The 288,358-nt window shown below is 37.0% G+C and overlaps 3 protein-coding genes across 6 annotated transcripts; all 3 read right to left on the bottom strand.

The window, feature by feature from the left end:
* Positions 1 to 72,375: 72,375 nt before the first annotated feature.
* Positions 72,376 to 212,440, bottom strand: col12a1.L (collagen, type XII, alpha 1 L homeolog). 4 transcript variants are annotated; one of them, XM_018240582.2, is made up of 66 exons: positions 211,547 to 212,440; positions 202,600 to 202,710; positions 193,919 to 194,035; positions 192,755 to 192,898; positions 191,720 to 191,779; positions 190,993 to 191,256; positions 190,510 to 190,674; positions 190,147 to 190,320; positions 189,202 to 189,492; positions 188,419 to 189,021; positions 187,587 to 187,862; positions 183,562 to 183,834; positions 182,785 to 183,057; positions 166,991 to 167,260; positions 164,448 to 164,714; positions 162,033 to 162,225; positions 160,529 to 160,650; positions 152,067 to 152,216; positions 151,170 to 151,289; positions 150,890 to 151,054; positions 148,558 to 148,704; positions 148,106 to 148,248; positions 147,835 to 147,964; positions 146,442 to 146,587; positions 145,901 to 146,030; positions 145,219 to 145,358; positions 144,837 to 144,966; positions 143,882 to 144,024; positions 143,666 to 143,798; positions 143,545 to 143,571; positions 143,257 to 143,399; positions 137,946 to 138,078; positions 137,528 to 137,667; positions 136,663 to 136,792; positions 132,886 to 133,028; positions 132,466 to 132,595; positions 128,832 to 128,974; positions 126,728 to 126,857; positions 126,176 to 126,295; positions 124,789 to 124,935; positions 120,180 to 120,296; positions 119,201 to 119,347; positions 118,999 to 119,073; positions 118,071 to 118,210; positions 117,091 to 117,214; positions 114,915 to 115,058; positions 113,819 to 113,983; positions 111,578 to 111,616; positions 111,346 to 111,484; positions 109,264 to 109,406; positions 107,814 to 107,923; positions 97,585 to 97,734; positions 97,032 to 97,109; positions 94,655 to 94,741; positions 93,158 to 93,211; positions 91,566 to 91,661; positions 91,029 to 91,082; positions 89,396 to 89,449; positions 85,379 to 85,432; positions 85,032 to 85,103; positions 81,281 to 81,316; positions 81,096 to 81,162; positions 76,733 to 76,921; positions 76,504 to 76,581; positions 75,334 to 75,504; positions 72,376 to 74,372 (listed from the first exon to the last, which is right to left on the bottom strand). In XM_018240582.2, exons 2-66 carry the CDS (start codon positions 202,670 to 202,672, stop codon positions 74,362 to 74,364), a joined length of 9,222 nt encoding a protein of 3,073 aa, XP_018096071.1. In that variant the 5' UTR covers positions 202,673 to 202,710; positions 211,547 to 212,440; the 3' UTR covers positions 72,376 to 74,361. The 4 variants fall into 4 exon arrangements, with proteins under 4 accessions (XP_018096071.1, XP_018096069.1, XP_041419051.1 ...); XM_018240580.2 differs by having other exon boundaries at positions 72,376 to 73,394; XM_041563117.1 differs by lacking the exon at positions 211,547 to 212,440 and adding an exon at positions 204,508 to 204,543 and having other exon boundaries at positions 72,376 to 73,394.
* A 34,957-nt stretch (positions 212,441 to 247,397) lies between these two features.
* On the bottom strand, positions 247,398 to 253,561 carry cox7a2.L (cytochrome c oxidase subunit 7A2 L homeolog). The gene is made up of 4 exons (NM_001112804.1): positions 253,513 to 253,561; positions 250,369 to 250,458; positions 250,170 to 250,254; positions 247,398 to 247,605 (listed from the first exon to the last, which is right to left on the bottom strand). Exons 1-4 carry the CDS (start codon positions 253,528 to 253,530, stop codon positions 247,547 to 247,549), a joined length of 252 nt encoding a protein of 83 aa, NP_001106275.1. The 5' UTR covers positions 253,531 to 253,561; the 3' UTR covers positions 247,398 to 247,546.
* Positions 253,562 to 260,405: 6,844 nt separating this feature from the next.
* On the bottom strand, positions 260,406 to 284,455 carry tmem30a.L (transmembrane protein 30A L homeolog). The gene is made up of 7 exons (NM_001087385.1): positions 284,160 to 284,455; positions 276,924 to 277,037; positions 273,161 to 273,268; positions 263,538 to 263,625; positions 262,905 to 263,051; positions 262,085 to 262,294; positions 260,406 to 260,800 (listed from the first exon to the last, which is right to left on the bottom strand). The coding sequence occupies exons 1-7, from the start codon at positions 284,394 to 284,396 to the stop codon at positions 260,607 to 260,609; spliced, it is 1,098 nt and encodes a 365-aa protein (NP_001080854.1). The 5' UTR covers positions 284,397 to 284,455; the 3' UTR covers positions 260,406 to 260,606.
* Positions 284,456 to 288,358: the final 3,903 nt, after the last annotated feature.

Below are 288,358 nucleotides of genomic sequence, written 5' to 3'. Positions count from 1 at the left end.
ACTGCTGCTGTCTCTGCTATTCTCTTTGTCTCCACCTCTAATCTCGTTAAGGTCAGGTGTCAGTTATCTTGTCATCAAGGCTATATAAAAGCCAGAGCCTTCCTGCCAGCTATTGCTAGATTGCTCATTGGCTCATGTCTGTGTTCCAGCCCCTTATGCATGTGTGCCAGTCCATTATGCCTGTGTTCCTGATTTACCCTGTTCTTGCTTGTTCTTCTGTCCTGTTAGTCCCTTGTTCCTGCTACCCATTCTCTATCTGATTCCCTGTTTTTGACCCCTGACATGTTCCATGGACTTGTATTGCCTGCCGCCTGTCAAAGACCCCTCGCCTGTTCCACGGACTTGTATTGTTTGCTGCCCGCCAAAGACCTCTTGTCTGTTTATATGGACTTGCTTTGGCTTGCAGCCTGCCCCCCGACCTCTGGTTTGTTATACGGACTTATCTTCAGATTGTATTCTCTATTCTCATTTGTCTTCTGCCTCAGTGTCACCTATTCACATTAACTATTAAACCACATTCTGAGCACATTTTCGTATTCTGGTTCTTCTAACAAAAACATGGAGTCACCATGTTACCAAGCACTTAGGCTCCCACCTGCCAACCATTCACTTGTGGCCCATCATGGCAGTAACAAACAAAAAAAAAAGGTTTTTATTTAATAGTCAGTCCTTTAGGTTTTTCCTCCTTGCCGGTCCCTTTACAGTCTCTCCACTGTTCCAAAACGATTCCAATACATCATACACCGTGCGAGCTGTGGAAGTGATGTAAAGGAAAACCAGGGTGGAAAGCAAAACCGGAACCGGAAGTGATCGATATCGCGACCAGGAGGAACTCGGATTTAAAAGACAGGACGGACAATTTATTTTTTATGCCTCTGATGAAGCCGACACGATCGGTGAAACGCGTTAGGTGAGAAGGACACTTCTTCCAAGGGTTGCAGGAAGTACCACGGAGTGAACAGCAAAGAAAGCCGGCAGAGTCACTCCAGGGAAAACACAGCGCCCTATATGGACTACATGCTATTGTTTTTATATTGAAAACGTGAGTGCAATTGATTTTAAATTATTATTTTAAATAAAATAGGACTACACTATCTTTCGTTTTCTATCTCTCTCCCTGTCTTGGAGTCAGGAGACACGTGTGCAGCTGAAACCTGAATGGGAGCCCACATTATATATGCTACCAGATCTTTTGGTTTGTGAGTAGAAAATTCAGCCATTGGTGAATGCTCACTGCGGTTTTGTGAACTTAGATCTAGAAATTTCACTACCAATAGTTGCTAATATTAGTATAAATTCTGCTGAAGAGGGAAACAGTGGATAATAGGCACCCTTAAGATAATTGTTAATGAACACCGGGTGTTACCTCATTTATTAAACATATTGCACTATATTAGTTTCTGACTTCTTTTGCCATAGGCGTTGGTCTCACATATTGTGTATTGGAACCATCATGGCAGTAAGTTAGAATGTCACTGCATTGACATTAAAACCAGTGTCGGACTGGGATGCCAGGGGCCCACCAGAAAATCTTAGGCTGAAGGCCCACTTTACAAACTATTATGCCTCCTCTCCTCACTCAACCTCTTTACTCTCCTAGAATCTCTTCTATAAATACTATACTCTATTCATCTATTATTAAGCCTCTTTGTTCCCATAAATAAATAGGGAATGACCATGAAATATGCCAAATGATTAGAAGCAAGATGCCCTCTGAAACCTGGGCCCACCAGGAGTTTTCCTGGTATCCTGATGGGCCAGTTCGACACTGATTAAAACAGCTTTAATATGTCATTGTTAAAATACTTAGTTGTTTAAGTTGTGAGGTTTTATGTAATATTTTTCTTTTGAGTATTACCCTTGTCTATCATTGACCCCAGTGCCTGTTTTTAAAATTTGCAGAATCTCTAGATACAGGTATAGCATCCATTATCCAAAAAGCTCTCAATTACGGTAAGGCCATTTCCCATAGACTCCATTTTAATCATATAATTCAAATTTTAGAAATAATTTCCTTTTTCTCTGTAATTATAAACCAATACCTTGTACTTGATCCCAACTAAGATATAATAAATCCTTGTTGGAGGCAAAACAATCGTATAGGGTTTTATGTTTAAATTATTTTTAGTAGACATAGGGGCCCATTTACTTAGCTCGAGTGAAGGAATAGAATAAAAAAAACTTTGAATGATTTTTTTGGCTACTTCGACCATCGAATGGGCTACTTCGACCTTCGACTACGACTTCGAATCGATAGTCGTTCGACTATTCGACCATTCGATAGTCGAAGTACTGTCTCTTTAAAAAAAAACTTCGACCCCCTAGTTCGCCACCTAAAACCTACCAAAGTCAATGTTAGCCTATGGAGAAGGTCCCCATAGGCTTTTCAACAATTTTTAGGTCGATGAAAAATTGTTCGATCGATGAATTAAAATCCTTCGAATCGAACGTTTCGAAGGATTAATTCGTTCGATCAAACGAATTGCGGTAAATCCTTCGACTTCGATATTCGAAGTCAAATGATTTCAATTCGGCAGTCGAATATCGAGGGTTAATTAACCCTCGATATTCGACCCTAAGTAAATCTGCTCCTATAAAGTATGGAGATTCAGATTTCAGAAATACCTCTTATTCGGAAAAACTCAGGTCCCAATTCTAGATTACAGGTCCCATACTTGTACTCTAGTCTTGACCTACCCCTTATTACTTTTGGTCCTTGTCTATAGTTACCTCAAAACTATAGATATTTCTTTGATTCTATACTTAAGTCCTGGTGTCTGAACATAAAATATGATTTGAAGAGAACAAAAGAAAGTCACATTCACATTTTTCAAGTACAAGTTTAATAATGATCCTATAGTCATAAAGGGGAATGCTTAACTATTTATTAGGCTTTTTCCTTGTAGCATATATCTTAATGCTTAATGCTTTATGAGAAAGGCATTATAATATGTTAAGGATTGAATGGATACTGTCACGAGCGCCGCCCGGAGCAGGTCCAAGAGCTCCGGGCGGCGCGTCCTCTCCTGCCGGCGTCGCTCCCAAGATGGCGGCGCCCATGGCCGCCACGTGGGTAAGCGGCGCCGGCGCGATGACGTCAGTGCGCCGACGTCGGCGCAAGGACGTCAATGACGTCACTAAGGCGCCAAATTCAAATAAAAAGCCTGTTTAGACGCCAGAATGGCGCCCAAGTATAGGATTACCTTCCCTAAAGTGTATCCTGGGTTTCCTGTGTACCTTATTGCCAAATCTTGTTCCTGATCTGTTTCCTGACCCCTTTGCCTGGACCTTGGACCTTGTTGTATTCTGCCTGCCTGTGAACTCTTGCCTGATCCTGACTATTCTTCGTTTAACCCTTTGGACACCGCGACCTTGTTCCCTCAAGAGGGCTTCCTCCTTGATCCTGACAACCTCCCTGGAGGGAGCTCCCGGCTCCCTGACATTATACTTGGGCCATGGATCCTTCTGAGGAAGCCACACCTCATGTCGGACGAGCGCTCCGCGGACTGGCATCCCGCATGGAGGACTACGAAAACCAGCAGGTTCGCATTGGGCAAGCACTCGATGTCTTGCTGGCTCAAGTGCCTTCTGCGTCCTCCACTGCTCCACCTACTGGGGATCCCCCCATGGCGGCAGCCCCCACGAACACAAGCTACCCGACAGGTGAGCCTCGCATTCCACCTCCCCCTCATTTCAGTGGGGACCCACAAGCCTGCAGGGGATTTGCCACGCAATGCCAAATTCAATTTGAGTTCCAACCCACACAGTTTCCTAGCGAGCGTTCCAAGGTGGGGTATGTGATGTCTCGATTGGAAGGCAAGCCACTAGAGTGGGCCACGTCTCTTTGGGAGAAGAATTCCCCGCTGACTTTTGATGTTAAAGACTTTCTCCAGGCTTTTCGTATAGTTTTTGATGCTCCAGGTCGGGTTACGAACGCCCCTGCCCGTCTCTTGCAGCTCCGGCAAGGAAGCCGCAGTGTCAATGAGTATGCTATAGACTTCCGAACACTGATGGCGGAGACTTCCTGGTGTGATGACGCTTACAAGGCCGTATACTACCAAGGCCTATCCATCCGCATCAAAGATGATCTCGTCTCCAGAGAGACTCCTGACACCCTGGAAGGGTTGATCGCTCTATCCATTAAGGTGGACACTCGTCTCAGAGAGCACCAGGTGGAGAGAGAGCGCAGTAGACGATTTTCTCCCATGTTGGCCCCTCGCTTTCAAAGGCCGATTCTGCAAACACCCGCTGTTCCGGTGACCCATGTGTCGACGTCTCCCTTGGAGGAACCCATGCAAGTAGGAAAGACTCGCCTCTCCGAGCAGGAAAGACTCCGAAGACGTATGGCAGGTCTCTGTTTATACTGTGGTGGGCATTCCCATTTTGCCAACGCCTGTCCTGCCAAAGCCAAGAGTTTTGTACCCCGAGGTATGTCTCAGGTTTCTCATGTAGGGGGCATCACTCGAGGTTCTCTGGAGAAGTATCAAGAAAATTCACGCAGGCTTCTTCTTCCTTTGCAGATTCACCTGGCAAGTAAGTCTATCTTCGAAAGGGCCTTCCTCGACTCCGGAGCGGATGGCAATTTCATGGATGCCTTTTTTGCCGAACGCATGAAGATTCCTCTGCTTCCATTGTCTTCTCCCCTGCGAATTACTGCCATAGATGACAAACCCCTGGAGTTTGAATTCGTCACAAAGTTCACGGCGGAACTATCTGTACAAGTTGGGGCGCTGCATCAAGAAAAACTTTCATTCTTCATCATCCCCTGTCCTTCTACTCCAGTGATATTGGGTCTTCCATGGTTACGTCTGCATAACCCCACCATAGACTGGTCCACTGGGCAGATCTCTCGTTGGAGTTCATTTTGCCTGCAACATTGCCTTCCGCCAAAACCCCTCGAGAAGGTGAATGTCTCCTCTGCGGAATTAAAGACTTTACCCTCCACTTACAAGGGATTTTCCGATGTATTTTGTAAAAAGTCTGCAGAGTTCCTTCCCCCACATCGCTCCTACGACTGTCCGGTTGAACTCCTGCCTGGAGCTATGCCCCCCAGAGGGCGCACCTACCCTCTCTCTCCTGCAGAGACTACCGCTATGAAGGAGTACATCCAAGAAAATCTCCAGCGGGGGTTTATCCGCCCTTCTACCTCTCCTGCAGGGGCTGGGTTCTTCTTCGTGGAGAAGAAGGACGGAGGCCTTCGGCCTTGTATAGACTATCGGGGTCTGAATAAGATCACCGTGAAAAACAGATACCCTCTGCCCCTGATTGCCGAGCTCTTTGACCAGCTGAAAGGGGCAAAGATTTTCTCCAAGTTGGATCTCCGGGGGGCCTACAACCTCATTCGCATCCGGGAGGGTGACGAATGGAAGACGGCATTCAACACTCGGGATGGGCACTATGAATATCTCGTTATGCCCTTCGGCCTATGCAATGCCCCTGCCGTCTTCCAGGAGTTTGTGAATGATGTGTTCCGAGATCTCCTAGGAAGGTTCGTAGTCGTATACTTGGACGACATCCTGATCTTTTCCAAGGACCTTGAAAGTCATCGCTCCCAGGTGAAGGAGGTACTCTCTCGTCTGAGGAAGAACTCTCTCTTCGCCAAGTTGGAGAAGTGTGTTTTCGAGGTATCCAAGATCCCCTTCCTAGGATACATTATCTCTCCAGAGGGATTTGAGATGGACCCCGTGAAAGTGTCGGCCATCCAGGAGTGGCCTCTCCCACTGAGTACCAAAGCAATCCAGAGATTCATCGGATTTGCTAATTATTATCGACAGTTCATCCGGGGTTCTCTTCCCGCATTGCACCTATCCTGGCCCTCATCCGAAAAGGGGGTAAACCCAGCCTGTGGCCTCCATCTGCCATAGAAGCCTTTCAGTCCTTGAAAGAGGCCTTCACGTCTGCTCCTGTTCTTCGACATCCCAATCCTGCACTACCCTTCTGCATCGAAGTTGATGCTTCTGAAGTCGGAGCCGGAGCTATCCTGTCTCAGAGACACTCCTCTGATGGAAAATTGCACCCCTGTGCGTTTTTCTCCAAGAAGTTCTCATCCGCAGAGCAGAACTATGATGTCGGAAATCGAGAACTCCTGGCAGTCAAGCTTGCCCTTGAAGAATGGCGTCACCTCCTGGAGGGTTCTGAAATTCCTGTCCAGATTTTCACTGATCACAAAAATCTGGAGTTCATACAGTCCCTCAAGAGGCTAAATCCCAGACAAGCCAGGTGGGCCCTTTTCTTTTCCCGATTTAACTTTGTTTTGACTTATCGCCCAGGTTCCAAAAATCTGAAGGCCGACGCCTTGTCTCGTAGCTTCACTCCGGTGGACCGTGACCCTGAGAGACAGGAACCAATCATTCCACAAGTCAAGATCATTGCCTCTCTGTATCCCCAATTTGCCGACCAGATTCTGGCTGGGCAGTCCTCGGCTCCTCAAGATACTCCGATTGGCATGGCCTTCGTCCCTCCAGAACTTCGCCTGGCCATCCTGCAACAAACCCACTGCTCCAGGCAAGCTGGACATCCTGGTCCGGCCAAGACCCTTGAACTTTTGAGGCGCCTAGTCTGGTGGCCTGATATCCGCAAGGATGTAAAGGACTTTGTGGCTGCTTGTAATGTCTGCGCCACTTCTAAGCCTAGCCATTCCCGCCCCAGTGGGTTGTTACAGCCTTTGCCGATACCCTCTCGTCCATGGACGCACCTCTCTATGGACTTTATTGTCGAACTTCCTCCCTCCGGTGGGAATACTGTGATCTGGGTTGTTATTGACCGCTTCTCCAAAATGGCCCATTTCATCCCTCTGAAGAAGTTGCCCTCTGCGGTGGAGTTGTCCCAGCTATTTATCCAGTACATCTTCCGCCTGCATGGTTTCCCGGTGGAGATCGTCTCCGATAGAGGCACCCAGTTTACTGCCAAATTCTGGCGTTCCCTATGTAAAGACCTGGGAATTGTTCTTCAGTTTTCATCTGCATACCATCCGCAGACGAATGGGGCAGCTGAACGTGTCAACCAAGCCCTGGAACAGTTCCTGAGGAACCACGTATCCCTCTGCCAGGATGACTGGTCTGATCTCCTCCCATGGGCGGAATTCGCTCATAATAATGCTTGTCATTCCTCTACAGGGAGGTCTCCGTTCATGTCGGTGTATGGTCTGCATCCTCAAGCTTTTCCCCAAGACTTTGTGCTATCTGATGTCCCGGCTGCTGACGACTCCGCAGCCCATATGTCTGCTATTTGGGCTGCTACCAAGTTGAACCTAGAGAAGAGCGCTCTTGTTCATAAGACTTTCGCGGATCGTCGTCGAAGATCCTCTCCTCCCTACAAGGTGGGTGATAATGTCTGGCTCTCTTCCAGGAATATCCGGTTGAAGATACCATCTCCCAAGTTGGGTCCAAAATTCTTGGGTCCATTTCCCATCTTGGAGATAATCAACCCTGTGGCTGTCAGACTCCAACTGCCACCAGAGATGAGAATCCCCAACGTGTTCCACGTGTCTCTGGTGAAACCCGCCATCACCAACCGGTTCTCTGGCGGTCAATCTCCTCCTCCTGCCATCTCTGTGGAGGGTCAACTCGAGTACGAGGTGGAGAGAATCCTAGACTCCAGGATCTCCAGAGGGTCTCTTCAGTACCTCATTCAGTGGAGGGGCTTTGGCCCTGAAGAATGCTCCTGGGAAGGTCACCGTGATGTTCACGCTCCTCGTCTGGTGAGGGAGTTCCACTCCAAATTTCCCCAGAAGCCAAATCCTGGTGGTCCGGAGGCCCCCCGTGAGGGGGGGGGTACTGTCACGAGCGCCGCCCGGAGCAGGTCCAAGAGCTCCGGGCGGCGCGTCCTCTCCTGCCGGCGTCGCTCCCAAGATGGCGGCGCCCATGGCCGCCACGTGGGTAAGCGGCGCCGGCGCGATGACGTCAGTGCGCCGACGTCGGCGCAAGGACGTCAATGACGTCACTAAGGCGCCAAATTCAAATAAAAAGCCTGTTTAGACGCCAGAATGGCGCCCAAGTATAGGATTACCTTCCCTAAAGTGTATCCTGGGTTTCCTGTGTACCTTATTGCCAAATCTTGTTCCTGATCTGTTTCCTGACCCCTTTGCCTGGACCTTGGACCTTGTTGTATTCTGCCTGCCTGTGAACTCTTGCCTGATCCTGACTATTCTTCGTTTAACCCTTTGGACACCGCGACCTTGTTCCCTCAAGAGGGCTTCCTCCTTGATCCTGACAACCTCCCTGGAGGGAGCTCCCGGCTCCCTGACAGATACTAATTAAGACTTGTTTTCATTTGACTATTTGATCCAGGCATATTTTTCTTTTTTTTTCTTTTTCTTTTTATTCTTGTCTATGTTCAAATTAGTTGGTGGTACACACATCTAAATGACAGGAGGAAAAGGGAACAGTGCAAATAAAGAGAAATCGCCACCATAACAGATGAACGAACTTCACTTACTTTTCTTAAAAACAGTTTTTGGCTTTTAAAACATCCAGTCTTGCTTTTATACTAAAACATTTAAACTATTTTACTGTTCTTTCACAAGAAATGAATGCCCAAATGTGTTTTGAAAGTAACTGTACTGTAAAATTAAGCAGCTTTCCAATATCAACTTTAGGTAAAGGTTCCCCCTTCCCACTATTTCAACATTTTCCTGGTCTTATCCCCATAAATCATTATAACTCCAGCACTATTATAGTGCCAATGATATACATGGCCAAATTTCAAATCTTATATTCCAGCAGCAAATAAGAGTACTGAGGAAAAAACATAAAAATGTGAAGAATTATTTCTGACATATAGTTTAAATATACTACTACTCTCATTCACAGCAATGTTGCATCAGAACTTTAAATATACAGACGTTATTGATGCATCTGGTGAACACAAATCAATAAAAAATAAAACAATCCAAAAATATATATATACAGACTCACAATGAAATGACAGAACTGTTTGATTTAAAGTTAATTACTGGGCTAAACAAAAGGAAGAAAACATATTTTTGAATTTTTACAGTTAATTTTATAGCGAGGATAAGCAAACTGCTGCCCAACACATGGGTCTTATTTAGTCAAATACTTAAATATAATTTGTGCTCCATATTTTTCCACATTACAGCTTTCCTTGATGTCTATGACACTCCAAAAAATATTTGGTGGTGCTCTCAAGGAGAACAGCAGAGGTCAAGAAGCCCTTTTGTCATTACTTCCCTTTTAAAAGTCTCAATAACACCCTGTTTACAGCCAATTCTTATGACTAGAATGAATTTTCCTAGGCCTAATGTTAAAGCGCTAGCCTAATTTATCACAATGATAGACTATACTTTTCATTGGGGCTATGCCAAAATCTTAGTCACCCACAGTGAATTCAATTGGTAATTCTGTTCCCCTGGCCAGTGCTCCATTTAAAAAGCAAGTTAAAAAGCACACCAGCTCTATACTGCCATCTTGTTTTCCTTTCTCAGACATCAACAAGTTAGGCTTAGACGTGCTAATGTGCAATAGCATAATATTTTCTGATTCTAACCCTGGGATAACTGGGAAAACAAGGGAAAAAAATCTATTTTATAAACACTAATTAACAGGTACATTCAAACATATGGATGGATTTGTGGACTTTATATTTAAATATATTTTGTCAGTGATGAACTATACACCTACCCAATGAAAAACTAGATTCTCAACAATTTGAGACACGGTGGGCCTAAGGGGTTTAAATGTTCACAACTTTCAGTTTGTTATACACTTGAAAAAGGGCCCAGAGAAAGCCGAAACATATCATGCTATGAAAGTCGTTAAAACATTCATTGGGCAGTTATTCCAATCCTAAAAACCAAACCTAAACTGCATTAAAGTTGTGTGTTTGAGCACCTATCATTTCAAGGTAAGAAACTTCCAGTTCCAGTGCAATTTTTTTCCTCAAAGGAGCAATCTTTGCAACTGCATTGACCTAGGGGTAAATAACATTTTGACATCCCCTATTTAATTGGGGGTTCCTTGTCCTGTAAGCTGCATTCTTAGGTGTTATTTGAATGAGAGATCAAGATAAGTTCGGTTATTTTTAGAAAAACTATTGATGCACCAGTCAGCTTTAAAGTTATATACACAACTGAGGAGAATGTATCTCATTGCTATAACACACCTTAAATTTAACATTTTATTACAAAACAAAAGTCATTAATATGAAGTTGGTCCACTGTTTGCTATTAAAGCAACATTTATGCTCTAAGGCTTTCCACTAGATGTTGGAACTAGTTATGGGTGAATGTGACCAGTTTCACTTTGCAGATAATTTGCGAAACTGCAAAAATTCTCTGAAATGCATTGAAGTCCATGTGCGGAAAACAATTATTCTCTCCCACTGGAGACTATAAGCGTCATTTTTGCTGTGAAACTTGGCAAAAAAGCTCATCACTAGTTGGAACATTGTTGGTGGATCCATATTTTGATTTGATCCATACATAGACAAGAAATTAGGTACCCATGCTGGGAATCTTGGCTGGTTTGCATTGGCATTCCATCTAATCCCATAGGTGTTCATTTGGGTGAAGGTCAGGGCTATGTGCAGGACAGCCAAGATCTTTCAGTCCCATCTCTGTGAATCAACACTGCGTTGACTTAACTTTGTGCATGTAGTAATTATTATGTTGACAAAGGAAAAAGCCTTTCCCAAACTGATGTCACAAAGAAGGAGGTATGAAATGTCAAGAATGTCACAATGTAGTTGTACCTTTGTCAGCAATCATGACTCTGGCTTTCATAGTCAATTCCAGTTATTAGGAGTGCCAACATACTTTTGGCCACACAATGCATAAATCTCCAGGAAAACTGCACTGCTCTGATGAGGTTGAACCTTCTCTTCTGAGAAACACAAAGGGGAAAGAATTTCCAGAGACACACATCTGTAACTGACATTAATTGTTTTCTGCTTCCACTGTCTATCGTCGGTATGACAGAACCATTTACTTAAAGCTAACAGAGTAGGAAACTTACTTTTCTTTTCATTACAATATTGTTTATTATCAAGCATTTTTTAAAGCAAATTTTACATTTCTGCAACTCTTAAATGTTGCTAAATTTGTTTGCTCAACAATATAATGCAAACAAAAGTTAAAGAAACATAAGCAGACTGATTGATTTTAATAACACAATTTATTGTCTGAAATAGTTTACATCTTATAAAGCAACATATCCGGAGTAATACACAGAAAAACAATTGAAAAATGACTTTAATATTGATTAAAAAAAGTTCATAACCTGCTATGTCCATGCTATGGAAGTCCAGTTAATAACTATGTTTGGGATCAGTGCCTTCAATAACATGATTCTGCGCAACCCCCCATTAATGCTACAGTCTTTACATTTTGTTAGGTAACTTGTGACCAGTCAGTCAATGTCTGCTTAGTGTTGAACCTCAAGCTAAGATAAAAGTAACTAGTAATAAATCAAAAATTATAAACATTTTGATCTAAATTATTCCTTCAGACAAACCCATATAGTCGGTAATAAAACTGATACTAAATAGGGCCTCTTTTACCGCTGCTAGGGTTTTCTACTGTTAGAATACTTTCAGCTGTTTCTTTAAATAGTTTAGTAGTCATTATTGAAAACACTTTTTTCCTATTTATAACTGTTGCAATTCAGTAACAAATAAATGTTCTACTATCTTTTTAGCAGTTCCTTTTTTTCCTCAAGATGGATCCTCTAGTGCTCATTGGTGGACACTGCTCAGAATCAGTATTGGCCATATGATATACAATAATTAGAAACATATAAGACTTTTAGAAATTACTGTAAAACAGATTAAGGTGAATAAAAACATTAATCTGAGGCCTCTAGCAAATACAGTATATCAGTGCTGTCCAATTTATATGGTACAGAGGGCTGGAATTTTTCTAATCTACATGGTGGAGGGCTGATAATGGAAGCCAGTGTTAGCCACTCCCTGTTTTTAGACCACACCCACTTTAAACCACACCCATGTTACCACAAGACCATGTCCACAGCACACCAAAAAAAACAAATGGTTGGTGCTCACTGCAGGGATCAGGGCCAGAACTAGGGGTAGGCAGAGTAGGCGGCTGTCTAGGACGCCATCATTGAGGGGCGCACTTTTAATGTTTTTTTTTTTCATTTTTTTTTTTCAAGAATTTATTTAATAATTTGTTTTAGTAATCACGGTCACTCAGTCAGGTCGAATTTCCCTCCTTCACCTTCTCCCTCTTGCCAGCAAGTAATATCTCCTTCCTTGCAGTGTGGCAGTGCAGCGCGACGTGCGTATATGTGTCAATAATGTCACTGATGCTGTTGGGTTGCAGAGAGAGGCAGAGAGCTGGCGGCCTGCTTAGTGTGGCTCATACTCACTGCTCTCAGTCACAGTTGCACTGAACTGAAGACATTCTTTCTATTACTGTGAAAGTGTGAAGCTTCCTGCTGGCACAGCCAGGTACAGATTTGGGGGCCATATGTTTGCTGTTGCTGCTGGGCGCTGGCACAGGTACATAAATACTTGGGGGCAATATGATGTGATCAGATTTATTTTTGGCTGCTGCTGGCACAGGTAAAGATTGGGGGCAATATGATGGCTGCAGGAGGGCTGTATGATGGATGGCTGCTGAGCTTGCTATTACAGGTATGGGGGGCAGTATGATGGATGGCTGCTGGGCTTGCTGGTACAGGTATGGGGGGGAAGTATAATGGATGGCTACTGGCACAGGTATGGAGGGGAAGTATGATGCATGGCTGCTGGGCTTGCTGGTAAGAGTACAGGGGGCAGTTATTTAAATGAAAAAGTGTTGTACATTTTCTTGCTTTCTTTATTTAAAAACCATCATGGTAAGGAGGGAAATGGTAATGCAGGACAGGGGGACACTGATTGAAGCTCTGGCCTAGGGTGCCAAACTACCTTGGCCCGGCACCGGCAGGGATGCCACTCATATGTGAAAAAAGCTGTCATATTAAGACATAGCCTTAAATCCATATGCCTCCTCCTCCCATGAGTATATTACAATACCCCAGCATATGACTAAACACCTTAGGGGCCCCTAAAAATAATTTTCAAATGCTAACAAACCCCCAGAACAAATACCAGGCTTATATATCATAGACAGAGTATGACACACACAGGGAGCATAGGGAAGGCAGAACAGAGCAGGAGACAGGAATCAGGACCAGTCTAATATGTACTACATATAGTGACACAGTGTAGGTGCCCTATTAGCATTTTGTATAAGAGGTGAACGGGTGAACAATCTGGGCAGTTTCAGTCTGGGTCTCAGGTGTGAACAGTACAGGATTTTAGGATATAAACAATAGAGGTGTCACAAGTGTGAACACTGCAGGGGGGGTTACATGTGTGAACAATACAGGGGATTACAGTGTGAATTTGAGGTTTAAACTATGCAGGGACCAGTTAATCTCTGTAGTGATACCTTTTAAATTTTACACATGGTAAGCAGACACAGCAGGCAGACTTTGATGTGGAGAGCCACATAAGGGGGGGTCGCCAGTTGGACAGCCCTGCAGTATATGGTCATGAAACCCCTCACTTTTAATAACCTTATACTGAGCAGTATAGGTTTCACTATCCCTGGAAGGTGGTCTTCACTAAAACACAGAAAGCATGAGAGGTCAAAGCGCTCATTATGACCACTGGGGTATACTGTTACCCAAGATCAATGTCTAAAATGAATCTTAGGGGTTGAATTACAATGTAGGTTCCCTTACCATAACAAAGAAAAAATGGTAGCAATTCTAAGAATTCAAACAGAATATGTCTAATAATATGGGTGGTGCAATTTCTATGACATTTCTTTTTTTTTGTGATACTTACTTTAGCATTCTGCATGCATGTTATCCTTACCAGCTTTGCCATATGGTGAATGGTACTGAGGGTTTGTTGTATATATTGCCTTTCCAAATGATCTACCAAACAAGAAAACAAGTGAAAGCAATAATGAGCAGTACATTGCTACTAGTTTGGGTAGCTAGAGGGACATATATTTTCACTAATGTCCAGTACATTGTACACTCTGCCTTTTGCCATAATGTTAAATTTACATTGTAAAAAAGCTGAAATGTTGAGTCAAAATGGTCTCAAATGGAACAATGTATAATGTGGCATTAAACTGATCATTAGATAATGCTAGAATATACAGTACATATGGTCACTTTTTGTTTGCCAGAAACCCTAAAAAGAAAAATGAAGAGTTCTAAACATGGTCAGACATCTGTATATTATATTGGTATGTACTCTATATAACATGTCTTTCTGGAACACAAACTTGATTTTTCCCCTATTAAAAAGGTGACATTGCATTAATGTCTCTGGTGCTGATTAAAATGTCTTTGGTGTTTGTGTAACAATAAACAAATCATAAAAATGTCATATTCTTTCCATAAATACGAGGAAATAAAGTATCTCCATGACAACAGAGTTATTGCTCATATACCATGATGTAAAGAAAGTTTAAAAAAGGGGAGTTTTGGCAATTTTCCTTAAGACATTTGTAAATGCCTGAAGGAATTTTCCCATTTAGTTTCTATGATTGGCCAAATAAATCATCATTTTAAAATAAAATTTGTATATCATTATAAGGCAATATGTCAGTGACCATTTAAACTCTTTCACTTTTCTTTCCATTGTCTCATTTCGTACTACATTGTGTTGCTCAGTTCTCATCTCTAGTATTTCTTCACATATTTGCATTTGTGCTTATAAAGGTACCCTATTCAGACTTTAAATCTCAAATAAATGTTTTTACATGTAATTTAAAAGGAAGTGCGTGATGGTTTTAATGTAATTCAGGTAGGTATAGTACGCTGAGTTAGAGGATAATTACAAAAGGGGCTTGTTGTCATACTGTAATATATAATCTGCAATTACAATACACACAGAGCAATTGAGGATGGAATCAATCTAGTATAATATTGTTTTGCAAGGAGAAACCTTTGCTCACCAAATATAATTTATGGCCAAGATGCATTATCCCTAAAGCTTTCTGTTAGGCTCTCTGACTTGTAAGAGCATCATACCACACTCCCCCAGGTCTAAGCGGTTGTGCACATTGGCATACAAGTAGAAACAGTTCTGTCTGGCTGATTTTTGCTTTTTACCATGCAGATCTCAGCCTATTTGACTACTCTTCTGAATTGCTTGCCTGTTCTGACCCTGTTTCTTAATTTTGTTCTGGCTTGACTTCAGATTTCTACACAAAAGTACCCCTGAACCTGCTATCTGGCACTTCTGCTACTACACAGCTGAGCTCACCATGTTTCCTGCTTCAGGGGAGGCATAGGAGAAGCCAATCTACTGCAGACCATGTGAGGTCCTGACAATCACCTCATTGAGCATGGAGCCTGATGGTGCCTTTTACTTGATGGACATGCTTTCCAAGCAATTTGCGCTGCTCAATGTGAGGGGCCTATCGGCTCCTAACGGAGATGTCCGGACAAAGGAGGAAGCTTCAGGACAAAGTTCAAGTTCATGGTAATCAAAAGGGATCAGGAGTAATTGTAGTCAATTCCAGGTATCAGTTCAATTGGCAGTCAGCAAAGGATCATGGAAACAGGTTCAACCAAGAGTCAAAGTCCAGAAATATAATCAGGAACAATTTAGGAACACTCAGGAATAATGGTAGCAATTCCTATAATCGGGCATTGAACCCGTGACCTCTGCATTCTCTTATTTCAAATTTTTGTGCCTGTGATGTCATCATACTGGCTTCAAGGTGCCAGCGTCGTCCCATGTGGGTCGTGGGCGCCATCTTGGATGCGACACTGCCAGAGACAGGACATTCACCCAAGCAGTACAAAAATAACAAGGTCAGTAAAGGCAAGCACAGATCAAGGGAAATCAAAACTGGGCTAGATGTGCTCCTCATTGAGTCTGAATCCTGCAACAGTGTCTCCTAATCCACATATGCCTTAGCCCAAAATGCAATTACCTGAACAATTCTCAGAGGACAAGTTTTGCACTTTTTTCAGTAACTACCGATTTATGTTTACAGACTTACAGACTTACCCCTCTGCGCAAGTTAGAGGTAATCATCTCTTTATTGTATTGGGAGGCACAAATCTGAGCACACCATTTACTTTAGGAATCCTCTCCTAAATTACTCTAATGACTTTTTCCTAGCTATAACTAATTTTAAGATGATCTGAAAAGAGAGACAACTGCTGAAGCGACACTTTGAACCCTACAAGGAAGATGCCTATATGAGGATGATGTCTCTGCATCCTGCAATATACCAGCACCTTATAGAACAATGCAGCTTTAAAACATCAGTTATGCATTGGGTTATCTAAAACTTCAAAAGAGGAATTAGCCGGATTTAGAATTCCAGATGAGCTGGAAGAATTTATTAATCTGGTAATTAAAAAAAAAAGATTTTAAGACGTCAGAAGAAACTGTGTCTCTATTGTGGCCTTTTAGGGCACTTCCTAAAGAATTGTATCACCTGCCCTGTAGGTAAGTTTTTCAGGTCTTCTTTGCTCTCAGTGATTTCCTCAGGTGAGCAAATGCTATTAATTAATGGTGAGCATATATCTTGCAATGAATAAGATAAGAAGGCAAATGGAAAACTGATTTTCATTCTCGTTATGGACATTTTTAATATTTAGTAATTTAGTAGTAGTGCCTTTCAGATTGTGCACCCACTACATTGCAACATTTTGTAGAGACTTCCTTGACTAATTTGTAATTGTTTATATCAATAACATTTTGATCTTAGCATCTAGAGAATAAAATATTAAAAATATGAAAAACGACTAACAATAGACTCTAATCAAAAATTATTCACTAAATGTGGAAAAATGTGAATTTGTACAATCAAATTTCTAGGATTCATCATATCCACTGATGCCATCTGTATGGACCGAATAAAGATTTCCGCTATCATAGGCTTGCAGTGCCTACTAAGGCTGCTCAAAAAAATGTGGCATTTGCTAACCTCTTAAATGCATCTAGGATTTCTGTAGGATTATAGCACCAATTACATACCGGAGCAGCTCTATAAAATGCTTTCAATAGACTTCTAATGCCCAATCTACTTTCAACAAGTTAAAAGAATTGTTTGTGGCAGTTCCTATTCTCAAACATCCAGATCACTTATTACCTTTTGTACTTAAGGTAAGAGCTGCTTCTTATCTGCTTCAACCACTGAAGTCTAGAATTCAGTGAGAAATCAAAAGGCTAAGACCTCAACAGGAGAAACTTTTCCCACTTTAACTTTCACATCATCAACAGACCCATGTCTCAAAACCATAAAACAAATGTTATTTTTCTGATGTTCTTAAAAGAGATCCTTCATAACAGTATTCCAGATATCATTCTTCACCCTTAAAACGTTTTGTTGCTATAGAGTGAACTTATAATAATAGTAAAGGTTCCTCATCCCACACACCTTCAAAAGGCTTATAAAGTAAAGAATGAGTTTTACTCTTTAAAGACACAATTTGTATGCCCAAATAACTCAAATTACAAGTTCTACAGCTAATGCATGACCACTCTTTGACAGAACATATGGGAGTTCATGAAACCATAGCTTTTAAGGGCTCTTCTACTAACCTAGTGTAACCAAGAATGGTAGCCTCTATGTATGTTTCAGCCACACATGCTCTCATCTAAGACCTCTTGTGTTACTTCCTCATTTGCCAGTTCCCAATAGCATAGCCTAGGTTAAACATTTTGTTTGCCTAGGTTAAGTGGAGCGGAGATTGTTTTGTAGTATTCGTTGCATAATCTGACTGGCCCTGATGATTTATGAGGCTTAAGTTGCTATATTGTGCATCTCAGTCTTTGAAATCAGTTCATTTAGAGTTTTTTAGTTTTCTGAGTTGCTTATACTGTAGGTAAACTGAAGAATGAGGACACATGTGAACTGGTTTGCAAGGTGTTTGTATCATCGTTAAATTGTAAGTTAGCTCTCTATTATTTTGAAGTAATCTATGAGCAATTCAAATTGATATGTTAAGATGCAATGGTTGCAATGGTTCTTTGAGATAATTTGTTTATGAAGTTGTGTTCGTGTATTTACTTTGGTTATTACATTTAACTTTTAAGTTAGCACTTTATTTTGTTTCTCTGCTCTTTGTTTTTGCACATTTGCTCCTAGTTTAATAGTTTCCCCTGATAAAAGCCTTATGTGTACACCACAAAAGAGTGATTAACTGTGCCATTATCATTTTGAGTAAATTATTCTTCTAATGCTTCAAAGAGGTTATTTTTGCTATTTTTGTTCCCTAAAGGGTTCCCCAAGCTTACCTCTCTCTTTTTTTTCTGTTATTTTAGCTTGGCTGCTAAATGGAAACTTTTTATGGATACATCCAGACTTGAAAACATGCTACAGTAGATCGGCAAAAGCATGTAATAGTTATTTCCATAGTTGATAATGTTTGTTGAGACCCTTCACATTTGAAGAGAGCATTAACCTTCCCAGGCTGTAAATCAAAGAGGCTATATTATTAGTGTGGCTTTATCAATTAATTCTGTGGATTCCTTGGATTGCTTATGTCCATATAATACACAAGAGCCATGAATATCCTGTAAATTATATCCTTATAAACGGTGAGTTCTGATGTCATCAGTTATAAACGGTGAGTTCTGATGTAATTTCTGTCACATGACTCACTGAAACTTGTGTATTATAATAAATAAAGTACCCCCTGTTGCAAAATATGAGGATATTAGAAGTAACCTCTGAGTTCCATGACCTGTATAAAAACACTCGGCCTTCGGCCTCGGTAACTTATAATATCCTTATATTTTACAAGAAGGGGTACTTTATTCACTATTTATTCTCTAAGTGCCTCCTTTTTAAAGCTGATCTAGCATCAGTTAGTTTGAAGTAGGAGAGACAGTGTATTCTCTATATTCTCAGGTACATGTTAAGCTATGTTTTTAGTAATACCCATTTGTAAAGTATTTCTGAATGTTTATGAATTTTAGTTGCTGGGGCAAATGCTTTGCATTTCATTAGTGCTGCTGAAGATAGATTTGTGACAGTTACATATTCCTCCAGTCCTTTGTCTTCCATTAGTACAATGCCCTCACTTACTTGAATGTTTTCCTGCTATCTGTTGCTATTTGTTTGAATTTGTGGTTTAAATTAGAAGAGATTCTTTTATAATTTGCAAAAGTTTTCTCATCATGGGTTCAGTTAACAGAGAACTGAATGTAGCTGGATGACATAGCTCTGCTATGTTGGCGTTTTGTGCTGCGTATTTCTTATTGTCAAGGCGAGCTGGATTATTTGTGCAGCTGGGCCCAAAATTTGTTAATTTCACTAAAATTTCCATATTTTGACATTTTTCCTACCTTGGGAGAGTTTTGGTGTGAGTTGTTGTTGGGTTAATCTGATGTTATATCGCCTATCTTTAGTTGTATAATCACATTTACTTTACAGTGCTACGCAATATGTTAGCGCTATATAAATACATGTTAATAATTATAATATCTATGATTAAGCTGTTTAGAACAGGTCCTCTCTCTTAGCCATCCAGGTCATGCCCCCTAGGTAAAATAATTTTCATAGAAAGAAACTGCAAGAGTTGTGTTTTGTTTTTGTTGAATTTTATATAGAATGTGGGAAAACAGGCAACTTAAGGGAATTATTTAGCTACTATTGCAGGATGTACAACTGGGCCAAGTCTTAATCATGTAGGATTTTAATTACCTAGAAACTAAATGGTGTAATGGAAATGTGAACACATCAAAAGAAGAACATTTTTTAGCTTTATTGGTAATGAGAATGTTTTGGGTTTTCTAATCTCAGCCAGCACAAAGCATATTACAAACCTTCACATAATGGAAAAATAAACAGTGATCATAGCAATGTCTAATGTGAAGCACGTTATAGAAATTAAATGCATACTAGAGATTTACAAATATAATATAAGTTCTGTAAAAGGACAGTCACCCTTACTGTTCACCATGTTTACCTTTACTGTTCTGGGTAGGGATGTAGCGAACTGCCGATTTGGTGTTCGCGAACGCCGTTCGCGAACACCGGCAAAAAATGCGAACGTTCGCGGACAGTTCGCGAACTTCGAACACCCGCTAAAATCGTTCGATTCGAACGATCGAAGGATTTTAATCATTCGATCGAAGGATTTTCATTCGAATCGAACGATCGAAGCCATACGATCGAATGCTTACAATCGTTCGAACGAATGGAAATCGTTCGATTTTTAGCGGTCGAAGGAATTCGAATGGTCGAATGGTCGAACGATCGAACGCGAACTCAAAATGCGAACGTTCCCAAACGTTCGCGAACATTCGGCGGACGCGAACGGTCGAAGTTCGCGCGAACTAGTTCGCAGCAGAACATTTCGCTACATCCCTAGTTCTGGGATAGGTAGAATAATAAAATGAAACATTTGATAGGTTGCTTTTGTTTGCCAATGGCATGCTTTACTGCATCGTTAAAGTTGTTATAGTCCAGTTTGTGCCAGCCTACTATGTTGGTAGAGAAAGTGTATTCTAAATGTAGGATTGCTACTTCTTTTAGAGACGCTATGGGTAGCATGAATAAAATAAAAAAGCCAGGGAATAGTCCACATTTTTAAAGAATTATCAATTAAATAAAACCTCCACCACAACACCGAGAATTGATATTATAATTTACGAAATATATTGTATACGTGTGTCTGAGAAAAGGGATCAACATTTATACTTATTATAATACACAAGAGCTAGGAATATCCTGTAAATTATATCCTTATAAATGCTGCTTAGTGATGTCATCAGGTATCATCGGTGCTTAGTAAGTTCTGTCACTTGACTCAAAGAGTCACACATAGAATACCCCCTGTTGTAAAATATGAGGATATTAGAAGTCACATCGGAGGCCCATAACCTTTTTTTAAAAGGACAAAGGCCATTTGTGCCACAGGTGGAGAATAAGGACAGATTACCAAATAGAGACCAGGTACGATATTTAAATATATGATTAAAGGAACCCTATGCAAAGTACCCTTCTGGTAGCATCCCTCAATCATCTATCATTTTGGACCCACCTAGTAGTGCTGGCTCAATAGTTTCATCATTTTACTAGCGATGCCCGTGTCATGTGTAATAAGAGCTTTAGAAATTAGAGACCTGTAACCCTTCTGTGAAATGTTTTTAACCATAAGTAATAGATAAGATTGCTTGAATACATCCTAAACTGATATTTAAATTCACCAGAGTAACTGCATGCTTTGTGTTGCAGCTTTAAAATCTTTGTACATATACACAGTCATTGTGACTTATCTTTACACTACATACAGTGAAAACCCAATAAAAGTGTGCAGGACTCCCTTGACTCTTATTCAAGGTTAGTACAGCTAGATATAAGTATAACTATGCTTTATTTTCCTTTTAAATAAGCGTTAGATAATTTGAAGAGGTATTGAAAGGAATATATTCGGGGAAATAGATATAAGATTTTAGATTTTTTCATATCTACATTTTTTTTTCTCTGCGTTATTATTGAAACAAGATTTTTTTTTAAAATCAGACCCTTAGTACTGACTAACTAACAAATATTGTATTGTTCTTCTACTTTTCCTGATTCGAAGTGTTTGTATGTAACTGACTTTCCTTCAGATACTTTTTTCTCCCATTACACAATGATAATGATGAATGATGAATCACTGCATTTAATCATTTTAAACACATACCCATGTGAACCCATGTGATTGTAGATTTGTTCCCTCTAAAAAAACATTACTTGCTGGGATACAGGTCAACCATTGTGTGTTTCATGTTTGGACAATTAGTAATGAGTCTCTGGGGGTCATTTATAAAGTTCGCGCAGCGCATATTTTTCGCAAATGGTTGTATTGCGCATGTTTTTTGCTGAGCACTAATATATTGCACTGCTCTGCCCGTCTTTCCGGTTTTTGCGAATTCGCAGTGTGAATAAATTTTCGCAAATGGCGCGCAAATGAGACAGGAGTTTGCGCGAGCGCACCCAATGTGCGAGGTTGGTGTGCGCGAAAATAGCGTTAAATTCGCAGTTTGCAAAACTGTTTTGCGAATATTTTATCCGCCACCAAAGTTGTGGCGTAATTGAGTCACAGAGCGTGCGCATAAAGATTCGCAATTTGCGAATTGTGACATATTTATAAAGCCCCTTTAGACATTCGCATTGTGAATAAAAAATTCGCAATTCTGTATGCACCCTCTTATTCAGCTTTATAAATATAACCATGCGCAGGGCAAATATATTCACTTTGCGAACCTATCTGCCCTGCGCGAAGTTTATAAATGACCCCCTCTGAGTTGCTCATCAGTATTATGTAACTTCATTGACATGTTTAAAAATCCTAGATAAATTACTGATATTACTGTAAGTAATATTGAAAAAATACTTGGTTTTATTGTACTGGTAATCTCAGAACATTTAGTCAAAGAATATAGGAATGAATAGCTTCTGTACTGGTAATGGATCAATAAAGTTAGAAGACATGTAGATTATTTTCTTAGCAGACTGTGCAGATTGCAGATGTTATTTTCATTTCCCTTTCAAAACGAATAACCACACATCCTATTCTTTCACTACTCTGTCAATCTAAGATAAAGTAATGTGAAAGCTGCCATGTCATAAAACACTGATGTATCCCAAGAGAGAAAACAACTTTTACAAACCAAAACTGTCTGAGGGCAGAAAATCAAATTAGTTATTTTATGCTTGGTCACCTCCTTCCCTTTAAATGTGTTTAAATGTAATTCTTTTTAGCTACAAGTAGTAATCTTCTTTTTGCTTTGGGATAGTCTTTACAGTGCAAACATTCTAATCAACTGTTTGCACTTGGTTTTAAAATAATGTTTTATTTTAAACTTTTATTTAAAATAATAAAAATAATATGTGCTAATGTTATATTTTATTATAATGTGTTTTGTTTTCTTTAAAACCACTTTGGAGTTATGCATACAAATGTTACATTCTTACACCAGTCTTAGTACAGAATACAAAAACAGAGAGAGGTTTGTGTTACATCCTTACATAAAATGTAAGCCTGGTGTTTATCCTATGTATTGAGTCATCTATTACACAACTTTTGCAGCATAATAAGTTTTGTGCCAAATTCCTTACAGGCATATTTTAAATTTACTCAGGATTCATAGTCTGTACTGAGACATACAAGCCTAAAATTACCTGTTTCCATAGATGATTGAGGGCAAAAATGGCCTAGAAAACAAATTGACACTAGTGTAAAAGCATTAAGGAAGTTTTCATTATGTTAGAACATTATGTTATTGTAATGTCTGACACAGAACTTCCTGTACAGATCAGCCAGCAATTTCATAAATAAAGAAATTCATTTATTTTTAGCTAACGTTAAAGCAGTATAGTTACAATATGCCTATATAAGCCTTGTAAATTTTCAGGATATGAGAAGAATTATGGGAGAAGGAGAACATCATGGATTAAGACTTATTTCCAGTGGACACTCCTATTTTAGTGAGATCCATATTTTTATCATCCATCTAAGAAATATTTTGTCCCTGGAAAAAAACAGGAATTTATTTTTACATAAAGTATGTACAAAAGTACATAAACTTTTACTGCTCTTTCTGGCAAGTGAGCAATTTCCATAGGTTTTTTGTATCATTGTGTAAGCTTCATATATTTAAAAAAAAAACCTCACAGCAAAAAGGTAATTATGCGCATCAGAATGCCGGGTATGATTCCCCTCTAAGAGTCGATCTCGTGTGTGGGTTTTACATTTTCTTGAAATGAATTTCAAATGTTGGCAACTATCAAATATAATTCATATTAATAAAAATAAAAAAGTGTAAGTTTGTTCACAGAGTCTTGGAAAAGACAGGTTTGCCCTTAGTTAATACAATAATTTACAAGTACTGTAGTTCTGAATGATCTAGTCACTGCTCTGGTGCTAAATTAAACATGAGCCTTTTTATTACCCAGTGACTCGGGTATCAAAATTGTCATCTCTAATTCAGTGATCCCCAACCAGTAGCTCGTGTGCAACATGTTGCTCTCCAACCCCTTGGATGTTGCTTTCAGTGGCCTCAAAGAAGGTGCTTATTTTTGAGTTCATGGCTTGGAGGCAAGTTTTGGTTGTATAAATACCAGGTGCACTACCAAAGAGAGCCTCAGTGTAGGTTGACAATCCACATAGGGGCTACCAAATGGCCAATCACAGCACTTATTTGGTACCCAGAGAACATTTTTCATGCTAGTGTTGCTCCCCAACTCCTTTTACTTCTGAATGTTGCTCATGGGTTATAAAGGTTGGGGATCCCTGCTCTAATGGGAAGAAAAAACCTAGAAAAATAATAACATTGAAACTTGAATGTACATTCCAGTAGTTCAATGGACCTCTGCCACTGACTTCTACAGAACCTCGACAGGTTTAAGGTGGGGTGTTTTCAGATTCTAGCTATTTCCAGGGTCAAGGTATAATAAATCAATTCAAGTTTGTTTTTAACTTGAAAATGGAAGTTTTGATAAAAAATACAACTCACATTTTAGTGGAAAAAACAACTTGAACCTTAATAAATATGTCCCTAAGCCTCAGACTACTATATGTGCTTTTTCTACTTTACATAGATTATGATAAAAAAAACTTGGCCTCGAATATGTTTGCTACACAAAATGAAAGGTAGAGTTTAAAGTAGATCAGTATACAGTATACAGTACACTGTTGGGCTGTAATGCAATGTTAAAGCCTGCATAATTTTTACTTGTTTTTCTGCAGTAACCATGTTCCTCCCTTTCTTTAATTCTTTTTTTCTTTTGCTATAACTGTATTACAAACGTTGCTATTAAGAAACTGGAAAACAAATGAGCATATTCCTTTATTTGAATAAATTTAACCATTGAGAATAGATACAGTAATCTTCAGTTATTGCTCAAGTGCATCTTTAACTTTTCCCTAAAATGGACGATGTTTGTTCAGCATGGCAAAGCCATAGTTTGCAGATCATTCATCTACTCTTTTTTGTTCTTCTGTTTCAGCACAGAACATTTAGATGGTAATGAGAATATTGAAATTACAAACTGTGAATGAAATAAAACATGATGATCTGGTTTATAATCCAGCCGCGTAAGTAACTGTCAAACCTGCATTCTTACCACACCATATGCCTTCAAGCTAAGAGCTATGCTAAGCACACAGACAAGTGTACGACACACTCTCTAACATTAATTGTTCTCTATATAATGCCTCAGGTGCTTAATTGTGGCTATAAAATGTGCATAGAAAGTCAATCATGGTAAGAAGCTGAGATCCTAACACATTTTAGACAAGTTGTTATTCCTTAATTGAGAAGGATCTGGGGATTTTTGCTGATAATAAATTGTATAATTTCAGGCAGTGTCATTTTGTGGCTACTTAAGCAAATTAAGTTCTGTCTTGTATAAAATCGGGCATTACTAAAGGGATGATAACATAATTTTGCCTCTTTATAGGTCCCTTATAAGGCAGTATGCAGTGCAGTTGTGAGCTCCAGTCCTTAAGATGAATATAAATGAACTGGAAAGACTGCAGAGCAACTAAACTGGTTTGAGGGATGGAAGTTTTAAATTATGAGGGTAGACTGTCAAGGTTGGGGTTGTTTTCTCTGGAAAAAAGACACTTGTGAGGGGACATGATGACTCTTTGCAAGGACATTAGAGGGTAATATAAACAGATAGTGGGGGACCATTTTTCCTGTTAAAGGGATCACATCACCAGAGGCCACCCCTTTAGACAAATTTTCATTTGAAACAGTGTAGGGGGTTCTTCACAGTGAGGACTGTGAGGTTGTGGAATGCACTGCCGGGTGATGTTGTGGTGGCTGATTCAGTTAATGCCTTTAAGAATGGCTTGGATGATTTTTTGGACAGACATAATATCAAAGGCTATTGTGATACTAAACTCTACAATTAGTATAGATATTAGTATATATAGTTTGTGAGTGTTTGGAGGAGTCAATGTGAGTGTGTGTATTTGGAAGGGTTGACCTGATGGACTTTGGTCATTTTTCAACCAAACAAAAATATGTAACTATGTAACTATAGTAAGACCCGTCCTATCCATCTTCTGGTCTGCCATTTAAACCACACCCAGTTTTTGGCTAATCTAATGACCAGATAACAGTTTAAATTACAAACGGGAAAAATGCAAAACAAAACTTTGAGTCATTCAAAACCATAAAGAAAAAATAGGCTAATAAATAATGAAATATTTACATTGTGAATACTATAGAACATTTACCTATAGTTCAAAAACACAGAATCGAGGAAGGATTGGACAAATCCATATTATGCCCAGAGGCAGACAGTAAATAATACTGCAGATAATAGGTCTTTTTGGGTTGTATCTAACTCCATTGTAAATAATAAAACATACCAGCCCTTATGCAACCTGATAGCATTCTAACATTGTTGTAATATAATAATACAGTATATGTCCAAGTTATTCCAGTCCTTATCAAAACTGACCATCACATAGTGCTTAAAGGGGTGGTTCACCGTTAAGTTAACTTTTAGATTGTTATAGAATGACCATTTCTAAGCAACTTTTCAATTGGCCTTCATTATTCATTTTGTATAGTTTATTAATTAATTGCCTTTTTTCTTCTGACCTTTTCCAGCTTTCAAAAGGGGGTCATTGACCCCATCTAAAACAAAGGCTGTGTAAATGCTACACATTTATTGTTATTGCTACTTATTATTTATACTTACATATAACTTATTACTTATCCTTCTATTCAGGCCCTCTCCTATTCATATAACCAGTTGCTTATTTAAATCAGTGCATGGTTGCTAGGGTAATGTGGACCCAACTGGATTGCTGAAATTGTAGAGCTGCTGAATAAAAAGCTAAATAATTCAAAAACCACAAATAATAAAAAAAATGAAAGCCAATTGCAAATTGTCTCAAAATGTCCTTCTCTACATCATACTAAAAAGTTAATTTAAAGGTGAACAACCCCTTTAAGGGCTGTATCCCTTATGCAAAATAAACCTGATTCTATCAGTAAGTTCACTTTTAGTTTGAGATAATCAATTTTACAGTTTCTTCCAACTGCCCCTCTTACAGCTGTTATTATATTCTTAATATATTGTTCACTAGGCATTGTGCTGGGTTTATTTAATCCAGGGACAGAAACAAATATAGTAGAGTTCCATTTAACTGTAATGGGTTACTTAACCCTGCATTCTACCGCAATGTGTCATATATTTGTATGCGGATTGGTTGAGGCTTACAGTTTCCAGATCAAGTAAAGCTAGTAGTTAAATGTCCCTGTGTTATCTTGGATTTACACAGCTCACTCATCTGAGGAGGGAGAGCATCTGTCTCTAAGGAAAAATAATTGTGATGTAATGCGAAATTGCAGATATAGATATCTTGAGATCCCTCTGTAAATGTTCCATGATTTCATTACATGTTATCAATTTGTTTTCTTAACCATCTAGGAGACATTGCTAATACTAGTTAGGAAAAGGGTGTAATACTAGCAAACCCTGTCCCAGGGAAAATTCTGGTTTCTGTGAAAAGGCATCAGTGGGTACTCCTGAGCACCGTAATATATACTACCTTTCTCCCTCTAAGCAGAGGAGAAGAGAAATTTCAACCATTTGCAAACATTTGTATGAACATAATATATATGTTTTGAACTACATTATCTGTCAGAACTAAGGGGCCCATATATTAAACCTCAAATATTATTCAGGGTTTTCGTCTGATAATCTGAAAAAGTTGAGTTTGCGCAGCAACAATTTGATAAAGTCAAGTTTTCAGATCGTCAATTATATGATACAAATTAACGCTCGATTTTGTTGAGACTTTTTTTCACTCTGATATTTTTCTAAGAACAATAACTGAAAAATGAGTTCAGTTTGTAGAAGGGAGTTTGGTAAACATTGTTTTAATAAAAAAAATGAGCTTTTATCTCTTTTGCGTAGTATGTATTTATCATGACCAACTGACAAAAACAAGGCGACACTTGCGTTACAAAATGAATATTTCAACCTCACAAAGGGATGTCTTGTTCAGGATAAACTTGAGGAAAACTTTCAAAAACAAACAACTTTAGACTAGTAACATCACAAGTCCCATTTTCAGATACCAAACTAAATATATCACCTGTCCAGAGACCTTCAAAATAATACTCTTTACTCTCAATGGCTATCTTCCAGTCCAAAAGTTGCCGAAAGTTCTCTCCCTTCTTGTGAAATCTATTTTAATTTACCTGACATGCCACCCACTAGCTCTGGTGCTTTTGATTCTTTCTTCACTGTGGATACTGCCTCCCCTTGTAGTATGTCCTGTACAGAGTATGTAGTGGTCATGGGCTCAGCAACCACAGACTGCCAAACTTCTTTCTCCATATTTACCTTACATTTCTTTTCATATGGCCACTTCATATTCAATAAGAACCGGGTTGTCTGTGGTAGAAATCATTTGTCTTGACAATGAGTAGAAAAAGGATGGAATATAATTTTACCCTAATTTACATTAATCTGGGCTTTCAGCTGTACATTATATCAGAGAACAAAAAATGTCACCTTCACCTTAACTGGCACTAGGCTGAGACCCAGCCACTGCTCCAAGCTCCTATAGGGGGAGGCCGATAGTTAGGGGACCACTGGCTTATACTAATGACTTCCATGAAGTATATATCATTTTTTTAAACATATTCTTTATCTTGCATTTTGTCAGTAACAATGATGTAGGTATATATAAAATAGTCAAGTTAAAGCATTATATAACATATCCAACAAGAACACAAAGGTGTTACAAGCATTACAGTTGTTGAGTCAGGTATCTGCTGACCAGGCATGTTGATGATTTTCTGAGGCCCAGTTTAACATATCTTATCACATCTTAACAAGGGTCAACATATCTTAACATTGCTTAACAAGGGTTGTTTTGTTTCCTGAACTTATTCAGCTGTTTTTTGAATTTCTATTTTCACTAGTCGTGAGATATGCTTTAAGGGTGCTTCTGTCTGTTTACAGGTTCTTAAAGGGATTCAGTCATGGGATAAACATTTTTTTTCAAAGTGAATCAGTTAATAGTGCTGCTCCAGCAGAATTCTGCACTGAAATCCATTTCTCAAAAGAGCAAACAGATTTTTTTTGTATTCAATTTTGAAATCTGACATGGGGCTAGACATATTGTCAATTTCCCAGCTGCCCAAAGTCATGTGACTTGTGCTCTGATGAACTTCAATCACTCTTTACTGCTGTACTGCAAGTTGGAGTGATATCACCTCCCTCCCTTTTCCCCTCCAGCAGCCAAACAAAAGAACAATGGGAAGGTAACCAGATATCTGCTCCCTAACGCAAGGTAGCAGCTGCCTGGTAGATCTAAGAACAACACTCAATAGTAAAAACCCATGTCCCACTGAGACACATTCAGTTACATTGAGAAGGAAAAACAGCAGCCTGCCAGAAAGCATTTCTCTCCTAAAGTGCAGGCACAAGTCACATGACCAGGGGCAGCTGGGAAATTGACAAAATGGCTAGCCGCCATGTCAGATTTCAAAATTGAATATAAAAAAATCAGTTTGCTCTTTTGAGAAATGGATTTCAATGCAGAATTCTGCTGGAGTAGCACCATTAACTGATGCGTTTTGAAAAAAAACATGTTTTCCGATGACAGGATCCCTTTAATAAAGTCTGACTCCATGAGTGTTACCCAGGCAGTCCAAGTTAAAACAAAGGCTGCTTATTTATCTTGTAGGGCAGACACCATCTCTTCCATACACATGATACAGGGTATGACCCATTCATCAAGAGTTGGTGGGTGCTCCTAGACAATAACCCACTAGCGAGTTTTTATATTTAATATTTGGTCCGGTAGCATGGACAGTAGGCCAATCGATGGGTCTTTCTCGATGGCCTACCTGACAGTTTATTGATTACCTGAAATACCTTACTCCAGTACAAGTCTAACTTTTAACATTTCCACCAAATGTGTTTCCTCATTACAACACCAGCACTTAGCTGATGTAGTATAGTAGATTTTGTGTAGTACCTCTGGGCATTGGTGTCTTGTGCTTTGCAGGCTATGGAAAATGTATGGCTGAGGAAGAAGCAGGTGTTCCATTGCTACTCAGTATATGTGGCCCTTAGTTCCTTCTCCCATTTACAGATATATCTATGACTATGTCATTTCTGGCTTGGTCTTCTGTTTATAAAGTGCTGAGGTTAGGTATTCAACAGGGGATTTAGATACACTATAATTCTCAAAGGTGGATAATTTTAGATGTGCTCGGGAAATATGAGATGCTCCCTATCATTTATGTATGTATCAGTGACTACTGTGTAGTACTGGATGTTCCAGACGTTAATTCATTTTCTTAGTCTCTTGGAATGCAGAAAAGAGACCAATCACTTGACACCCTTCTTTCTTTATTAACCTTTAGCTCAGATCAGAGTGTTCTAAATGTGTGCTGTTCCTTTTCATACATAGCAATTAGTTATTTAAAGTATACAGTGATTGAGACTGAATATGTCTCTATGGCAAGATAACTGCTAGGGACAATTTAATTCTTAGATCTTTCCAGAATGAAATCTAAAACTATGGAAAATGTGAATAATGTTGTTTTTCCCAAGAGTTTCCTGTTGAAAAATATGCCCATTAAAATGATTTGATTTTGAATCCCATTTTAATATGAATAATGTTAAAATGACATAAATTAGGTTTACTATGTGTTCCTCTTTTTTTGTTGCATTTTTACATATATATATATATATATATATATATATATATATATATATATATTTGTTAAAATGTAGTGTTACTGCATGAAGCCAGTTAATGATTTAGCTTTAACACACACACACATGCAAACTTCAATAAATTCCATAACAATTAGACAGAAAAAGATAAGAAGATCCTATTTCTATTGACAAGTCACTAAAAACTTAATTTGGTCAAAAAGGTTTTTTTTGTACAGTTGGGCAGTGAGACAATTTTTCACCACACAATGATGACACAGTGGTAGAAATGTAAGTGAAGCTTTGTTTAACTCTTGTTCCAAACTGACATGATCAGCGATTGATTTTGGAAGGTAGCATCCATACTATATTAAAGACTGCAGACTTGTTCCTCGTGGAACTGTGCCAGATTCTATTGGAAGTACACCAGATATATAGAGGAGTTAACCTTTTTGGGCAGTTTTATATTTTCCACCAGATGGCTAGTTCCTTCATGTACATTACAACATGATAAGGCTTTTTTTTAGTTTTGCCTTTTAAGTTGATATTACTGGTCTGCACATGCTTGTGTAATTAAAATAAATTATTGAGATTAAAGAAGTCATAGTGGTTGATCCTTGATCAGACCTGGATGTTTTGTGTCTCTTCAGAATGCCAGGAATTTTAATTTGGTATAATGCTAAGAAGATCCAAGCCTGTTTCTTGTATAGGAGCCCATAAATTGTGACCAAGCACAGTTATTGTCATCTTCTACAAAATAAAAGTTGCATTGGGTATTTTAATGAAACATATGGAAAAACACATTTTTTCCATAAATATCCTTGCACACAGAGTTGCTAACTGATTTGTCACTGTTCATTCATTGATACAGTCAATGTATGTATCCTATCCTTGCATTCCAGCTGCCAAGACTACTGTATTTAGCTTTATAGATTCTTTGTGCTGCCTTTATTTACCCAACTTGGCTTTGACCAGTTTCTGCTTTTGATGGTGTTTACTACAGTTTGCCTACCTGTTGCCAAAGCTTGCTTCTTATTTAACAGCTGACTCTCTGTGGACTTATTTCCCTTGCTTTCTATAAGAAAAAAAATAAAATCTAATTGTGAAAAAGGCATATAAGGTATATTTTATAACAGTGATGGTTCCTCTTTAAATTTGGATCTGCTTTTTGTGAATGTGTGGAAAGGGGTGGCATACAATGTGGGACAGGAGTGTGCAATTAAGTAAGAAATAGTGATGGGATAATTTATTCAGCAGGTGTGAATTCCTGCGATTCGACTAAATTCGGGAAACCTCTGCGAAAATTTGCCGGCGTAAAAAAAAACGGATTTGCATTTTCGCTGGTGAATTTGCGCCAGTGTCAAAAAACGGATGCCTGTGTCAAAAAACAGACGCTGGCGTAAAAAACAGACGTCAGCATCAAAAACGAGATGCCGGCGCCGATTCACAAATTTTTTGCCGTTTCGTGAATTTCCCGCAAAATTTGCGAAACAGCGAAAATTTTGCTACACTTTTCACCGTTTCGCAAATAACGTGTGAAATTCGCAATTTTTTTGGCGAAGCAATAATAACTTTGCAATGAGAAAGAACCTAAAAATCTATTTTAACGGCAACTGTCTGTGACACACATTAGAAATCTGTTATTCAGAAAGCTCCAAATTATGGAAAGCCATGGGAAGCCATCTCTTATAAAGTCTATTTTAAGCAAATAATTTTTCTCTGTAATAATAAAACAGTAACTTGTTCTTGATCCCAGCTAAGATATAATAATCATTATTGGAAGAAAAACAATCCTATTGGTTGTAGTACAATGAAAATATGATGTTTTCTGGAATGAAATGAATACTGCAGAAGTAGGCTTTTGCACATGTCAAGGCCAGAAAAATGAAATACTGATCAAACAGTAGCCTACAGGGATTCATTTACAAATCAACAGAGACTAGGCTAGCTCTGTGTTTTTCTGTAAACAGTGGACAACAGTTCTTGGCTGCCTTTCTGCAGTAAACAAACTGGGGAATGTAATAAAAGTCGGAAACGGAAAAACTATTTGCATTGCAAAAAGTTAAGTCTCTGCGCGAACAAATTTCCCTTTGCGCAAATTTAATATCGATTTTGCGAACCCCGAAACTGTTTAGCGACCACTTCCGACAGTGGAAGACCGTTTGCGAATTATAGTTTGTGCCATTGTGCAGTGAATGTAACAAAACTTCTTACTGAAAAAGTTGTTATGTTTCCTCCAAAAGATTACAACACCTTTGAGCACTTCTTAAGAGTGTGCAATTAAAATTTGCAATGCACAATTAAATTCGCAATGCAATAACAGTTTAAGGAACAATATTACATTGTGAGATGTGGATTTTTATTCTTATTGGTGCGAATTGTTGTTCTCTTTGCGACTTTAATTACATTACCCCCTTAATACACTGTACCCCACCCAACCCTATTTTAGGGATTTTTCTCCCACTATCGGAGTGGGCGATATAGGAGGGATCATCAGTTTGTTCTGATAGGTCCCTATGTACAGGTGGAGTTAGCCTGTTCATATTGTGATGTTTGATTGGTTCAGAAAACCATAGAAATGAGTTTGCACAGGACTGCTCAGGAGAATCTCACTGAAGACCAAGTGCCTGGACAAGTCTTGCGTGGAAGGTGCTTAGAACCAGGCAAAGACTGAAGCTCTTCAGGAACCTCTGCTAAAACTTCACCTTCTAAATGACACTCGACTTTATGGGGTGAAATCCAACGCGGATCACAATTTCAAGAAGCATCTTCAGTGACATCTGCCATTAACTTCTACATGACCTCTACAGGTTTGAGATGGAGTATTTTGGGATTTGGATTTTAGCAGCTTTGGAGTATAATGAATCTCTAAAAATTCTAGTTTTTTGTCCCCTCTAAAAATTCGAGTTTTCCCTTTTAAAAAACCGACCAGAAAGATTGGAGGTTAAATAATTGGGCCTCCTAAGTGTTTAACTGTTTAATTCACTGTAAAAGACTTAGCATTGTGTGTATTGTTAAGGATTGTTATACGTGTAGTAGTAGTATGTGTTATAAGCCTGAGGGGCAAATTCCCTAAGGCGCAAAGCGCCGAACGCTAGCGTTAATTCGCTAGCGTTTGGCATTTTCGCTACTGCGCAAATTCACTAACGAACGCTGGCGTAGTTTCGCTAGTGTTACTTCGCAACCTTACGCCAGGCGAATCTTCACTAGCGACGAAACTACGCAAATTCACTAACTTGCGCAGTGTACTGAACGCTACCTTTTACGCTAGACTTCCTTCGCCACCTCAGACCTGGCGAAGCGCAATAGAGTAGATAGGGATTGTTTAAAAAAAAAGGCAACATTTTTTCTAAGTCCCAAAAAACGCTGGCATGTTTTCTACATGATGGCTGATAGGCTGAAAAAGATCGAAAATTTTTTGGGGCTCCCCTTCCTCCCCCCTACATTTCCTGACTCATGGCAACTTACCTAGACAGTGGGCACATGTGTAGGGCAAAATAAAATTTTTATTTGCAGATTTGAAGGTTTTCAAGGCATTTGTAGTGCAGATACGTGTTCCTCCATTGAAATTTGAATTTGCGTCGTATGCAAATTAGCCTTCGCTAGCGTAACTTCGCTTTATATAGCGAATCAACGCTAGTGCAACTCCGCAACCTTACGCTACCCCTGTGCGCAACTTCGGATTTTAGTGAATTTGCGGAGCCCTGGCGAAACTACGCCTGGCGAAGTGTGGCGAAGTGCGGCAAAGTTGCGCCTGGCGCAACTTCACATCTTAGTGAATTTGCCCCATAGTGTGTTTGTGTTTATTTCTTTGACATTTATTGCAATTTATGAACTTAATAGTGCCCTTAGCACTACATTGGGTTTATTTATTTATTTATTTTAAACTTTTTTTTGCATACTTATGGTAAGGTGATCCATATTACAGAAAGATGCATGGAAAACCCCAAGCCCCAAGAAATCCAGATAAGGTAAGATAAGGTACTGATGTACTGAGATTCTAAATCTCTTGTAATTATACATAAATCAATATGGATTAATGTTGGCACCTTCTGCTTCTGCACTTCTTCTTGCTTAGCAACTTTATTTTCCTTTTCAGATCGTTTACTCATTGCATGTGTCTGTAACCTACAAAGTGAGGTTAAAACCCAGGCATAAGTCCATAAAGTTAAACTTTACACAGATCTATTAATACAGATCAGAGACAATAAATGAAAGAGAACAAATGAACAGACTGTCAGTTTAGCGGCAAGTCCCTTATACATGCAGTTAGTTAAAATTCATTAGAATTCTTTTTTATACAATTGTACCAAATAGTTTAGCAAATTCTATAAAAGCAAAATGTTGCTTTCATGAGTTACATCTTTGCTGATTTTAAAGCGTGAGAAGATGTTATACAGATAAAGGGGCAGATTTACTTAGGGTCGATTATCGAGGGTTAATTAACCCTCGATATGCGACTGTCGAAGTTAAATCCTTCGACTTCGAATATTGAAGTCAAAGGATTTAGCGCTATTCGTTCGATCGAAAAATCTTTCGATTTGAAGGATTTTAATCCATCGATTGAACGATTTTTGTTCGACCAAAAAATGCTTAGGAAGCCTATGGGGACCTTCCCCATAGGCTAACATTGAACTCGGTAGCTTTTAGGTGGCGAACTAGGGGGTCGAAGTTTTTTCTTAAAGAGACAGTACCCCGACTATCGAATCGTCGAATAGTCAAACGATTTTTAGCTTGAATCGTTCGAGTCGAAGTTGTAGTCGAAGGTTGAAGTAGCCCATTCGATGGTGGAAGTAGCCAAAAAAAACATTCTAAGTTTTTTTTCATCTATTCCTTTACTCGAGCAAAGTAAATGGGCCCCGAAGTGTTGGTTCTCCCAAATCATTTCTTGGAATAGCCCAGATAATTTGTTTAAGTTCGAATTCTTTGATTTGTTGGTAAGAGTTTCCTTATTTGATGCTTAGAAAATGTATTCTAGAAGAGTTCATATTACATTCAGGCATCTTAATTAAATTGACCTCAAACTGTAGTTCAAGAAATCATTAGATCAGAAGAACTTTGCAGGTCTTAGCACCAATTAATGTGGGGTGTTAGAGTTCAGCACTGCTGCTGAGCTCTAACACCCCATTCAACATAATGATATTCAATAGCTTGATTTATTAAACATCTTGACACACTTATTGACTCATTTGCTTTGCTAAATGTGTCTGGGGCTCATTTATCAACACTGGGCAAATTTGCCCATGGGAAGTTACCTATAGCAACCAATCAGTGATTAGCTTTTTGAAGCCAGCTGCAAGTAGGACAATGAATGCAGCAATCTGATTGGTTGCCATAGGTTACTGCCCATGGGCAAATTTGCCCAGTGTTGATAAATGACCCCCAGTGTTAGGAATATTTTTCAAGAGTTAGAAACTGTTTAAAAATCTGATTTAACCTTCTTTAGATCTTTCAGGATCCCCTAGTTTCAGTTTACATACATAATACATAATTAATGCAAATGCTAACATCTATTCTCGTAATAAACCACTTAAATTGTTTTGGTCTTTTGACAATTTATACTGGAAAGTTACCTAATTAATATGGTCTTCTGAGAATTATTGTCGTAACTGCTATAAAAAAAATAGTTTCCAGCTATTTGTAACAATGTCAGTGGAAATCAGGGAAGAATCTCAATGCCAAATTGAGTGTTGAATAGCTATCCTAGTGCCAAATTGCATCTGGATTGAACGATTTTAGATGAGCAGTACAGCTCACACTTGAGGGATTTTCCAAACCAAGTCATTTTCATCCAAAGCAGACCAAAATACTTTCTACTTAAAAAGTATTTTTTTTAATTTATTCAGACAATAGACAACATTTCAAAAGTGCTGAAAATTTTCACTACTAGTGGGCATAATAAAAAAAATGATCATGGCTTACATTTATATTGCTGTTTAGAAAGGATGCCCTTCTTATCATAGGGAAATATCATGTTTGAAGACTATATATACTTTGCCTTTATGTTAGGGTGGGTGAGTTAAGCTGATGATTTATTTACACCAATGAACAATATTAACTTTACAGACATAATCAAATTATAATGGACTTTGTTTGCAAATATTGGACCAAAGTGGGTGGTAAAGTGTATGCATTGGTAAAGTCATCAATTACCAATGAATACATTAATGGATCAGACTCACTATTAGGGATGTAGCGAACTGTTCGCCGGCAAACTAGTTCGCGCGAACTTCGACTGTTCGCATCCGCCGAATGTTCGCGGACGTCGCTCGACGTTCGCCAATATGTGTTCGCGTTCGATTCGAACAAAAATCGTTCGACCATTCGATTCCTTCGACCGCTAAAATCGAAGGATTTTCGTTCGAATCGAACGATCAAAGCCATTCGATTGAATGAAATCATTCGATCGAATGGTTTCGATCGTTCGATTCGAACGAAAATCCTTCGATCGAACGATTAAAATCCTTCGATCGTTCGAATCGAACGATTTTGCGGATGTTCGAAGTTCGCAAACTGTTCGCGAACTGTTCGCATTTTTTGCCGGTGTTCGCGAACGGCGTTCGCGAACACATAAACGGCAGTTCGCTACATCCCTACTCACTATTTAATTGCACTTATGTATAAAAAGCTGATTGGTAAATGGGTATGGTAGGCTCCTGAGTAATGTGGTTGGACTCCTGACACGTTTAGGCTCATTTAACACCAAGCTAATTTGCACCAGAGCAGTATCATATGCCACCCAATCAAACATTTGCTATTATTGTTTTACTCCCTGCTGGCTGCAAAAAACGAATATCTGTTTTGTTGCTATGGAATTCTGCTCAGGGGCAAATTTGTCCAGTGTTGAAAAATGAGCTTCTTTTGTAATTTCAGAATAAAATAATAAAAATTACAGTTTGAGAAGAAATGTGGCCAAACAACTCCAGTGACGGTTCTAGAAGAGCAGCAAGTGTACATTTGAGTATTGTTGGGTGTGTGCTATATTGAGAACTAAACTGACCACAGCATTTGAAGAGCAGTATATCAAGCCAACTTCATTATAAGACAGAACAGTTTTTGCATCCAAGTTTCAAAGTCAGCAGAATAAAGAATATACTATGCCAGTTAAGATGATTGGCAAACTGCTGCCTTCAGAGAGCAGCTCTTAACAACTTCTTCAACAGCAAAAATATAGTGTAAACATTTTCCTTGGCCAACCAATGCTGCAATTTCACTCATTAACACTCAATATGGTGACTACTGCAAAAATCTCGAGAGTGTAATTAAAGTATTGGCCAATTATACAACTACTCTCCGATATCCCCATGTTTCAAACTGGGTAGAACTGGGCCAGATTTAATTATTTGAGAAAAATGTATCTCATGGTTTATCACATAAAACTAATTGACAAGATTCAACTCAGTTTCGTTTTTTTCCCCCCATAAACTGCAATCAAGTTTTCCTGTGATATCATCTCAAATTAAATCTTGTCCATGAGTTTTCGTGCATAATAAACCTTTTTCTCACTGAATTGAAAAAGAGTGCAATCTATTTACTTGAATGCCCTTGTGGTATGGCCTATGTAGGTCAAACAATAAGACCAGTCAATCAGTAAATAAGTAGGATCAAAGAGCACAAGAGGGGTATTAGAAAATTTAAGGAAAGTTCAGATACTGCAGTGGTTCGTCACTTTCACAAAGCCAGATATAATCAGTCCAACTTCGTTGGCAAGTTTTAGAAGTGGTGAATTACCCAGCTAGAGGAGATAAACTTATAATAAGGTTTTTTTATACAGATGTAGGCTGTTTGGATAAAAAAAAATGACAAAATAGCCTTGCACCATATGGATTTAATGAATCACAAAGTGCAACATTTATTTTATAACAATTTACTAATATGCTCTTTTTTTATATCCGCAGATAATCGCGCTGCAATAGTTAGAAAATTTAGCATATTTGGGTGAAATTGGTTTATGTTAAAAGGCAGCTTATTAAAAATGTTGCACCCTACTATATGATGTCTAATGGTAAGACCTATGTTATAGATGGCTCCTAGGGCCAAAAATAAAGAAAATTGAACTTTTCGTCAACTAGACTATGAGGTAAGGATCCAATGAAAGTAGCCCGTGTGCATTTACCTCACAAACTGTTTGGATCTGTATTGGACTTTTTGATAAACCAATGGACACTTGGTAGGTGTGGTTAGGTAAAGGGCATGTCCCGAAACAAGTAGTGATTGGCGCAAATTTGCGGCAAATTTCCACGTTTCCCTGCAGGCAAATAAATTCCCGGAATTGCTGCAAAAATTCGCCCTGCGAAAATTATTACAGGTATAGGATCCCTTATCCGGAAACCCGATATCCAGAAAGCTCCAAATTACGGAATGGCTGTCTCCCATTGACTCCATTTTATCCAAATGATCCAAATTTTTAAAAATGATTTCCTTTTTCTCTGTAATAATAAAACAGTAGCTTGTACTTGATCCCAACTATATAATTAATCCTTATTGGAAGCAAAACCAGCCTATTGGGTTTATTTAACGTTTAAATTGATTTCTAGTAGACTTAAGGCATGAAGACCCAAATTACGGAAAGATCCGTTATCCGGAAAACCCCATGTCCCGAGCATTCTGGATAACAGGTCCCATACCTGTATTATATTTTTGAAGCCTGCGACAATTCCGACGCCGGCGACAATACTAGGCGACCGTTGACTTTAATGAGCATCAGAATTGTCGCCAGTGTCAGAATTGACGCAGAATTGACGCAGGTGTCCAAAATATTTGGACGCCGGGGCCAAAATTCACGTTTTCACCGTTTCGCAAATTTTGCGGCAAATTCACTAATTTTCCGGCGATGCGCAACAGGGGAGAGAAATTCGCCAATCACTAGAAACAAGTAGTGTGGTGCATTTCTAATAAACACACTTTGCAGCCTAGTTCTGCTTCTCAGCTTCCTCCTAATTATTCTTATGTCTATCTGTGTTTTAAAAGCAGTATTGAAGGCTTGGTCACAGTTTTTGCCCTCTAAGATAAATGTGTTGTGTGTGAATTCTCACTCACTTGACATCAAATTTACCATAACAGAAAAGATAAAATCTTGGACCTATACCGTAGCTGTGTTTCTATGGAGGCATTACTGAAAGTGCCAGCAATTTGCAGCTCTTGTAAGCATTCAAACCCTGTCTGACCACAGTCCTGTTGCACATACATATCTTCACAATAGTCTACAAAGATATTATAAATTTCATACTTTATACATAAAGTAAGTGTGGAACAGAAATTTGCACTATTCAGTATGCTAGCTATTGTCTCTATTTTGTCGTGCAGCCGGATTTTGTCCTTGATAGTGGATGTGGTGAACATCAACACCTGGTTTGAATTCTTCCATTTTACTTCCGATAACCTCACGTGACTGTGCAAATTGTCTACTTACCTTACTTTGAAAAACCATATGCATAATTAGCATGGCACGTTGCTCTTTTATGGGTCATTCCTTTGTTCTCCATCAAAACAGCAACTGTCAGCAGTTGACTAAGATGTAAAGGACATTGTGGTGGAGATCGTTCCCATTTATAAAAAGCATCACAAAGCAAAGGTTGATCACAAGCATATGCCCAATATAAATTACATTTCATCAAAAGTGTTTACTAATATATCAATTATACCTCTAGTCCTTTGTTCCCAAGAATGTGTTTACCTTACAGATACTGTTATTGCAAGAATTTGGAAAAACAGGGACTTTTTCAAGACCATAAAGTAGAAGCGTTAACGAATCGTGAAACGTATTGAAGACAATGGACGTTTTTACATGCAACAATTTTTTACGCGCAAGTGTTTTTTCTTGCTCCAAATGCAGTAAAGTCAATGGCTGTTTTTTCTTATGGTGACTTTTTTGTCATAATGCATTCAAGTCAATGGGTGTTATTTCTTATGAGCATTTTTTCTCTGGGCATTTTTGCTTCAGTTTCACGAAAAAATTTGAACATGGCGAAATGGGGAATTTTGCCGCAAATCCATGGCTGGCGAATAAATTTGCTCATCACTATAAAGTAGTAGTTACTTTCATGTAATGGCAAGACCTTTCCATGGATACCAGAGCGCCCCACAAGTTAGCTTGGGCTGCTCTAAGGTTTAGGGGCCTGGCAGACAGGACCTTTTGCTGCCCTGCCATTATCAGCTTCAGCATGGGCAACAAGACTTCCATCGCTATCTTCCTATTGGCTTTAACGGTTGTACAACATATGCATCACCTAGTAGGCCAAAGTTACCTTGTGAGTATAACTATACTAATAGGATTTAAAAAGCCTATCCAAATGTTTAATCCTATTAGCATTATATTTATCCTACCGGTATGGAATCTATTATCCTGAATGCTTCGGACCTGAAGTTTCTGGATTTGGGTTTATTCCGCAATAGCATTCACACAAGGCATGTTATATTTATAGAGTAGAATGGACAGGAAATATGGGTAGCATAGGTTGTTTTATAGTTCAAACATTTCCATGCAATGTAGTTGATACTACTGTTCAGTGAGTCATTATATTAAGGATTAGTTTGTGCTTGTAGCTAACTGACAACTATACAGGTAAATTAATCTCTGGCTGCTAGAAACAACAAAGTGCTAGAAATTCAATATCCAGAAAGTTCTCAGTTACAAGAATGTCTTCTCTCAAAGAGCCCTTTTAAGGAAATAATTCTATTAGATGTTGGAGGGGGTGATGTTGGATAATAGATCCCATACCATTAGTTATGCTGTTCAGTTATGGGCATCACATTTCTGATCCATCAATTAACAATTATGGCACATTAATATAGTAAACTACAAGATTCCTCTGCACTCAGAGGGGAGCTCCCACCCCTCCCAGCTATAGTCAGGTGATCCCACTGGTGTCTAATAAAAGGGCAGCCAAGTTTGGGAGTTTTACTTTGAAAGCAGCTAGTAAGTTGCAGGTAAAACTTAGTCCCTTTGTAAAATGTATAATTAAGCAATTGAATTCTTAATGAATCAGATGAAAATTAAGCGTAGGACTGGCCAGATATGGGATGACTTTGACGTAGTTGGCCAGCTTAAATATATTGCAATATATGGACAAACAATCCCTGTGTTGTTTAAAGGGTAAGGCATTTTTTAGTAGCAGTATGCACAAAATGTCGCTGTCTTAAATATATTGATAATGGGTTGAGTGCAGAGGAATCTTGTAGTTGACTAAATGTATTTTGTGGTCACACCCTAATTGCACCCCCGCCTAATGGTTTTAAAAAATAGTGGTGAGCACAACTTTCCCTTGTTTGTTAACATTAATATAGTATACAGTATATATATCTAGCACATCCGTAGGTGTATCCTAAACTTGTGCTGAGACTCCTGCAAAGCACCCTGGTGACACTCCAGAGATACAGTAACCAGGCACACAAGAATGGCAGTGCACTTTTTTAAACTGCTAAAGCTGTAAGAAAGATATGTTTGAATATTGTAAACAATATCAGGACAATTTCTAAATAATAGCTTAAAACTGTAATAACAGAACAGCTCAGTATAAGAATAGCTCCCAGTATAACCCTGGTGTGAACACGTTGTTAGCTGGATATAGTGTGTACTGGCGGGGTCCCCCTTATGAAGAACTGGATAGGCTGCAAAAGACAGAGCAATCTAAATGCAAGGGCAGAGATAGGCTCTAATATAGGTTAACATCAAACTTGGAAATTGGATTTGTGTGGATGTGGAGACAACACAAGATGCAGATGTGTCTCTTGGTGAAGATATAAAGGGTGTTCCCTGTGGTCAAGTTGGATGCGTAAAAGCAATGCTGTCAGCCTTACTTACAATCCTTACAGGGGAATGAGGTAACCATGTAATCCCTCAAGTCATCAAAAATCAAAAATATTTGCTGCTCATAGAAAGGCCAAAAGTGTTGACCATGCCCATTTTGTGGCCACACCCCCTAATTACCATCTTCATTTTACAAAAATTGGCAGGTTATGAATATATGAACATATTTCTGTGGTTTTTATGTGTTATTACAGTTTTGCTAATAAAGGTGAATAGTCCCTTAAACTGCAAGTCAGTTTCCAAGAGACCTGCTTATCTTAAATTGTTAGAATTGTTTCTTTGCTCATCTTAAGTTGTTACAAAAGTATCTAAGTGCAGCTGCCACATATTCTGGACTCTGCCAAAAGCTAATTACGTTTTAGAAACTTTGTATCTTTTTCTGGCTGTTCAGTGCAGGAGATCAAATTGAAAGTCGAGACATTTCAGGACCGCAGGTTAAGCTGTCAAAGTCAAGACTGTCGAAAAAACAGGACAGTTGGGAGGTGTGCTTTCCTGCAGCAGCCCAACAGGATTGTTCTTTATGGTTTAAGAACAGATACCATCTCATTTTAAGGGGTAGAGGTGAACGCTTTATGAGATGAAGGCAGCGAGAGACCTTCAGGATCTTTAAATGAAATAGTCTCGCTCCTTATGGTCTCAATATTGAGCTTGATTTGGCAGCATTTTAATTGATAGGCTATTCTTGGGGATGTATGCATTGTAATGACTCAAACAGGGGGGCTTATAGAGCTTTGGTTAGTATTTATATTTTAAGATATTTATATACTTGTTTTTTTTGCACTTTGTCTGTGGCCCATATGTATTATATGTACTTTTTGGCACATGTGTATTATGCACTTTTCTGTATATAAATACTTTATATGATGCTAGGTATTAAACATTACCTCTTATACACTTTATAACTTTATATTTTTGGAGTGGGCTCTGTGTATGTGCATGGAATCCCCCCCATTCCCACCCTAATGTGTAACCTCTAATCCCCTATCAGCATAATGTTCATAGAACCCAGAATAATAGGCTTGACATCAGTTTATAGATCCCATTTTCGAAAGTGGGGACATTTCCCATAGATTATAAATATAGTAAAATACACTCAGTTGCCCTGATAAAATGTGACCCCAGAGCTACAAGCCCATTGCCTGTCTCTCTAGTACTTACCGGTGGACAATACGGTTCTCATCTAAGAACTTGATACCCAGGACAATGCACGCAGAATAGAATCTGTGAAATAATTACATAATCGCTGGTTTTACACATGCAGCTCCATTTATCTATAAGACCAACACAGTGTGGCGATTACTCTTACTGGGTTATTTACTTAAACTCAATTTTTTTCCCCAGTTTTTCATTAAAACAAACTCAACCTAACTTTAATCTACAAATTTGGCTAATTTACTAAGAATTTAGGTAGAAAAAGTTGGATCGAGAAAAAACCCGACAAAGCCAATCGTCATATTGAATTGAATCAAATCCAGAAACTCAAATTTATCTAGTTGTCGTCCGAAAAACTCGTTTAATTTGGATTATCCAATGAAAACTAGTTAAAGTTAAACGGACCATCTGTCATTGACTTTTACATAATGTTATGAGTATTTTTGGATTAGAAGAGTTAACAGCTTTAGGGTATAATACATTTTGAAAAACTTTATTTTTTCTCTCTAAAAATTGATTGTTTCCCTTTAAAACTCTACTAGATACATTCAAGAAAATAACCCCCTACATCTTAGAGTTTTTGGTCTGTTGGGGTGGAACATGTTGGCCCCCAAGGGAACTAATCTTTTCTGGGAGCAGAGAAGTTGGGGAATATACAGAAATTGTAGGATTTGCAATAGAGGAGGAAGTGATGGAACCTATAGCTCCTAATGACCGCTTGTCTCATACTAATGGCACTACTTTGGTGCTGCAGTTACACTGGTGCCATGGCGTGAGACCTAGAAGTCACCCAGTGATACTTACAAAGTGCTTTCATCTGGGAGTGCACCGTTCTTCAGCCGGAACGCTAAACTGCCTCCAGCAGCAAATTCCATAGCTATATACATATGGTGCTCGCTCTGGAAAGAGCAGAATAGACTCACAAGGAAAGGGTTTCTTGAGTTCCTCGCCAATCTCAATATGTCTCTCTCCAGGAAAACCATGAAACAGAAACCAACCAACATGTCAGATCAGACACAAAAAAAAACAGGAAATGCTATAGGTCACCCAGGGGTGATTTTCTGTTATAAGAGCAACAGCCATATCAATTAATTGGCAATTAGGATAATTAGTCTACTACGTGTCAGAAAATAAAAAACAAAGATCTGATTGGTTACTATGAGAAACTGCTCCAGTACAATTAAGCTCCTATGTTAATAAATCAGTCCCTACATGTTTAAAGATCAAAAAAACTCTACTAACCTTTCAGTTATTCCATGTTCATAATAATTATCCTTGGCCATGCGTTGATGGCGAGCATCTTCCTCGTTTTCTTGTGTTCTGCTTGATAAACCTGGACAGGTCTGCAAGTTGCAACTAACAGCCTAATCTTAACTAGGGTTGAGTTACTCACCTGACCAAAACATCCACTGCCAAGCCATCAACAGAACTGGAAGTCATCAGTAGAGATCAAAGGGCTATGGCGACTGAATGAAAATAAAAGTCAAGTTAAGTCACATTAGTAAATATCCTTCTATGTTAGAGTATTGATACCACTAACAGTTTAAATTTCACTGAGCTAGTACGCTCCTGCTCACCTCTAGTCTCTGCTCCTCCCTGGAATGGGCAGGAATGAAAGAATTTGGAGAGACACTTAATTCATTCAATCTGGAATATTGATACTGTTTATTATACTAAACAAACTGTCCAGTTACAATGTTCTATAAATATTCTTCTTACAATTACATTGTGTATCATTAAAACCATAATTACAATTAGAACACACCCTGAAGGTTTCTAAGGACAATACAGACAACTGACATTTGGTACAGGAACAATCTCTCATACTTTGTGCTGATATTGATGCTTGTGTAGTCTGATAGCAAAGCCTTTCTATTGTGCAAAAGAAAATATACTCACTGAGTTATATTCACTTACATTCAAGTCACCTGACAGATCCTCAGATATGGAATCTAAAGTATTTCCACTGCTTTTTGGTGGATACTCAATCTTTAATATATTTACACTGTTGGTTGTTGAATATGATTATTCTTCTGAAGAATAATTAATCTTTAACACATTTGTGCTGCCTGGTCTGGTATATGAGTCTTCAGGCAGCTCCTCGGATATCGCATCTGAAGTATCGTCACTGATTTCTGAAAAATATTCAGTCTCCTCAGACAGAGACTCAGATATATCTGAAGTATTGTCACTGCTTATTGCTACATCCGACTCTTCTAGATATTCCGTCACTAATGAAGTGCTGATCTCTGATTTCTATAAAATCCTGGAAAGAGAAATATATAAAGATCAGATGAATAGTCTGATTGGCAGATGGACAGACTGGGATTCACAACTGTACAAGGAGTTTCCTGGGAATCAAATTAAAATCTCAAGTGATTGTTGTGCTTTTGTACCAATAAGTCACATGAACAGAACCAGCAATTCTACTTTTAATTTTTCTCAGGATTTCCATTTCTAAATATACTCACTTTTATTTCTATCTGACAGCTCTTATATCTCTTCAGTAGTTAAGTACAGTCGGCAGGTAAGGAAACAGTACGGGGGATTTCTGTAGTGTATTCTGTAAAAAAACCAATATATAATCCATAAGGTTTGTCACGGGAACTAAGAAATATTGTTGGAAAAGGTTATAAAGCAGTAAAGTGCCTACAGATAAGTTATATAGTGAGTCGGAAGAAAATTTTTACGAAGAAGTGTAAAAATAAGTGCTGAGAATTTTAAAAGACTTAAATTAGTTAGATTCCGCTATGATTTGTCTCTCGTGCCCCACAGATGTTCATAAGTTAGAGGCTGGCTCAGCAGTGGATGGCACAGAGTGTGGGCACTGCCAATACAGCAATGAATAATATTATTGGGCATGGATTCTACTGATATTGTACTATACCCAGATTTTCAGATGGAAAAATGCAGAATTTCGCAGGGAATTGTGTTAAAAAAAAGGCTTTAGTTCCTCACATTTTTATGCAATCTTTTTGTTCAACTCACTGAATTAAAGCTAAAAGTCTGTAGTTCAAAGGCATCTGAGTTGTTTGTTCAAATATTTATTTGCCAAAAAAATTTTCAGATGGAAAAATGCGGAATTTCGCAGGGAATCCATGGCTGTTGAAAACATTCACTCGTCACTAATAGGAAATTCAAAAAAAACTGTCAGTGGGCGTGGTATGTTATTCACAGTTTTTAATTTAACTTTAGTATTATTAAATACTAACAACAGTGCCATTCCCTCTGCACATATATACATATACATATTATAGTTGGATTGTATGAGAAGTTCCTGTATAAAAGAAAAAATCCCAATAAAAAACTTTGTATTTGCAGATAACTATAGATCATTTAAATAGAGAGATAAATGGTATCTTTTTATTAGATTTTATACAAATTTTTATACTGCTATACTGTATGCTGCTCAGGATGTACCGTATATACTCGAGTATAAGCCGACCCGAGTATAAGTCGAGGTACCTCATTTTACCTATGAAAACTGGGAAAACTTATTGACTCGAGTATAAGCCTAGACACAACTACAGCCCTGTCTCCCAGCAGCGCACATTCCATCAAAGCAACCCCCCAGCGGATTTCTTTGCAAAGTTGATGGTGACAGAGTATTGCCAAACGGATAACTGTGTGCATTTTCCCACTGTCCCACTAACATGTGCAGAGGGTGCTGTGTGATATTGCCATCACTGTTAATCTTTTGTATAACCAATAGAGGGCACTGTGTGATATTGCCATCACTGTTAATCCTTCATATAACCAACAGAGGGCGCTGTGTGATATTGCAGTCACTGTTATTCTTTCATATAACCAACAGAGGGCGCTGTGTGATATTGCAGCCACTGTTATTCTTTCATATAACCAACAGAGGGTGCTGTGTGATATTGCAGTCACTGTTAATCTTTCATATAACCAACAGAGGGCGCACTGTTATTCTTTCATATAACCAACAGATGTCGCTGTGTGATATTGCAGTCTCTGTTATTCTTTCATATAACCAACAGAGGGCGCACTGTTATTCTTTCATATAACCAACAGAGGGTGCTGTGTGATATTGCAGTCACTGTTATTCTTTCATTTAACCAACAGATGGCGCTGTGTGATATTGCAGTCACTTGTTATTCTTTCATATAACCAACAGAGGGTGCTGTGTAATATTGCAGTCACTTGTTATTCTTTCATATAACCAACAGAGGGTGCTGTGTAATATTGCAGTCACTTGTTATTCTTTCATATAACCAACAGAGGGTGCTGTGTGATATTGCAGTAACTGTTATTCTTTCATATAACCAACAGATGGCGCTGTGTGATATTGCAGTCACTGTTATTCTTTCATATAACCAACAGAGGGTGCACTGTTATTCTTTCATATGACCAACAGATGGCGCTGTGTGATATTGCAGTCACTGTTATTCTTTCATATAACCAACAGAGGGCGCACTGTTATTCTTTCATATAACCAACAGAGGGTGCTGTGTGATATTGCAGTCACTGTTATTCTTTCATATAACCAACAGATGGCGCTGTGTGATATTGCAGTCACTTGTTATTCTTTCATATAACCAACAGAGGGTGCTGTGTATTATTGCAGTCACTTGCTATTCTTTCATATAGCCAACAGAGGGCGCTGTGTGATATTGCAGTCACTGTTATTCTTTCATATAACCAACAGAGGGCGCACTGTTATTCTTTCATATAGCCAACAGAGGGCGCTGTGTGATATTGCAGTCTCTCCCCAAGCGAACTGTTGGCATAGGAATGATTAAAAGTGACTGCAATCTCAGCTACTGCCCAATGACTCGAGTATAAGCCGAGGTAGACTTTTTCAGAACATTTTGGATGCTGAAAAACTCGGCTTACACTCGAGTATATACGGTATGTAAAATAATAAAATGGATGTAGCCTTTAAAAACGTTTGTGTTACTACAGTATTTGTACATTATTATACAATAGACTTCATTTTATGTAATCGGCTTGTGAATCACTTGAGATATATAAATCAAATAATAATAAAAGCATTCCAAGAAAAATGCAAAATATCCTATTGAATTCAGAGATGCATTATATTTCCCTTTATACGTATGCCAAGTGTTTTATTGCTTTATTAAGCTGACTGTTAAAAGTTTATAGCAACCATACCATATCTTTTATCTGGCAGTAAAAGTCAATTTCCCCTCAAAAGAATGCTCTTCTTTCAGCAGTTGTTCCTCAGATTCTGTGAATATGCATATACTGGAAAAGCAATTAATATTAGCTTGCACAATCGGCATATCTGCCATACAATTATAGAGAACAGAGTACAGGACTAGTTTACTATTTCTCATTAGACATCAAATAATAATTGGTAAGCTCTAGTGATGATCAGATACATCCCATGTCATTTCTCAGAAAAAAATCACGCAACGTATTGAATGGGTGGGGAGAGTTCTAGTGGCAACTTTTTTGTGGCAACTTTTTCCACCAAAATACATTGTAGTCTATGGATATTGTTTTTCATGGTGCCTTTTTTTCCTTGGTGGCTTTTCTCATGCAAAATACTTTGGGGGTCTATGGATGTTTGTTTTTTTTATTTTTTTGCATTGAAAAATTTGTGTCAGTTTCACCAACATATTAGCAGATGACAAACTGTAGAATTCCACCACTAATTTCACTCATCGCTAGTAAGCTCATATTCATACATCTATTTAAAGGATAAGTAAAGAGGGTGCTATTCTAAGCACTTTTGCAATGTACATTCATTATTTATTTATTTTTAATTCCAAGATACTATGGAATACATGTGCTATTAATATGAATTAATTTTGTTACAACGGCGCCACCTGCTGGTAATTTTCCTACCAGTCTGACCACCAAGTAGTCAAGGAAGTTGTCAGGAGAAAGAAAGAGGCTGCTCTGATGTTCTTCTGCTTAGGAAAACAATTAGAAATCTTTCTCAAGTCTTTCAAAACCAGAAGAACATCAGAGCAGCCTCTCTCTTTCTCCTGACAACTTCCTTGACTACTTGGTGGTCAGGATGGTGGGAAAATTACCAGCAGGTGGTGCTGTTGTAACAAAATCGCATCTTTGGGGTTTGCGCTGGGAGAAATGTAAACTCCAATAATATAAATGGAGGCCATCTCAGGGGGTACATAAAAGGGTCTGCAGTTCACAACAACAAACTCCACCAGTGGTAAACAGTGGCTGGACACAAGCAGAGTTCCTGCACCATTTCGTGTTGATGTAAACACACAGACCACCACTGCGATTCTTACCGCTCAGAGCAGCGACTCTGTCAGCTCGATCCGCGACTAGCCCATCCAGCTGAATGGGGGCATACGGGACTCTTTCGCTGAGCCACGTCTCCGTGAATACGAACATGCAGCAGTCTCTGAATTCACGCTGGGTAGTTCGCTGGAGTCGAATGTAGTCCATTTTATTTTCTATGGAGCTTCCGCATCCTCGTACCCCGTTTCCGAGTGCTTCTCCTCGCGCCATTTGCCCTAGACGAGACCACGGTCAGAAGATCTGTCTCCCGAAGTAGGCCGAGATCCCGTAGTGAGTCTCTGAATTCACGCTGGGTAGTTCGCTGGAGTCGAATGTAGACCATTTTATTTTCTATGGAGCTTCCGCATCCTCGTACACCGTTTCCGAGTGCTTCTCCTCCCGCCAATGGCCCCAGACGAGACCGAGGTCAGAAGATCCGTCTCCCGAAGTAGGGCGAGATCCCGTAGTGTGTGCAATAAGCCATCTTTATAGCAAAAGATGTATGATTGCTGTACCGAAGGAGTGTCTGGCGATTATACACCTGGACCTTAGTTGTTCCGATGTCCATAGCTTCACAAAAAGTAAAAAAAGAAAAAAAAAAGAAAGCACCTTGTGTTTCGGAGAGGCCGCTGAAATCTACTGTTGCACCGCCATCTTGTCCGCCACTAGACCCAGACCCCCAAGGTGCCCCACGTCACCAGGCCAGCAGTCTCCCTGCAGCTCAGCAGTCTGCCCTGCAGTTCAGGCCCCAGCTCGGTCCCAAAATCAATTCATATTAACAGTACATGTATCCCTTAATATTTTGAAATTAAAAATAAATAAATAATGAATGTACATTGCAAACGTGCTTAGAATAATAGCACCTCATCAATTTTACATTCACTTATTTTTAAGGTTTACTTATCCTTTAACTGAGGGACTGGAAGCCGGATATCTATACTTATTGTGACCTGATTTTTGTAATCGCTTCCACAGTTGATGATGCAAACAATTCCTTTGTTGCTTTTGTCAGTTATACTCTATGGTTTTATTTTTTTATCTAGTTGTTAAATACAGATTCACTAAATGAGCAGCCAAATATTCTTGGTTACCAAGAAATAACAGCAAACATCTCAATGACAAACTCCCATAGAGAAATACGTTACTGTGTTCAATCTGTGTTCTGTAAAACAGTTACAAATGTTTTAGCCTCTCAACCTTTTTAAGTATTGGTTTAAATAGGGGCGGCTGCACAAAATAAATGATGTCATGTAATCAGTACATGGGCAATGACAGCTGTTTATTACTGCAGTTTATACTATTTAGAACCAAGTAGCTTCTGTGGCCTAGATATGCAAGTGCAACCGTACAAAAGGTAGGGATCTAAAGTAGGAAAAAGAGGCATATAGGGAGAATACCTATATGATAATATACTTTTCTTACAGTGTATAGTATGAAGATTTTAACGTTACCAAATCACATGGACAATTGGAATCATTGTTTGGAATGGCTGCACAGTTTCATTTAAACACAACCAGTGCAGCCCAACATCTTAAAGGATAAATAACATCAAAAAATAAAAGTGTTTAAATATAATACAGAGTTGCCCTGCACTGGTAAAACTGCTGTGTTTGCTTCAGAAACACTACTGTTGTTTGTATAAATAAGCTGTTGTGTAACAAAGGGGGCAGCCATTCAAAGGAGAAAAGACTCAGGTTACACAGCAGATTGCAGATAAGCTCTGTAGAACATAATGGTGTTATCTGTTATCCACTATCTAACCTGTGCCATATAGCCTTTTTTTGAATTTCCGCCATTGCTACACAGCAGCTTATTTATATGAACTATAGTAGTGTTTCTGAAGCAAACAGGTTAGGTTTACCAGTGTAGGGCAACAGTACATGATATTTTAATTACTTTAACATCTTTACTTTTAACATCTTTTTGGTGTTACTGTTCCTTTAAATGAGAACTAAAGTATAATAAAGATGTAGGCTAGAAATGCTGCGTGCTACTGTACCAACTCAAGGACACCTCTGCCCTACATCAGTAAAGATCTGTGTCTCTGTATATGCTCCCTGTAGCTCCCTATCTTCTTGTCTGCTGATTCGCAGAGCATACTCTTGGGCTGCTGTCAATTATCTGAGCTTAGGTACCAACTCACTATATACAGTATATATACTCACAATAGACAACTGATAAGTAATTAATCCAGATTCACATTACATAGTTTAGAATCCATTGCATTCTGCATTAAAAATTTACATTAACTTTTAGTATGTTATAGTATGGCTAATTCTAAGCAACTTTTCAATTGGTCTTCATTGCTTATTTTGTATAGGTTTTTTTTAATTATTATTTAATTATTTTTTTTAATTATTTGCCTTTTTATTCTGACTCTTCCCAGCTTTCAAATGGGGGTCACTGACCCATTTAAAATACTCATGCTCCATAAGGCTACACATTTATTGTTAGTGCTACTTTTTATTATTCACCTTTCTATTCAGGTCTCTTCTAGCCATCTAGAGTAAGATAGAATTCACCTGCACACCTTGGCCTTCCTTGGTAACTGTTGCTACGTGCTCAGTCCTTGGGGGATATAGCTCTCCCCACGAGTATAGGATCCTTCAAATGAAGTACTGGCACACAGTAGCTTTGCAAAAGTAATTCCTCTACCTGTTTATTACGTCACCTGACGAAGGGGCCAGCCCCCGAAATGTTGTGAACTTTTGTTTGACGTAATAAACACGTAGGGGAATCACCCCCTTTGCCAAGCTACTGTGTGCCAGTACTTCATTTGAAAGAACTCTTCTAGCCATATGCCAGTCTCTTATTTAAATCAATATTTGATTTCTAGGACCCTAGCAACCAGATTACTGACATTGCAAACTGGAGAGCTGCTGAATAAAAAAACGAAAACGTAAGAACCACAAATAATAAAAGATTAAAACCAATTTCAAATTGTCTCAGAATATCACCCTCTACATCATACTAAAAGTTAATTGAAAGGTGAACAACCCCTTTAACAGCTGCCCAGAGCATGCCACTGATTTTACTGTTATAGGGCTGCTGAACTGTTTGCTGGTAGACAAAGTTCAGTAAATAAAATACAGCATTTCTAGCCATATTCACTTTTAGGGCTGAACTCCACGGAATGATTCAGTACGATGCGTCCCATGGCGACGAAATGCAGGCGACAAGTCTGAGGCGCTGAATATAATGGGAGTGATAGAAACATCGCAGGTACAAACTACATGTATCCGACACGACTGTCCGATGTGAACGCTGCACACTGTGTCTTTATCCAACAGTCCTGTTGTGTGCAGTTTGTACCTGGGATGTTTCTATCACTCCCATTATATTTGGCGCCTCCGACTTGTCGCCTGCATTTCTTCTCCGCACCACACATTGTCCCAAATCGTTCCGTGGAGTTCAGCTTTTGTGTTCTTCTAAATGTATTACATAGGTCCTTGATTTATCAAATGATCTGGGAACCTTGGGGGTTATTTACTAAACCATGTTTTTTTCTGGCCGGGGTTTTTTGGGCAAAACCTAAATTTTTTGTGAAAAAACAACCTCAATTTTTTGAGATTTATAATACCACGAAGCTGCAAAAGGTCCAAATCTGAAAATCCGCCATCTAAACCTCTGCTGAGGTTATGTAAGTCAATGGCAGATGTCCCTTTTACAATTTGAAGATATTGAGGTCTGCACTGGGTTTTGTCCAATAACCTGAAAAAATTGGGGTTTTTGGGCAATAACCCATGCATTTTCTTTAAATGCATGGGTTAAGAAATGTAATAGTCTTAAAATGAAAAGTCAGCAGTTCATCTCAACTTACTTTGCTTTTATTTTGCAGCTGTACTTATTTTATATTCAATAGCAGGGATTCCTTATGAATACTTTCATGGAAACTGTCAACAACAGCTCAGTACCGTTCATCATGAACTGCCAGCTGTACAGTATATGAACTATGTACGTGACCGGGCAGAATGTTTACACTAAAGGAATCCTCTAAATGAGAAAGATGAACATTGAGGGCAGATTTATAAAAGGCTGAATTGTTTTTCTTGCAAGTCACATTTTTTTTCACAATTTCCAGGATTTTCAACAAAGTTTTTGCTGACAACTCAATTTTTTAAGGGGCACTCCCATCTTTTTTGAGCAGGTGAATAACAACTTTGTTATGGTCATTTACCATTTCCCTGGACACTGAGCACTTCTGTTCAGGGGAATGGCTACACTGTTAGGTGCACAGCCATGTATAAGGCCAGTCCTGTTCCTACCCTCTGTCATAAGGCAGATGATAAGGACATATCCCCTTTGTGGCCTGCATCCAGAGCAATCTGTTTATTATACATTTCCTTCCCAAAAGTAAATTATGTGAAAATAATATGTGCATGACCTAAGGATGAAAAATGAAAGAATAGAATTGATAGGAATACAGATTTGACATATAATACAGATTTGACAGATTCAAATCAGCAAAAACTGAAAACTCATGGACAAGATTCAATTTGAGGAGAAAATACTTTTCTCCAAATTCAGTTCCAGTTTTTTTCCCATAGACTTCAATAGAGTTTTCACATGAATTGAGTTGCTTCTCAAATTGACTCTTGTCCATGACTGTTCATGTGAAACCTTTTTCCTCACTGGATTGAATCTGGCCCACTATAGTTTGCCAAACTCTTTAGCACGAGTTCTCAATAAGTATCATATGTAAGGGGTCATTTACAACTGCAACTGCTAAAAGAGCTGCAGTCAGTTGTGCGAAATGGCACGTTCACTTCCATATAGTTCTCAGAGCTCCATGTGCCCTCAGCCTAAGAGGCACTCCTGCCCAGGGTCTTTATAAACTACTCGTTATATATCCTTTGATGTATGATTGCAGTGGTGTAACAACCATTTAGATGTTTGCTTTCATTTTTCTTCCTGCTGTTGATAAAAGCAATCATTATTTGGGTTGTCTGACCCGGTCAAACTTTTATTCACGTAACTTACTTCTCAAAATATTCATCAGTTAGATTAACTATAGGCATGCACTGCAATTTCTAACTCTTGCTAAGGAAAATAAAACAGACGTGCAGATCTAAATCCTAAATATTCATTAAAATTCCATAGGAAAGACATCATGGAAAGAAGCATGTCAGCATCTTTTCCTTCTAAACACATTTCTAATGTCAGCTGAAACAGAAATCAGAGGAGAAACTTATTATACTGACCCATCTTTGTATCTTTCATTACACCCTAACCCTCTGAAATGATATACATATCAAGGGACTATTTTTGATTGTACAACATGTAAAGGGAATGCATCCACCTGCTGGGTGTTGGATGGTCTAATGACATAGGTTATGCAAGTCCTCAGGGGTTCAAGACCTCATATGTGAAAGGGAAATAATACTTTTCTCCCATTTGACAATTTGCAGCAGTAATCATAGGCGCACTAAGTATGTTGGGACAACAGAAGATTAAGGGGGTTATTTTTCAAAGGTCGAGAGATATTTTACCTTGAATGAACTCAAAAACTCAAGTGGCAAAAACTCGATTCTGCATGTTCCAGTCCCATAACCCGAAAACTCAAATGAATCGAGTTTTCATTGAAAAAGCTAGAATCGCTTCAATCATTCGAGTTTTCAGGCAATACCCTCCAAAAAAACTTGCACATCAAATTGGCTGTTAACATGTTCAGATGGTTCAAGGGACCTCTGCCATTGACTCCTACATGACCTGGACAGGTTTTAGATGGTGTATTTTTGGATTCAAGCTATTTCCAGGGTCAGGGTATAATAAATCTCGATTGTTTTTTAAAAACTCGAATAATTCGAGTTTTTTTAACCCGAAAATTTGAGTTTTGATCACTCGAAAACTTGAATTTTCATGGAAAAAACAACTCAACTTTTATAAATCTGCCTCTCCAGGGTCACAATGTGTTGCATTTTTTCTCTGACTAACACTGCACATTAATATTTCTGCAATGTACAGAACCATGTTGACCCCTGTTTTTGCTTCAAATGAAGTGCAAGCTTAGCTTATTCAGTAAGTATTTGGTTGCTGGAGCACTTCTACACACTCTTCAAACCATGCATGATATAATCTGTAATGTTATATTAAGAACATTATTTTTTATCAAGAAAAAGTACATTTAGGGGGGTATTTACTAAAAGTTGACCTGACTCCCATCCATAAAACTCATATATCAATAATTCTTCTCTAAAAAGTCGGTGTGTAAAAACAGTGCAACAAAGACGCAACATTTATAGATTTGTTTCTGCAAAAACTCAAATTTATCGGATTATGGGACGAAAACCAGCGCTGTTAAAGATGTCAAAAAACATCATCAGGGACATCTGCCATTAACTTCTACATGTCCGCGACAGGTTTTAGATGGAGTATATTCGGAATCTGAATGTACCCTTTGACCAACAAAGCCATTGGCTGAATTGGTCGAGGAGATTTATAATTTAATTTAGGGTATGCAAATGCAAGCTAATATTAAAATTTAGTAAAAAGTAGAATAGTTCATCTAATGAAGATGTGTTATCTTCAGCCATACTTTGTAAAATTGTGTGTCAATGAAATGATATAATAAACAAATTGTGCCCAAAACATGTAACCTACTTGAAGTATTTACTATATTACTACTATGTTACTATATTAATACTATGTTATTATGATGGGACTGGGACAAAACTGCATCCAGTAACATGAGCTGGATAATAAATGAATATGAATTTATTTCATGCTTCAAAGTCAACAACAAGTCATATTTTCATCTTTCCAAATACAATCTCTCCACCTTTATCTATAATTTGGCTAATAATTTCTATAATTTGGCTAATATCTACTACAGCTATTCAGTTATACTCTTTCAAGGTTTCAAGTTATGTCTAGGAAAGTATGAAAATTATTTTAACAGAGAAAGAAAAGGAGGAATAATGAACATATGCCATGCAGATAAAGTATAGATCAAAAATATAATTTTGGTCCTGAAGGGCAGCCAAACAAAAAATGGGCTCTTTGGAAGAAGATGGAAAACTGAAGTTATTAAACTTCAAGGACAGAAAACAATTCTAGCAATAAATGCAAGATTACGTACTTTGGCAAAAATAATATAAATGCAAGTTATACATTAAATGGCAGTTTCCTTAAATAAGAAGGATCTAGAGGGTTTTGTAGATAACAAGTTGTCTAATTCTGGGCAGTGTCATTTTGTGGCTACTTAAGCAAATAAAGTTCTGTCTTGCATAAAAAAGGGCATTAACTCAAGGGATGAAAACATAATTATGCCTCTTTATAGGTCCCTGGTAAGGCCTCATCTGGAGTATGCAGTTCAGTTTTGGACTCCAGTCCTTAAGAGGGATATAAATGAGCTGGATAGAGTGCAGAGACATGCAACTAAACTGGTTAGAGGGATGGAAGACTTAAATTATGAGGGGAGACTGTCAAGGTTGGGGTTGTTTTCTCTGGAAAAAAGGCGCTTGCGAGGGGACATGATTACACTTTACAAGTACATTAGAGGACATTATAGACAAATAGCAGGGGACCTTTTTACCCATAAAGTGGATCACCGTACCAGATGCCACCCCTTTAGACTAGAAGAAAAGAACTTTCATTTGAAGCAACGTAGGGGGTTCTTCACAGTCAGGACAGTGAGGTTGTGGAATGCACTGCCGGGTGATGTTGTGATGGCTGATTCTGTTAATACCTTTTAAGGTGGCCATACACTATACGATCCGCTCATTTGGCAAGGTCGACAAACGAGCAGATCTTGACCCAATATGCCCACTAACGGCTGGGCGATATCGGATGAATCCGAACGTTTGGCTGAACGTGGGGCCGAATGATCGGATTACGGTACTATGAATGGACTCCAACGAGTCGCAGGACCGCATCAACTAGCCGATGCTGTCCTGGATTGTACAAAAAAAATCAAACTTGACCGATCGATATCTGCCAGATTTTTGGCCTGATATCGATTGGTTTGATCCGTCGGGAGCCCCCACACATGGGCAGATAAGCTGCTGAATCGGTCTAAAGGACCGATATCGGCAGCTTTAATCTGCCCGTGTATGGCCACCTTAAGAGTGGCTTGGATGATTTTTTGGACAGACATAATATCAAAGGCTATTGTGATACTAAGCTCTATAGTTAGTATAGGTATGGGTATATAGAATTTATATAAAAGTATGGAAAGGTGTGTGTATGGATGCTGGGTCTTCATTTGGAGGGGTTGAACTTGATGGACTTTGTCTTTTTTCAACCCAAATTAACTATGTAACTATGTAAGTTAACTGTAGTAGTCTGCAGCATGAATCGATATAAATTGCTCACTGACCATGATTTTAATATGTGTCCTTTTCTTAAATGAAGTGAAGTACGGTATGGGACCTGTTATCCAGAATGTTTGGAACCTGGGGTTTTCCAAATAACTGATCTTTCTATAATATGAAACTCCATACTTTAAGGAGGTGGTTCACCTTTAAGTTAACTTTTAATATGTTGTAGAATGGCCAATTCTAAGCAACATTTCAACTGGTTTTCATTATTTATTTTTTATAGTTTATGCATTATTTGTCTTCTTCTTCTTCTGACTCTTTCCAGTTTTCATTTGGGGGTCACTGACCCCAGCTAAAAACAAATGCTCTGTAGGGCTACAAATGTGTTGTTACTACATCTTTTTATTACTCATCTTTCTATTCAGGCCCTCTCCTATTCTAGTCTCTTTTTCAAATCAGTGCATGGTTGCTAGGGTAATTTGGAACCTAGTAACCAGATTGCAGAAATTGCAATTGCAATCCTGGCACCCCTGGACATTGAAGGCAAGTTATATGACAATAGGCATTTTTATTTCAATCAGTAATAAGTTTGCTGCTTAGCACAAGAGTAGCTTTGTTGATAGAATAATGTGTTGGCCAAATGTTCATGTCTTGGTCAAATATTACAGTCCTGACGTAGCTGCATAAATGTTTATGAAGTGATGACTGTAATGCATGATTCTGTTAGGATGACATGTCTTGTTTAATAGCGAAACATTGCTATTCTTATGATTTATACTAATAAATTGAAAAGCTGTAATAATGTTACATGAACTAATAGTTTACACAGGGTTCTCCAAACGAGAAATGCATCAAATATAGTTTTGACAGCAAAGACGTTAAGGAACTAAAAACCTGTGTCTGGGCCTGTCGCTGAGTCTTACATAGAATGATTGTATGACGGATCTTTTCATGATGAATTAGAATCACAAACAATCACAAGTAGAAATGCCTTCAAGGAATTCAGTGATGTCACTCATGATTTTTACTTTTATTGAAGTAAACATATGCATATGAAAAAAGAATCTCCAGTTGGCTGCTAACCAAACGTGATATTTCTGCATAATGCTCATAATGAAAATGAAAAGCTCTGTTGAATCACAGTTACAAAAAGCTGCAGGCACAAGAGGAGAAAAGGAGAAAAGTAGCCTAAGGGTGATGTCAATAACATAAACAGGTTTTAAAAAAAAAAATTATCCTATTCGTAGGGTTATTACAGTGCAAGGCCTGTTTTGAAAAGCAAGGAAAAAAGACTTAGGTAGGCTTTAGCTTGTAGGGATAATTAATGGTGGGACCATATTAATAGAATTCATATGTCTTAATTCTATCCAAGGTATTCACATATTTTACCATGGATTTTAACAGAGGAGGATTTCCTCTTGAAAAGTCATCCTGGAAAAATAACAAGAGGAAAAGGAGGGACCATAACCTCTGATTCTTCATGCTCAGAACAACAAGTAGTTATTAAAAGGATAGGTTTACTACATGAGTATGTCTGTAGTCAAAGTGGAGTTCCGTGGATAGCAAGGGTGGAAATAAGAAAGTCATAGCAAATGCTGTGCAAAGCGAGAAACTGACTGATTAAATAATGCATTGGTGCCTAAAATTCTACAAAAGTTTAACATAATCAGTCATTTATCTGGTGTTCATGAACAGGCATATGTTATGAACAAAAATAGGACATGAATGTAGGGGAGAGAGTGGACCCTTAGTTTAGTAGTAAACTAAATTTCAGAGTTTTCATACATGAACACATTACAGACACAAGATTAGCAATAGTGCCTTGTAGCACTGGGGTTTGATTCCAGCTAGGACACTGTCTGCATGGAGCATATATGTTCCTCTGGGTACTCACGTTTCCTCCCATGCTCCAAAAATATACAGTCAGGTTAATTAATTCCTAATAAAACTGACCCTAAAGTGAAGGTGATAGGGACCTTAGATTGTGAGCTCCGCTGTACCACGGATGAATATACAATCTCTGTAATATGCTGTGGAATATGTCAGCCCTATAAATAAAGAAAACTGGTATGGGATCTGTTATTCAGAATGCTTGGGACCTGGCATCTTACCGATAAGAGCTTTTCTTCCTAATTTGGAATCGATGGGAGCCCATTTTTATTTTTTGCACGAATCTCAAAAAATTTGTGGTTTTCCTACTTTTTTTTAAAAAAGCTCTAAAGATGCGAGATTTATTAAAAGAGAAGGAAAGGCCTATTTAATTGGGGGTGCCAAAAGATGGATGTATATACTTACCTCACACCCCGGCCAGTGCTCCTTAGGAAAGATTTGAGGAAGGCTTCTAATTGTTTTCCTAAGCAGAAGAACATCAGAGCAGCTTCTTTCTTTCTCCTGACAACTTTCCTGACTACTTGGTGGTCAGACTGGTTGTAAACTGACCAGCAGGTGGTGCTGTTGTAACAAAATACATTTATATTAAAAGTATATTTATCCCTTAATATCTTGGAATTTAAAAAGAATAAATAATGAATGTACATGGCATAAGTGCTTAGAATAGCCCTCTGATCAATTTTACATTCATTTATTTTTAAGGTTTACTTATCCTTTACATATCAAGCTGTGTGGTCCTGCCTGAGAGGTGGTTGGGCATATAGGCTTTGAGATGGTATAGGGTGGCCAGCCTCTGTGATGTAGGTGGCACAGTGACACACGTTACCCCTGAGTGTACAGCAGCAAGGCTTCCAGACTGATTTTTTATATGGCTGGACATTTAAGGCCAGGTAGTCAATACACAAAAGGGTAGTTTCTGATGGTAAGTTATTACATCTAATTACAGTATGTGCAAATACGACAGGGTCAATCTCTGTACACAGCTTTCACTGTCATTGTAAGAAAGAATGATGGAATGAAAGAAATAGATATGAATAATGAGAAATTTGGATTTTGTCCAGTCAAATGAATAAATGTCAGCAGCTTTGAGTTACCTCAGAAACCAGTCTAAATCTTTTGTTGTACAGAATATACTGACAATAGATACTAGAACTGCTATAATTGATAACATATTGGTATTCAAGTAATACAGAAGACGTCATTGTGGTTAATGTAACAAGAACCATCATAAATTTTGTGGTTGGTGCGAGTTTTATACTGGAAAGCTACAATCTAAATGGGTGTCATATATCCTAAGCAAATTTGCCTAGAGTAGTGTGAGTTGTCTGCCTTAAATATAGAAAATGTGTTACTCATTTTTCAGTTTTGCCTCATAGGTAACTTTTCACTAGCCTGCAAATTGTCTGCCACATATATAACAAAATCCTTTATCGTAATGAATATACATTTGTTAGTAAAAAAAGCTGAATAGAGTATGCTTTGATGTGTTTAAAGCGATACTGACACTTTCCTATAAAAATTGAAGAAATATGTTTGTATCAAAGAAGTGTTGCACGCTAAGCAACAGCCAAAAGAGTCATGATCCTTCCAAAGGCTAATTACAAATGAAAACAGGACTCCTGTCTATGGAAGTATTGTGCCGCCCGCAGTCCAAGCGTGACTGAAAGAACCACAGAAGATCCATTAGTAGTGTCAGAGGGTCGGCTTCATGAAGGTTAGCGGGGCTGGGGCGGCTTTTGGATGTAAATATGTGTGCAGAACCTCTTTTATACGGACGGTCAGTATCACTTTAATTGTTTGTTTTGCCTGGTTTTGATAATAAAATATCAACTAAAAGAAATAAGGGGTCATTTAAAAATGGCAGTGCCCATCTACACTTCCTAGTTAACATGTCTGGATGATGTGACAGTTTGGGGAGGAGCAGTAGGTGGGGAAGTGCCACTTACGGGTCACTTCTGCCTGCTCCCTGTCCTACACATAATAAATGACCCCTAAACAATGACAACACATTTAATTTATAGAATGAATTTTACTGAGAACTGTACCAAAAAACGTAAGTACACTTTGTTAAATCATAGACATCCCTGGGCCATAGGAAGTTTCACTTTTGTCTGCTCCTTTAAGGAGATGGGACAAAGTAATTCCTAAGAGCTCTTACCCATTGGTATTGCAACTGTTAATAGAACCTCTGTTATAGATAGATAAAAAAGACTTTAGACTAACATAATACTCTCTAATTGTTATTGAGCACTAAATAGCCCTTGTTGTTCACTCTTGCTATTAAATGTAAATTGTTGATATTTTGGTCTAAGTGTAACTTTGGAAAACAAAATAGTCAGCTGCAGTGATTTCATTACAAAATCCACAACTTCTACAAGACAAAGTCCCACAACTTGTACATTCTAAGGACAGTGATTTAGTAGAGCACTCATTCTTTAACAGGGAAGTAGTGCATTTCTATACTTGAACAACAATCAATTTGTTTTATAGGGAAAAAATGTGTCTGTCCAGTTATGTATATTCATTTGTCAAACAGGTCTGGCATATTTGTCCAAATGATAAACACAATATCCACAGCACAGGCATGTGTGTATTTATTGATGCAAAACTATTACATATAAATAGCGATGACTGAAAATGTCATGAAATGGCAATTTGCGTTGAAGTCAGTGGGAGTTTTTTCTCTACAATTGGTCTGCATTGTGAGTATGTTTTGACTATTATACCATGGTTGTGTTATGTGTCTTTGCTCTATTCTCATGTGTGGATCTGTGTTAATAAATCAGTTGTTATTGTTCAAGAACCACTGGCACCCAATTATTATACACTGCAGACAGTTACAGTTGTGCAACACCCTGCCTCCACATCATTGTGAGGGCTCATCCCCTGAGGAATATAGGTCTCATCTGGAGCCATTATTGAGGTAAAGTTAAAAGTTAGTGTAGCAGGCAAGCTCAATATACATCACAGTTAACTGTTTCTTCAAAAAGTATTAATAAATGTAATTTTCTATGATGAAATCCAACTATTTAACAGTTCTTCTCTTTCTGCAACATTTGAAATTCTGGCAGGGAAGGAGGTACTAAACACTGATGTTACAAATTGTAACAACTTCTCGACAGCTTACAGACAGCATGTAGGAACTACATAACCCACAATGCATTGCACTGTGATGTTCTGTTCCTTATTGTAGTCATGTGTGCAGGGAATTGTGGGGTTTGGAGGATGCAGCCTGAGGACAGCTGGCTGTTGATACAAAGTAACAGTAGTCAGCCAGCTCAGCAAAGTAGTCAGAAAGATCATCAGAAGAGCAGGGGGCTAGGCTTAGGGAACTGTCAGAACTGTATTATTGGATATATCATTTTATTATTGTATTTATATGTAATGTTTTCTACAATCAGTTTCTGCAAAGTATGTGTATGCTCTTTTCATATTTATCCTTGTGACTTTTTCAATTTCTCACTCACACACTCTTGTACTTGTTACTAGGCCACTGACTTACTAGTTCAGAATTATAGTTCTGTTTTGGTCCTGACCCTGATTACTATATTTTTCTTAAGTTGACTCAACTCACTGAGGTTTACCTTTGTCCCAGTCACCACCTTTCCCAATACAACCCTTATGCCAGAAGGCTTGCTGAACTAGCTCATAGGAGCCTCTGTAACCAGTTGAAAACATTTCCGTAACTTGATGACACTGGAGACAATATGGGCCATTTATGATTTCAAATGTGCTGCACTTAGTGGCAGTGAGTTGTGCATAAAACCCCTAATTAAACTTGCTCCAACATGTGCTCCTTGTACTTTCACATGGTTGCACTCTCTGCTTTTCTTCTGCCTCCTGTTCCAGCTGCAGCTACTGATGCAGAGGGACCATATATATAGAGACAGATGGCTCCAGGGTTCCCACAACTTCAAGGATCAATCGACAAAGTTGTACAGAAGGAAGGGTGCACACACCACTCTCATGACAAAGGCCAGAAATGAAAACGTCAACCCAGGAAAAGCTTAATCATAAAATATTATGTCTGGTACTTGACCCCAGATAGGTTACAAAAGATCTATCCAAACACCACTACTAATAAATGTTGGATAAATTGCAACCAAACAGGCACTGCTTTCCATCTGTTGTACAAATTCTGAATGAAATTCTAATAGAAGTCACCAAGGTAATTTGTTGATTACACTGGCTTTAGCCCGATTAGGGATAATACATGATGCTATACCTTAAAATTGCTTGCGGTAATCAATCAATATTTCTGCAGTTGGAAACAGCCTCCCAATACAAATCAACCGAGGGACGAATGACAGAAGACAACAGATTACAGATTTGACACCTTCCCACTAACCTGCCCACTAACCTACCCACTAAAACTTAGTTTCTAATGGTCATTTTACACCTTATGTACTGTTTCTAGATTTTATAGTGGTTACCCCCCTTCCTCATCTCCCTATCAACCTTTTTCCATTTCTTCCAAGTTGTTTTATTTCTTGGTTATTTATCCTATATAAAAAAACTGTTAATGTTATTATAAATGAGAACATTTTCAGAAAAAAAAAAAAAAAGCTTCATCGTGGTTAAAAAACATGGCATTTTGCACACCACACTAGCGTGGCAAATGTGGGATTGGTTTTTGTATAGGACCTGATAAAGTAGATTGTAGTCCCAGCCTGATAGCAAGCCAAGACAACATCTCATGGAAAATACTCATTTTGTAATGGTATTATAACCCCATTGGTCTCACTCTTTTTCCTGATCTTTTTTTTACAATAACTTAATTATAGCCCATATAGGGCATTATTACCTCATTTCTATGGCTGAAACTAAAGATGATTACATAGAGACTGACAATTAATCAGTTGACATTCCTAAGCATTCCTGAATTACACTACATTTCAAAATGGTTTTGTGCAGGTCACACTTGTAAAATAATGCTTAGTCAGAAAGCTTCCAATATTACTATGTGTATGGTCAATGTAAGTGCCTTGCTGGATTGGATTAAATAATATCATAGATAATACATACTTATCTTATTTATTCTAAGATGTCTTAGGCAACTCAAACTATCACAAAAAAAAAATTCAGTCCCCAGTTTTAGCCAATGTTGTTCATTGTTTTGCTCAGTCAAAATTCCAGCCAGCTGGAATTACGGAATTTCCTGCATTGTAAACATGATGCTAATTCCCCACCACAGGACCAATTTACACCAGGGCAGTAACCACAGCAAGTGGCCAAATAAGCCAACATTTTCCATTGCTCTAGTGAGGCAAAAAGGGAAGCAAATAATGTGTTTTAGATTTGTTTAATAAGTTGTGTCTCATTTTACTGAGAAGCCAATTATGAAACAATTCATTAAATCCATGTGTTTGAACATTGTATTCACTGTAATTGTAAAACATCACACATTTATAATACAATAAGACAGCATGGAACATTTCAAAATCATCATGACATCTAGCATTTATCTAGCCTATCTAATCAAACCTTTCTAGCTAGTTGACCTCATTTTAATCTTATTGAAAACTGGTCTTTGTCTGCACTTTTCTTTTGCAGTTATTACTGCAAGAAATCTTTGTTTCTTGTAAGCAGAAAACACATCAATTTCTCAGAACTTGTTTATTACAATATAACAGAGTTTGGGATGTAGCTGTTAACTCATATGTTAACTTTCTGCAATTCCTTGAAGCAATTGCTTGGCTTCAACAGACTTGTGTTTAACTGAGTAAGCCATGCCCTAGTTTTTATTCTATCCCATGTGTGCATTATGTGTACGTATTTACCTTAATAGTTTCAAAAGAAAAAATAGCCCTTACAAGGTCCAATATACACAGGCATTTAATAAAACAAAAAAATGCTAAGGTAGAGAAGTAATAAAAGTTATAAACTGAAAAAAATTATACAGTATATAAAAATTAGAATTTTGCAAATTAATATTTTTCGTGTCTATTATTACATTGTACTTTAAATATATTTAATTGCACATTTTTTTTCAGCAACAGACATTTTATTAAATACACTTATTTAATACATTTATATACTGGTGCAATCTATAAAAAGTTGCTAAACATTTTCTGAGTTCAAAAACCTATATTACATTTGGGCAAAGGAAAAATTGTTTGTGCATAGGAATCATTTTTCTCAAATATTTTTTAGTTTCTTCTCCTTAAAGGTTGTTTTTTGCCATGACTTCCCAAGGCTATGCACCCTTCTCGGTATCAGCCTTTATTTCTGCAAGACCGCTATTCCATTTTACATCTCCCATGAGAGATGGAAAGGTTGTTCCTTGGGACAGTGGGACGATTGACTATTATCCTTTAGTTCACAATTCAGAGTAATGGAGCATGGTCAAAGGGACTAATGCCTCAGCTTAAATATAAGCCACTTTTCTTTTCACTTATTGCATTAGACATCACATGGTATAGGGGTCGAACACTTGCCATCCTGTTGGCAAGGTATCTGTGGGGACTCCATGTTTGTTTTTTGTATTTTTTTATATAGGTTTAAAATGCTTAACCAGAGGGGAGCATCCACTAATCATTCAGTAAGCAGGATTATTATTCATTCAAAACAACCTTTTCCTATGAGATTTCAATTCAGTGGCACTGAAATTACATTTAGGATGTATTTACAGTAGGTATTAACAAAAACTAAACAGAGAAGCAGCGACTTTATTTTAATCAAATCAGCCTAATATGGAAGGCTTAAGGTGTTGCATATTGTAAATGTTCATCTTTTGAAAAAAAAATCAACATGTTACAGTATAGTTATTGATCATTTATCGTTTCTACTTTAATCATTTCTGCAAAATAGAAATGTATTTATTTTTTAGCAGAAATTATTTTTAGAAAAGCAGATTGTATCCTTTATATTCAAAGAAAATGTTCACTTTTGCATCCAGCTTCTATTGGTTAGTTATGGCTGTCACAAACAGCATATTTTGTTGTTACCAAGTCCAATGCATCTGCATTTAGTTCAGTTTGGCATTTAAAAATAACCTTTGTGATTAAAACATCATAATTTTTCATCTGCCTGAAATATAGGACAGTCAGTTTACATTTAGTTTCTCTCTTTTGAAGGATTGGAAGAATCGTGTTGAGTAGGGATCTTTGGATGGTTAGTATAAATATATACAAAGCAGTCAGGATTCCAGCAGGAGGAAATTGGTTTGATGAAGGCATACAATAAACTAGCTGTTCAAAAACAAGACCAGACTTTCAAACAGCCACTATCCCTGCTTCATCCAAGCTTAAACCAATGTATTTCCAAATAGACAGTCACACATTTCTTTTTAGTATCTACATGTTATGCTGTTTATAAAAAAAGGGTTTCTGTTGTACTGAAGAGTTTCTTTCAGCCAAACTGACTGTAAGTCTAGGATAACTTTGCATCCAATAGTTCTGTGCAATTCATCAGAGTAGGCTGACATGGTGCACTGGCACTTACTACAAGTTGCTAATGGACCAAGTACCATTGTGAATAGTGTCATTGCAAGTTCAATTTTACTACTCTTTCAGCGCATAGCAGTTGCCCTTGCTTTCATAAAGTAGCCACAGAATTTCTTCTTTTTGGAACTAAAACAGAGCCACACATGAAGCCCCGAAGGTCATTATGAGGCAGGGTAATTCTATGATGCATAAATCATGGCACAAAGACATTTCCCCCTAGTCGGATGTTTACTTGCTGAGTCTGGTAAAGATCTATCTGTTTAGAAAATGATCTAATATATAGCAGAATATAAGAGACTCTATAACCTCCTCCTCAATAGTATAGCAATACTCTACTTTGAGCTGTCCCCAAACTCAGCCCTTTATATGCCTGCCTCCTCAATCCTCCATGCACCCATCTCTATCCACCCTCTCCTGCATACACCTTCCTCTAGGATTCCTTCTGAGTCTATACCCTACTGAGCGACCAGAGGCTTTTAGTACTGATTAGTTCTCTAATGTGCTTTTAAGTATTCCTCCCTTCTGCTCCTGTTAATTACATTGTTAATTCCTTCTGCTACTCGTCTTCCAATTAAAGGCCTATATAAACCTGCTTCTGATATGCTGGCATTTGTTGTTTGGTCATTAAGCTTCTTAGCTGAAATCTTGCCAATCTACATTCTTTATGTACCTTGTTCCAGTACCCCTCCTTGTCCTGTTCCTGTAGAACCTCTGACCTGTTCCTGGACTACGCTTGCCTGCTGCCTGTCATGACCTCTGACCTGTTAGAGAATTCTGCCTCACCCTGCTGTTTGCCAATATCACAGGCTTCAGTTTTGCACATTAAGCTGTTTTGGTATTTTATATTGTTCATTAAATCTTACATTTAACTTTACACAACTCAGTGGCTAAGCTTGACAATAACTTCCTCCTCTTTTCTACCTGTGTCTTACATTATTTGTCTACAGTTCACCCTTTTCCAATGAAAAATATAGCAATATTTTAATATAAGTAATAGGTTACCACATGGTGGAATAATACTAAAAATAATCTCGTAGTACAAAATTTTCCCAGTCTGAATGATGGAGATAGACAGGGTATGTTTATTTTTATTCTACTTTGATTACACCAGAAATAGCATAGATAAACTATTCAGGCATCCTCTTTAAATATCACAGTACTGGTGATGTTGGTTTGATGTATAATCAAAAACATTCAGTTCTTCCCTAGCCGCCTGCAATATTTTCTAACCTTATTTGAACTTACTGTATATTAATGGATATAGAATACACAGTACATAAGCCCCATTAATGCACGGTATGTGCCCATGTGGGTTTATCTAAGCCTGTGGTATACAGGAAAACATTCTATGGCCTCAGAAAGAGGTATTGTAGATACAACATATATTAAATGATTTAACTTTATTATTCTGCTTAATATATATCATGGGGTTAGGTTATGCAGAATAAAAAAATTATGTTCATTTAAAGTCTAATGTAAAGCACTTGTTCTGCAACTTATCATTATATCATAAAAAATAACCGTACATGGGCCTGAATGTTCATAATATCCAGTTTTGCAGGTGCTCTAGGAATTAAGATATGGCAGCTTTACAAATAGCTGATCTGCAGGCAGTCCAAAAGAAAAGCAAACAATGTTTAAAGTGCTTTTATTCCAAACAATACTTGTTTGAAGCTTTTCATTAAGATCCAAAAATGATATTTCCATCATATAATAAATATTCACTACCCCTCTGGATTTTGCATTTTTTTCTGTTGTAGATGGAATATTTTTATTTTGTAAAATGGCTATAGATGTATTAAAAAGTAGACATTCTATAGACCATAGGATCATGAATACTGATGTGAAATAGCTCAGACTACAGGATAAATCACATTAGGGAGTGGAGGAATCAAACCAGAGTGATTTTATAATTAACTGTAATTAAAATTACTCTCCGTGATGCAGAGTTTTAAAAGTGTGCATTCTGTCATGACTTCTATATTCATTCTCTTCATTTTTGGTTGCCCATTTCTAAACCTATTATTTTGTGTCCAAAACAGTATTCCACATCTGAGAGAACCACATATTTATACATGGATTCCCGTTAGCTACCAGCATATTTTCTACCAATATTTGTACATGCTCAGGCCCGGATTTGTGGAGAGGCCACCTAGGCCCGGGTCTAGGGCAGCAGGATTTTAGGGGGGCGGCATGTTGTCCAACCACACCCACATTGGTTCAAAAACACTGGTGAAGCGCTGGAGGTACAATTATTTTTTAAATTTCCCTTGCACCAATCCCCATTGCTCTAGTCCAAATGATGAAAATTTGCACGGATAAAGGGGAGGGGACAGGGGCAATGAACGGTAGTGGGCCTAGGGGCGCCCACTATGTAAATCGAGCCCTGTGCATGCTTTGATCTGCTAAATTATATTAACATCTTATTTTAAACATGGAATCAGGTGTTTAGAATTCAGCTGTCGTAATTACAGAACCCAACTGGTTTCCACAATAAACATTTATTGCACAACTTTTTGTCATTTGGTTTATAAGCTGTTCCCAGTATTTCTGTACATCAGGTGAATCTGTTATGGTATTTTCCTGTTGCGTCTTTGGGGCAGATTTATCAATGTATGACATTAGAGCTCACCAGCATTTAAATGAACTGGGATGTACTTGGTCCTGGGCTGATCTCTGTATTAATCACCTACTATTTTAAACCATCTTCTGTTCTCTTATATGAAGTGAAGATATCACCCTCACACATTATAGTTCCTAGATTTCTAATTTTACAATCCATCTAACATGATTTATCAAGGGTCGAATTGAAAATTCAAATTTCGAATTTAAAAATTAGAATTTTCGAGTTTAGTGTAATTCGACTAGGGAATAGTCCAAAGTGGAGTTTTTAAAAAAAAATTGAAATTCGAAATTTATCATGTACTATCCCTTTAAGAATTCCAATTCGACTATTGGCCATCTTAAACCTGCCAAATTGGTGTTTAAGCCTATGGGGGACATCCTACAATCAAGTTGGAGTCATTTGATGGACTTTTGAAAATCAAATTTTTTTCTGGAGAAAAAAACTGTAATCGAATTATTCGAGTTTGTGGGTCTATCCTATTCACTCAAATTTCAAAAATTATACATTTTTTTTGATAAATTTCTATTGCTCAGTTTTTTTTCCAATTAGGAGTTTATGGGAGTTTTTAGAAACTCCCATAAACTTGAAATTCGACCCTTGATAAATCTGCCCCTAGTTTCTTATAGAGATAGAGACCTATAGGACTGAATGGAGTTGAAAAAATATCCAACCTTAAGAGACCAACATCATTTAAAGTTTTTTTTTTACTGGTACTCTGCACTGCTGCAAACAGCATTTTTGCTTTAGTACTATAAGAGTTATCAACATGTGTGTCACAATAAAAAATACTTAACATTTTTTAGCCTACCCAAACAAAAAAAATCATCATCTGCCTATAATGGGGGGCATGTCATTACCAGAAAAAATATAGACAATGGAAAAAACTATTGCTTTATGCAAACAATTTTAACTTTGTCCAAATTAAATATCCGTAGCTTTTGTAAATCCAGAAATTATTTTGTGACCCTTCCACCAGTGGATGAAAGATTGCAAGTTCTATCGTTTCTTCCTGTGTGCAGTGTATGTGATAAAAAAATAATAATAACTTAGCACTAAAATAATAATCCACCTTTATGGTAGCCTTACAAATGCCCTATGGACAATTGAAATTTGCAACGTAATAACTGACTAATGAAGAATATTACATACTATATTTTTTCAATCTTTCTTCTTGTTTATCAAATTTTTCCCTATGTAAATCTTTTATTACAGTATACTGTATTTTCCCTTATGTCAACCATAAAATGAAGCCCTAGGTCTTGAAAAAAACTGTATTCACTGAATGTTATTTCTGTATCAGGGTTATACAGAAAGACCCATAGCAAACAATGTAATGATTGTTTTTACTATAATAACTGCACAAAGGTTGCAGGTTAAGAAGAAGCTTTGTCCATATTTGTGCATTAGCTTTTAATACTAGATACTCTAAGGGGGTTATTTACGAATGCAAAAATCACGAAAAATCATTAATTTATTATACCCCGAGGATGGAAAAGTCTGATTTAGAAAATCCGCCATCTCAGACCTGTCGAGGTTGCATATAAGTTAATGGGAGAGAAGTCCAAAAGATTTTTTGATGCGCGCTGGGTTTCGTGCAATACCCTGAAGTTTTCCGATTTTTTGTGAAAATCTGATTTTTTCATGCTAACCAAATTTTCAGGAAAGTGTAATAATAACTCAGTGTGAAAACCCAAGCGGATTTGATCGGAGTTTGTAGCAGAAAATATTGAGATAAATTCGGACTTTGATAAATAACCCCCTAAATGTTTGGTTGCTATTTATTAACCTTCAATCAGTGGCGAGTGTCCTGGCCCTCCCCTGCAAAAAAAATCTTCAGAGGACACTCCGATCCCCATCCTCAGGCCCACTTCCCGCCTCTACCCCTTCCATGTCCCCTGACTCCACCCATGCCCTCCTGACCCCGCCCACTCCCATCCAACATGCTTCCCTCTTCCTCGCCAGTAAGAGAGCGGCTGGGGAGGAGGTTTTTTTTATTAGCTATAGATGAAGCAGACCCCACAGTCCAGGCCCCCTTTTCCCGGGGCCCCTCTGCAAATGTTGGGTCCTCTGTAGTTACGCCACTGCCTTCATTCATGAACAAAATCTGTAAAATGAAGAATGTTCCAATTGTAATCAGTTTTGCCCTTTGTCTGGTGAAGGCACAGGAGCTGAATTCATATTTTTACAGTTCTGTGATGGTATTCAGTGAACTTACTAATATGTCACAAAACAATAAGCAATCTTCTCTGTTTTTTTCAGTCTATAAGTACATGCCTGCAGGACCATACAATGACAGGACGACAGCAAAATATTTTCAGTAGTTTTATTGAAAAACGCCTCTTTTGTTTCAGAAATAAATAAAAATATAAGGCAGTGAAATTCACAATTTGCAGTTAGAAATCTTCAAACAGCAATTCTATTTTCATAGCCTTGCAGACCAATTCAAACTGCTTTGAGAACTAAGAAACACTATATTCTGAAAACTGTTCATACTAAATATACAGCACAAACATGCAAACTCCTTTTCTGTAGGACTGACTGAAACTTGGCATACGTGTAACTGTTATTGTGTCTACGATATAAACCTGCATCAGAACGACACAGTGTACTCAGCTCTGTGGAAGGGTTTTGCTATGTTGAGAAGTTTCTGAATGTTAAAAGGAAAGTATAGTATAAAAAGCAGCATAACTTTTATGAAGCATAACTGAGGCTTGAGTAGTAGGCGAGAGTACAGAAGGACTAGAAGATAATACAGAATGACTGACAGGCTCAATTAATAAACTAAATTTAATACATTCAGCTGATAATTAAAAGATAAGAAAAAGCGCAAGATGAAAGTGCAATTCATTTCTGTGTAATGTGCTGCATTTCCATCTAGCATGCAATGGGCTAAACCTCTGCTTAGGATTACCAGCCAATAGAAAGCCTTAAATTGCATCTGCATTAGATCTATTTAACATTGCTACATGGTATTGCCTCTATTCACAGATCTGAAATTAAGCCAAAAAATATTTTACAAGCTTATAGGGGGCATAAAAAAAGCTTCATTTTTATTTCTGTTAGTAAAAATTGTTTCCATCATTATACAGCTGCAGTATGCTGGAATGAAATGGCAATATGTGCTATTTAGCTAATCTGTGTATATCTGCATATAAGGAAATTGCACAAATATTTTAAAATTTCTTTGGTATGGATCTCCTCCATCGCATATGTTCTGCATATTCATGTCCATAGTCCTCAAAATCCTCATCTGGACTCTCTTGCTGCATAGGTACTACGTAAGGCTGATGCTCTGGTTCCTGCGGTCCACTTTCAGGCTGATAAGGTTCTGGTTGGAAATAGTTTCCCCATTGAACAAGATAGTTATCTTTATGACATGAATCCATGAACATATGGCACATTGTTTTTTAAGCATATACAGTATAAGAATTCTTTAGCTGTTATGAAATGCCTAAAACATAATTTAGTAATTAGTTGTAATTTAATGCCCTTAGTGCTGACAATTATGTTCCTTACAAAAATAAGCCAGTTTAAAATGGTTGGTTGAGGGCAGCAGATAAATTATGAATGCAGTTTAATTTTAGTAAAAATTCAGATGAACACCACTGATGTTAGCTTAGCAAACTGACTGCTGGTATGGGCCTACTTCAAAATAAATAGAAAGAAATATAGCAGAAACAAAGTGAATTGAAAATAGTTATACCCAGTTAATTATTGCAGATACATTTCTTAAAAGTGTGATTATCTGAATATTTTTAACAAGCAGTAGCACCATAGATTGTATAGAGTGTCAATGATTAGGTTATTTTAGCAAACAGCAAGCAGCAGGCTTTAATGCAGAAGCCTATTGTAAAAATGTTAACTGATTTTAGTGGATATGGTCTCATACACCTCATATACAAGCCACAATTAGTTTATTATTTACATTATGTTGGTTCTATTTTCTTTGGTTAAATCTCTCTTTTACATGGATTACCTTAGGTACAGTAGTTAGTAGTTATATTGACCTCCTATATAGATTAGGCCCTATAGTTTTCTTCTATTTGACATGACTTTCTTAATACAGAAATGCAACAGGCTTTGTAAGTTGACACCGCAGTCCTTGTTCCCATTCGAGTGTTGTTAGTATAAAGAATGTCCCCTTTTTTTTACTGATGCCAACATGGGTCATTAGCTATATCCATGGTGAAATTTCCCAAAAGAATCATTTCAAGGTAAGCACGTGCGCAAACATCTCAGAAACAGGATTTTCATGAGTTCAAACTGTAAGCAGCACTGGAGACTTAGAAAATGTGTTAGCCGGAACCTGAAACAGGTCAAAGAAATGTTAGTAAATGATGCATAATACATTTTCTTACACCTACACATACGTTAATTGTGTATATTGCAGCCCAGTGAAATGAAACATTGATAGTAAAAGGAGCTAGAGTTTCCTCTATGGTAAAAGGTGTAATTGTTATTGGAAAAATCCACCTACTCAAGTGAAATGAAGGTGTTCTGTATGTGGTGACACTGAGTGTAGTGGCTTGATGCCAATAGTGACATTAAAACTAAGGAGGAGGTCATTGTTGAGAGGTAACACAGAAGTAATGACTTTACTCTACAAGATGTGATGCAAACCTCTGACTTTGTGCAACAATGGAACAGATTCGATTCCATGAGCTAAAACTATCACAAGTTATCAACAAAACCCTGTAGACCAGTGCTTCCCAAACTGTGGGTTTGGCACAATCACAGAGTTTGGAGCAGTAGAGGTGGGGCTCAGGTTGAAGGACAGTTAGGATGAGATGTGGGAGAATGCCTGTTTGCTGTATAATCATTAATGTATACACATACATTAATGATTATACAGCAAACAGGCATTCTCCCACATCTCATCCTAACTGTCCTTCAACCTGAGCCCCACCTCTACTGAAGACCTGGGGAAAGGGCTTACACTGTCTCCCAGATTAAGGCCCTCAACTGTGTTGAAATGTCACTTTCCCTTTTGCCACACAAAGGATCTGAGGAGCCCAGTAATAAGCTACATATGTGTTTTGCTGCTAGGTTTTCTTGAAGTGTGTTCTACTGTACATGTAACTGGTTTGTCAGTGGTAAGTAAAACACATACGTGATAGTGAGAAGGAAAAATAAGTTGTCCTTAAAAGAAAGTTCTAAGCATGCAAGAGAAACTCTCCCACCTAAATAAAAAAATATAATATAGTGCTAGTCACACACAATAACTACAGATACAGTTCTGCATCTAGCAGCACATTAATAATAAATACCTGGGTATCCTTGCCCATTGTAAGGAATGCTTGCACACATTGAAGCATCACAGTATCCAGCTGGACCAGTAGGACCTCTAATTCCTTGGTTACCCGGGCGACCAGAAGGTCCTGGAGGTCCTGTGGAGCCTGTGGATCCTGGAGGTCCTGTTCTGGATTCGCCTGAAGGTCCTACAATTTGTAAAGAAAATGTCAGGGTACTGTAAGGATTGTTTCTTATTATTTTAAAACAAAAGCTAGAAATGAATCTGGCATAGAAACTGTCTAGACTCTATTCTACTACGTTGAAAGAGAATAATCAGTTTAAACACATTTTGTCAACAAAGCCACTACACAATTACCAAGCTACAACTAATCACTGTAACCATGATAAACCATAACTTTTAAGTGTAGGCTGCTGATTCAGAGGCTATTTTATACTCATCCTTATTTGGCAGGATTGAGACAAAGTGCAGACATAAATGAATGTGTTGCTTTGTTTCCACTTCTAAGATATAAAGACCTCTGGGGAACCTACTGCATTAGAAAAGTGCACTGAATTTAAATTAAAATATAAAAGTGCATCAACTCTGCTGCCCTGAAGCTCAAGGGCAGATGAATAAATGTTATTTTTGGAGCATTCTTTATTATGTTTAACGCAAATGTAAAGCTTGAATCAAGTGAGGATAAAATTTGTTGCAAGCTTCTTGTGGATCATGCAATGAAAAAATCATGTTTTATCTAGTAAATTAAAGGCAGAAACAGCCAGACAGTTTGTTTCCACTGCCAAGACATAGGCAAATAATCAGTGTATAAAGCAAGGCATAGATCAGAAGTGGTGCAAGTCTAACCTTTTTATTAGCACTCTGGGAAAAAAGGATTATTTTTAGATTTTTAGAAGTAACAATAAATATCTTTTACCATAGTGTTCTGAGAAACTGACAAAATACAATTGTTTTAGATCTATCCTGAGATCCATTCCTTTATAACAGAAAAGAGTTTTAGGTGGTGAACAAAACACCAAATAAGTAAATAGAGCTTTCAACTACAACATTAAAATGATATATTGGATTTATTATTGTTATGTTTTTACTCCATGGAAATTCCTATCCATTGTGAACATTAAATCTTTTAATCTTATTTCCAGATATATTTTAGACATTGTCTTCTAACAAACAGATATACACCAACCTGGAGGTCCTGGAAGTCCCCTGGGTCCTTGGGATCCAATTCCTGAGTTACCTCTCTCCCCTTTCTCTCCTGGTATTCCTGAAAAAAACATTTGGATAACAGTAAAATAAAATGCCTTAACAGCCCCTGGTTCATCTACACAAAAATATAGGTTTTTGCTAGTGCAAAAGAGCCAGGAAATTTAGAAGCTAGGTAATGTTAAGCACAACTGCAAATTTTTATTGCATACCTCTCTCTCCAGGTGGTCCTTGAGGACCAGGTGTTCCTGGGAATCCAGATCTGCCTGCAGCTCCAGGTTCTCCTCTCATGCCAGAGTTGCCTGGAGGACCAGGAGGACCTGCAGGACCGGGCTGATTGCGATTGGAATAGTAATCATTTGGAATTTGGTTCAGCATCTGATTAAATCTGCTCATTTGACCTTAAACAGAGAGAAGTGAAATGACATGTTAGAATTCAGTATGCTTCTATTTTACTTAAACTACCAGTGATAAATTAAACGTTAAGTATAATGACAGAGGATTTGGAGGTTAATATGCTTTTTAGAGACAGAATATCAAATCACAGCACTTCTAGCTAAAGTGAGCATTCTTTAGATGGGATTTAGTGGAAGCTGCATGTCAGGCCAAACTAGTAACACAACAATTAAAATGTGCAGAGCAGAACCTCTTCTTGATCCTCCTCCCACAGGGGAAAAAGACAGACTGGGTGGGCCAAAGCTCTTATCTGCTGTAAAGTTCTAGGCATTGCTCTGTGTGTGCAAAATATTTCACAGTTGCTAAATATTTGTGCTACCTAAGTGGATGGAGAAAGTTACTCGTTTGGGTTTTTTAGAAGAAAAACTACAATTTAGAAACCTTTTTACACATTGCTTGTGGAGCATATTGGTAATAATTGTGTGTACATCTTTATAAGTATAGTGCCAAAAATACACCTTAAAGTTTACAGGTTTAATAAACCTGGTACTTTATTAATAAGTGTAATATGCAAATATGTATCATATAAATGAGATTGACTAGAACAGAGCATATAAAGACTGCAGTGTGAAGGTGTCTGATACTGTACATCTAATTAAATGTAATATATCTTGTTGGTCTCTACAGTGTATGATTGATGAGGAAATGATGCCACATTATAGTTATGAACTTGTAAGTTCTAAAACAACATAAGATGCAACAGAATAAAGTATATTCGATGGAAGAAGACAGTGATATCCCTAAACAACTTAAAAAACAGCCAAATGACTCCAGATTAGATCAGAATTGATCAGCCTTGACATTGGTGTAAGAATCTTTACGGTATTTAGAATTCCTCCTATTTGATCTAGTGACACATGACTTATAGTTAATTAAATGGACCCATGCACTAAATATGATTTATTGATTTATTTAAATGTGGTAGATTTGAACACAGTGATGGGCCGAACACAGCCCTAAACTTTTTAATTTATTGCTTAGTGTAACTAAAACCACCCAGCTAAAAATATGAGCTTAATATGCTTAAACGAGGAGTTCATTCTGCATAGATTTGTATATAGACCTAGGATTGCATTCCTTTCAACCTACCAAACTGATCGTTAAATACTTTTTTATTATTACAAAGAAAGTTCTATGTAATTCTGAGATTTCTGGATAACGAGTCGATAACAGCTCCCATACTTGTATTAGTAGAGTTAAGGAATAGGGTAATAAGAAAACAAGAGCATTGCTTGTCTTGTACTAGGGTTACGTATGTGGTGAACAGTGAAGAGATTATTAAAAGGGGCTAGGGGTGACCTGGCAGGTATGGTACACAGTGGCACCACCAATTTAGTGAAAATGTAGTAAAGCGGAAATGAAATGAAAAAAATATATATTTATATAAGTGGAGTTGAGTAGTAGTACAGAAAACATAGCTCAAACTATTTGTAAGTGGCTAAACTAGGATAGGCCACTTAAATGTTTAAGCAAAGTTTAAGGTACAGGTCCAGGCCAGATGAAATATACCTTCAAATACATGGAAAGCATATAGGAGGTTAAACTAAAATCTGATTCTAAATCTCTGATCTAAATGTTTACAAAAAAGGCTTGACTAAATCTTATCCACTATTTTACCTTATTTATCATTCAAATAACTTAAATTGGATCAGGAAAAAAACTTTCCCAGAATCGCTCAATTTCTTCAGGTTTTTGCCCAAAAACCCAGAATTTTTTTAAACCCAGTGCAAATGCGATACAGGTATGGGACCTGTTATCCAGAATGCTCGGGACCTGGGGTTTTCCGGATAATGGATCATTCCGTAATTTGGGTCTTCATGCCTTAAGTCTACTATAAATTAATTTAAACATTAAATAAAGCCAATAGGCTGGTTTTGCTTCCAATAAGGATTAATTATATCTTAGTTGGGATCAAGTACAAGCTACTGTTTTATTATAACAGAGAAAAAGGAAATCATTTTTCAAAATTTGGATTATTTGGATCAAATGGAGTCTATGGGAGCCAGCCATTCCGTAATTGGGAGCTTTCTGGATATCGGGTTTCCGGATAAGGGATCCTATACCTGTATCTTCAAATATGGATAGGGACAGCTGACATTTACTTATACATGACCTCAACAGGTTTGAAATGGCGGATTTCTGGCTTTTTGCAGCATCGGGGTAAAATAAAGTAGTGGTAGGGCCTCATTTAAAGTATGTGGTGAGCAACTAAGGTAATAATACTTATGGAAGGTCCTAATTCTTAAGGAAGACTATCCAGGGACGGCTTTGGTTGCAGTTTTGTTGTCAAAAAGGAAAAACAGTATTTCCCAGTGGAGATTTTTTCCTTTAACCTAGAAGTAAAGCAGGTTCACTTGGACAAAAGACTGAACTTTGTAACCATGTAAGTGTAAGAAACACTCAGGAATTTCAATTGACTCCTAAAAAGTGCCATAGTATTAGATTGCTTTTCTCCACCCCTTGTCTGTCCCTCCATTTAGGGTACTTGATAAATTGTGTATATATAAGTCATTGTTGCTTATTTTATCTACCGTATGTCATGATTGTATCCCTATCTATAATAGCTTCCGTGGACAGCTAAATAAACTGTCAGTTCTCACCGTATAAATAACTGCAGAGCTATGTAACAATAAAGAATGTATTAGTTGCTAGAGAAATAAAGACGTAAACAAACTGATGGTGTCATTATGTTGAATACCCCTTCTCTTAACAAATCATTTAGATATGCATTATTTATTTGACACTGAATACGTTTTTCCATCCACAGCTCACCACACAAGATACGTAACTGCTAAACACTACTACATTCACAAGTCACCCTATCCTTTGGCTTTTGCACAGCTGAGTTAAGTTAAAAAAAGATCATCTGATACTGTTCTGCAGCCCTACACTACTTGCTAAGCATGGAGCACCCCTGAAATTACAATAAATCACTGCTAAATTAGCTGTCTCTGCGTGTACACTTAGCCTCCTGCCCTGCTCCAATATCATTTGCATTCCGATGTCTGTCTTTTCCGCCTCACCTGCTACATCTCCTTCAATAAAAATGGCTTATCAGTTAGATTTATGTTTTCCAAAATCACAGAAGATTGTGTATTTTTCTGCACTGTACACTGAACATGAATTATTTAATGGTGTGTAAATTGTACCAAACACTTAAATGTTTGCCCATTATATAAACATTATAAATATGTTGTAGGAAGTTCCTTTCAACATTCACTTATTTTTTCTATTGGCTGTTCATTCTTCCAGTAGAGCGTGAGTGAAGAATGTTATTACTGCATTCTTTTCACAGTAGCTGAAGTCTACAAATAAGGCTCTTGCCCATATTGCGGTAAAGAAATGCCAAAATATTCCATCCCCATAGAGGTACCATAATAGTAAAAAAACAAAAGTACCTCAATTTATTCGTAAACTATTGGCATTCAGATGTATAACATCATTTTTAACCTGGTGAAAAAAATTACTAATGCTTGTAAATAGTTGTAGGTGTCCTTTGTGTAGCAGTTATTAGCTATTTTCTTAAGTATATGAAATGTATATCATATCTTTATCATGGAGGAATGGAATAGAAGCCATAATACCAAATTATAGAGTTTTGTTTCAACAGGATCAGACTGGGCCTGCGGGACACCAGGAAAAAACCCAGTGGGCCCCTGCCGTCCCAGATCTGCTCCCCCAATCAGCAGTTGAGCTGCAAAATGGGAGGAGTTTGGAGGTTGGGAGGGGGCCCCTGATGACCGCCAGGGGTGACCACCAGGAGGGCCCTCCGTTTTGCAGCCCAGTGGGGCCCCAATGTTCCTGTCCGACCTTGTGTTTCAGTGTAACATCTGGCCTGTAGTTCATTATATTATGCACAGGTGAATAATATGTTGCAATTTATTGCTTATCAGCAATCAGAAAGGACTGATTAATTTAAAACAAATTTGTGCAGTTAGATTTAGAATCATCAGAATAATCAGTAGGTTTGATTATTTAAATTTCCAACCAGTTAATAAAGGCCTCTGCTTTAATAATTAAGGCTGCTGTTTAATAATTAATGATTACAAACAAGGAATTATTATTTCAAACCGTTATATGAAATGCTCCATTCACAGACCTGTATTTAAATGTACTTACTATTTATCATCTGTTCACAGACTTGTCTTGCTACTGATCTCATCATGTTCTGGGATGCTGTGTCTCCCTTTATAATCAAAAATAGATTCATTTTACATGATGTTTTCAGTGGAAAGGGCAATTCACAAGATTTGAATCACTCTTAAGCATTATTTTATCCAAGAGGTGAAACATGAATTACTTACCCTCTCACCCTTGTCTCCTTTCTGCCCCACAGGACCCTAAAACAAAATGATGTTCTATTATTTATTTGACCCACAGTCCAAAAAAAGCAATAAAAATGAAAAACACCTTTTGCATAATTCCTGTCTGCATCTAATATCTGGAGTTCATTGTTTCTTCAAAACTCAGTCATAAAATCAGCATTCCATGTCCGCTCTCCTGAAGTAATATACTACATTTCCCTAATAAATGCGCCCGCACATATTTTAAACAGTGATCAAAACTTAAGAACACCCTGAAAGCAATAAACAACCATAGTTGTGGGGTAAAATATCAGTAAATGGTATCTATTAAAAATCCCTTGGATTATTTTGGAGTTTGTACAATCATTTTAAATTAACCATGTTATGCTTTTCTACCCTTAAATATTTGTAAAATCCTCTTATCAGCTGCCATTATAGACATGGAAATACATGTTAAATCCTACACATGCCTACATAAACTCCCTTTATCTATAGCCCAGTACCAAAGATTACAAGCCTAAGAGCACTATCTTAAATTTATTATGTAACATGAAGAGCAAAGTACTTGCAAACTTTAACAACCAGTTAAAAACAGCAAATTTTTCGCCGTTTCGCGAATTTTTCGGCAAATTCGCCCATCACTATGGATAAGTCTTTTCATTGAGAGAAAACTGTGCAGTTGCTAAGTTTCTGTTATAGGGATGATGTGGCCTTAAAGGTGAATTCAACCCTAAAAAACTGTCTAACTGTTCCCCCTGGGAAATGCCCCTAACTTTTTACTTACATCGGAGTTCCACGCAGCCATCTTCCGGGTAAGCTGAGACAGAGACTGGTGAAGCGGTGCATGCGCAGTTGGAGCAATTTACCGGTCTGCAGCAACTGCGCATTTCTGAAGCGACGAAAGAAAACGCGAAAACCCGGAAGATGGCTGCGGTGAATTCCGATGTCTGAATCTGCGCCGAGGGGTAAGTAAAAAGTTAGGGGCATTTCCCCTGGGGGGGGGGGGGACAGTTAGGCTAGGGGGAGGAGGGAGGGGGTTCTATGTGGGGTGGGGGGATAGGGTTTTATTCATTAAGGGTGTTTCCTCCAGTGAGCCTTAGCCCTAATGAGCTCTTGTTCATTAAGCCCCAGCTTAGGATGTGAATGCATGAATATCTGTGTTCACACAAGGAAAGTGAGTGGAAAATGATTTCACCAGTTAGTTATGAGTTTCAAACTCCCACCTTGGCAACTCAAACAACAGAGCAACATGTATCCCTTTTGCATGATAGCATTAAATGCAGCTCTAAATGAGTAACGAGTAGAGGGTGACAAAAAAGACAAATAGGAGGAATGGGCAAATAGTGTTTGAAGAAGTACAGAAAGGAATCAAGACGGAGAGATGAAAAACAAAATAAAGGTAATAGAATGATGGAAAATAGTTACATTAACATAAAAAATTAGAGAATAGAGAAAGAAAATGGGAAACCAGCTAAGTAAAAAAAGAAGAGGAAAAACATTGGGTTGAGGGCAACTTAATCCTTCCATAGGCTGCACTACAGATGTTAATAGTACTACAGCCACTGCTACTACAGCGATAGAATTGTCTCTCCACAGTTTTGGGCAGTATACCCCTTTGATGAAAAATATATGCCATTTATTCTGTTTTGAGCTAAACGGGGCAAATGGGGAAGCTACTCCACATGTGGTCATTGTGAGGCTGATAATTAGATTACTAGTATACAACTACCCCACCCTATTTTGTTATCAGGAGTCCATTATGTAGGAGGATTATCTATGCACTACTTATTATCTACCTCGCAAGGACCAAACATGGAGTATGACGATGAAGGTTTTCATTCATCTGTGTCATGGTATATCTAGTATAAGTAATTCTAAAATAACTGGACTTGCTGAGTAATCATTGAAGATATTTCAGTACTCATCCGAGCAGCTTCTTCAGTTGAAGTGAAGAAGCTGCTCGGATGAGTAGTGAAACGTCTTCAATGATTACTCAGCAAGTCCAGTTGTTTTAGAATTACTTATACTAGACAAACATGGTGTAGCTTCAATTTACCTGCTTGCCCTGTTTAGCTCAAGATATAACAAAAACAATTAACTTTAAGTAAATTGAAACAATGGGCAAAGTATGATGAGCCCAAGCTCTATTTATTTAACTCATGTTGAAAAAGGGGATACACTGTCCCTTAAATACTGGTTGTAATGTTGGGAAGTACTGATACTGTTCTCTGGATATTGCTTAATTATACAATATTAACAAAAAGCATAGCCCATCTTATTTGAGAGACACAAAAGGATAATGAACCATATATTACCTTTCACTTGAGGCATCTTTAGTGTCCACCCTATAACTATGCTGTTATGTATACATTTATCCAATTCACAGAAGTAAGTTTTTAATCTTTTCTAGCCTGGAGAGTTTCTTAGTGGGGTCCCTCAGGGCTTGGTATTGGGTCCACTTTTATTTAACTTGTTCATTAATGACTTAGGGGAGGGTGTTGTAAGTAATATTTCGGTGTTTGTAGATGGCACAAAACTATCCAGTCCAATTAATTCCATTCAGGATGTGGCATCCTTGCAACAGGATCTTGACAAACTGGCAATCTGGGCAGCTAAGTGGCAAATGAGATTCAATGTTGATAAATGTAAAGTCATTCACCTGGGATGTAAGAATATCCAAGCCACTTATACCCTTAATGGGACTGCACTAGGCAAATCCATTATGGAAAAGGACCTTGGAGTCCTTGTAGATGATAAACTTGGCTGTAGCAAGCAATGCCAGTCAGCAGCATCAGGGGCAAATAAGGTCTTGAGCTGTATTAAAAGGGGCATAGATTCAGGAAGGGGTCATTCTTCCATTTTATAGAGCACTGGTAAGGCCCCATCTAGAATATGCCGTACATTTTTGGTCTCCAGTGCTCAAACAGGACATTATTGTATTAGAGAAAGTCCAGAAAAGGGCAACTAAGCTGGTAAATGTATGGAAAATCTTAGCTATGAGGAAAGACTGGCCAAATTGGGGATGTTCACGCTGGAGAAGAGGAGCTTAAGGCGTGATATGATAACTATGTATAAATATATAAGGGGATCATATAATAATCTCTTTAATGCTTTATTTACCAGTAGGTCTTTCCAGCTGACATGAGGTCACCCTTTCCAATTAGAAGAAAAGAGGTTCTGCCTAAATATTCGGAAGGGTTTTTTTTACAGTGAGAGCAGTGAAGATGTGGAATTCAATTGAAACTACTAACAAAGACAAATACTATACAGAGAGCTTACTGAAAATGTTCCACAGCTCTGAAAACTTTTTGGTACTTTTTGAAATCACAGATAGTATGTTATTTTTGCAAACCCAAATGCAGTACTTATCTACCCTGCTATGTAATGATTTCTTTCTTTTGTTTTATGCTTTAGTTTACAGAATAAAGTAGAGTTCTTAAGATAAATTTCCAATAATTCCAGTGAGAGGAATTCCTTGACGGTATGGTTCAATATTGTTGCCTGCTTGACAGTGACCTCGGCTAGACGGTGCTTCTATTTCTGGGAGCAACATGTCCTTTAAATGTGCTGATCTGGCCTTTTGTATTTGCAAATTGTAGAAATATATGTCTTGGCAAATCATGTTAGTGGTTGTACAAATGGAAAAACATTACCAGAGTTTCCAAAGATATATAGCAACGTGTAAACATAGCAATAATGTGCTGTGCATGGATATAAGATTAAAAGGAGTCCGGTAGAGAGATTGTCTTACTGCTAATCCATTATCTCCTTGTTTTCCTGGTTTCCCATTTGGACCTGGCACTCCCTGAGGTCCAGGTGCTCCCTAGCAAAAAAAAAAAGAAAAAAAGAATCCATTGAATTGATGATGTCACTAGTTATGTTATCAGGTCTTTGTAAACCAAACTGTCAGATTATTTCCACATGAATACCCAATGGAAATTACTTCTATGTGATCATATTACTTATGCTAGCAAATACTTTTCCCCTACAATCTAATTCAGCTGCCACTATAAAATACAAAAAGCATGCTTCAAGCGTTAGTAATATGTTTCATTTTTAGTATGTCTTATGTTAAAATATGGAGATACTGCCATTTACCATTGGTCCTGGTGGTCCTCTGGGTCCTACTGAACCATCCTTTCCTGTGAAACCCTAAAAATACACAAACAAATGCTTTCTTTCAGTAAGGCAATATGAATCCATAAATGATTCTCTGCTGAAAGCACATAGTTTATATTGTTTGTCACTAGTTAACAAGTTTAGTAAGATGCATGAAAGAGTTTAAGATGTCATATGGTACTATGGTTCTAATATATGGTGATATTTGTTTCTGAGTGAAAAGAGTTGCAGTACTGTGCTTGATTGCAAAACAATGCTTTAGTTAGTTATATATATATATATATATATATATATATATATATATATATATATATATATATATATATATATATATATATATATATATATATATATATATATATATATAATAAACTAATATAATTCAATTTTAAAATGTTGAGCATGTAATATAGAAAATAGTTGCATGTGATTGTAAGTGTTTCTGGTGATGCTAGCCAGGTGTCTACAAGCTTGTTAGCCCTGTCCCAGGTTTTTTCTTGTACATTCATTTTTTATTAAGTTTTGACCTCAACGTTTAGTTTTATGGGAAAGTTTTGACTTGTCTGATTTTTATTTTGTTATTTTTGAATGCTTGTTATATCTGAAATAAAATGAAGGTGTGTTTTATAGGAATCATGACCACTTATTCTGATTTCAGATTTCAACTGCCCATCTGTTCTCTAAAATGTTCTTTCTTTCTTTCTTTCTTTCTTTTCTTCTGAAGCTGCAGTTACAAAGACTTCTATAGCTGTTGGTCAAGGAACAGTAGCTAAAGCTAAAGTGGCTGTTGATAACATGAATATCAATTGTCTGCTTGAATGGCTGAGCATTGTAAGTTACACCAAACTGTCATGAATGGCAATATACTATTTCAGAGCCCCCTTCCTCTGTGAGGCCAACAACCCACAGTTTGGGAACCACTGCTTTAGACTATACTCTCCTCTGTATAGAAAAACATCCTTCAGGGCCAAGGAGTGCCACAGCAGGATGCATAAAAAACAGAAGGCATCTTGTAAATCAGATCATCAAGGATACAGCCATAATGACTTGCAAAAGAAACAATATGTTATTAAAATATAATGCATTTTAAAAAAAATGTTGGCAAAACCAAAAGTATGAAACAAATGAATACCTAATACCACATGTCTGCAAGAGAGTTCATTTGAGTTGAAAGCAAACAGAGAATGGATGTACATGCTATAAAAACATATAATAGTGATGAGTCATTCTGTGAATTAAAAAAAAAATCCATAAAACAATCCGTAAAACCTAAACTCACATAAATTGCACTGCATGTTTTAAAAACAATTTTGGCTTTGTAAAGTTATCCAATGTTATCTTGTTCACACATTACAATGGCAGTTCTTTGCTTTCTAAATGAACATTAGCTCTCACAAGCTGGAAGCCAATATATCACAGGGTTTCAGAAGGATTTCACTGTGACATTCCTAATAAAACAGAATCACTTGGCCTTTCTTCTAATTTTATGAGAGCTGCTTGAAGCTGTTTCTTTGGTGTTATTCCAAACATAATTTGATCTTGCATAATTCCACCATCCCTTTTCCAAATAAAACAATCAATGACCTATAATATTTGAGAACCAAGAATAATGGTTGGGAAAGCAGCTCAGGATGTCATTCACTTATTCTAAAAACACACATCTACAATTCTAAACGGCAATGTATTTGTTGGTGTCATTTAATGCTATCCATGTTTTGTAGTGATTTCATATTGGACAATAAGGCTATTTGATTTAATCATAAATGTCCCTCCGTTCGTCTGTTCTCATGGAAAACAAAGGAAAGGGCATCATGGAACAGGATGTATGTGTGTGGTTGATAACCAATAATGGCACAAGTCAATAAGTTCGCCAGGAAAACAGCAAAAAATATGTTTACAAATGAAGCACAGGTCATATGTAGAACTTGTTTAATGGTTGTTCCTCAAGAGAGAAATTCCACAAAGATTTCCACAGTTAAAAGCTCAATCTTTTTGATCACTTAGGGCTTGTGCATAAAAGTGTTTGTACCCGCAGCTGACATAGGGCGCACTGCTTTTTTAGAATGTAAATTTTGGAGAAAGAATTATAAGTGTATAAATAAATGAATATGTTTCCTTATTTGTCAGTACAGTATGCATAGAGGGTTATTTAAGCAAATCAAACACCTGTTACAGTGATCCAGAAACCCTAGAGAATATAATTTCATTATTTTAAACAGTGGCCTCAGTTAAAAGAGTTGTTCATCTTTAAGTTTAATTTTAGCATGTTATAAAGTAGATTGGCCTATTCCTACCAACTTTTAAATTGGTCTTTAAATTTTTTATTTTTTATAGTTTTTTAATTCTATGGCTCCCTCTTTTGATCTTTTCTAGCTTTTAAATAGGGGTCATTGACACAAATCGCCAAAAAATCATTACTCTGTAAAAGCTACAGTTGTTATTGTTACTTTGCATTCCTTATCTTTATATTCAACCCTTCTTATTCAACCACTACCTGAATAATAGGGAAATTTGGACCAGTGGCATTAATACCAGGGGAGCAGGGGGTGCAATTGGACCAGGGTCTACACCCCCGCAGCCCCCCCGGCATATCGTGCCCGCTGCAGCCGGCTGTCGTCGTGAAGAAAATCGGCACGGAGGGGGGTAGTAACTGCTACTGACAAAATAGCGGAGCAGCAGAACAGTCATTTTGCATTTGACCTCCTACCAACATCTCCCTTTATATACAAATACAGTAAGCTTTAGCAGAGATCAAGGATTCTATTTAATAAATCAGCAATCTACAAATGTCTGTATTTTAGAGAAAAAAGGTCTCTGAAGCAGCATAAACACTATGATTTAATCTAGTTCTATAAAAATATTTATCACTAAGCTCTGTGTGGGCTGCCCATTCACTTCTGTGTATGCACTTACAGATTGAGTAACTCAGAAGGCTGTTTCATAAATGTACTTCATTTAAATTAGTCATATAATATATATATATATATATATATATATATATATATATATATATATATATATATATATATATATATATATATATATATATAAAGATTTGAGCTAAAAAACATACAACTGAATGGCAAATGTCAGAATGCAATATGCCCTAATGATCAATGCAGAAAGGGAACATTGGAAAGAAATCAGATTCCTTTGTTGTTGGAAGAATTTCAGTTGTATTCCTTAGGGCACATTAACAGATCGGGTCCTAAAGTTTTCCATGTTTAAGCACAGGTGTGCCACTATAACTAGCTGAACCAGTCATTCATTTCTTTGTATCTCAGCAAGGGCAGCCTAAAAAGCAGCCCTAAGGACTGGAGCACAGAACACCTGGATTAGAACATCATCAATGATCAGCCACACAGAAACATTTTCATCTATAAGGTAGAGAAATGGAAAAAAATACAAGGGAAAGAAGATACTAAACATAGCAAAGGATCACAGCCCTCTGGGATATGTCAAGTCAACAGAAAAATCATTAGGACACATTAGGTTTGTTTCAAAGGATATAAGCAAACAGACTCCGCATACACCTGACAAGCGTTCATACGCTTGTATTGTAAAGATGATGAAATTAGATGCCTGGCTTAATATTGCTTTTATTTAGTACCAATAGAGATTTGAATGAATTCCTTAAACATCTATTCAGGATAATACCGTCACATTCTACATGTCACAGAATAGCAATTATCAATTTATATGCTTACATGCTTATAGCAAGTTATAACCACGCTGCATTCCTAACTGAGACTTCAAAAAGAACAGAGTTTCATTGACACAATAATGGATTTTCCTTTGCTTTCATGTAGATATGGTCAACATATCATACATTGTTATGCAGTAGGGCTAAACTACATGGGAGAGTTTGATCAGATTTTATCTGAACTTGTCACGTAACGTATCTTATGGTTTTACACAAATTAAAGGTATTAAGTCTTTCTAAATGAATGTACATTTATCAATTTATCTGAATACTTATGGTAAAAGTTAACTCACCCTTGTGCCTGGTGGACCCATAGGCCCTGGTGGTCCTGTTACCCCTGGGGAACCCTGAAAAATGATAATCTACATTAATATACATTTAAAGGAGACAGGAAAAACAGGATTGTACCAGTATAAGTATAAGTATTTTCTTTTTTTTGAATAGAAGGAATGTGCTTTAAAAAGTAGAGTTTCAAGCTGAATTATTGAAAATGTCTACTAGTCCACTTACTGCTGCCTCCTTTCCCAGGCTGTGCAGGGGAGCCAGAAGTACCTTCTACTGTGCTTCTGGCAGGGACCATTATGACACACCCACCCCTCATTTGAACTTGGACAGGGACTGTAGCAGATCTATAGGGAGCTTTAATAAAAGGACCATTTTTAAAGATAATATTTATTTTTAGGCCAAGTAAAATCACCACTATATATTATTCATAACTGCCTACAATATTAGGGGGAGTCACTTTTCCTATATGTCTCCTTTAAAAATGTCCCATTTGTCAAATGCTACTTGCATTTCTTAATTTTTGACTGAACTGTAGCTTCTCAATAATAATATTTCAGCAGGCCTCATTTACAATCTATGGCGCAAGGTACAAAAAGAAAGGTAAAAAAAAGAAATAATATAGGAGTCATGTGGTGCAGCACTTTTAATTTCTAGAACTGAATTAAAAGATCTGTCTTACTCTGAATATAGCACTGCCTACATTTGGCAGTGCTGCATTAAGATTGGGTGTGGTAGGCAGCACATAAGTAAAACCCAGGAATGCCCCTATAGCATGTCACCTAGACGTGCAGTCTAAGAAATATGAGGGAATGGAATGCATAGAAGAGCCCTGTACATACCACATGCCTATAGCAAGCTTTGTGTATTGTGTCCCGGGTTCTTGACAACAATGTATTCTCCACCTTGTTTCCAATAAAGAGTGCAGAGACCACTGCCCCTGGCACAACTGCTAGGTTAACAGGCACAAAATGATGCAATTTTGCACATATTAGGCCTATGGTACATGGTAGTGTTACCACCTTTTGATTCCTTGAAGTCAGGGTAGGTGGTGGGTTTTTGACATCAGTGGGGGCAGGGCAGATGATGTTTTGTGGGTGTGATGGTGATGCCATGGGGAGGGCAGGGCAGGTGATGTCATTGACAAGGCAGATGATGGTCCATGGTTGTGTTAGTGATTTCAGGGTTGGGCTATGATGCAGCAACCAGTGATTCACTTCCAGTCCTGTCTGGATTTCCTAATTTGTAAATCCGAAAAGAGACAGCGAGACAGGCCATCCGAAAACAAGACAGGTGGCAACCCAAGTACATGGGGCGTATTCTCTATCAATGTTCTTCTTCTGGAGGAGACCTGCTCTTGCAGCCTCTCATTTAGGTAATTTACTAGTTGTGACAGGAAGACTGCAATTAAGTAAATACACTGGTGTATTGAAGTTCTTCCCAGTGAGCTGAAAAAAGCCACCATAGAAAATATAAAATGTGCAATAGGCCTAAGCGGTGCAAAAAGTTATCTTGCACTGATGCGTGGGTCAATGGTAAATGAACCCTGACACTTATTAATTCAATGCTGGTATACACCCATATTCATAGAGTAATAAACAAATTTAATGTGAATTATTTGTATAGAATGTGAAAACTGCATACCATTCTTCCTGGCAATCCTGGGTCACCGAGATCTCCTTTTATTCCTTGGCGACCCTTTGTTATTTAAGGAAAAAAACAACATTTAATGAGAAATGAATCTTGATGGCCACTAAAATAGACAAGGTTTAATGAAATTAATACAATGAGAGTCGCTTCCATATTCTTAACATAAGACCCTAATCCTACAATAACACTAAGGTCTGGTATACACAGTAATCTTTGCAAAATGCTAAATATTTTTTCTATTATCTATATTAAAATACAAAAGATTTATTCCTGTATATAACAATTGGAAGGGTCTGTTTTAAACTGAGAATCTACCATGATTAAGAGCTGAAACAATATACAGAAAATTTTGTCCAATCCATCACACAAGCAAGCACATGCATGTCTTATTCAATACTGTTGCTAAGTATTCTAACTTAGTGAAATCTAATACATATGAAACATTTAATTTTGTGGGTTTCCTTTCCATTGGCCATAATCCAGTACAATAACTAATGCAAAATTGCCCTTCTAACAAAAGTATATACATACAGGTTCTCCGGGAATGGAAAGTCCAGGTGGTCCTTGAGGTCCAGGTAGTCCTTGTGGGCCAGGTAAACCTTGTTCTCCTCGCTGACCTGGTGGTCCCTGTATCAGAAATGTAGAAAAATTTAAAATAGAAATCTATATGTGTACGACTGGCATGAGTTAATTTTAACATGTTCAGCTTTAGTATTTCTTTAATAGTGTTTCAGATTAGTACAGTAACACAAACACAAACACGGATAATCTGAGCTATGGCATACGCAGAGTTTTTACTAGGCCACTTATTCAATATACTGCTATCCATGCAGTTTTCTTCCAATTTACATGAACTAGAAGCAACTCAAATGCCCCGCAACAATGATAACTGTTAGTTTCAAGTCGGAGAGAAGTGCTTTCCTTTTAAGTGACTAGAAAGTGATTTGCAGATTTCAACTGAATGTGTCCTTAGTACATTGAGCCATCTGAGAGAGCAAAAAATATTGAAAGAGAATATTATAGATCCTCAAGCCTGCTCACCTCCTGAATTCAGGCTTCCACCAAAGCAGCAGTAAAGGGAATGGAAAGAATATTTTACCCAGTACAGAGCATATGGCTAATAAATGTGTAAGGTGTGGATTCAGCTCCAAAGTCAGGAATTTACAGCCTTTAATGTGAAGCCTACTGACATCTCAGCTTTATGTAAATCTTGTAAAGGTAACTGTGAGAGTAATTTATATCAATAGTTTTATAGGATTACACTAATACAGATGGAACATAAATTTAGAACATAAAAATACTTCACCAGACATGAACTGACCAGATGTTATGATGAAGATTATATTTTCCACATTTCATATCACTGTTGCTTGGAACAATTTAATTTAAATCAAGCTCACCTACCTGGACAACTGAGCCAGAATTTATCATTAAAATGGAGAGATGCGATGCATGCTTTATCAAAAACAGGAGTGTATGTTGGATATTACTCCTTCCAGGATTACATGAGAACATACTACTAAAGTCTTATCTCTGTCACTTTCTATTAAACAATAATGAGTGAGGGGGAGGTGGCTGCCTTGGATTTTAGGGACAGGTTGTATAATACTATCATTTTGGACTACTATACAGACTTTGCAAATTAATTCAGCATATACGCCTAACTCATACTAATTCTGAGCTCAAAGATGATTGGTTACCTCATGTGCCCTGCCCCAGCTCTTTAGCTTCCATATTTATTCTTTCAAAGGACTGAAAATATAGCAAAAAATCAGTCATAATGTCTGATGGGACATTTACTGTGGCTTTCCTGTCTGTAATACTAACTCCAACTAATTGCAGCAGACTTGGTATTCACATTGTATATGATTTGAAATACTTCCGATTTAACAGTTATTCATTCTTAGCCATAAAGGTCACAGAAATATTTGAAACTTATCCAGGCGCTACAGTTCAAAGTAATAGTGTTTAAAAGTGTTAACGTTTTAGAAAATGTGCATTTTTAATGTTGGACAATAAATGCTTCTAGCTTTTACAAGTTCTATAGCTGTTGTCCCAGTGTAGATTTTTGGAATTATGCTCTTAATTCAATATAAATAACAACAACAGTAGAAGATACTTACAACTGGTCCATCCCCACCCCGGTCACCCCTTGGTCCTTTACTACCGGGAATACCCTGTAATTTAAAATAACATGATTTAATAGCAATTTAAAAAAAAAAAAAAAACTTTTATGCATTCTACCAAAGATAACTTTTCTTCTTCATTTAACTGAAGATATTTGGTCAAAGGCCATAAAGAATTATTTACGTAAGCACATTTGTGTTTCATTATTCTTGCCAATCTAATTCAGTCATCTTGAGAATATAGACTTCCCTTCAGGAACATCCCAGTTATTTGCATTTGTGAGGTCGATTATAAAAAGAGATACATTTGAGTGCTGTCATGCTAGCAGCAACTATTCAAATGCTAGTCTGATGTGCAGTTTAGACTTATGTCGCACACTGTTTTTGTTGCCATGATGTTTTTCAGGAAAGGTCTCAAACAAAACAAACTAATAAATGTTGTATATTACTTTTACTATTACAATAAGTATCAGCTGGAATCACAACATGGCAAACAAGCTTTCCAGCCATACCGGGACACAAAAGAAATAACTGCATACCGTTGCATACTCTCAGTGATTCCCATTAACCATAATGGAAAGTCCACGAGAATTCAGTCTTTTTTTAAAAAAAATGCCTTATGGAACATAAGCCGTAGAACAAAACAATGAGGTATGCACCAAATCCAGGATTCAGCTTGGGATTCTGCCAGTCAAAGCTCTTCCTGAAGGATTCAGATCAGGTCAAAATAATCAGTATTTAGCCAAACTGAATTTAGAAAACGTGATTTTAAAGCTCTGGGTAACTGAACGTGACAATATTTTGTTTATAGTTGATAGGAAGATTCAGTATTCAGCAGAATCCAAAAACCAGAGAAGCAAAAATATGTTGATCAGAAAAATAATGTAGAAATGACTTAAGCAGAGACATGTGATTGTAATGTTAGTTATTTTAAAGTCAAATGGGTCACATTTGTGCCCATGCCTTTGTCATTTGTTTAATCTAATGGCCAAACCAATAGTTACTATGCAATCTGTCTACACATATAGATGGGTCATTGAATATTATCAAATTGCCCAAACACGGTACATACAATGTACACAGTTTAAGCCTCCTAAGGGATGATTTCAGTTCTTATACAATTTCCAAGATGTTCACAGGAAACAACAGTTACATTTGTTTGACTTGTGTGTCAAGAATGGCCTGTGCATCACTGCATTAGACTGAAGAATAAGATTAAAAAATATAAGGAGGGTAAAGTAAAAATTGTGCAACATATTTACAATGCAATATTTTTGACTGTGTAAAGTGTTTGTAAAGCAGAAAAAAGGAACCTGTGCATGGTTATAAATGATCTGTTGTATAGAGGCCTCATGTTCAGATTGTGGGTATCTTAAAATTTTCAGGGGTCAAAACTAGCACATTTTGATTTAAGGTTTCCTTCACTTTGTGTGATGCAGATCATTTTCAAAAGCACAAATGTTACAGTTGAAACAAAATTGAAAGTCATCTTACGGATGGGCCTGGGGGTCCTGGTGCTCCGATACTGTCTTGTGCACAAGTACACGAATGGGGCAAAGCTGGACATTTGGCTTCATCTCTCTAGAAAAAGACATACCATACATGCAACTGTTATACTATTTTGGATATCCTGTAAAACAACTAAAAGAATGCAGTCATAAAAAGTAGCAAAACGAAATAACTTTCTTAGAATGGATGGTTTTCTAGAACTGAATCCAGTTGCACTGAAATAGGGCATTACCAAGTGGTAATGGTTAACAGGTTTTTTCTCCTCGTTATCAATTCTTCATGATAAACTGCATTTTTAGTTTTGATCTGGCTGGATGTCTTTATTTCCAGTCCATTTATCACATTTCAGTACTGGGTGGAGGAGTATGATGTGCATTGCTTTTGAAAGATATTCAAAAAGTAAAATCAGAATGTTTTCTCAATCAGAACTGCATTTAGAGTAACTTGAATATCCATTTAATTGCAGTTATATAGTTAAAATGCAAGCTATTAGTTATGGAAAACCTACAATAAAACATTTATGTACTACAGTAATCACCTAATAAGAGAAAAACCAAGTTGGTACTCTTTTAGCTAAAAGTTTCTGTTTCAGTGAAAAAGAAATATACCGTATATTTAATTGAAAGTAGCAGTGTATAGGTTGATGCAATGGACATAATGTGCCACATATGGTTTTGAGAAGAGAAAAAAATCCCATTCCAAGTGCATTGCTTTTCTTTTTTCTACAACTGCCAAAATTATATGTTGTCTAAGCTTTTCTTTGTATCGCTTTACAGCTTTCAAAAATCAAAGCAAAGCTTTGGTGTCCTTGCAAGTTTTTCAAATAAATGCCATTCCATTTTCCAACTGGCTACCAGTTTCCATCTTTCTCCATACTAAGTGGGGGGATACTTGTGCAATCAGAAAGATGACAAAACCACAGTAAACATTTGTTGCTGATTTACAATGCGTACCTTTAATAACTTTAACAGAAAGCCAAAAGCTTGGCAGCATCTTGCAGCATCTTGAGGCTTATTTTTCAAGTGTCACAATGGGATAGTTAATCGTAATTAAATTTCTCAATGATTTATCAAGTGTATTACACAACTTTCAGACAAATTATTCTACCAAAGTCAATGGAAATGCTATCGTTGTTTTGGGTTTTTGTCCAGGCATATACAAGAATGTGCTAAAATTGTTATCTTTTGAAGACACCGCATGCTACACAACTCCAGTTTCCTTAAAAACAAAAGGTTTCTGTGGAAGGGACCCAAAAATATGAAAAGTGACAGCCCACATATCAAGGTTGAAAATGACACTATGCTTCATAGGAGAGTTTCTTACCAGCAAATAGTGATTTGCTATCTTTAACAAATGTAAACTGATGATTTAGGGGGTTATTTACTAAAATCTGAATTTATCTCATAATTAGAATAAAAAAAGCCTGACCAAACTCCCATGCTCAATTTTGCCATATTTATTAATACAATAATTGGATCAGGGAAAAAACCTGATAAAATCAAGCAAAAGCCCATATTGTCCATTTTTTTTGGACTTTTGTCCCGAAACGCTCTATTTTTCGGGTTTTTGCCCGAAAACCCAGAATTTTTCAGACAATCGAGCTAAACTTAGCACAAACTACGATATCTTTAAATTGCCATAGGGGCATCTCCCATTGACATATTCAACAGTTCTGAGATGGCAGATTTTTGAATTCAGGCTTTTTGCAGCATCTGGGTAAATACTTGAAAAATTTGAGGGGTATTTTTCAATGAAAGATTTGAGTGTTTGCCCAAAAAACCCCAACCAGAAAAAATCTAGTTTAGTAATAATAGTGATTTTCTTGAGCTTATAGAATATTAGTTATCCAAAATGGTTATGACCACTCTGACATCACTTTCCAGAGACTGAGAACATTTTTTAACAATGGTTAAAAGCATTTTAAGTTTCTGCCGGTTCTAAGAATATATGGGTATAATGACAGATGGCAATACAGAAACAAGCAGCTAGAAGATGAGTACAAGAGGAGACTAAAGAGGATATTGTGTATAGTTTTGAGTGTGCATAGATTTTTTTCACCCAAGAATCTTTTTTACTTTTTCTAATACTGAGTTCAGAGGAGAGGTGCAGAGAGTTGAGAGAGGATGTGGTTATATAATACATACATATACAGTAGATGGTAACATTAGCCAAAGGTGCATAATCATAATTACAGATCAGACTCATTGGGATAGCATCATGTTAAAATATAACTATTACAATTCCTGTTACGTATGCACTCTTCCTACAGATTTTTTAATTAGAAAATTTTGTAAAAAACCTGAATTTATATAACAGCTGTGAACTGTTTAAGGAGCAAAACACTCATGTGGTTTACACTTACTGTAGAAGGAATATCACAGCATCTATCTCTACTTGTCCAGGTCACAGTACACACAATGTCAAACATCTGGAGCAGGAACTGGGGAGTGAGGGGAACATGTTTAGTTTTAAACATCATATGTATATTTTTGATTATGACATTTTCCTTATATCCACATACAGTATGAAAAGATGACAAATGAACATCTGCATGCAATTACAAAATGTGATGTCAACTGGTAAAACAATGTAACTCCTGCAAAGCCCATTACATTAATCAACATGTCATGTTATATATGTGATGTGGCATTGATATGAAAAAAAAAGTCCTTTGCACCAAAACATAAATGGCTTAAATAGTGTCAAACTAATTTAAAGAAGATATTGCAGTTTTTCCAGAATGAACTTTAATGAGAGAGCAAGATCACTTTTCTAAGCATAAAAGTATATCTATGACTACTTTCTATTGATGGCGTACAAGTCTATAGTAACAAAAAAAGCAACATTAATTCAATTAACTGTAAGATTTTCCCACCTAGAGCAGCATTGTCAACTGGCAGTTTCGTTTTACTTACGGGTGCTGATTTTTTATCACCCTTTAAAGTCTTCCCAAGTACTTCATATCCTTCGCCTGTAATATTGCCAGCTTCTTTGATTTCTTTCTCAGCAATTTCACTGCAATCAATATAAATTCTGACATATGATGGAGAAACCACAATGTGAACCTGGAAAATAAATATGTTCATTTTAGTTCTGTATCATATTATAATAAATACAAATGTTGGCAGTGGCCTAAGAGTTTAACCTTCAGCTTTATTTAATAAACAAGTATAAAGTGGAACAAAGAGTAGAAATGGGAATAAACTTGTGCTAAAGGCATCAAATGGGAAATGCTATTTCTTATGATTTTCCTGAGCAACTGGAACAACACAAGTTGCAGATCCATGGTATGTAGTTAGCTTACTTAGAAGATAAGGGATAAGGGACAACTTTGGACTGGGTCTGTTCACAGTTAGGAAAGGGGAGAATTCCCTTTTACAGGTTAACCCTTGCCCTGGAAAGTAATTTTTCATAGTCCTTAAAAGAAGAGGCATCAGCCTGTCTGGACCCTGCTTGCTGAAAGGGATAGATGTTGCAGAAGAACCTGAGGTAAGAGGCCTAAGTCAGAGTAGAAGTTCCGTATAGAAAAGTACAAGGATTAGTACACTAAGCTTCACCTGAAAGCATAGTGATCCAATTGGATAGGCTATGGAATTGAGAAATCTCAAGGGGAGAATTGCTATGAGGACTTTGTAGTCTGGGCATTTTACACCTGTTTTGGGTACAACGACTGGCTGCAATTAACGACCTGCTTGTGCCCAGTATCATCAGGGAAGTAACTATATTGAATTTTGGAGCTTTGCATAATGTTTGAAAGTGATTTTGACCCAGTCTTACACTATTTTAGACCACTGACTTTCTGAAAGATAATTGCCAAAACTCAAGTTTTTTTTTAAAGTGAACTAAAAGAGTTAGCAATAGTTCTGTGTATTGTACACCATGCATTATTCCTTCTGTTTTAACAAGATGTATAGTTCCTGCTGGTGAAAAGCATCACCACAGCCTGATGTTACCGTCATTTTCTTTTACTGTAGGATTGGTTTGATTATAACAAGAACTCTGCTTAACACTTGCCTACATAAAAGTGTGTCAAAAAAGAAGACTACTTAGCAAGATCCATGTGGAAACACATTTGAAGTTTACCAAAAAGCAAGAGAGGGGCCCAGCTATGAAGTGAAAACGTTTAGTGGTGAAATGAGACCAAAGTTCAAGTTAATATTTACGTTGCTGTCATGCAGTAGGGAGGCTTTTTATCAGCAGGTACTGAGTATTTTGTAAAAATATGCCAAACACAGGGAAACACTGCTAGCAAAAAAGGATCAATTATTAACACAAGTGCAATACACTGGGCACAAAGACAAACACAAAATGTTAATACCCACAATGCACTTTTAATAATGACCAACAAACAACATGCACAAATGTACATTTGCATTGCTAAATTATGTTCAATTTGCAAGTGTTTTTCTGGGGTCCATATGTGTACAAATTGTTTTTGGCTTTGAGAGCTCAAGGTGCCAAGATTGTTGCTGATATATGATTCACTAGGTGCAGGACAGATGTATGTTACACGCAAGGGAAGCCCTGGCATTAACAACACCCTAAACAAACAGCATATTTTTTGTTTTCTTTAAGATAAATTCTAACGTAAAACAATGTCACAATGCTACCCAAAGACTTAGGAGCACATTTAGTTACAACATTTAAAAATGACAAGTTACATTATACCTAGGTAAATCCTTTGACGTGTTTTTCACTGGCAAAATGATCATGGGACTAAGTTACTGATATAAGTGCTAAATTGCAGTTAGCCATGGCAACCCATGAGCCGCAACTGGTCTATCGTGTTCAATGAAAACTTCAATCGTGCATAATTATTAACTCTTCCCAAAATCTCTACTAGGAGAATTATATGTATTTAAAAAATTCAGTGATTATCTTTTTCTCAAAATGGTGGCAGAATTCTAAAATTTCAGGTTAAGTGAACATTATATATAAATGCTTTTGGGCATTTTCACTTGTAGTACTGGCCAGTCTGAAGTAGGTGCATGCTTCCATACAGTTACTGCACATACAGGACTCCAGCACGGAAGCCTTTCTCCTGTTCTCTTTGGGGCTAGATACAGCTGCACATCACTAGGGATTCTCATAGACTGTTTATGTTTAAAGTGCTTGTTTTCTCCAGCATGAGCTCATCCTAACAAGAAATAAAGTGTCAGCTAAAGGGCAGCCAAAGGGTATGCACCATTTGCTGCTTTAACCACTGTGTGTGCAATGCCTGTAGCCAAACTCATAAAAAATGGTAATGTAACACATCCTTTCACTATGATGTCATTCTTTGTTTACTTATCTAACCAATATTCCCATTCTATGCTTTATGTAATCCTTATTTTACTGTCTCTCTTATCTCATGCTTCTATGCTTATGCCCCAAGTAAGCAAGTAATGGCTTCCATGTAACCTGTCCCCCATCTATTTTGTGTTTCTACTCTTGCTGATTGCTAGTTACCAGGCGCATTAGATCAATTTCCCCCACAGCCTTAAAGAAAGAAAGAGCCCTTTAGTAGTGAAGATATCTGCCTTTGAAAATTCCAACATTAGCTCTCCATTATATTTTCTTCTAAGTTAGAGACGGACCTAATTATCTCTCTCTCTCTCTCTCTCTCTCTCTCTCTCTCTCTCTCTCTCTCTCTCTCTCTCTCTCTCTCTCTCTCTCTCTCTCTCTCTAGATATATATATATATATATATATATATATATATATATATATATACACGCTACAGAGGCTTCCACAAAGACATTATGGTCAAAGACTCTTTTACAGGTGCTCCGGTCTTTGCTTATTAGTAGATATATTTTATGTGCAGGTTCTACAGATATAAACTAAATATGAACTATTTTAGGATTGTACATAAAACATCCCAAACAGTCCCAAGCACTGTAGAAAGTTGAGAGAAGTGCAACTGGACCTCATTATTTAGACTTTGGAATATCATGTTTATATATACTCAGTGATAGATTGGAGCCCGATTATTATATTACCTGTATATACATATGTAATGACAGATTTCTGTGAGGAATTGAAAAAGTATCTGACCTTGTAACATTAGGGGGCACATTTACTAATGGTTGAATATCGAAGGTTAATTAACCCTTGATATTCAACTATTGAAGTTAAATCCTTCGACTTTGAATATTGAAGTCGAAGGATTTACCGCTATTCGTCCGATCAAACGGTCGAAGGAATAATCTTTCGATTGAACGATTAAATCCTTCGAAGCGAACGATTCGAAGGATTTTAATCCATCGATTGAACGAAATTCCTTTGATCAGAAATTTGCTAGAAAGCCTATGGGGACCTTCCCCATAGGCTAACATTGTACCTCGGTAGGTTTTAGTTGGCGAAGTAGGGGGTCGAAGTTTTTTAAAGAGACAGTACTTTGACTATCGAATGGTCGAACGATTTTTAGTTAGAATCGTTCGATTCGAAGTCGAAGGTCGAAGTAGCCTATTCGATGGTCGAAGTAAAACGTTCGAAAATTCAAAGTATTTTTCCTTCTATTCATTCACTAGAGCTAAGTAAATGTGCCCCTATATATATATATATAGGGGCACATTTAATAAGCTTGAGTGAAGGATTCGAATGAAAAAAACTTTGAATTTCAAAGTATTTTTTTGGGTACCATCGTATAGGCTACTACGACCTTCGACTTCGATTCGAACGATTCAAACTAAAAATCGTTCGACTATTCGACCATTCGATAGTCGAAGTACTGTCTCTTTAAAAAATACTTTGACTACATACTTAGGCAGTTTAAACCTACCGAGGTACAATGTCAGCCTATGGGGACCTTCCCCAGCACTTTTCTAACCTTTTTTTGATTGAAGAAAAATCCTTAGATCGATCGCTTAAAATCGGTCGAATCGTTCGATTCAAAGGATTTTATCGTTTTTTACTTTGATCGATCGATTGAAGGATTTACGGTAAATCCTTCGAATTCGATGGATTTAAATTTGAGGGTCGAATTCGAGGGTTTATTAACCCTCAATATTCGACCCTTGATAAATGTGCCCCATAATGTATATACATAATATATACAGGTACATTTATATATTATATAATATAGATTTGTAAAATACATTCATTTATAAAAATATACTATACAGAAGTGCAAACTATAGGCCTGTCTTCACACAACATTTGACTCGCCGAGATGCTGAGAAAAATAAAATGCAAATAGGAATGATCTATGTAATTCACTGACATTAGCCAAGTATTTGTCACAGTACTGTGCCTGTAATTTAGCCCCCTAGTGTATTTTATCTTAACAAGGTTAGTAAGGTTTTAATGCATCCTTCGCCCTATTCCCATTGGAGAATATATTCCAGTAGCATTAGCACATGGTCAGCATCAAATTCCATCAGTGCTTTCATGATATTTCTGAAACACTTAGCAGAGACTTGAAATATAAAAAGACATTTCCATACAGGCACTCAACAAAAACAGCCCATGCCATTTCCTATTACGTATGCAGCATGCTTTTCATTATACTCAAATATTCCCAAATATATAAATCTATGACTCCATGAATAATCGAAAAAGTATTTTCATTTCAAGACTTTGCAGTACATTAAAAACCTCCTTAACATCTTTGTTACACTTGGCAAATCAAAGGCTGCAAAACAGGCCAATAAATGTGATCCCAAACATCTTTACCTCATAAACAACTTTTTAAATAGCTAATTGCTTTTTTCATTTCTTCTTTTTCTCTTGATTTTTCTCTCTTTCTTTAGTCCAGCATCCATTTTCATTTTCGCTTTAGTTGCCATTTTACTTAGAAATTTTGGCAGCTGAATGTAATTTTGCAATACACAAAGTATGTAACCACCAAGAAAACATAATAAAAAACAAAATGTCATCATTTTCCTTATGAAATTATTCTGGCCCTATTTAGAAAGCATGGAAATGGTAATGTTTACTACAATGACGTATGTCTCTGGTTTCCATCAGAACTAATGTAACATATGCTCTAAAGCTTGCTACTTGTCTAGTAATCCATAGCCACCAATCAGCAAGTAGAATTACTGGTCAGCTCTTTGAAAACACACGTCTCATTGGTGGCTATAGATGAGGGCAAATTTATGTTTTTTATTACATTAACCCCATGTTTATATATAAGGCTTCAAAAAGTATCTGGCTAAGAAGGGTGAATGTTAAAGTAGCTATCATGTAATGATGGAAGTAAAAAATCCTTTTATTGCATATGTATTTCGGTGATTTTTATACAATTACTTATGGCTTTTAAATATTTTTGATTATTTATGTAAGTATGCCGGAAAAAATTCAGCATGGCTGAGCTTGAGATATTTCAGTAGTATTTTAATCAAAAAGTCCAAATGTGCAAAATTCATACAGGAATTAAATATTAGCAACACATAGGGGATTATTTATCAAGGTCCAGATTTATCTCAGTATTTATAGGATCAAAATCTGAATTCCCGAATGGACCTTATTTATGAAGAAAAAATCCCAAAAAATATGGTTGGGCAAATCTTCGGAGCTTTCCCCAAAAACTCTGAATTGTTCTGAGTTTTTTTTGGAGTTTATAGAGGGTTTTGCCCCATAACCTCGAAATCATCGGATATCAGTACGGACATCAGCACAGACACTGGGACCTTTCCCATTGACTTATACAGGACCTCGAGAGCTTTCAGATGCCAGGGTTTCGAATTCGGAGATTTTAGATCATCGGACATTAATAGATCTCGAAAAATTTTCCCTGAAAACTACGAATTATTCAAGGTTCGAGCTTGATAAATAACCCCTTAAAAGTTTAACCATTTTCCCCACTCAGGGCTAATAAACAGAGCACAAAAAATGGCAACTTGCCTCTTACGTTTACCAGAGGTGCCTGACCTGGTTCAATGTTAAAAACACCTCTGCTAACATTTTATAAATCTACCCCACGGTTAAAGTTTTATTGGAGCAGTGTTAGATGTTGCATGCTGGAGCAACTTCCAAATTAGAAGCTGTTTGATACCACTTCAAAATTGTTGAATACCCAGAACAGTAACCTACAGCAGGTAAATGGCATGAAGATAGCTACTGTGGTCTGGACATAATTAGCTAGCTTGTTAACTAAATCAATAGCTATGGAACAACAAAACCAGCAGACCACATAAAAAAGAGAGAACATTTATTTTTTAAATTGCAGTTTTCAAGTGATTAAATGCTATTACAGGGCGACTGCATTTTAAGTGAGATCATTGTCTCCAAAGAACAAGAACCATAAAGGTTGTTTGTCTTTTAAAGTTACTCAGATTTCAATCTTAAAAGTAAAGCCAAACATTTTCCAACAGTAAGTGACATCCCAAGTTCAACAGCCACAGAATCGCAACGTGTAAAATGCATCAACTGAAGCCAGATTTTGTCTCACAGGACAAGTTCAGACTAATTTTGTTTTGTTGGAACACTAACAGTTGATATGAAAATAATCAGAAGGGTATGTAGAATATCCTATGTCAGAATCTGAACTCTCAAAAACCACTACGGAAAGACTACACAGCAACAAAGCAGCAAAAGGTCAAACAGAAGCATGTTGTTCACAATTATCCTCTTGCAGCTGCCCATATGTATTTTATAGGTAATGTGATAGGATTGTGATGCTGAGGAGTCTTGTCAGCCATAAAATACTCTCCAATTCCATAGTATGGAATTTAGTTATGAAGTGTGAATGTGTTTATCTTCAATGATAAACCCAATCTGTAGGAAAGCAATGGAACTAGACTGGTAGACTTTATTATTTTTGAACAATCAATAGCTAACTCATACATCGGAACCAAATATATAAATGTGCTGAATTCTACATAAGTCATATTATATTAATTTATATATTGGGAATTTCTTATCTTCAATACTAGATTACAAAATGTTTCTGGATTTGTCTGCTGATCCCTGTATTAAATGGACCATTCTTTTATTTAAAATTCTACTTTTATGGTAGAATCTCAGAAATATTATTTATTGGAAAACATAGATTTGTGACTTTTTCCACAATCATAATAGTGGACATTAATGTGTATGAGATCAATGTGATATGTCCAATATTACATTCCAATGTTTTGTTTTGAAAGGTGTATAGTCTGATCTCCAGTAGCACATCAGAGCAACACAACAAAAAAACTACAAGCAGGGGGTTTGGGGTGAAATTTGTGGAGGTTACTAATAGAAGGCTTTTGTGGGACAGCATAAAACTGTATTTGTAAATATATTTGCATTTATACCACTGTAGCATGGAGAACTGTATAGAGAAAAACATCAGGAAAGGCTTTGATTGATATTTATTACCGTCATCAGATTTCTATAAACAATTTTGAAGCTGATCCAAACATAATACTGTGAAATAACATTCTCTGTGTAGATAAACTTCTCAAAGATGTATAGATAATAAAACTTAAATAAATTGCACTAACAACTGTAGTATTTTTCCCCATTTACAACAATATATAGGGAAATTGGTAACAGGGCAGAAGCAACTACACATGTTTTCTCCAGTGAGAACGTGTCAGGTGAATCTTGACTCAGGGCTGGTTTAGATTTTCTAATTATTTTTCTTTGCTTTTAGGACATCTTTATGCTAAGGTGATTTATTGTCTGGATGAAAGAGCAGTCTTTCCTTTCTCAGAACTCAGACATATTTCATAAACACTATGCAGACTCAGAACTGCCATCTAGGAAAAATCATGTTATTCCAGATCCATGGCAAAATCTATCTCTGTTGCAGGTACTTAACTCATTCAAAACTGAAATTTACAATTATTGGGTTTTTTGTTTTTTTTACATTTTTAGTTTATGTCCTCTAAAATTCATGATTCCAGGAAACTAAAGACTCAAATGACTGAAGACCAAGATTGCTAATATTTGCAATGATTTCAATGTATATTACATAATTACGGTCACAAATTCTCCTTAGTCCCTTGTTCTTAATGCCCATGCCTGAATTTTTTTCCCCGGGAGATATTCCAGGTTGACCAATGACACAAATGAATTTCAATTCCAAGCATTTTCTGTTACACTGTAACCTTGCAAAAGTGTACAGAAATCAGCATTCTATAGTAATGGCCATTTTGTCATTATAAAGTAGGTGCAGTGATTATGCACCCATTTATAGCAATCTATGTACAACTCAAGACTCAGCAAAGGGGAGGCCTATTTATCAAAATTAAAAAAAATTTGCTTTGTTTATTTACAGTATGAAAAACATTTGAATCTTAAAAACTCAAATGAAAAAAACTTGAATGTATTGAATTTGTATTTTACTCATCATTTTCAATGGTCTACAAACTGTCCAAAAATTTAAAAAATTAAAATTGAAAAGATTGGTTACATTTTTCCTAGGACAACTCCAATTGACTTCTACATGAACTTGCAGGCTTTTACATGGCAACGATTTACATTTGTGGTTTTTACATTTTTTATGCTTAAATAAACATTCAAGTAATTTGATTTCATGAGTTTTAGCACATAATAATATGAATCACTGTAAAAAAATTTAATTCGAGCCTTGATAAATCAGCCCATAGTGTCCCTGAAAGTCACATCCAAAGGATGTCAAATAAGTTATTACAGGAGAAAAGGAAAAGAAATACCAAACCAGAATGACATAGGTTCCAAATAAAACACTGCTTGCAATCCAAAAAGAGCTATGCTATTTTGACAGTACAAAGATTGCAGAGCCATAAATCAACTAATTCACAAAAAGGTCACTCAAAGACCTAAGCACTGTCTAAATGAGGCTGCCAAAAGGCAGTAAGCCAAAAACTATACTTTGAGCACCACATACTTGACTTTAGTGCAGCTGTTATTTTGCTTACTGGTTGATCATGAATCCCCAAAAGATTTTCTCCAAACAAGTTAAGTTAATAAAAACAAGATATCTTAAAGAAGAAACAAACCCCTTACTAAAAAAACCTACCCCACATAGACCCCCTTCCCTCCTCTCCCCCAGCCTAGCTGCTACCTCGGGCAAATGCCCCTAACTGTTTTTTTTAAAGTAAAAGGTATGGGGCATTTGCCCGGGGTAGCAGCTAGGCTGGGAGGGGGGTCTATGTGGGGGGGGGTTTAATAAGGAGTTTGTTTCTCCTTTAAAGGACAAGGAAAGTAATATCACCAGGGTTTGCTGGGCATCCTCCAGTGACTCTAATCCCTTACATCCTACCCCAGTGGTGCCTTCATCCAGAGCAGGTCACTGCAATGTTGCCTCATGCACCCAGGTATCCCATGCAAGAATTCAGGTTCCAGTGGTAGCCTGGGGCAACTTGGTAGTGGGAGTCAGGTGCAAACAATAAGGGGGTTATTTATCAAAATCCAAATTTATCTCATTATTTTCTAAAATATATTCTGGCAAAATTTGCACTGGTTATTTCACCCTTATTTATCAATAAATTTTCCAGAAAAATTCTAGTTCGTAAAATGCGAATCGTATTAATCAAACGAAAATTAGAATCATGCGAATATTTAAGATTTTCCGCTCCAAAAATCTGATTTTTGCCTGAAAACCATGAAATCTTGGACGTTTCTATTCCCACGGTATTATAAATCCAAAAAGAACTCTTAATTTTTCGAGTTTTTGCCTAGATGCCTAAATAATTTGCACCTATGCACCCTGTACTTCCCCTTGCACCTTATTTTGAAAATCAGACCCAAATGGCATTTTGGAGCAATATGAATGTACAGATGAGTAAGCACTGCGTATATTGACAGTGCTATATAAATAAATGATGACGATGAGAGTATATAGACACTAGTACAGTATATATGGATATGGATAGTATGCAATGCATGCAATTTAAAGGTAAAAGCGATTATTTCCTTTATACAAAATGAATTACCTGGCACAAGGCCATTTAGCTCTCAGCAGATAAATATGTATACATATGGCTTAAAGGTCTCCAGAATTCAACCTGACATCATGATAAACTACATTATGGAATATAAAAGGTTTATGGGGGTGTTATAAACTTATATAAATAATACATTATAGATTTCTCCCACCTAAAAATGTTTTTCCAATAAAACACAATTCAAGAGTCAAGATTTCAAACTATTTCAATATCAGTGGATGTCTAAAATTAATGTAACATAAATTTCCTTTCTAATTGACTAATGACTAAAGAGTACAGATACATTTAAAAACACTGGATTACCTTGTGGAAGCTTCCATAAAAGAGTTTCTTTATTTCATTCCCATCAAAAGTTACAGTCTGTGTATCCCCAGCAGCTCCCTTGTTAAAGAACGACAGTGTTTTCTTAGATGCTGAAGAAGAGTGCAGAATGTCAGATGGCAGCATTACAATGGAATAGGAAAGCAAATAAGCATAAAATGCTACAATATAATAATCTTATGTGTTACACACTCCAGATTTCTTTTTCATTAATTTGTTTCCAGGTATTAGCAGTATCTGCATTATCCAGGGAAGCAATATGCATAGTGATGCACCAAATATGGAACAGTGAGATGGATCTAGTTTTAGCATTTAGAACAGATCAAAGTTTTGAATCAGGGTACATTGGAAAGCCTGTAATTAGTAAAATGCATTAGCCTAGACTGAAAATAATAAGAGTGTGTATTTTTGTTGTTTGTGAGCTATGGTAAGGGTAAATCTGACAAATGTTGTGGAGATGAAAGAATAAGGGTTTTTATGTGCGGCGTAATGAGTGCTTTGAGTAGAAAAATGACAGTGTCGTTAAATGAAAGGTGACATTACGTTAAGTGTTAGTGAAACCTAAGGTACAAGGGAAGATGTTGGCAGAAATCCAATAAAAGTTTTAAAGTGGCTGAGTTTTAGGTAGCATTGTGTCATCCAGGAGGAGGCAGCAGACATGTGATACAGGAACTGATTATTGCAGAGGCAGTTTCTGTATGGTTTTGGGTGAAAGTCATATTGAAGTGTGTCAGATATGAAGCTGTGGGGGAAATCCTGGACCAGGCAGTTGTAAACAGACAATTCAAGCATTCTGAAGGTAAAAAGAATGGAAGTAATAAATGCTTATTTCAGTGAATATGGAATAGTACCAGATGAAAGAGAAAGGCTACACTGGTGAGTAGATGTAGTGTAAAGTGTACTGGAATGTGAGCAAAGGAAGAGAGAATGTAGGTAGGCCCAAGGAGCAGGTTGTAGAATTAAAGTAAACCAAACATTGTTAACTCCATCTATACATTAAGTTGTATTTTAAGCGGTAATGATGGTACCAAAAAACCAAAGCATGAGTAAAGAAGTCACTCCACTGAGAGAGACCAAACAAAGTTGTTATTGAGAGGAGTTTTGGGTAGCAGGTGTGGCATCAACAGAAATGTTGAAGTCACCTAGAATGTGCTGGTATTTTATAGTGCAGAAAATGAGGAACATAAACAAATAAGTGATCGTGTAGAAGAAATGATGGGGGTGGGAAAGATTTTTTTAAAAATCTGTCAATTTGAATTAAATTAAAATATTAACATCAATTATCAGGGAATCTGCATTTGTTAAAATGGATTCAATGCTACATAAGCACTGAGTCTACATCTGGGAATACAGAACCCCCCAGGAAATTCACAGGATGAATTTAATTTATGAAGTTTATGAATCATTTGAAAGAATGAAAAAAAGTACTTACGATCAAGATTTACTCCTACTTGCGGCTTGTAACCTTTATCTGTAATTTGCCATAGAGAAAATGGCTCATTGGGGGTTTCTGGCAGCACACGGAATAGCAATATAATAGTATATGAAGGTGGTAATCCTTCAGGGTGTAATTCACTGTAAAGCAAATGGAAAATGTACAGTTAAAAAAAATAATCCCAATTATATTCATGGTTACTCTGTTATTTCCTATAGTCCGGAGCCAAGTCACTGCGCACATTTGCATTTTTACTTAAAAGGGACCTCCTCCCAATACAAGTTTTTGCATTGTGAAAGAAAATGCCATTTTCCAATATACATTAATTCATTATTTGTAAATGTAAATTAAGGGGCACATTTACTTAGGGTCGAATATCGAGGATTAATTAACCCTCGATATTTGACTGGTGAAGTTAAATCCTTCAACTTCGAATATCGAAATTCATTCAATTGAACGATCGAAGGAAAAATCGATTAAATCCTTTGAATCGAATGATTTGAAGGATTTTAATCCATCGATCGAACGAAATTCCTTCGATCAAAAAAAGCTTAGAAAGCCTATGGGGAACTTCCCCATAGGCTAACATTGAGGTTCGGTAGGTTTTAGGTGGCGAAGTAGGGGGTCGAAGTTTTTTTTAAAGAGACAGTACTTTGACTATCGAATGGTCGAATAGTTGTACGATTTTTAGTTCGAACCGTTCGATTCGAACTTCCCCATAGGCTAACATTGAGGTTCGGTAGGTTTTAGGTGGCGAAGTAGGGGGTCGAAGTTTTTTTTAAAGAGACAGTACTTTGACTATCGAATGGTCGAATAGTTGTACGATTTTTAGTTCGAAACGTTCGATTCGAAGTCGTAGTCGAAGGTCGAAGTAGCCAAAAAAAAATTGAAATTCAAAGTATTTTTTATTCTATTCCTTCCGAGCTAAGTAAATGTGCCCCTAAATGTTCCCAAACAACACATGGCTGTTTACATTTATATCAATGGTGGGAAAAATATGCTGCAGCTTTTCCAAAGATGCCTCACAAGTACCCTAAACAAATGCTGCTTTCAATAGCAACTACATCTAGAAATAAGTGTGAAGTTATTGAACATTTTTCATTCTTGTATATTGGTAAATTGCTTAGAATAACATTTTCATTATACAAAATAGGTGGAGGGTGCCTTTAAAGAGAGCTGTTCTTGCCATAAATAGCAACAGGTAATGAAAGTGTTTTTTTTTGTTTGTTTCAGTGAGCTGTATCTACTTACTTACTCCTTGTAGAAAAACCTTTTCTGTAGTTCTTATTAGAGAAATTCCAGATACAGTACATTTATAAAGGGTCAGGTACTGCTGGAAACATTGCTAAGAGATATAATGTCCTGCTATCTTCACTTATAAATCATATTGGATATTGTTTGTGTTGTGAGATAATCATTTCCATTGCCTAAACCATTGCACGTAATTCCTGTACAGGGACATCTGAACCCTGTAAGCTATCTTAGTTGAGGGGTTTATTTATCAAAGGTCGAGTTTGTGAGGTGTGTAAGATTTTTTTCTACCTCGAATAAACTCACAATTCGCATGTTTGCTTATTTATGAAAAAACCCGAATGTACAAAACCTTGAATCAATGCAATTGGGGGGAAAAACTCAACTGATCAAGTTATTGGCAAAAAAAAAGCTTGAATAGCTCAAATTGATCGAGTTTTCGAGTGCAAACCACTAAAAAAAACACAAGATAATAATGAAGTCTAAAAACATCTTCAAATGGTTAAAGAGACCTCTGCCATTGATTCTACATGACCTTGACAGGTTTTAGCTGGAGTATTTTCAGATTCAAGCTTTTTGCAGCTTTGAGCATAATAAATCTCAAAAAATTCAAGTTTTTTTTATCCCGAAAAATCTGAAACTATCCTTGAAAAACTCCCATTTTTTGGGAAAAACACATGACCTTTAATAAATAACCCCCTTAAAATCAGTAATAGTGCCTTATATTTGTAATATAAGGCATTTAGGCATCTCATGTATAAAATGTTAATGTAGGAAGTGTTCGTGTTCTGTTTCCATTGCCCTAAAAATATTTAAGTTTTCACTTACGAGGTAGGCAGAGAAATGAAGGCATCTTTATGCAGGTTGTATGCAGGGAAACTGTTGAAAGATCCTGGTTGCATTGAGACACCTTGCACTGAGGCAAAACTTTTCTCTGTTAGGTTATATGCTTCCAGCATTCGGAACCCTTTCAAATTCCAGATAGAAAACAAAATAATATATTAAAGTAAACAGAACAAAAACAACAATTCCTTGATGCAAGATATTTATATCATATTACCTGGTGAATTGTATCCTTCCAGGTAAATAAGTGGGCACGCTACAGAAAAAACAGAAACCATAACATTACAAGCCAGTTTGTGTTATTTTACCTTCCAGATACTCAATATCCTTACAGAACTATGCTAGAAATTTGCAGCATTACCTCATCTACATAGTAAATGCCAGACTGCTGACCTCAACACTGAACTACAACTCCCAGTACTGACTGCTTGGGGAACCTAGGAATGTTTGCTCAGCGGCAGCTGGACAGTAACAGTTTAGACAACTGCAAAAAAAAGATATGTAGTTCCTAAAAGACTGCCTAATGTTTTGGTATACTGGGAGCTCTATTTTCTAAATCACACATATCACAATTATGTACAGAAGTAAATCCAGAGACAATGCCATTGCAGAGCAGTTCCAAAAAACTTCAAGATGGATGCACAATGAAACCTTCTTTTGTAAGTGGGTGTTAATGCACAGTTATTTGGTAAAGCACAATTTACTGTGATTCTTCTTAAAAATGTCACCAAAGTGGCAGTGATATATATATATATATATATATATATATACGGTATGTATATATTTATGGTAGTAATTTTTTGAGCAGGGCTCAGCCATCACTGTAAATATCAACATTTTACAGCTATGGTGGCACAGCTAAAAATATTAAAATATTGACTTGTGCCTCAACAATATTAATTTCTAACTACATGGCTTGAAATGAGCCTTGTGAGCTTTAACAGTTGGTCTGCGGCCAGCTGTTTTTCTAACTTTAACAAATATTGCATTCACTTTCTTTGAAGTACAAACACGTTACTTATAGCAGCATTGCGATCCACTGCAGGTCATAAATGGTAAGCACCATCACTTGCCACAAATCATCACCAAAAATGCTCCAGGAATAATCATATGTAAAGGCTGACTTGTAGAGCCTTCTTTTGATACTTGTTGGGAAGTGACTTGAAGTAAGGAGAGCTGATATAAACACCCCATGTGACATAAGTCCAATAGGTTATGTTGGACTATTGTTATCTGTATTAATTAGCTCCATCAGCTTTCATATGTTATTAAATCACATAACTCCCAGAACAATTACATTTATAATAAATAAGATACATTGAAACACAGAGCTCTATTTGTTTGTTCCTGGTGGTTAGTGAACTGACAGATGTTTGAATACATTTGGAAACTATTTAAATCTTGTGTAATAAGTATTCCATCAATTAATCTTAAGTCAGTTTAAGACGTTGAATTATTTCCTACCACAAATGTACCACTACATTAATATCAGTATCCAAGTCATTTATCTAAGATACAATCCAACTAGATAGCACAGATACAATTTTGGCAGCATGCGTTGTTCTTGAATGCTTCAAAATCTAACCCCACCACACAATTAAAAACAGGAGTTGATCAGACAGAAGAACATAATGTATCATTGTTGAAAGCAGCTTCCTGATATATGATTTAATCAAACATGGCCTTTTATGAGATAAGCACTTTTCTGGCAAGTCTGACATGTCTGGAACAAGGGGCAAGTGAGCTTCCTGATGCTTCCCCACTTCCTAGAATCCCGTTGTTTTTGCCAGGAATAAGATAGGTCAGTGTGACCCTGTTTACTTTTTAATGGACAAGTCAATAAAAGATGTTTACTTTAATATCTGGCCTACCCCTGAATGACTCAACTGTTATTTATAATGTAATCTTGGCTAATGTGTGGTAAAATCATTGATGCCTTAATTGCACACTTTATTTATTTAGCAAATTAATATCTGTCTACCTAGTAGGAATTGTTTTGAATTTGCCAGATGTCTCTTCAACAATTATCTCCATTCTGAATTGCTCTTTACTGGAAGTCATTCATCTTTTACAGAAACTGAATGGCAGAGGGTGCCTGGTACATCTGGGGGGTTGGGTAAACTACAAGTAACACTTTCTGATTGGTGGCAAAGTTGTTGTAGCATTAGGTGAGAAAGCATTGTAGCATTTATATTTTCTTTATAAGTATACCTAGAAAAAGCATCTATATAAGCGCAAGTCAAATACAAAAGAATAAAAACAAAGAAGGAAAATAGATATAATAGCAAAAGGAGAACTTATAATGTTAATTTATCCATCTGTATGTATGTCTGCATATCTATCTATATTTTTATCTTTTTGTCTGTCTATTTGGTGTATTTTGTATAAAATTCAATAAATTTGATTACATCCTTTGAAAGCGTGGGAAATGCTGGGTACATTAACGATTGGAACTTACTTGATGTTGCAGTCTCACATACAAAGGTGATCAGGTTATCTTCAATCTTTTCAAAAGCATCAAAGTCATCGACTATGAAAACATGGCGCTCACTTGGTTTACTGCCAATGTTTCTTAGCTCACTATAATCCACATCAGACACACCAATGACAAAGACACTAAAACCTGCAGATAAAAATGTTTTTATGGTGTGAGATCGTGAACATTTTATATCTTTGACATTGCTTTGCCTCATGAAATAAAACTGCCAAGTAAAGTGAATTGCTGCAATAGTTTATATATATATATTTAAGGATTTATGTCAAAACCAGAATTCCCTTTTTTGGTAAAGAAAAAGTAATTTAGTAGTGAAATATCAGATTCTTAAAAAAAGAATCACAGTAACTGTATGATAATACAGTTTTGCTCTATTAGGTCTTGAAACTTACTTGCTTGTATAAGACTTCTCCTGACTGTTTCAAAGCTGGGCATGGTTAAATTGGTCTTAGTCAATAGTCTTAATTAAAATCTGTCAGTTAGTGCTTGCATGAAGCAAGATATTCAAGACAGCACCATACTAAGCTCTCCAGCACACTGAGGCTCCTTGAATGCCATAGTCTTTGAATCTCAATAAAATACATCTAGGGCTCATTTCAGTCTTGTGCCATCCCTTCTAAATGGAATGTAATTTCTTCTACCGCACACCTGTAGTTCACCAATCCTGCAACTGGTGGTGTGTTTCTTCCTGGTGAAGGGTGTTCCCCCCCCCCCCCCCGAAACGTTGAATGTTTGGTGGCTAAATAAAAGGGGATAATCCCCGACTGCATTAACCAGTGTGTGTGCGGATCCGTTTTCTATACACATACCCCTTCTAAATGGAGCACCTTAGAGCAAGGATCAAAGTACAAAAAACAGGGTTTTATAAAAGCATGCATTCATACTATCATTGTTTGATGCTAGTCATACTTTTGCACACAAAGGTGTCTTCGAGCATTTTCTGTGGCTTTCTTGGGTCAGTTATATTCTACTTTAACTGGATGTTATTGCTGATATAATTACGCCAGATGTTCAACACCTCTGATCTCATATGTACATTTGTGCTATTTTAAATGCTCACCAGACTGCTGAATGTCCATGGCTGATTTCTTAACCTCATCCTGAGATCTGCCATCAGTCACAACTACCAGAACCTTAGGAACGGATCTTCTCATTCCATTATCAAATGTCATTACTTTCTCATGGACAAACTTAAGAGCCTTTCCTGTAACAGAGTAAAGTTCATTTGATGACTGTTAGAAGTAGTAGAAAGTTATAAGAAAGCACCAGAATTTTTTTCTGGGGATAAAGTATGCACACAAACAAACATCATACAAATGTCAAAATTCAATTTGAGATATGTTTTTCTCACTGAATTGAATCTGGCCCCAAATCTTGTCAGCTTAATAACCATTTCATTTCATATGTCTTTCATTTTATGTTTTTTCTACCTCCTGCTATGCAGTTCCTGCAGCATTTTATACATATCCTTTTTGATCTTCCATCTGCATTTGATCCTATCGATCATGTTCTTTTATTCATTTAAATATTTCCCTCTTATAGCATTTCTGATCTGCTTTCCTTATGGTTCTGATTTTTACATTCTCTTTTCTTATTTTCTGTGTAACCTGCCAGCAGTTCCTTATCTCATGTTCATCCACCTGGTGAGAGTTTACTCTGTAGGGCAAAGTTTTACATTTGGCAGTCTACATCATGTCACTGAGTGATATCATAATTTCCACTGATGTTAATACCCACACAAATTTTTTCCCTTGCACCTTAAGTTCATTACAAGGTCTTGGAATGCCTCCTAGACAGGAAAGCATGATCACAACTATGTCATTTGAAACCAGATGGTTTTGGTTCAACTTCTTCCCTTGATGTCCAGAAATGAATCCTTTAGCTCATAGGTTATATAATTATAATCATAAGAGTCACCCTGTTAGCATTCCACAAACATACACTACACCAAACAAGCATTCTTCCTCCACTCCACTTTTACTTGCTCTAGCCTCTTTCATATAAGGGAATGTTATAATGTATTTAAATATTTAAAATATTTTTTTTCTCATTCAAAATGTAATTGTATTTCAAAATGTACTGCTAAGTAAAGGCAAGTAAGAATATTCTCATATTGTATGATGATTTTCACAACAGTTTAAGGGGATGTCCACCTTTTGTAAAGTCCCACCAGACTAATAGTACTTTGCAAAAGAAGAATATTGGCCAACTTTTTTAAAATGTGCCTTTATACAGTATATTAAAACGAAGTGATTACCGGATTCTGGGTTCAGCACACATGCAGAGATCGGGATCAGGGTGATAGAGAGGGCTGCTTTATATATATGGCATTAAGTGCATTAGCGCATACCCGGTCTGTAGTTATTCATAATCACAGTAATCTGGTTGGCTGGCGATGTGACCGAGCAAGTGCAGATACGCTTAACCCTCAGCTGATGTTACTCCCCACTACTGATCTCTGCATGTCTGAAGTGGAGGGGTTAGGAAGGGTCAAACTTTGACAATCTATATAATATAAAGATATTTTTATATTATATTATCTGCATTGTAAGGGCAGATTTATTATAGATTGAACTGAGTTGTGCAGAAGGATTCTCAGCAGTTCAATTTATTTTAATTTAACAAGACATCCTGACTGTTAGGAATATTTTCTGGAATGTTTTCCTTATAAAAAGATGGTTCTCTGCGACAAGCACTATCACCTGTCTGAATCCTATGCAGGGAAAAAGTAAAGGACAAATATTTCCTGAAATAACTTTGCTTCTCACTTTTCTGGCACTGGGCTTACCTTCTTGCTACCAAAAGTACAATCCTCTATCTCCCGTTCTTCTACATGGAAGTAAATACATGTGCACTGTCCTGTGATGTACATGTTCATCAAATAGCCTCCAACTGAAGGCATCATCATGTGCACGATAAGTACAGAATTTGGAGGCAAAATGTGCCAGAGGAACCAAAAAGCATGTTATAACTGCAGAAGGACACATTTCCTATGTGATATTATGCTGCTGGCCATAGGAACTTACAACAAAACTATGTTAATGTGTGTCTATTGTACAAAACTGATTGAGAAGCTGGACTGGGTTTGAGATTTTTGAAGGAATAAAAAAAATACTCTTTTTTCTTTTTCAAAACAGCACTTAATGGGAATACTTGTTTTCCAAGTTAACAATTGTGATACTTTATTTGAAAATAATGTATAGATTTTGTAGCATTTTAAAAAGTATTATGTGTACCAGTTTTTGTGTTTCCTCCTTTGTATCTGATGTTGGCAAGTGCTCCTAGAGCCTGTGCTTTGTCGGCATAAGAATTCAACTTGAACTCAGTCTGGGCATCATCACTGAACTGCACAAAAGAGACCTGAAAAAGTTCATGAAAAAATGTGTTTACTACAACAGAATGACTTTTCAACTCCTTCTAGCGCAATGTTGGCACTAAAATGCAACACCACGGTCAATAACGTACATTTTTTGCATTCTATTTTTTTTTCAGTAAAGGGAAAAAGAGAGAAGGAAACTGATACATTTTTATAAACAAGACAATATATTTATTAAAACCAGATGGACAAAAAGAAATGTAAAATGCAATGCAGAGAAAAAAAGATCCTTTGAAATCTAGTGGACAGAATTTCTGAAATCTTTGTTCACATCAGAAGGTATTGTGGCTTATCACTGGTGTAATTCACACAAAGTATCTACAGATGCCTACTGCTGGGAGAAAGAAGGATATGCAATAGTTGTTCTGAGTACCTTAATTATATATACAAGTATGGGATCCATTATCCAGAAACCTGTTATACAAAAAGCTTCAAATTACGGAATGGCCTTCTCCCATAGAGTCCATTATAATGCAATTATGCAAATCTTTAAAAATGATTTACTTTTTATCTGTAATAATAAAACACTACCTTGTACTTGATCCAAACTAAGAATAATTTTTATCGGAAGAAAAAACAGCTTTTCGAGTTTATTTAATGTTTACATAATTTCCTAGTATGCTTAAGGTATGGAGATCCAAATTACGGAAACATCCGTTATCTGGAAAACCACAGGTCCTGAGCATTCTGGATAATAGGTCCCATACCTGTACTGTCTTATCAAAATACAGAAACAGCATAAATTGTAAAAATGGTGTGTAGGCTCTAGTTGTCCTTTAAATTAAATTGCTTGTTATATAGGAGGGATTCAGTGAACTATAGATTTGAAGAAACACTCACCTGGATTCCAGAAGGGTTGATTACATCAAATGCTCCAATAGTATTGAAGATAAACTGACGGACTTTATTATAGTTATCATCACCAATACTCCATGAACCGTCAATGAGGAATACTATGTCTGCTTTGGCCCCTTTGCACACTAAGAAAAGATTAGATAAGTATAAAGGTAAAGAAGAAACCTTCAAAATTTTTACTTATCTATGTTATCTTGGAATGTGCTACAAACATATGCAGCATTAAAATGTTTAAGGCATGACGAAATTAGATTAACGTGAACCAATTTACAGAAGAATGAACAACTCTTTAAAAGGAATGAACACAGGGTTCACGTGGCATTGATTCAAGATAAATCAGGTAAGAAAATGCTAAAAAAAAAAAAGCTGATTGATATCAGCCACCAGATTTCACCTGGATATTTTTTTCACCAGCAAAATTATTTAATTAATATAGCAGTGGTGTAAAGGAGTGTAATGGTAAATAATTAAGTCTTGAGGGTTTATCGTTACATGGTTATTGCCCTTCTGCCCTGCTGTAAAGTCTACTGTAAATGCGTAATCTTAATCTTGATCTGAACTCCATGTATATGTAATGGGTTTCAGTAATTCTTCATTATAAAAAGAAAACTTTCTTTATTTGTTGGAACAGAAATTCAAAGGGGCCAATGTGGAGATCTTAAAAGTGTACAGTAAAATAATTTGTACAGTACATGTGTATGCTGCAATCTTATCAAAACATTAGTTGGGCCTGTCCTACCTACTATGACTGTCCTTCAACACTGATATGGGATGGATAAAACATGCTCTTTAATATATGTGTATCAGATTTTCTATATATATAAAGTATCTATACACACGTGTATATTCCTCAACTGCCTAAGAGTCATTTCAATTTTATATCCAAAGGTAGCCTCTGTGAGGCTTTACTTACCGTCCCGGGCTGGTGGAATTGTAGGCGGAGGGGGTGGAGCAGGTAGTGTAGTTGGGGATTCTGTAGGCTTGATCACTAAAAATTAAACAAGTTAGAAATGTAGGGAACTAGTGCGACAATATAATTAAACCATAAAATAAACGAACCACTGAGCAGTTACTTATTCTAACCCCCTTATACTAGATAGACCATGTATACTTACATGTCCGCTCATTTATTGAAACCCCTTGTCCTTCAAGATTAGGTGTTTGCACAAAAACAGTAGCTGTATACGGTGTGTCTTGTTTCAGTCCCGAAAAACAGTGTGATGATTCTGATCCTGTTACTGTTATTTCTTGACCTCTAGATCCTAAAAGTTTAACAAACAAAAAGACATGATGATGATACAAGTTGGTTGGGCACATATCCCCTGCAAGTCACAGTATCCTTTCTAATGTTTTAACTCCTAGAATAATTTATTTAAATATATTTATGATTTCCTAGTGTATTTACGTCAGTGGGCCTTATCACAATGAGAATGGAAGGGATTGTCTATCAATTTAATGGCTTCCCACATATTAGTAGACAATATTTATGTCTGCCTGTAATGTTATATTAGTAAGACCATCACTCTACTGAACAGTGGTCTCTCACAAGGGATGAAGCATGAAAAGTCTGGCTGAATTTGGCCACATACATAGTACCTCCCTAGGCCTGGGTGCTTGGTCACAGCTAACCCCCATGTTGCTCACACTTCCACCTGATTCTACCCAATACAGCAGCTCTGTTGACTGGACAGCAGTTGATTCTGAGAACTCTTTCAATCTTATGCCAAGTGCCCGTTTCAGATGTGGCCCACAGGTGCCATCCTGCCCTGACATTTTGGTGCCCTGGGCCCAGGTTTTTGTGACCTTTACACATCCAAAACACTGCCAGTCAATTTGTGATGCCGAGATACAGAAATAAATGAATGAGTTCCCTGGTGCTCTTAAAGGTAGTGTTTTAAAATAATAATTGTAAGGCATCAAGGAACATCTAATGTATTTTAGGTTTACATTATTTGAACTAAACAGGAATATATACATAATTAAACCACTATTGAAGATTCTCTGAATATTTTACTTCTGAGTAAAAACTGATTTATCAGTAACATCGTTAAAAAATCTTTTTGAAGACTAATTGGACTGTCTGCATACACATACCATCAACTGGATTCAGTTTCAGTCTGTACGAAGTGGCTGATCGGTGAGGAGTCCATCTTATACAAAATGAGTCCCATGAAACCTGATAGCTTGTCAAATCAGTTACATTCAAGTATACTGCAAATTAAAATAATGGACACAAAAATTTACAAGACTTTATTATGGTGAATAGAAATATGTTATTTACATTTAAAAGTTATATCTCTTTGTCAAGCACCCACAAACAAAATAATTCTTTTTTTTCAGAAAAATATGTGTGTACAGAACCATAAATTAAATTTGAAATAAGTCAACTGTATCACCACTCTATGTTTAAACAGGTAATATGTAATAAAAACTACTAATTTGTAGTATCCCATGACTATAAGAGGTTAGCTTTTAAACAGGTGACCAGTTGGCTACCTGCTAATTGGTGGATAGAATTTACTGCACATGGGAAAACATAAGTTTTTTTATTACATAACCCCAGGAATGTCCTATATACCATGCTATATGGGACCTAGATGGTCTAGATGACCCAGATGGGACCTGGATCTAGTCTTTACTAAAAAAAAGCTCTCTTTCTGGTCTTAACAATAACCCCTTCCCCCTTTCTGATCATCATCATTTGCTTATATTTTCCATCTCTCACTCTCATTCCTCACCTGCTCCTTACACTTATGCTTAACATAGACCTCCCGGCCTTAGCTCATTCTCTCAGGTCCAGTCTCTACTGATTTAGGGAGATGTCTGATCATGATACACTGGTTAGTCAGTATAATCACATACTATCCTTCACCATTGGCTCACTTGCCCCAGAACAGGCTAAGAGTCCTTGTGCTCAAAATCCACTCCCCTGACTGAATTCACAAACCTGATTCTTAGGCACCTGTACAAGATCTGCAGAACATATATGGAAGAATTCCCGTACACAAGCAGACTTTATCCATTATAAATTTCTATTGCCATGCCTCAATTTTGCCTTGTCAAAGGCCCAGCAGGAGTTCTACAGTACCCTTATAAACAATAACAAATCCAACCCACAACACATGTTTTCTATATTCAATACTCTTCTTCCTTCATCATCAACAGTATCGTCAACCTGACACACTCTCCTCAGGACTTTGCTGATTTCTTTAAAAACAAAGTAGAGTCCATCTGCAATCAGATTTCCATCTCTACTAACAAAAACTTAAGCCCCGTTCTGCATGCCTTAATTCTTTCCATCCTGTAACAACTTTCATAGTCTCCAGGCTTTTCTTGTCATCCCCACTCACAACTCGCTCTCATGGCCCTATGCTTTCCTCTCTGCTTAAACACTGTGCTGCTAAGCTTATTCCAGCACTTACGCACACCTTCAATTCTTCTCTGACTTCTGGAACGTCCCCTCTATGTTCGAAAAGGCCCGTGTAAAGCCTATCTGTTGAATTTTCATCCTGTCTCAGTTCTACTGCTTGGTTCTGGAAAGTATTGTGTTCTCCTGTATTGCTAACTTTCCACATGCTCATAATCTGTTGGACCCTCTGCAATCTGGTTTACGGCCTTCACATTCTACAGAGACTGCATTGTGCACAGTTACAAATGATCTTCAGGGAGCCAAAGACAAAGGTCACATGTCTATCCTAATCCTCATTGACCTATCATCTGCATTTGATATGGTTGACCACTCTCTCCTCATGCAAATTCTGCATTCTCTTGATATTCATAACTAGGCTGCATCTTCTTACCTTTCTAACCAATCATTTAGTCTCTTATGCTAACAAAAATCTCCTCCCAAGTTCCACTTAATGCAGGAATGCCACAAGGCTCTGTACTTGATCTGTTGTTGTTTTCCCTGTACACTCTGTCTTTGGGAGATCTCACTTAATTATCATCTGTATGCCGATCATACCCAAATATATTTATCAAAACTTTCAGTAACAGCTGAAACTGAGACTCAAATCTCTAACTGCCTTCTAGCAATCTCCCACTGGATGAACCACCACAAACTCGAACTCAAACTCAACCTAAAAAAGATTGCTGCCATAGTTCTCCTAATCTCAGGCAATTGGGTACAGACCCCTCAACTGTTTTAAGTCTTTATAAAGGCTTCCCATTAAACAAAAAATAACTCATATACTGTATACATAACCTTGAAAGCCATCCATTCCTCTACATCTCATCACATATCTTCTTTTGTCTTTCCATACGTTCCTGGCTGACTCCTCTGCTCCTCTCAGAGCAACCACTTGGTTGCACCCCCCCACTACTACTGCTGTTTCCTGTCTCAACCCTTCTGTCTTGCTGTTTCTTAAATTTAAAATGCCATTCCTGAATTCCTCTGAAGAGAATCCTCCTTCAGTCTCTTCAGAACTCAAAGAGCACTTGCATAACACCTAAACCGGGAATTGACACCTCTATGGCATTCATCTACTATAACATTCATCTACTATAACCAACAGCACTTAATAACCCCCTATTTGTGTCTGGAAGTTATCCTCTCATTTAGATTGTAAGCTCTTCGAGCATGGGCCCCCATCCTCTTGTCTCCTCAACACTAAGCTCTTAATTGTTATTGTAACTGTACTTTTTATTTGTATTGTATTTTGTACTTATCTCTATTTATTATTGTAATGACCCCCTGTTTGTTCTACTAATACACTGTTCTGCTGTACAGTGCTTTGTTCTCAAGTAGTGCTATTTATATAAAGTATATTAAAGCTCCTGTCATGAAGCAAATACATTGTTTTCACCAGTGCAGGATTACATTACATTTTATAGCTGAATCCATATAAAAACCCTTTCTTTTCCAGTGCTACTGGTCATTTCATGCTATTCCCCTCTATAACAAATGTCATAAAATGACTTGCTCCCTTTCAAATGCTTGTAGAGTTTGACTGTATCTCAAATCAATCCTTGCTTTCTACAGCTGCAGCTAATAGAGACTGACTAAGTGAACTACTGTAAAAGTAAGCAGCAGAAGTCTGTTAAGAATCCCATGGGTCCTGTAAGCAGGGGATTACAGGCAAATTCCAGCTTCAGAGAGACAATCACTAATGCCTTAGTTAAAATAAAAGAGCTGATGAGAATGACAGTGAATGAATAACCTGAATTTATCTAACCACTGAGGTATGGCATACTCCAGCTCTACAGATCCCAACCTATGGGGCTCCAAATTCAGCTAGTTCTTTTCAACTTACTGTACAATATGACTAAGACTTACTCACAACATTTCCTATGTACGAAAGCAAGGATTCCAAGGTGTCTGTTTTGTTTGTAGGTATACTATAGTTCTTTAAAGGGGAAGTATAGTCTAAAATAGAATGTAATCTAATGTGGATTTTATAGTGTTTGTATTGTTTAATACAAACTTTCTCCAATTCTGCAGAACCAGTGGCTGCAGCACAATAACCCTCAAATCAAAATAGAATCCCAGTTTATCTGTTTAAGTCTGGCTCCATGATCTTTGTCCCTGCAGCTGGAGTTGGAAGCAGTAAAGGGGATGTAAAGGCAAAAATAAAATCCAATACATATCTCTACACAGTCGCCAACTGCTCTACAGGGAAACAAACAAAGCTGCTTGAGTTCTTGCATGGCTGGGAAGTAAGGCGGGGGCTCCCCTGCTGTTCAGATGTATGATTGATTCCCTGCAGAGCAGTTAGGGGCCGTATAACAATTCCTATCCACAGCAGTAAATGAAGGGAGAATTTCATTGCATACAGTCAGGTTTATTATAAAAACGGTACACATTTTTTAATTAAAGTATATTGGAGATAGGTTTCTTTTTAATTAAAGAAAGTAAAAAATGGGATTTTATTTTTTTGCCTTAACATGCCCTTTAAGCAACAATTTAAGATTTAGTCAGCCACATAAATGACTTGCATTTTTACTAACAGTGATTTAAATTACAAAATAAAATACAAAAGTAAAGAGGAGCCAAAAATGTATACCAACTAAACCAGTCACACAAACTTTGTGCCAAAAAAACACATATCCCCTGTGTGGTTACCCTTCTGTTTTCTGAGGAGTCAGTACACCTTTATGTATTTACTATATGGATTTTAAGATATCACCTAAAAAAGATCTCAAACAGCAGCTCAAACCTATATTAGGGATATGCAACCTATGGCTCTCCAGTTCTTTAAATACCACAACACTTGACAGACACAGAAGAGATTAACAATGCCCTGATCTATACAATAAACAGGATTTTACTAAAAGAGTCATATAGCTTTTTTTCAATTTCCACCATTGCTACACAGCACCTTGTTTAAATAAACTGAAGCAAACAGATCAGTTTTACCAGTGGTGTTACTGTTCCTTTAAGCATAACAACTAGCATTACAGAGGGAGATAACAGTAATATATGTACATTTTATCTCATTTTCTTATGAATAAGCTTTCTGGAACATTATAAAACAAAAGGTTTTTAAAATCATCGATCTGTATGAAAATATGTAAACTAGAACAATGAAATATTTTTTATTAATTACACAGAGAATCTCTACTCTTCATGATGAGTATATTCTAAATGAGGTGCAGTTTGTGCAACATCTTAAATGGAAAGTATTACTGCAAAGAATAATTTATTCATTTACTATAAAACTGCAAATGAGCTTTGCAAATAACACAGTAAGCGCAATAAACTCACATGTTGTCCCAGGTCCTGATAGTGGCCCACTTAATCCTGTGTCATACTGAGCGTAAACTTTCACGTCATAAGTGGTGCCAGGAGACAAATTCTGCAAAGTGTAGGAACTCACATCCCCGGCAAATACTTCCATTGATTCATCAGAATCTGAAATCCAAACACACGGTTATTTTAGTGGAATGTTATTAAACTTTTATGTACATGAAAATGGTCCCCCTACTTACAGATGGTAGACAATAAAGAAAGAGACATTTCTCTTGAAATTTTATTTTAACTCTTTATTTTAAGTTTGAGCCTAATGTAAATGTTTAGTTAAATTTCTTGTACCTATCAAATGTATGCAGTTATTTGAATCTCTAGTAGAGGTTAGGTCAAGATTGGTATGTTCACTTTATTCCTATTCAATTGTCATTATTACTAGAGTGCAGAGTATGCTAGTATATAAGTAGCTATGACTATAGCTATTGTTGTACAACTTTATAAGAAGTATTCTTGCATTTAAACTGATGATCTAAACAATCTCATGTGATTGCAAATGATGCATGTATACTAATGTTTATAAACTCCAATAAAAATGGTTAAGAAGGAAAGAAAGGAATGTCAATAATTATTACTGCATTGCAATATAAATTTACCTATTACCTATTTACCACTATAGACAATTCCTGGAATACTTTTATGGTCTCTCCCTTCCTATGTAACTTAATTACTGATGTTTTTGGCTGGCAATGCCCCTGATGATGTAAAACTATGCACCCTGTATGATATTTCACACAAGTTCCTTGCACTAAAGAAGGAAAATTAGGAAGGCTATAGCCAGTATGACAATCATTGGGACATACCCAATAGTAAAAATGTTTTGCAAGAAATTACTGGATTTCTGACAGTTTTAGAGGATGTTACTGACAGTAAATTATGTAAATTATAATTCCAGCACATAGGATAACCCTGTTATTCTGTATGGCATTGAGGCTACATTTTGGCTTCACAATGGAAAAGAAGGTGCATCACCAGTGGCTATATTGCAATATAAGCCAGAAGGCAGGTATATTAAATAAGATGAATGTCTTTGAAAAAGCATAGAATCCAAAGCATAAGGACCCACTATTAAAGATTGTGATGAACTGCTCAGTGTGCAATTATACCCCCTGCATTTGGAGAGAAATTATGTAATTTTATGAATAGGTGAACACTAAGTTGGAAAAAAAAATCACAAACAGATGCAGTAACTAAAAATCATAAGCAGAGACCTGGATCTGGAGAAAAATAATCATGCATTCATATTAGCTAAAGGAAGATTTAAAAAAAATCATATAGGAAGATTAAAAAATAAAGTTACACATTCTCTATGATGATATAACGTCACTGCTAAAATATATACATTTACCATGTGGCTGATAAACCAGCTTGTATCCAAGAACAGGAGTTGGTATTCTATCCCAGGAAACTCTAAATCTTGTGTACCATTCATCAGACACTTGAAGGTTCCGTGGTGCAATCAAACCCACTGATAAAAAACATATATATGTTATAAAGATATCTGAAACATTGCCAAATGACATATGGTTTTAAGCCCTAAAGGTAAACTCTGTTACTAATCCCTTTAATTTAAAATAAAATGTGGCATGAAAGCCGGTATTTTCAAGACTGAAAAATATTAATTGACAAAGAGAATGGTTTTGGACGTCATTGTAAAGCATGGCTAGACCTTAAGCACGTGTTTCTTTTATCTCTTGAGAGCATCTGTATTTAATATCTTGATTCTGGAAAGGCATCACTGTTTTACAGGACACAAATCTAAAGCACAAAGGACTCTCCTCATATGTTTAATATCTGAATCTGTGCTCCATTTTCTATCATGCAATAACAGGAAATAAGATTTAATACATCCAGTATATTGTGCCATACACAATAGTATGCAACTGTAAAAATATTTTACCTGTCCTTCCGTTTCCTGTCAGTTGTCCTCCATCGCCATCAGCATAAACTGCCACCACAGTAATTTTATACGGAGTGTCAGACAAAAGGGGCTGCAGTATCACATTGTTTCTTCTACCAGGTACTGTTGTCTGAAAGAGTTGTATGAAGGAAGAGCTTTCTAAGCACTAGTATTATATGTGTTAAATGTTCACAGTTTGCTTCAGTTAACTAACATGACATAATAGCTGTGTTATCTGCCTGCATATTATTACTTTACCCTGACAAGTCTTTGCTGCTTTAGAGGTCTGCTTTACTTTGTGTTGACACCTAAGGAAACAAACCCTGCCGGTTTTTGATGTTGTTTCCAGCAATTTTTTGTTTGTTCTCTTGCCTCTGCACTGCATTTGATATTGTGTTTTGTTTATTTGTTTGACATTCTATCTTGTTCTTCTCTGATTTGCTTCTTATTTTAGAGTCCTTGCCTGAATAGTCGCTGTAGACTTCCATACTTGATTTGGCTTCTGTGCAGATTTGTTTTAGTCTAGTCTGCTGATTTCTTCCCAGCCAATCTGCCCAGCCTTGTTCTAGTGCTATCGACCTTTTCTTTCCATGCATAGTGAACCTTGATTCTGACCAAGTTTGTATTTTTCAGGCTGGATTTTTTTCTTGCCTGTATCATGCTTGTTCCATTCAAAATTCTAGCCTTTCTGACCATGTCTAGTCTTTACTGGAAACCTTCTGTGCACTGCAATTCTTTCCAACCAGTCTGTTCTTGATACCAGCCAACTCCCTCCTGGTCTTAAATTCTCAGTTGAGGTACTAAATTGATCATTCATAACCTGAGTAGTAACCTGTTCCTGCCAAGGTGCAGCTACAGTAAGTAATAACACTAATTATAAAGGTACTGGCCAGGCCCTATGTAAGGATATATGACAAGTCAATTAGAAAAAGAGACAAAAGTACAGAGGGAAGAGAATAGTCTGATGAAGACATATTAAAAGATGTAAGCTAAGGGGAAAATAAAGAATACAGTAAAAAGATGGAACTGAAGGAAATACACACTTTGTACAGTTATAGTAAAAAGTGGACAGAGAGGCTTCAACATAAGCATGGTCTCCTGTGATGAACAGCATTTGTAGTAGACTGTTCAAAGCTAATTGATGGTTGGTTGGTTTTGGCAGCAGCTGATTTGTTTTAGTGAATTAGCCGTACAATTTGTAATGTACAAAATAAAGTTCAGTTGAGGTGTAATAATGGTTTGGAGCTGCTTTTTATGTCTAGGCTAGGGACCCTATTTTCATTTGAAAATCATCAGGCTTCAATAGAGCCCTGACATCAACCCAACCCATGAATTGGAATGCAAACTGTAATCCAGATCTAGTCACTCAACACCAGTGCCCACACAAAGGGAATTATTTATTAAAATCTGAAAGTATCTGTTTTTTTTTTTAAATTAAGAAAGCTTGACCAAACTCCCATCCACGATTTTTACTTTATCATTTTTATCATTAAAATAACTCGAAAAATCAGATCACGGAAGGAGCGTAAGCCAGAATCTTATGATTTTTCGGACTTTACTTACAAATCGCTCATTTTTTTCGGGTTATCGCCCTAGAACCCTGAATTTTTCAGATTTTTTTAAACCCAGCATAGACCAAGATATCTTCCATTTGGGATAGGAATGTCTGCCATTGAATTATAGAAGACCATGACAGGTCTGAGATGCCGGCTTTTTGGATTTGTGCTATTTGCAGGATCAGGGTTTAATTAATCTCAAAAAAATTTAGTGAAGACAGTCATTTGTCTAGATACACAAAAGTAAAGAACTGTAATAATTTGAGGGAACCATTTGGAGACATTTTGTAGAGTGATGATTATTGGTACATCTGTTGAACACACAGACCACTGAATGTAGAATGCTTGTATTTTCAACAGAAAGCACATTTTCAACAAAATAGTAACATATGAATAAAAGTGGTTTGACAAAGTGTATGGTTTGGACATATGTCAAAATACTTTGCTTCTGCTTGCGAAAGCCTTGCAGAACATAAGTGATCTTTATATGGCATCTCATTAACAGTTCATATTAGTTTTAATTGCTGTGTTATATCCAAGTAACTTACATATTCATCAATGGGATCTCCAACAGTTGGTGAATAGATGATTCTGTACTGTTGGACTGGTCCATCAGCATGATCCCAGTTCACAGAAAGACTGTTAGTGGTCTCTCCAAAAACTCGAATATTTTTTGGCCCACTGCGAGGTACTAAAATAGATGAAACATAACAATAGCTTAGTTTTATCAATAAGAAAGTTATATTTACCACTAACAAAAAACATTTTTTATAAAAAAGGTAACAATGAGAATATTAGGAATCTCCTAAAACACTCGGTGTGTCTGGTTAATTTACAAATTCTTCATAGTTGAATGCTGCCAGCCAGCACATAATGACAGATTATTAAGGAATAAACCTACCACAGTCTAAAATGTGGAAAGAGGGTTACCACAAATATTTGGAAGGCTCCAGAGTTGCTGGAGGGATTTACAAAGCAGTCAGCAAAAGAAAGGAAAATTCTAATATAATACAGAGCTGAACTTCATCCATTCAGGCCGCAAGAGTACTGAAGAACACTAAATTACAAGAGCAGTAGACTGAATTATTGTTTAATTTAATTTGGTGCCCAGTAATGTTAAAAACAGTGCCAGACACCAGCTTACCTAGACATAGCTTCAAGGCTTTTATACTGAACCCGGCAAAAAGTACTAGAGGATTAAAGTATGCTCACAGAAATATTTCCTCTCTCTGAAACCTCAATTACACTTCCAACATTTATTGCAGCATTTGAGAAGTACAGACAAATCACATATTTTATAGAGTTGTTTGCACTACAGCAGTTGCAAAAAGGTTGCACTTATTTTTGTTCTAGTTATAGATAGAATGCATGCTGCAAAATGTTTTCAGACTTTTTATACACCTTATGACAATGACAAAGTACTGTTGAGATACTAACTGTCTACATTTTTGTGTGCTGTATTGGCCTCCTTGTACTTAGTAAAATTTTGGCAGGTAACTTGAATGCTCTAAATGCACATTTTTTTTTTTCAATGCTAACATTTCTAGTGAACCATACTGATTTTGCTTTGCTACATCTTTCATTGCTTACAAGGTATTTTTGCTGAGTAGCATAATAACGACATTTCATTTGCCTGTGAAAATCCTTCCCCAGTTAATTTGTTGCACAGATTCCCTTATAATGCCAAAGTTAGAAGTCTAAAAATTGTATGGGTTTGTGTATTATAAGACACTGGGGATCACTGGACATTGGATAAAATTGCACCTGGGCAGCCAATCAGATGTTTAATTTTGTTGTTCTACCTGCAGCTGGCTGAAAAAATACTGTAAGCTAATCACTGACTGGTTTCTATGAATTAGTGCCCAGTAATAAATTTTCCATGCTTATAAATAAACAGGATGGTATTTGCACAGGTGCAGCAACATATAGCAGCCAATCAGCAAGTAACACTTACCGGTCACCTGTTAGAAAGCAAACATCTTATAGGTTGGCATGATTTACTGTACATGGGCAAAATCACTGTATTTTAATACATATGGGCATTAGTGTCTAAGTCATAGGGGCAGATACACTAAAGGGCAAAGTCTGCAGGAACATCGCCAGTTTACTAACAGGCACAGAGACAATTCACTAGCGGAAGAGATCGTCACTAGCGCAGTTTTGCTCCCTATAGCGAGGCAAATTTTCGATCAGGCGAATGATTGTTACTCCGCAAATTCACGCAAGTGCGAATTTTCCTTCAGCACCTTAGACCTGGCGAACTGATAAGATGAAGCTACATCCTCCTCAATCTTATGTCAGTGACATCATATCCTGTATGCTGAAAAGTCACAAAAGTTCTAAAAAAAGGCTGGCGTTTTTTTCATATTTTAAAGTGGGTTTGCCTTCAAAAGTTCTAACAATTAAAGATTTTCTATATATTAAAGATTTCCTATATATTACTTGGTAAAGAAAACCTTTTTTTCTGTTTTAATTGGTCTGTTAGCACCAACACTCTCAACAACCCAGCATTCCAGTTTTTACTCCCAGAACTCCCCATCAGAAAAAGATTCTGCATCACAAGTTCATCATCATTTTAACATTTCAATCACATAGTAATACATGGCAGATCTTATGATTATGGACTTTGAAATCAATAAAGTGATAATGATTTGGCATACATTTTATTTACTGGTACCCAGGAGAGTAAAATTATAGTGATGAGTATAAGTGTTGATGCAAGATAAATGCAAAACTTTTTCCCCTGCACAAATAAATTTTCCTTTGCTCACAAAAGATATATATTATGAATGTGTTTTGACAAATGACCACTTGCAAACTGATCTTGAAGTGTGCAACACACAAATAATGGATGCTGTCTAATAAAAGGCAATGTCAACTCAAATAATATTTGATTTTTGACTAATAAAACATAATTCTAAGCAACTTTGCAATATACAAACATTCCAAATTTTCTATGGTTTTTAAACTATTTGTATATACAGTATGTAATGCTGTAGCTGATTCGTTGCTAGGGAACTAAGACTTTTGCAACATTATTTTAACAACCGGGAGTTAAGCAAATCATGCTTTCAATAGGTATTGTTTTTACAATTAACTTTACAAGCACTGACATTTTTAAATAAATGTACCGTATATTGGAAAGTTGCTTCGAATTATGTTTTATTTTATTAGGCATTTTTTTTATTTCGAGGTTGACTTGCCTTTTAACATTACTGCATTGCAGAATGTAATTTTTTATTCCATTTATGGGGCAGATTTACTAAAGAGCGTTGCCCCCCGCAGGAACATCGCCAATTCACTAACAGGCGCAGGCGCCAATTCGATAGTGAACGGGACCGTCGCTAGTGGTCTTTCGCACTCTATCGCCAGGTGACTTTTCTTTCTGGCGAACGGACGTTACTCCGCAAATTTTACTGAACTTTAGCTCTGTCGTCAAAGTTGCCTTCACCACCTCAGACCAGGCAAAGTGCTAAAAAGAATCCAGATCTTCCTCAATCTTCTGTCACTTACATCATATCCTGTGAGCGGAAAATGCATTAAAGTTCAAAAAACGCTGGCGATTTTTCCTTTTTTAAGCGGGATTGACTTACTTTTTAGGTTAAGTGGCTTTCTCAACACAATTTAAAACATATGGAACATTAATTTTACAGTGGGCTCATGTGTAGGGCATTGTATTAACTCTCTTGTCTTTATTAAGGTTCCCTGGACATGTGTAATATAAACTGGTAACTTAAACCATTTGCAGCAACATTTATAATAAAGACGTCCATCCAACTTTAAATTTCCTGCCCTATGCAAATTGACCTATGCGTAAAATCACTAGCGAAGTTTTGCAAGGCACAAATAAATTCTAGCACATCTTCGCTATGAAATGCTCGCACAGTCAAAGTAACGCTAGCAAAAAGTCGCCAGCGTTCGACGCCCGGGACAAAACTTCACATTTTAGTGAATTAGCTTATTTGTAGTGTATTTGCTCCTGGCGAAGTGATGCGATGGGTGACGCTGGTGAAAACTCTCCCGTTAGTGAATCTACCCTTATGACTTTTAATATGCCCAAAGATGGTTATTAAATAAATATCTTGCCCAATGTTGAGGAAGGCTGGAGATCCTGAGAAAAATCACACCAGCGTAGGTTAAAGTTAATGCAATGTCATAGAAGTGGAAAGTGAATTCACTTACATGTTTTTCCTTCACCATTACTAGGATCCCCCTCACCATCTGGATAAATAGCCACAACATTCACAGAGTATGGTGTGTCAGGAGTAAGTTGCTCCAGCAGCACGTTGTGAGTATTGCCAGGAACTACAACCTAAAAATGGCAAAGGGAATTGTGTTATTTTTTTCTTTTACATTACCCCAGACTTTAGATGAATGTCTCATAACAGGAAATTAAATGCAGAACTTCATAGCATTGAAACATCTAATAACTGTATATAAGAACACAATGAATTCTAGAAAAACATTAATAACCACAGACAGTGATATAGTAAATTAACAAAACCTCCTGATTACTCACACAGAATTCAAACAAAAGAATGTATCTACCCAGCCCTGTGCACGCCTCATGAATGTTTATAATCCCGAAGAAAAATGACTCACAGACTCAGCAGGCCGTGTTCCAAGAAGTGGAGCATAGTTCACTCTATATTGCTGGACCACTGAAGGAGCAGGCTCCCAGCGAACATTCAGAGTGTTTGTTGTGGGGTTGTACACTTGAATATTTCGTGCTGTTCCCAAAATCACTAAATTGGGGAAAAGTAAATAATGATTTACAAAGATGCTATACATTTTTTTGGGGGGTGGCTAATTTATTATAAACCATTTAAACATGACGTAATGCAATTGTTACTTCTATGCAGGAAGACAGCCATACAGAAGCCAATGGCTAAACAAATAAATGTCTTCATAAACAAACAAATCTGAACAGCCTTGCTCCACAGCAGTTTTTATGTTTGAAAATTGATTTTATCTATCTACCTCTGGGAAATAATGCAGTTCCTATACTAATGTAAATGCTAAATTGCACTAGTACCAGGTATTTGTTACAAAACACCTTGCTATTTTCTTGCTACTGACTAATCCTATGGTTCAGTTTTACAGGAGTTATTTATTAAAATCCAAATGTTAAAATCTCGACAAATTAGAGTTTTTTTTCACTAGAAAACTCCAATTTTTAGAGGAAAGAAACACTAGAATTTTTGAGATTTATTATACCCTGATGCTGCAAAAAGCCTGAATCTGAAAATCCACCATCTCAGACCTGTCAAGGTCCTGTATAAGCTAATGGGAGAGGCACCTATCTTCATTGTCTGCGATGGGTTTAGCCCGAAAATCTGACTTTTTCAGGGGTTACAGGCAAAATCTCGAGGAATTCAGGAAAAAAGCTTGAAAAATTAGAGCAATTCAGATTTTCATTATTAAACCAATTTTATTATTAAAGGGGTTGTTCATCATTAAATTAACTTTTAGTATGATGTAGAAAGTGATATTCTGAGACAATTTGCAATTGGTTTTCATTTTTTATTTGTGGTTTTTGAGTTATTTCACTTTTTATTCAGCAGCTCTTCAATTTGCCTCTTAACCAATCTGTTAACTAGGGTCCAAATTACCCTAGCAACTATGCATTGGTGAGACTGGGATATGAATAGGAGAAGCCTGAATAGAAAGATCAGTAAAAAAAAAAAGTAGCAATAACAATACATTTGTAGCCTTACAAAGCATTTGTTTTTTAGAAGGGAGCAGGGATACCCATTTGAAAGCTGCAAAGAAGAAAAAGGCAAATAACTATAAAAAAATAAATAATGAAAACTAATTAAAAAGTTGCTTAGAATTGGCAGTTTTATAACATAATAAAAGTTACCTTAAAGGTGAACTATCCCTTTAATAAATAAACTAAAATCAGTCATGGAGCTTTGGTCGTGGTTTTCTTTAATACAATATGCAATAAGTTTAGTAAATAACCCCCTTAATGTCTCTTTTAGAGAAATTCTAATTATTCTTGAATATGTTGATATGACAAAATGAATATCCTTACTATGACAGTGGGGATTTGTGAGGTTGAAATTCCATATATATTGTTCAGATGAAGCCTTCAAATCTTACACTAGAGATGGTACTCATTACATTTTTTAATGGTTTTTGGTACAAAAAGACTCTGTTCCATCTGTAGATGTATTCAAAATTAGCCATTGTTCCACAGTCCTATAATATTTTGACTTGTTTTGACACAGTTTCTAATATATGTTTAAAATCTGTTCATGGGGAAAAGCAGTACAATAAGCTTATTTTAAATGAATATTGTCCAAAGTTATTAGTCCAGTATTTTGGTGTTTAGAATATTAATGGCATTAGTGGCCAAACCATTGTTAATTTAAAAATAGTTTCCAAGGCCATATTAAGGTTATTTTGATTTGTGCATCCACTGTTATAAGATTTGCCCAAGAAGTGATCAGTTCATTTTCTTCTTGTTACTGTACATTAAATTTGAATTCCAATTTAATTCCAATTTAAATTAAAGGCACCCAATTAACATACCAGATTCCTTAGAATTAAACAACTGCATTTGTAATGGAAAGCAAGAGTTCTGTAAAGTCCTTCATGGCTATGCCTTTCTAATTTTAATAATAAGCAATAATATTTAATACATTGTATATGATGCAGCCAGAATTGTTCCAGAACAATATCTGAGAATTTCAAATGTAGTTATCCCTTAAACACTCTGTTCATTAGACATGTAATATATGTAGGTTTTATTTAAAGAAACAGTTCAGTGTAAAAATAAAAACTGAATAGATAGGCGGTGCAAAATAAAACATTTTATAATATAGATAGTTAAGCAAAAATGTTATCAATAAAGAGTGGCTGGATGTCTAATAGAACAGCCAGAACATTACTTCCTGCTTTTCAGCTCTCTAACTCTGAGTTAGTCAGCGACTTGACATGGGTCAGTGAGTTTGCAATTGTTCTCAGCATTCAGCTCAGATTCAAAAGCGACAGTTATGGCCCATGTGGCCCCCCTTGAGGCACTAATTGGTTACTGCTTGGTCACCAGGTTAACCAGCCAGTGGAAACTAAGAGAGGAAGTTGTGTTCTGTTCTGTTACACATCCAGTCACTCCAGCCTTTATAGATTACATTTTTGGTTAACTAACTATATTAGAATTTTTTTTTATTTTGCACAGCCTATCTATTTACCCAGTTTTTATTTTTATACTGAACAATTCCTTTAAGGTTCATGTGTGCAATGAGAAGAGTGAGTTTGTGGAATTCTCTCCCTGGAGCAAATTAACTGGCAGGAACAAAAATAAATATAAGACATGCATGCCTTTTAAGGAACTGAGAAAATATCAAGCAGCTGACATTAATCCATATTTTACATGTAAAGCCAGGGTTCAGTCCCAGGTGCCATTTTCAGAAGGATTTATTAAATAGGTTCTTTATTTTTTGCCTTCCTTTGGATATACTAGAAGGTAAGAAAGAATTTTTTCAAAACTTAAAACTTGACATATTTTTCACAATCAACTGTTGTATTTTGACAGCAGAAAATATTGATTAAAACATTTTCTGTGGTTGTGATTGATTTTGAGTGGGGTGGAAAAACTAAGCACCATTACCCATACAAATCTTTACTCCCCAATTTAAATTTTATACAAGGAAGTTCAAATCAGACAATTATTTTCCACGGTGGAACAATTCATTCCAAACGGGGGAAATTGTTAAACCAAAATGTACCAGTAATGTTTAATCAAATGGCAACCCTCATTTTCACTAATGCGTGATAATAAATTATCCTCTTGAGGTATAACATTATATATGTAGTAACGCCAGATCCCAAAATTCAACATTCACTCAGTTATAATAACTCATACCATACAATTACATATTTACTTTTAACTAGGTCACCAAGAAATACTGTCAGCTAATTGACTGCTATTGATGACTAGACCTGTAGAAAGATTTGCAACTTTTATTACATGAACTCCTTAGTCTTGTAATATCAAACCAAGCATACAATAAAAATGCAGATGTGGCTGAATTAGAGGGGGAAATAACAGTTAAAATCCACTTTCTCATAGCAAACCAAGCTTCAAGTAGAATGCCAAACGTCACTTCTGTCAATTACAACTTAGAGTTGCAGAACCTACTAACTTGGTCAGCTCAGTCTATATGATGGCATGGTTGAATTTTATAAATAGGAAAATATCACCAAAAAAAGGGGAAAGCATAATTTAATTCTTTCCAGCAGCCAAAGTAACTAGTAATGCAGTAGCTAACATAAAAATCTGCTAACCTATAAGTTAAAATATTTAGAAAGATCTCATTATTAATTAAACTAGTCTTGCAAAATTACATCAGCAAAAACGCCAGGATTACTTACAAGTCTTTCCTGTTTCTGACATACGACCTCCTTCACCTTCAGAATAGACAGGGGCAACAGATACTGTATATGATGTGTCAGCCTGGAGGTTCCTAAGAACTGTATTGACTGTATTTCCAGGAACTGTTACCTGTACAAATGAAATATATAAAATATAAAAACCTCAGATCTCCATATACTGTATGCCTGCATTCTCAACATACATATTGCTTTAATACAATGAATGTTCAGATGTTAACATTTGCTAATCAATCTTCAGTTTTTTTCCTACTGCCTACCTGCAAAATAGCTGTCAACTAAAAGGGGGTTATTTATCAAAGTCCGAATTTATCTCAATATTTTCTGCTACAAACTCCGATCAAATCCGCTCGGGTTTTTTACGCTTATTTATTATTACATTTTCCCGAAATTTGCATTGCGGGAAATACAATTTTCACAATTTTTTTTGTAATTTTCACCCGAAAACTTCGGGGTATTGCCTGAAACCCAGCGCACATCAAAAAATCATTGGGACTACTCCCATTGACTTATATGCAACCTCGACAGGTCTGAGATGCCGGATTTTTAGATTCGGACTTTTCCATCCTTGGGGTTTAATAAATTCTGAAAAATTCATGATTTTTTTAAAAGTCATATTTTATAAATAAAAAAAAAACAATTTTTGTGATTTCTACATTCGCAGTTTACAATGCACCGGTGGAAAAATAATCACCTGCATCAGGGTGCAGTATATGTAGTAACTTTTTCTTTATTGAGATCACGGTCAAACAGGTTCAAACAAGTCTTAAAGAAATGCTTGTGAAATAAAAGTTTGTAGCAAAAAATATTACAATGCAATACTATTGTTATTCACACAAGATATTACCATTTCCTCTGATCCTCCGGCAGTAGGTACATAGTAAATTTTGTATCGTCGCACATTTCCTTCTGCAGCTTCCCAACGTACATTCAAAGTGCTTGTTGTTGGATCATACACTCTTAGATTCTTCACTGTATTTAGGGGTTCTGCAATGTAGCAATAAAAGCTGATGAATGCTGTACCATTTCATCATCAGAGTGAAAAAAAGGCTATTTCATCTTTACATATTTTATTTCTATGTTCTGAAATTCAGCTGGGATAAAAGTAGAGCAAATGAAATCTGGTAGAACAGTGCTGTCCAACTGCTGTTTGATCATCTGGTTATCTATTACATGCACATATTTTAATTGGCGGAATGCCATGAAAATTACAATGTCCTATATAAAGGTCAATAGTAGCATATTTAGGATCACTAATATCTTACTTGTTTTTCCTCTTCCTGACATATTTCCTCCTTCTTCATCTCCAATGTACCGTGATGAAACAACAATGTTGTATGGAGTATCTGGCTGAAGTCGCTGAAGCACAACACTGGTCTGTCTTCCACCAACACTTGTCTAAAGCCCAAATAAATATGTAGTCATATACTTTATAAAGAAGTCACCCATCACATATTTAGCTCAGGCAACTGTGTTTCACCCAACATAGCCAGTAATGTAACTGCGACTAAACAGCAGGCAGCAGTTTGGTATTTGCAAGTTGATTTCTTATTGGCTGAAAATTCCCCATTCTTGGTAAAAATTATTTTTAAGGTACATATATTTGCTGACATTTATTGTAAACTTGATACAATTCAGCTCCGAATAATGGGATACAAACTGATGAAGATACACAATAATAATATTCACCAATTAAAATATGCCTACCATTCTTACAAACGCTTATGTTACTTTGAATGCATCTTGGTATATGGTTTTGTTTATTACTAACTCTGGTTACAGTGCTCATCTTTCTTTCTTTCTTTTACTTTGTTGGAGGCCTATATCATGCTCTGTATGTCATGGGGTTAAAGCAGTTTAACAGCAGATGCAAGCAGGGACAACCATTGCATGTTTATTAGCAGAAAAGAGCAACGTTTCGGGAATAAAACCCCTTTGTCAAGCATGTTTGACAAAGGGGTTTTATCCCGAAACGTTGCTGTTTTCTGCTAATAAACACAAGGGTTGTCCCTGCTTGCATCTGCCTCGGAGTGCCAGTGAATTCTTCTTGGCATCTACTTTGGAGGGTGCTGATCCCCTTTATCACCTGTGCACCAGGTGATAGAGGGAAAAAGTCTTGATAAAATTGTATGAAAATTTGGATCGTATGACTTTTCTGAATTTAACACCTGAATTGGCCAAAAACAGCGACTTTTTCAGATTATCCAGCACAGATCAACATCTTCAGGGACATCTGCCATTGACTTTTGCATGACCTCAACAGGTTTTAGCTGGAGTATTTTCAAATTTGGATTTTTAGCAGCTTGGGGGTATAATAAATCTCTAAAGATTCAAGTTTTTTTTCCCCTCTAAAAATGTTAATGTCTACCTTATATTCACGAATATAAAATCTGTTTTGCAATGCAGTGCTTTACCAGTACTTTTTATTCCTTGTTTATCCTATCTGTACTGCTGAAGAAGGTTAGTAAATAAACCTTTTTAACTTTAGATATGCCAACTGTCCTGCTAAAATAACCGTCTGTGAAAGAAGTGTAAAAATGTATAAAGTGTTGTCTTTTTGCCAAAATTCTGTTTCTTACCCTCTGTAGCTTAAGACATTTGGAGGAAAAAAAACGTGATTGTTTTTTATTAGCAGCTGGAAACTACTTCAAGAGAAAGTCAGTTGAAGACTATATATATATATATATATATATATATATATATATATATATATATATATATATATATATATATATATATATATATATATATATATATATATATATATGATAAAAGCAAAGATGTTAAACACCTGAAAATGAATGTAACCAGATGGCGCAGTCTAGTAAATATCTGGTTGTCAAACATGAACAAAGGGTAAAGTGTCTATAAAGATAAATGATACAAATAAAAAAGATACTCTCCAAATGATGTGGGGCCCTTTTACAAATGTTACCATTTTCCACTAACGGGCTATTTCCTCCTATTTATTAGATATAGTAAGTGAAGGAGATGGTATTGCTGAAAGTTGAGAAGCAATAGGAATGTCATGACTTCTATATAACAACTAACAGGGAAGTCTGATACATACCTTTAAAGTGACACTTTTGGTTGTATTTAAATTAAGTATTTTAGAATATACAGAAACCCATTAGGATAATGGGTTTTCTATATATATTTAAAGAACTGCATCACAAAAGCATTTACTTTTCCTTATACAATTATCTTCATATTGTGTTCAGAAGGTGACTGGAAATGTATGCATTTATGTCATTTGTATTGTGTCAACAATTTTAAAGACTTGTGATGCTAATAGTTCTATAAAAATTAAAAAGCTGGACTATGCCATGATTCTGAACAAAGTTTGTTTAGTAAAACATCGGTCTAACCTAAGTTACCTTCAGGCAAACCTTAATAATGTTTTATAGTGACACCTCCAACGTTGTTCTGTGCTTCTTGCAATGTATTCATTTTATGGAATTCTTATTCATTGTTGCTTTAGGCTGCCAAAAATAGTTCAACTAACTTATTTTTATAAGATCTGCATTCCAGGGTTTATAGGCCCATTTAAATATAAATTGCCCATGTGTGATTGCATACACAGCTTAAAGGAACAGTAACAACAAAACATGAAAGTGTTTTAAAGTAATTAACATATAATATAATGGTAGCATGCACTGGTAAAAGCGGTGTGTTTGCTTCAGAAATACTATTATAATTTATATAAACAAGCTGTAGTGTAGCCATGGGGGCAGCCATTTAAGCCTGAAAAAAGGTGAAAAGACACACGTTACATAGCACATAACTGATAAGCCCTATCTAATACAATGGTGTTTTATCTATCATGTGCTATGTAATCAGTGCCTTTTTTTCCTTTTATCCAGCTTGAATGGCTGCCCCATTGCTATACAGCAACTTGTTTATGTATTTTTTCTAAAGAAAACATGCCAGTTCTACTAGTCCAGAGCAACAGTACATTATATTTTAATTACTTTGATACACTTTCAGTTTTTGGTGTTACTGTTACTTTAAGGCTTCACAACTGTTGTCGACCATTTGAAAGTTGTCGAATGTGGGAGGATGTTTGTATGTATATTCAGAGGGAGCTAAAAATCTACAAGTTAAAAAATGCATGGAGGGACAGAAATTCCCAATGAGAAATGCACCTTGGACCCATAAAACATTTTGTCTTCACCTATGCACCGATTTGTACAGATTCACATCACACATAATGGGCCTGTTTTAAACTGTTATGAAAGAATTTATCTGTATAATTTTTGGAATTGCATCTTGAAGTTCAGAATGTAAATTACATCAAACAAATATAATGTTCATGAAATTTCTTCTTTTATACCATTTAAATGAATATGAAATCTCAATTACTTTTTCATTTTGCCAAAAGCAAATTCTTCTGCCTCCCACAAGAAATAATTAATTTTGCAAGGTCTAGAGAGCTGAATATATTTCATTGTAAATTGTCACTGAATAGGCTATTGAAAATCTATATAACATTATTTATTTGTTTTGAAAAATTATAAATAGGGCTCTATATTTTGATTATTTTCACACAGGCCATTTCATGGCTGAAAAGCCAGAAATCAGTAACACAATGGCATGATTCCCTAGAACTACAGTACACATGCATCTATCAATACACACGCATCTATGTGTATTGATATGATGGGAAATCCTGCAGGAAAGCTATATTTCCTCAGCCTCCTGGTTGATCAATATAAGTATTGATTGATGCTGATCAAATGGGAGTTTTCCTAGATCACAATTAAGTTGATTCATAATGTTTTAATCGAATAAATCGTTTTTTGTTACCTTGCATGATAAATTCCCAAATCATTGTGGATAGATTCATAATGATACGTATGAAAACTGACTCCATGTTTTGTCTCATAAGCAGACAGAAAAAAACGAGTCCATTTTGGACCGGTACATTGTAGTTTTGCCACTGTTGGTTGTTTTTACAAGTACTAAAATATTCTTTCTTTAGTTGTTGTACAAATATATCATGAAAATGGGGGAATGCCAATATTTCCTGCTGAGCTCACAGGATCTTGATATAAAGTCTTTGATTTATTTTTAAACAAATATATTTTTCTCTATATGCTTTCAGCAGATGGGTTTCTTTTTATTAGAAACAGCTGGAAAAACTTTGAAGTAGGAGTTTCTGCAAACACCAATATAAAATGTTTGATTAAAGGCCTTTAACATCAGTTCATGATAAAACTAAGTTTCAGTTTAGTATAAAGAATCAGCAAAATATACTTCTCTTAAGAACTTGTTCATCTAAATTTTTAATTGGTTTAAAGCAGTAATAATTTCTTTTTAGTTCATAAACAGCATTTTACTGTATATCCTCAAAGAAGGTACTAGCTTAATCTATAAGCCAAGGAATGTGCACCTGTACCAATGCTAGACACACACTCGCTCACTTTGCGTTTACTCCACCTTTACCTCTTTGGTTCTGAACTTCTCTGGACATGATTTCACCTTGGGTTACAAGTTATGAGAATCAAACACCAAATCAGACCAACATGGAGCACTTGATTATGAATTCTTCCATAACCGGTGAATAGTTGCCAGAAAGTTTTTAACAAGAAGTTAAACTTTACTTTAAAGGAATTGTTCAGTGTAGAAATAAAAACTGGAGTGACTGGATGTCTAACATAATAGCCAGAAAACTACTTCCTGCTTTGCAGCTGTCATGGTTACAGTAACTTTGAAGGGAGGCCATATTGGTCATAACTGTTGCTTTTGAGTGTGACCTGCTGAGGATCAAAAGCAAACTTACTGAGCATTTATGTCCTATACTGTATGCCCCCCCCAAAAGTCGCTGACTAAATAAGAGTTTAGAGATTTGTAAAGCAGGAAGTTGGGATTCTGGCGTTTATGTTACACACCCAGTAACTCCAAAATAAATTACATTTTTGCCAAACTAACTATATTAAAACATTTTTTATTTTGCGCAGGCTATCTATTTACCCGGTTTTTATTTTTGCACTGAACTGTTCCTTAGTTTAAAAAAAGAAGAATGCTTGCCAGCTCACAAGCTCCGCCTTTATAACATTACAACATCACTACTTAAACTAACCTAAGCTAATCTGAGAAAAAATCAGCAACATTGTAAACCTGTACAAGTAAATTAGCCCTACAGTCTTTAAGAAGGAGAGTATATATGTATTTCATGCCTTCTTTTGTACCTTGCACATAGAAGGCAAAGCTTTTTTTTGTCAGGAAGCGACAATATGTTTACTGTATATTTTAATAGAAATCATGGACTTTATTACTTTAGTTTTCAATATCTTATTATTATAATTTAATTGTATTAAAAAATATAAGTATTTTTCATGCTTGAACTTGGGTGACCTTGCCTTGGGAGTGGGAAGATGCCTATAAACACATCAGCGGAGTCACTCTTATTTGCAATATTCTGCCACAGACTTTTTGGGGTCATCATTTTAACAAAGGTAAAAGGGAAATCACTGCCCCCCTACCCCCACAATAACCATAATCGTTTCGTGACTGTTTAATTATATACAGCAGCACCTTTATAATGTGAAGAGTAGCGAAAATATCAATAATTACCATTTGTTCAGCACCAGCACCAGAAACAGGCTTATAATGGATATTGTATTTTTGCACATCGCCCATAGCTTGATCCCACCGTACAGTCAAACTATTTGACGTTGCATTGAACACCTGTAGATTTCTAGGGCCAGTCCTTGGGGCTTGAATAAAAAAAATAAAAGTACAAAATAAGTAAATAAATAAAGTACAAATGAAAAAAATGACAAATACTGATTTTGCACTTGATAAACACATTTCAGCTCAGAAATGAGAGTGGTTTTTAACAGCAAAACATTACGAACGTACCTGGTGTTGCAGAAATTGTTTCTGACACTATTAAAAGTAAAAGAAAGAATAGTCAGTTAGTATTGGCATTCTGTTAGTTATACCTAGGCTTGCTTATTATTAGAAATGAATTCATATTTACATGTGCGTTGAACACCCAACAGATCTTCACTCTCTGATTCATCGGGATAAATGGCAGTTACTGAAACCTCATACTGTGTCTCGGGTTCCAGTTCTTCAAAGAGCAAAGTGTTTACATCACCATCAACAATTGTCTAGGAAGAAATATTGGTGACTTAGAAAGTTGCCATTGGTCATCTTTGGTCCATCTCCATGCAATCAGAGCAGTAAAACATACCTCTTTCTTGTTTTCTGGAGCTCCAACTGGTGCCCAGGTTATCCTGTACAAAGCTACATCTGGAGCCCCATGTTCCCAAGTACCTCGAAAACGTCTTATTGCTATATCAGAAAACTGGAGATTTTTTGGAGCTGGTACTGGAGCTGTTGGTACACAAAATTCAATTGTGCTGAAACATAAGCACCATGAGCATATTTACAGAAGTTCTACTTGTGTTTAAATACTGACATTTTAGCCTGTTCCGTCTGAGGAAAAAACATGGATGGAAGGTTAAAGTGTTGGTTTTCTCTTAAATAGTGCAGTTTATCAAATCACATACATATCGTTGTTTGTGTGAACGTAAGCATCTGTCTTTTGCTATGATAATTAAATTCCATAATCAATATTTAATATTAAATATAGGAATAACTGAATTTTAGTCAAGTAACAAAATTACCATAAAGTCTGTTAATAATGTACAAGATACCATAAAATATACATTTTAAAACATGAAATGCAAGGAAAGGTGCATTGTGCAAAAGATAGTAGCAAAGTGCAATGTTATTTGCTCCTTGATACTTGCTCCATCAAAATTCATTGGTTCCTAAGAATGGAGTGCACAGCCTCATGTATGCAATACTACTTGTGTTTGGCAGTGCTACATACAAAAAGGCTGGAATGTGGGTGAGACATAATAAATATGTGTAAATTAAAGTAAGAAAAGCTTCAGAATTTATGACAAAGGAATTTAGGACTTGGGGTGGCTTGGGTTTTAGCAATGGTGAATACCACTATCATAATACTATAACTATGGGCAACCCAATCAATGATTGTATTGGTTCTCTAGTAATGTATTACAACAATCAGCTTTTAATGATTTAATGCAGATCAATGAAAGGTGGCATCTCACTGGTTACTTTGAGCTACTGGATAAATGTATACATCATGTTGTCAGTGTTTTAGGAAAAGCATCTACCTGTGGTTCCTTGTGTAGTACGCGGCTCAGATACTCCTGTAGCATACACTGCAGTTAAACTGATATCATATAGAGTTTGTGAGAAAAGGTCAGTAAGTCGTGTACTTGTTCTAGATCCATCCACTTCCACCTATAACAAATAAGCATTTCCAAATTCAGTAAGAGAAGTGTAACAGGCAGTCAGATTTTGTAGGTGACAAAATTATTATTAGCAAAGGGTGTGATACCATTCTAGCTACTGTATTGTATAGTGGACCTGTGCTTTTTGCTATTGATTTAATTTAAAATTAACAGTGTTTGAATGACTGATAAAAGAGTAACTCAAACAGTGTGAAAATGGTAATCCTAACTAAAGTAAAATGCATATGGCAGAGTCTGTTACCTCTTTGAATTCTTCTTCTTCCTCTGTTTTATATCTGACTATATATTTGAGCACATTTCCAGGAGCAGCATTCCAAAGGACATTCATGGAGCTGTGAGTGATATCTCTCACTCTAATGCTTCCCACACCTTGAATGGGTACTGGTAAAATAAGTGTCAGACAATTACAATAAAGCTTGTTTCCAGTATAAGTTTCAGTATTTATGAGATTTTTCTTACTGCACACCATAAAGCTTATTGACAGTTATGGACAAGGTGCAAACTGTAAAAAAAAGTTAAAATCGTGATGTTCTTAGGATTGGAATCCCCACTCAGGCTCATATATTTGCAGCTGCTTTGGGCATGTAAAGTTTTACATCTGGTAGAAAATAGCATACAGTACATCTGAGTTATAATTGCACACTACAAACAAAAGATGGAGAGAGGGGAAGTGGAAGCCTGTGCTGCATGCTGTGTTTGATACCAAATGCACTAATTACAGAGCAACAGGTACAAGGGCACAGGGATTGATGCTTGGTGGAAACTCATGTGACATCTTTTATGGACTTTACATAGACTTTGTGGCAAAAAAGTGACGCTAAATAGGTTTTGTGACATTGCAGCGATGATGTCCCTTCATTTAGACAGTGAAAATCTGTGCCCAGTATTTCTGAAACTTCATAAAAACACAATACAAAACTTACAAGTGACTTCTTGTGAGGTCAGAGGATCACTGGTCAGCTCATCAACAAGTGCATATACCGTCAATGTGTACTCAGTGTTGGGGAATAAATCTTCCAGACGTACATCTGTCACAGATGCACCAACTCTCATCTAGAAATGTCAGATAAAAGAGTAAGCATAATATGTAATGGGTGGGAGGGAATATAAAGCTTGTTTTTAAAACTCTAAACCAGTCATGGCCACAAAGAAGCTGTTCAGATGTTGCATCTTTCGGCTGCAATAGGGTTTTGCTTATAGTTTAACATCTACCAGTTAAAATGATGTCTTGAGAAATAAATATATGGTTTTAAGTTTGCTGTTTGTGTATCTCTTTAATATCCTACCAATGAGGTACTAAAGTAATTAAACAGGTGCTTAGAATTTAGAGTTTAAACCCAGTTCTCTCCCATAGCCTTTGACTAGCATGCTTGGTTGAATTATTCACTGGCCCAAATACATATAAGTCCCCAATATGCACTGCAGTCTTCTGAATTATATAAGCACTAGGCAAGTATTGCTCACCTCTTTTTCAGTTGAAGGCACAGTAGCGTTAACTGGTTCATATTGCAATAAATATCCAGTAGCTCCAAGGGCAGCTTCCCATCGTACTCTCATTGTTCTGGTTCCAATATCATAAATGTTAAGATTTCTGACTGAAGGAATGGGTACTGTGGATGTAAATATAGATGTCATTATTTTACTTTGCATTTTATAATCTAATCACATTTGTTATTGTGCTAGAAAATTTGTAAGGGGACCTCAAAAAATCTGCTAACACCAAAAATGAAAATTGTTGATTTCACTTACATATTTTTATTCTGCATATATAAATAAAAATAAGTTGTTTAAAACAGAAGACCTCCTCCCGTGTTCAGCCATATTTTATCTTATATTGTCTAAATAAAGTCACAACTTGTCTATTGTGCTCAAATTAGCATATTGATGAACTTTTCCCAAAAACTCTCACAAAAGCTATGGGTATGTTTTAATGCAAATGTCATGCTTTCTAGAATAATACTTTTTGGAAGTGTGTGCTTAAACTAGAAAAAAAAATGAAGGAAAGTCTTTAAACATACAATATAAGGCAAAGAAAAGACAATGAATCTCATTTAGTTTTCTAGCAACTGCCATGTTCAGGAGCCTTTATGTTATATGAGATCATATAGAGATACATTTTAGCCTTCACATTTTATACCAGATGAATAAGATATGCAAAAGTAATACCTCTGGATCAAGCTACTCTGGACATTTTGCTCTACGCTCTACAATATTTGCTAAAACATGTTAGAACAAAAACTTAACCTGGCATCCATTTTGTATGTTTGTTTTTTTTTCGTCCTGCAATTAATCATTTTTTTTTCTTGGTATCACAATATTTACCATATAGTTTGAAACCCCCTTTTATCTATCAATGCTTATTATGAAACAACAATTGTTTCGCCTTAACTTGGTTATTTTCTGTACATTCAATGTGTGGTTTGGTTTATATGAAACAAACCATTTTGTAAAATACTTTAACCAGCACTAAACATCAGTAAATTAAGGCCACATGTGGCAATGCACAATTTGTAACCAAACCAGCTGTTCAAGAATGTAAAGAGGATAATGTTTCACTATTACTGAGCAAGGAGTAATTATGTTTTATTTTGCTCATAAAAACATCCTTGTGAGGTAAAGACATGCTACCTGCAAACATTGTTGGCAAATCTACTGGATGACATTGGAAGGCTTTATGCTATATAATAAAGCATATTTCCCTAAAATTGCCTGATATCATGTAATTAAACGTTAGTGCAGGTTATGAAGAAGATGTATTTTTATACATAACAAGCAATGAAAATTAGTATTTTTTCAAATAAAGTAAATAGGATAGTGTAACAGGCAAATGCTGCCTTGAAATATAACTATAACTTACGTGTTGTTTCGGTGCCTTCAAGGGGTTCACTGCTTTCTCCTTCTAATACGGAAAACACTTTCACAACATATTCTGTTTCAGGTTTTAAATTTGTCAAAACTGTAGTTCTATCTGATCTGCCAACAAAAACCTTAAAATGGAAAAAAACAAAAGATAACGAGAGTTATCTGCAATGAAAAAATATATGTAGGCAAGACCTGACAGAATAGTTTGTGTTTGCCTGCAGCTTATATTAAGAAATGTTTTAACTTACTAATATTACATATCTTACCTCCATAGGTCGACCACCAGACACTGGATAATATTCCACCCTAAATCGGTCAACACTTTGAGAAGGTGGATTCCATGTGACTCTAAAGCTCCTGGGTGTAGGCTCTGATGTTTCTAGATCAGAGGGTGGCTCCAGATCATCTCCTGCATTCAGATTAAACCACAACGTGTTAGACTATATGAGATGAAGATGCTTTTTGCAGTCCTTTGGGTGTACAGTTTGGGGTCTATTAATCAGCAAACTAGAAACATTGATTCAGGAGTCAGAGTCAGTAGTGGAGAGCCAGGCATTGCTGCTTTTAATAGCAATTATATTTACAAATAACTTTATCTATATTGGAAATATATATTTGAACAAAAATGAAACTATGAAAAAAAAATATGAAAATATGAATAGTTTTGAGGTACATGATTACATTAATTAATTCATAATAGATAGAAAGGAATAACTACCTGAGCCTTTCACACTGTTACATAGATTGTTAGTGAGGTCATCCACAATACTGACAAGTAAAGAAAAGTCAGCAACGTTATAAACGTAAGTCTCATCTGGATCTGAGCCAATTTGCCTTAGTTCATTTTCATCTGCATTTTTGATACCTATAAAAGATAAAGACAAGTTAGAAGCCAGTAATGCACTGTAATCTATTTCAAAGCAAGCATCCAAAAAAAGAGACTTTGGGGACAATGAGAATACCATTAATGTTATTACTGACCAGCCTTTTCGCTGATGAACATTTACAGCTCTGTGATACACTCTAAACATTCTGAACCCCCTGACGATTATTTTACAAGTTCTAACTGTAATTTATTCTACTGATTACAAATTGAGAGTTATTTAAAATACACAGAAAAGGTCTTTGTGCCAGAAAAAAATGCATTTTTTTGTTTTAACACATCTCTAGTGATAGCCATAAAACCATCATCTTTTCAATGGAAAATACCATACTTTGAGGATCTCAGATAACAGACCTTATTAGTTTAAGTGCTTACCCAAATCTGGAGCAACCCAAAGGAAATACTTAAGTTGCAGATCAGCAGTCCCTTGAGGTATTGTGCTATTATGTTTATTCTCTGTAACACTAATAATTAGTACAACTCTAGCCACTCCATTTGTCTCATATTCACTCTACTAGTAGCCTGTTGGTTTTTACTGTTTCCATGACTCCATAGCACTACATCTCAATGTAATGATGTTTGCTGCACAATAATGACATCATCTTTTCCATTTTTTAAAGAAACCATTTTTCTTGGATCAAGGCAAACAGAAGAAACAAAGCCCTCTTGTGCAAAGAACAAAGGACTGAAATTTTAACATTTTGCAGGCAATTTTTTAGACGAAATACTTTGATATGTTTTTCACATTTTCACTTTGTTCATCGTATTATGTAATCAGTACAGTTTTTTTTATTTAAACAATTCCTTCATCTAAAGAAGAGATTTTGTTTGCACTTTGCAATGTTTGCATTTCAGTATTCTAAGTTGGGTGGATGGTTGGCAACATATTTAGCCTACATTGGCATATAGCCATTTATTCTGCAAATTATTTTAACTTTGGAAGGAAGCTTGTGATTTGTGCTTTTAATATGTTCCTGTTGGATTCATGCTTTGCCAACAATACATATTTTAGCTTGTAACTTTGTTTCATACAGTATTGTCTTTGTTGTAATTCTGTATCTGCGAGGTATGCTGCCTGAACAGAAGCTGGTTTGAGATTTTAGGGCTTGTTTACTAAAAGGGGGGCAATATACAAAATGACAAAAAGACAGGTGCAAAACTGTGGATTTTCTGATGCACAAAAAAACACTTTGGTCTATTAGCATATATAAACGGGTATCAATTACTTTAATAATACTATTGACTGACAATTCTTAAGATATTCCTTTATATTATTTAAAAAAAATTAAATTTGGTGCCAATCTGCACATAAAAATTAGCAACATTTATAGCAGAATATGTAATTGACCTAAACTGACATAAAAAACTCAGAAACCACCAAAATTAATCATGGCAAGGCCAGCTATCTCAAGAAAAGTGAAGTGCTTTGCAGCTGCCAGAACTACAGCTATTACTCACAGTTTTTCAGAGTTTACTAAAATGTCTGGCATGTCATTAAATTATAGTCTAGGAAAAAAGGAAAAATCCAATGCTCTGGAAGATATTTCTTTTTATATCAAGCTGAGCTGAGTTGTGGAAATGCAATTTCTTAACTGGCTGTGAGTGTAGATGTGTGTGTGCCCTCTAATAAATGTAATGAAGATTATTGTGGGAACTGAATATGCAATACCCTCATTGTCTACTCTACCATATCCTGTACCTCTCTGCTATACTAAGGGGCCTATTTATCATGCTATGAAAACATTGGAGGAAAACATCCCTTGTTGCCCACAGCAACCAATCAGATTTTGCTTTTATTTTATTGCAAAATCTGATTGGTTGATAGGCGACAGTTGAAATCTAATTTCTGATGATTCCTGTTTTACACAGAATGATAAATAGGCCCCTAATTCTTCATTTTTGTCTGCCATATATTTAATCAAAGGTCAAATTTTAGAGCTTTATGAGGTTTTTTTTTTTATACCTCGAATGAACTTGAATGGAAAAAACTTGAATCAGTGAATTCAAGGTGAACAACACGAACTTACAGGCTGTATATTAAATTGCACCAGTTGCTGTGGTCAAGTGGCTAGTAGTGAAGAAATGCCAATAAACTTTCTCAGAGAAACTGAGCATTAAGACATCCAACGAATCATTCATTTTCACACTCCCCAAGTTTTCCACTTACCAATTGCAAATAAGTCTATTCCCTGGTCTCGCAGCATTTTGGAAGGTAAAACAATGTCATCTTGTGACTTTCCATCAGTGATTACGACACCAATTTTTTTTGACTTTGGTCTCATCCCAGCCTCTGCTTTGAAGTTTTTTTGTAGGATGAAATTCAGAGCCATACCTATTAAAAACAGAAATACCAGAATGTAGTTCTCATACAGGTACAGATCATAGGTCTGTGGCTTGTTTCTGTGGCACTTATTCTTAATAGTTATGTTAGTGTTTTTATGGTGTACCTGTAAGGGTGTTACCCCCCTTGTAAGGCAGGTTTGCAACGGCTTCCAACAAAGACTTCTTAGTGCTATGAGTTTTCAGTTGCCATTCAATTCGAGGGTCCCCACTGTATTGGGCCAAGGCTGAAATAAAAGCATACAGTAAAAAAGGTTTGCCATCAGCTCACAATAATTGCATGTTTGCATAGGCCTAATACATAATACACTATATCTTCCCTTGGAAATAGGTATTATCACAAAACGCAGTGATATAATAGTGAATAATATTGTTAAAAAAGTTTATATGATGGATTATAAAGCTTAACGCAAAGCCAATAAATTTAGTCAGGGAAAATGTGTTTTCTTTGATGCAAATGACTACTAATATACTAACTAAATATGACTGAAACTGCAGGAACATTTACCTCCGACCCATCCCTTCTCCTCTATGATCTGTGCTAATTCTTCCCTAACAAACACCCAGACTTCCACCCCTCACTTTTGTTCCAGCTTATCCCAACACTTTGCTCTTCACCCCATCTATCTAAGCTCTGTCTTTCAACTTTTGCTCTTTGTTTTACTCTACTAACAATTCTATACTATGAACTCTAATTGTTTCACCCCTCCCCCCAGACTGAGCTAGTAATCAGTTCCTGTATAAGATTCCAAATGCAATGACACTTTTGTCCAAACATGTGGAATTGCACATCTTTTCAAACCCAAGGGGTTCATACATGGTTTTTTTAAAATAACATTCTAGCTGACAAATCATTTATACATTTTCTTTATTTTTTTCTAGCAGTTGCCTTTTGGACAAAAATGACAAGCATTATGGTGAATCAATTTAGTTATAATGAGCTGTTCTGTATATAAGAAATATATTAAAATGAGTGTATCCCTGGGTGATTAAAACAAACTTACCAATTTGCACTCTATCTGGGCCAATTTCAAAGACTTCAACCAGTCGTGCTATAAAACTCCTGACGGTCCTAAAATTTGGGCGGCCGATACTCCAAGAGCCATCCACCAGCAACACTATATCGGCAGCAGCTTTAGTTTTGCATTCCAGGCCTGCCACGGTAATCATACAGAAATGCATAAAATTTAACAAACATGCTTGAACTCTTTAAGCAAAAGGGTAACACTGCCCATATGGCAACATAAGGGCCAATACTTAAGGCACTGAACACCCACACTATAATTATTACATCATATTTTATACTATGGTGGTTATATTCAATACCACATTGATCATGCGTCCTAAAAATAAATCTCCCCCTGCTGCCAGAAAAAGGCAGTAATTTTGTCAAAAGTGTTGTACAGTGAGTGCACACAAAGGAAAAAAGGAAAGAAGAGATGGAAGTGCAGACACATTTCAAAGACGTATGGAATAAAGACATTGAACACACATTTCATCAACATTAGTCAGAAGAACACATTTCCATACTTGGCAACAGTTAGCATTCTCAATACAATACAATGCAAACAAATATAACATATACATGTAAAAAAAAATATATATATATATAAATATACAATATTGCATGATTGTTGAGTGTCATATTTTGCTTCCATGGCTGATTCGGGAGTGAAATTGATATCCCCTTTATTAACTTATGGGTTTTTTATTTATATCCTATCCACATTTCATACTGTGATTTCATATGTGTTTCACATTTTTGATCCAACACTCCTCTAATTGTTAAGGTATCTTTGATTGTAAGGGCTTAAATGCAAGTCCTCTTCTGTGTAAAAATAAATACATTTTGTTAAACAGATCAACACATAGGACATTAAGGTACAGTTTAGTTTAACAGCTGGACATAATCACAAACAAATGTTCATTTCATATCAACAGTATGCAATCAAATTATACAACAATCTGCAAAGTTATAAAGCAATGCAACTAACTTTTAATGTCAGTAATAAATCAATAATAAATAAGTGAAACCTATTAATTACACATGCAGTATGTTGGGTACATGCTAGTGGTCATAATAGTTGTTCTCATAGTTAGATGCTACTGCCATGGTGGTAGAGCAGCTACTGTTTACTGTTTATGCATAAAAATTAGTGATGCAACAATTTTGCCCCTCTATATGCAAATCAGGGAGGAGGAGAGAAAAAGTGTGTGCGGCTAAAAAATGTTTTTACTCCCTTGTTTTGTTATGAAAGGTCACATGATTTTAAAGAATCGGATTCGGTTCCGCCAGGCACGAGGTTTCGGCCAAAAAAGCCAGAAACCTTTGCCAAATACCAAACCGAATGCACCAAATTCGGTGCATACCTAATAAGAATATATGCATAGTTTAACTCTTCATTACAGTATAATTAGGGCCTACTTTCTAAATGTTACTGCAGTAACACTTTTATATCTCCATATTTTGCTTGTTGGTAAGACCCATGGTATCTTAATTTATAGCCTAAACTTCTCACCTTTCTGTTGTAAGTGCTTATGCATGTGAAACCAAAAACCACAATAGGACTTAGTCCCCAGAAAGCTAAGTGATACTGTACTTAATCGATAATGAATATAGTTAAAATGGCGATGTTTATTAGTCAACCATGCCAACACATGCAATTAAAAACACATTAAAAACCCTAAGACTCCTGTAAAACGAGGAGCCCCTCCCTCTTGTGGCAAAAGAAATCACAATGCCTATAACTGGTAGCAGCTGTTGCTGTGTTGAACTGAAAAGTCCACCAAAAGTCAGTATGATATCCACATAATGGTATCACTTCTATTTGTAAGGTTGATATGTTTATGTTGAAAAAAGTTATTTATAAATGGGTTATTGCCTTTTATTTCACATCTAGGAGCATTTATTTATAATTGAGCAATTTGGGGTCACATGGGCAGGGGTAGAAGTCCCATTCCTGTTGTGTATTTATAAACTCCGGTCAGGCTTTTTGGGGCAAAACTTTTTTTAAAATAAAAATATGAAATATTTGGGCTTTTCAGGAATAAGCTAGAAAAAAATAGCGATTTGGGGGAAAAATCACACAATTCAGGTTTTCATTCGATTTTATTGAGCTTTTCCCCGATCAGATTAAATCAAGCTTTTTTAATAATAAATAAGGTCAAATCGTGGATTCTAATTTGGTCTGAATTTTTTTAATGAAAAAATCTGATTTTGATAAATAACCCCCTTAATGTATTTGAGCCATTGAAATTGAACTTCTTCGAAGGTAAATGTTCAATATAAATCACAAATAATGTCACAACTAACAAATAGGGTTTTTAGGGTTTAGGGTTTTTAATGTGTTTTTAATTGCATGTGTTGGCATGGTTGACTAATAAATATCACCATTTTAACTATATTCATTTTGATTAAGTACAGCATCACTTGGCTTGGATTAAGTCTCATTGTAGTTTTTGGTTTCACATTATGGAAATTTAAGTAGTGGCACCCTTGATTATAACCAATTATATCTCAGCTATTATTGCTCAGTCATTTTTGTTATGTAAGTGCTTATGTATGATACAGTGATTCTGCTCCTCTTTCCAGTAAAAAAAACAAGATTTAATGCTGGGTAAAAGACCATGTAATGGCTCAGCTTTAAAATTCCTTTCAAACATTTAGGATTAATTGTGTTAAATGTATAATATGAAAATATGACAAGAGGATAAATGTGACCATGACGCAAGAGGAAAAATTGAATAACCTTGCAAAAGTAAAAAATAAAAAAAAAGACAATACATAAGGATGTAAATCTAAGAGCAGTGTTCCATACTTGGCAGTTATTCGAAACGTCTGTTCTATAAGGCCTGTTTAAGGTTTGTTGTTGCTGAGGAGATTTGTAATTAGGCAGTTTGCCCAAATAATGCAAGTGCTGTTTTTTATGTAAGTTGTTGAAATGTACTATAAATCTAGTTTTCATCTAGATAATTATGGCGGAATATTCTTAGCACTAAACCATAAGTGGTTTTAGGTAAATTAAGGAATATAAACTTTCCTCAGAAAATGAAATATGCATTGTCCCCTGAAGACTCCGACTGACACTAGTAGAATGAAATACTGAGATTCTGCAAGACAAATTAGTTAGTAGGGATCTGCTCTAGCATTTACCATGTGTTAAGTTTCACGATGATAAAACAAGAAATATGTCCACTGACTTAAACGCACTTCCTGTGAGGAAAAACGCCCATTGACCAATGCATTTGGAGTTAGAAAAATCAAGAAAAATTAGATTGATTTGGGAAAAACACAACAATAAATGCCAGTTGACTTATTTGGCATGAGAAAAAAAATGCAAATTGATTACAATGTTTTTGGCGTGAGAAAAAAAATTGAAGGAATGCATTTGGTAAAATGTTGGTGAAATTTTGGCAACACTTTTAGGTAGCAATATAGAAAGTTCCTCAGGTGGTGCATTTGCTTGCAAAAAGAACAATTGGCCCAGGGAAAAAAACTCTATTTTAGGAGAATGCTGTTTGAAAGCAAACTTCTTATTGGTATTACTAGTCCCATAATTGTTCAATGATTTTTTTATAGCACTTCTGCCACCAAAAATGTAATGCCCCTTATATTTTTCACTATAAATATGTTTTATTTTTTTAGGTTATCTGTCCTGATGCACTGCAAACAGCTAAACATTCTCTTTTGTTGACCTTCAAACAATAATTATTTTATATAATCAATTTTTTTTTTATATATATATCAATTAAACAGGGTCTGAAAGCTTCCCTGTTTGCCTCACTAAGCTCCTAAGAAAAGGGTGAAGTTAAAATTAAAATGTATACATCACTGCACCTTGTTGCAAGATTAATGATTTTATATGCACCAACAGTTCATCAATAGGCAGTTGGACAAATAAGAGCATGGACATGGTATCTGAGCTTTTGAGCAGAGCACAAAAAATAGCTCTGATTCAAATTTTTTGTATTAGAAAATTCACCTCGACCTTTGATAAATCTGCACCTTTCAGTTATTTTCTCTTGTTTAGTTATACCCAAGAAGAGAGAATCTGTGATAAATCTCTCTGGAAAAATTAAAGGGGTGGTTCACCTTTAAGTTGGCTTTTAGTATGTAATACAATGTCTAATTCTAAGCAACTTCTCAATTGACCGTTGCTTATCTTTTACAGTTCTTGAAATTTTTGCCTTCTTCTTCAGACTCTTTCCAGCTTTCAAATGGGGGGTCAGTGACCACATCTAAAAAACAAATGCTCTGCAAAACTACAAATGTGTTGTTGTTGCTAGTTTTTATTACTCATCTTTCTATTCAGGCCCTCTCCTATTTATAGTCCAATCTCTTATTCAAATCAATGCATGGTTGCTTGGGTAATTTGGACCCTAGCAACCAGATTACTGAAATTACAAATTGGATAGCTGCTGAATAATAAAATAAATAACTCATAAACCACAAATAATAAAACTGAAAACCAAGTGCTAATTGTATCAGAATATCACTCTCTATATCATACTTAGGGGCAGATTTATCAAAGGTTGAAGTGAAAATTCACTTCAACTAGGGAATAGTCCAAATTCGACTAGGGAATAGTCCAAATTCGATTCAATTCAGTTGGTCTTTTTGAATACGAATTTCAAAGTTTTTCAAATTCAAAATTCGACCCTTGATAAATATGCCCCCAAGTGTCCAAGAAGAACTTATGTTACAATATAAAAAAAAATAGAAAATTAGAATTTCGAAATTTTTCATGTACTGTCTCTTTAACAAAAAATTTACTTCGCCCATTCGCCATCTACTTAACTTTTCGAATTTTCTAAGCTCGGGTGAATAGGATCAACCCGAAATCACAAATCCAATCTGAATCAAAATCAATTAGAGTTTTAAAAAATCGATTCTCCGAAAAAAACTTGAATGTCAGGAAGGTTGCAAACAAGTCCAAATTGATCCCAGGATGTCTTCCATTGACTAAAACAGCAATTTGTCAGGTTTTAGGTGGCGAATAGGCAAATTTGAGTTCTTAAAGGGTCAGAGTATGATAAATCTCGAAAATCAAATTTTTCAAAAAAACTCGAATTGAATTTTCCCAATTCTCCAGTCGAATTTGACAGTTTTGGCCATAAAAAAATCGGAGATTATTTTTAATTCAATCCGTGATAATTTTACATTTGAATGTGTTTGTATGTTTATAACTAAAAAGAACACATATATACTAGTTTCTTGTATGTATAGAGCCCCCTTTAATGTACATTTACTGAAATACACAAAAAAAATCCTGTTCTTTAGATTTACAGCAAAATGGCCAAGGCATGTCAATTGACCTATTAGTGATAAAAAGGTCTACCAGCAACATGGCTAGCATCAAATATCAAGAAAGGCCGTAGATATTTACAACTCTCCCTAGGCCCTTAGACACACTAAAAATAGAAACCAATTCATTTTAATGGGGTTGGAAGGGTATGATTCATCGACATAAGATATTTTTAAAACTAGTATAGCAGGACATATGTTCTCAATAAAATGCTTTACTCAGTAATGAAGAAACTGTTCATGATATATTATGGCAGAAAATGTTACAGTTTCCAAAAGTATTTTCCGCTTCTTTCCAACTTAATATAGTTCCAATTTCCTGATGACCTGGATAATATTACTATACTAAATATTACATAATAAAAAAATGTTAAATGCTAACTATGGGGAACAACATTACTGGAAGCCAAATAAATACCCCTGTTGGTTTACATAATATATTTGGGGTGCCTAGGCAATGGCCCAGAACTTGTTACACTACAAATTCCTGCCTTTGGCTGCTAAGAAATGCCAGTGAACACTAACAATTGTGGAGTGCCTACTGTAAGAGATGTGGTTGAAAAGGGCATGATTTTTTTTATATTTCACTAGTATTAGACTGGTGAATAGAAAATTCTATTGAAAATATGTATAGCAATGTAGCAAGTAAGGCTATGTATTTGTGTACCGGCTCAGGAAAAGCCAGATGAATGGGTCCCTAGAGTGAATGGAGGAGCGCTGGGTTGGCCTTCCATTCTTTACTACACTTACCCTGATTTGTAATATAAGGCACTAAGTTTGCCCAGGAGCAGTAACCCATGACAACCAATAAGATTCTTGAATTTAAACAGGTGACTAGCAAATGCTACCTGCTGATTGGTTGCTATGGGTTACTGCCCCTAGGCAAACTTAGTGCCTTTTATTACATAACCCCATTAGGGCTTTGCAGCTGTGTAACTAGAGGTAGCTATCTGATTAGGCTGCAGATAAAAAGAGGTGTGGGGCTACACATCAATGCCCCCTGGATACCTCCTTGTGCTGGAGGAGGGTGAATGACCTTCGAGTGCTGGAGGGAGGTGTGGGAGTTGCTGGGAAGGAATCTGTGTGTATTGTTATTCTGAGCTGAAGTGTTGGAGAGAGCTCCAAATGACTGGACAGAGGAACAGAAAACCCCTCCTAAAGGTGGCCATACACGGGCAGATAAAGCTGCCGATATCAGTCGTTTGGACCGATTTGACAGCTTATCTGCCCGTGTATGGGGGCTTCCGACGGGTCTTCCCGATCGATATCTGGCCACGATATCGATCGGGAAGGTTGGATTTTTACCCGACCGACCCGTCGGAGCCACTTAGAGCATCGTAATTCGATCGTTTAGCCATACGGCCGAACGTTCGAATTACCCCCGATATAGCCATGCAGTTTAGTGGCATATCGGGGAAAGATCCGCTCGTTTGGTGATGTCGCCAAACGAGCGGATCTTGGAGTCTATGGCCACCTTTAGAGACAATACCCCTTATATCATAAAAGACACTAAGTTTGCTCAGGAGCAGTAATGCATAGCAACAAATAAGATGTTTGCTTTTAAACAGGTGAACAGTAAATGCTTCCTGCTGATTGGTTGCTATGAGTTACTGCTTTTGGGCAAACTTAGTGACTTTTATTGCATAACCTCCATTGGTAAATGTCTAACAGAGGATTCTGGGGCTTGTGACATCCAAGGCTGTAAGTGCTGGATATATTGTGTTTCTGTGTACACCAATGTGGTTGTTGGATTGGGACTGCTAATTCCTATGTGAAGCAAGTATGCTGAATTGGACGTTTTTGTTCCCAATAAAGTTCAGTCAAGCTGCATTAAACTTTTGAAGGTGGCGTCAGACTCCATTTCTGTGCTTAAACTGTGCCGTGGCTATGGTCTCAGCTAACCTGACAATACAATACAAAAATTGTATGTACAGGGATAATTTTCCTTGCTTGGTCCCATCCTCATGCTTTGCATAAAAAAACACACACAGCATGCAAGTGAATCAGAGGCAACATTGACAGTGGACATAATTAGGTTCACGGTACCAGGGCTTTTCCTCTGCCAGTGTTTTTATTCAGTGAAGAAATGCCCAAATTTATCCAAGGAACATGTCAATAGTTTTCATAGGAATGCTGTTGACTAGCAGATTGATTTATTTGAAATTCCCACTTCCTATGCCTTCTAATTCACAGCTATAAAACAAACCTAAACGCCAGTATGTCTAAGACCAGATGGCCATGAGAATGTCCAATCAAACCCTACCTACATGGGTTCTTCCTCATATATGGTGCCAATCAGCACCATAGGTTGTTGTTTCAAACAGCAATGGTGTATTGATTAACCATAAAACAATACAATTGCTATTACCATTATTAGGGTATATTTATCTAAGAGTGAAGTTAATAGTGAAGTTCCGCCACTATAGTGAAATTCCGCCACTTCCCATTCATTTCTATGGGGTTTTTAAAGGCGTATTTATCAAAGGGTGAAATTTCACTTTCAACCATTGATAAATACGCCTTTCAAAATCCCATAGAAATGAATGGAGAGCTGCGGAATTTCACTCTAGTGGCGGAACTTCACTCTTTGATAAATTTACCCCTATATAAATATGCTATGTTGGATAGGTTGATATCTTTGTCTGTATTATTTATATATTGCAAACATGTACAATACTGCATATGCATGTAGTACTATTTTTACCATTTAGATTTACCATTAGTTTAACCACTATATACATAAATATGTGGTTTTCAAAACACATTCCTTTATCAAGTTTAGCCCTTCAAAATAGCTGAACCTAAATACTAATTTAGTGTGCAATTGTGTAATTTCGGAAATAAAGTACAAGATTGATCACAATAAATCTTATTGCCAGACACTGGTTCATAAGAGTTTTCTAATAATAGTAATTTCCTTAACAACTAAAGAGGTATGTTTACTAACATTGGAGGTAAATATCTCTGGAGATCTCTGAAGATGTTGCCCATTTAAACAGTCACCTGCAAGTTAGAAAACAAAAGCAATAATCTGATTGGTTGCAACAACTCCAGAGATCTCCAGAGATATTTATCTCCAATGTTAGTAACACATGCATTGTTTTCAGTTATTCCTCCATCATGACTTGTCTTTAAACTTTTTTTGGACCTGTGAAAATTTACCTGACGAATCAATGCGTACTTCAGGAGCATCTGACAATGTTGTCATTTCTTGTCCAACTAAAGGTACACTCTCTCCTTTATCAAACACTCCAAAAACATTGACTTTATAAGATGTTCCTGCCCTACATGAAAAGACAGATTTACCATTAGTTTAACCACAGCACTTATATTGTACTAGCTATTTTCATTATATGTAAATATATTTTTTAATTTGGAGCTCTATTTTGTGGTGACATTAGGTAAGTACCGGTACTTCTGCCTTGAATAGCTGGCTCCAATCAGAACACTACCTGCATAGTGCTTGTATGTTCTCCCTGTGTTTGTACTGCAGTTCCACCCCACAATCCAAAAAACATTGTGTGAATGTAAGTACTACTTGCATAGGGATGAATTATTGGAAACTAGTGTATATTATACATATTCTCTATATAAATAACCAAATGTCAGATCCAATAATAACCAGTGATCTTTCAGCATAAAACACAAAGTAAATTCTTATGGGTTAAAATATGATATTGCCTCAATATAGATTTAGCAAATGTCTGCTCAGTAACCCCTTAAATGGGGAGTAACTGTGGCTATCACCAGGGAGTAAAGTTCAAACACAAGGGGACAGATTTACTAAAGCATGAGATGCTTTTTCCTTGAACAATTCAAATTTTCAAGGGTATTTTTCAGTCAAAATTAAAAATAAATTAAAAAAAAAAAAACTCAAATGTTTTTGAGATTTATTATACCCCAAAGCTGGAAATAGCTTGAGTCCAAAAATACACCATCTAAAACCTGTTAAGGTCATGTAGAAGTCAATGGCAAAGGTCCTTGAACCATTTCAAGATATAAATAATCTTCATGATGTTCAAGTTTTTTCTGGTGGGTTTTGCTCAAAAACTCGATCAATTTGAGCAATTCGAGGTTTTTTTTTTGTGAAAACCCGATCAATTAGAGTGTCTGGGTTAGTTCTCATTGCTGGTTCAAAGATAAGAAGTGCTTGTGTTGCAGGAAGCCTTAGAAGTGTCAGATTTAGAGCTTACCCTGTTCCTTCACAAACATGGGATCCTGTTCATAGTTGGGTTATAACTGTAGCAAAGCTGTTGCCTTTCTTTACCAATTCATAAATGGTATATGTACTGCTATTTGGGGATTATATGGTGCAGTTAGATACCACAAGTAATTGATAAAATTATTAAAAATGTTTAGTCACTTAGTCTGCTGGTCCACGCCACCCTCCTGCTTCTTTTGCGTTCTCAGTCTTTAGACTATACTTATTCGAAGAGCACAATGTTTCCCTGCTTTATGTGCACCCATATGGTAAGGTTACTTGGTTACAGTCTAAGCAAGCTGGTAGACTTAAGGCATAAGGCAACAGTTAAAACATTTTACACATTTAGACATATGGGCTGCCCAGAATCAACTAAATCTACAAGGCAAGCCATGAAAAATATCACTATTTTAGATACAAATACAAAAGTTCTTACTTATATTTTTTATTAACTGTATTTCATACCTGAGTTCTTCTAGTACGACAGTGTTATCATATGGACCAACCACTAACTCTCCCAAATGTTGCTCATCTTCGAATGGAAAATATTTAATTTTATAACCCCTAACTTCCCCAGGTGCAGGTTCCCAGGTGACTCGGAAAGTTGAGATGGTGGGGTCAGATGTTTTCAGATTTCTTGGTGGCTTGAAAGGAGAAACTAAATAAAAAAAATCATTTGGGCTCTGTGAATCATGACATTCCAACTTCAAAATAAAAATGTTGCTTTATGTAATATATTTTAATTACTCATATTATGTAAATTCAATGCATTTTCCCTACTAAAGCAGCACAATTTGTTGGGTCTGTTTATTGTATATTGCTTTGTCCATATTTGATAATAACCTTATTTCCTCTAAAGAGAGCTACAGAAATACCTACAGCATATATGAAAACTTTTCACTGGAGAAAGCCTCTGCCAAGCAAACCCTCCCACCAGTACACTGGAGAGAGGACATTATGAGATGACTTTTTTTTACTGTCTCTATAATCTCTATTTTTTTTGTTTGTTTTTGAAGTTGCTATGAAAGATGAATACAAGTGTGGGGGGGGGTATAACCATGGAATAATGCATATGTACTGCTTAACCAAGATTTTTAAGTATCACTGTACATATAGAAAAAGGTTCCATGAGGTCAGTCCATAAGCCAATTTCCATATACATAAAAGGCATTATATTTTTGGAATGTATATTTTTGTTCACCAAGCCAAACAATTGTTTTTGTAGGGTATAATAGCGCTCTGCAGGCAAAAACCACACTAATGGTATCCAAAGTGATTCAAATTGGGCTACATTTATGCAAAAGCCTAATGTTAAAAACAAAATAATGTATCATTTGTTTAATTTCCAACTTGGCATGCACTAGTTTCATCTGGCTGCCTTCTTCAATTTTATGCCAAGATTTCTTCCATTCCATCACACGGTCTTAAGTAGGCTAATTGTTTTTTTTACATTGTTTAAATATTTATTATATTATTTGTAAAATGTATGGAGTTGGAATGAACTGAAAATAATATTGTTAGAATTCTATTTGGTGATTAAAAGAAAAGTACAGTACGTTCACATTGTGTAACACTCGACAAAATGTTCTCCAAAGTAACATTTAGAAGTGCATAAGATAAAGATGCCCAGCCCTTGCTAAACTTAAAGGCTGGCAGCTGTAAGTCAGACAGAGCCTGAAATAACTTTGCTACAAAAGAAATCTTCATGCCACAAGCCATATTTATTTATAACAAACTCAAAACATGGTTTATCTATTTCCAGTGGTAGTTTTGGACATAAATAATTATTTTTTATACTTGCCTTAAACTACCCCTCATAAAATTCTAGTAGGTAATATACTTACTGCAAAAATAATAAAAATTATTAGAATTCACCTGGAAATTCTAGGGTCAGCATAAAACTATTGCTGAATCTATCCAGGATAATTACTCAATTTATAATGCATCTATATCTAAAACATAGGGGCTACAAATATTCTGTGGAATATGTAATTACATTTGGGGGCAGATTCACTAAGGGTCGAATTTCGAAGTAAAAAATACTTCGAAATTCGACCCTTGAATTGAAATCCTTCGACTTCGAATATCGAAGTCGAAGGATTTAGCGCTAATCCTGCGATCGAACGATCGAAGGATTTTTCGTTCAATCGAACGATTAAATCCTTCGAATCGAACGATTCGAAGGATTTTAATCCAACGATCGAACGAAAATCCTTCGATCAAAAAAAGGTTAGCAAGCCTATGGGGACCTTCCCCATAGGCTAACATTGACTTCGGTAGCTTTTAGCTGCCGAAGTAGGGGGTCGAAGTTTTTTTTAAAGGGCAAGTACTTCGACTATCGAATGGTCGAATAGTCGAACGATTTTTACTTCGAATCGTTCGATTTCGTTCGATTTCGAACGAATTTAACCAATTCGATGGTCGAAGTACCCAAAAAATACTTCGAAATTCGAAGTATTTTTCATTCGAATCCTTCACTCGAGCTTAGTGAATCGGCCCCTTGTTGTTATATTGTTTTACAATATAAATTTATGGAAGGAAGTAGTTCCAAAACTGTTGACTGTCCCTCTTAGGGGCCCTAGAACAGTGACTGAGGGCCCGTTTGGGAAATATTTGTAGAGAATGTCTATTTGCTCTCCAAGATACACCTGGATACCCACCCTGAATGTCAGTTAGGCTGAGATTTGAAATGAATACTTGACGCCCTTGGAACAATGACTAAATTACTGAAACAGGAGTAAGGCCAAATTTTGAACCACAAAGGCAAGCTTGAACAGAACATCTCTGAGAACCTCTGTTTTAAGGGGAATTTACAAATAATCATGCAAAGATAAAATACTATTGTATTGTATTCTATTGTTTGTGGCATAAAAAGCATACCTGTTGTCCCTTCTCCTTGTCTTGGTTTTCCATCCCCAGTCTTATAAACTGGAACAACTGTGATATCATAGGTTGTTTGAGGCTGAAGTCTTTTCAGCACTGTAGACGAGACAGTAGCTGGAGCTTTAGCGACCACTTGCCTTCCTCCAAGCTTTGGTCGATATATAACTCGGTAATTTGCAACTTTTCCTGGGGCAGGCTGCCAGGTCACCTTCATTGTAGTTTCTGTCTCATCACTGACTTTCAGCAGCTTGGAACTTTGTGACACTGATAGGAAAAATATATTCAGAGCTAAATAACAGACATTCTATCAAATAAACACAATATATAGATGCAACTATATACAATATGTCCATCATTTCATCTCAGATGTACAACCTTTGGTTCTCCAGCACATGTTGAATTAATACATCCAGGGGGTTATTTATCAAAATCCAAATTTTTCAGATTATTTAATTTAAAAAAGTCTGACCAAACTAGAATCTATGATTCGACCTTATTTATAATTGAAAAAGCTCTATTTAATTTGATCGGGGCAAGACTCGATAAAATTGAATGGAAACTCGTATATCGTTTTCTTTATGGGTTTTTTCCCGAATCGTTAGATTTCTTCGGGCTTTTTCCTGAAAACTCATAATTTTTCAGATTTTGGCCTGTAAAGCATGAAATTGTTGGATTTTTGGGTTAATTCCAGCGCAGACCACAGAAACTTCCAGATAGGATAGGGACCTCTCCCATTGACTTATATAAAACTTTGGATGGTCTGAGATAGCAGATTTTCAGATTCAGACTTTTTGCAGCCTCAGGGTATGATAAATCTTGAAAATTCTAGTTTTTTTCCACTAAAAATTTAGATTTTATAGTAAAAAAAAACCTACATTTTTTCCAGTTCTTAGCATTCGAACTTTAATAAATAACCCCCCCCCCAGTGTCTTGGCACTATCATAAAGCTGTTGAGTGTTGTAATTAATCAACAGCAGAATGGAGACAGGTTGATATGCTTCATACACATATATATTACTTCCTGTGTTCGATTAATCTGTAAAAGCTGAACTAAAGGTTGTAGTATATGAATAAAGCTCAGCAGTTTTTGTATTTAATAACCACTCTCTCTAAATATATATTCAGCTAAATCAACCAAATCCCAAATTTGTTTCTCAAACATATTATTTAAAATGTCTTCTATAAGCTAACCTCACACCTTTCATCAATGCTGATTGTTTTTTTAATATCTAATATGTATGTTTCATTTTGATTTATAGCTCATTAAAATAATATTTTACAGTTTTTATTCATATCTAGAATATGTATCATTGCACACTCTGTACTGTGTTTCAATAAAACTGTACAATATGAGGATGTTGCAATAATGAATTTGCAGTGATAAATAAAATGTGAGACCACTATATATTTTAGGAAATCAGTGTTAAGCACTACTATGGATAACATGACGTCATATTCCCATTAAGGTTGACAAGCTAAGGAGTGTAAGGCCTTTGTGAGCTTAGAAGCCATCTGTGCAAAACATGTACAATACGGGACATCCTCGACTTTTGCACATGTTTAACACATGTTTTGGAAACTGGAATAGTCTTGGGAAACTTGCTAGCAGATGTCTCTCTGAGAATTTCCTGAAATTCTTGGGATTTTATTCATGTTAAGATATATTTGCAGAACTGTATGTGTAACGTTCAACATTACAAGACATATTTAATAACTCAAAAAACATTCAGTAGCTTTAGTTATGCCTTTGACCCCTTAATGTGTTATGGTTAAGGTGCTGCAATTACAGCAGCTGTATTAGAACAACCACTAAGACCGACCATATGATGAGCTTACATTTAAGAAAACTCTCAGAGTTCTAACCGGGGACTGACTGTCAGAAAGAAACATGTGTAGTTACTAAATAAGGCTTTGAAAATAGTCTAATTTGTAAATACAACATACAACTGGCTAGCTATACTAGTATTTTATAGCTTACATATAATATTTCTAATTAAAATGATCTTTTTAGTTACCCTTGGTTTTAGTAGTCTGAAGTTCGACTGAACTAAACATGAATGTATTTACCAGGCCATTTACAACAATATACTGAATTTTACACATTAACTCCAATTCCAGAATATGTGATAGAAAACATGTTATAAGGGGTAATTTATTTACCACAAGTGCAGTGTGCAAAGTGCAATTCTAGGAGCAATCAACATGTTTTTTCACCCACAACACTGCATTCTCCCCATAATTCCATGTAATGAACTTAATTGCAGTCACATATATACCGTATATGATGACACATTTACAACTGCAACTCCCATAGGAATGCAATTGTTAAATATAAGCTCCTTATATTAACAATCTCTAACGTGTGACATATTTAATAACAAGGGGTCATTTATTTCACGTGGTCAAGTGGTTGTAGTGTCATCACTAAGCACTAAATATAACCGATGACATAACTTAGCAACACATATTTGAAGGTTATGCTTGCTTATATGAGCTTTTATAATTATAACTGGTTTGCAGTACTGTATATATCATTGTACCTTCAGTCGTGGCTTCTCCTTCAAGAGGGTCTCCTTCTCCACTTATATAATTAGCAAACACTGAAATTTTATACTTTGTTTCTGGAGTCAAGTTTTCCAGCACAGTATTAGTAATATCACCAGGAACATTCTTTTCTCCAGATTCATCATCAAAAAGAGACTTCCATGCAATTCTGTAACCACGAACCATCCCTGGGGCTGCTGTCCATGATGTTCCAATTGTAGTGTCTGTAATGTCCTTGGTTACCAGGTCACGAGGGGAACCACGATCTACAATAAATCATACCGCAAATTAAAGACTGTGACCTAAAGAAACATCATGCCACATTCAACATGTTGTACTTTTCAATTGCATTGAGGTATGCTCAATGAGGTCTGCTAGATGTTTCACATGGTGGCTCTGTGACCTCTGATTTGGCTGAAATAATCATTAAACATATTTTCTCTAACATTTAACTTTTCAATCACATTGAAAAGTGATCCCTACACTACTTAGTAGAGTTAACATATGTTCCAATCACTGAAAGTAGGGAAATAAAATGGAAAATGTAATAAATTCTTGGAACCAAATAGTTTCCACTATTAACTGTGTGAATGACAATTTTATGTCTAAATGTTGATACTTAACTGAAACTTAACAAGCGAGAGATGCTAAAAACATATTTTAATTTATTTTACCGCTGTTGTAAAATAATATTTTATAACACTAATGTGGTTGGTTGGAAAAAAAAAACCCTGTTGCTAAATGATTACTTGTTAGGCTAGAAAGCATATGATGATCTTTTACTTCAACACCTGTAAAAAAATGCACCCAACATTCCTAAAAAACATTGTTGTTTCTCTGTTTTACCAGTATATATGTTCAGTGATCTGTATATCTAATAATAAAATGTATTAGAGCGCTCACTAGTTCGAGCACACCTGGAAAATGTGCCCAGAGGGAGTCCCATTCTTTATATGGTAGACAAAGGTCCAATGCAAGATGAATGCCAGAGAAAACTGATGCCTATATATTTTGGTAGGTATCTTTTGCAGCATTAGAAAGAGCAGGTAAGTAGTTATACATTGTTTAACACACATCTTACAACTCCAAATAAAAGAATGGGGCTATCACTGAGAGTCCATACAAAGTGACCTTCAGTACAACTTGAGTGACCATGTGTATGCATTCTTAGCTTGTATAGTTGAGTATGTAAAATCACCATATAAACTAACTTTGTTAATCAGAAAATAAGGTAAAGGTTGTTACACACAGTGTCACATATGCATTCGGCGGTTCAGTGTGGTACTGTTAGTGCAGGCCCCCTGGAGATTAATGCGGTTTGAAAACTCATCCTTTTTCATGTGGAAATAATGAAAATATAATTTCAGTGAATGCAAGAGTATTGTGCAAGACTCCTAAATCCTATTTTATCTTGACAGATAAACTACATAATCTATGTATAACTAAATGGGGGCTATTTATTCTGGTAATGCAGAATAAAATTAGGCGCATGGGGTAATAAAATAATATTATGCACAACATTTGAACTCATATCAACTAATCAGATTTTTTTGGTCAAGCATCAGACCAGTAAAAGCTACTAAGTAAAAGCTTATTAGTTGTTCAAAATCTGGAGAAAACGTTTTATTTATTATTAAATCACCCTCAAAGTACATGGTTTAGATTAATACCTACATTTTTACTTCCACGAAACTGCTAAAGAAGGGGATAAGGGAATTTCAACTTTTGTAATACAAGGCAAAAGGTTATGGTACATACACGGACATCCATGATAGCATCCATCAATAATACAATATTATTTTATTATGATGTGAAAACTTATGGGCAAGATTTAATTTCTCATTGAATTGCATCAGGCTTAATGAGAAAATCTGGAATTTAATTAGATACATTTTTCTCATCAAATTGAATCTGGCCCTATGGCACCCAAAGAAATATTACAGCTAATGGTTTTGGTCTAAAAAGATGTTGGTCTTTAGCTACTGAGGGGCATTATGTGGCAACAAGAAGGCAGCTACACTCCACTAATAAATTAGGATCATTTAAGGTTATTTATGAAATGTCCAAAGAACAGTACCAAAACCATAATATCGTTCCTTCACAACATGTATGGCATCAGTTTTACAACTTGTCATACCACCAATATTAGCATCAACTATTGTATTACATGGCACAGTCTAGGATAAACTGTAAAAGACTAGCAAGCTGGTAGAATGGGTGCAATGTTGATGTCACATAATCTGTGAAGGATCCAAGGAGGATCCAAGCAGGGACTAGCCCTTGCTAAATTTATTTGCAAAAGTGAAAAGTTTCAGAGTGAACCCCTTTGTCAAACATGTCACATGTCACATAATCGAACACACATGTAATATGTGGTGAGATCCAGCCTTTGGGCCAAGTAAGTATACACTGCTGCATTACACTACTGTAATAACACGAACCAAAGCCCAGCTCTGCAGAAAAGCAACTAAAAACTGAATTGTGCTCATTCTCATAGCATGTATTCCACCCAAATGTATTGTGTTCTTCCCGTACGAAATCCAGATGAAAGCAGTTACAATGAAATCCTATGGATTATTTAATATTATTTAATTATATATTCATATGGTGGTGTATATTGTGTGTGTTCAGCTTGTGAGATCATTTTTATATTGCTTTATAGTATTTCGATAACAGCAATTTCAGCAACTGAGAGCAATAAAGTACTCCAGGAGCACAATTGCCATGAGGCAAGGTAACCTGAGGAAGGCTATTAGGCGAAACATGTAATGCATGGCAATCCTGCAATAAACACACATTGATGGATTAAGATTTGTTGTACTCTACAGGTACTATTTTCTTCATATTCCCAAAATGAGAACCTTGCCTCTGGTGGTATCTTTAAGAGACAAATCTACAATTGTACTCTCTGCACTATTGATGCAGCCCTCCCCCCCCTGGACCCCCTCTAGCACAAGATGTGTAAGAACAGTGGGAAGAGGGGGAGTGGCATCATGGGAGCTGCCTTAGGTTGGTTTAGAGGCCAGGACACTCCTGAAACATTTCCACAGCCAAGTGTAAGCCTCATTATTAAAATAGCAATAAAATGAGTGTAAGTGAACCTGTGGGTTTAAATCCATATATCCAACTTGATCTATCTGAATCTGAATTTTTTGCAGTGCTGTAATACTAAAATATTTTCAGCTTAGGGGGAAATGTGATTACTTCTGGTTTTTATGTTACCAAGTTAGGGAATACTTCTACAATGTGCACAGTGATTGATGATTAATTCTTTAATTTGCATTGTGCATGTAGCATCATTTGGCCATTTATAATAAGTACCAGACTATGAACACATCCTACAGGACACTTGTGTATTGTACAATCATAGGCAGTCATTCTGTTGCTTAATTAGAACAAAAACAAAATACTCCATCTGTTAAATGTCAGTTCAAAGGAATAAACATATGACTCAGTATAACCGTGACTTTACAATTAAAAATATAACTGCAGACATCTGTCAAACAAGACCTTCATCAGCAGACTGTTTACAAAGTAAAGCTGGTAACCATGGCTGGCTTCTTGAAAAACACTAATTGTAGATTAGGTCAATGCCCATAAAACTGCTCAATTCTTCAGCATGCTAATCCAACTAAACCCTACATATTTTAAGCTACCTTAGTCAAAAAATGTTGTTGAATGTCTCTATCACGGTGATGTCTAATGGTGCATTCTATGATAAATGCTACTTTAGTGATTTGAAATGTTTAGAGTATTTGAATGTTTAGAAAAGCCACAAGTATTCCCATCTCTTTTTTGCAGTTAGTTGTCTAGTGAAGGATGGTTTTCAAATCTGATATAAAGTTCCAAAAGTAATATGAAATTCATTGGTCTCCTTCAACCACTTTTATTTTACCCTACCGTTACATAACTAAAACTTAAACACTAGCATCAATACCTACCGACTGTTGCATACCCGATCAGTATAATTAGTCAGCCATTTATTGATATCCGTAATGCAATTGATGTTGATATCAATAAACTCTTAAAGCCAATAATTTCCCTTGGGTATACAGAGAATTACTAAACTTTCAATACTTTGTTCAGGTTGCACATTAGCACAGCAGGGTATGACTTGTAATGATTTTATATAGTATACAGGTATGGGATTTTTTCCATAATTTGAAACACCATACCGTCTATTAAAAAATGATTTGCTTAGGATTGCCTCTATGGGCTGTGGCCCTCCTGTAATTTATAACTTTTTTATATTGAGTTTCTGGATAAGAGATCCCATACCTATGCAGCATGTTTTATAACATGTAAAAAAACATACAGAATCTACTGCTCACAGGTCTACATTATTCTTTCACCAGAGTTCAATAGTAAAGCATGCAGTGTGTTTTCATATGGTTCAAATATTCTAAATCTGTTTGATATTTCTTAATGGCTGTCCCTAAGGAAAAGGATAATCAGTGTATGGTCAGCCCAGTATTAACTGGCTGTTACATACATTTACTCTGAGTCAGCATAACTTATATGTATCTTAGAGAAACTCACACTCAAATTAAGTGTTTTTTCAGTCAGTCATGATACATCTTGCCCTTACACAAGATCATTTTACCAGAAAATGATCTAGATGCTGAGTTATTCTTGCAACACTTTAATAGATTATAAACCTGACAAATAGTGAACTATCATTTGAAATGGCAATGTACATTCTTGACCCAAGCATGGAAGTGTAAGAAAAATCCACCATAAAACTAGTACAGGTATGGGACCTGTTATCCAGAATGCTCAGGACCTGGGATTTTCCGGATAACGGATCTTTCCGTAATTTGGGTCTTCGTGCCTTAAGTCTACTAGAAATTCATTTAAACATTAAATAAACCCAATAGGCTGGTTTTTCGTCCAATAAGAATTAATTATATCTTAGTTGGGATCAAGTACAAGCTACTGTTTTATTATTACAGAGAAAAAGGAAATCATTTTTAAAAATTTGGATTATTTGGATAAAATGGAGTCTATGGGAGACAGTGATTCCGTAATTCGGAGCTTTCTGGATATTGGGTTTCCGGATAAGGGATCCTATACCTGTAGTCCAACATGAGTATCGTCTAAAGAAGTGGAATCCTATGGTGTATTCTAAATGTGTAGAATTTGCATGTACTTTCAGGCGAAGCCAACATGAATGAACAGTAGTAGAAAGTTTTCTTGGTACAATGAATAAAAGACTATTTGAGATGTATTTCTTAAAATGCTAACTTATTTTGATACTTTTGCTTGTTTATCCTATTCTCCTGCTTGATGATTTCCCATCATTCCTGATTTAATCTCTACACTCCCTTGGTCTACCTTCTCCATCTTCTGTTCCATTTCTGCATTGCATCTGTGCTCATTTCTGTCCCACTGCCCTATGTTATGTTTGCTCCCCTAACTACATTCTCCTCTATTACTCTGCCCCCAACCCTAGTGTTTTAAGAAAAGATAATTCAATAAGAAGAAAGCATTGAAGAGAGGAGGGAGTTCCTCTTGGATTAACTGTCATCCAGCAGAAAGCCGTGTGAAGGTTCCAGACTTAACCCCAGATACTAACATTCCCTCTCCCTTCCGTACCCCTATTCACTAGGAACTGTGATGTAATTTTTGAGATATATGTGCATTCTTTTGAGTATTCATTTTGAGTATTTCTTGCATTGGGAAACTCAATAAAGAACTATTTCAACAAATGGATACTTCCCTATTCGCTTCATCTTGCACCCAACCAATGTATTTATGTTTGTATGTGTGTGTGTTGACTAAGATATTCAATGATATTTGCATTCTACATGTTAAGTGTGCCAGAAGATGTTTGTGCTTCGGGTCACTGTATTGCTGAAAGGTGAATTTTAATCCTGGTTTCATGTCTACAAAAGACTGCAGCAGATGTTTTTGAAAAATATGTACTTTCCTCAAGCCATTTTCCACTGAACTATGACAGTTTTCCAGTTTCTGTTCCCACCACCATGTTAGACAGTACGAAGAATTTTGCTCAAGGTGCTATGCTGGGATTACATTGGGATTAAAATATTTCACCTTTGTGTTATCTGGATTGAAACATTGGCCAGTATATGCAGTTTTAACTGATGATAATAAAGATTCAAATGTTATGCAAAATGTTATATATTATAGGTCAATTTAATAGATGGTCTCAGGTTTGCTCTCTTAATTTTATTTTGTATGCATCAATGTATATTTAAAAATAATGCAGTTTATATTGGGTTGTAAGTCAATCAGTCAACTGTGTTTGAAGAAAATGTGGATCAATTTTGTCAAATCATTTACAATAGTGGCTAAGTATCAATGTTAGATGATGTGAAGAATGCTTAAACTACTTGATCACATTTATTCAGCTGTTTCCTGCCAGTCTAACATGTGCTCATTACCAGTCAATACAACTGCTTAAAATCCTAATGTTGATTTCAAAAATGAAGTATCCCGACAATGACTACATACTTTAGGAAATGCATGAAGCAGCACTAATTATCTGAAACACAATAATGCCCTTGTTTTGTTTCTATGCAGAGAGTGAGATGCCCAATAAACATTACGTACACTTTCTGCGAGATGGTAAGAACTTCATTGTGAAGAAATGTCAATTAATTTGCAGTGTCATATTGTCGTAGGAGGATCTTGCTTTCTAAAACATTTCTGCCTTTCCAGATAAACTTAATTAAAACATAGAAGGGGTTGTAGTGTTCCCTATCCAACACTTAGGGGGGTATTTATTAAAACTCTAATTTATCTCATTATTTAAAAAATAAAAATACGACCTAACTCAAATTCAAGCCTCATTTCCATCAAAAGTGTCACTCCTAGAGTTGGTAGGCAGACGTAAAGATATCTGAAAGGTAATTATACCCTGATAGACATTAGCTACAAATGTGACCTCTCACGATATATGATCTGGGCTCATTTTGACATCAAATAGGCCAGGCTGAAAATCCAATCATTCTAGGTCCCGAATGGGCTGTGGATGCTTTTCAAAGGTGAGGGTCCACAAAGTCATTCTATTCTTGTTTAATGGCTTAGAGTTTCAGAGGCTGGTATAGTCAACCACTAGGAAAGCTGCCCAAAGATCAAATTTATAATCCCTATAACAGACGATACATGGAACAAACTCCTTGTTTAAAACTGCAGGAATTACATTATAAGCTACTCGCAAAGTGGTCTCGAAACCTAGCCAAACTGGCTAAAATATATGGTCGGTCTCGTCTATGTGCTGGAGATTTAGTCTCCATGGGGCATTAGCCCATATTATACATACAGTAACTGACCCATCCTTACTTCCTATTTGGATGCAATCTGAAACAAAATTAAGAGCAAATATCCCTAAGACTTCCCTATCACTACTACTCCACAACACCTCCTACTCACTGGAGCATATGAAGGGTCACTGAGCCCTAATACCACTTAAATGGAAATCGCTAGATAGCCCATTCATTAAGACCTTTTGCAGAGTATAAAAAGAAATGGCTCTGTTAGACCCAATTTACAAATAATGAGCAATTGAAGACCCTATGATTGGGGGCGACCTTTGACTGGCATGTATCTCTCTGAATTGGAATATCAAGTATTATCTAACTTACCAGCTAGTCTCACACATATCAGAATGAAAAATACTGAAGCACTACTCCCACCTGCTAGAAACATTCAAGCCCCCCCCCCGCCGGACCCCAGGCATCCATCAAATGCAAAGGCATGTACTACAAACACACATGCATCTCCCATAGGATGACAAGGCCATGAGTGGCACGAAAAGTGCATGTGGTCTTAACTTATACTTGACTGGCTCCATGGCAAGGAACAACTGCCTCTATAACTTAAACCCTATTTAGAAGTTTCCCCTGCTCCCCTTCATGCATCCCTGACTCCATCTCTCTACATTTCAATGGCAACTTGGGGTTCCTTTTCACACAAGATGACCTGTAGTTTGTTTGCTACACCATAGCTCTGAAGTTCTAATGGAAATTCAGATAGGGATGTGGATATGGCAAAATGTAGCCTAACCAATGTTATACCCACTGAACTGACTTTCATGTCTTCCTGTTTTAATATGTTGAAAACAATTCAAAGGACTCAGTAAATAAGTCTGTCTCCAAATAGTCATGATAGTTAAAAACTTGGGACAAACATATGAATGCTTATATATCAAGAGGGAGCAAGAAAAAAGGGCAGGAGAATTGCAATATAAGATGTTTTGGTCTTAGCACCACTTTCATAGCCCAGTTTCATCTCACATTATAAATGAGAGGAGTTGGAGAAAAGTATGAAGTGTACAATATTCAAAGGTTTTTAAGTATGCAGAGACAGGGAGAAACAGAAAGGCAATATCTGGGACTCTGAAATGGTAAGAAATAAAAGTGCATTTGCAAGCACTGGCGCCTAATAGGTAACAACAGTGTGTATTAAAATAAACTAAAATGAGAATTAAAAAAGCAGGATATGTGTTCTGTGTTTACATAAACATTACAGAAACATATAATAAATTTATGTTAATTGTAAAGTTTAGCATGCCATTTTATTTCTATGTTAATTCTGTGATCAGTCCCTTTCCGAGAGATATCTTTCTTCCATCTTTTTTGTTCAGGCTTTCTCATAACTCCCACCCAGAATGGAATGCCTTTGCATGTAAGATCATTATTTTTAGCCTGTCCATACAAATCTGAACATACTTCAAAACATTGGTATTTTGATTTTTGTGTGATGCCAGCTTGCTTTCCTTTTAAACAGTGAACATTATAAATAATGATGTCATATGCCAACAGAATGTGGCACAACTGTCATAATAATGTATCCAACAATTACAGTAACTGTGCCATTGGACTATTTTCCACTGTCGCCCTTTAAGGTTGTTTGCTAATTGATAGGAAAGAACCAAACTGTTTCCATTTGTGAAGGTAATGACTTGGAAGCTGGCAATGAATTGAAAAGAACATCTGTTAGCTCACTTAAACCTATGTGCAAGCAGCCCCGAGCGGAGCAGTGGTGAAATGTGTGAGCAATGTAAATATCATTTCACACACAGAAACAAAAGTAAATGATGGTTATGTGGTTTCATGTCAATTAACATAAAACTGTTTTGATTCTAATGATTTATTAAGGAAAAAGGTAAATAAACACCATTCATTCATATTGCTTTTAGCAATGCCGTGAGAAACCAATGCCTTATGCCACAAATGTGCCTATGCCAGATAGGGAACTCATATGCACACCACATGCTACAGCAATTACGGATGAGCCCTGCAGACCTTAGTTACATGGCTGCTATAGCTGGGCAAATCACTTTGCTGTTTGGATTCATAAATCGACTCACCAAACAGCAACCATAAAGATTCAGCAGTAATACCCAATTTAAATAGATTTTTTTGTGAATATTGCCAATTGAATAAACACATATTGAACTGCTTACTGAATCTCATGATGCAAATGGGTTTTTTTTTTTGCCGTTTTGTTTTTTTTGGAATTTACATTCTTCTAGCTTTAGTGACAACATTCTCACATTCTGCTAACACTCTGTATTTTGTGCCCCTAGACCATGTACTAAATAAATGTGTTCCCCATTCATACTTCACTAGTCCTCATGCTCTCTTGACCAAATGCTAGTTGTTGCCAGATTGCTCGCAAAATCTCCCATCTCCACTAGGAAGAATGCAACCTGAGCATATCTTCCACTCATCTTCTTTATACAATGGGGTCCTCTGACTTGCTGGTACTGACTGAACTTCAGCTTCATCTTCAAGAAAAACTTAACACACTTCACCTGCTGCCCACCTAGCAGAGCTTCCATAATGGCATATAAGCTTGATCTGAAGGAACACCACAGTTTTCTGTGTGGATGACCATGTTACCACCAACACAATCATGTGTTTTGAATGAAGGGCAATAGCAGATTCAAACGATGATAACTACTGCTAATTTGTAAACCCAATCTTATCTCTGCATATGGCTTTCAATGCTTTATTCTGCTTCTGCTATGTGGTTCCTACCATCATGACTGATAAATAAAGTAAAACAAGTGCCCTTAAAGGGGACACATTTTAAACAATGTTCACATGGATAATATACTGCTTAAAATTGAAGTAAGCTTTATATTTAATATACCTTTCAGATTTACATTCTGAAAAGCTTGAAAAGCACTCAGTCCTGCCGTCAGTCTCCCACTAAGGTTGAAAAAGAACAGCCAGTAAGTAAGGATGGGGAAGGCAAGTTTGGGAGGCACTTCTTAATGATGCAAGTTTGGCAAGATCTGTATTCCACTGTTGGGATCTACTAGGTCACTCGCTCTCCCCACACTGGGAGCTCATGCATGTCCTTTAAAGGAGACATACAGGATAAATGAATAAAAAAACTAATTTTGTAGGCAATTATGAGTAATATTTGGTGTTGTTTTTACATGGTGCTAAAAAATAATATTATATTTAAAAATAACCCCATTATTAGAGCTCCCTATAGATGTGCACTGGTCCCTGTCCATGTTTCAAATGAGGGGTGTACATGTCCTAACGGTCCCTACCAGAAGCCAAACAAAGCCAAACAAGCAAAAACAGACTTCAATTCCCTATCAGGTCCTGCTAGCTGCTGATTGGTTCCTGTCCTACAGTGCAGTCTCCAGCTCCCCTGCACAGCCTGGGAATTCAGGGAGCAGGTAGTGGAAGAGAAGGGAGGGATTAATATGTTTTTTGCAGAAATATTCAATAAATCAGCCTGAAACACTACTTTTTAATCACAATTCTTCTATATCTAAATAAGTGTATATTTGTACACAAAATGTCTCCTTTAATACACTATTCACAGTTCAGATTGGATATTCCAGCTGCTTTGCATCTCCCTGTCTGCCTGACAGTAATAGAAAGAAGTTGATTTTATCAGACTCTCTTTTAAATGCAGAGCTTAGGCTTGAGATGGTGTATTTAGAAAAAGGTGTGATCCGACCTGCAGTCAAACTCTGTTACCAGCAGGTTTATCATGCAGACAGGGAAACACTACACAGGCAAGTACCCAATCAGAACTGAGACTGAAAGAAATGTATTAGGGTGCAGGGGCAGGCTAGTTTATAGACTAGCATGACATTTAGACCCTTTGGCCACCACGATAATGATCTTCGCACCATTGCTATCTGTGTTTCTAGAAGGAAGGGTGCAGGGGTGAAGGCAACAGCACAGAAAAGGCAGAGAGGATGAGACTGGAGTATGAGAGAGGAGCATGAGTTTGAAGTGACTGAGAACATTGGTGAACATATAAAATTATGATTTTCAGAGGTAAAATGCTTTCAAATGTTTTTTTCTTCTGCATCACTGCACATTGTAATGAATGGGGAATATTATATTAAAAGATCATTATGGCACAATATGTCTCCTTTAAGAGACTTACATATTGTGTCTCTTCAACAGCATTACCACTATGTTGTATATATAAGTTCAGATCAGGCATACTACAAAAATGCCAAAGCAATGTCACAGAAGGGGAAATGTGGGTGCATATTTTACCTCCTGTAGACAGTATGGGGTTCTGTGCAGTTTTATTATTAATTACCTTTCAGGTCTCATTTTAAATGCATAACAAGTAAGTTCATCTAGGTACATTTTTATAGTCTGCAGCCAAAGACCGTGTTTGGCCTTGAGCAAGAACTTTGCAATTTAAGTAATTAACGATTATGTTGTAATCAGATGCCACATTTTTATTCATTAAGGGCTTGGCTAATTTTAGTATTGCCTTTAGCAATGGAAAAATAAAAAAGCATCTCATTTTCATCACACAAATACAAGATTGGCTCAATATATGAACAACTAAAGTGTTGTATGTGTTTACGTTTTAAGTCTGGGCCTCAAGGTAGTAAAAGTATATTTCTGCCAAATTTCTTTTTACCCCCTCCTAGCCCTGGGGAAAGTAGATTAGAAAAACAGTAGCCTTTAGAACTGACTCAAAGTATTGCATTTCCAGGGCTTAATCTATCTGCATTTTCCATTACAATTTCAATCTGGACTATGACATGCGGTTTTGGCATTGCTTATAAAGTGTAATGCAGACAGGACCCTCAAACAACTAGACAAATGGAGAACTGCAAATCTATCTGCAAATGTCATTACGTTATTTGGATGTGAGATAACTATATGCCATCCATGACCATTTTTCTGTGCAGACTATAAGTCTGGGGTTTATTTTATTCATTATAGTTTTTCACAGACACAAAATTTTTGCCCACCTACAAGAGATTAATTTGCCTTTTTTTCCCCTTCCTGCAAAAGTCATAAAAAACAATGGAAACTTCTGCTAAAGAGATCACTTTTACTTATTGAAAACAAAGATGTATGCTAGTGGATCTCTTGCATTGCTATAATTTCTACAATTAATGTAAAGATGGAGCAAAATTAGATATGATGTGACGCAGTGCACATTACTGTATGTTGTAGTATTGATTTCAGGATGAGATTGTGATCTATTAAACTGGAATGACATTGTGAGTCACCTGAGCAAAATTTTAAGAAAGAGTTGGTTAAAATCAAAATGTTTTGGCTCTATACCAGGTAAGAATAAATGACTATTGTCACAATTACTTTTTTCTTATAACTGTAGGTTGGTATTGTTGAAGACTGCAACACAACTTCATCCTGTGTGTCTCCAGCTGCAGCTGAACCAGCATCCGGATGCCTGGTGCATGGCCAGAGTTATAGTTCAGCAGCCACAGCTGGAAAGCCACAAGGTGAAGAATAAATCTATCCTGCAAGTGTCCTAAGAGAAATGGTAGGAATAAATAAACGGAAGAATATGCAATGTTGTCCTAAACAGACATCTGTTCTCATTTGGGTATAGAGAGTAAACTGAGAGTCAACTGAGAGGACAACTTTACAATTGCTTGCAGAACTCTGACTGCTATGTGTCTGGATTTTTACTCACATGTTTTTTAACACTATAACTGTGTTATGGTGTGTGTGTGTGCCAGTTTGTGTTTTTTTCTCCCTACCTATAGTTCACAAAAATACATTAATATTTCGATACTTTTAGGGGCAGATTTACATAGGGTCGAATATCGAGGGTTAATTAACCCTCGATATTCGACTGCCGAAAGTAAATCCTTCGACTTTGAATATGGAAGTCGAAGGATTTACCACAATTAGTTTGATCGAATGAAAAACGATTTTTCTACGACCAAAAAAAGCTTAGAAAGCCTATGGGGACCTTCCCCATAGGCTAACATTGCACCTCGGTAGGTTTTACTTGCCGAAGTAGGGGTCGAAGTTTTTTTTAAAGAGACAGTACTTCGACTATCGAATGGTCGAATAGTCGAGCGATTTTTTGTTCGAATCGTTCAATTCGAAGTCGTAATCGAAGTTCGAAGTAGCCAATTCAATGGTTGAAGTAGCCAAAAAAATAATTCGAAATTCGACGTTTTTTTTATTCTATTCCTTCACTCAAACTAAGTAAATGTGCCCCTTAGAGTGCCACATGTATTTTTTGATAAGGTTACTTCAAACGAGATTGTAAATTGATTTCATAGAATCGCAACTGCACTGAACCAGGCCAAGTTACAACCCCATCAATAGTCAGCAGATCTGCAGTTGCATGAAGCCTCAACCTCTCCACAAAGACACCAGTCACAAATCCCACAGAAAAGTCTCAGATATATTTGTCAAACCATCACCTAAATCCAGCATCTAACGATAATGGTTAACAGTGCAATAATAAATGTTTTTTGAGATTTATTTTGTCCCAAAACCTACTATTAACATAAGCATTTACCATTATTAATACAGTTCAATGTCTTTTGTGCATGGGCTATTAGGTGGGTGAAAGATCTGATACAACTGGGTTTGTGGCAAGGTTATCAGTAACTATTTATGACAGACAGGAGTCCTAGGAAAATCAAAAGATCTACCAGTGAGAATTTGGTGTGCAGCATATGGATGTACTTGAGGAAACTTTTTTTTTGATTAAAGTGTCTTTTTATATGTGTCCCAGTAGGTTCTAGGGCCTCTGCATTCTAACACAGGAATTTCTACACTTCAAGCTCCAATTCAAGCCTAATTGTTTGAAACAGAATTTGATATTGCTTCAATGCCAATGACAACATGAAGTGCTTACACAGTACAATGATGTTCCACACTCAGCTATCTCTTTGCTAATCCCTCCAAATGTCTAAATGTAGCTATGTTTCCTTTGCTTCTTCTTTTTTCTTCCGTAGGTGAATATCAATATGCCAACTACATTGCCAAAAAAATAATGACTGATGCAACCTTCTTTTCTCTTCTAATATTTCAAAGCATATTTGCAAAAGATCAACCTGACACAGCTGATGTTGTGCTCTGGCATGTACACTTTATATATATCGAATGTCAGTGTCAAAGCTTTTATAACAAGTACATCTATTACCATATCAAAGGTTTAAACATTGTTTGTTTGAAACATGTGAATTTTTAAACATGATAATGGACTTATCTACTGTCTACAGTTGCTATTATAACTCTTCTGTGTTTAGGTTATTTTAATGCTTCTTTACATACCGTAAAAACATATACAATGTATCAATTTTATTACAATATATTACTTCAGATATCAAAACAAGAATTGCTGTTGAGTATGTAAAACTTACATAAAGTAAGGTCTTTAACTGCCCTTAAGGTGCCTTAACCTTAAAAAAATTAAATGTCAATTGTTGTATTACTTTAAACCATTAGCAGTCTTAGCCTTCATATGTTAGTTGGTATTACACTAACAAGTCTTCTCCAGTCTGATCCATAAATCATACAGCTGTCAAAGTATATCTATCTATCTATCTATCAATCTTTCTTAAGAGAGTCTGTCACTATCATAATAGGTTGCATTGGCATCTCCAGCATTTTTAGTCATACTAGCCATGCTACCTTCTCTCTTACCTTAGCAAGGACAGCAATAAAATGTGTGTGAAAGTCACACATCAAACATTGTCCTCCTATTTTGGTCAATGGATATTAAAAAAAGATTACTTACTTTTAGTAGTTATATAATGATCCAACATAATAGTGATCCAGAAATGATCAACCACTATGAGAGCATTCTCACACAATTAGACTTAAAAGAACTGGGGACTGGGATATGGGATATCTTTCTTTTTACCAAAGCTATTCCAATGCACCCCAAAGGCCCACTACCTTACTGATTAATGTGTTTTTTAAATAAATTCTAAAGGTACTATTATGTTGCACCCTTCTAAATTGCATTGTTTTCACTTTATCACCATATTGTTCTCAATACTTTCAAAAATAACACTACCATGATGGAGGCTATAAAGAACACAGATAATTTCTGCATCTGATTCTGGAGTTAATTAAAATTTTTCAAAGGTAAAGCAATATAGGTGGGGTCTAGGTATGCAGTAGGATTTATTTTAATATTTCGCTCTACTTTTTTTCCCTCATTTTTGATGCAATATATTATGTTTAAACAGAAGCCTCAAAAATATTCAATGAAGACCTTCAGTATTTACTGGTCTTATGATGATAATATAGGTCATAATACCTCCCAATGTAAAATATAAGGATATTAGAATTTGCCAATTAGTCCCATAACAATATAATTGTACAAGGCTGCAGATTTTATATGGGTCAACTGCAAGATGACTTTCAGTGTCCTCATATTTTACAATAGGGGGTAAAGTCTTCCAGTGAGAGATCTAGGTAACATTACTAATTACCATTTAAATAATGTTTTAACTTTATATACAGATACATTTTATATGAATATTTTATTTTGTGTTGTTCTACATCTAACCATGAGATTAGAAAATAAAACTTACCATCAAGAGTTGTTCCTTCCCCAGTAAGTAATGAGCCAGCTCCAGATCTATAGAGTGCGGTTACAGAAAGGGAGTATGTGGTACTTGGGTCTAATCCCTTCAGTACTGCACTGGTTATATTTCCTTTGACTGTAACCTCTTTAGTTTCCCCTTCTCCAGATGGGTTGTAAGCTACAAGATACTGTAACACTTTTCCTGGTGCTGAATCCCAGGACAGTTTCAAACTGGAGGTTGTGGCATCAGAAACCCTCAGATTTCTTGGTTCTCCCAACACTGTAGAATAATTAACACCAAATATTAACCATATTTGTTATAAAAAATCTTAGATTGTTCAATAAATGGCCCATCACAGTGGTATGTTATGGTGAGATTTGGAAAGACTGGACATTTGCTATCCTAGAATAAATTTATGGACTGTTAAAATGTTTGCATATAATGTACGTGAGATCTTGTTATGAGTGGAGTTCAGGTGCAGTTACCGTCCTAGAGTAACTAATGAGATCTTTGCATTTATCTTCTAACTTATAAAATAATCTGATCAAAACGCATTGCTGCTGTTTGCAATTTAGCACCTACTAAGCAAATTTGTGCATAATATTTTACTACTATCTGTGCACGTTTAACCAATTGTTTTTTTTCCAGCTGCAAGTAATGTATAGGTGCTTTAAAATGAAAATTTTACATGAGCTCATCTCATGGAAATAAGAAGCTTCTTTTTTAAAAAGCTGTATGTACAAAGATTATTTAACATGATACAATCTAATAACTAGAAATTACCTTCTTCTGTGGCTCCATTTCCTGTCAAAGGTTTTCCAGGGCCTGAGCGATATTCTGGAATCACAGATACTTGGTACTTTGTATCAGGTGTGAGGTTCTGGAGTGTTATCACAGTCTCTTTTCGTGGGACTGTGATCTCTTTTCTGGCACCTCCTGCCACAGGTCGGTAGGCAATTCGGTACCTCAGTACATTTCCCGGAGCTGCTGACCAGCCAACTTTAAAACTATCAGTTGTTTCATCACTTACTCTCAAGTTTCTTGGCGGACCTGTTACTGTTTAAAAAAAACACACAGGAAAATGGTAAGGCTAATTGTATCAACATTCTTACATATTCACAAATATGACCAATGATAGTTCTTGATTCCTGACATAAAATAATGCCCAGAATGTACAGTCTAGAGGCATGGGTGGGGATCACCACTGACAAACAGGGTAAACATAAGGCTAGCCTATGTTTGCATTGATCTCAAGGTACAGTGAGGTAAAACCAAGTTTCCGTGTTGTTACTGCCTTTTACTTTGGCACATCAGGCAATACAGAAAATCTTCCTCCAAAAAATATTCATATACAGTAAATAAGCTGTACACCACCCAATAATCTGTGTTTTTCTGATCACTTCTGGTAATATAAAATATAAATATGAATTAGCATATAAGGTAAGCATACTCCACACTTATGGGGTTATTTATTAAAGGTCAAGTTTGTCAGATTGAGTTTTTCAGTGCCAAAAGCTCTAATTTTTAGAGGAAAAAAACTTGAATTTTTAGAGATTTATTAAGTCCCAAAGCAGCAAAAAATCTGAATCCAAAAATACTCAATTCCTGACAATTCTTTTCATAATTTTATCAAGATTTTCCCGAACTGAACTTTTTGATTTACTTTATTGATAAATATAGTAAAATTGTGGATGGGAGTTTGGTCGAGTTTGTTGTAATCAAATTATGAGAAAAATTCCAGTTTTAGTAAATAACTCCCTTAAACTCCATCATTTATATGTCTGGCTACAACATAGAAATCCCCCTTGTGTCTCTCAAGAGATTTTCAAATACATGCTTCAGAGCATTAGCAGGACAACAAAAACTAATGGAATTGCAGCAGCAGATAGGGCACTAGCTTCCCTACATTGGAGCTACCACCCTAGGGTGACCAAAGGCAGTGTTGAGGGCAGGCTTAAGTCTGTATTCTTTAGTATTCCTGGACCAATATTAGAGTGACTATTGTGACCATGTTTTAAAATTGTATGCAAACTTGTTGTGACCTAAGGGGGACCTATCTAAATGGAGTACAAAGATGGGGCTGAACCCAAACAGACCTATGAGTTAAGGCAAATAAATGATGTGTATTGTTTGTAGCAGCTGCTAAAAGCTTAGCAGCCAGTCAAAGCTATAGCGTAGGTTAGACTGAGTGCTTACGATTTCTCTTTGTGTTGTGTTCATATTGTATACCTAGGCCTATCTAGTACTCTGTCCATCTGTTCTGCCCACAGACCTTACAGACAGAGATGATATGGTATGGCCTTCTTTCTATTGTTCTGATCATTTGGCTTTTTTCACTTCCTCATTACCTGGCGACAGGGGGATGAAATATGCAAACCTGCCCAAACCCTGTACTGACCAATATACATAGAAAATGGATACCAGTCGCGATATCCATACACTTTGTTTCATATGATCTAATCTGTGCATGTATGACCACATTTAGACTGACACAATAACTAAACATTAAATAGCATTCCTTAGCTGATGATGATTGCAGTCCCTATAAACATGTTGTGCCACAAATCCTACAACATCCCACAATACAATTCTTCAAAAGTAACAAGACATTCTACAGTAAATGCACGAACAGAAGGATGGCACTCAGGTAAAAAACAGGTTTTTATTGCTGGGTACTGTGAAGATACATAGGCCTTACGAGTTTCGGGAACACCTTCCCTTAATTACATTCTACAGGGCAGCTGATACATAATGCTGCTCCATGAAGGAATGCAGAAGGCAAGCACAAGCATGGAATAGATTCAAGCTTTTGCAATGTGATTAATATAGCATTTTTCTTTTACGACTTTACTGTACTTACACTTGCCCTCAGCCACATTATGGGTTGTGCATTATGCATAGAATTCAGTAGGTTAGTTACCACTTTGTGATGCAAATATTATCCAAGTCTCATATAAAATCATCTATCTTTCTTGTTGGCCCTAAATGCAAAATATATATATCCAGAAAAATGTATGCATTTTAACTACATGTCGACCCTTACCATGAAGTATGGCACTTTTTAAAATTACAACTTCCATTAATAACCTCAGACTACTACTGGATATACATGTCCTGTGGATATTGGTAATTGTAGCTTTAGAATAGCCATTGCTTATTCACACAGACATAATATTGGTGGTCATGCAGCTGTTAGGAAATGCAAGTCTCAGCATTCCACAACAGCATTCAGCTGCAGAGGAAAGCTGGGAGTTGTAGTTGGCAACAGATGGTAGGTCATAAGTTTGACACCTCAAGTTTAAGCTTTATGAGATTGTATTTGCTGTTTTACAGCAGGCTTATGGAAATAATTACCTTTTTAACTGCCATAACTAACTGAAAAAAATGCATGTATTATGCACAATTACAGTTAAGTACTTTCTCACCCTTCCAATTTGTGTATTAGCAGCAGTCTCCCTTTAAGGCTTCAGAATAACAAGATGCTGCAGTTAAACTAACATTACGATAATACAGAATGCTGAAGCCTTGTGCCAGCACAGACAGACCATAATTTAGCATAACAGAGAAAAAACATCCCGCCCAGAGAGCATTTGATAGAACATTCTGAAAATCTGACTCACCTAAGATATTCAGTTCCATCTCCAAACACAGCTTTGTATAAAACACAGACTCTGAGTCACTTATTATACAATCCCATTTCATATCACTTTTTGCTGCCAAATATTTTAGCATTCAAAACAAAGGTGAAACCCCAGGACATATTTGCTTTTATGTTAATATGCCTTCATATGACTGTGGCAGTTGTCAAACTTTTGCAGCTCTAGCCCCACTTGAAGGTCCAAAATTTGATCAGCCCCTCTTGAAAGATATAAGGAAATATTCATCTATCAGCCATTCAGCCTTAGTTTCAAAAATATCTAGGCAGCTAATACATATTCACCTGAAATCTCACCCAAATTCGCCATCAAGCTAGGCATACAGGTGTATCTAGGAGAGCATTGGCCAATTCACCTATGTAAGTATGTGTATAGAAAAACGGATCCGCACACACTCGGGGAGTATCCACTTTTATTTAGCCAACAAACATCAACGTTTCGGGGGGGAAACACCAACCCTTCATCAGGATGAAGGGTGGGTGTTTCCCCCCCCCCCCGAAATGTTGATGTTTGGTGGCTATACACATACGTTGCTAAGGGACCCAGCCGGGTCTACGGAAGAAACGCACCATCAGTTGCCAGTTGCAGGATTGGTGAACTACAGGTGTGCAGTTGAAGAAATTACATTCAATTCACCCAAGTCTCACCCTAATTAGGCTTCAGACTTAACCCTTCTACTACTATCCCAAACCCTACAACAGACTACAGTGAATTGGGCATCAGCAGCAAAACAGCCTGTATGGCTCTGAAAGGGTTTTGATTAATGAAACTGCTACACTAACATTAACTGAAATTTAAACAGAAACTCTCAGCACCTGGAATCTCATTGTACCTGAATTGATTTGCACTTTTTTTTAAATTGCATTAACATTTACCAAAACCGCCAGTTCATTGAATGTGATGAAAGGATTATGAAAATGTTTACGTAGTTCTGCACCATGTCCTAAGCATGGCATCTAGAATACATTTATCAGCATGATTATTATTTGTGTTTTTGATGAATAAAGGAAACAGTAATTTTCTTGATATCCTGAAAAAAAGAGGGGGTATATGACAATATTTACCCATTATACTGGCACTGCCTTATTGGCAATCTGATGATGATTCATTGTGTGCGTTGCTAATATTTTGCTAATATAAACAATTAATTACCTTCTAAAGTCCTTTTTTCCCCATTTAATGGAGAACTCTCTCCTTCCTCATATTCTGCCAGGACAGCCACAGAGTAAGTAGTATTTGGAAGTAAATTCGAAAGAACTGTAGTAGTTTTTGGTGCTGGCACAGAAACAATGAATTCTTCACCTTCTCCAACAGCCACCTTATATTTAACAAGGTATGACAAAACATCCTCAGCCGCAGGTGACCAGTTCACACGGAAACTGCTGGATGTAACCTCAGAGAAAGCCAAATCTCTTGCAGTGGTCAAAGCTGTAAAAACAGTTACATAAAATCAATATGGCAAAACATAAAAATATTCAAAAGATAGAACTACAATCTAAACAAAAAGCGCTTATAATATTTACAAGAAAAACACATATACACACAATATGCATTTATATGAATAGCCACACATTCAAAAGCCTGTGGTTTAAGGTGGCCGGCATGGTTCAGTCCTGTATGGTATTTTACAGGCTGAATGTCCAGATACCATACAAGGTATGGCCACATTTGTATTATTTCAATTGTTTGGGCTCCTACACACTCCATCAAACATGATTGATGAACAGACCAAAAATGATGGTGCATAGATATTAGGTGGCATTGTCTGGCCAGCATACACATATCGGTTTGTGTAGTAAGGTTAAAGGCCATAAATAACAAGACACACTATTGAACTCCCATCAGACAGACATTTAATGTCATATAAACATGAGAGATTTGTAAGCATCATGTGTTGTTATAGGAATGTACCTAATCTGACCACACAACTATTTAAAAGCATATAGCTACATTGATAGCATTTGGTGTTTTAGTGTGTACTTACATTTACGTTTTATTGTTTGTAGCTCTTGTTCAATTCTAAGGCAGATAGACTGGGTTAGTTCAAAAGAAATTCTTTGAAAAGCATCAAAATCTTCCACTGTGTACACATGGGTGTCTGAAGGAGGAGAAGCAATAGCCTCCAGTTCAGTTCTTACTGCATCCTTCACACCAACTGCAAAAATCTCAACATCTGTATTTCGTAGTTTTACAGCTGGATCTTTAAAGGCATCTGATGACTTTCCATCGGTGATAAGAATCATGACTCTAGGAACATTTGATCTTGCTCCTTTACTTTCAACAAAGACCTTTTCTCTCACATAGGTCATTGCTTTGCCTGTGTTGGTAGAGCCTCCTCTATATGGAAAGGTATTCACAGCTTTGAGAATGTCATCAATTGAGTCATACCTGTTTAGGGTAAACTCTGTAAATGGATCTCTGCTGTATTGCACAAGGCTGATTTGTACTTTGTTAGGAGAAATATCAAAGCTTTTTACTAATACTTCAAGAAAGGCTCTGACTTTGGCAAAATTAGCAATACCAATACTGTAAGAGCCATCAACAAGCAAAACGACATCTGCTTTTATGTCGACACCACCGGAACATTCTAGTAAAAAAAAACATAAAAGACATATTGAGCTGCAATCCTATGTCTTATTCTACTGTTCCAATACACGTTTCATCAAAAAGGACTGCAGTTAATGTCAACTTATGACATTTTTTTTGTTTAATGTTCTGAAAAACAGTTTCCTACAGGAAGGCAAAGTTATTAAAGCCAACAACTTACCAACTCTAATTTTCACAGCCTGGGTTTTTTCCAGTGTTGAGATTGGCTCGCTTGCTGTGAGTCCTTTCATGGCATATAAATTTATTTGGTATTCTGTATCAGGGGAGAGATCTTTTACATTTATACTTGTAGTTTGAGGGCCAAGGTTTAGTGAATGTTGTTTACTTCCCGCTAGCATTGGAAGAAGCTGAATCCTGTAGCCTGTAATTTGGCTTGGCGATGGTCTCCAGGTGATCTTCATTGATTTGGAAGAAATTTCAGTGACAGTCAAATCTGAGGGAGGCTCAATAGCTAAAAGGAAAAATAAACTGGTTAGAACATCATAAATCATTGGAATTTCAAGGTAAAATAATACAGGCAGGAAGGAGTCACTGTAAATATTTATGTTTGGAGAATTTTTTTGCCTATTTTAGGCACACAGTAACAGTAAAAGCATTTATGCTAAGTGCAAAATTCAAACCAAATCATCATGTTTTTTACCCGCATTTCAGCATTTCTTCCCATAACTCAGGTTTAAAAGCAGCCACCTAATAAGTAGCATCCACTAAAAATGCAGCTAACACCAATATTGGCAAAAATGGCATCCACTATTTATATAAACTGCACACAAGGCACAGTTTCATAGTTTATATGACATTACTACTAATGCACCAATGAGCATGTGTCAATAATGGCATTAGCTTCCCATTAACATGGTGTAAATCAGTTGTGTCCATGGATGCAACCCACTAAGTGAACCCTTAAACTACAATAAGATCCAGTCTGAAAGCAGTTTCAGGGTACACTAGCTTCCCTGAATACAATTGTGTCACTGTTCATTAATGAAAAATACTAATCATCCCACAATTTAGTATCAAGCAACTATACCACAAGCAAGCTAAACAGGTGTGTAAAACATGTGCTCATATTACTACACAGCTTAGTAGTCCTCCATACATAACTTACCTTCTTCTCCACTAACAAGCTCACTTAGCTGCTCCTCAACTCCTGAGCAAACTTGAGTAATTATTTCATCTTGCACTTCCACAATGGAATCAAAATTAGCAACATTAAAAACATGTTTCAAGGAAGGCAGAGAACCTATTTGTTTTAGTTCTTTTGCATCTGCTGCTTTTATACCTGAAAAGACATATGAACATATATGTAAAATTTATGACGATTTAAAATAACTTTGTGACCATACAGCTAATGTGAAATACAATGTGCAACTTCCTCGGACAGCTAGTGACTTTACAAGGGGTTTGTGAGTAGACATCATCTAAAGTGTTTACATTTTGTTAGCCATCTGGTAATATCCTTTTAACTTACCAAGAGAAAATACTTCAACCCCTAAGCTACGCAGCTCCCTTGCTGGAATCTCCACTTCATCTTGAGATTTTCCATCAGTTATAATAATAGCAATTCTTGGAAATCCTTTTCTCGAGCCAGCAGATTTGACAAAGGAGTTCTTAATCAGGTAATCAAGGGCTTCACCTGAAATGAATTAATGCATCCTTTATGTTAATACATGTTGATTTATGTTTTATTACTGCTAACTAATAATGAAACCACCAGAGGCCACCAAAGATTGCTTCCCAATAAAAAAGGCAAGTAGCCTTTGGCCCATAGCTGTCATCCAAAAATCCCCTTTGGTGTGTGCCATAGGCCTAACGTATTCAGTATTCTATTATTCTGTTTATACAGTGGTTTGGGTAAAGACAGTTTAATTTAATTAAGGTAATAAAGTTATACAATCAATTATAACAAGGAAAAGAACAAAACAAGTTGCCAAGAAGAAATTAACCCACATACCTGTCATAGTATTGCCTCCCTTGTAAGGTATTCTTTTAATGGCTGCTACTAATTCCTCCTTCTTGTAATAACTGTTCAGGTTAAACTCAGTCCTAGTGTCAGAACTATACTGCACAACACCAACTCTGGCCTTGTCTTCCCCAATATCAAAAGCTGACACCAGAGAAACCATGAAATCGAGAATATATTTGAAGTTGTTTCTTCCAACACTCCATGATCCATCCACAAGGAAAACTACATCAGCAACAGCACTAAAAGAGCAGCCTAAGATTGAAACAAAATAGGTATTTGGCTTTATACCCTGCACCACAAAAAAAACCAAAATGTTCCCACTGAATTCTGTTTAGAACAGGGAAATATCTATGCTTGTTATATTTTATGTATGCATGAAAAGAGAAAAGCTGTGATATGGAGAGTTTTTTTTTGCTACTCCCACCCAAGTAATGTCATATCATGTACCACAAAATGCTGGGCCATACCACCTTTTGGCTTTTTTAGTGAATTAATGGCATTAAAAATAGGAGAAAGCTTTGGGAGATGATAATGATGCTTTTGGAAACAATGACACCTTAGTAACCTTAGTAACAGGCTAAAACTGCAAACTGAGTCAATAGCACCAGAAAAGATACTAGTGGAAAAGCCAAATAAAATCTACATTAACCAACTAATACTTCCAATAGACAATCTAAAATGTAAAAACGGGGACATAATAGACAGTATTACTTACGTGCTGATTTACTTGTCTCAAGTTTAGGCTCTTCAAGTGTCACTCGACCACCTGTTTGAACTTAAAATCAAAATTCTATGATTATTTAGTATACCCTTCTTTTTTATTAACAAAGGTTAAGTCAAGTTATTGTTCACGAGTGCAGATGTTAGGCTTTAAAAAATTGAAAAGTGAATATAAATCATTATCTGTGCAGTTTGAAGCTCATTAAATGGCAATATACTGTATTTGCTGCTGATTCCTGTAATGTATTGTCTTATTATTCACAGCCAAGAGCATTTAACTCCAAGAAAATGACATAGCTTAATCAAAGTGGACTAATATGTTGTGTTTTGTTAATGAAAAGATAATTTAAAGTAACTTTGCAGTTTAAATAGTGTCAATGTTTGACAATTAGTCAAGATCTGCAGATCTTGGGACTGGGGCCAGTTGTAGCTTATTTATAAAACTTTGAATTTGATTAAAATATTTGATTCTGACAAATTTTTCCCTACCCATTGAAAAATTGTATTAGTCTTCTAAATTATATTTAAAAGATGATAAAAGTAATATTTTATTACATCTTCCCTACAAATTCAACTAAAACATTTTACAACATTGAAATTAGGCAATGGCAATTGTTAAATTGTATCAAAACAGTATATCAGTTACTAAATCTAGTTCACTTATTTAGAAACTGGTTTTACTTCAATGTTTCAGTCTTTTGATAGAGAGAGCTATCTTTCTCCTTCTTTCTGTACATAACAAAACAGTTCATCGCATTCTGTACATGGTTGGGACAGGCAGCTTATAGTTATTTGTGGGTTTAATTGATATAAACGGATTAATATGGTTGTAATTAATATCTGACAAAGTCAGAGGGCATAGTATTTGTATCAGTTGTACTGATGTTTATCGATAAATGAATGAAGGGAATCCCTAATTAATCATTATGTAAAACATAATGTTCCTAGGCAATCATTTATTAATTTACTATTCACCTGGGAAAGTGTTACATTATCTCGGGTAACTGATGGTTCTCTCTCAAGTACTTACTTGTAAGTTGGCCGAACACAGGTAAACTTTCCTCAAATTCATCATATGCAATTGCTGTCACAACATATTCCTTATCTGGTACAAGTTCAGTAAGTATGGTTTGCGTAGCAGAAGCTGGAAGATCTAGTTCTTTTGCTGGTCCATCTGCAAGGCATTATCACAACGCAGATTTCAGAGATTTATGGAAGAATAAAAGTTCAGATTTGTTTTCAGCTATGTTTACTACCTACTTAGCAATCAAAGAAATCTCATATGCTAGGCTGTTTTGATGTGCCGCCCAGTTAACAAAATAAATCCGTTTGTTTGAAATACTGAACAGGAAGTTCTAGCATTCTGTAGTATAACTTATGTTGCCATTTATTTCAATTCATTAATTAGAAAAGTGTGCCCATAACAACCCCAGATGCCCAGTGAGTTAATGCTCCTTAAATCAGCTTGTGTAATGAGAAAGAACTGAACCTGGAAAATAAAGCCAGAGACTATTCTGAGGAAAGGGTTGCACACCAAAAATTCATACATATTTTTGGGCACAAAGGCTGAACATTCTGTTTTAGATGGATAAAACTGATTAGCTTTACTTAGACATGTTCAAGTGAGTGGGAAGTAATGATGTAAGTAGGCTTGTAATCTGTCAGAATGTCATAAAACTTCCTTCCTTCCTAAGATTCCCAAGGATTCCCAGAAACCTTTTATCATTTAAACTAAAGACCCCTGTTCAGTCATAACTTTCCTTACAGCTTCCATTATGCTGGTCCTCTAATTCCCTCTGTCCCAGGGTTAAGTAAGTAATAAGTGCCCCTCTCTGGAGTCCACTGTATGTGTCTCAATAACCCTGTAGCTTGCAATTTTGTTGCCCTATGACTTTGCTACACAGAGGTTGCGCCAAAGAAACCCTGAAAGGCAAGCTTTGTCTAAATGAGGGGAAATATTATATGAGGCATAGGACTGTGGGGAAGAAGAACAGCAGTCAAATGCCATAAAAAGTAATTATAACAATGTTATAATGGGGTTCTGTTTCACTAAAATAAGATCAGAAATTCTATTTTCATAACCTAAATTCTTTCAAACTTGCTAGTGTTGAAAAAATGCTATTTATATATGTATGCATTTATAGTACTATGATATGGTTTTTATGATAAAAAAAGATTTTAATATATAACCTACCAATTGTAGGGACGATTGTAATCTTGTAACCCTTTATTCTTTCGGCCGGCCTTTGCCATGACATTCGAACTGTGTTTTCATTTACTATTTCAAAATTTAAGTCTGATGGTGGACCAACTGAAATAAAATGTTGAGAAGTTAAATTAGTACAGTATTTTTATAAAAGTTATTGCACCTACTAATGCACATGCAGGAACAATCCCTTTTCTGGCACTGTTATAGAAGGTACTACCTTTAAGGTAATCTGGGCTGTGTGCCATTTATTCTGTGATATTAAACAATGCAGGAAGATGTAGATTTTAGATCAAGGGATCTGCTTACTAAGGGTCGTTATGGAACTATGGATGAAAGCCTGATATGGCAGTGCTTTGATATATCTAAAATATTGACATAAGGGGGGTTGACTCCAATAGTGGACCTCACCTCAGGATTTAACCTTGTTTCAGGAACTGGGCTGGTTTGATTTACTAGGGACAACTGTAAGTTACAACACACTGATGCTAAATTATCTTCAAATTGACCAATATATATACATGTTGGGGATTTTTTTTTAAATTTTATTGACTGGCTTTTTAAAAATATTTTGTGGTGAAGCACAGCAAAGGGGAAAAGGGAACTTTCTAAATACAAAAAAGTGGTGTATTCCAATGTAGTATATAGGAGGGATAGTGGGAAACCCTCTAAGAAATGTTAAAAAGTCCTCCACATGGCTCAGTCTGTAGGAAAGTCAATAAAGACAGCACCAATGTTTGCAATGGTGCTTTAAAAATCATTCCTACATCCTACAAGAGCTATTTTGGATATGTTTGGATTTCTTATTAAATTTACATTGCCCTTTAGTAAACAGACTTCCATAAAATGGCTTAAGAGCCTTGCCTTGCAGACACAGAGGCCAGGGATCAATGTTTATAAAGACATCCTTGGGTGCAATAACTCACACATTTATACAAACCACAAAAAGCAAACATTGGTACAAAATAACATAAAGCAAAGCTTACAAAGCATAGCTTTGCAACAATTTATTTCCAACATCATGACAGCATGCTGTTGGAGAAAAATTACAAGTGGAGCTGACAAAATGACAATTATACAAATTACAGTGCACAACACAAAACAGTCACATCTTGAATTGCTACATCATTAAAGAATGACTAGCAAAATCAAGCACATTAAGAAACAACACATTTAATTAAATATATAATCACAGAATGTAATCAGATTTCTCATTTAACATTTACAAATATTTGTACATGCTTAGTGTAGATCATGCCAAAATATAACAACCTGCTTACAATCAGACTAAACTCTGCTGAGCAAGATAGCTGAATGCTACCAGATATCTGGCTTGTGTAATAGCGCTAGCATTGTTTCTGCATGTTGTGATTATATCTAAAATATTCTGCCTCTTCCAATAATGGCTACGCATATTAGAAATAAGCCATGAGTTCAGTGACCAAATATATAATGCTAGCTGAATAATACAGGTCATGAAACACAAAAAAATTATTCTAATATCCTTTACCATCTTTAGTGGAGGTACTATTTATTATACATTCTTTATGGGTACTATTTGTAATACAAGAGTGTGCACATTTGGAAAAGTAAAGATAAAAGAAATTGACATACTCTTGTATTTAAAGGTGACAAATCTATAGTCTAACTATAACTTTAATTTTCCAGTTAAAGGTTATAATGTTTTAAATTTGACTTCTTTAGTGAGTGTGCCAAGCACATTTACACAAGCCACAATAGTAACATAAACATATAAATAATATTTTTGCAGCAGGTACACACATTCCATACTAAAAACAGCATTTTGATATCAAAATGCAAGTATGGCCTATTCACAAAACACTGGTTAATGAAAAGACGAAATCAGAGCATGTTGATGAACATTTTTTTAGAATGTTGCGAGCAAACAGTGAAAAGGACACTTTACCCCACATGGAACTGCAAAATTAAAAAAATAAAAGTTTTGATGACAGAGATGATTGAACAAAACACAAAAGGAGATAACTGGCATGGGATCTATTTCATGGCATCATGCAAGATACATGAAATCTTCATTTGTTTGAGCTCTCCAAAATGAACACAATCCTCCATGTACAGATTGCATTGCACACAGACTTGTTGTGTCTTATTTTATAATGATATTCACTTTTGCTTAGTAATAGAAAATGTGGTCATCATAAACATATACAGTAGTATGGTCTTTTTTTCTAGATTATGACGGGTTCTACAAGAGTTTATTCATATGTTGATAAATGAATTTAACATTTCCATATGTGAATTGGCAGTTGCAGGAAAATTAAATGCTATGCTCATACTATGTATTCAACATATTGTAATAGGTGTATCCTAGTTATATGTTATTTTATATGTTATATTTACTATATGTCTCTCTTCAAAATGCTAGGGCCTCTTGGTTATAGTTAGTTGACTAATTTCCAGCTAACTGCATATAGGGTTCAAGGCTTTGATTAGAAGCCACAAATAGTTTACCTACGAGTAGCTTATTTTACCCTTGCCTAAAAGACATTTTTTTAATATAAATATTGGCAATTATTAAATTAAGACTAAAGTAAGACTAAAAGCTGTAGCTCACTGGCCTACTAGTTCCCTCCTGTAGTCAATTGCATTTTGTGTATCTTTGTGTGTAGCAGGTTTTACAATCATTTCCAATTAGTGGTCCCAAATGGTTTTAAGAGATGCTCTTACCGGCTGTCGTTTAACAACACCAGAGAAGCTGAAAATGTTCCCTCAAACAAAAAATTGGTATGTTATAGATGGGCATTTTCTAAACAAATTCTCAATATGCCTTCATTTTTATCTTGTATTTTTTTATTATTAGTGTTTACATTCTGGTTATTTCCAACTGAAGTTGCTATCTGGTTGCTGGGGTCAGTGACCCTGTTAACCAATACAAAGTTTTTTTTTATTTCTTACATTTCTATGCGGGACCCCTCCTAATCATCTTCCTTAAATCAGGGCAATTCTGGATGTTCTCAGCACAATTATCAAAAGGCACTTTTTTATATATAAAGATATATAAGCACTTTAAATAATAGTTACTGTACTTATGCATGTACAAGGATATCACATGCTTACTTATAACGACAATCAGTAAATTTTTTTTTTTCAAGCTGTTAGTGAGATTTAAAGATGCATAAACATGCATGGAGAGGTTTAAGTTATAGATAACAGGGCATTGTCTATAGCTGGCAAATAGACAATTAAATAAAGAATATCATTATAAAATACTATTTCGGTTGCAATGGCTCAGGACAAATTTAATGCAAAGGCAGACACAACTGACCTGTGCATGCTTCGATAAGGTATCAGTACATGGTAAAGAGGTGGCACCAACCTGGACAGTAATTTGACCTGTTGCTGAAGAAGGCTTGGGCTTTAACTTATGTTGAACAGTAGAAGCCCAACTTGGTAAGCTCCAAAACATCGAATTCGAAGAAAAGGTTGATTGTGGGGAAAAGGCTTTTCTGAATTTTCTGAAAAATTTGTAAACCCGTTCGAGAGCATATGAATTTTTTCTTCATATCTTTTCCAGCAAATTTCCCATCAGGTAAGACTCCTCCAAAACCTCATTGTTCCAGTTGCAATGTATGAATTCAGTATATTGTGTGTATGAGCATTGCTCAAACGGAAGAAAAAGGTTACACGCTTCCCTTGAGATGTTTGTAACTGAAGGTCACTAATAATATTGGAGGTGGAAAAAGAAGTTTCAAACAAAACTAAAGTACCCATAGTGGGATTTACATGTTTGCCCTTCAATATATTGTGAAACATCATGTCCCGTATTTACCACTGATGTTTATTCATCTTGAGCATCTGGAGACCAAAAATACTTGAGAATTTTTGGACCCAAAGTAAAGAGGAAAAATAAACAAACTTGTCCCCATCTAAATACACAAGACATTGAAAGACAAAGCTTGCCTATTCAAACTGGCATGTTGAGCTGAAGTAAACAAAGAGGAAAATCAAAACAAGCAAAGGCAATAGTTTTGTATTAGAAAGATGACAGGAAAGTGCAGGAATGGGATCTATTATACAGAATGCTTGGAACCTGGGGGTTTCCAGATAAGGGGTCTTTCCATGATTTGGATCAACATACCTTAAACGGATACTGTCATGGGAAAACATGTTTTTTCCAAAAGGCATCAGTTAATAGTGCTGTTCCAGAAGAATTCAGCACTGAAATCCATTTCTCAAAGAGCAAACAGTTTTTTTTATATTCAGTTTTGAAATCTGACATGGGGTTAGACATATTGTCAGTTTCCCAGCTGCCCCAGTTATGTGACTTGTGCCTGCACTTTAGGATGGAACTGCTTTCTGGCAGGCTGTTATTTTTCCTACTTAATGTAACTGAATCAGTCTCAGTGGGACTTGGCTTTTACTATTGAGTGCTGTTCTTAGATCTTCGAGGGAGTTGTTATCTCGTGTTAGGGAGCTATTATCTGGTTACCTTCCCATTGTTCTTTTGTTAGGCTGCTGGGGGGGGAGGGAGGGAGGGGGTGATATCACTCCAACTTGCAGTACAGCAGTAAAGAGTGATTGAAGTTTATCAGAGCACAAGTCACAAAAACATGTTTTCCCATAACAGTATCCCTTTAATGGTCAATTGAAAAACCTGAAACTTTAAATATGCCCAATAAAATTGTTTGCCACAAATATGGATTTATGCAGCATTTTTAGGATCAATACAGGTACTGTTTTATTTATTATTTTTTTTAAAAATGAGAATTATTTTCTTATTATTTGGGGATGGCTTTCTGTTAATTTGGAGTTTTCTGGATAAGGGATCCCATACCTGTACGACATACAATTTATTTCATATTTTAGCACACATTAATGGGCAGATCTGTCAAAGGTCGAGATGAAGTTTCAAAGTGAAAAACTTCGAATTTCAAGCTATTTTTTGTGTACTTCAAATAGTCATACTTCGATTCGAATTTGAAAAAACGTCGAAATTCGAAGGCCGAATTTTTTTGAAGTACTGTCTCTTTAAAACTTTGACTTCGACCATTCTCCACCTAAAAGCTGCCGAAGTTCTGCTTTAGCCTATGGGGGACCTCCTACAACCTGTGTGGAGGCAATTGGGGGAGATCGAAGGTTGAAGTTAAAAAAAACTTTGAATCGAAGTATGATCGTACGATTCGAAGTATGATTGTACGATTCGAAGTTGGCCAAATTCGGGCCACTTCGACCCCAAAAAACCTTCGACCTCCATTTGATTGATCTTTTTGAATTCGAAGTTCGAAGTTTTTTTAACTTCGACCTTTGATAAATATGCCCCTAATTATTTAGTGCACAACCACCTCCATTTATCACAACACAGAGATGCAATTTCTTGTAAGAAAAGGCATACTGGGTTTGCCTCACGCAGCACCTTCCTACTACAGTCAAAATGAATGTACCAATGCATATTCAGTAGAAATGCATTCGCAGGCAAGACTATTCAAACAGTGGAATGTACAGTTCAGCATCATATATGTGATATATGGTGATATGTCTATCTATGTGTTACGTTTGATATATGGATATAAGGTGATATGTCTGCAAATGTTTCAACATGCATTTTCATGCACAGCAAGAAATTCTAGTTTGCATTTAAGGGTGAAATATACACCTATGTTCAACACAAGTCTAATAGGCAATAGGTGGGGAAAAGCTAAGACACTTCTCTGTATCTGTGCTGCTTTTGCTCACAGGCATTATAAACAAGGAGTAGTACATTATAAAGAGTAAAATTCTTTATTACGAATATCCTCTTTTGTGGGGTAAGGAATATTAACAAAACATTCCCTACCCACTTGTTTGTTAAGGGGCAGTTATAGGATGGAGCTCTGCAAAAATGAATCCATTTCATGTATTTCTTATTGAATTAAATAAAATATATATTTTAAATAATAGAGAGGAAACCTTTCCACCATAGCATCGGTTCCTGCTAATGCTGAATATAGGTGTGCATTTTTCTTTTAATCTGTTTGAAATATCGGTATATGACAGCTAGTTTATGAAAATAATTGAAAAAAGTAATATCAATATGTAATATCAATAGACATGTCTTGTATTAGCATGCAAAGCAATTTACTCTAATGTGAAATAATTTTAGCAACCTATTTATCAGTGACAAAAAGACTGGACATTTTTTCGTCTGCACTATTAAAAAGACTTCAAAAATGTGTGTCAAAACACACCACCTTTAATCAGGTCATTTAAAATGTGTTCTTTTTATACACTGTTCAACTTTCGAAATATTAATACATGTTATTATAAGTCATCAGAACATCTTTTTAACATGGAACTGACATTCATATAAATGTGCATCCAATGTTTACTTGTTATTTTTTTATGATAGTGACAGTTTACAATTAAGGAAAAAACACTATTTTGAGAAAAGGGTAATTATGTATCTATCATATATATGATTTCTTACTACAATAAGTAAATAAAGAGGAAACAGTAAATAAGTACCATAATCTGTAAGAACACGAGCAAATATCAATTTATGACACCTTGCATGGTGCAAAAAAAGGGCAAAAATTGTATCCCTAACTGAACACCACTATATCAATAACATATATTATCTAGAACATTTGACCACTGTGCTGTATAATATCCAATGAGTAATGAAAATATTTATAACTGTTAGTCTAGTGATTTGCATTCAATGGTATATCTTCTTCATGCAGCATGCATTTAGTTGAGGCCTCTCCATCACTCCACCCAGTGTCGGACTGGCCCACACGGGTACCAGGAAAAGTCCCGGTGGGCCCAGGTGTCAGTGGGCCCTTCTGCTTCAAAACATTTGGCCTATTTCATGGCCATTCCCTATTTCTATGAGAACAAAGAGACTAAATAGATTGAAGAATAGATTATATCATGTAAAGAAAAGAGATTAGAAGAATAGAGGTTGAGTGAGGAGAGGAATTATAATAGTACTGAGAGTGGGCCCCTGATCTAAGGTCTTTTGGTAGGCCCCTGGTCTAAGATTTTTGGGTGGGACCCTGGTTTCCCAGTCCGACACTGACTCCACCTCAACTGTGGAGGTGCTCACTGTGGTCAAAATTCAGATTTATCTGTTGATCAGTACATGGTGTACCAGAAAAGATGTAGCGTAGAACAAAATATCATCTTATACACTGAACTACTATTACTCTACTGAACTGCTGCAGAGATCAATCCTTAATAATCGTATTTTAACAAAGGAACTGATACTTAACATACCTAAAGATACAGTTCCCTTACGGATTTAATTATTGCAGTAAATATTCTTAATGCACTCTGGAATGACAGTTTTCAGAAAAACCAAAGACTTTTAATCATACCTTATGGCTAGGAACGCCTTTCTAACTGAAAGACATAACCAGTAGACTCTTGTTAAAGTCTCCTTTAAGCACTTAACAGGGAATACATTACCCAACTTTCAGAACATTAGCATGACACATCCTGTAATTTAACCTCTCTTAATCTGATATTTAGAGTAAATACAAAATCTAATTAAGAGGAAAAGTATGTGGTAGGCTATCTAACTATAAATCCCTCAAACCAAGCTTCAAACTCTTTTGAAAAATACAAGATAACATATTGAGGTATAGTACAAATATAAGATTTCATTAGCCTGCCAAAACCATTTAAGGGGAAGGAGCAACAGAAGGGTAGAAGTGTAAGGTACAGAGGAGGGTGAATGTTGTATATACAACATTGCAGAACAGTTCTATGACATGGTACAAATCATTGTGGGATTCAGTAGCTAGATAATAGTTTGATGGGTTATAGTAATATGCATATCTTATTTTGCAGTTAATTTACCTTAAAAATAAATAAATCAAGATGATAAACATTATCTGTTTATAATGACTGTCCCAGGTAAATTAAAATAATGGATACCAGTGATATGCCAGCATACAGTTTACATTTTCCTCTGCAAAGGTAAAACAATGAACATAAGCCATAATTATAAATAGGCCATTGTTTCCCACTGATATGATACAGTAAAGTAACCTATCAATATTTATAGATTCATATTACATACATTGTTTTTTCAATCGACTTACATTTTCGTAGCTCCCATTCCTGCATACATTTGTGATTCATATTGGATGTTTATACAATAAATGCATGTGCAGGTCAGCCATAGTACCAGATTCCTGGAGTTGCACTCATAAAATAAACACTTGTAACTTGCAAACTGTTTGCAGTATGTCGAAAAAGTGTGGAGCGCACAACGAGCAGAATATAACCACTAGCAAGATCAAGTTTTGTCATTAAAAAAGAAATATTGCACACACACTTTAAAAACACTTTATTAAATGATGGATGTTTCGCATTTCATGCAGCACAAGTGCCAATTAAGATGGGAGTGGCAGTGCTGTAGGCTCTTGTGCTTATCCTTCTTTTGCAAACTTCATGCTTACACAGGCATTTTTCTTGCAGAACATTAACTTGATGGAGATTGGAGAGGACATGGGCCAAGTGGCTCTCGAGAACAAAAATCAAACTTTTTACCTTGTTTCTGGGGAGAAAATATGTTATGAACACAAGACAAGAAGACGAGGAAATGACAAACCAAAGAAAAGAAGAAAAATGAAAGGGGAGAAGAAGTAGAAGTAGATCTGAGAGTCCTGTTGAATCACCACTGAAGTGGAATTAGGATCTGTTACCTTCAGCCTCTATGGAAGATAGAAGCAGAACAGCACAAAATGCTGTCACTGCTGAGCACAGCCGAATTTTCATTTTTCTGCTTTTGTCCGGTCACAACAACATGAATGGATCTGCAACCATAAAAGGATTAACATTTAAGGAATGAATGGGAAGTGTCCAACTTTAATCAGTATCATTACAAAAAAATAATAACAAACAAACGTTGGCTGTGGGATTGTACTAGACTACTGCAGTGATTCAAAAAGCCACTCTAAGGGCTATTATTCTGCTTATCCTGATTTTTTTCTTTAAATTATAAATCTTTCTACTGTTCAACATGAGCACAGTAAATATGTTGTGAAAATGTATTGTGCCTATAGTCCTAATTAAAAGGAAATAATAATCCCTAAGGACAGAGACACACGCGAAGATTCGGGGAGATTTAGTCGCCCGGCGACAAAACGCCTCTTCTTCGGGTGACTAATCTCCATGAAAAGCTTTCCCGCCCGCTAGAATCTAATTTACCAGCGGGATGGCACTCGGAATGCTTGGTTTTTCGAAGTGGCCCGAAGTTGCCTCGGAAAACTTACCCTATGTTTTTTTATAAAGCACTATTTGATAATTCTTTTGCGTTTACATTTATCCCTCACACCATAATCAGGATAGGTTGATTTTATCAGAATCTGAGATCACGACAAAGGGTTTATCTATGGACTGGTAATTTGTTTACATACCTTTTCCCCTCCTATACTTGTTCGCAGAAATTAGAGGACGTTGAATTGAAATTATTGCATGAAATAACAAAAACTATATATATATATATATTTCCTCATTAAAATGTAGGCAACAATGATGTTCATGCTTGTTCACAACACAAGCCATTGGCATGTACATGTGACTCTCATTTTCAGCTGGGCCTTCACAGTTGTATTGGAGGTAAAAAGTCTCTTAGCTGAATCACACACACTTCTTCTTCACAATTATTTTGGGTGCCAGTGGTTCTTATAATGTGAATAGTTATATGAACAGGATATTCAGGAAAGGATGGTACTTCACTTAGTATGCAGAAAGTTTCAAGATCACAATTAGGGGGGTAGTTATTAAAGGTCAAGTTGGTTTTTACCCTGAAAAATTTGAGTTTTTGAAGGTATTTTATTATTATTTAAAATAAAAAAAATTATTATACCTCAAAGCTTGAAATAGCTCAGTTTACAAAATACACCAGCTAAAACCTGTTGAGGTCATGTGGCAGAGGTTCCTTCAACCATTTGAAGATGCTTGCAGTCTTCATGTAGTTTGGGTTTTTTTCAAGGGATTTCTCTTGAAAGCTCTATTAATTCGAGTGATTCAAGTTTTTTTTGCCAATTAGAGGGTTCGAGTTTTTCACCTCAAATTCACTGATTCGAGTTTTTCCCATTTGCGTTTTTCAATAAATCAGAAAATATTTGAGTTTATTAGAGGTATAAAAAAAACTCACAAACTCGCCCTTTGATAAATAGCCCCCTTAATGTCAGTTTGCTACTTTTACTTCGGGGAGCACACAACTGCTCATACACGCTAACCTATGCTTGTCTCTGATTCCTAAGGTATTCTATAGCAAGAGTTAGTCTCACACTCTTATTCATGGTGCCCCTTAGAGGTGTTGTTCACTTTTAAATAAACGTTTAGCATGATATAGACATTGATATTCTGAGACAATTTGCAATTGGTTTTATTTTTTTATTTTTGGAGGATTTAAAATTATCCATCATTGTTTAGTTCAGCAGCTCTCTACTTTGGAATTTCAGCAGCTACCTGGTTGCTAGGATCTTGTTTACCTTAGCAATCAGGCAGTCGATTTAATGAGAGACTGCATTAAGAAAAGAAAAAGGTCTAATTATAAAGATAAGTAATAAAAAGTAACAATAACATCAAAATTGTAAGCTCACAGAGCAGTTGGATTCCAGGGTCAGTAACCTCCATTTGAAAGCTGGAAAGATGCAGAAGAGAAAGGTGAATAATTAAAAAATTATTAATAATAAACTATGATGACCAATTGCAAAGTTGCTAGGAATAAATCATTCTATAACATATTAAAATTTAATTTAAAGAGATACCGACACCAGAAAATAACCTTTTTTTTATATGTATCATAACATTGTCTTTGAATGCCATTTATAATTTTGCCATATACGTTTTTGCCTGTTGCTTTTGCATGACCTTTCTTGCCCCCATGTTCCTCTATGAGGGGGCTGCCATATTTGTGCAGTAGTAGTCCGTTAACATTAGAAACTCTTACAGTCATGTTGGCAAAACAGTCATGTTTAGGAACTTCAAGTAATACTTACAAAAGCAGAACCATCAGTGAAAAACGATCAACATGACCTATAGGTAACTTTTATTGTAGATTAATATTTTATAAAGAAAATATTTAGTGTCAGCATCACTTTAAAGGTAAACAACCACTTTAACCCGACTTTAACTTCTACTGTTACTTGTACCAAGCTCTTTCTTGCTCTTTCCGAGGCCTCTTGCTTCACTCTCCTCAGAGTGAAGGTTGAGGAAGCTAACTATTGGGATCCCCTCACTCTAAGAAACTAGGGAATACCCATAACTCCTGGGGCCAGAAGGGAGCTCTTCTTTCCAACATTGTAGGATTACACTTGTGGATGACTCATAGCAGAGACAGGATTAACCCTTAATCCCTTTGCAAAACCCTCAGATCCAGAGTAATGAAAAAGTTGTCATCACCCCAGTCCTATTATTATGTATGTAACATCCCGTGTGCTCCGTTCAATTAGAGGAAATGTCAATGTAGTATCATACATTTAAAAAAAAAATGTTCAGCAATTTATGACACCACTTAGTGCCGTTTATTACATATGGGGGCAAATTTCCCTGTCATGCCCAGATCAAATCACAGAACATTATGGCTGTATGATATTATGATGATGTGCTTATAATATATACATACCAGCATTTATGCTAATCATAGACACAGCGTTAAACATAGTATGGTATAGCAGACACTGTCTCACAGAGTTTTAAAGGGGTGGTTCACCTTTTAAGTTAACTATTAGTATGTTATAGAATGGCTAATTCTAAGCAATTGACTTACCTGAAACCCCGACTGGTGCAATTTTCTGCTGATAGGAGCACCGGCCCGGGGTTTCATGTAAGTTATTGCAATCAATTGGTGGTGCCTTACATTTTGCACCCCCAAGTGCACCAAGCCTTTCCTTCTCCTTTAAAAACTTTCAGATCCAAACACATGCCTATCTCAGTACAATACAGTAAGTACAGCTGAAAGAAAAGCATGGATTATCATGTGATGCTGTGGTTGATCTACAACCCTCTGCAGAAACCCAAAAGCTTAGCTGTCAAGGGTGATGTCAATTGTGGTTCAAAGACAACAACCAAGCAGCAAGTTGTTAGATAACAGCCCAAAATTGTGGATTCACATGCAGTGGGAATCATTTAGCTAGGGGATCACTGCTTGAACTCCCACAAACTGTTCTACTCAGCAGAGTAAAAGTACAGCCTTCCATGGCATGAAGTCTCCAACAGGTTTACTACTCATCTCCTTCATCAGAGAAAAGGTCTGCCATTTCTAGAAAGTACTGGCAGCAGGCCCGGACTGGCAATTTATGGGTTCTGGCAAATGCCAGAGGGGCTGCTATATAGTGCCATAGAAAGTCAGTATTTAGTGGGCTGGTGGGGGCTGGTTGGGCCTCTGTTTGGGCCTCTGTGTATCTTAAATGGCAGGGCCTATTTTATTTCTCAGTCCGGACCTGACTGTCCGCTACTTGCAGTTTTAGTCTGCAGACAAAACAACTGATGCTTTAACAAAAATGTTTTTAAACTATCTTCAAGAACTAGCATATTTATCAGCCTGATGAGCTCTACATGTACCCTTTTTTCCATAAAAAGTCTTTCCTACTCTTTTAAAGTTTTGCACATAGATAAAAGCATTAGCAGGCAAAACCCCAAATAACCTAAAATGGTAAATCCTAGCTGGTTGAACTCCTAGACTATGCATGGGCCAAAATGTCTACTCATGTATTATAATACATAGGACATAATGTATAATGACTGCAGTTTACAAGGAATTAACATTTTTGGGAGTTTTGTAAGTAAATGGAAGCAGAGGGTCAGAGGTCAACCAGTGTTACATGGGTCGCAGAACTTAAAGATGACCAATAATATATTTAATAACTGTAGAAGGGGGGGTACAATTTTCTTTATTTATTAAATATTTTTGGAGGCAAAATGTAAATAAATGACCATACAGATTAGGGACACTACTATACTTTTTTTTTACCACGAGCTTGAGCTGCCTTGGTCCTTGGACAAAGACTTTTCATCATAAACATGCCCAATAATAAACCATGCCATCTATATGAGGGTAGCAGCAAACACTAGAACTTTCAAAAAAAATTGTTATTGCTGCCATCACATTAGTTGTTGTGCTGCACACTCTGCTTATAGTCTTTCTGAGCAAGAATGAACTGAACAATATTAAGCAGAGTAAGGTGTGAATCCCATAAAAATGAATGGAGAGTGGCGGTATTTCACTCTAGCTGACTGTGGTTATCTCTAACTTCACTCTTTGATAAATATACCCCATGGTATCCCCATGCATGTTTAAATTGTACTGAATTTGTACCTGCCATATTACAGGAACATATGCTTCTGAAAAGCACTGTTTCCTTATATATATATAAATATATATATATATATATAGATATATATATATATATATATACATACACATCCATGGGAATTTCAGAGTTTCGTATTGGGCTGCGTCTACTCATGCAACTGACTTGAATCAGACGTCCAATGTAAAAAAGAACGCAATAGTGTGCATGTGTGGAAGGAAACCACATGCAAGTTGCAGTTAACATAATAATTACATGAGTGTAGAGGGTGCTTTAGGGCCTGCACCACCTTTTTGGTCCACCAGAAAAGCTTAAAAGGTATATCGCCCAGTGGGCCCACCAGAACATCCTGCACCTGGGCCTTGCCTAGTTACAACACTGATTGATACAATTGCGATTGGCACTATTGCAAGGAGTGTCCTTGTTTGTTGTAATGAATGGCATCAATAAGGGAAACACTTGGGGCTGCATTTATAAATTACCCCTTATATGTAACCCTTATATGGGTTATTTCATTTCCAGGTGTTCCAGGTGAATGAAAGCTTATAAAAATAGCATATTATTCATGTAATTGTTGGAATAAAATTATATTTTGAAATTAATATTTAATAGTACCGGTAATAGTAATATTGGCCCTAGATTAATCCACTGCCTATGCTTTAGGGTATTGTGTCATACTTAAAAAACAATATTGCCAAGAATGACTAATTAGGCAATCAATCATACTATCTATAATCCCACATGACTACAAATCTTAAATGTTCAGGTTCAGTATTTGTGAACGAGTAAGGGCTGGGTAAATCATACTACAATGAATGCCCTGTATCTCTGCTTGAAAGGGGAGTTTACAATGTGCTATACTGTTTGAGTAAGGGATCTTAACCAGGTTTTTAATATATTGTTACACTCAGAGAAAGCATCCCCCAGCATAGGGTATTCTAAAACCTTCCTTTAGAATGATCCATATTATATTAACTTAAGGGAACTCAGAATGTCTTGTGATGGACTGCCAGCTAGTCTGGATAACACATTGTGTTCTATTACAGCCTTCTTTAATGCCTTCCAGCCTGCAAAGAAACATTCTGCTCCATGGATGGGGTTAACAAAAAAACTGAGACCCCAAGGAAAGAGCGGACTATGATGTAAGAGCCACAAGGGAGCCATGCAAGGATTATGGAACACCATGATTGTTGCCACAGATGTTGCCTTAGTAGTAATACAAAAGTATTGCTCACCGGATTAAGAGTCACAGTTTAGGTTTCCTTTTCAAATCATCAAGCCAGACACAATAAGGGGTATATTAGGTAAAGAGTGCAAAAAGCATTAATAGGACCATGCACCAAAGTGTTCCAGGGGCTCATTTATCACTTTATAACATATCATATGTGAGCTCTGCTAAACGCATCCTGCCCTGAGTATTTCAGGATCACCTATAGCAAGTAATATGTGCTACAATTCCTTTGTTAAATCAATTAACTCATTTTCGTGGTATGATTTCAACCCCTTTAACTCGGCAGAACTCATACACGGTTAATAAGGATTTGCTACCGAGAACAAATGAACTGAGTGAGAAAAACAGTACTGCAATTCTTAAAGTGACACTACATATATATGCACTTGAAAAAAGGGAAGCCTTACTACTGTAATGTGCAAGTAGTGCAAGAATGTCCTGTAGCACTTATGATCCATGTATTTCTGTCCTATACACCTGACCTAGCAGGGAAGCAAAATGTGTCCCTTCTCATCAAAGCCAAATTTGCTTGAAGACATAGTTTACCAGTAGCTGGATGCTGGCCATACATAACAGAGCAGTATTGTTTGGCCCTAACTGTGTATGGGCAGAAAGATGTATGTGTATAGAAAGATGTCCACATTATGGTTCTCCAGCTCTTGCCAAACTACAACCCCCAGCAGACTGCTGCTGGATAATTGTAGTATAAAAGTAGCAAAGCCACAAGGCTGAAGTGAGATTGGCCATTGATGACATAAACACATTTTCTGCTGCTTTAGACTTGCTTCCTTTGTAATGCTCAGTATAGCAAGTATTGTATAACATAACACATTCACCTAACTTCCAGCGACATCTACAGGATGGAAAAACGGAATTCAGAGCCAAAGGCAATGAAGCAGAGCCTCCTGTTGAACACTTTCCTTTACTTGTATGACTATCTATAAGTATTTTTTTAAGAAAATACATTGTGAAAAGCTTTACCAGCATGCCCAAATCCAGCACACCCAAGTAGTTATGGGACAGTATATATTATAAAAAGGGCTATGTCAGACCATGGGATCCACAGGACTGAGCCCTGGACTGAGAGTTGCAGTGTGATGTCTGCATTTGCACAAAGGAGTTAGGAGCTGAATCGACTCAATAAAAAACAGCCATGAATATATTAATTCCAAGTCTTAATATCCAGTTGGGTGGTGTGGGGAGGTGTTTCGCTATTAAGTCTGACCACATCCACTAGGAATCCCTGCCAGTCATCTCTCCACAAAACCACATTTGCTGAGCTTCTAATAAATTGTGTATTTTCCAAAGGTGTCTTCCATAGGATTCCTGACTCTAACACCTCTGAGGTTGTTTTCTCTGGAAAAAAAGGCACTTGCGAGGGGACATGATTACACTTTACAAGTACATTAGAAGACATTATAGACAAATAGCAGGGGACCTTTTTACCCATAAAGTGGATCACCGTACCAGAGGCCACCCCTTTAGACTAGAAGAAAAGAACTTTCATTTGAAGCAACGTAGGGGCTTCTTCACAGTCAGGACAGTGAGGTTGTGGAATGCACTGCCGGGTGATGTTGTGATGGCTGATTCAGTTAATGCCTTTAAGAATGGCTTGGATGATTTTTTGGAGACAGAATATCAAAGGCTATTGTGATACTAAACTCTATAGTTAGTATAGGTATGAGTATATATAACTTATGTGAAAGTAGGGGGTTGAACTTGATGGACTTTGTCTATTTTCAACTGAAATTAACTATGTAACTATTATGCCAGGAGGACCTGGACTGCTCTCTGACAGCAAAAGGGTTACAGGTCCCAATCAGATCAACAGTTCTCTGTGCCGCCCCCTCTCAATCTAATCCCCCAAACCAACCATCCTCCCCATTCACCATCTGCCCCTCCATCTCTGCCTCTCCCTCAATGCTGTATCTTTCTCCCACCTTTTCACTACACCTCATTAATTTTTCCTTCATTTTTTACCTTTCTATTATTGTCCTTTGCTATTTATCTTGCCTTTGTATCCTTTCTTTCTTTAACTCTTCCATTCCCTCTCAGTGTATTTTTCCTCTACTTTCCTTTGCAGGATTTCTGCCGCTCTCATTCCAATTCACTAAACTTCCCCTTAGACCTGCACATTTCAGGGGCTCCCGCGATTGTATAAACAAGATGGCTTAAGATTTCAATAGTTGAACTGTTCTTATTGTACCTCACAGCCACAAACTCACCTGCACAGACCCATACACACTTACCTGCACACACCTGTGCACTCTCACATATCTTGTTTATGAAATTGTCCCCAAAATATTGCACTCAGGCAAAGACTTGGCACCAGAAAAGCCAAGGTGTACAATACCCTCTCTACTTTCCTATTTCTAACAAGTCTGATACATAATAAAGCTGCAAGACACATCTCTTCTGCTATTCCTCCACCCAATGCCCTTTGCAGAATGAAACTGTGCCCAGTGAGCAGCCTCCCCTGCAAAAAAATCTCCTGTTCAGTCTCAGGGACAGAAATCATTACAGAGCCCCAGTGCACAATAACTGAGCACCATCCACAAGCTGCACCAGCAACCCAAATGCACAGCTGCAAAAAGGACTGGTATGCACATTATTCATGGGGCATGAGCTCGTTTACTGACTACCAAATAAATCATCATTTAACATCTCAGGAGGGAGGAGATATTTGACCAATTCCTCTTATTATTCTCTCTCTTTTTATAACAAAAAATTGTTTTTAGATTTTTGTTTCCAGGGTCAGACTTAGTGATCAAGGCTACATCTGGAAATTGGGATCTGAGACTTGCAGATCAACAACAGTTCATGATATATATATATATATATATATATATATATATATATATATATATATATATATATATATATATATATATATATATATATATATATATATACAGAAAAGTTCTAACAATTGTTTTTTTTCTCCCTCTATTGAACCCTTTAAATGGGGGTGATCCAATGCAAACTCCAGCATTGCCCTACACAAAAGTAGCCCAGCTGTTTTTTAGACTTTTAAATATTATATATTTATAAGAGAGAGAGAGAGAGAGAGAGAGAGATGATGCTGGGTGTTCTAACCTGGATTCCAAGTTGCTGCTCCCACCTTGCACACCAGCCCAGGGAAAGAGAGGATGAGAGGAGCGATGCGCTGACTGTCCACTTGGTGGCTTCCAACCTGATGCTCCTTCCTCACAGACTGTCTCCTTTCAAGTGGGAAGAGCCTCTCCCCAATCTGCTCCTTAAGAGAGGGCTGTTCCCAAAGCTCGTAAGCTCTTACGAAAGAGCAGGGGAAGGTGGGCCGCTGCCACGGGGTGATAGATGCAATGCTTCTGTATGGGAGGAAGGATGGATGTGGTGTGCAAGGAGGGGGAGATCGGAAAATAAGGGGGAGACTTCGTTTTTTGGAAAGTTCCATACACTTTTTTTAACATTCCTTCTGTATGATTCCTGCTCGAGCGCTAGTGCCAGGGGGTCCTCTGTGTCATGTCGGAGCCAGAAAGAAGCTGGAAGATCTCTTAGGTTTCCCTGGCTCCCCTACAAAGGGACTTCTCTAACGGGGAGAACAATGGGGGGGGGGAGAATGTGTGTGTGAGAGTGTGTGTGAGTGTAGCGGCGGCAATAAGGAATAAACAGAGATGGAGCTAGTGCTGGTGGCTGCGTGAAACATGGCTTTTCCATGAAGTAACTGTCTGCCTATTCCACGCATTTGCTCCGCTTTTCTCTGGCACCGGCCGGGAAAATTTGTAGAACCAATAAAAAATGTTTTAAAAAAACCCTCCGTTGTCGGAAATTCAATGATTTTCACAGCCCAGTTCTCTCAATAAGTTTCCACAAAACTCAACATCCACTTTTTTTATGATTATTATTTTATTTGCTGGCACGGCTGAGAATGGAGACACGACTGTTAAATCTGTCAGTGACATAAAGGGAAGGTGGAAAAAAAGCGGCAGCCTGTGGTACCCCCCCCCCCATACTAAATGGTACAGCCCAGCCCTAGGCGCAGCTACAACGTGTAGGGAATGGCAGGATCTACCACTGGGGGGGCACTGGGGGTACAGCTGTACCGGGCATGGGCCTGAAGGGGGGGCCGGCTCGGCGGTGTTACACTTTTCAAATTAGCCGGCCCCCCTTAACGCCGAAGGTCACGGTGCAGCTGAAGATCCAAAGCTGCAAAGACCTGCTGCTGCTCACGCTGCTGAATTGTCACTCACTAAGCTCCTCCGAGCAGCAAGTACACTCTCCTGCTCTTCCGAGCTGCTGCTGCTGCTGACAGGCTGAGGCTGATGTGGGCGTGGAGAGAAGGAGGGAGGGAGGGGGAAAGGAGCAGAAGCGTTTAACCCTGCAACTCCAGACTGAGCAAGAGTCAGGTATTGTAACATTGGCACTGGAAGCCTCTCTTTCCACCCTGTATTTGTGTAATTATTTTAGCACCAGCCTAGTGTTGCTGCCATTCTATACTAGTAGTCTATTGTACTTATTATTTGGCAGATCTTTCTAGTGATCATGTTGCTTGCTTATTCTATCAGTTAAAAAAAGTAAAATTTTTCTAATAGAACCATAAGCAGCATTACTAAAGAAATAAAAAGCCTAGCTTGAAGGTCAGTTAAAGGGGTTGTTCACCTTTACAGTAACTGTTAGTATGATGTAGAGAGGGTTATAGGGAGACAATTTGTTATTGGGTTTTTTATTTTTTGTGGTTTTTGACTTATTTAGCTTTTTATTCAGCAGCTCTCCAGTTTGCCATTTCTGTAATCTGGTTGCCAGGGTCTAAATTCCCCTAGCAACCATGCACTGGTTTAAATAAGAGACTGGAATATGAATAAGGGAGGACCTGAATAGAAAGATGATGTTTTTTAGCGCTGGTGTCTGTGTGGACTTTTTAATGTGGGGTGGGGTGGGGGCGGGATCTGGGGTGGGCAGGCCAAGGGGCCCAGATAATTTTGCTATACGGGGCCCCGTGATTTCTGATGGTGGCCCTGTATATATATATATATATATATATCAGTCAGGGCGCCATTAGCAAGGGGTATATATATATGGATGGACTAACAGAAAAGCACATGGATGACCAGGGGTGATTCTGGCCTTTCTGCTGCCTGAGGCGAAAGTATGGCAATGCGCCCCCTTGTGCCACGCCCCAAGCCACGCCACACACAATGCCTTTCTTATGTGTTTAAAAATGTAAACGTCGCCTGGTCTGAGCTGGCGAAGTCAAGTCTGGCGCAAGAGGTAACGTTAAGTAAAATCTGCAAATTAGTGAATTACGTTCCTTTATCAGAGTGCAACTTCAGCTGGCGAATTTACGCCAGCACCCGTTAGTAAATAGGCAAAGTGCCAAAATGGCGTCATGCTGGCGACTAGCTAGCCACTTTGCCTTTTAGTAAATTTCCCCCTTAATTTCCACAAAAATGTTGAATTTCGTCTTTATGTATTAACCAGGGAACATACATCTTTTTTTAAAAAAAAAAAAATAATTTTTTTTTAAATTTTTTAACTTTTTTAAACTTTTTTTTTTTTTAAACTTAAGCCTTGACTTTTTGATGACACACACACAGTGGGAGTGGAATTCAAATAACAGACAGACAGGGGCAGTACAACTATTATATTATTTATTACAAATATTTGTTAATTTTTCTGTAAGTACAGTGAGTACAGTACCTGGTCCTAGACAGATGCAGCAGCCAGCCAGCCACCACGGGCAGTCCAACAACAAATCCAGGCACTGCTGCAGGCTGCAGTCTAAAACTCCAAAAGCCAGCGACCCAGCCCTAGAGATAGTGACGTCACCGGCGTCACGTGAGCAGGAACAGGGAGCAGCGGAGCGCAGCACGTGACGCACGCGCACTGACTGACCGCACTCCGCACAGGCACATCACAGGAGTCAGGGGCGGCACTGTGGCAGCCGTCAGCAGCAGTAGGCAAGTACAGCCGTCAGCAGCAGAGGGGAACAAGTACAACTATCGGTGAAAGGCGCCGGTGCAGGCGCATTACACGCATCGAATATATACATTTTTTCTAACTTGTCCGCAGCACGCCAGCACAGCAGTCCAAATGCCGCCCCTTGAACTAACCGGCATTTTGCCGCCTGAGGCGAGATTCTCAGGCGGCCTCATTATAGAAGCGCCCCTGTGGATGACTAGGTGTAGGGGTCCATTGGGAGGCACTTTTAAAGTGGGAAGTTGTCAGGCAACCTGTCAATTCCTTTCAGTTGTCCCACATAATATGGCATGTGTGTGTGTGGTCCAGTCATAGCCCGCAAGACTGCATCTACATGCACTGGCAGCAAGACACGGAGCTAAATGCAAAAAACAAGATACACAGAAGCCCAATCAGCCCACATAGAGGCCCAAACAGCCCTCCATCAGCCCACTAAATGCTGACTTTCTATGGGACCTTATAGCTGCCCCTCTGGCATTTGCGTAAGGCTATGTATTTATCTATTTTGTGGCCTAAATAAAGTTTGCAGTTCTTTTATACGCCTGTTTGTGGGATATGTGAGTGCCCTCCGTGTTTCTTCTGGTTGGATACCTCCACCTCAAGTTGTAGGTCTGCATACCTCCCGACATTTTGGAAGTAAAAAGAGGGACAAAAATTTTTTTTCCATACGTAGCACAGCAATTTTTCTGACCACACCCCTTTATGTGGCCACACCCCCTAATTACCATGTTTGTTTTACAAAATTTGGCAAGTTATGAAAGTTTGAAAATATTTCTCCTTATCTAAACTGTGTTTTTGTGTCTCAAAATTGTTACAAAGTATCTTATTTGCACCTGTGCTGGGCTCTCTGCTAAAAGCCAATTAAGTGAGAAACTTGTTTCTTTTTCTGGCCGTTCAGTGCAGAGAAAAGAGGGACTTTCCAGTACAAATGAGGGACTGCAGGTTGAGCTGTCAAAAGAGGGACTGTCCCTCCGAAAAATGGACAATTGGGAGGTATGGGTCTGGGGCATGATCACCCAGGCCTCACATATTACTGGTGAGATAAAAAAAAATTTAGGTTTTTACATTGGGACTTTCTTTCTAAGTACATGAGTAAATGAGCCCTTAAAGAACTATTATGAGATACAGAACACAGTGCTGGTGGGTGCAAGGCAGTTCTGTCCTTGCCCTCTGCCATTTTGGAGTGCAAGGACCTGTTACTTTGGTTGCTCACACATGGGCAGGGTGCAAAAGGAAAAAGAAACATGGCAGTTTGTGCCAATATTAATCTTGAAATTTTCATCCAGCTTTATACGTTATAAATGACCCCTCATAAATTAAAATCTAATCTAAACAGGGGCTGAGAAAACACATATGAATAAACTCCATTTTACATATAAAGTAAGACGATGTACACATCAGAAGAGACAGAAAGGTGATGCACATCAGCACTACATGCCACAAACTTCTGCAGAACTCTAGGCAACACTGGTAGCATGCTGCACACCCAGAATATTTCTAGGAGCAAGAGGCTTCTTTCCATCGGGCGACTGCGTGATCTTTTTCCTCCCACCTTTATATCTTCACATTGTGTCCCTTGATGATGTTCAGGGGGTGTATAACTGTAAAGGATTAGAGCAGGTTTATTCGTTTCTTTATAAAAGAGATAGTAAAGCGCTACCCCCAAATAATGAAGGAATACTGGGGGACCCAGTTCTAGGGAAAAAGTGTTGATTGAGTAGGCTTGCATTAACAGAGGCCATTTTCTTGCTGACAACTGTAGTTCAACGAGAGAGCTTCAAATGGATATCCATGATGGGATTAAACATATCTAAGAATACAGACTCAAGGCACTATTATTATAATCTGTACTTTTACCAAGGACACTTTGAGGTGTAATTGGCCCCTCTAAATTCCCTCACTGCTTTGCCATAAATCCAAGGATAGAAATGTGAAGCTGTTAGGAACGGGTTAAACAAAAGGAGAGTCTTGAGGCGCTTCCAGCAGTGTGTGCGGATGAGAGAGCCAACGTGCATTCTCTGTGTCCAGATTCAGTAAAAGGAAAAAGAGCTGTAATTTTTCAGCACGAGAGCTACTGCAACCACATCATTTGGGTTTTTCTTGCCGACCCCGTTACAAAGGAAATTACCTCATTGCCTGTTGATAAACCATGATAGCGTATATCCCACGGGAATGCACATCTTAAAAGTGAGATTGGCCACACATACAGTAAAACTGCTGCTTTTTAATAACAATTACATTTACTTGCTTAAAACTCATCTCATTGCCAGACCTTTCCTGCCAGTGGTTCATTTAGTCATTCAGTGCAGTTGCTTTGCACCCTAGTGTAATCTATGCATAACTATGATCAACCATACATATGGGTCAGATGTATCATAACTGGAGTAATCCTGGGGCATACAGTATTTATGAAACCTCCCAGTGGATATTGGCTGATAAATATCATAGTCATGGTCCATTGTATGATGATTTGGCATCAGCATGTCAGCATGCACATGGAACAGATTTTGGCCTAGGAATTCTAAACGATGTATTGTTTTGCCAAAATCCATCCCGTGTGTGCACTAACATGCCTCTCTATGTGTGCCGCTGGCTTAAAGCTGGCTTTAAATGTACCAAACGTTGTGATGATGCTCCATATCATCCAGGGTATGACTGCTCATCTTCACTTCCCTCTGTTCCAGTCGTTCAGGCTATCTGTCTGAATGGAAAGAATAATAGAAAGAAGATGATATGGCCAATCATATTTACTGGTCTAGAATTATGGCAGCGAAAATCTGACAGGGCTTCAGAAAATATTGCTCTTGTGACGTCAGAGTTAAAGTTGTGGCAGCATTTAAAGTGCAGTTTGTTTCGTTATAAACATTGATTTGGATAATTTCCTAAACTCCCATAAAGCTTTCATAAATTTGTTTAGTATGTACTTCATAGTAAAGAATCTTCAGAATGCTCGGGACCTGCAGTTTTAGAGATAACGGATTCTTCCATAATTTGGATCGCCATATACAAAATACTGGTTATTATTAGAGAGATAAAGGAAATGGTTTTAAAACTTAGAATTTTGGGAGATGGTCATTCTGTAATATAGTGCTTTTTGGATAGCAGGTCTCCGGAAGAGAGATCCTATACCTGTAATATTATCACTGTAAGCCGTAGTCAGGAATGCATGAAGTTCTATGTTATATGGGCTTCTGATACCTGCCTATTGCTCACTGAATATAACAGGCAGTGTCAGACTGGTGTGTCCTAGGCTCACTGGGCCTGCCATTCAGGGGCCCCCCACACCAGTTAGAAGATCCAGCTCCTAGAAATGCCACCCCAATCCCCTGCTTACCTCTTGCAGCTGCAATCATGGGTAGGGGGAGCGCAACGGTGCATGCAATTCCACCAGGGGGAGCAGGCCTAGGTTAGAGGGGGCTCAGGGCCCTCCAGTTTTTTTCCCAGTGTCCAGCCAGCCCAGTCTGGCCCTGATAACAGGAACTATGATATGCAGAGGTGCCAAAACCGTGAGCTCCCCCTTAGACTGTGTGGAGGGGGACCAAAATAAATGGCAACTAGGCTTACTTTTAGAGTGTGTAGATATTACATGCTCTAAATACAGAACCATAGCAGAGTGACTGTTATAGTTAAAGTGGACCTGTCACCCAGGTATAAAAATCTGTATAATAAAAGTCCTTTTCAGATTAAAGATGAAAACCAAATTCTTTTTTTTTATTTAAACATTCATAGCTGTTATAAACTTATTTAAAAATCTCAGCTGTCAATCAAATATTGCCTGCCCCTCCTCTATGCCTGAGCCATAGAGGCAGGGCAAGCAATTACTTTCACTTTCCATTCAGCACTTCCTAGATGTCACTGCTCTCCCCACATTCCTCCAGTTCTCTTAACCATTTAATTGTGTAGCCAGTGCATCAGGTCCCCCATTCTGGTGCACAAACAAGATTCTGAGATGATGCAAGGCTTGCCTTAATAACAGTGTCCACAAAATGGCTCCTGCCTGCTTGCTATAAGTTCCCAGACTGATGGAAACAAGATTCAAATAATGTATACAGTGTAATTAAAGTTAATTTTGCTTGACTAACATGATAAAATAGGATTTGGAATCATTTTTTGGGTGTCGGGTCTTCTTTAACACAATAATTTGCCATTGTAGAAATATCAGTGTTAATGTATTTCTTTTCCTCCTGGTATTTATAAAGGGTTAACATCCCCCCACACACACATTTGCAAAGTGGTGCTTTATTCTTCTGTTTTGTTTACACCAAACCAAAGCTAAAAACGACGCCGTTATTTAATGCCACCTCAGACCTTGGGTAATTAAGATGCCAAATATTCTGGCAAGAATAGTGATAAAAAGTTGTTTTAAAAAGTGGCGGCGCTGAGTGAATCACTCGTTAGGATCAAATATTATTTAAATTCATGGACGGCACAGACGAATAACACAGCAAGATCACACATACACATACACAACGTACAGCCAGAGTGGGTGCTGCCCTAGCATGTAGAAGCCAGAGCCTCTGGGCGCAGACACAACTTGTTAAATATCTCACCACAGGGTATATTGCACAGAAATACAGTGATTCAGGCGTGCAGATTTCAGAAGAATCAAGGGCCTGGCTGAGCATGATTCATTACACTTGTACAGTGACAGAAAAATAACTGCCGAATACTTGTAATTTAACTATTTTGCAGTTGTTTTTATGGACTTAAGATGTAAAGTATTGCAGCAAAAACTGCCCATAAATTCAGAGATTTACATAAGTTGTCCCAATGTACAGCTAGTGCATTCAATGGAACTTCAAAGCTCACAAGGGGCATATAGGCTAGAGTGCTATTGGGAGGCCTATACATAGCCATTGCCATTCTGCATTCTACTGCACTACAGGTAAATATAGGGTCGTATTTATATATATAGACATCTGAATGCCCTTGCATTGGGTGTCTACTTTAGGGTGCTCTCGGTTGTCTACATTAAAAAATGGCTATAAAAATTATTTCCCCCTAGTACACTGCCAGAAACTTTCAGCTAATTCCAGATGTGGAGCTGAGGGGTGGAAGGTGTTACCTCAATTGCCAAGGGAAGGGGTGGGGGGGGGCAGTCGGTGGTCTAGTGCTTCCTTGTACCAATGTGCCTCCTGGCACTCCTGCCTTGCATTTCTAAATAATACTACCCTCCTAGTATTCAGCACTTCAAGATACACGCAGCACCACAATCACAAGAAGATGCAGTTATCTGTTTCAGTGTGACATAATGGCTAAAAAAAAGTTGACTAAGCATTACCAATGGGAACATACAATTATGAACTACATGATGGCTACTATAAAACAGAGTACAGGTCTAACACACTGATTGCAATTAAATACTGATCAATGCGGGAGGTTTAACATAAGCGCATGCAGATATCCATCAAGGATCAAAGAAGGAAAGAAATAATTAATTAGTATAAAATGGAATTTTCTTCTGCAGTGACTATTAAAACTGTGTTTAAGAACTGAAGATCAGTAGGGCAACAGTACAACCTGGTGGTAGCCTAGAGCACTGCAAAGAATGATCAAGGGAATCAAATGCTGTGTACTGCAAAGTTTACTCTGGTTAATTACAACTTCCTATGTACAACTTGGAAATGTTAGATATATATATATTGTTGTGCCTCCAATATAGATTTGTGCTGCTTAGTTATCAAATATGAAACAGTGTTTTGTTATTACAGAGAAAAAGGGAAATGTTTAAAAAAAATTGCTTAAAATGAACTCTATGGGAGACTTTGCTGTAATGGAACTTTTGGGATATCTGTTTTTTGGATAGGAGATTCCTGTATTTATTTTATGTTCCAATACTCAGGTGTAATAATGCTTTATTTGTTTTAATATATTTATTGTGATAGTATAATGTACTTAATATAATATATATACTTAAAGGGGTGTTCATCTTTATGTTCACTTTTAGTATATTATAGAATGGTTTATTCTAAGCAACTTTTCAATTGGCCTTAATTTTTTATTTTGTATAGTGTTTTAATTATTTGCCTTTTTCTTCTGACTCTTTCCAGCTTTCAGATGGGGGTCACTGACCCCCATCTAAAAAACAAATGCTCAATAAGGCTACACATTTACTGTTATAGCTTTTTATTATGCATCCTTTTATTTAGGCCCTCTCCTATTCATATTCCAGTCCCGTTTTCAAAGCAATGCTTGGTCTCTAGGGTAATTTGAACTCTAGCAACCAGATTGCTGAAAGTTGCTCTCCCATGGAGAGCTGCAAAATAAAAAACTAAATAACCCAAAAACCTCAAATAATAAAAAATGAAAAACCAATTGCAAATTGTCATTTTTATTGGATTTATTAGCATTCCAGTGACCCATTAAGCACCTAAAGCAGTCCTCTGCATGAAGCTCCTGAACCCAATGCTGAAGCAAGTGCAATTCTGCTTGATTCAGGCATTTAACTTGCAGATTTTTTTTGTAAGAAAAGTCATTAGTATCTGGCTCCATTCCACCAGTCTGTCATATTTATGATCTTAGATCGTTCTGCATATTTCAAATAACAGAATGAGCCTGCTAAGTTGAAACTACTTTAGTTAGCCATAAAAATATTTGCACAGAAATGAAAGCGCTTATCAGATATAGCCTCTCCAATAAATGTTCTACGTAGAAGAATCTGTTACACTTGCTGTCAGCTGGGGAAGCACTGCTCAGCACAACTGTTCACAATTGGCTAAGAAAGGCTGCTAAATGAATGAGGAGCAATCATGCTATCTGGCATCTGGTTTCCACAAGGTTACGCGCCATCCCGCAAGCAATACATTAAAAGCAAGCCTTATTAACTGCCGATTCACCATTTCTTAAGATGGAATTTTTGTTTGTATCTTCCCTTGAGTTTTTCATGACAATTGAAATGCTACAGTATATAAAAGACTTTACTGCTCAAAGTTGACGTCTCTTGACCTGTTCTGTGCATTAGAAGTTAAAGTTTTTTGGGTTAGTGGTGCTGTCTTTTCAAGACCCACAAGGCTCAGTTTGCAGGAAATCCAAAGCAATACAGCAGAAATAAAACACCCGTACGGCTGAAGTGGTGTAAACAAATTCCTCCAAATGGTTTATTGTGGAGTGCAAAAGCCAAACCAGTTCCAATTAAGGCTCTATGTCCCCTTTACGTTATCACATTTGTACTTTGTAATGTTGTGAGGTGATGCTATTTATTGACAAGCAGACTGAAGGGGTAACCTTTTAGAGTGAACACCTATTTCTGGGTTAGAAAGTAATCCATGCAGGTATAAGCTTACTTTCGAGCTGTCATAAGACTTGGTACCTGAGCCAGCAAATTGTGGGAATGTGGGCATAACATTAGATGCCAAATAAAGTGAGTCAGATCAGATTTTGTTTAGTCTTGTTGAAACTGAAGTAGATTATAATTCCCAAGGTAATGCTAAAGGCAGAAAGGCTCTGGCTAAATTTCTGCCTCCGTATTATTTTGTATACTACTGCAAATGTCTGTTAATTCGTAATCAGGCCCAATATTTCATGTAGATGTAGAAATACTTTTTTCAGTATAGGAAAGTTGATATTTTCAGCAGGTTAGGAAAAACCCTACGCAGGTTTATGCTTCATTAGTGAGTAAATGCCAGTCCTTCTTCATTGGTTTGTCCCAATTATCAGAACAGGTAGTCGTCTTATATTTGTTACTATGGAGGCTAAAGCATTACAAGGCCAAACTGCTTTCAGTAACAAACAAGGGAAAGTTGTGCTTACTACTTTTTTTTAAAACCATTAGGTGGGGGTGCAATGAGGCTGTGACCACAAAATACATATAGACAAATGCAAGAGTCCTCTGCACTCAACCCATTATCAATATATTTAAGACAGTGAAACATTTTGTGTATACTGCTACTGAAAAATGCCTTACCCTTTAAAAAATCTAGCAGAAAGAATCCCAAGGCACATAGGGTCAATGCAAGCAAGTTGACTTGCGTGTTTATTGCGAAATACGTTTCTGGGTCATGCCCCTTTCTCAAGGATAAAGAACACAGTGCAAAGGGTGAATATAAAGCAACTGATATGCAAATAAACTCAATTAGAGTCCATCCACCAATGGTGGATCATCCAAAGGTGCGTATCATCAGTGTGTCAGTGATCCTGTGAAGAATTTGTGAAAAATGTTCTGGATTCATAAAAAGTTAATACATCATAAAACCATGAAACTTGCAGATATAAAGGGTTAAAATACATTAATAGAAAACAGTTAATTTACCCAGTGCATTAAAGTGAGCCAATCAGAGATATAAAACAGACATAAATACAAAATAGCATTTACAATTAATACAATAAAAATATAGGGGCCAATTCATTAAAGGAAAACTATACCCCCAAAATGAATACTTAAACAGCAGATAGTTTATATCAAATTGAATGACATATTAAAGAATCTTACCAAACTAGAATATATATTCACATAAATATTGCCCTTTTACATCTCTTGCCTTGAACCACCATTTCGTGACTCTATCTGTGCTGCCTCAGAGATCACCTGACCTGAAATACTACAACTCTAACTGTAACAGGAAGAAGTGAGGAAGCAAAAGGCAGAACTCTGTCTGTTAATTGGCTCATGTGACCTTACATGTGGTTTGTATGTGTACACAGTGAATCTTACGATCTCAGGGGGCGGCCCTTATTTTTTAAAATGGCAATTTTCTATTTATGATTACCCAATGGCACATACTACTAAAAAAGTATATTATTATGATAATGGTTCATTTACATGAAGCAGGGTTTTAAACATGAGCTGTTTTACTCAGTATCTTTTAATAGAGACCTACATTGTTTGGGGGGTATAGTTTTCCTTTAACGTTGAGTGAAGGAATAGAAGAAAAAAAACTTCGAATTTCGAAGTGTTTTTTTTGGCTACTTCGACCAACGAATGGGCAACTACGACTTCGGCTTCGAATCGAAGGATTCAAACTAAAAATCGTTTGACTATTCGACCATTCGATAGTCGAAGTACTGTCTCTTTAAGAAAAAACTTTGACCCCCTAGTTCGCCACTTAAAAGCTACCGAACCCAATGTTAGCCTACGGGGAAGGTCCTCATAGGCTTGGCTAAGTTTTTTTGGTCGAAGGATAATCCTTCGATCGTTGGATTAAAATCCTTGGAATCGTTCGTTTCGAAGGATTTAATAGTTCGATCGAACTATTATTCCTTCGATCGTTCAATGAAACTATTTGCGCAAAATCCTTCGACTTCGATATTCGAAGTCGAAGGATTTTCATTCCCCAGTCAAATATCGAGGGTTAATTAACCCTCGATATTCGACCCTTGATGAATTTGCCCCATAGTGTATTGACACTTCTTACCCTTAACGAAGGGGGAGCAAAAGTAAGCTGTCCCTGATATAGAAGGGGACAATATAGCATTCATCTGGAAGAGAATAAAGTCAAGATAAATATTATAAAAAGCAAGCCATATTAAATTCTTCATTTAATCCTTTAGGATGTCTAGCATGTAACAGCCATATCCAGTCACACTCACGTTGGAGCAACACTCTTTTTAAATCTTGGCCCCTCTAATTGAGTTTATTTGCATATCAATTGCTTTATATTCACCCTTTGCACTGTGTTCTTTATGCTTGAGAAAGGGGCGTGACCCCCGAAACGTTGCATTTCGCAATAAACACGCAAGGCAGCTTGCTTGCATTGACCAGTGTTCCTTGGAATTCTTTCGGCTAGACTGTTTGAGAGGTGGCCGATCCTCTACCTTTGTGCACCAGGTATCGTTTTGATAATTATCAGAGGGTGTGCGGGAGCCAAAGTTGAATTACCCTTTAAACAAAACAGGGATTGTTTGTCCATATATTGCAATATATGTAAGCTGGCCAACTATGTCAAAATCATCCCATATCTGGCCAGTCCTACACTAAAATTGCATCTGATTCATTAAGAATTCTATTGCTTCATTATACATTTTCCAAAGGGACTAAGTTTTACCTGCAACTTACTTGCTGCTTTTAAAGTAAAACTCCCAAACTTGGCTGCCCTTTTATTAGACACCAGTGGTATCACCTGACTATAGCTGGGAAGGGTGGGAGCTACAACATGGTGCTGGCCACTGCTCCTGTATAACTATAACAAACAAGGGAAAGTTGTGCTCACCACTAATTGAGGGTGCAATGAGGCTGTGACCAGAAAATACATATAGACAAATACAAGAGGTACTTTGCACTTAACCCATTATCAATATATTTAAGATATTTCAGCAACAGTCTGGTGCCTATGTCGATGTTGTGGTTTTATAATAAATCTAGACAAGCTTTATAAGTGGGACTTACTGTAAATAATAGCATCCATGCAGCTATACATACGTGGGACTAATAAATTGCTTATATTAAAATTAGAGCATCAGGCAACAAAACAATGCAACATTTTGGGGCCCATTTCTTAAACCTTGAATTTATCTGGTCGAGATTTTTAAGGGGGTAAATGAGTTCAATTTGCGGAAGGGAGTTTGTTCGACTTTGTTCTACTATAAAAATTAAATCAAAGTAAATAATCCCCTTTATGTATTTCCCCTAGAAAGGAGTAAAATGTGTATGATTTTATGACAATTACCAGGAACACTATCCTGTTAATAAATTATACAAATGCATTGTTTTATGTCTATGGTAGTGGAACATTTTACTCAGAAATATGGGAATGCAAAGTTTCCATCTTAGCAGGTGTTAAAATTACAAATGCTTTGGGTTGATCCATCACCATTTAGTCAGGTGTCACTTCAGTAAGGCAGAAAGAGCTTTTAAAATGAAAAATTACATTTTTTCCTACTCCCTGCTCCAAAAGTAGCAACAATACAGATGTTTTTCAGGCTTTAAATTAACAGGGAATGTGCAATAATCAATCCCTTCTTTTTGTGTCTTCTGGCCAGATCAGTAGCAAACCCACTGCCCTTTTAATGTACTTTAATTAGCGTTGGCGTGATCTAACAACACACTTGTCTTTTTTTTCATGAAAAAGCTTTTCATGGGCCATTTCAATATGCCTTTCAGTGTTAAATGGTGTGGAACATAATGCAAACTACTGGTGGCAAAAATATCAGATACGTTGATGATGAGCCATAGTTTTGTCTGTACTGATCAGCTAGACACAAGCTTTATTGTTGGCAGTAAGTGCTTCATTACTGTGCCGATGACTCACTGAAATGTTTGCCTACAGCAGTAAGATGTAAAACATCTGAGTTATCTCTATCACATTCATATCCAAGAACATTTTCCTCATTATTCTTGGTCATCATTTAATTTCACTAAAGAGAAAGCTAAATTACAGCATGAGCATGTTGTTGCAATGTGCACCAGGTAACTTGTACCATGAAATAGGACATAGCTTGTACCTAGCTGCCTTGTACACACACAAACACAATTTAAAGTCTAAGCAACAGTCCAACAAGCCTAATGCAGATACCTTGATTACAGTATCAATGCTTGAGTATTGTTTTAAAATTAGTATCCTAGTTAACTAATATCTGTAAATACAGATACATCTTTTTTTATTGGCTATCTATCTGTTCTTGGATATGTTAGTCCTTGTGTGTAAAGGCTAACACCGATATGTAATAAAAGGCACTAAGTTCCACCAGGAGCAGTAAACAATAGCAACCAATAAGATGCTTGCTGTTAAACAGGTGACCAGTAAATGCTAGCTGCTGATTGGTTGCAATGGGTTACTGCTCCTGGCCAAACTTAGTGCCTTTTATTACATTACCCCCTTAGACTTGGATGCAGCACAGGTCATTTTTCCAAGAACAGGTGCTGGTGGAGGACATTATTAGAAATGCTGCAGCTTCTAGTTTTTATTCCTGACCTGACATTCTTACCACCAGATCTTGGTACCATCATTCCTAATAATAGGCATTTTTCTATAACTATGGATCCCACTGTAATAAACATTGATATCTTTTGGTCAAAATCAAATCAAATTTATCTAATTTCTTAAATAAAAAAAACACAAACAAACTCCCAGACCCAATGAGTTTGGGTAAAAACTCTACAAAATCGAGTGAAAACCTGAATGGTATGATTTATTTGGTTTTTTTTTCCTGAATCACACGATTTTTTTGGGCTTTTTCCCAAAAAGTCGGAATTTTTGATGTTTTTCCATAAAGAGCCTGAAATGGTCATATTTTCGGTCTAATTCCAGCACCGACCACATAAAGTTCAAAATAGGATAGGGACCACTGCTATTGACGTATACACAACCTTGTCAGGTCTGAGATGGCAGATTTTTGGATTCGTGCTTTTTGCAGCATCTGGCTTTAATAAATCTCGAAAAATATGAGACTAAAAAAAAACAGAAAAATTAGATTTTTGCCCCAAAAAGCCGGACCAGAGTTTAGTAAATAACCCCTTTAATGTGAATTTAGTGATGATGCAAGAAGTTCATGAGGCAAGGTTCAGTGCAAACACAGTGCCAGGCAATTGCAGGACCCCTTATTTTCATGATAGTACATCATCTGGTGAATAGCTGAAGGAAAGGGTAACTTTAACACTACCTTACTAAAAGTATTAATATGTGCATTGTCTATTATCCTGAATGCCAATGCTACAGTACTTGAATGACCAGTCTTCACAATCTTACCCATTGCTGAATCTTATCCCTTGCAACTTTCTAAAGGAGAAAATTCAGGTGTTTAATATTCAAATATCTCAGAAAGAGTTTATGTACCTCTCATATTATTTTCACTTGGCAAAGAAAGGCAGAAGGAAACCTAAAAATGTAATATCGATCACAGATCAATTCAATTACATTGTGTTAAAGTGCTAATTTCAGTGGCAGAAAATAATAAGGAAAATGCAATAATCTACAAAACTCCCACAGGATCAATTACACAAGGGTTATAGGCTGTAAGTAAATGTTCCTTTTATTGTGCATTGCTCCTAGCTCTCTCTTGCAGCCTATGCCTTTCATCTATGCCTCTTAAAAAGGTCAACAGAACTTTAGCACAAAATTTAACTTGGTTCTTTTCATTTCGAAAATATGTTTTAAACAATGAATGAAGATTATGTGGTAGAAGTATTGCATCATCGAACAAGTTATTTATTGTCACCCAGTGATCAATAAATGAAAATCTTTAATGTCTTTCTAATAAAGCACACAGCTAAATCAATGATCATGGATTTGTATCAAATGGGAAAGCATGCAAACATACTGCAGCATGATTAAATATGTCACTTACATTACATGGACCAGTGATTCACATTAAATGATCTACCTGATGTAAAATTAGAGGAGGTCTTCTTTCATCTTCATAAGAGCCACAGATGATACTTGAGAATGCTCACCTGTTTCTGTACACAAAAGACTGCCAGTAGCTAAACAAAGCTCCCATGCAGCACCCAAAATATACATTGTTTTAAATGGAAATAAAAGTAAATGCTGCAACCTTAGGTTTTTCCTGTTGGATCAGAGTTGCCATTCAATCCCATTTTGATGAGAGCAGTGTAAAGAGTAGTGCTTACTTTTGCTTGAATTTATTATTTCTAAAGGCACTTTTATAGTATTTGTTATTCATATTCTTTGCTACCTGAGATATTTCCCTTTATTTTAATGCTTACCTGTAGTTGGGACAATTCTTGCCTGTCTTCTTACTTCTGTTGATGCATTGCCTTTTTTCTAAAGCAGTCAATCTGTCTGTTAAGGGCAAGTAAACCCTAAAATAAAAAAACTGCCTAATAAAAGAAAACATAATTCTAAGAAACTTTCCAATATATATTTTTTAAAAATGTTCAGTGTGTTTTAAGTTATTTGTAAAAACAATTGCTATTGAAAGCAGCATTTTCTTAAAGGAGAATTCAAACCTAAAGTTAAAAAAACCCCTAACCCCCTACCCTACATAGACCCCCTCCCCCCAGCCTAAGTGTTACCCCGGGCAAATGCCCCCAACGTTTTACTTACCCCTCAGTGCAGATTCAGGCATCAGAGTTCAAGGGCACCATCGTCATCTGCTTTGGTAATCTTCGTAATGAGACCAGCACTTTGGAAATTTTCATGAGTTTTGGCGCATGCGGAGTTGTCGCAACACAGAAAATTGCTCCAACTGCACATGCGCTGCCACGCCAGTCTCATTCCGAAGATTTCCGAAGAGAAGAAGATGGCGCCCGTGAACTCCGATGCCTGAATTTGCACCGAGGGGTAACTGTTAATCAGTTGGCTTGTCTTACATTGTATCAACAGTCCGAGCTATCAGGGCAGAGAATAGAAAGGAACAAACACTGCTTTTAATAGCAATACATATACAAAGAGTGTAAGAACCATAGAAAAATTGTAATAAATATATATTTCAAAGTTGCTTAGAATCATGTTTTCTTTTATTAGGCAAAAAAATTATTTTTGTGTTGACATTCCCTTTAATTTCAATTAGTAAAATCTGCTTATTTGATGCAGACTTCCCCTATAATAGAAAATAACAGGTAGGTAATTTCTAAAACTTTTGATTTTGGACATTGGGATATCTAGATAGCCTGGTTTCTTGTTTCAGCCAATCAACATTCATGCAATCATTTTAAAGTGCCACACATGGAGACGGGATTGTGCAGTTCGGTCTGACATTCTACTACATAGCATATCCATAGGTGTGTGATTTTCATGTATTTCATGCTGCAGTTTTGGCTCTTGTATATCCAACAAACTTTCCATATGAAAATGTATTCCGTTGACTTGTGGTTGAGGTGGGTTAAACTCAACAGTAAAGACAAATATGATATAAATAGAGCAATGAATAACAGGCATCTATACAGAATTTTACATTTCTTTTAAGCTTCAAACATACCACCGAGTATGCCAACCACCCCTTTTATAAACATTATTTTCAGGACTTTTTAAAATGTATCATTTAAATAAACAGTGTCTACTTTGAAGCTTGTTTCCATCTTATGTAACAAGAACTCTTGTGTTCGTGCAGCCACAATATGCCATGTCCCCAGGGTTCATGTTTTAATGTCCCTGAAGCAATTTTAGTCTAGGTGAGTATACAAAAAATGCACTCTGCATACATACTGCCAGCAAGTCATATATCAACTTTGTAAAATGTGAAATATGTAAAACTCAGACAGACATGATAATGCTATACCTGAATACGGTCAGAAATAAACTCTGTGAGGCGCAGATGGTGAAGATTTATGGATAGTAATATGGTTGTATGCACTTTCTTTTTAGGAGGCATCATCAGCTTATTTGACAGTCATTATTATCTGTGAACAGATCTATCTTGAGACATCCCCCTTCACTTTCTGACTGTGCTGGTTGGAAAAAAGCAGAAAGGCAAGAGCAAATTAATGAAGAACGTTCACTCTTCCCTCTTTTTTAAAAAAACCTACTGTTATCCCCAACCGGAATGTGGGCTCTTTAACATTTTTACCCAACAGGTGTCCTTAAAGTTTGTCCTTATCAAACCACCCTATTTTTTATGTGGTCTACTGTAAACCTTCACAAATGAATTTATACTAACTAGATAACTTTGGCCTTCTACATACATTGAAGGGTAAGTAATAAAAAGGAACAATAAAACTGTAACCTCACAGAGCAGCAGTTTTTTGGCTGCTGGGGTCAATGACCTCCATTTAAAAGTTGGAAAGAGGCAGAAGAAGAAGAAGGCAAATGATTCAAAAACTATAAAAAAATAAATAATGAAGATCACTTAAAAATTTGCTTAGAGTTGGACATTTTATAACATACTAAAAGTTAATATAAAGGTGACCCACCCTTTAAACATGTTGTCATGTGTTCTTTTTATTCAGTTATTGGAATTGAAAATGTTTGTGCCGTGTAAAGATAATAATGATAACATGAGGTAGCAACAAATATACAGAAGGAAGCAGAGAAAGAGGCATTTTTTATCCATTCTCAATTTGATGTAAACAGTGGCGTAACTAGATATTAACGGGCCCCACAGCAAATGAATAAAAATTTTCAGGCCCCCAAAATGTCTAGAGGTTGACCTGTTTTACCAATATTTATTTAACTTCTATATGAATTAGGGCCTCATGGGGCCCCTATACCTCCTGGGCCCCCATGTAGCCACAGGGTCTGCTTCCTCTGTAGTTACGCACCTTCCAACAAAATTCTTGTTTTGGAGAAAAAAAAAGCAGTGCTAAAACTGTATCGAAGGTCTGACATGGATCTAAAGAGAAACACATATAACAAGTGGTGAGGAAAAGAAGAAAGAATACAAATCTTCTACAGCGCATCCAGTAAAACAGTGCAGAGTAGAACTTATTTATGTTGAAACATTTTCTGTTACAATATGATATTTTGTAACTAAATGGATTTAACAATCTTCCTAAAGGTAAGCAAAATTCTAAAGTGTAGTGGCAACACCTTCATTATTCTTTCTCTACTTGTCATTCCAAAGATTTCATTATTAATTATAGGGGGAATAAATCATTTCTCAATTTTGTAATCATTTAAGAATGAATCTAGTATGTAATCTGTAAATTATGTTGTGCAAAAGAAAGCACTCAGGGGCCTGTTATCATAGATCAAAAGTGGCACTTCTTTGCTTTTCTCACTAACAGACTGCACTTAATCTGTTGTGAATCTAAGATGACTGTGACTGTGTTGTGAAAATGAAAAACGCTGTGACCTGTAATGGGCTCAATCGACTGCACTTAACCTGTTAACTGTGTCATGCAAGTAACGAGGAGCCTTGATATGGCACGTAAGCTTACATATTTTTGCCAAAGTGCCATACAGGTATAGCATTATCAGGAAGCTCCTTATCCAGAAAGCTCCGAATTACGAAAAGGCTGTCTCCCATAGACTCCATTTTTACATAAAAATGATTTCCTTTTTCTCTGTAATAATAAAAGAGTTCATTGTACATGATCCCAACTAAGATATAATTAATCCTTATTGGAAGCTAAACCAGCCTATTGGGTTTATTTAATATTTACATGATTTTCTAGTAGGCTTATGGTATGAAGATCCGAACTACATTTTATTATTAATATTATATTCCCTGTGAGCCATGTAAAAACACGTGCTGCAATATTTATCAAGATTCACCAAAAATATCTCAAGGTCCCTTGCAACTTTTCTACTGAGGAGTATTATTTTTCATCATAACTGAGCAACAAATAGGTCTGTGCAGTTTTCAATGTATTTTTCCAAAACTATTTTTATTTTACAAAAGGACTGGTTTCTTTAAAAAGAAACACAAAAAAAAAACGAGAAAAAAAAATCATTGCAAGATCTGAAATTAAAGAAAAAAGAAAAATTGGACACAAATTTTCCCCTTTTTTCAATTATTCTGAACAATGCAATTCCAGATGTGAAAAAGCTTTATTTGTGTGATAAAACAGTATTTTATGTTTTATGTATGACCCTTACAATGAAAAACTACAAAAATCTGGAACCCTTTCTTTTTACACCTAAATGAATCTTGCTTGACTGCTCTCAGAATACTCTCTTCAGCCAGAAAGTCATTCATTACCTTAAAAAGCAACCACCTCTGTCAGACTAATGAAGATGAATCACACAGATAAATTTAGAGGAGAAAGGTGATTTTACTCAAGCAGTGATGATAGCATTTTTGCTGCAGGTCATTATATTTTGAAGGAGTTAATGAACGGTAATCATCCACTTAAAAATATCATTAATTCACCTTGACAAAGCTGAGCATTTAATTCCTTTTCTTGTTAATCAACCTATCACACAATAACTAATGGTACAGCCTGTTCCCAGAGTTCATTAAAGGAACATACCATAGATGACTTCACAGCTGAGAGCTAAAGACCAGTTTCAAATGTGTGATAAAAAAATAGAAACAGCAGGCCTAGGAATATAGAAGGCCAGAATGATGCAAATATTTCAAATATGTTACCAGATAACTTCCAGACCAAAGGTTCCTAGAGGAACCAAGTATCAAGGAAGATCTGTAGAGGCGAATGTTAGTGAAAACGGTGCCATTGTAAGTAGATAATCAAAAAGTAGCAAATACCGGATTACTGATCGCTTGCTCATACCCCGTGTTACTATCCAATTACACTTGGGCGGTTTGCATGCAGTGAGCCCTAGCAAATACAAGAACATGTCATTTCTTAAAGTTGTTGTTCGCCTTCAAGTTAACTTTTAATAAGTTATAGAATGGCCAGTTCTAACCCACTTTTTAATTGGTCTTACTTATTTCTTTTTATAGTTTTTTAATTATTTGCCTTCTTCTGATTCTTTCCAGCTTTCAAATGGAGGTCACTGAGCAAATACTTTGTAAGGCTACAAATGTATTGTTATTGCTACTTTTTATTACCCCTCTTTCTATCCATGCCACTCCTATTCATATTCCAGTCTCTCATTCAAATCAATGCATGGTTGCTGGGGAAATTTAGACCATAGCAACTAGATTTCTGAAATTTCAAACTGTAGAGCTGTTGAAAAAAGCCAACTAATTAAAAAATCACAAGTAATAATAAAAGAAAACCAACTGCAAATTGTCTCAGAATATCACTCTCTATACCATACTTAAAGTTCATTTAAAGGTGAACAACCTCTTTGATACCCTATTTTAATTCCCACCTTCTTCTTCTCTACTTTTCTTTTTACAGTATTCTGTATGAGACTGCCAATTCCATGAAAGATATTAGCGCAGTGATTCAATAATGTATATAACAGTCTAATACAGGAAATTTACTACATACAGCAGGTGGTAATTTAGTTATAGAAAAAAGCTTTTCTCTGTAATAATAGCACAGAACATTGTACTTGATCCCAACTAAGATGCTTATTTAAAGGAGAGAGATATAGGAGAAATGAAAAACCCCTAATTTTGTAGGAAATCATGAACAATATAATAATATTATTATATTGTATATATTAAAATAATATCTTTAAAAAATGGCCACTTTATTGGTCTGCTATAGATCTGCTATGGTCCCTCTCTATTTAAAGGAACAGTAACACTAAAAAATGAAATTGTTATTATAAATAATGTACGGTTGCTTTGCACTGGTATAACTGATGTGTTTGCTTCAGACACACTACTGTAGTTTATAGTAAAAAAGGAGAAAAGGCACAGGTTACATGGCAAATAACAGATAACTTCTGCAGAATCCCTTTTGTATACTACAGAGCTTATCTGTTATCTGCTGTGTATACTGTGCTGGAATGGCTGCCCCATGGCTACACAGCAACTTGTATATATAAACTATAGTTGTGTTTCTGAAGCCAACACAGCAGTTGTACCAGTGGAGAACAGTGGAGCTCTTTAAAATAGGTCTGCTTCCTTGATTGGTACACCACTGCCTTTACCCCGCTTTATGCTCCTCTTCTTAAAAAAAATACACCAACCTGTGGCTTTCTATTTTGCACCTATGTTCAAAATTACATTTCACTTAATAAGTGGGGCGTACTTATTTTATTAAAACCAGAATATAACACCAACCGAAGTAAGACAGAATTTGAAACTCAAAACTTGCTGCCCATAGGAAATAAAAATCATTATTTTTTTTATCTAAATGTTGTAACTGCACAATGTCTGACACATGCATGCAAGTTATTGAATACATATACAAATATAACATGGTTCCACAACATCCCCACAAAAGAAGTTGCTTCAGGCATTTCTTCTGATGCCAACACAGTATATTTATGTCCAAGTATGGGACCTATTACACAGAATGCTCTAGACCTGGGGTTTATAAGATAAGGGATCTTTTTGTAATTTGGATCAGCAATTAGTCCAATAGGATTGTTTTGCCTTCAATAAGGATTCATTATTTATGAGATGAGATCAAGTACAAGGTACTGTTTTATTATTACAGAGAAAAAGGAAATCAATTTTTAAAATGTGAATTATTTGATTAAAATAGAGTCCATGGGAGATGGCCTTCCTGTAATTCTGAGCTTTCTGGATAACGGGCTTCTGGATAATGAATCCCATGCCTATATAAACAAAACAAATAACAGAGGCATCTACATCTAATTAAGCTGGTTTTATTTGCAACAGGCAGATCTTATGATCTTAGCAGCAGCAATATGCCAAGTCATTATTTTAAGATAAAACCTAGAAGTAGCCAAAATGTCTTTAAAGATTGTTAATTCCAGTTTAGCCTCTTACTTTTTAAGTGCCTGTACCACCTATGGCAATTACAACTTGTGCACTCCTTATTTGTGAAATCATTGAACTGGCTTACCAAAAGGGTGGAACCTAAAACAGTTCAGAGGTGCAGTTGGGTATGGTCTGGACTGATCAGAGGGTGAAATAAAATAGTTACATAATTTTGTTTGAATACATGCTTTGTGTTAAATATAATAGCTAAAGCAATGAAAGCAAAATACACACGCACACATATAGATTAATATACATATACAGGTATGGGACCTGTTATCCAGAATGCTCGGGACCTAGGGTTTTCCGGATAATGGATCTTTCCGTAATTTGGGTCTTCATACCTTAAGTCTACTAGAAATTCATTTAAACATTAAATAAACCCAATAGGCTGGTTTTGCATCCAATAAGGATTAATTATATCTTAGTTGGGATCAAGTACAAGCTACTGTTTTATTATTACAGAGAAAAAGGAAATCATTTTTAAAAATTTGGATTATTTGGATAAAATGGAGTCTATGGGAGACAGCCATTCTGTAATTCGGGGCATTCTGGGTATCGGGTTTCTGGATAAGGGATCCTATACCTGTGTGTGTATATATATAAAAGGAACCCCTCCTATTCTTTGGTTTGAAATCAGGGGCTAAGCTTATATGTTTCTGTTAATAACGATTTTATGCAGAAATGTAACCATTATTTTTTTTTAATTAACAAAGCTTTGAGCTGATTTCTAACACAATCTATTATTTATACTGAGATCCAACGTCTTTCTTGTGAATACGGAACTTGTTTATAAACATTTGGGGGACTCATGTCTTGAGAACAGAATTTAAGATATTTTCTTAACAGGAACTATTTGTCAGTATTTGGCCAGGGTCACATAAACACTATGACCCGAAAGCCACTTGTTTACTAACAGTCTGTCATAATAGCGTACCGCCAGCCAATAGAAAAGATTTCCGAAAGCTAACGCAATGTTCAGTGTTAATTGTGCGGCTTGGAGTAGATGTTATAAAATTAACAGCATATTTTCCGTTACCACAAAATCATTTTATTGTGAATTTCTGTGGATATAGCCTGAGTTTCATAAACATGCATCAAATCAAATTGTTTTTCTGAATTTGGCGACTTGATTGTTGATATTAACGAGTATGTTATTGAATACTGCTGGTATGACATAGAGGTAATGCAAAACTGAGATTGTTTTAGTTACAGCAGTGTATCAGGGTACAACAAAGTAGAGCAGGATGAACTGATGAAAATGGTGAAATATTTTTATAAGTTTGCGATGACCTTGTAAAAAACTGAAAGAAAGCACAAACTCCCCACTCATAAAAATTATATAGAATCCCATCTAGAATTACCAGTCAGATTTCCCAATATGATTGCCAGTTTGCTTATTATTATTCTGTAGTACAAATGAGCACGTAATAATGGAAGTTGTCACTTGGAATTAAAATATGATTTTGGACACTACACAGGGCAATGCTTTCATCTAAATGTATACTAGTATAAGCTTCTGATTATTTGTTGGCAGGACCCAATAGAAATTCCCTGTTCCCGAGCCACTCGCTCCCCCATCAGTACCAAAGAGATAAGGATTATGTTACCTTGTTGATCACATGATTTCCATAGAGAAATTAAAACCATGGCAGTGGGTAGGCAAAACCTGCCAATTCAATTTCCAGGAATTTTGGCCCTCACCAATTCTATGCAAATGATATTGTTGTAAAATGTCAGAGTAATCATGTTTTGTGTGTGTTTATGTATGCAAGTAAGATCAGCATAAATCAAAACATCCAGGGGGTATTATGATCCCATATTCCAGCTAATGGAAATATTAAGAGTTGAACAAATAAATTCTATTGCAGGGGTTCCCTAATTCCAAATAAATCTGACTTGGCAAATACTACCTGCAGTTTTATCAGCTTTCTGGTCAATTTGATTATCCTTTTACAGGAAACCAACAGAAAAATGGCAGAGGAAACTTGAGTATGAAGTGCACATTTGGATATTCCATTTTCTAAAAAAGCTAAAATTGGAAAAGTACAAAGCGGCAACTAAAGTAATGGCGGTTTACCTTCAAAATAACTTTTAGTATGTTATAGACAGGCGAGTTTTTTTTTATAGTTTTTGAATTATTTGAAGGGGGCGGCATTGAAGGAACTGCCCCTGGTGGAATGAGATGGAATGTGGAATGAGATGGGGGATCACGATAACCTGGCCTCTTCCAGCAGATGTCACTTTACCTCCAAATCATAACTGACATAACAGTTCCTCGTTGTCCAAACTGACAACGAGAAACGTTCATGAAAACCATGGATGTGGATAAATCTATTGTGTAAGAGAGCCAAATAAGAGCGCATAGCTTTTTCGCAGGCCGGTTCCGATTTTGACAGATAAGCTGCAGTCCCGGGTTTCTTATTGAAATGTCCTGACTTTCTCTTTGATCTCCTGCACTGAACAGCCAGAAAAAGATACGTTTATAAAATGTAATTAAAGGAACAGTTCAGTGTAAAAATAAAAACTGGGTAAATAGATTGGCTGTGCGAAATAAAAAATGTTTCTAATATAGTTAGCCAAAAATGTAATGTATAAAGGCTGGAGTGACTGGATGTCTAATATAATAGCCAGAATCCAACCTGCTTTTCAGCTCTCGAACTCTGAGTTAGTCAGTGACCTGAAGGGGGGGCCACATGGGACATAACTGTTCAGTGAGTTTGCAATTGATCCTTAGCATGCAGCTCAGATTCAAAAGCAACAGTTGTGACTCATATATCCCCCCCCTCAAGTCAATGATTGGTTACTGCCTGGTAACCAATTAATGGAAACCAAGAGAGCTGAAAAGCAGGAAGTATTGTTCTGGCTATTATGTTACACATCCAGTCACTCCTGTCTTTGTACATTACATTCTTGTCTAACTAACTATATTAGAAACATTTTTTATTTCACACAGCCTATCTACTTACTCAGTTTTTATTTTTATACTGAACAATCCTTTAAATAAGAGGCTTTTTGGCAGACAGCCCAGAATACTCAGTATCTGCTCTTAAATACATATGTAACTCTTTAAGATAAGCAAAGATTAGATTGTAATTATTTAAAGGAGAAGGAAAGTCGTCTTGAACTTGAGGGTGCCAAATGTTAGGTGATTAATAAAGTCAATGGTGGTGCCACACTTAAACTATATTGATTGTTGAAGCATCGGGTGCACAGCTGTGTTCCTCTCTGCAAAGGTATATTTCCACAGTATAGCAATAAATCCAGCAGCACTCCAATAAGTAAATCAAGTATTTATTCGTGCTTCTAGCAAAGCTACTAATGTTAGGTAATTGTTAGGTAATTGTAACCTGAATCCCCGGGCTGGTGCTCCTATCAGCAGAAAACTGCACCGGTCCGGGGTTATAACAGCGAACACCACGGAACGCTTCTTTTCCGGGTTCTTCTTGTAAAATGGACATAGTAATAAGGGGGTGTGGCCACAAAATGGGTGGGGTCAACAAATGTCACCGCACTGCGCGATCCAGAACTTTCAGTCCCTCGTTCTCATTTTCATATGTTAGGAGGTATGAGAGCGTAACAAGCAGTAGCCTCAATAAACTCTGTGCAGGACCTGTATGAAAGTGCTTCATATAGTTAGGTTGTGTTATTGTCCCCTATAGATGATGTTTGTGGCGAGTACAGTGGGAGTAGTATGTCATGACTTTTAAAGCAAGCTTCAGGAACTGCAGGGCATTCAGGATCACAGAGTAAACAATTAACAGGAAATGGATTTAAACTAGGGGAACTTCTCTGATATAAATGTTCAGTTTAACTGCATTTAAGAACTATATATATATCTTTATTTATTTCAAAATTTGCTCTCTCGAACCAGGGTTGTTTTCTATATGTGCAGATACTGATTTTGTTTATTTACTCGCTCACAGGAACTATTATTGTCTCAAGGTTTCTTTCACCTTTGCTTTGAGCGACCTCTACTGTCTCCTGATGTCCCTGATAATGAAAACAGCAGGAAAGATTGTATAGGCTGCGTCTGGAATGTATTGACAAAGGACTGCCTTATGTTTCTGCCAGGCGAGGAAGAGATTGCTGTGTTTTTTACTTTTCTCCTCTGTCTATCTGTTTGGTTGCATTAATGAATTGTTTCTATCCTTGTCTCTCCATTCACATACTGTAGTTTTTATAGACAACTCTAAGTTCATCTTGGAATATCTAATAAATGTGGTGTAAGAGGAACATTGTTGCTGCTACAAATGTATTTATAGGGGTGGTTCACTTTTACTTTTTTTTAGTATGTTATAGAATGGGCAGTTCTAAGCAACTTAATTTAACTTGGTCTTCATTATTTATATTTATAGTTTTTATAATTTTTCTTAAGCTTTCAATTGGGGGTCACTGACCCCATCTAAAAAACAAATGCTCTGTTAGGCTCCATATGAATTATTATTGCTACTTTTTATTACTCATCTTTCTATGCAGGCCTCTCCTATTTATATTCCAGTCTCTTATTCAAATCAATGTATGGTCGCTAGGGTAATTTGGACCCTGGCAACCAGTTTGCTGAAACTGCAAGCTGCTGAATTAAAAGCTAAATAACTCAAAAACCACAAATAATAAAACATTAAAACCAATTACAATTTGTATCAGAATATCACTCTCTGCATCATGCTAAGAGTTAACTCAAAGGTACACAACCCCTTTAATGTCTTCGTCCTTCTTTAAAGATCGGAGTGAATCATATGCATCGGTGTCTTACAGTCTAGATTTCGAGACTCCAAACATCCAGTAGGTGCCGTTTGTGGTTCAGGGGAGACTAGCTACAATTCAGGTTGTGAGATTTCTGAGATGATTCAGAGTACAACATGTGCGTGCATTCATAATGAGTCTGTGAATCAGCAAATAAGTCTGAATCCATGTTTAATAAGTCCCAGAGCACCGTGATTCAGAAGAAATCATTTACTCATCTTTTATTGTGAGACAAATACTTTCATTGCAATGGAAAAGAAATAAAACGACCACTAATAAATACAAGTCATATTAATCAGTTGGGGTTAAGCAGGAGGGATCTTTATTTAAAGGAGAATTAAACCCTAAAAATGAATGGCCAAAAATGCCATGTTTTATATACTGAACTTATTGCACAAGTTTCAGCTTCTCAATAGCAGCAATGATCCAAGACTTCAAACTTGTCACAGGGGATCACCTTCTTGGATATTGTCTGTGACACTCACATGCTCAGTGGGCTCTGAGCAGCTGAGCTAAGCTTAGGGGTCATCACAAATTACATATTTCCTACTCCAGAACGGCTCTCCTTTTCTTCAAGAAATGCTCTGGCTCAGGGTACTTTACTCTGTGTTTTGGGCTGCCATTTTCTTCCATGCTTCAGGAATGCCCTGCACCACCCTGGACAAGATCATGCACAGTATACAACATTTTTGTCAATTTCTGTACTGTGCATATGTCCAACTTCAATAGGGACTGGGGATGCCTGAGACATAGAAGAAAATAGCAGTTCAGTGCCCTAGGTTGGTGTATTTTATATAAGAAGAGGAGCATTTTGAGGGGCAAAGGCAGTGGTGTGCCTATCAAGGAAGCAGACTCCCACTATTTTAAAGAACAGAACAAACCTATTTCCAAAACTCATGATATCCCTTTAAAAGCATGTGAAGCTGAGTAAGAAAATATAAGAATGTGCTATACAGCTATGGGACCTGTAATCTAAAATGCTCGGGACCTGGGGTTTTCCAGATAATGGATCTTTCCGTAATTTGGATCTTTATACCTTAAAGGAGAAGGAAAGGTTAAAACTAAGTAAGCCTTATCAGAAAGGTCCATCTAAATATACCAGTAAATCCCCAAAGTAATGCTGCTCTGAGTCCCCTGTCAAAAGAAACACTGCATTTCTTTCCTTCTATTGTGTACACATGGGCTTCTGTATCAGACTTCCTGCCTTCAGCTTAAACCTAATTGCCCTGGGCAAGAGCATGCTCAGTTTGCTCCTCTTCCCCCGCCCCCTCCCTTCTCTACTGTAATCTGAGCCCAGAGCAGGGAGAGACTCAGACAGGAAGTGATGTCACACCACGTTAATACTGCAGCTCCTATCCTAAACAAACAGAGAGTTTCTAGAGCTTCTTACTCAGGTTTGGTAAAACATTCTACAGAATAAATATAGCATTCTAGCTTGCACTATTGCAGCTAATCTATTGGCAATAAAATGCCTCTGTAGCTTTCCTTCTCCTTTAAAGGAAAACTATACCCCTCAAACAATGTAGGTCTTTATATAAAAATAAATTGCATAAAACAGCTCATGTGTAAACCCCTTCTTTATGTAAACAAACCATTTTCATAATAATATACTTTTTTATTAGTATGTACCATTGGGTAATCATAAATAGAAAATTGCCATTTTAAAAAATAAAGGTAGCCCCCTTAATTCGTAGGATTCACTGTGCACACAAACAAACCATACATGTTAGGTCACATGAGCCAATTAACAGTTCTGTCTTTTGCTTCCACACTTCTTCCTGTTACAGTTAGAGCTGCAGTATTTCTGGTCAGGTGATCTCTGAGACAGCACACAGACCATCACAAAATGGTGGTTCAAGGCAAGAGATGTAAAAGGGCAATATTTTAAATATATATTCCAGTTTGGTAAGATTCTTCAATATGTGACTTAATATGATAAACTATCTGTTGCTTAAATATTAATTTTGGGGTATAGTTTTCCTTTAAGTTTACTAGAAAATCATGTAAACATTAAATGAATCCAATAGGCTGGTGTTGCTTCAAATAAGGATTAATTATATCTTACTTTGGATCAAGTACAAGCTACTGTTTTATTATTACAGAAAAAAAGAAAATAATTTTTAAAGATTTGGATAAAATGGAGTTTGGAGACGACTTTTCTGTAATTCTGAGCTTTCAGGATAATAGGTTTCTGGATCATGGATCCTTTACCTGTACAAGCATTTGGGTCTGTTGTTTTGAATTTCTTACAGCTGAAACATATCTGAGTTTTCCATTGAACAGCAAACGCTAAAGTCAGATGTGAAAAAGATGGTTTACCTAAAACGTAATAGCAAGGTTTGTCCTGTACCAGTTGATCACATAGTCTTTTCCCTCTAGAATAAACACACACTGATTTGATTCTAGTATTACAATCAAGTACATTGTCAGTTAGTACATTGTCCCATTTGGGTGAATGTGGCTTAGTCCATATGCCAGATTCTACATTATTAAGACTGATGAAAGAGTTGGATATGACTCCTTAATGGGGGTTTTTTTTTAAGAGCATTAATTTTTTTCGTCAGCCTTAATTGTCAAGTATAATGTCTAGCCAGAAATATTAGTCATTACTTATAGTTAATGACATGAAAGAGACACTATATGGCCTGCAGAAAAGGAATTTTAAACATAATAAGAGGCAGGCTGATTCAGATTTGAACTGGGGAATCCTAAATTACTCCCAGCAGTTTGAATTTTATCACAATTACTAAACACTCTCCTTTAAAAGTATTTCAAAAAAGACTTTATAAGGGCTCTTACACACGGGCATCTGTTTGTGCCCTCCCCTGCGTTGCGCTTTCTTCCGTTCAGCCGCAGAGGAGTGCAGGAATAGACGCAATGAATTATTCTCAGAGGGGCTGTACTCACACAGATGCATGTATGCACCAAATGAAGGTAAAATGCAACATGCTGCGTCCCAACCTGCATTTGCCACTTACATGCGTCTGTGTGAGTACAGACCTATTGAGAATAATTCAGTGCGTCTATTCCTGTGCTCCCCTGCGGCTGAACGGAAAAAAAGCGCAACGCAGGGTAGCGCGCAAACAAACTTCTGTGTGCAAGAACCCTAAGGCAGATAAATGTATCTGTTTGTTAGAATGGGTTCATTTGATCGCCACTTTCTATTATGGGGTGTTAGAGCTAAATAATAGCGCTGAGTTAAATAATTGAACCTTATGAAGTAACTAGCAGTGAGTGAAAACAGACTGCACATATGCAAAGTGAAGACCAGCCCTAAGAAATGAATGGGGGTAGTAAGCAGTGATACACACTTAAAGGAACAGTAACATCAAAAACTGAATGTGTTTTAAGGTAATAAAAATACAGTGGTGTGAAAAACTATTTGCCCCCTTCCTGATTTCTTATTCTTTTGCATGTTTGTCACACAAAATGTTTCTGATCATCAAACACATATAACTATTAGTCAAAGATAACACAAGTAAACACAAAATGCAGTTTTTAAATGAGGGTTTTTATTATTTAGGGAGAAAAGAAATCCAAACCTGTGTGAAAAAGTAATTTCCCCCTGAACCTAATAACTGGTTGGGCCACCCTTAGCAGCAATAACTGCAATCAAGCGTTTGCGATAACTTGCAACGAGTCTTTTACAGCGCTCTGGAGGAATTTTGGCCCACTCATCTTTGCAGAATTGTTGTAATTCAGCTTTATTTGAGGGTTTTCTAGCATGAACCGCCTTTTTAAGGTCATGCCACAACATCTCAATAGGATTCAGGTCAGGACTTTGACTAGGCCACTCCAAAGTCTTCATTTTGTTTTTCTTCAGCCATTCAGAGGTGGATTTGCTGGTGTGTTTTGGGTCATTGTCCTGCTGCAGCACCCAAGATCGCTTCAGCTTGAGTTGACGAACAGATGGCCGGACATTCTCCTTCAGGATTTTTTGGTAGACAGTAGAATTCATGGTTCTATCTATCACAGCAAGTCTTCCAGGTCCTGAAGCAGCAAAACAACCCCAGACCATCACACTACCACCACCATATTTTACTGTTGGTATGATGTTCTTTTTCTGAAATGCTGTGTTACTTTTACGCCAGATGTAACGGGACGCGCACCTTCCAAAAAGTTCAACTTTTGTCTCGTCGGTCCACAAGGTATTTTCTCAAAAGTCTTTGCAATCATTGAGATGTTTTTTAGCAAAATTGAGACGAGCCTTAATGTTCTTTTTGCTTAAAAGTGGTTTGCGCCTTGGAAATGTGCCATGCAGGCCATTTTTGCCCAGTCTCTTTCTTATGGTGGAGTCGTGAACACTGACCTTAATTGAGGCAAGTGAGGCCTGCAGTTCTTTAAATGTTGTCCTGGGGTCTTTTGTGGCCTCTCGGATGAGTTGTCTCTGCGCTCTTGGGGTAATTTTGGTCGGCCGGCCACTCCTGGGAAGGTTCACCACTGTTCCATGTTTTTGCCATTTGTGGATAATGGCTCTCACTGTGGTTCGCTGGAGTCCCAAAGCTTTAGAAATGGCTTTATAACCTTTGAAATTGAACTCAGGTGTGATAAACCACAGCTAAGTTATTTTTTAACAAGGGGGGCAATCACTTTCTCACACAGGCCCATGTAGATTTGGAGTTTTTTTTTCTCCCTTAATAACGTAAACCTTCCTTTAAAAACTGCATTTTGTGTTCAATTATGTTATCTTTGACTAATAGTTAACGGTTTTTGATGAGCAGAAACATTTAAGTGTGACAAACATGCAAAAGAATAAGAAATCAGGAAGGGGGCAAATAGTTTTTCACACCACTGTATAATGCACTGTTGCCCTGCACTGGTAAAACTGCTGTGCTTGCTTCAGAAACACTACTATGATATAAATAAGCTGCTGTGTAGCCATGGGGGCAGCCATTCAGAGGAGAAAAGGCTCAGGTTACATAATGGTGTTATCTGTTATTCACTATTTAACCTGTGCCATATAGCCTTTTTTCAATTTCTGCCATTGCTACACAGCAGCTTGTTTATATGAACTATAGTAGTGTTTCTGAAGCAAACAGGTCAGTTTTACCAGTGCAGGGCAACACTACATTATATTTTATTTACTTTAAAACACTTTCATTTTTTTTGGTGTTACTGTTCCTTTAAGGGCAGATTTATCAGTGAAAACACGTTTTCATCCGATAGTCGGATCAATGTAGTCGTAACATTCGATTTCTCCTTCACTTTCGTTTTATGTAAAACATCCAACACGTCGCATGCGTTTAGTCGCATTGCAACGTGTTGGGTCCAAGCACGTCATGTAGTCCTGCCCTTAGGTAAATAATTGCTAAAAAAATATTGTTTCTGAACACACTCAATTTTTTTGCAATGTTGCAGAAAGAGATTATTTTTTAAAGTGGTTTGTTTTTTAACACAAGCAAGTTTTATAAAAAAAAATAGTGTTTTTGGGGTCAAAAGTCCACTGTTTCCCTTCCTTGCCTTCGTTATAGAAGATAGCCAAGAAGGAGAAATCGAGCGCTGACAATGGATCGTCGCCCCGTCGCATTTTCTGAAGAGGAGCACAAGCTGAGTTTTGGTAAGTTATTTCTAAATAAAAACTAATGTGATTTTAAAGTTTAATATGTGTTGGTGTTTTTTCTCGTAAGTATACTAACGAATTAAAAAAAAAAATTTTGTTACTGGTCCTTTAATTCATATAAGTACTGCTGCGCTACACAACCTAAGCAGAGCTTGCTGTTTGTAGCTCCTTCTGTTTGCGTCTGCAAAGACTTAATATCACATTCTAGGCTGCTGCCTGCTCCAATTACAGCTCTTCCTTTCATCTCGAAATCTGTGCCATTGAGCAAGCAGGAGTTTACAGACACAGTAAACCCACATGTCGCTGCGCTGTTTAGAATATGCCTTAAGTGAATCTGTTTGTCAGTAAATCACTGCTTTCTCAGTAGCACAGAAAAATATGAGGGCAAGATCTGTAGTACAGTGCAAAATGTAGTACAAGACATCCAAGCAAGAGACTGCAAACACCACCAGGGGGCAGCAGAATCGTTTATAACTTATTTACGGTGAGCAGTTATTTCTAAGGGGATGGACTACAGGAATAATTCAAATGCCTTTTTATCAGAAAATAAAACTGTGCAGGACTCCGTATTGCTCTGTTATTGCCAGTGCCTTAATGATCAGAACAATAGACAGGCAGGAGCAGTCAGTCATATACTGTACAAGGTCAGGCAGTGTTCACCTGTCTTAACAAAACACATTTTGAGATAAACAAAAAAGTGGGGAATGAATTCTTGTAAGAGAAAGCAGCAGAATGGGCCACAGGAATAGTCATAGGGATTGCCACAAGGGCTCTACCTCAGTCTTGGTGTCTCTCCTATAAAAACTTCAATGGGGGGGGGTGCGAGACTGGTGCTTTGCTCAGCAGACACCATTTCTAAAAACTGCAACCAAATAAGGCCCCAATTTATGACAACTTATAATCTAAATAGAGATCACCATTTATTAAAATTACAGTCTCATTTAAAAGCAATCAGTCCTACAAGATGCAATTGAAAGTTCTGGAATTTACAAGCAACCTGGTAACCTTATCTATGTCTAAGCTGGATCTCCTTAACAGGTATATTATTTACCCACTACTCCTCTAAGGAAATATAAAATGCCAAAAACTGTTAGGGTCAAGCACATGGAGCATTTGGCTCCACTGCACCCGAGTGGGTCAGCTCCATACGCCAGCTCCAATGATCTGCACTGAAAAGTGTATGTACCGTGGGGGTCAGCCCCCCCCCCCAACAAAAAAAAAAATCCCTGCTTTTGTCTTTTTAGGCTGTTCTTGAATGCATGGAGCGATCCACTTTTATTATGCAGGCTGAGAGCATCTGAGCCAATGCTCTGTATGTCCTTAGAAGAAGGACAAACTGTGAGATTCCACAGAGGAGCAACAATATGCCTGAAATTTCATTGGAAATCAATGGTTGCTCAGAAACGCACCAGGATTGGATGATAGGAAACACTTAAATGATCACAATGTACTTAAGAGGATTTTTTCTTTTGGGGTGGTGCAGGGGGCTGAAGTGAAAAGCCCAAATAGCAGTAATTCTGGCTTTACATCAAGAAAAACTCCTCCACCATTTATCCTTCTGTCCTCCTAAAAAGGGTGTAACCAATTACAATATTCACAGTCCAATCATGCCTAGTTACTGTTCGACTGTTACCAGATCACCTGTAAACTCAGGGGCATATGTAGAGATCCCAGATAGATGTACTGCCCAGATTGCAGTTTAATCTAAACGAGCCCTGCAACCATTAGAAGTGTACCATCATTTCAGATGAGCTTGTAACCCAACAGTGTTAACAGCTATAATATGTGCCCACCACCACCACTCCTCTGTGACCACACTCTAATGAAATGTTAAATGACAAAACATTTAGGAGAATGACATTGGAGTTTCATTGTCAATCACTGGGACCTGCAATTAGAAATGATCCCAGAAATAAATTGAAATGTACCAGGATTAAATGAAAAGGGAAATATCACATAGCGATTCCATGTGCCATTAAAGTGGACCTGTCACCCAGACACAAAAATCTGTATAATAAAAGTCCTTTTCAAATTAAACATATTTCTAATTAAAGCATTCATAGCTGTTGTAAGCTCATTTAAAAATCTCAGCTGTCAATCAAATGTTGTCTGCCCCTCCTCTATGCCAGTGGCATAGAAGCGGGGCAGACAATTACTTTCACTTTCCATTCAGCACTTACTAGATGTCACTGCCCTCCCCACATTCCCCTGTTCTCTTCACCATTTAATTGTGTAGCCAGGGCAAGGAAATGGGCATCAGGTCCCCCATTCTGGTGCACAAACAAGATTCTGAGATGATACAAGACTTGCCTTAATAAAACTTTCCACAAAATGGCTGCTTCCTGCTTGCTATAATTATGAATTCCCAGACTGAAGGAAGCAAGATTCAAATAATTTATATAGTGTAATTAAAGTTCATTTTGCTTGACTAATGTGATAAAATAGGATTTGGAATGTTTTTTTTTTGGGTGACGGGTCCCCTTTAACACAGTTTGTGAAACCCCATTGGGAAGCCTGCATAAAGTACTTCCTGCAGAGATCATTTTATGCAAATGTTTGGTATGACTCAAAAATACACAAAGTTAAGAAACGCACCGAAGACAGTAATGTAAAACTGCTTTATTTCCTGCAGCTTTGAATAAATATTGTTCCCTCAGAATAGACCAGTCATGTTAGGACAAGGACAAGAACAATCCCTGATGATTTACACCGAATTGGACAGATAATTTGATCAAATTCTAAAGATGTTGGAATCAGTTCTTCTTCTTGGGCATTGCAGCAGTGAAAAGCTCATAGAGAACATATCCTGTTCCTGAAAGAGAACATATTGATACATAAAAGTCAGTCCCAAAGTGCCTGCTCTCTCATAAGGTGACAGTGGGGCGCACAGACAAAACAAGTATTCACCCAATAATGATTCCAGGATCAGCAACTGCACAATTATTATTTTTTACATGTTTGTACAGAAGTTCATTTGTTCAAGCATCATGACTTCCAGTATAAAACAAAATCTGGAATTATTATTATAGGATACTATATATCTATAGAATATCATCTCCCCATCTCTATCAATCATCTCCCTCTTTCTCTTTATGGTTTTCTAAAAGTCAGAACTGCAGGTTACAATGTATAGCTTGTACAGACAGAAATGATTTCATTTTCAAACTAGACATATCAATCTACACAAAAAAAAAATTGTGTCTCCCTTAAAAAAAGCAGCATCAAAAGAAAACGGTTTATCAAATGACTAGAGGAGTAAATCAGCAGTATGTTTTTATGGGGGAGTGGAGAAGAGAAAAAAAATGTTTATTCTGGGCTGGTATTTAAGTTTCCTTGCACCCACTACACCTATTAATGGGACACAAGACAGCCCTGTACATTACACTTGACCCTTTCAGGTAGTCCCTTTGCACTACTGTTTTTCTCTCCCAAAAATGCACTGTGTAGATGTTGTGTCCAATTTTCAAGCAGGATTAACATCTAATCAAACTTTTAGGCACACAATCTTGAAACAGCTTTCAGTGCCAAAATTCTGAGAGGGGGCGAGGTGTTTCCAGTGGTGAACCAGTATTGTAAATATGGGGTCACTTATTCCCTCCCTAGAAAGGTATGCTGGTGTGTGGGGAGGGTAGTGCATTACATATAAAAGCAAATATTAAAACAATGTTACTTAATTGTAATCAGTTCTATTTGGGAAAAGCATGCTTAGCATGGATTGTAATATTATTATTCAAAGTCATGATAGTTGCCCTTTAACCACCACAGATGGGGTCACAAGAAGTAAGCCTACTCACAGAATATGGAAGTGCCCCAAGCAATATTTAATCAGTTGTAGCAGAGGCCACCATGTCCTTTTAAATGTATTTTTATAAAGATCCAAGATGATCTCTATTCATATACTTTACAACTAAAAACCCACAAATTCATAGGTAACAATGTAGAATTTAAAAAATCACCCTAAATATCTACAAAATTCATTCTTATACTGAGATCTCCATGCGTTCCTTGCAGTTTTAATACAGATGCACTTGAAAGCTACAATCAACAGCATCTCTAAAAACATATGAATACAGTCTACAGGGCACAAAAATGTCCATAGAGCTAGAATGGCTGGATTTCTCCACAGTAAATTAAGGTAAAGCACTTATAATGTGTGCTCCCCATCACCTTCAAGAAACATACAGGGAATGTAGTCTAAAATGAATGCTGTAGGATCAATACAGGATCCGGAAAATTATTACTGCAGCCAAGCTCAAGCCTATCTCTGCTCAGACTAGAGGTTATAATAGGCACGATCTATATGCGCCTCTCCTTTCTATGTTTAAGGGAGAGATAGCAAAGTGCACTGTATGCCCAAAGGGAAAAAATCACATTGGAGCCATCTATATTAAAGGGGTTGTTCACCTTTAAATTATCTTTTAGTATGATGTAGAGAGGGGTATTCTGACAATTTGCAATTGGTTTTAATTTTTTATTGTTTGTGGTTTTTGACTTATTTAGCTTTTTATTCAGCAGCTCTCTAGATTGCAATGTCAGTCATCTGGTTGCTAGGGTCCACATTGCCCTAGCAACCACGCATTTGTTTGCATTAGAGACTGAAATATGAATAGAAGAGGCCTGGATAGAAATAAGATTAATAAAAAGTAGCAATAACAATAAATGTGTAGTCTTACAGAGCATTTGTTTTTTTAGATAGGGTCAGTGACCCCCATTGAAAGCTGGAAAGAGACAAAAACAATATTGAAAAAAAAAGACCAATTGAATTTGCTAATCTATAATATAGTGAAAGTGAAACTGAAGGTGAACCACCCCTTTAACAAAAGTCAATGTGAGTTATCAAAGGAGAAATAGCAGACAAGTGAGGAGGATGCAGGGTGCTAAAGGATCTGGTAAGTGCATGTTTATCCACACACTAAGGAGAGGTACATGTAGGTGCTCATTATAAGTTCACCTATAGATACAAAGATAATGTTTAAACAGGCTTAAGCTTGGATGCAGCAATTATTTTCCAGCTTATGTACAGACTTCTATGGCCTAATGATGGACTACAGTCCCATGTGATTCCATTCTAGATCTGCACATACTTCAAATCCATTTATATGAGAGGGTGATGACTGTAGTTTTGTTATAGATGCACTAGAAAGGTTTCAGCAATGAACCGAGATATTTATTGTTATTTTCGCAATATAACAAAAATCTATATACTGATTTTTTAAATTGTGTTCATGTTTACATGATCCTCACATCCTCTGTCAACTATAAATGTGTGGGTTTATATTAATAAAGCATACAGTGTAATGGGAGAATGATGAAATATATACTACTATGTTTACTATGAAATATAAAGCTTTAAATGGTTGTTGATAAAATATTTACCCAAAACCGTAAGACCCATGGTCAGTCTATAGAGCAGGGCATCACCAACACCCCCCTTCAGGTAAACTGGAATGCCATTATCTTCCTGGAAAAAACAAAAGGAAAAGGTTTTCACTTTTCAATGATTCTGTGAAAAACAATAGCCTATGGTTAAATTACCATAAAAAAAAATCACCAAATAATTTATTTCACTTGGTACCTGGAAAATCTTTTGCTTTTCTGGCACTTTGTTTTGCAGAGATCTCCTGGTAGAAGTGCTTATGGTCCGCTGGGAAATCTGGCGGAGAGCCTAGAGGATAAATACAATTGTAAAGTCATGAGTACTTTTAAAGGTGGAGGGTGGGACAATACCTAATTTATGTATAATGCAAATAAAATAAATATTTAAGTATTCGTAACACAAGACAAAATGTTATGGCTATATCAGCTTATGCAGCATCTGCAAATAAAAAAACATGATGGTAGCAACAATCCTGTTAAGGGTCAGGCCACACGAGCAGATTCGGGGAGATTAGTCGCCCCATAGTCAAATCTCCTCTTCTACTGGGCGACAATCTCCTCGAGCGTCGCGTGTGCCTTCCCCCAGGTGATTTTCATTTTAGCCGGTGGAGGGTTAAGGCAGCTCGGGGAGATTAGGGTTGGGCCAGACGAGCAGATTCGGGGAGATTTAGCCGCATGGCGACTAATCGCCTCTTCTATGTGGCGACAATCTCCCCGAACGGCCTTCCGTACGCTTGAATGAAGAATCGCTTGCGCCAATACACTCACATCGATTCGATTTTCGAAGTTGCCTCGTGAGGCAACTTCCGAAATCAAAGCACCGCAAAAGCCTCCATACACGGACAGATTAGATGTCAAATTGGTCTAAACGACCGATATCGGCAGCATTATCTGCACCTTTAGTATCATTAGGATCACCCCTACATAAAGGACCTGTGCTTATCTTTGAGCCAAAACAATGACAAATGTGTGATGGGTGGGGGCTGTTTAAACAAGAGCTCACTGTGCGTCTTTAAATTAAGTCTGCTATTTACAGGGCAGATATTAAGTATTAAAGCAAAACTATGTTTTAGAATAAACAAAAACCATAGAAATTGATTTTTCTAATTAAAATAGGTATGATGTATTTCCAGCAAAAGTGCTTTTTTATTTTTCTCAGTTTAAAAAAAAAAAAAAAGTATGCAGGGGTCAAGTGCCCTTTTATCTTACCTGCCACAGCACTGCTGACCCTCACAATGGCCCTCTACCCAAAGTGTATTTTAAAAAGCCAATGTTTAAGAAGGTTTAGTTACCCTTTAATTTAAAAAAAAACAGTGCAATTATAAAATGAAAAGCATTTTAATGCTTTGTATGACCTGTGATACATGTTTGGGACCCGACATCCAGCATTCTCAGGGACCTGGGGCTTTCCAGATAACGGATCTTTTTGTAATTTGGATCTTTATACCCCAAGTCTACCAGAAAATCATGTAAACATTACATAAACCCAATAGACTGGTTTTGCTTCCAATAATGATTAATTATATCTTGGTTTGGATCGTGTAGAAGGAACTGTTTTAGTATCACAGAGAAAAAGGAAATTATTTTGAAAACATTGGACTTATTTTGATAAAATTGAGTCTACGGGAGATGACCTTCTGTAAATTGGAGTTTCCAGGCAACGGATCCTATACCTGTATTTGAAACAGTTGTGTCCTCATTACAGTAGATAGAAGAAAAAAGGGGAGCACACTGCTGCATTGTAACAAAGTAGGGATGCCCCGAATCCAGGATTCGGTTCGGGATTGGGCCTTTTTCAGCAGGATTCGGACAAATCCGAATTTGCATATGCAAATTAAGGGTGAGAGGAAAGTCATGCATTTTTGTCACAAAACAAGGAAGTAAAAAATGTTTTCCCTTTCGCACCTCTAATTTGCATATGCCAGTTAGAATTCGGATCGGTATTTGGCTGAATCTTTCAAAAAGGATTTGGGGGTACGGCCGAATCCAAAATAGTGGATTTGGTGCATCCCTATAACAAAGGTACCTCCATGTGATAATTACAGAGAACAACCGGTTAGACTGCAATAAACACTTAGAGGTACCTCGGTTACACCACAGCAGTTGTAAGTGTGCTTCTTTTTTCTTCTATATTCTGGATACAGTCACACCTACCCCACATCATCTTTAAAAAAAACAAGCAATAAATTATGTTTAGGATAAAAACTACTGCAAAAAATAAATGAGGATTCATTTAACTGCAATACTAGCGATGTTTAGCACAGATGAATGCGTGAACTTGCAGATGTAACACAGAGTAATGAATGTAACCACATGCTTGATAAAGATTCCTGTGAGACTCGAAACATTGCATTTTTTTTCTCTACTGAGCCAATAAATCACAAAAGTTTCACAGAAACAACGTGTCAGTGTGCTGCGGACTGTTGGAGATTGTATATGATTTGATACCCATGGCAGAGTGGGAAATTGACTGCTAAGCACCTGGTCCCAAGGGAAAAGAGACGGAGGTGAGCGCTTCATTCTTGTGTGGAATGCGTGAACTTGCAGATGTGGCCCCTCCCACAACTAAATGACAGCTATGAATAAAACCAGGAAGTGAGAAACTGCACGTACACTGCAGAGCCTACAAGGTAAATCTAATGTTCAGGGAGATGTTGTTACAGGGACACAAGTTCAAAACCTCTCAGGATTCAAGTAGGTTCTATCAAGCATATTGCCAATTGGGATTTGTTTAAATAAAACAAAAGTAGAATCATTGCTATAATAAAGGGAAAAGAAACGTATTGGCAATGTGTAGAATATACAAACTTCGAAGTACTTCCAGTCAACCTCCAAAATGATTTAAGTGTCGAATATTCAGTGTAGAAAAGGGGAAGTGTGTGGGCAGGTTCTGTACAATGGGCAAGGACATTATTTCATGCAAGACATAAAAATGGGAATGTAGGGGAGTGGGAGCAAGAGAACATGCACAGGGAGCACACTATGCCATTTCTAGAAAATATAAATGAGGGATTTCACAAGGAGGGAGAGAGAGAGAGAGAGAGAGAGAGAGAGAGAGAGAGAGAGAGAGAGAGAGAGAGAGAGAGAGAAAATAAAGACTGGAGGCAGAGATTAGGAGGCAAAGAAGAGGCACGGGTTAGCACATTAGACGCAAAAGGCCGCGCATATGCTCAATAAGAAAACACTAATAGTGTGTATTTCCTTAAACCGCGCCAGTGTCATTGAAATTCAAATAAGAGCACATTTCTGTCAGCTTTCAGTCTGTAGTCATCCCATCCCGCGCCATTCAGTTGCATTATCGCCTGACACCGCGACAAAGTTGTCCAGTGAAGTAAAGACTTACCAATAAATTGCGCAGCATTCTGACGCTTCTTCTCTTACTCCACACACACACAACCTACAACTCCCAAGAAAGGACAAGGACACTAGCCCGGCGGAAAAAGGAAGTCACGCTTTAACCGGAAACTCGCGTCACAGGAAAGGCGTGCTTGTCAATGTAATAAGGGCAAATGTCAAAACTAAGGTCGTAGCGGACTATTTGGATGGAACGAGTTGGGCTAGCTTTGGGGTTTATAACAGTAGCCTGACATGTATTCGCATGCAGGCTGGAGCAGATTTTAGCATTCTAGGCGAATAGTTCGAATGAAATTGTTCTGATACGGTGTTTGCCAGTATCAAACATGGCCGCACATTTGGATGCAAATACTTATAGTCTGTGTGGCTGGACGTGTGAAATCCATCGAGCGTCATTGCCTGCCTGGTGGTGTTTAGTTTCTGTCGTAACGTCATTTAGTAACATTTTTAAGATCCCCGGAAGAGCAGTCTTCATAGGTCAATGTTTTAAAACGCGCCGTCCGTGATGTAATTAAACTTCGTGTAACAGGCAATTCCCACTGTAGTCAACACTTTACGGTATCCCAGCACCTAATGAGTCCTGCGGAATAAACCATTTTATTGTAGCTGAGTGGTGTAAAACTGCACCTAAATGAAAGTCAGGCATTTTTATCAATACAATCTGCTGCTTATAACCCGAACTTTCTACATTCTCCACCTTTCGTCTTTCACTGACCCGTTTGTGTAAACTGCAATTTAATTGTGGAATTTTGCAGCGCCAGGCGAAGTGTAGTCATTTTTATTTCTGGCTCACTTACTTCTGATGCTTCATGTATATACAGTAGTATGGCTGGAGAGTGATGCGCCAATCTGACCCGTTTTGCTTTGCGAAAAGGTAAAAATTCAGCAAAATCCAGTGGTGTATGGATGGCAACATTTTTTTTGACGCAAGACAAATATCACAACACATTTTTTTATTAGAGTCTGTGGGCATTATTTCACTCATCACTCTGTGTTAAATATTTCCAGAATTTTTTTCCCCTCCCAGAAAACGTGGCAACCCTATTACCAACATTTGGCAAGAAGTGAAAGAGTGCCACAATTAACTGCTGCATGTTACACACCTGTTTTTAAATGGCTAGAACAACAGACACAGTATGGCCCCCTCCTCACAATTTTATGAAACAGTTGTGTCCACCCAAGCATTTTACAACATGAAACTGCAAGCCTGTGCCTCTTCTGAACTGCCTGTCCTCTCCCAACCATCCGCAGAACCACCGACCCGCTTCTTTTTGCACCCGGAACTTCTACCCGCAACCCGCATGGTACCTCAGGTGTTTGCTGGTAACCCGTGGGTACCCGACCCGCTGCAGGATATATACATTTGTAGCCTTACAGAGCATTTGTTTTTAGATAGTAATAGGGTTTCACTAACTTTCTTTATTAAAGTGTCTCGTAAAACTACAGTACACACAAGGATAAAATTGATTATAAAAAAAGAGAAGAGGAAAGACAAAGAACCTTGTTTTGTGACTGCGAGTTGCCTTCAACGGTTAAAATTAACCCTCACTTCTGTAGACCGTGTGTCAATTGATTTAGTGACCAACTTTTTCATTCACCAATCAGTTAATACATATATATAAATTTCTCACCTTGTGCCAATAAATATAAAGTGCATATGCTTAAATAAATACAACCAATAAAATATTGATTGTCACTACACCGGCTCTGTGTGTATTTTATCAATTAATAATTCTATAAAAAAGCTAGTACCAATTCATTTATGCAAATTCTTAGTCTTAACCAATACTAAGAATTTGCATAAATTAATTGGTACAGCTTTTTTATAGAATCATTAATTGATAAAATACACACAGAGCCAGTGTAGTGGTTGTATTTATTTAAGCATATGCACTTTATATTTATTGGCACAAGGTGAGAAATTTATATATATGTATTAACTGATTGGTGAATGAAAAAGTTGGTCAATAAATCAATTGACACACGGTCTACAGAAGTGAGGGTTAATTTTAACCACTGAAGGCAACTCGCAGTCACAAAACAAGGTTCTTTGTCTTTCCTCTTCCCTTTTTATAAACATTTGTTTTTAGATGGGATCAGCGACCCCTATTTGAAAGCTGGAAAGAGTCAAGACAAATAACAAAAAATCGAATATAAATAAGACCAATTTCAAAATTGCCAGGAATTGGACATTCTTTAACATGTTAAAAGTTACCTCAAAGGTGAACCACCCCTTTAACCCATGAATGCCCTTGCACATAACTCAAAAAGTGCACTGCAGGGGAATGCACGAGAAACCATGAGGGCATGAGCCTTGAAATACTGCATATCTGGACTTCATATCTAATTATAGGGATGCAGAATTTTAAAAATGAAACAGAATAAGGTATGCATATATTTTAGTTAAGTCCAGATAAGCACATTTTATTTCATAAAAGAAACGGTGTTATACTTCCTCAAAATTATATATTTAATACAGTTCACCACAAAAATGACAGTAATACCAAACACACATTCAATAAGAGATTTTATTCACAGGCAAAAAACCAAACAATGGGACAATATAAGCTGAACAAATAATAAAAAAAAAAAATTGTGGAGCCCTCACCACTCCTCCATGACATTCATTAGACTGAAAAGTATTCTGTATACACAAGCCTGTACTATAGCCTCTCTCTACCTCATACAGCTTTGGTAAATATAATGGCATAAGTAATTTTTGCAAACAATAAGGGGCAGATTTATTAAAATGTGAGCTTAGAGCTCATCACAAAAAAATTATTCATTTATTCATTTCTATGGGATTTTTAGAATTTTATTTATCAATGAGTAAAAGTTCACTATTCGATAAATACAATTCTAAAAATCCCATAAGAATGAATAGAAAGCGAGTGATTTTTTTGTTGTGAGCTCTAATCTCACATTTTGATAAATTAGCCCCTAAATGTTGAGACTAACAAAAAAACACATTCATGTCAGTGGGTAGGCAGGGCTTTCAGCAAACAGTTTTTTGTTGACCCCAACTTGGCATCACTTGTAAATAGATCTTTATACAAATAATTCTGTTTAAATGAATGCAATCAACATTTTTGCTATATTTAAATAAAAAAAAATAGAAGGGACCGAAGTAACATGGAGTAAATGTGGTCAACACTTACTGATAATCCAGAGGTAGAAAGGAATGTTAAGAAGAAAAAATAAAGTTCAAGGTGAAGTTCATCTTTAAATCAATTTGATTGACACAGACCCATTCTTAAGCCCTCTCCTATTCACCTTCATTTTAACAAGTGTCTGGTTGTTATGGTCAATGACCTTAACAAACATATTGCTGTTTAAATGTCAGACAACCCGAAGAGCAACAGAACTAGATCATTAAAAGGCACATTTCTTCCAGCGTATTATATTATCTACAAAGGAGCTATTGGTGGATACTGCCAGCACTCCTGTTGTGGGAAATGTTATGTGCAGATACCTTTACAGTACTCTAGTCCTTGATATACTTTTTGGGACATAATGTGTCTGTAAAGCTTATTTTAGCTGAACTTCTTTAATATTAAAACTTTAAAATAACTTAAGAGACATATCAGAAACTGAACTACACAAAATATTCAAATAATTGTTTTTAACTAGGGATGGGCGAATTTTTTCGCCTCGTTTCGCCGAAAAAATTACGCCCATAGACTTGTATGGAGACGTGCGACCAAAAAAAAAAAAGCCGCGCGACAAAATAATTTCGCCGCGCGACAAATTTTTTTTGACGCCCCTAGACTTTAATGGGCTTCTGCGACATTTCGCCGGCGGCGAATTTTTGGCGAAGCGAAACCGGTCAAATTCGCCCGTCCCTGTTTTTAACCATTTATATAAGACCCAGGACCAAGTAAATAATATAGAAGTTAAACTACTTATTTAAACCTGCTCAAGCAGAAGCAATACTTTGAACATTTACATAAAGTAGCAATTCCATGCCGGCACAAGAGCAAGTTATGTAATGCCTTTAGGCTTCACTTTAGAAACAATAAGCTATTGTAAGGATTAATAATACATGATATTACCCTATTTTTGGTCACCATTTAAACTATATTAGACGTTGCTATACCCGTTTTAAAGGGGTTGTTCACCTTTCAAACACTTTTTTCAGTTCAGTTGTTTTCAGATTGTTTTCAATTGCTTTCCATCTTTTTATTTTTTACAGTTTTCCCAAAATTTAAGTTTAAAGTTGAGTGTTTCAGTCTGGCAGCTCAGTGATCCAGGAGCATCCGAACTTACAATTTGCTACAATTATTTGATACACTTCTCAGCAGTGTATGTGGACTATTAGCAACTATTGTATCAATTCTAACAGCTGCCTTTAAAGGGGAACTCCAGCTTTCAAACCAAAATATGATAAAGAGGCCCACATAACACAAAAACCACTAATATACCAATCACAGTTAGCGATTTCTTCAAAAAGTATGAATAAATGGCATTTTCTATGCTGCAATCCAGCTGAGTAACAGTACTCTTTCTGCATCATTTGAAATCCTGGCAGGGAAGGCCGGACTTAATACTGATGTTAAAACTTCTCCGCAGCTTACAGACAGCATGCAGGAACTACATAACCCACAATGCATTGCACTGTGATGTTCCTTTCCTTATTGAAATCCCATGTGCAGGGAATTGTGGGGTTTGGAGTATGCACCACCGCAGTAAAAACTTTTGCAAGGGCTTGCCCTGCAGATACAAGTATTGTGTGCTAGTGTGGTTTTTCGATTCAGTTACTAGGAGGTCACCGTATCCTCCATTCACTGTGCACCGAGCAAAGCTATATACCTGCACAACTGGTGTGCGAGGGTCTACTCCAATTGAAGTATGCAGGCTAAGGACAGATGGCTGTTGATACAAAGTAACAGTAGTCAGCCAGCTCAGCAAAGTAGTCAGAGAGATCAGCAGGAGAGCAGGGCGCTAGGCTTAGGGAACTGTTCTAAACTATTAAAAATCATGAAAAGTCTGCATATTTTTTAATTGATGTATATTGCAAAGCTGCTTGAAATTGTTTACTTTTCAAAAAGCTTAAGTTATGTTTGTGTGGAGATCCCCTTTAATGAAACTGAGGGATTCTGCTTAGTAGGGTCAAAGATAAAAAATATATCAACTAATGTTTATTAAAGAGTCGGTGGCCCCATTTCCAGAGCTGCTTTAGAAAGTGAAAAATGAAGCTTTATATTATTAGAAAAACAGTCACAAATAGAAAATAGAAACTAATAAGAAAAATCTTTATTTCTGGTGAACAATCTGAAAGCAACTGAACTGGAAAAGTGTTCTAAGGTGGACAACCGCTTTCACAAAGTGTTTGAATGTTCCACAGTTATTACATTAATGGCAAGACAGGGATGGCCAGAGTTCTTATAAGGCTAGAAACAGTGTATTTTTCTTTAAGAAAAGTGTCAGCAGCATATATGTATACTAGTGATATGCGGGTCAGGAAAAACTCCACCCGACCCTAAGCTGCAAAACATTGCCATTGAAGGACCTGCACCCAAGTCGTATTCTGTACACCACTTCTTAGCAGTACCTATGTACAGGGAATCTTTGGGAGCAGACGAGGTCTGTACTTACACAGTTTGACCCACACTTAACCCCACAATGGATGGCCAAATTTCAACCCCGATCCAACCAACCTACAGTAAACCGACAGGTCCCCATGGGTTTCACATCACTAATGCTTACACAAAATTGATGAGATCTTGGCTTACGTAATAGGAACCACTAGCTGTTAGGAGCATCTTACAGGATTCTGTGTGCAATAATTATGAAAACAAAATTTACAATTATACAGTTTTAACAAGGCAGGACACTGTTTAGTGCAAACTAAAGCCAGCAGGGTTAATGTGATATGTTACATTTGTTATTCGACAAAAGAAAACTAATTACCTGTCAACAGAAAATAGCCCTGTGCAAAATTAATTTAGTTTGCATAGTAATGAACCAAGAGACCAGAAGGATCAACAAGCTATTTTACATGCTTTTCCGTTTTTTTCTATGCCTTCTCACTGTATTTAAATACTTGAATAATATACACAAGAAATAAGTTACAGTCTAGGCATAACAAAGGAACGGTTACCCATGGAAACCAGAACGGATATAAACCACTCAACATGCTATTCAGGGAAAAGTATAGGAGAACTGACAGTTAGAGAATTTCCAATAGAAGCTATCAAGAATTGTATGATATGCTCAGGCAAATATTGCCAAAGATGCTGTATTAAAGGAGTCTATTACTATAGACTGACAAGTTCTCCCTCAGTAACAAGTGTGCGTAGTAACAGTGTGGGTAGCACTGGAACAGTCTTTTAGTAATGAAAACTATCCTCTCAACTTTACAAAATTACACAGCACAGTAGAATTGAAGAATGAAACAAAGAATGAGGGCTTGGGGGGTTTATTTAATCCTAAACTCTGGGTGAAAAGAGGCGGCTGTGGAAATCTTGTTTTCAAATATTTATCCCTATTAATTTAATCCTTGTTCCCGGCCGAACGGAATCCGAATTTGCATAGGCAAATTAGGGGCGGGGAGGGAAATTGCGTGACTTTTTATCAGAAAACAAGGAAGTAAAAAAATGTTTTCCCCTTCCCACCCCTAATTGGCATATGCAATTAGGGTTCGGATCTTTCGCGAAGGATTTGTGGGTTCGGCCGAATCCAAAAAAGTGGATTCGGTGCATCCCTACTTATTTTAAATTATTTTACAAGCACACTGTATCCATAAAAACGCTAATGCATACACACATTTTGGTCAAAGAGGATGCAAGAGGGGAAAGGAAAAAAAAAGCTAACTGTAAAATGTATACTGTCTGGCAAGTCCATATGTAAATATAGAGGAAACAGAACAAAATAACAAATAGGTATTTGAAACAAAGCACAAGTTTAGTTTCGATATTTCATATTTCGTCAATACTTTACTAGTTTTTCCAGGTTACAACAAATAAAAAGGACTTCAAATTTGTGCCCACTCATTAAAAATACCATAGCTGGAAAATAGCAGAGGATTTGTGCAGTTTGGTATCTGCCTTGATGCACATGCAAATAGTACTACTGTACCAACAATTAATTGGGAATATCAGCGCTATTGTTACGGTTGCCATATTTATGATGTATAATAAACAGTACAACGCCGAGAAAAAAGCATATTGAGCCCACAGTAATGTAAGCAATTCCCAAGAATGGATTTTTTCCTCCCATCCAAGAGATGGTGCTGAGAATCATCCTCTTCCTCCCGTCAAAGCTGAGAACAGGGTAATCTGAGAACTATATAGGAAAGCCAAGCAGATGGGAAGATATGCAGCAGATAACACTTATTACCCGTTGTGTATATTTTGCTCCACCTTCTCCAAGCGTTGGTGTATTAAAACTAAACTCTAGACTGAGTGCTGTCCAACTTTGGACTGGGGGGGATTTTTGTGGCCTACATGGCGTGGGTTTTTAAACCGCACCCATGTTATCAGAAAAACTTTTAAGAGCATGCTCATATTAATGGTGAAAGCATACCAAGAACAAAAATGGCTGGTGCTTACTACAGGGATATCAATATGTGAAAGATATGTGAAAACGTTTAGTCATATGAAGAAATACCTTTGAATCCATATGCCTCCCCAGCACATAATTAAACACCCTACAGACCCCCCCCCCAACAACTATTTCCAAAAGCTAACAAACCCCCACCAGGTTCACTTCCCACTTGTAGAGGAGGGCAGGCAACACATAGCACACACAGACAATGTAAAGCAGGACAGGCACTTGAAAAGCAAGGATACTGTACTGTCTGAGGTGTGAACAATGCTTTTATATCCATGCATTCTTAAAAGTAGCAGCCTAGGTAAACATCATACTAAATCAAACTAAAAGCTTCCAGCACAATCGTTATTTTAAAAATGCATGGATTTGAATGAAACAGTAGAAACAGTTGAAACAGCCTCCAATATATTATATTGCTAAAAGAATATGTATTGTTTATCTTAAAGGAATTATTCCATGTGAAAATAAAAACTGTGTTAACAAGATAGGTTGTGCAAAATAAAAAATGTTTTCACTATAGTTAGTTATCCAAAAATGTAATGTATAAAGGCTAGAGTGACTGGATGTCTAACATTATAGCCAGAACTCAACTTCCTGCTTTGCAGCTCTCTGATTGGTTAGAAACAAATTAGTGACTTGAGGGGGGGGGCATACGGGTCATAACATTTTGGTTTTAAATCGGACCTGCATTCTAAGGCTCAAATGCAAAGTAAATATACAGTTATGTCCCATGTCCCCCACCCTCAAATTGCTGACTAAGAGTTAGAGAACTGAAAAGCAGGAAGTAGTGTTCTGGCTATTATGTTAGATATCCAGTCACTCCAGCCTTTATACATTACATTTTTGGATAACTAACTATATAAGAAACATTAAATATTTTGCACAGCCGATCTACCCAGTTTTTATTTTTACACTGAACTGTTCCTTTAAAAGAGAAGGTTACTTTTTGGCAATACGCACTTAGAATTAGGGAAAAAACATTTATACTACTATTCTGTTATAAAGGATACTGTATTCAATATGAAGAGAGTAATTGCCAGGTGCCAGAGCTGGATATGTAGCATCCTTCCTCTCTATCAAACGATAAAGCTTTCTGAATGTAGGCAAGGCAGCAGTACGCATCCAAACAATAAAATCTTCATTGATGAACCCATTGTTATCACTGTCAGCTGAATCTAGTTCATAAACTGGCTTTTTCCAGTTAATTGGTTTTGTTGTACCTGGAGTAATTGCAGAAAGAGATCAAGGTTACACAAAAAGCTTTCTGGATACAGAATTTTTCTTTTTACTGTATAGGTAACATATATAAAACAAGCATTTTCTAGAAGTATTTTAATTTAAAATAAGCTATTTTCTATCAAGACTCTAAAAACTGAGCTAAAAAGCTCAACAGCAGACCTAAAAGCAGATTTATAATCTCTAGCCCAGCTCACTGAATATTTAGAGAACAAAATGTGTGAATTTGTGGGCTCACATAAACTAGAAAACAAACATGAGAAACTCCAAACATACATGGAAAGACTTCAACAAAAATTGGCAGATTTAGAGGTGCAATAACATAAAGATAAGGGGCATATCAAAACAAATTGGGCCAAAAGATCTTCTTGATTATGTTACCAAACTAGTTGGGGGAAGTACTTCTAGAAGCACAAACCTATCATATCCTAATGGATAGGGCACATAGACTGCTCAAAGGCCGCAAGGCCTAGGGATGTCATCACAAAAATACATTTCTTTCGCATTTTAGAGGAGCTCCTCACTGCTTTCAGTCCACTCACATTTTAACTTGTTGTTAAAAAAAAACAGATATAGTCTGGGTCTTTAACTTACCCGAGAAAATGCTTTCTGGGTTACTTGTATTTCCAGTGGGATTTTTGAACTTCACATTTTTATCTGTCCACCAAGCAATACCTTTTTTGATGAGTGGGATTTCTGTTTCGTCTCCATTTGCAGCAATTTGATACAAATAGAGTTTGTCTATATATTAAAAAAACAGAAATTATGAATAGGAGAATCTTAATGTAGCATGTCACTTATTTTATACTACCATCAGAACTGTTGTTGTTGCTTACTGCTCATTAACATGTCCCCTCTAATTCCCCTTACATATTACCAGGAGCAGCAACACCAAAAACTGGATCATGGATCTGTCTCATCACCAACTGCAAATAAAATAAACTGGAACAGCTTTTCTGGCAGCACAGTGATACATTCCCAATTTCTGCTGATAAACTCATTTACACAATGAAAAGATAATATAACAAAAGGAGTATAATTTACTACCGTTCTAGTAACCCACAGCAACCAAAAAGTAGAGATGCACAAGGATTCTGCCAAAAAGGCGCCTTTTAAACAGGATTCTGCCTCATACAAATGCCTTGACAAACCGAATCCAAACCCTTAAAATAGCTAATTTATACCATCTATATATCTCAGTTCAAGCTTAAAACAAGGATAACTTACCGCTAAACATACTGTTGGCAATGGCACCACATGGAGCAATAGGTTTACTTCCATTGGTTCGGTATGGCTCACACTCCTTACTCGGGTTCTGTAGATTAATTTAGAACATTTTCAGCATGGGTGTGAAAACAAACTATTAGAATGGTTTTAAATATTATTAAAATCATTTGAAATCAAACTTATTGAAAGTAGAATTGCGCCATTAAAGCCTAAAACTGATGTCTACTGCATTATTGCTTTAGTTAACTAAACCACTTAAAGTGATACTAGCATCCTTTCTCCACGCTGTTCAAAGCAAAGCCAGCAATTAGTTAAAGGGATACGGTCATGGGAATTTTTTATTTATTTATTTATTTATTTTTAAAGCATCAGTTAATTGTGCTGCTCCAGAAGAATTCTGCACTGAAATCAGTTTCTCAAAAGAGCAAACTGATTTTTTTTTTTAATATTCAATTTTGAAATCTGACATGGGGCTAGATATATTGTCAGTTTCCCAGCTGCCCCCCATTCATGTGACTTGTGCTCTGATAAACTTCAGTCACTCTTTACTGCACGTTGGAGTGTTATCATCTACCTCCCAACACCCCCTCCCCCCAAGCAGCCAAACAACAGAATAATGGGAAGGTAATCAGATAGCAGTTCCCTAAGGGTAGGACTCCACGAGCGATGTTGTCGCGATCCGACACCCTGCGACAAAACGCAGCAGCGTCTGCATCCGACAGTCGTGTCGGATCAATGCTGTGACACCATGCGCAAATTCTATCTCTTACCTTATTTTTGTTGCATGCGACAAGTCGCATGCATTTTGTCTCAGCGCGTCGGATTGCGACAAAATCGTTTGCGGAGTCCTACCCTAACACAAGATAATAGCTGCCTGGTAGATCTAAGAACAGCACTCAATAGTAAAATCAAGGTCCCTTATGACACATTCAGTTACATTGAGTGGGAGAAACAACAGCCTGCCAGAACGCATTTCCATCCTAAAGTCCTGGCTCTTTATAAAATAACATTGTGATGGGGTGAATTTAGTTTTTTATTGTTTGTTAATGCTAATTTGTTTTGCTGGCCAGTAATCTGTGTAAATAGCTATGTGTATAATTTATGTAAATACTTTGGGTGTTATTTAGCTTTGGTTAACAAACTGAGGCCTGCTTAGTTTGAAGCATGTGACTCAGCTGTGTTCAGAGTATATGTAAATGGTGCTAAAACAATTGTATATTGAAAGCTGTTTTTGCTGTATGTTAATACACAAGTGTGCATGGAAAGCTTTACTTTTATATATAAATGAAATTTATTGTACAAAGCACTTACCTACAGCTCTCAGAGAAGCCACTTCCTAAAGGGGTGGTCAGCCTCTCAGAATGAATATTTATAGGATAGATGCTGATCACATGGTGTCAGCATAGAGCAGTCTGGAAGCTATAAAAGCTGCAGACTGAAATCATTGGGGTGTTAAGCCTTTGTGAGAGGTTGTTCTGGAGCTCAGGAATGTGTGTTTGCAGGGTTACTGCTGACCTCCTGCTGGTGAAAAGTGCATACTGCAGCTTGGCACATTGTTTTCTTCATTTGCATGAAAAATAAAGCACAAACTTTCCACTGAAGATCTGCCTGGCTACTGTACTTACATGCGCCCAGTGACATATGGTGTCAGAAGTGGGATAATATTAAAGTGCCGCATAAGGCAATGCCAGGGTACAGATGTGGAAAAGACAAGCCTGGAGAGAATCTCCAAAAATTACCCAGAAGTCACAGCAGGGTGCAAAAGTGAGCACAAGATCACAGCAAGGAGTAAAACTAATAGGCGAGTGGAAGAAACCTGCAAGGAAAGCGAGAATGTCCAAGCGGGACGATGATGCTTCTTCCAGAGGCCCTTCACATGATTCTCCTGAAGGAAAAGAGGAAATTCCAAGTGAAGCAGAACTCCTTTCTGGTGCCATGGGAATTGCTACTGCTGAGCGTACAGTGAAACCAAAGGCACATATCTTAAAGGCTTCTACAGAAAAGGAAGAGCAGCCTACAATGCCAGAGACTATTGCATCTTTACCACCTTCAGGTTTAGATGAACTTCTGAAATGGATGGTTCTGAAACAAATAGAATCAGATCAGAAGCACAAGGTGGAGGAGCAAAGATGGAGGCAAGATGAGGCTAAAAGGCGAGAAGAGGAGCAAAGGAGATTTCAACAAGAGGCACGGGAGCACCGTGAGGAAATGCTCAAGCTACAACAGATGCAGCACAAGCAGCTTGCTGAAATACTGCAATCCTGGAAAGCACAAAGTCCTAATTCTACAAGTCTTAAAGATCTCCGCCTGACTAAATTGACTGCAGATGATGATATTGAATCCTATATCACCATGTTTGAAAGAGTTGCTCAAACGTGCGTTTGGCCCAAAGAACAGTGGGTGATACGTCTTGCTCCGTATTTAACTGGCAAAGCACAGAAAGCATACAGCAGTTTAAATGCCAGAGATGCTCAGAATTATGACTGTGTGAAAGATGCCATATTTCGTCGATATGAGCTAAATGCTGAAACTTTCAGACAAAGATTTCGGACATACAAGTACAACAACTCTGAAGGTCCTCGTGAGGCATATGCCCAGCTTTATGAACTGTTGTTAAAATGGATTCAACCAGAAAAAAAAACTGGTGAGGAAATCCTTGAAATTATTGCACTGGAGCAATTGGTTGAAATTCTGCCTGAGAAAGCAAAGTTATGGGTACAGGAGCATCGTCCTGAAACAAGCTCAAAGGCAATTGCTCTAGCGGAGGACTTTTTGCTCTCTAGAAGGGATGCAGAGCAAAGAAATACTGTACGATACAAACCCTTTCCGCAAAAAGAACCACAGCCCAGAGTAAATCCTCAAGACCGTGGAAATGTAAAATGCCACAGCTGTGGAAAACTTGGACATATTGCCAGATTTTGTCATAAAGTACAAAACAAAAGTAACCCTACTAATGTTGTTGGAGACAATGGTGGTTTCCTGGTTGAAGCACATGTAAATGGCCAGAAAGTGCAAGCCCTATTGGATAGTGGAAGTCCCCAGACACTGCTTAAAGCTGGTGTATTAAGAAATCTTAATATTTTAGGAAACACCACGATAACCTGTGTCCATGGTGACAAGAAAAAACATGCTTTGGCCAAAATACAAGTTAAAGTTGGATCAACTGTCCACAGACTGATTATTGGACTGGTCCCCAAGTTGCCTTACCATTTGATTATTGGGAGAGACTTTCCTAATTTTCTAAGTTTGTTGCCACAACAGAGGACAGAGTCTCCTATGGTAGCAGTAACTACGAGGGCACAAGCAAAGCAAGCTGTTGCCAGTGAGGAAACCTGGAATAAACTTTTCCCCTTTTCTTCAGATTTGTTTGAAGGACAAGGTAAGCCTGGTAAGACCAAAAGGGAAAAGAGACTTTTAAAGGCTCAGTGGAAAGCAGAACACAATGAGCCCAAAAGAGACTTTCTTGCTACAGTCAATTGGGACATTGATATTGAAAAGGCTCAGAGAAAAGACAGCAGTTTGTTGCCATTATTTAGAAAGGTTGTAAGTAATTCTGAAATATCTGATGAACAGCCTTGCTATGTTTTGCAAAATTGTATCCTTATAAGGGTAAGACAAAACAAAAAATTGGGGGTAATACAAGAACAAGTAGTGGTTCCCAAAATGTTTAGGGAGGAAATAATTCGTTTGGCCCATGAAACACCGTGGTCTGGTCATATGGGTAGAGAGAAAACCCTGAATAGGATCTTATACAGATTTTTTTGGCCAGGTATTCATCAGCAAGTAGCTGAATACTGCAGTTCTTGTCCTGTATGCCAGAAAACTGCACCTGTTAAGCCAAGTGACAAAGCTCCCTTGATCCCAATACCAGTTGTGGGGAAAGCATTTGAAAGGGTAGCAATGGATATAGTTGGCCCTTTAGAAAAAAGTAGTAAGGGTAATCAGTACATACTTGTTGTTTGTGATTATGCAACAAGATACCCCGAGGCCATACCACTAAGAAACATTACAGCAAAATCTGTGGCAGATGCCCTAATTAAAATATTCAGCTCTCTTGGTATTCCCCGAGAAATCTTAACTGATCAGGGAACAAATTTTACCTCAAGTCTTTTAAAAGAGCTGTATGCACTACTTGGAGTAAAAGCACTAAGAACTGCTCCTTATCATCCCCAAACTGATGGTTTAGTAGAGAGGATGAACCAAACCTTAAAGCGTATGCTTAAAAAGTTTGTGGAGGATGATCCAAAACACTGGGATAGATGGTTACCCTATCTTCTTTTTGCCTATAGAGAGGTACCGCAAGCCTCTACTGGTTATTCACCTTTTGAATTACTTTATGGAAGACAACCTAGGGGTATCCTTGATGTAATTCATGAAAACTGGGTAAGTGATGAACATAGTCCTCAGAGTGTCATTGACTACATTGATTGTATGAGACAGAAATTGTGCAAAATGTCAGAAATGGCACAGCAAAATTTAGCTGATGCTCAGTCCAATCAAAGTACCTGGTATAACAAACGTTCAAGGGAACAAACATTTAAATCTGGTGAAAAAGTCCTACTTTTACTTCCCAGTCAGCAGAATAAACTAATGGCTCGTTGGCAGGGTCCCTTTCAGATTTTGAGACAAGTGGGTCCTGTAGATTATGAAATTCAGATTCCGGGTAGAAGGAACAAAAAGATTTATCATGTAAATCTCCTAAGAAAGTGGAAGGAGAGGAAAGAAAATACTTCTTTGATGGTGTTGCAGGAATGTTCACCTGATATGGCTGAAGAAGCATATCAGAGACTGGACAGAGAAAGTTCTGAAGCCTGTAAGATTAATATATCTTCTGTGCTAACTTTAGATCAACAAACAGAACTGGGCAAGTTATTAGACAAGTACAATTGTATTTTTGTGACAACACCAGGTAGAACTAATCTTATTGAGCATGTCATTGATACAGGTGATGCAAAACCTATTCGTCAGCAACCCTATAGGATGCCTGAAAAATACAAACAAATTATAAAGCAAGAAGTAATGCAGATGTTAGAGTTTGGTGTAATTGAACCTTCTGTAAGTAATTGGTGTTCACCAGTAGTACTGGTTCCAAAAAAAGACAGTTCTATTCGTTTTTGTGTTGATTTCAGGAAAATCAATCTCATATCTAAATTTGACTCATACCCAATGCCACGCATTGATGAGTTAATTGACCAGCTGGGTGGAGCTAAATTTATCTCTACCATTGACCTGTCAAAGGGTTATTGGCAAATACCCTTAGATCCAGAGTCTCGAGAGAAAACAGCATTTGCAACTAGCCAGGGACTCTTTCAGTTTGTAACCATGCCATTTGGTCTCCATGGGGCGCCTGCTACTTTTCAGCGCCTTATGGACCGCATCCTAAGAGGGCATGATTCATACTGTTCTGCTTATTTAGATGATGTGGTGATATTTAGCCCAGATTGGCAAAGTCATCTGCGACATCTAGATACTGTTGTGTCTCTTATAAAATCTGCTGGTCTTACAATTAACCAGAAAAAGTGTGCTCTAGGTTTTACAGAAACTAGATATTTAGGTTATATTCTAGGAAATGGCAAGGTAAAAGCTGACAAAAGCAAAATTAAAGCCATTGCTGAGATTCTTCCACCAAAAACAAAGAAAGAGGTACGTTCTTTCCTAGGTTTGGTTGGATATTATCGGAGATTCCTGCCAAATTTCTCTGAAATTGCTGCTCCATTGACTGATCTCACTAAAAAGAATTGCAAAGACCAAGTTATATGGAATCCACAATGTGAAGTAGCTTTTCAGAAGCTTAAAGACATGTTATGTACTGAACCAGTTCTTAAAAGTCCTAATTTTGATTACAGATTTATAGTACAAACTGATGCATCTGAGAAAGGTTTAGGTGCTGTACTGAGTCAAGAAATTGATGGAGAGGAGCACCCTGTGCTCTACATAAGCCGAAAACTATTCCCTAGAGAAACTAGGTATAGTGTCATTGAAAAAGAATGTTTAGCAATAAAGTGGGCACTAGAGTCATTAAGATGTTACCTACTGGGTCAAGAGTTTTCCTTAGTAACTGATCACCACCCACTTATATGGATTAACAGAATGAAAGATAAAAATGCAAGAGTTACAAGATGGTACCTTGCAATCCAACCATTTAGATTTACAGTTCACCACCGGCCGGGTAGTCAACATCACAATGCTGACTATTTATCTAGATATGGTGCAGGAACTGAAAAGGAAGAATAATTCTGTCTTTGAGGAAACTCACGTTCATGTGAGTACTGATAAGGTTTTTTTGATTGTTTCTGAAGAAGGTACCCTTCTTCTTAAGGAGGGGGATATGTGATGGGGTGAATTTAGTTTTTTATTGTTTGTTAATGCTAATTTGTTTTGCTGGCCAGTAATCTGTGTAAATAGCTATGTGTATAATTTATGTAAATACTTTGGGTGTTATTTAGCTTTGGTTAACAAACTGAGGCCTGCTTAGTTTGAAGCATGTGACTCAGCTGTGTTCAGAGTATATGTAAATGGTGCTAAAACAATTGTATATTGAAAGCTGTTTTTGCTGTATGTTAATACACAAGTGTGCATGGAAAGCTTTACTTTTATATATAAATGAAATTTATTGTACAAAGCACTTACCTACAGCTCTCAGAGAAGCCACTTCCTAAAGGGGTGGTCAGCCTCTCAGAATGAATATTTATAGGATAGATGCTGATCACATGGTGTCAGCATAGAGCAGTCTGGAAGCTATAAAAGCTGCAGACTGAAATCATTGGGGTGTTAAGCCTTTGTGAGAGGTTGTTCTGGAGCTCAGGAATGTGTGTTTGCAGGGTTACTGCTGACCTCCTGCTGGTGAAAAGTGCATACTGCAGCTTGGCACATTGTTTTCTTCATTTGCATGAAAAATAAAGCACAAACTTTCCACTGAAGATCTGCCTGGCTACTGTACTTACATGCGCCCAGTGACAAACATGAACAGGCAAAATGACCCGAGATGTCTGCTTACACACCAATATTACAACTAAAAAAAAAATACACTTGCTGGTTCAGGAATTACATTTTCTGCGCATGCGCCAAGCTTGAAAATATACCTAGAAGGCCTGCAACAAACACCCTGGTGAAATCTGAAGTGGAGTAAAGACACAAGTAATGAGGCATTGTTGGAAAATATGCAACAGTATGCATTCTTCAACTTAGTGTGCAAGAAGGCACGGTGCTCATGCAGTTGTATTGATGCAACTGCATTCCTTGTAATATGTTGTTTTTGATATCTACACTGTGATAGCAAAAGAAAGCAAAAGTGCCAAGTCTCAAACGCAGTATGGCACCTTTTCTACAGAAAGCTGACTGATACAGACTGGCAAGCTTTAGGCACTTCAGACAGTTCATTTCTGTGCAGGAAAAACTAACTTAAAGGAGAAGGAAAGTAATTTTATACTTGGGGGTGCTAAAAGTTAGGCACCCCAAGTGATTTAATTACTTACCTGACACCCCAGGGAGGTGCTCCAATCAGCAGAAAACTGCACTGGCCAGGGGTTCTTCCAGCGAGCACCACGGAGCGATCCTCTTCCGGCTTTGTCTTTCTTCTTGCGGGTGCACATGCACAGTAGAGTGAAAAGCAGAACTTTAATGAAAAAGCCAGCTATTTCATTCTACTGCACATGCGCCTGCCCAGGAAAATTTGAAGAAAGAAGAAGCCGATTGCTCTGTGGTGCTCACTGGAAGAATTCCGGGTCAGTGTAGTTGTCTGCGGATAGGAGCACCGGCCCGGAGTGTCAGGTAAGTTAATACAATCACTTGGGATGCCTAACATTTGGCACCCCAAGTATAAAATGATTTTCTTTCTTCTTTAAGAAAAAAAAATAGGCTGAACTGGAAATTTGTCATTACTTATGCAAAGCTAACATATAAGCCTTCCCTGGCTCTGCATATTTCAGCTCAGACTGCAGTTTTATTTGCTAATACCACATATAATTCACTAGGACATGGAATAAAACAAAACTTTTCATGGACAACCCTCACATCAGAGAGAAGGTCAACCACTTTTTGTTCACAAAAACAACTGGCCCTGCCTTTCAACAGCCCACCAATCTGACGTGATTCTTTGGGGTGTGACCAAATGCAACAAGACATGTAACAAGGGGCTTTCAGAGGTGCAAGGTTCCATTGTGACATCCTTTTTCCTCAAAATCACAGGCCAGCCCATTTGACCAATGAGCCACACTGAGTCATTCCATAGTACTGGGAACTTTTCTTTACTCTGTACATTGTGGCAATTGGTAATTCTGGGTGCAGACTTGCCTACCAATCTGATTAAAGACATTGTGGCATTCCATAGTACAGGTATGGAACCCGTTATCTGGAAACCCGTTATCTGAAAGCTCCGAATTACAGGAAGCCCATCTCCCATAGACTGCATTTTAAGTAAATAATTCAGATTTTTAAAATTGATTTCCTTTTTCTCTGTAATAAAGCGACAGTAGCTTATACTTGATCCCAACTAATATATAATTAATCCTTATTACAGGCAAAGCAATCTTTTTGGGGTTTGTTAATGTTTACATTTATTTTAAGCAGACAATGTATGGAGATCCAAATTGTAGAAAGATCCCTTATACGGAAAACATCATGCCCCAAGCATTCTGGATAACAGGTCCCATACCTGTACTAGCAATTGATTTGCAATGCCAGTTAGTGGCATAACATTGAAACATAAGTGAAGTGCCTGTAATCCCTCACTATCAAATGCCTGGGATACTACAGTTTTAGGCATGCATTTGAAGTAAAGCTTTTGTGACCTCCATGAAGGATGTTTAGTCTTCTTGAATACCGTGAAAGCAGAAGGTACTGAAGAACAAACAAGGTCAATGTATTTATAAACAAGGTAAGTACGACCAGTATTCACACAGGGTTCATTAAAACAATTTTCCCTTTGATGTCCATTGATTATTTTCACTTAAATAATTAACTAGTGTCTGTAAATTTTACAGATAACAGTGACAGTAAGCTTACTTTCTATTCTCAATGATGCCTACATATTATCAGTAAACAAATGAATATATAGTGGTTAGTAATTTCTCCTGGATATTTATATTAGACTTTCCATTCAGCACAATAAAGAACATAATTTCCTATGAAACATGTAGTTATGTTTTTTGATAAAGTACACATCATTTTGTAGATTCTATTCCTGCACAAATATTAAGATTAAAAAAAAAAGGCAATTAATAACATAAATTACTGGTTACTAGTTACTCATGTAACGGTTTTCTCCTAGAAACAATTGAAAAATATTTAGTTTTTTGAAGATGATTTACATGGCAATGCATTATATCAGTAAAGCACTGAAGTTGTTATTACTCATTATTTATTAATCTTTCACTGGACAGTCTCTCTGCTTTCCACAATGGGTGGTGCACAGAGTCTCTCAAAATCCAGCATTTCACAACAGAACAAGATGAGGGAAAGGTTTGATCATTCTGCGAGGCTAAAGAGTTGGGGGGCTGGTCCCTACAGCAGAGTCAGCTTATCATGAGACAGCCATGTGTCAGTATAAACATAGTAAACAGATACTTTATGTTTTCATAGATGGGCCTAATCCAATCTCTAAAATAACAAGTGATGATACTTACTGTAAGAGAATTTTTGTCTCCATTTAGTTGACTATCATCTCTAGATTTGACATAACGGCGATGATTTTGATAGAAGTTTGACAGTCCATAATACATAAAAACATTACTCTGCAAAATAGCAACATACATATAAATATTTTAAAACTGTATATTAACAGCTACATTTATCAAAGGGGAACAATACCCACGTATCTGTCCAGAGATCATTTAGTTGGGCTTATGTAGGAAAGAATCATAAACACTGCCGGAACTTCTATAAGTTTCAATATATAAATGTTGGATTTTGGGACTTGAAGTCCCTCTACTTTCCATATGGAGTGGTGCAAAGATCCTATAGAAAGCAGAGGGACTTCAAGCACCAGAATCCATCACTTAACAATGGAACGAGGTGAGAGAAGAGTTGAATCAAGGAACTTGTCACTGCAGTACACACAGAATATACTGTTTTCCTTTCAATCTATGGAAGCAGTTATGTCTGTGTAAAACATGCACACACCCAGGCCTCACCACTGATTAATGCTTGGTACACAATCTGGGAAACAGCACTCCCTATTAAAGGAAACCTGTCAGTTTTTCAGTTGTAGTGGTTTTGTAAGGAAAGAGTTAATGGTATTACATACATTGATTCTTTTTTGTAATAATGAAATGAATGCAGGGTTTTTAACAATGCGCACGCGACTTCACAAGATCCGACTTTGTGAAAGTCGGTGCGCATAGCCTCACGGGAAAATATGTAGATCTCGTGAGATTTGGTGAAGGTTGGACTGTGCACGCCGGAGCAGGGGGGTGTGTGTTCCGGAAGTGAAACACAGAGGAAGATGCCGGTGCGTCCGTCCTTATGTCTGTCTCTCTCTCTCCCTCTCTCCGTGTGTCTGTGAGCCCCCCCCCCACTCCGTTCAGAAGCAGCACTGACTTCCGTCTCACAGCTGCACCGCACACATTAAAACGCCAGCACAGCTTCAAATGATTTACCTCGGACAGCTGCTTCCCAAAAGGCAATCGGTTGTGGCGCCCTGACACTGCTGCCTGCTGTTATTGAGGGGACGCAGGAATATTTAACACAAACGTCTCAGTGGTGTGGGGGTGTGGCATCATGACCCTTCACTCTTTCTGCTTGTGCACTGTGTCCGATCGGGAGCCCATTCACACACATAAGAGGTTAGGGGCACTGACCGGGAGGGACGGAGATCAGGAGGAGGCAGGGGGTTGTGAGTGGAAGTTCACCTATTGCCTCACATTATCTGCCTCTCACAATAACAGCCAAGCTCTCCGCACTCCGTCAGATTTCCATCCTCATTTTTTTGTGCTGCTTGTCACAGCATTTTGTGCTGCTTGTTGTAAGGATCAAGTGCAAATAAAGTTAAGTGACTGGGTGTGTGGGGAGAGACAGAGTGTGGATGTCATGTACGCCTCCTCCCCCGTGGCTTTGCTGGCTGGAGTCGGACTGTGTGGGGGCTGGGGAGACACAGAGAGGGAGAGAATGCCTGCTGCAGCCTGCAGTGTGCCGCCGCCCACTACGACCACATGGTAAACCTAATAACTAGGTAAACCTAGTCAGTCTGTGCTCCAATTCTCCAAAACTTGTCTTTTCTCTCTGTCTGTCAGAGTGCGCTCCAGAGGGGTGTAGGAGAGAGAGGGGATTGAAGCTGTTCTGCTGCAGAGTAGTGCTGTTAATAGAATGAAGGAGCTGTGGCTGAGCTCAGAACTGAGATGACACTGTGGCTGCTTTTTTTGCACAAAAATTTGAGCAAAAGAGGGGTCTGGATTTCATGTATAAATCACATAACTATCAATTTAATCAATATACATTCATATACAATAAATTATTTCAACCAATTAATTGCATTTCATTCTGAATTGATTCTATAAATAGGCAAATGCATGTAAGAGCTCTAGTAAAATTCATTGTGTCATTCATGATTTTCATATACCAAAGACCTGTTAAAAACAATTCTCCTGTTTATCAGTATAACCTGGTGGCACATAGCAGACATCAGAGCAGGACACTGGGCCATTCCCTGTACTAAGCACAATTCAGCAGGAACAGTCCCCTAAGTTTGCTCATAGCCTGTACAGAGAGATCCCATAAAACTATGGCAGCATAGGTATTCCCTGTACTAAGCACAATTCAGCAGGAACAGTCCCTAAGTTTGCTCATAGTCTGTACAGAGAGATCCCATAAAACTATGGTATATAGGTATTCCCTGTACTAAGCACAATTCAGCAGGAACAGTCCCCAGTTCCAGCTTTTAAATGTGGGGTCACTGCACCCATATAAAGAGCATTGCCTTGTAAGGATAAACATGTTATTTTTTAATCAGACTCTTTGCGATTCAGATTATAATCTTTCATTCAAATCAATTCATAGTTGCTAGGGTAATTTGGACACTAGCAACCAGACTGCTAAAATTGCAAACTGGAGAGCTGCTGAATAAAAAGCTAAACTCAAACTGCAAATAAAAAAATGAAAAAAACAATTGCAAAGTTTCTCAGAAAATCCCTCTCTGCACCATATTAAAGGTCATATAATGCTGTTAATGCTGCACTGATTAACCCCTTGATATTAACGCAGTAATGTGTAGTTTCCAAAAAAATATATGCTTTTCTGGGGTGAACTTACTTTTTTCTATTTTTGCTCCCCACAAAACTAGATAAACATGATTATTTCCATCTTATTAGACACTTAGAAGCCTATATTTTTTTACAGAAGTAGAATTACACCAAAATTCTTGCATATTTTGAAAGTTCAGGTTGTCCTGAAAAAAACAATATATTGCTTTCCTTGGTAAACTAAAAGACCCCCCCCCAGGAAAGGCCCTTGGTAAAAACTGCTTGGCAGTAGATATTCGCATCTAGGGCAAAACAGCTGGCAGGGAAAGGGTTAAGCATGCATGAGATTTGGCAGTTTGGCACAGCCCACACACACTAAACAGAGGGGTCCTGTTTCAAGATGGCAGCACCTATGAAACACTTTTTACATGTAGGATATTTTCTAATCCATTTTAGATATAAACAAAAACAGTTGACTATAGGGTTTAACTAAGGAGGGAAAGATATATATTACTCATATCTCAAGGTGACAGGTCCTCTTTAAAGCTCAATACATGAAAGATTCTAGCACATGAAAGCCAATTCCAAACTGGTACTAGCCCATGTAATTTACTTTTAGACAAACTCTACGTTTCATCACCTGCATACAGAATAATATCCCTTCTATTGTAAAATATAAAAAAAATCTATATTTCTCAGGATAACCATTGTGCTTATGGCTGATACAAACACATATATACCCCCACTGACCAAAGATTCATGGCCAGTCTGTTCTGACTGAATGCACAGGCTTGTTTCAAATATATAGTATAATATAGAGTAAATAAAATACAACCTATTGTAAAATACTGTATAAAGATATTATAAGTTACCGAGGAGTTCAATGACCATATAAAAGCACAATGCCGAGTGTTTTTATACAGGTCATGGAACTCCGATGTGACTCCTAATATCCTCATATTTTGCAACAGGGAGTAGTTTATTTATTATAATACACAAGTTTCAATGAGTCATGTGCCAGAAATGACATATAACTGATGACATCACTAAGCACCATTAATAAGGATATAATTTACAGGATATTCATGGCTCGTGTATTATAAGTAAATATATTGCACAAATCAGTAAGCACTGTGTCAATTTATATTATTTAAATATAAATTATTATATATTATTTAAAATCCCAAAACAAAAATCATATTTCATAACGTACCTCAAATGCGTAGTCCAAAGTAAAATTTATAATGCAATTACATGTCGGGCCATTCAAGGTGACATTTGAGCATTTGTAGCAAGGACTGCTGGGATCAACTCCAGTATAATCAATCTAAACAAAAATAAAATATAAGCAGCAAAAGGTGAAGAGCACAGTTATAGTATGTGATAGTCAAAATCCCATTTTTTCTAGACCTGATAGAGCTCTCCGCTGAGCAATGATAATTGAATTTCTGCATTATCAGAGGCATAGCATGCTGCTTCGTCTACTTGTGAAAAGTGAAGGGCTCTGATATGAACATGTGCTAAGGAAAAAGATTTTTTTTTTGTTAAATAAAGCAGAAGGAAAGTTGTTTAGCACTTGAGGTGCCAAATGTTAGGCACCCCAAGTGAATGTATTTACTTACCTGAAACGCAGGGTCCGTGCTCCTATCAGCAGAAAACTGCACCGGCCCGGGGTTATTCCAGTGAGCACCATGGAGTGCTTCACTTCCGGCTTCTTCTTTCTTCAAATTTCCCGGGGCAGACGCATGCGCAGTAGAATGAAAAAGTCGACTTTTTAGTTAAAGTTCGGCTTTTCACTCTAATGCGCATGCACAGCCACGCGAAGAAAGAAGAAGCTGGAAGAGGATCACTCCATGGTGCTCACTGGAATAAGCCGGAGCCAGTGCAGTTTTCTGCTGATAGGAGCACTGGCCTGGGGTTTCAGGTAAGTAAATAAATTCACTTGGTAGTGTCTAACATTTGGCACCCCCAAGTGCTAAATGACTTTCCTTCTCCTTTGAAGTGATTATAACACGTTCCTTCATAAACCTTGTACTGTGCTTGATTTTAACACCTTTCAATATACCAAAAAGCGCCTATATTAATCTTTTATTTTTATTAATTACAGGTTATGTTGGCTACCCTTTTCTACACTACTAACATAGACCCAAAAGGAGAAAGTGTATAATCACATTTTAAAGTATATACAGAGAATGTATAACACATAAAAGCAATGACACACAGGGACACTTGTCCGATTGATAATTTGGCTTAATCATGGGAAAATGTCAAAGAAGGCATTTCCCTGCAATTAAGTCAAATCGCAGCGAGTAATGCAATTTATTTGCAGCGATTCAAATGTTACCAAGAGAGATGGCATTTTTGGAGAGATCTGTCATTCACAGTAGAGAACTTTTAAACAAGGTGACAAATCTTCCTGTGTGTCATTGCCCCAACAGAAAATTAATTGCATTGTTTGGTGCTGAGATATCATAGAGGTTATTCCTCATTTACCACAATGAAAGGCTAATGACACATAGAAACTTAACCTACTCTCTCACCCCTTACACACAAGTGGTGGCAGGAGAACCTCTACCCAAAAACACTTGCTTGAGCATTTTTGCAGGGCCTTCCATCTGTCACTACACTGTGTTAATCACACAAGGTGCCTTTAACTCAAAAACATTTCAAGATGGATCACAGCATTTACATATTCCATTATCAGATGTCAGTAGCAGTCAAATCCCTCTGTGCCATTAACCTAAAACAGAATAGTGTAACTAAACACCTGCAGGCTAAATGTTGTAAACGACTGCGTAACCAAGGATTCTTCTTAAAACATAAAAGGACAATATGTCTAAAAATAAGCAGTTAAAGGGATACTGTCATGGGGAAAAAATTTTTTTCAAAATCAATCATTTAATAGTCCTGCTCCAGTAGAATTCTGCGCTGAAATCCATTTCTCAAAAGAGCAAACAGATTTTTTTATATTCAATTTTAAAATCTGACATAGGGCTAGACATTTTGTCAATTTCCCAGCTGCCCCAGTCATGTGACTTGTGCCTGCACTTTAGGAGAGTAATGCTTTCTGGCAGGCTGCTGTTTTTCCTTCTCAATGTAACTGAATGTGTCTCAGTGGGACATGGGTTTTTACTATTGAGTGCTGTTCTTAGATCTACCAGGGAGCCGTTATCTTGTGTTAGGGAGCTGCTATCTGGTTACCTTCCAATTGTTCTTTTGTTTGGCTGCTGGGGGGAAAAAGTGAGGGGGGTGATATCACTCTAACTTGCAGTACAGCAGTAAAGAGTGATTGAAGTTTATCAGAGCACAAGTCACATGATTTGGGGCAGCTGGGAAATTGACAATATGTCTAGCCCCATGTCAGATTTCAAATTTGAATATAAAAAAATCTGTTTGCTCTTTTGAGAAATGGATTTCAGTGCAGAATTCTGCTGGAGCAGCACTATTAACTGATTCATTTTTTCCCATGACAATATCCCTTTAATGTGATGTAGGCAGTGAGATTCTGAAACAAGCAGCAATTGGTTTTCGTTTTTTTATTTGCGTTTGAACTGTTTTGCCTTTCTATACCACCCATAGTCTGGAATTTAAAATAGAATGTTTGTCAGGTCAATTATTCCATTTTGAAACTAGATCTTTAGTGTCATTAATATTTTTTTTATCATTTATGTATATATTCAAAATCTCTCCTATTCATTTTTAGCATGTCAAGCCACAGCCTGGATGTTGTGTATCCTGAACCCTGGCAACCATGTAACAATTTCAGTTGCCCAAACATAAACTAACATTTGTGTAATCAAACAGACTGGCTCTTGGACCAAATGGACTACCAATGTTCAAAACAAGCAGATTTGAGAAGAAGTGAAAAAGAGCTGCAGATCCTCATCTGCCAGTGCACCATACACCCTCCAACTAAAACACATAAAATATTTTTAGCATGGATTGACCATCCCCCCACACAAGGTCACTCAAAAGACAGGAACCTGCAAACACAATGTGTAAAAAGAGTCTTCTGTTATAAGCCATGAATGTCAATGCCTATGAAAATGCCACACCAATATGTCCAGGCAGGAAAGCATTTTGGCCAAGACTGGCCAAATGGCTTAATCTAACATGGGCAAGTAAAGGCAGCTTTATTTTCAACAGTAGAGCAAAACATTTCCATAAAGTTTACACTTATTTTTCCTCTATAATTATGTTTTTATATGTTTTAAATAAGTGTTATTTAACCAGAGGATAGTACTTGTTAAAAACCATTAAATTGTTTTGGAATTATGGGATGCCGAATCTGACAAATCGGCATGTTAGCCATAAAAACATGTGGATATTCATTCTTTGACCGTACAGCATTGTGAGTGGCTTTTGCCTGCAATCTAGATGAACTCTGCTAATTATTATGGGAATACACTTAATTAAAAAAAAAAATAAGAAACAGTTCTAAGCATTCTGGATAGTCCTTTTCATATTTATATCCGTAGCACAGCCTCAGAACTACAGAGCAGAATGTGCTGCCACAGCTTTTATAAGATACCTAATATTAAGAATGCAGGATTGTTCTATATTTTACAGCTATGGTGCCAGATCCCAGGTTATGAGTAAGATCACCAAGTAAACCACCAGTAACCCCAACCCAAAATACATTTTTTTTTTTTGGTTACATATCTTACATTTACCACATACTGCTAACAAAACGATGTAACTGTTCAGGGTAAAGGTGGAAGAATTATAATCTTAGATCATTTTTATCAAATTCATTCTTATAAAATTCCTCTTTATAGAATATTTTTTAGATTATTTGTGGTATGGTGCTCATGGTTTTCACATTCATAATTTTATTTAAATGATTTGGGATTGTGGAACGAATTTGCATTTCCTGTGTATTGGACAGTGTGTATCTGTCCCACAACTAGCTCTAATTGTTGAATGCAAAAGAGAAGTGTTAAGTTACAGTTCTGTCAAAAGTGGATTGATGGGCGTTTCATGATCAGATCTGGTTTCTAGCTCTAACTGTAATATTTCTGCAGGTTTACAGATTTTATGCAACCTGTTGTTTTACGTACGCTATGGTGGCCATTACTATTTACTAGTCAGCAATGAGCTGCATTTGAAGACCTGTAGTGTGCGTCAATCAGCTACCAGTCTCCTGCAGCTGAGTAAAGCAGTAGTAGCAATAAGATGCACTATTACAAACTGGTGTAGTTTGTTTAGTTTAGTTGAACCACCATGCCTTTGCAAACACTAAGGGAAAAAAAAATATTTTTCCCATTCAACAGGCTTTTAAAGCTAGGGGCACACAAAGCAACAGTGTTACTCAATGCGGCCCAACAAAATTGTAATTGTTACTATGGGGTCCGTTTACTAAAGCGCACAAAATATAGACAAAATTGTTGCCAAATATGCGTAATAGATCTTGCCAGACTAACTTAATTTCTTTTTACGAGAATGTAAGTAGAGAACTCGATTCTGGGATGGCAATGGATGTGATTTACTTAGACTTTGCTAAAGCATTTGATACAGTGCCACACAAAAGGTTACTGGTTAAATTAAGGAATGTTGGCCTGGAACATAGTATTTGTACCTGGATAGAGAACTGGCTAAAAGATAGACTACAAAGAGTGGTGGTAAATGGAACATTTTCTAATTGGACCAGTGTTGTTAGTGGAGTACTGCAGGGCTCTGTACTAGGTCCCTTGCTTTTCAACTTGTTTATTAATGACCTGGAGGTGTGCATTGAAAGTACTGTTTCTATTTTTGCAGATGATACTAAATTGTGCAGAACTATAGGTTCCATGCAGGATGCTGCCACTTTGCAAAGTGATTTGTCTAAACTGGAAAACTGGGCAGCAAACTGGAAAATGAGGTTCAATGTTGATAAATGCAAGGTTATGCACTTTGGCAAAAATAATATAAATGCAAGTTATACACTAAATGGCAATGTGTTGGGAGTTTCCTTAAATGAAAAGGATCTAGGGGCCTTTGTAGATAACAAGTTGTCTAATTCTGGGCAGTGTCATTCTGTGGCTACTAAAGCAAATAAAGTTCTGTCTTGCATAAAAAAGGGCATTAACTCAAGGGATGAAAACATAATTATGCCTCTTTATAGGTCCCGGGTAAGGCCTCATCTGGAGTATGCAGTTCAGTTTTGGACTCCAGTCCTTAAGAGGGATATAAATGAGCTGGAGAGAGTGCAGAGACGTGCAACTAAATTGGTTAGAGGGACGGAAGACTTAAATTATGAGGGTAGACTGTCAAGGTTGGGGTTGTTTTCTCTGGAAAAAAGGCGCTTGCGAGGGGACATGATTACACTTTACAAGTACATTAGAGGACATTATAGACAAATGGCAAGGGACCTTTTTACCCATAAAGAGGATCACCGTACCAGAGGCCACCCCTTTAGACTAGAAGAAAAGAACTTTCATTTGAAGCAACGTAGAGGGTTCTTCACAGTCAGGACAGTGAGGTTGTGGAATGCACTGCCGGGTGATGTTGTGATGGCTGATTCAGTTAATGCCTTTAAGAATGGCTTGGATGATTTTTTGGACAGACATAATATCAAAGGCTATTGTGATACTAAACTCTATAGTTAGTATAGGTATGGGTATATAGAAATTTAATTAAAAGTAGGGAGGGGTGTCTGTATGGATGCTGGGTTTTCATTTGGAGGGGTTGAACTTGATGGACTTTGTCTTTTTTCAACCCAATTTAACTATGTAACTATGTAACTATGTAATATGTTTTCGCCAGTTTATTAACCTGCTGTAAATATAAATTTGGGAATTTTCTTGTGCAAAAATATGTTTTCGTCAGTTTTCGAATTTGCTGAAAATAACGCTACGTACACATTAACACCTGGTTTACTAAACAGCAAAATGTGCAAAAGACAAAATGTACGCAAGAAAATTCGCAAAATTTTACCGCCACCTATGTAGTGGCGTTAAAGTATTTTTTTTTCACCAGAAAATTCTCAAGGGGCAGGAAATATCCCATAATACTTTTTTTTTTTTTTACCCATCATTCTTTGCTGACAGGAGAGAGATCTGTAGCTATAACAGCAGCAGTTTCAGCTCAGAGGCGTATTATTGGCGTCACAGTCCAAGGATTTGTTAGCCTCTACTCTTTATTGGTTTCATTGTGATTGGCTACATTAAACTGTCCATTTCTATGAAGCAAAGAGATTGACTGGTATGATTTCTTGTTCATATGATTCTATTGGCAGAAGGGTTCATATGATGCATACATGTTTGATTGGTGTCGCTCTGGTAATGCTGTTGGATGGTATAATCATCAGTCAATAAAGTTTGAGTTTTGAAGATGCATTTCTGGCCATAAATGTCACAGTAAAAATTGCCATAATAACCAGACAAGGCTATTTTATATAGCAACTTGCTAAAATTAACGCTAACGTAAGCTGGTTCTTTAACGTAGTTACCGCAAGCAATGACTTCTGAGCGCATCGCTGCTTAGTAAACTTAGTCGCTGCGAATATTCTGGTGGAAAAATATTCTCAGCGATAACATGTGCAAACTTAAAGTCAGATTTACTGCACTTTAGACCCCTATGTCCCCAAGATTAATGTAGTAAGGCTAACTAGGTCCTATGACATCACCCTGACAGTCTAGCATGGCCCTTACAGGCAGACACTTGATAAGGGCGGTCAATAGGCGGTCTGGATGTATTACTGATGTTCTAGAGAGCGATCTTCACAAGCAAATGTTAATAGTTTTATGTTATGTACTAGGCACCACCTTTCAAAAAGCCACAAACCATGCAACTTCCATTCTGTACTGTAGTAAAGCTAGTCACTTTGGTCCTATGCAATGCTGATATGTGCCATGCATTCAGTACAAGAGCAATTCCCTTACACAGCCTCTCCTTCTTACACTATGAGGCCGTTACATCATCAGAGACTGGGTGATTAAGCAAGAAACCTATAAATATTGTCAGAGAGATTACATCTTTCCTGTTTGATAGCTCACGAATAACACAAATGCTGAGATTAAGGTCTCAAACAGGTTGACAGGCTTTACCAAAGATTCCTAAACATTAAATTAAGTGAATACAGCAAAATCATAATATCACATAACTGCAACATTATGTGCTGCCAATAACACTGCTACTTGGTAGTACTGCAGTCATTCTTTCCCAGGACAAGTGAATGTAAATGAAATATATAAAATAAGGGATGTGAGGCAAGCACAGCTCTTGCTTATCATCTACACACATCTGACATTACTCACTGGAGCCAAAGGATGTAATTGACTTATTTCCTTCTTATTAACCTTAGTATTCGTGTGATCAAGAAGCCACGGCTTAGCAACTAATGCGCCTTGATTAATACTAGTTTTATTATGGACTTGTGTACATCATTATATAATGAAGCCTTATTCGAACTAAGTTTGCTCTGCCCTGCCACACGCCCATCTTCTTAAGCCCTACGAAACCTTCTTACCTCGAATTCCCGAATGTTATTGGAGGTGACAAATATGCCGATCCCGATGGGAATAAACACGATCCCGATGATGAAGAAAGCTGGTAGGACGGTGCCGGCTGTGAGAATAGGCTGCCAGGCAGGGAGGCGCTGCTGTTTAAAGGCCGTATTATCAGGCTTTTTGCTCTTCCCTAAATTAGGACCCAGGCCCGACGTGTGATTTCCATCTTCCTCCTTGGCGTTATAATTCATCGCCATGAAGATATTCTACCGAACTAGCAGCAGCCAAGATGAATACGAGCGGCGGAACAGCAGACCTAATCGGAACCTTCCGCTTCCCTACAACAAACTCCGCAACTCTGGCAACTTCCGTTTACGTCAGAGCTGAGCAAAACACGGAAGTACTGACTGAGCATGCGCAAACTGATCAGCGTAGTGTAGTAAACTTTTTTTTTTTTTAAAGGGATTCTTTACTTTTGTGTTAACTAGCAAGGGGCATAATGCGTGCAATATTTTGGTCACCTTTTTTATTTCATTTTCTTAGTTGTTGAATGATTTGCCTTATTCTTCTGTCTGTTAGTGTCAGTGAATAGATGAGGGCAACATACCTGGCAGCCAAAATGCTACAGTGCACTCAAGGTTAACCTATTATTGCTATTTTCATTTACTATTCAGGTCCAATACTTCATTTGCCAGCAGTTAAATAATTTAAAAAAATGAAATAGACCCTATTTTGTTGAGCGTAGGCCTTTCCAGCTGACAAGAGGGCACAAATTCTGATTAGAAGAAAGGAGGTTCCATCTAAATATTTGGAAGGGCTTTTTACAGTGAGAGCTGTGAAGATTTGGAATTCTCTCCCTGAAACAGTAGTGCTGGCTGATACATTAGATAGCTTTAAGAAGGGGTTGGATGGCTTTTTAGCAAGTGAGGGAATACAGGATTATTGAAGATAGCTCATAGTACAAGTTGATCCAGAGACTGGTCCGATTGCAAACTTGAGGCAGATTGGAGATGCTTTATGGGTTTTTTTTTTGCCTTCCTCTGGATCAGCTAGCAGTTAATCAGGTTATATATGAACTTAAATTGTTTCCAACTCTGAGTTAGATTGGAGAGGCTTTATGGGGTTTTTTTTTTGCCTTCCTCTGGTTCAACTAGCATCCAAACAGATTATACATGAATTTAACTTGAGGGCTGTTTGTCTTTCTTTTAACCTCACTTACTGTGTTAGTAGCTTGTCATACTGCAGATTGCTTCTGTGTGCTTGTTTCAGAAACATCTCATTACTTCAGAAATACACTAAGCCCACACAAGCTCCAGCATTTTAGAACAGAAGAACACCCCATAATCACAGAATAAAAATACAAAAGACCAAAAACTAAATTCAAAATATCCTCAACCAATACTACACATTGATTTACTTGGATCAACACTGGGACACTAGGGTTGCAACCTGTTTGACATTAAGGGGCACATTTACTATTGGTCGATTATCAAGGGTTAATTAACCCTCGATATTCGACCATCAAAGTAAAATCCTGTCGAAGTCGAAGGATTTACCGCATTTCCTTCGTTCGAACGATTCGAAGGATTTTAATCCATCGATCGAACGATTTTCCTTCGATCAAAAAAAGCTTGGAAAGCCTATGGGGACCTTCCCCATAGGCAGGTTGTATTTTTATATAGGATAAGCATGATGCAACAAAATTCTTTCATACATGTGTTGGAAATACCTTAACCTTCCTAGTTTAGATTTGATTCACAGAAATAAATCTCTGGAAATTCATAACAGATAACCTGATTTATTTTGAACCTGAATTGCAAGCTTGAACAAAAGGTAAAGATCTGCTAACATTCTAAATATTTTTTATTATGAGTACCCATAACTTCAAGGGGCACATTTACCTAGGGTCGAATATCGAGGGTTAATTAACCCTCGATATTCGACTGCCGAAGTTAAATCCTTCGACTTCGAATATCGAAGTCGAAGGATTTAGCGATATTTGTTCGATCGAACGTACGAAGGAATAATCGTTTGATCGAACGATTAAATCCTTCGAATCGAACGATTCGAAGGATTTTAATCCATCGATCGAAGGATTATCATTCGATCAGAAAAACCTTGTAAAGCCTATGGGGACCTTCCCCATAGGCTAACATTGGCCTCGGTAGGTTTTAGGTGGCGAACTAGGGGGTCAAAGTTTTTTTTAAAGAGACAGTACTTCGATTATCGAATGGTCGAATATTCGAACGATTTTTAGTTCGAATCGTTCGATTCGAAGTAGCCAATTCCATGGTCGAAGTAGCCAAAAAAAACATTCGAAATTCAAACTATTTTTCCTCTATTTTCCTCTATTCCTTCACTCGAGCTTAGTGAATGGGCCCCCTAGTGTCTAGTGGGAACTTCAGTCAAAATCAAAAGATGGGTAGCCACAACTTGTAAATCTATCTTTCAAAATGCATTGCTTTTATACACTTATAAACTAGCTTTAACATGATGCAATCTGCACTATCACATTTCAAGAGTGCATTACATTATAGCGCATGCCCAGTTATCATTGGTGGTTAGGGTTACCTGGCAGATTCTATCATACTGTTTGTGAGTCTGTGGGACTATTAAGAACAGCAAAGCAGAAACAGCTGTTTGGCAATCTTTAACTATTCTGGCCTTACTATTAAACTAAGTCCCCTCTAAATAATAATAAACATCTATAAAAAAATTTTAAAGGAGAACTGCATATTTAATCTCTCATCTTGTCATTATGAACTGCTTCCTAAAATGTATATGTGGACTCTGATTGGCCATACGATGAGGGAGGATGGGTAATACGAGTGACAAAGAGCAGGATCTTTCCAGGCATATGCAGGCTTTGTGCTGTGATTTGTGCATTTTGTCTTAAGTCTGAGCGGCAGCTATAAAGTAAACACTGAAGGTGACATTTCCTTATAAAAATAGGCACAATTCTACTTGAGTTGCTGGGGTAACTTAATTTTAAGGAGGTATTAAAGGAGAACTTAAACCCCCCCCAATGTGAAAATCCCCCATCCACTACCCTCCATAGTGCCCCCTCCCTGCTTCCTTCTGCATCTTTGCTCTTCTTCAGGAAGGGACTGCCGACACAGAAATAATTGGCACATGCACAGTTGGAGCCAGACTGGTGTTCGCTCCAACTGTGCATGAGACGGAATCTCCAAAAATGGTCTTTTTAGGATTATTTATATCTTAGTTTGGATCATGTACAAGGTACTGTTTTATTATTACAATGAAAAAGGAAAAGGGTTGATGCATAATAGATCTACACCTGTATATTATTTTTCAGGGCTTTTAAGATGCCTTCATATGAAGTCAACTATACTAAACTTAAAATACATACTTTTATTGTTCTGAAAGCTTCATCTTACACCTGTTTCATAACATTTGAATAAAAACAGACCTTAAAGGGATACTGTAACGGGAAAACACGTTTTTTCCAAAACGCATCAGTTAATAATATTGCTCCAGCAGAATTCTGCACTGAAATCCATTTCCCAAAAGAACAAACAGATTTTTTTATATTAAATTTTGAAATATGACATGGGGCTCAACATATTGTCAGTTTCCCAGCTGCCCCAGTCATGTAACTTGTGCCTGCACTTGAGGATGGAACTACTTTCTGACAGGCTCTTATTTCTCCTAATTAATGTGACTGAATCAGTCTCAGTGGGACTTGGCTTTTACTATTGAGTGTTTTTTTTAAATCTTCCAGGGAGCTGTTATCTTGGAGCTGCTATCTTGTTACCTTCCTATTGTTCTGTTGTTAGGCTGCTGGGGGGGGGAAGGGAGGGGGTGATATTGCTCCAACTTGCAGTACAGCAGTAATGAGTGACTGAAGTTTATCAGTGCTCAAGTCACATGACTGGGGGCAGCTGGGAAATTGACAATATTTCTAGCCCCATGTCAGATTTCAAAATTTAATATAACAAAATCTGTTTGCTCTTTTGAAAAATGGATTTCAGTGCAGAATTCTGCTGGAGCAGCACTATTAACTGATGTGTTTTGAAAAAAACATGTTTTCCCATGACAGTATCCCTTTAAGAGACAAACACACCATATGTACAGTATACTGTGTGTCAATCTAAACATGTATGTTTATATCAGTCAGTGTGTCCCTATTTGCAGTTCTGATGACTTCAGAATAAAACACGGGAAATTTAAAATAGTGTGATTTTCTGGTGTGTTTCGC

Source organism: Xenopus laevis, chromosome 5L (genome assembly GCF_017654675.1).
Source record: "Xenopus laevis strain J_2021 chromosome 5L, Xenopus_laevis_v10.1, whole genome shotgun sequence".
Lineage (NCBI taxonomy): Eukaryota > Metazoa > Chordata > Amphibia > Anura > Pipidae > Xenopus > Xenopus laevis.
This window is presented reverse-complemented; position numbering and strand designations above follow the sequence as displayed.

Excerpts from the sequence above, each read along its gene's own strand:
- cox7a2.L (NM_001112804.1), bottom strand. Across the intron at positions 250,255-250,368 it reads AAAAGCAAAAGATTTTCCAG|GAAGATAATGGCATTCCAGT; the intron begins GTACCAAGTGAA and ends TGTTTTTTCCAG. Across the intron at positions 247,606-250,169 it reads CATGGGTCTTACGGTTTTGG|GAACAGGATATGTTCTCTAT; the intron begins GTAAATATTTTA and ends GTTCTCTTTCAG.
- tmem30a.L (NM_001087385.1), bottom strand. The coding sequence starts at position 284,396 with ATGGCGATGAATTATAACGCCAAGGAGGAAGATGGAAATCACACGTCG. Across the intron at positions 277,038-284,159 it reads ATAACATTCGGGAATTCGAG|ATTGATTATACTGGAGTTGA; the intron begins GTAAGAAGGTTT and ends ATTTTTGTTTAG. Across the intron at positions 263,052-263,537 it reads TGCCAACAGTATGTTTAGCG|ACAAACTCTATTTGTATCAA; the intron begins GTAAGTTATCCT and ends TTTAATATATAG.
- col12a1.L (XM_018240580.2), bottom strand. The coding sequence starts at position 202,672 with ATGAAAATTCGGCTGTGCTCAGCAGTGACAGCATTTTGTGCTGTTCTG. Across the intron at positions 191,780-192,754 it reads TGTGTTCGGCCAACTTACAA|TTCAAACAGGTGGTCGAGTG; the intron begins GTAAGTACTTGA and ends TTTGATTTTAAG. Across the intron at positions 143,572-143,665 it reads GTTGGGTGTTCAACGCACAT|TGTCAGAAACAATTTCTGCA; the intron begins GTAAATATGAAT and ends TACTTTTAATAG.